At 52.0% G+C, this 247,619-nt stretch overlaps 9 protein-coding genes across 26 annotated transcripts; 2 read left to right on the forward strand and 7 right to left on the reverse strand.

Annotated features, from left to right (window-relative positions):
- Positions 1-14,198: 14,198 nt before the first annotated feature.
- GPSM1 (G protein signaling modulator 1) lies at positions 14,199-78,732 on the forward strand. Of its 5 annotated transcripts, XM_058853877.1 has the most exons (14): positions 14,199-14,299; positions 35,515-35,736; positions 36,144-36,279; positions 36,605-36,747; positions 37,805-37,928; positions 38,955-39,070; positions 39,258-39,413; positions 41,012-41,120; positions 43,646-43,772; positions 55,155-55,225; positions 57,263-57,442; positions 74,167-74,326; positions 76,463-76,671; positions 76,774-78,732. In XM_058853877.1, exons 1-14 carry the CDS (start codon positions 14,241-14,243, stop codon positions 76,960-76,962), a joined length of 2,001 nt encoding a protein of 666 aa, XP_058709860.1. In that variant the 5' UTR covers positions 14,199-14,240; the 3' UTR covers positions 76,963-78,732. The 5 variants fall into 5 exon arrangements, with proteins under 5 accessions (XP_058709860.1, XP_058709861.1, XP_058709862.1 ...); XM_058853878.1 differs by lacking the exons at positions 14,199-14,299; positions 35,515-35,736; positions 36,144-36,279; ... (3 more) ...; positions 39,258-39,413; positions 41,012-41,120 and adding an exon at positions 41,722-41,786; XM_058853879.1 differs by lacking the exons at positions 14,199-14,299; positions 35,515-35,736; positions 36,144-36,279; ... (4 more) ...; positions 41,012-41,120; positions 43,646-43,772 and adding an exon at positions 45,197-45,268.
- Positions 78,733-81,773: 3,041 nt separating this feature from the next.
- On the reverse strand, positions 81,774-83,745 carry DNLZ (DNL-type zinc finger). The gene is made up of 3 exons (XM_058853900.1): positions 83,242-83,745; positions 82,687-82,826; positions 81,774-82,112 (listed from the first exon to the last, which is right to left on the reverse strand). The coding sequence occupies exons 1-3, from the start codon at positions 83,743-83,745 to the stop codon at positions 81,941-81,943; spliced, it is 816 nt and encodes a 271-aa protein (XP_058709883.1). The 3' UTR covers positions 81,774-81,940.
- Positions 83,746-83,984: 239 nt separating this feature from the next.
- On the reverse strand, positions 83,985-90,271 carry CARD9 (caspase recruitment domain family member 9). Of its 7 annotated transcripts, none has more exons than XM_058853894.1 (13): positions 90,021-90,269; positions 89,516-89,734; positions 89,019-89,156; positions 88,369-88,694; positions 87,802-87,981; positions 87,485-87,634; positions 87,109-87,237; positions 86,827-87,018; positions 86,234-86,275; positions 85,606-85,651; positions 84,883-84,953; positions 84,311-84,387; positions 83,985-84,119 (listed from the first exon to the last, which is right to left on the reverse strand). In XM_058853894.1, exons 2-13 carry the CDS (start codon positions 89,697-89,699, stop codon positions 84,023-84,025), a joined length of 1,632 nt encoding a protein of 543 aa, XP_058709877.1. In that variant the 5' UTR covers positions 89,700-89,734; positions 90,021-90,269; the 3' UTR covers positions 83,985-84,022. The 7 variants fall into 7 exon arrangements, with proteins under 7 accessions (XP_058709877.1, XP_058709878.1, XP_058709875.1 ...); XM_058853895.1 differs by having other exon boundaries at positions 87,109-87,234; positions 90,021-90,268; XM_058853892.1 differs by having other exon boundaries at positions 83,993-84,119; positions 84,299-84,387; positions 90,021-90,270.
- A 1,622-nt stretch (positions 90,272-91,893) lies between these two features.
- SNAPC4 (small nuclear RNA activating complex polypeptide 4) lies at positions 91,894-105,080 on the reverse strand. Of its 3 annotated transcripts, none has more exons than XM_058853792.1 (23): positions 104,683-105,080; positions 103,962-104,008; positions 103,465-103,632; positions 102,974-103,099; positions 102,215-102,293; positions 101,607-101,688; positions 100,962-101,066; positions 100,405-100,477; positions 99,969-100,133; positions 99,605-99,752; positions 99,194-99,300; positions 98,834-98,928; positions 98,599-98,693; positions 98,246-98,331; positions 97,382-97,777; positions 96,922-97,011; positions 96,484-96,694; positions 96,327-96,394; positions 95,907-96,005; positions 95,643-95,670; positions 93,639-95,206; positions 93,015-93,148; positions 91,894-92,383 (listed from the first exon to the last, which is right to left on the reverse strand). In XM_058853792.1, exons 1-22 carry the CDS (start codon positions 104,840-104,842, stop codon positions 93,026-93,028), a joined length of 4,119 nt encoding a protein of 1,372 aa, XP_058709775.1. In that variant the 5' UTR covers positions 104,843-105,080; the 3' UTR covers positions 91,894-92,383; positions 93,015-93,025. The 3 variants fall into 3 exon arrangements, with proteins under 3 accessions (XP_058709775.1, XP_058709772.1, XP_058709773.1); XM_058853789.1 differs by having other exon boundaries at positions 103,962-104,011; XM_058853790.1 differs by having other exon boundaries at positions 92,997-93,148; positions 103,962-104,011.
- Positions 105,081-105,785: 705 nt separating this feature from the next.
- Positions 105,786-108,583, reverse strand: ENTR1 (endosome associated trafficking regulator 1). The gene is made up of 7 exons (XM_058853560.1): positions 108,320-108,583; positions 108,081-108,242; positions 107,544-107,617; positions 107,303-107,414; positions 106,974-107,036; positions 106,250-106,383; positions 105,786-105,944 (listed from the first exon to the last, which is right to left on the reverse strand). Exons 1-7 carry the CDS (start codon positions 108,422-108,424, stop codon positions 105,851-105,853), a joined length of 744 nt encoding a protein of 247 aa, XP_058709543.1. The 5' UTR covers positions 108,425-108,583; the 3' UTR covers positions 105,786-105,850.
- Positions 108,539-114,572, forward strand: PMPCA (peptidase, mitochondrial processing subunit alpha). Its single transcript, XM_058853559.1, has 13 exons — positions 108,539-108,645; positions 108,821-109,023; positions 109,144-109,223; positions 109,546-109,628; positions 109,920-110,014; positions 110,168-110,268; positions 110,650-110,913; positions 111,125-111,217; positions 111,443-111,561; positions 112,002-112,092; positions 112,214-112,276; positions 112,643-112,787; positions 113,081-114,572. The coding sequence occupies exons 1-13, from the start codon at positions 108,593-108,595 to the stop codon at positions 113,248-113,250; spliced, it is 1,560 nt and encodes a 519-aa protein (XP_058709542.1). The 5' UTR covers positions 108,539-108,592; the 3' UTR covers positions 113,251-114,572.
- Positions 114,573-114,767: 195 nt separating this feature from the next.
- Positions 114,768-124,420, reverse strand: INPP5E (inositol polyphosphate-5-phosphatase E). The gene is made up of 11 exons (XM_058853557.1): positions 124,285-124,420; positions 122,533-123,584; positions 120,920-121,043; positions 120,609-120,706; positions 119,930-120,054; positions 119,690-119,809; positions 119,211-119,318; positions 118,311-118,472; positions 117,637-117,752; positions 117,149-117,285; positions 114,768-116,123 (listed from the first exon to the last, which is right to left on the reverse strand). The coding sequence occupies exons 2-11, from the start codon at positions 123,372-123,374 to the stop codon at positions 115,991-115,993; spliced, it is 1,965 nt and encodes a 654-aa protein (XP_058709540.1). The 5' UTR covers positions 123,375-123,584; positions 124,285-124,420; the 3' UTR covers positions 114,768-115,990.
- A 537-nt stretch (positions 124,421-124,957) lies between these two features.
- Positions 124,958-151,454, reverse strand: SEC16A (SEC16 homolog A, endoplasmic reticulum export factor). Of its 5 annotated transcripts, XM_058853982.1 has the most exons (32): positions 151,334-151,454; positions 144,821-147,339; positions 143,570-144,082; positions 142,869-143,014; positions 140,463-140,548; positions 139,642-139,771; positions 139,010-139,208; positions 137,777-137,954; positions 137,218-137,360; positions 136,727-136,788; positions 136,367-136,505; positions 135,868-136,110; positions 135,523-135,620; positions 134,907-134,988; positions 134,633-134,750; positions 134,303-134,414; positions 133,982-134,087; positions 133,389-133,529; positions 133,185-133,298; positions 132,369-132,570; positions 131,940-132,179; positions 131,184-131,272; positions 130,634-130,792; positions 130,294-130,371; positions 130,012-130,068; positions 129,729-129,840; positions 129,287-129,424; positions 129,110-129,210; positions 128,673-128,747; positions 128,009-128,068; positions 127,043-127,117; positions 124,958-126,624 (listed from the first exon to the last, which is right to left on the reverse strand). In XM_058853982.1, exons 2-32 carry the CDS (start codon positions 147,266-147,268, stop codon positions 126,556-126,558), a joined length of 6,513 nt encoding a protein of 2,170 aa, XP_058709965.1. In that variant the 5' UTR covers positions 147,269-147,339; positions 151,334-151,454; the 3' UTR covers positions 124,958-126,555. The 5 variants fall into 5 exon arrangements, with proteins under 5 accessions (XP_058709965.1, XP_058709963.1, XP_058709960.1 ...); XM_058853980.1 differs by having other exon boundaries at positions 137,777-137,894; positions 143,570-147,339; XM_058853977.1 differs by having other exon boundaries at positions 143,570-147,339.
- A 4,407-nt stretch (positions 151,455-155,861) lies between these two features.
- NOTCH1 (notch receptor 1) lies at positions 155,862-198,706 on the reverse strand. 2 transcript variants are annotated; one of them, XM_058853976.1, is made up of 34 exons: positions 198,492-198,706; positions 196,705-196,786; positions 180,079-180,341; positions 179,055-179,393; positions 175,997-176,119; positions 175,612-175,845; positions 175,356-175,511; positions 175,081-175,266; positions 174,561-174,674; positions 173,771-173,884; positions 172,553-172,786; positions 172,091-172,201; positions 171,207-171,399; positions 170,827-170,972; positions 170,187-170,300; positions 169,139-169,258; positions 168,734-168,886; positions 168,110-168,338; positions 167,777-167,978; positions 167,536-167,689; positions 167,114-167,298; positions 166,796-166,928; positions 166,231-166,350; positions 166,023-166,135; positions 165,012-165,583; positions 163,885-164,313; positions 162,951-163,099; positions 162,111-162,327; positions 161,689-161,779; positions 161,312-161,477; positions 160,335-160,630; positions 159,882-160,029; positions 159,673-159,770; positions 155,862-159,238 (listed from the first exon to the last, which is right to left on the reverse strand). In XM_058853976.1, the coding sequence occupies exons 1-34, from the start codon at positions 198,547-198,549 to the stop codon at positions 157,754-157,756; spliced, it is 7,527 nt and encodes a 2,508-aa protein (XP_058709959.1). In that variant the 5' UTR covers positions 198,550-198,706; the 3' UTR covers positions 155,862-157,753. The 2 variants fall into 2 exon arrangements, with proteins under 2 accessions (XP_058709959.1, XP_058709958.1); XM_058853975.1 differs by having other exon boundaries at positions 166,231-166,488.
- Between the last annotated feature and the right edge of the window lie 48,913 nt (positions 198,707-247,619).

The following is a 247,619-nucleotide window of genomic DNA, read 5'->3' on the forward strand; positions in this document are numbered from 1 at the left end:
CCAGGGTGTTTGGCATCCTGGCGGTGGGCACTGGCAGGGCTGGGTGACTGCAGAGGACAGGACAGGGTGACCAGCCTGGGGCTCAGGTGGGAACAGCTCTGCACTTCTGGGATGGCCAGAGCAGGGAGAGGGACCAGATCTCCTGGAGTCCTCATCCCAGGGCATCTTTCCTCATTATAGAGCAACATTTCCCATTCCAGGGCCTTTCTCCTCTCACCTTCCCCCGTGGGCTCACCCAGCATTTGATCCTGCTCTCAGTCACACCTGAATCCCTGCTTTCAAGAGAGCAGAGGGCTTAATTTTGGGGTTCTATTTAGGGGGAAATTAAAAAAAAAACAAAGTTTCTGGTCTTTATGATTATAAGCAAAAATTTGATAATATAAAAGAAATGTATACTAAAGTCTCAAGTGAAGCTTTTCCTCCTTTGTGAGTATCACTTATTTTAAGCGTCACAATTTTTGAAGTGTAAGTATTTGGAATCTGGGCTGTGACCATTCAGGTTCTCCAGGTTTTGGGTTATCCAGAGGGAACAGTCTGATAAGCCAACAGCAGAGGGCAAACAGAGCCTGCACACTGGAGCTGTGCTCTCCGTGTTTGGAGGCTCCCGGCCCCAATTTCTGCCGGGACAGCCCAGGGGAGGGGCAGGAACCACCTCGGACAAAGCCTGAACTGGAAAGAAGTAGCAGCAAAACTCTCACAACAGCAACAATTCACTTTTCTTTTCGTTTTCACTCTTCTTATGGAGCATCTGATGGACTTCAGGGGGCTGTGATGTCCTGGACAGAGGCCTGACAGTGAATTTTTTCCAGCCCTCAGAATTACCTCTACAAAGCCATACACCACTTACTGCTGTTGTGGGTTGAATTTCAGCAAGTACCCCAAGAAGAGGCTCTGTACCCTCCCACCTCACTGCAGAGCAGAGCCAACTGCGTGCTGTTCCACCAGCACTTTGGTTTATATTGAATCTGACTCCTTTTTCTGGTTTATATCTTCAATTATTTGTTCATTCTTTATAACTCTACAGATTTGCTTCTAGCAGGGATGTCAGGATTGTGAATGTTGGGGATTACTGGAAAGCACTTGGTGAGGGAGGGGTGAGACACTGGCACCACATCCTTCCATGCCCACGGATCCCTGTGGTCTCTGAGAAGTTCTCTTGAAGAAACAAATCTAATAAATGTCCTTGCTCAGAGCCTGTGCACAGATAGCCCCAGAATTTCAGCTTTTCAAGCCTAACCAAACAAGGAATTCCTGAGTGGAGTCACAAAGTTCCCGTTTCAAGCTGTTCCAAGCCAACGTTCTGGCCTGATTAGAGGTTTCAGTGCTGGGAATGCAGAGCCTGTCCAAGAGGGGAGCCACAGCTATTCCGGGTGCACGAGTGATAAGAGCCCTAATTGCAGTCTCAGGGCTCAGGGCTGGAACCTCAGAGAGGAGAGAGAACACAATGTGCAGCCTCAGCAGTGGGATGGCAACGCTTAGGGGAGATTTGGGAAGATGGGAAGCTGTGAGAGCCACCAGGAAATCCCAGGGCTGGTCCCAGCCTGCTGGGATGTTGGGAGAGCCAAGTGGAGCAGGAATGTCTGTGCTGTGACAGGCAGAGCTCTCGGCAGGCGACGCCTCTGCGGTGCCTCAGGTTGGACTGGCGTCTATTTTGGCTCCGTATTTTCTCAGCAAGCTGTTGGAGCTGACAAGAGCCAGGAGAGTGACAGATTGCCACTGTGCTCTGCTGCACATCTTGGAGTGTTAGACCACAAATCTGCTGAGAGATGAAGTGAAACTTATCACTGGGCCAAATCCCACTTCTGCAGAGTGTGAAACTCTCGAGTCAGAGAGGCGAGTGAGCTGAGGCAAAGAGGAACAAATCCATTAGGATTTGTATTTTAGATCTGTATGAGCAAAATGAGCCAGCCATGTACAGTTCAGTCCTGCTGACTCCACAGCTCCTGTCTCACTGAACTAAGGCAGGAAGAGGCCCTGGCTTTTCACTCCTGTGGCATTTTTGAGGCACCAGCCCCCAAAACACCGAATTTCCCCTACTGAGATCCTCCAACTACCACCTACTCATTTTAGCAAATCAGACAATGGGCTATGGCCTATTCAGAGGAGGTTCTACAAAAGCATTTTAGGCTTTTTCTGGCAAGGATACTGTAGAGTTTCTCATCTAAGAATCTGCCAAGGGAGGTGCAGCTGACCCCCACATGGGTTTATCCCACAAGGAACACGTTGTCTGGGTTTGAGTTTTCTTTTTCCCAGCCAGCACTTCCCCCTTGCACACACGATTCTGCGTGGGACAAGAAGTGCCCAGCTCTGCCACACTGTGGCACTTGGAGCTCCAGTGAGGATTTCTGGTGCTTTTGCAGGCGAAGACGAGTGGGTTTGGTATTTATTCAGCTCTATACGAGGCTGTTTGGAGTCTGAAGGTTTGTTTGATATGGACTCACCACCCAGAGGCTTCAGTTTCTGCTGCTGTGCATTGTCTCTGTTTAGGAAATATTTCACCCAGTAACCCACAAGGTCTAGCAAAATTCAGGAAGTGCAGATGTACGTGAACCAAAACCAGAAATTCCTCCCAAGTCTTGATGTTTTGAAATTTTTGCACCCTTCAGACATGCTCCAAGAATCTTACAAACAACCCACATCTTTGGCAGACACACTCCTTTATTCTCTTGCTGGTTTGCTCCCTGTGCCTGGCTTTGTGGGAGTGTTGTGAGCTCCCTCACTTCTGGGAAACACATCCAGCTAAAAGGAAAGAAAATGGTATTTCTTTGTTGATTTTTGACAGTGCCTGACTAAGCAATTTTTATGGTAAACCATTTTCACAGCAATTCTCAGATAGCAAACAATTGAAGCCCAAATCTAGACTTCGATTGCAAGCTGGATGTGATGTGAATTTCGTAGTGAGCATATGGAGGGAAGAGGCAGCTGATAAAAAACAAAGTGCACTGCTCTGAAGTCTGACAGCCAAGACCCCAATCCTGCAGCCCCTGGAATCTGTGACAAAACATTCCCTGAAGTTAAAAGGGACAAAGATAAAGCCACTTAATAAATTGGGATTTGATTTGAATCCTCAAGGAGCTTGGGGGACCACTATGCTTTGAAGTCATTCTTAGTAGCATTTATCATCTCTCAAATCAGCTGCATAATAAGACTGAGACAAATGGGCTGCCCCATTAATGGTTCCATGCCACAGTTCTTGAGATAAGACACAAATTTCTCCCTCCACAGGTAACGTTGTGAGATATCAGTGTCCATGTGAAACACCCAGAGATGGGGGAGGAGTCTGATTTTTGCTGGTACCACATTTCCCCTTTTTTGTTTTCAGTCCTAACAGATGAAATTCCCAATTCCTTCCCACGTTGCTGGGAAGCAGCAGATCCTTCTCCCATCCCCTCAGTGCCTGAGTTGCACTGAGTGCTGGGAACAGCTCGGATGCAGGTGGGAGGCTGCCACGAGGCTGCCCAAGCTCAGGGAAGGATTTGCTGCAACAGAGACACGCTTGGCTGGCAGCCAGAAACAAGGGAATATCAAGCTTCTATTTTCCTACTGATGTCCTAAAATAACAGGAGTAATGTGTGTCAGGATAGAACTAGACCTTCAGAATATCTGGATTTTATGCTGCCTGCCAAGTGGTGTCTGGCAAAGGGCAAGTGTTCTCTTGATGTGCTAAAATACAGATCCATCATCCAGTTATTGGGGGAAAGTGTGTTAAGATAGGAAATAGCTATCCATGGCCCATTTGGGTTTTTCTCCTATCAATAGGAGACTGTGTGAATGGAATCTGAAGTGAAAAGGGGGGGCTGCCTGCACGGTGCAGTGGAATGTGAGAGAGCACAGGATTGCCATGGAAACTCACTGTAGTAAACGGGGCTCTCCAGCTGCAGGAGAGGATTTATAGTGCCAGGCTGGGAGTGGGCAATTTAAATCACCAATCTACAGGTAAAATGGCACATTTCCTTCCACCTTGTCTCCCTGCACTGCAAAGTGAGACAGGAAGGGTACGTGGGTGGTGAGAATTACAGTACAGAGTGATGAGTGTCTTAAAGCCTGACCTAAAACATTCAGGAGCTGATGCAAAGATTCTGGTGGATCTTGGTGAGGGCAGGAGCAGCCCCGTGTTCCCTGTGCCCCAAATCAGAGCAGCAGGCACAATACCTGTGTGCAACAACCTCAGGAGGACGAGAAGCAGAGTCCATTCCCTGCTTGAATAACCCACAGATCGGAGACCCCACAGCTCAGGGATGCTCCCAATTTGTCTTTTTGTTTGGAGATGGGGAAGAGTCCATCTGGTAAAGCTCCCAAACCAGCCTGTTACACCTAAAAGTGAGACAAAATTTGCTGTGAGCCTCAAGCCCTGCTCTGTAACAAGGGATCAGATAAATGGGGAATGATTTACTGCATTCAGATGCCCCCATTTATTGACACTCAAGCACAGTGATCTATGGAGTGCTGTGAGACAGCAACAACATTATTTTTGCACTGCTGCCTTCCTCACCATTTATTACCAGGTCCTGAGTGTCTGAGTCCATCATTTCCTGGATCACACACCACACATCCGTGTGATCCCACTCCAGCTAAAGGCAGTGGTTAAATCTGACTTATGTGGAACCACCATGGGGCCAGGGTGGGCTTTAGCTCTTCTAAGTTTAACCAATTTTCCTTTTCATCCTATCCTGTAAACCTCAAAATCCCCTGATTTACCGTGGCTTAGTGTGACTGGATTGAAATATGCAGGTTGCTGCACACCTGGGTATATTTGTGTCACTAAAAATAAATGGGAAAATTCCTTTTGAGCTGGAAAATGCAGAGTCCTTGGTGGCAAAATCTCATCTGTGAGGGTGTCTCATTGTGCTTGTGCTCCACAGCCTCTTCTTCACATGATTCTTTGTTCTGTTTCAACCTTTCAACAAGGCATTACACAGCTACCAGGAATGGCAAGACTTAGCCTTTTCCTTCAACAAGAATGATACATTCAAAATCCAAACAGTCCAGTCAAAATCTGGGAATTGGGTCCTCCTGTCCTACCTCTGCTGCTGCCAGTTTTGAGTCCTGCCCACACAGCAGATCTGCCAGCCAGAGTTCCACTTCCCTGCTGTATTTATTCCTCTCTGGAGTGCTCTCCTTGGACCTTCAGCCTTCAAAATCCCTCCTTCCACCTTTCAGCTCTTTATATCTACTCAGCAATTTGCAGGCCATTAATCTCAGTGCTGGCATCAGCTCTGCCCAGTCCCAGCTGGGACACCAGCACAGCCAGCAGAGGTTATGAGAGCAGAGGAGCTTTAGAAATCCCACTTGCTAAGAACAGTCCCTGGGCTCACTGACCCTCTGCTCATGAATTCACCTGATTCCCCTCGATTATGTTTGTTTCACCACTAAATGCCAATCCAAAAGAGTGTCAGTGGAGAAGCAGCAGGCTAAGCCAGCACAACAGGACATCTCCTGCCTTGTTACGCTCCGTCAAGTCAGGTTGCCCTCAGATTTGCTGGAGTTTCATTCTTGCTATCCCCTGGGATGCCAGGCAGCAAAGTCATTTAAGCCAAGATCATTTATGACTGACTGGAATTTGTTTGTCTGGCCTTATATTTTTATTTTTTTTTTCTCTGTGTCTCTTCAGATAATCATGCAAACCAACAAAAATATTGCCTTGTTATTGACAAAATTAATCTATATGGAGCTAAGTGCACAGGAAAACAGATACCAGTGCCTGCCCATCTCCAATGGAAAATAAACCCTGCATATGTTGAAGGCTCGATTCCCTGCTGGTGTGAAGTGGTGCAGCAAGCAGAGCTCTCCCAGTTGATGTGAGCAGGGAAGCTGACCCCGAGGAGCAAAGGTGTTAGAGGAACAGCAGAGCCTGGGCACCTGGTTATTGATATTAATATTAATATGATATTAATGATGGTTATTTAGGGGGCAAGGAGTGCCAGCTCTATGCAAGAATTTGGTAGGAAAATGTGGGCTTGGTTAATTTTTCTGGAAGGAAGGCGTTGAGTTTGTAGAGACCAAGATCCAGGCGAGGGAAATGTGCTGTCCTGTCCTCCTGTCCTGTCCTCCTGTCCTGCTGCCCTGTCCTCCTGTCCTGCTGCCCTGTCCTCCTGTCCTGCTGTCCCATCCTGCTGTCCTGTCCTCCTGTCCTGCTGTCCTGTCCTGCTGTCCTGTCCTGCTGTCCTGTCCTGCTGTCCCATCCTGCTGTCCTGTCCTCCTGTCCTGCTGTCCTGTCCTGCTGTCCTGTCCTTCTGTCCTGTCCTGCTGTCCTCTCCTGTCCCATTGCAGGCTGGGCTGGAGGGGTTCCCACTCGGCCCTTTTTGGTTTCTGTGACAAATTCCCTCGGCTGTGGAGTGAAAGTCAAAAGCAGCAGGAGGGAGGGAGGGAGGGACCCCGCTGCCTTCCCAGCTTTTGCTTTCCCAAGGCAAAGAGAAGGGATGGCCATGCAGACCCTGACGCTGCTTTGCCAGTCCCAAACCTCCCCTTCCAGGGGAAAACCAGGACTCTTCTTTCCCCTGGGGGCTGCAAACAGCAAAGGACACAAATGTTTGATGGCAGTGGCCACTTGGAGCAAACGCTGCCGTTCATTTCCTGCGGCTGTGAATCAGCCCTGGGATCGATGCACCACAAACATCCCCTGGTGATGGGGAAACGCTGGGGAAAATATCAAATATCAAATATCAAATATCGCTAATAACCCTGATCAATGGGTGACATGAGAAGAGTGTTTTCACAGCTAACAGGGCAGATTGTCTAATTAAAGATCTGGTGTAACACAAACATTGGGTGAATGCTGCATCAGCCCAGAACTTGTGTTTGAACTGCAGCATTTTTAGCCACCATTCTTCCAGACACCAGCTACTGCAGGCTGCACTCTGCTCCTAAAAAGTTAATTATGCCACTGTTTAATTACCTGCATTTAAAAATCACCTCTTATTTCCAGGCTGACTTTGCCTCGCTGCAAATTCTGGGTGTGCCACTTTCTCCTGGATTAAAACACTTCCTATTCCCAGAAAGTTTTCTTGTCTATAAAGTTAACCCTCACCTAAGATTAAGTCAGACTCTAAATGTCACTTAAGCAAACAGAACCAATTCACCTGCAAATTTTGTATCCCTCCTGTAGGTGATATTTAGAGTCTCGGCTGTGATGGTGCTTTGATAAAATGTTGGATTGATAAAAGTGTTGGATAATGCTGTACCAAGAGTAAAAATCCTTTTGGACACACTAGAGATTCCTTCATCAGATAATTACTTTTTGATGCATGTTACTATTTTTTCCATCCATTTAAAATAAGCTACATTAAATTTTTTTTCCCCTTTTTTTTGGGCACTATTTTTAACAGAATGTCATGCAAGATCAAGTCAATTGCTTTGTAGAAGTCTAAATATATTATGTCAGCAGAATTATCTTTATTAACTGAAATTATATGAAAGATTGCTTCTTTGATGAACAGTTTTCTGGAGCAAGGGATTGACATTCCTCAGCCCTTTTGACTGCATCCCATATTAGCATTGCACCAGTATTGGATTAATGAGGTACTTGGGTAATCCCACTGACTTTTATTCTAAGTTATTTAATAAAATCACAGCATCACAGATGGGTTTGGGTTGGGAGGGACCTTAAAGCTCATCCAGGGACATCTTCCTCTATCCCAGGCTGCTCCAAGCCCTGCTCAGCCTGGCCATGGACATTTCCAGGGATCCAGGGGCAGCCCCAGCTGTTCTGGGCACCCTGTGCCAGGGTCTGCCCACCCTCACAGGGAAGGATTTTTTTCAGCTTTTGAAACTTTCTTTGTGTTCTGTTGTTTGCTCAAAAATTAATGGTGTCTGCCACTTACCAGTCCTAAAATGACAATTATTACTTTTATAAAATTCTGCTTAATGTTGCTAAACTATTGTCCCAGTATTCAACTACAATGCTTAGAACAGTCTTACCCTCAAGTGCAAAAAATGTAAAAAAAATGTGTGTAAACTGAGCAGAGCTGAGCTGTAAATGGTGGCATTTCTGCACTGCCTTCCACTGCTGGTCAGGAACTCGGTGGCTTCAGACCTGAGCCTGTGGTTTGATGCAGTTTTGGTGATAACCAGAAATGTGTTTCCTGTCACCGCTGCTGGTTTGGGGACTGGAGGGGCTCTGCTGCAGGAGCCTCGGTCACCTTGGGCTCGGTGACAGAGTCAGCAGCAACTTCTGCTCATCTGCCTCTGATTCACAGAATTGTTGGGAGTTACATAAAAACAAGTTCCACCCCGAGTGTTTGGAAAGCACTTGCAGTAGCTTGACTAAATAATGCAATTACACTGCAAATATTGACAGTCTGTTTAAAAACAAACCCAAACATGCTTGTAATTAATGTCAGTACCAACGGTTAGAACTTAAAAGGAAATAAAGCCCCTTTCAAAGGTGAAAATGTCTATTTCCCCCTCTGGACTTTCAGTTCTTAACACAAGATTACTCTTTATTTCAGTCAATGCCAACATGAGGTTTTCCCAGGCTTCCAGCAGAAGAAATTGGGGTTTTGTCTGTTGACTCTTGGAAATTGAAGTTGGTTAAACAAACCCACTGCCAACATTGTAAATAGAAGCTGATCATGACTGAGCTCTAGGATATTTGTCTCAGCAATAGAGCTTTGATAAGGCACCTCCAAGAAAGGTTCCCAGGTACTGCCATCAAGGCTTGCAGGGCCATAAAAATTCAGCATATTTCTGGTGAGCCCCAAGAAAGCCTCTCACCACCCTGCTGAGGTCTTGCTTGAAGCTCTCTTGGAACAGGCACCACCAGGCTGTTGAATTCTGCTGCAGGAACAGAAGAGCAGCTCCCAGGCAGTGAGAAGGGATGGGAATTTACCAAGGGATGAGAAAGAAGCAGAAATGTTCCTTGAGCATGTCCAGTTTGCTGCAGACATCACTGGGTGCATCACAGGGTGAGCTGCTCCAGGGGCCCTCAGGAAACTGCACCCAAAGATGGGACACCAGGGTGCAGAAGAGGGTGGAACTCTGCCACAACATCAGCTCTGGTGCTGGAAACTCCCTGAGTCCAAAAGCCTTCCCAGGCACTCTGTGGAGTCATTCTGCTCTGGGGGAAAGAGCAGGATTTCAGTGGAAGAGGAGGGATACGTGGCATTAGCACAGAGGCATCAGGACTGTCCCTTCTGGCCTTGCTAAAACATCCCCATCTCCTCAGCAGCCCAGTGCCAGCACACAGGGTTCCATCTCATCAAACTCTCCACGAGGCTGCAGCAAGGGCATTGTAAGGGCCTCTTGCTATTTATTTAATGAAGCATTTTCAGTCAAGCTTGAAGGCTGAAGGAAGCAGATGAGCTCTGTCACTTTGTTTGCCTCCTCTGACGCCCAGAGGAGCATTAATGAAAAGGAAATTCAGGGACATCAGAGACACAGGATGTATAAATATGCACAAAGCAAAGGCCAGATCCTCAGGTGCACCCAAACACGAGGGGATGGAACTTGTGAGAATCATTGAGGTCTTGATTTGTGTTTTCAATGCTGCACCAGCAGAGAGGGGTGGGCAGGAGGGTGGGGAAGGAGAGGTAAGATCCCACTGGCTGTGTTCCTGCCCAGGTTCTGGGAAGGGCTCACGTGCAGCTGGAATCTCACCCACCCCCAAACTGGGCAGCCCAGCTCTCCTGAGCCCCTCTGCGCTCAGCAGTTGTGGCTGGCTCAGGAGTGCCTGCACGCAGCTGAATTATTCAGAGCAGCTCGTTATTCAGAGCTTTTCCTGGATGTCTGTGCTCCAAGAGGTTTTTAAAAGAGACAATCACAGTCAGCAAAACAACTCTTCACTCTCAGATGATCCTCTTTATTTCAGGTATGAATAATATTCCCGGCTGTGAGTCTCTATTACAAGTTATCTGCAGATTGTAATAACCTTTTGTGCTTCTACTTCGGAGATAAAATAATGGTTTCTCACTGAGTCCTTCCCTCTGATCAGAGGAGTTTTGTTGCCTTAGGACCAGACTAAGTGGAAGGAAGGGTTGTAAAAGCCCTTGAAAACTGTAATTTCTTTCCAGGTTCTGAAAAAGCAGCTGTGTGGCACAGCAGTTTTATTTAGACCTGTTCAATCTTTCAGCAGCATGGAGGGTTCTGTTCCCCAAGCACAGACATTGAACCTTGTTCTTAATTTGTTGTTTTAACTAAAGGAATAGCTAAGCACTCCTGCTGAAACCCATCCCTGCTCCCTCCCCACTTCCCTGCGTGGCTCTGGGCTGTTCCCAGGAGGATGTTGTTCCAACTCATGTAATTATGCTTTATGAAAACCCCAAAGCCAAGGCAAATGTTCCTGGTCCAGACAGGTCGTGTGTGGCCCCGATTTGCACACCAGCCCTCAGAACCTCCAGGGGCATTTTTATTATTCCCTTTTTCTTTCACAAAGCCAACTCCTCTCTTACCCATCTTCCCACCGCTGTCAGGCTCATTCAAACTCCTGTGCTCGCAGCTCAGTGACAGATTAGAGATCTCCAGCCATTGTTCCTTCCCCAGGAGGGATGGCTAAAAGTTATTTTGTTATCTCCACTTTACAAACTGGCACGAGGCAGCACCAGCAGTGATGTTCCACAGGAAAGCAGCCCTGGCCAAGGCTGCACATCATCATCCCCTCCCTTCTGCTCTGTGTGCCTGGGGAGGAGCTGGATCCAGCTGGAAAATACCCACTGTGAGCTCTCATCTCCTGCACACAGGGGGAGCCACATCCACTGGGGTATTTTGTTTTTTAAAAAGTGCAAACTTCCTCTAAGGTAAGTTGATCTCCATGTAAATTCACAGCTGTGAAACTGATATAAATCAGGACAAAGTTTACTCAGTTTTGCTGTGTGGTTCTTCTTTAGGCTGGTTTAAACCCAGAACTTCCTTGCAGGCTGTGTTTAGAGGGATTTAGAAAATGGAATGCAGGACAATAGCAAGGTGCTTTTGGAACCTGCCAGCTTGGGGAAAAAAAAAAGCCAGTGCAAAGTCTGGTGATTAATCACAGCTGTTGCTAGAAAGAGAAGACAATTACAGTGCCAGTTCTGTAGTGGTTTCAGCTGGGGTCTGTCAGCTTTGCAGCCTGAATTGCAGAGCTCTTTTTGCACACAAACCCCAGCAGAGGCCCCCAGCAATCCATTCCATGAGCTGCAGGAGAGCTGCCGTGCTAATTAAGATGAATCTTTGTATTTTGGAGGGAGTGCCTGGCTCTGGTGTGTCTGGATGATGAAGACATGGAGGCAGCAGAGGGATGTTCCTATGTCCTGGCCATTCTTAAATAATTGGCAAAATTTACTGTTGACTTCTGTCTCGCTGTGTTCCCTTGAGCTTTCTGTGCCTTCCTGCTCTCAAGGCTGTCTCTTCCAAGTGGAAGGAAATATGGCAATACTTGGAGCTCTTTCATCTTGTGTTGTGATAGCTTTGGGAATCAATTTATATAAGAAATGTTAAAAATTGCCCAAGAAGTCTTAAGGATCCTGCAATCCTGTTGCTTAGAGCTGTGATTCTGCCTGTTTGAGACACTCAGAAATTGGGAGGAAGAAGATTTTGAGCTTTAAGATTGCAGAAACAAAAGATGTTGGAGGTGGAGGGGTGCATAAGGTCAAAGGAAAATGAACCCTGCATCGCCTTTGATGGATTCTGGCCTGGCTGTGTCGTTCCCTGCCCTGTTCTTCAGGATCCACTCCTCCTTTTTTCCATTCTGCAGCAGCCTTTTAAATGTCTAACGATTCCAGCTCCACTTCTTGATCTTATCTGCACCCAACAAATCAATTCTCATACCTTTCTCTCCTAGGACACACTCATCACATTGGTCTGGAGCCTCTCTAATTGCTCCAGGTCCTTCCCAACACATGACACAATGTGCACACAGTTCATCAGAGGAATTAGTGGCATTTCTGAAGTACTGGGGTTTCTTCCTCTCTGTACTCTTATAATTTTCCTGTTTCATTGCAGCTGAGCAATGGATCTGAATTGTGGCTGAGGTCCAAGTCCTTGCAGGGAGCTTCTTGGCATGAACATGTAGGGTTAACCAAACCCAACCCACAGCAAAGTAATCAAATTATTTCATCTAATGAATTCAAATCTATTGTGACCTATTTGCCACTTGTACAAGAAGAAAGAGAAGCTGGGTTTGTCAGATGATAAATTATCCATTGCAAATTCATGAGTTTGAAGGCCAGAGGGGACCATTACGCTCATCTCAGTCTGACCTCCTGCACAGCCCAGGCCCTGGAATCTGACTGAGCAATTCCTGTGCCATTAACGTGGGGGTGACCCGCTGGCCCAGAGCTCTGTGGAACACCATAGATCTGGCTGGAGCCCAGACTGGAAGCTGGCCTCCTCCCTCCTTTCCCCTGCTCTCCCTTCCAGCATTGTTTCTCTGAAGGGCAATTCCTCTGTCTTCCCACACTCTGAATGCCAGCCCAGCGCTGGGGCCCAGCTCAGCTGGGCATCCTCAGAGCCTGGGGCTGAGGCTGGGCTGCAGCAGCACAGGCTGGGTTTCATCTTCAGCACTCATCTCCTTGTCTGGAAGGGGGGGGAGGCACGGACAGACACCCCCACTGAAGTGCCAGAATCTCTTAGGGCTGAGCAGTCCCATGTTTCCATGGCTTGTGAAAAGCTGCTTTGCACCAGGATGTTTGCTGCTGTCAGTGAAATCACAAACCTGGGTAAAAACTGGCTGGTGTGAGGCACAATGTCCCAGCCTGGTCCTTCCAGTGCTCCTTCCATTCGGGGTTCTGTGGCTGGTTATTCAGGGGTGCAGGGGGCTTGCTTTTTTGGGGATAATAAAACACCCAGGACAGCACCACAGCTCTGTGGGTGAGCAGACAGCTCTCAGCAGGATGGTTTCAGCTTTCTCTGCTGTGGTTTATCTGCAGAATTAAGACTATTCCTAAGCTGAGACACAGACACAGGTTTGTTTATGGGGTTTTGTTTTGAATTTGAATGCCCAATCAATTAGCTCTTAGGAAAGAGGCTTTTGTGGTTTGCTAGTGGGGTGTTATTGATGATGTTCTTTCCTGAGCAGGAGCTGGGTTTGCTCCTGAGAGGGGTTTTGAGCAGGTCCCCAGGGTGAAACAGGCAGTAAATAGGCATGGCTCTGGATTCCCACTGATCACAGGGTTCTGTGTGTGCAGAGCAGGCTGCTGGAACCCAGGGAAAGCCACAGTTTACAGCTGTGCTTCTTTGGGGGTGGGTCTGTGATGATAATTACATTTAATTTGCTGTTGCTGGGTAAGTGGCCCTAACTTTGAGCCAGGTTTCTGCTGAGTGGCCAACTCCCAAACTTTTCCAGGAGCATGTCAAGCCTTGGAGAACAGAGGGAGCTGCATGCAGTGTTTGAAGTTGACCTTCATCCTTCTCTAGGTGTCTGTGTGGAAATAAACATTTAAAGGCCCCAAGTTTCAACAGGACATAATTGACTGAAAGAAGCTGCTGTGGGCTGGAGGGAAAATCCCTTTTCCTGGGGGATTCCTCACTACCAAAGAGAGCAGCCAGACTTTGCTGTGTGTCTGTAGCACAGCTCTGCTGACCCAGCACAGCCAATGCAGCCCTGCCAGCTCCTGCCTGGTGCCAGCTGGTCCTGCTGCCTCCAGCTGCAGACACTTTCGAAGACAAAAAGGTTTTGGCCAAGCCAAACCCGAGTCTCGTTATGGCTTTCAACAGCTCCACCTGGGCACAAATCAGCGATGCTGCTCCACTCTCCCTCGGTGAAACGGGCAGGTGTGGTGGCCACAGGTGAGCGGTGAGGCACTACCGGGGGGATGATGATGATGATGATGTCGTCCCCGGGGGGATGATGATGCCCCAGGTGGGGATGATGATGATGATGTCCCCGGTGGGGATGATGATGATGATGTCCCCGGTGGGGATGATGATGATGTCCCCGGTGGGGATGATGATGATGTCCCGGGGGGGATGATGATGATGGCCCCGGTGGGGATGATGATGATGATGTCCCGGGGGGATGATGATGATGATGTCCCGAGGGGATGATGATGATGTCCCGGGGGGATGATGATGATGTCCCGGGGGGATGATGATGATGATATCCCGAGGGGATGATGATGATGTCCCGAGGGGATGATGATGATGTCCCCGGGGGACAGGGGGCTGTGTCAGCCGGGGGATGCCGAGCCGGGGCTGCGCTCCCCGTCCCGCGGCGGGAGGGAGGGAGGCAGGCCGGGTGACATCAGCCGGAGGAGGGGCCTGCCCGCGAGTTTCTTTGCTCGGTGCATCACTTCCCGGCGCTGCCATACTCCGCTGCCCGCTCCCCACCGCCCATGGAGATCCCGCCCGGCGGGGACAGCCCCGGCTCCGCCGCACGACGCCTCCACTGCAGGTGAGCGGGGCCGGGGGGAGCCCGGAGCGGGGACAGCCCGGGCCCGGAGCTGCAGCGAGCCCGAGGGGCACAGCCCGGTCCTGTGGGGCACAGCCCGGTCCTGTGGGGCACAGCCCGGTCCTGTGGGGCACGGCCCGGTCCTGTGGGGCACGGCCCGGTCCTGTGGGGCACGGCCCGGTCCTGTGGGGCACGGCCCGGTCCTGTGGGCACAGTGGGGCACGGCCCGGTCCTGTGGGGCGCAGCCCGGTCCTGTGGGGCACAGCCCGGTCCTGGGGGGCGCAGCCCGGTCCTGGGGGGCGCAGCCCGGTCCTGGGGGGCACAGCCCGGTCCTTGGGGGCACAGCGGGGCACAGCCCGGTCCTGTGGGGCACAGCCCGGTCCTGTGGGGCACAGCCCGGTCCTGTGGGGCACAGCCCGGTCCCTGGGGCACAGTCCAGCCCCTCCCCGAGCCCCGGGGCCAGCGAGGGCGGCAGGAGGCAGGCTGCTCATCCCGGGAAGCCGGAGCTGTTGCTCGGGTGCGGATCCAGCCCGGGTGCCCCGGGAGGAGCCGGGGAGGACGCGGCGCTCCCTCCCTGGGCAGCTCCGGTGCTGTCCTTGGCACTGGGCAGGAGCGAGCGGCTCCTCGGCTGAGCAGGGGGATGCTCAGAGCTCCTCGGGGCTGGGCAGTGACATGGGAGGCTCCCGATCTCACTGCAGACACTCGGAGTCTCGGCTTTAGAACTGGGCGCTACAGGAATTCACACAGGGCTGGGAAAAAACCAAATAGCTCCAGGCTGTTTGGCGTTCATGGCAATGCCCGTTCTCTGCACTTGGATCAAAACTGGAGAAGACTAAACCCGAAGAAGACTAAATGAGTGACTTTAAGGCCTTACAGCGTTGTTGATGCCGTTCACCATCGTGTTTGATCTCTCCTCTAGCAGCCTGAAGTGGAGGTGATGCAGTGGCTGGACCAGAGGGCTAAAAAAGCCCGAGAATGCTTGAAGCGTATGGGATACAGTAGCTTTTCATCAATTCTCTTTGCATGCTCTGCAGTAATTAGTGCAGCAGCTAGTGGGTTGTCTGCTTTAATGAGTGTAGGTTCATTAGAGAGGGCAGCAGGTGTTTCTTGGTTATGTTGTATTGTAGAGCAACTCCAGGGAAAAAGGAGGCAGCAGAGTTAATATCACTGCTCTGGGGGAGCTAGAGCTGGGGAGAAACCTGCTCGATTTTACCCACACCTGGGCTTCTTCTTTCTTTCTCTTTGTTTTTCTTGGAAACTTTTTGGGGACTAGATTTTGGTCACTTTTGCAGAGGAAATTTTAGCGGGAGGCTGCTTATCACAAATGTGTGCCTGCACATGAACACTGCTCCCAGCTGCTGGGGAAGAGAAATGGGAAGCATTTTCCTGAGGCTTATCTGGATGTCTCTGGCAGGGCATGTGGTTTTAAAAGTCTCTGCTGTGCCTTTTAGGCCTTGAAAGCAGATGCTGGTGGAGCCTCTGTCCCTACTGCTCTGAAAGATAAGTGGTAACTCAGTTTCTTCCTTAACTTCATTTTATTGCAGGGCAGAAACTTGGGGGTGAATTCGGTGCCTCTGTGTGGTGTGATGGTGGAACCTCAGGTGACTGGGTGCTAAAGCCATAATAACTGGTACTAAAATCTTAATATGTGGGGTTTTCTTTGTGCCTGAGGGCATTAATCGAGGTGTAAGAGCTGCAGAAGGTACCTGTGCAGGCAGGGAGTGCCAGACCCCTTATCTGGGGAGCTGGAGGAGCTATTTTCCTTCTAGGAAACGGGGCTGTGTGGGGAGAAACATGCCAAAAACGAAAGTGTTTATTCATTTTTATTGCATCCTTTAGTGCTTCCCTAAATTCAGCCCCTCCTAAACAAAGACATGTGCTCTGTTGTGCTGGCAGCAAATGATCTGTGTGCTGACTGGGCCAAACATCTCTATTTACAGAGATTAGAGTCAAAACTTTTGCTGCAGCAGTTGTACACCACAAACCAGGGTGTTTGTGCCCCTGTGCAGCTCTGTGTGTCTGCATTTGCTACACAGAGCTGTGAAGTTCCAGGGAGGACCTGTTGGAATTCCAGGGCTTTGGAAGTCGTGGCTCTGCTCAGGGCTGGTCTATCTGTGGGGTCAGCTCCTGGGTCACTGCTGGGGCTTGTTGGAATTGTCCAGTTCTGTGATTGTGCTCCTCAAATTTGAGCTGGCCAACTTCTGTGTGAGCCTGAGTTACTGCTTTACCTTCCATGGGGTTTTGGGCTGCTGTTGATTTAGGTGCATTAATTCAGCTGTGTGTAACCTCTGAGGACTTGTTGAGCAGAATAGGGGTAGGAGCTGGGAAATACCTGCTGGCAGCAGGTGTCCTGCTCTTCTCTCCACTGCTGCAGGTGCTTTTTGTGCTGGCTGGCTGATTTTGAAGGTGTAGGAAGCACCAAATCCATCCAGTGGTTCCCCTGGGCCGTGGAGAGTGACAAGCTGATACTGGGTACGTGTCCATCACTGTCCAGAGAGCTTCTCTGGATTTGGCCCTTTGCTTTTAAAAGGCCACTCTGGAGATTTCTGGGTCTGGGAGGGAGACATGGACATGTCCTGGGGAAACCCTCACTGTACTGCCCTGACATTGTGGTGATGTTATTGATCCCACACAGAAAGAACATTAGATAATGCTGCAGTCAGTCCAGAAATGCATTAATCTGCCCTGAGAACTCAGATAACAGCACACCTTGTTCCTCCCTTTCCCTTCCCTTGCTCTCTGCTCTCCTGCAGTCTCTGTTTTCCAGAGCTCTCCTGGCTTTTGTGGTGTTTACAAACTTTCCTTGATTGTGTCACAAACAGTCCCCATCTCACTCATTAGTGCCACCAAGGCGAGGACCTGACCTGAATGTGCATCGGGCAATTAGAGAGTGCTCTGAGCAGCACACAGCTCGGAGAGAGGAGGCTCCTTCCTCCTGTTCTGATGGGAAAACTGGGATGGAGGAACTGCTGCCCTTCTGACATGGAAGGCAGTGAGGGAGGGCACAACTCAGTGTGGTTGTGGCAGAGTAAACTGGGGTTTGCAAAGCAAATTGGGGAGAAAATCCACTATTGGGGTGAACCTCTGTCTGGAATGGTTGCTGTTGGTTTTGTGTGTACCCAAGGGATAAAAATACCAGGAAATACTTTGGGATTTTCCCTAGTTGTTGTAAGGTAAACTCACACAACTTTTGAATCTGGAATTTATATAAGGCTAACAGCTACTTTCTTTCCAAGAGCTGGTATTGTGTCTGCCTGAGGTGAAAATTAGCACCAGCAGCAGTGCTGGGTTTGGAAAAGTACAATGAGCTTCCTCTGTGGGATTGGGAAGGGGCTCAGGTGCACTGCCAGAAAGCTGGGAATGACCATTTGGTCCCTGTTTACTTGGTAGATCAGACTTGAAATTGCTTATTACGTTTCTGAATGCTGGTTCAGAGGTTTGTGACAGATTCTGATTTTTCTTCTGTTGGCAGTCTCCACCAGGCAGAAGGATGTGTAAAACAGGACAAACATTTCTAAAATAGCTGTGCTGGATAATAGCTGGCCTGAGCAAAAATTATATGATAGTTTAGCAGGCAGTGTTGGCTTTGTTGACATCTCTTGGGATGTTTTGAACTTCTCACTTGTACTTTCAGCACTGGTGAGTCGTGTGGGCATCCCAAAGTGGAGCCAAGCAGGAGATTGAGTGTCCACCTCAGCAGGGAGAGGCAGAGCTGGGGCTTGGTGCTTTGCAGGTTCCCCCAGGATTTTGGGCATCCTTTTCGATTCTTCCTTCACCTCGTGGGATGTGGGGAGAGAAGCTCTGTCCCTGCTCCCTCTGGTCTCCCATGGGGCAGGGCAGTGCTTTGTGCCTGGCACAGAGGGATCCTGCTTTGTCTCGGCCCTGTAGGTGCTGCTGCAATACAAACACTTCTTTTCCATCCTCAGGGCATTAATTGGACTCAGTGCACATCTAAATGGGGCTGAGGTGATGCTCTGCCTTCTCCCTGTGCTGACTTGTGCTGCACTGATTCAGGTTCTGCTGGTTGTGCCTCTCCTGGGGTGAGAGCAGTTCCTCTGGATGCTTCATCCCCAAATCCTGTGCCTTGTACGGGATGTTTGTGCCAAGCAGACAAGAAAGAGAATGTCTCCCTTGGCCACGTGTTTGTGGTTATTCAAAGTTTGCCTCTGCATCAGCTGAAGTCAGATGAGTTTGTGACTCGGGTGTGGCCTGAGGACACCCCTCAAAGGCAGTTTCCTGTGAGATAAATGTTAATAATCACACCAGAGCTGGGTCTGGAGGCAGCTGTGACTCTTGGCTGTGGGGCAGGAGGAAGCTGTGCTGCCCAGAGCTCCATGCCCAGCTACTGAGGTGCCTTTTGCTACCTGTTGCACTGGGTGCTTCTCTCCTGGGAAAGTCTCCAGGAGCTCATGGCCAGCAGGAGAGGAGGGACACTGGAAGGAGTTCCTGCAAGCAGGAGGTTGGTGTTTGGGTCGTGGTGACTGTGTGCAGCAGTTTTGTTCACTCCAGGAGTGGTGGGTCCTGTCAGGGCTTTGGTTGGTGCCTGCAGCACGAGCTGCTTATGCCACAGGAAAATCTTGTGTGTGATTAATTCCTGTTTTCCTGGAGGATGTGGCCAATTAGGGATCTGCTACCCCTTATTTTCAAAGTTAGGGGAAGCAGTGCCTGTTACACCAAAGGATGAAAACACGTTATGAAAGCTGAGAAATTGATTTGTTATAGAAGAGTGATTTTTAAAATCCTTTTTGGCTCTTCCTCTCTTGAGCCAAGTGCAGCTGGACCATGAGCACTGTGGTGATAGGGGACAGGAACAGGCTGCACAGCTCCCTTGGCATTCCCCTCCTCCAGCTCAGTGATGAGTGACCCAGACTTTGGATTTTTTCCTGGTATATTACATAAACCAAGGGGAAAGCCTTGCCTCGGTGGTGCCTTGAGGATAAGAAAAGTCATAGCGAGAGGCAGAAAGGCTTAAAATTGGAAATGCTGATAAAAGTCTGGGGAATCAACTTCTCACTGATCCAGGCCTCAGGCTTGGAGGGAACATCTGCAGAGGCAGATAGGAATGGATTTTTTTTAATGGGCTGGTAGTGATAGAATGGCTTAGTTTGTTGAAGAAGTTCATCAGGATGGAAGATGGTGCCTGGGTTCAAACCTGTGGAGTGTGTGTGTTCCTGTTCAAGCAGGAGGTGTCCAGGTGTGCCCTGAGAGGTGCCATCCCCTCCTCTGCTTCTCTGTGCCCGCAGCTGGAGCGAGGGCAGGGACAGGGGGTCCCTGCAGGACCACCCTGCTCCCCCTGCCCTTGGGGGGATCTGGGGTGAGCCTGGCCTGTGCCTGCATCCAGGGACTCCCTACATGTGGCTCCCTCCACCTGTGCTCTTCTAACACTTCCCCAGGACACAGCCTTGTCACTGCTCTCTTTGGTTTGAGCTCTCTGCCGAGCAAATGCTGCTCTGTCTCAAGCCTCATCTCCCCAGCTCTCGTGTTCCTGTTTTCCCCTCTGTGCTCTCTTGCCTCCTCTCCAGCAAATCAGACTTTCTGTTAACAGAGAACATCCACTGTATTTTTGTTGTGGTATGTTAATTTCTTGCTGTCTCATGTTTTTGCCCTTGAGGTGGTGTCCAAACGTGCTTGAAGAACAGGTTTGAACTCTGTCAGGTCTTAACACTGCAAGAAGCCACAAGCAGCAAGTTTCTGAAGTGGAGAGATGGATTTTATGTAACTTGGTGTTGCTCTTCTAGAAGAGCAATTTTATCTGCAAATTGCTCTCAGGTGTATCTGGTGCTGTGTCCCATCCCTCCCATCCCAGTCCTGCTCTCTGTGCCCCTTTGATCAGCCAGCCCAGCTTCCAGAATTCCACTTCCCTGTCACAAAATCCTTTGCCAACCAAAGCCATGAAACCTAAATTCCTCCTGGTCTGGGCACACAGGCTGAGTATCCCAACCACAAAGTGGGGCTGTTGAATTCTGGGCCTGGGCTATTTTTATTGTCAGTGGGAAAGCTTTTCATTGACCCAGCTGCTCCCTCCCTAAAGATACTTTTAATTAAATGTTATTTGACAGATCTGTGTTTCTAATTGGCTTAGGTTTAACTGGTATAAATGGGAAATTTTTTTCCACTGAAAGCTGAAGAAAGTAAGAATTTTTTTGGAAGGCTATTTGCGTTCAGAGTCACGTCCATCTGTTGTTTAATGTAATAAGCTGATAGAGTAGGGGGGAAAAAAAAAAAGAAGCCAAAAAAAACCCCACAACCAGAAAATCAACATCCCTGCCAGTGCTTGGTGAGGAGAAGGTGAAAGGGACACGGCTGCCTCAGCTTTGGAGCTCTCTAAACAATGCCCAGCAATGTTATGCAACTGCCTAGGGAAGGAAGTGAAAAATTATCATTACAGTGCAGTTTCAAGGGCAATATTAAATGAGCAATTTGCAGCACAGCTCTGTACTTAAGTGACTTAACTCACTTCTCCTGAGATAAAATTAACAGGGCTGGTTAAGGACAATAGCCATGACCTCTGTTCCCTTCAGGAGAGGGGCTCTTTCTGGAACTGAATCTGAGGTGTGGGACTGAGAGCCTTCAAAGTGGGAAGCCAAACCCAAACCAGTGTAATGACCTGATCCTGGAATTGCCAGGGGGGGATCCCTGTCCCACTGAAGCCTGGAAAAGGGGGGACAAGCACCTACTGAAGCACCTCACTGATATCTGCCCTTCCTCGCTTCAGTGGAAGGGGTAAGACCTGCAAGGCCCTGGACACTGGAGCAGCAACAACCCCCTGAATTAATGGTTTGGAAAGCAGTGCTGCTGTCTGTTCAGTACCTTCAGGGCAGGAGCAAACAGCTTAAAAATCTATTCCCAGTTTACTTTCAGCAAGAGGATTTTGCCTGAGGATGCCAGGCCCTGGAACCACAGGTGTTTCTGACTCTGGGATTAGACAGGATCCCTCTAAAGAAGCTTCACCTTCTGTTGTGAATCAGTAGCTCTGTGCAGCTGCTACCCCTGGAGGGATTTTTGAAAGAGGAATATTGGATTGTGTTGGCTTTCCTCAAGCTTTTCTGTTACCCTTTGCTCTTAACACCCTCTGGAGCAGCCAGAGGGGCTCCTCACTGGGAGTTAGGGGCTTGTGCAAGAGAAAGAGGAAAAACACTGATAACATAGCTTAGTGTAAGAGCTATTTCATGTTCCACCTGGGAGCAGATGTTTTGTCTTGGAAGCTGCTTTTAAAAATGCATGGGCAGTACTGGGAGCTGTCAGTTCTGTCTGCAGCTGGCTCTGAGCTGCACAAGGTGACTGCTGGAGGCACACAGAGGGCTCCTTTCCTGCCCTGGGGATCTGCTGTGCTTTCCTCACACTTTCTGGCTGCCAGGGAGCAGAGTTGGGAGGAAGGGATCCCTTTCCTGGGTGCTGTGGATGCAGCTCCAGCTGCTGATCTGTGATGGGGTTTGGGACAGATCCTTTGATTTGCAGCCTCTCCCTGGGAGGATTGGCTTCTGTTGCAGGATTGCAGCAGACTCAGCACGAGGAGATCAGCTTTGCCATAGGGCAGCACAAATAATTACCAGTTGTGCTGAGTTTCCCAGGGGAAGCCCCACCCCTGGTCCATGTGTGTGGTGGAGTTTCTCCGTGCCTTGATGAACAGAGCTGCATAAATGTCCATTTACAGGTAGAACAGAGGGGTTTCCTGTACCAAGTGACTTCCCAGTTCCATTTCCAAGATTTTCTTGACACTGCTGTAATTTTGCAGAGCACTGGGCTGTATTTGCTGGGGGGGTGTCACAGCAGGTGCCATTTGAGTGTTCACCTGTACCTGCTGATATTTCCCTGGTCACTTTGGTGTGGATTGCTGCATTTTCCTGTGCTCTGGAGCAGCTTCAGCCCAAACTAGTTAGTTGTGGGACAAATTCCTTCTGTGATCCATGCTGCAGAGTTGAGGTGGCTCTGTGCACTCCATCTGTGGGATAGCAGTTCATGCCTGAGGAGAGCTGGGAAGTGCTGATTAATATTCATCTCTCTGGGGCTATTTGTTAATTACTGTTATTCATGGTTTGGACGATGGTGCTGAGTGGATCCTGGCAGGGTTGCATCCGTTCCAGGGTTTCAGAGTGCGTGGTAAACACCAGAATTTTATTGCAGCTTTTCTGGGAAACATTGTTCCTGTTTTCAAGGGTGGGAAATTGTATAGCCTTCAGGGTGAAAGAGAACAGAGATGATAAAACTGGGAGCTGAATGTCCTGACTCCCACTCCTTTCCTTCAGCACTTCCTTACCCACGTTAGAGTGAGGGTGATTGTGCTAATTGTGAATTGGAGACCTTGGCTCTGTCCTTCACTGAGCCCCGCTGGGCACTGCAGCACTGGTGTCACACGAAATCCCAGTGGCTCTGCTGTTCTAACAGGGAGCAGAAAGTTGTTTAGGAGGAACTCAGCAGCTGGAGAATGAAATACCAGGCTCTGTCTGTTTACAAGGTGTGGTGGGAACACTGCAAACCTCAGGAGAAGGAGCAGCTTGGGTGGCCCTGGGCACTGTGAAGAGCCCAGTGCCAGGGACTGGCATGAAAAAAGCAGAGCAGCCCTGCAGGCTCAGGCTCCTCTGACTCCAGGGGTCCCTGTCTCTCAGGCTTTGAGAAGAATTTAAATTAAAGAATTTAAAAAGGACAGAGGGGCACACAGCAATGTTCCCTGACAGAAAATCCTGCTAGTCAGATTATGTGAGTGGAGTTGCCCTGCCTTGGGGGCGGTTGTCTTTTGGGGTTTGGTGAAAGATGGAGAGAGGAAAGCACACCTCTGTGGTCACAGTCGGGCAGGAAGGATTTGGGATGGGCAGGAGCTGCCAGGGCTTTGAGGAGGGTCCTGTCCTCACTGTCCTTGTGCACTCACCATATCCCAGCTGGTGCTGCAGCAGCAACAGCCCCTTTTTTTAGCAGCTGTCTGCAGAGATTTGTATGGAGGAAATGCTCTGGGGATTGGATCTTGCTGCAAAACACAGAGGCCATCAGATTCGGCTTGTTTATCAGCCAAGCCTTGTGCAGCATGAAGGCAGGAATACAAACCACCAGCGACTAACAAATGAAAATACTGAGCTTCCTAAGCCACGGGTGTTTCTCTTTTTCCCCTGACAAACAAGCCCTTGTGATTTCCAGCTTGGGAAGCCCACCAGCCAACATCTTACGGTGCTTGAGTGGAGACTTACACCCATAAAAGCAGCTGGATGTCCTGGGATTGTGATACTCCACGTGTACCTCCAGGCATTTCCTGGCCTCTGAGTTCAGCTGAGCTCCTGCATGGGTCTAAATAATAAAACATATGAGTTCACTGCAGTGTGCCCAGAATTTTAAGGCTGCAGCCCTTGGCCAGCTCTTGTATGAATTGCTTCCATCAGGGCAGTAATCCAGGAAACTACGAGCACGAACTGCTTGGCTGATGGAAGTGTGTGGTTTGGTGCCTTCCTGGGTAAAGCCAGGGGAGAAAGGAAAGCTGCTGTTTGCTGTGTGTTCATCCCTTGTGTGTGCCCTGCTGGGAGGGCAGGCAGGAGAGAGAGTTCCTGCAGGTACCTCAGGCTCTGAGGAGATCCTGGTCCATGGGGAGCTTTTTCAGCGTGCTCAGGTGTCTGAGGAGTTAATAATGAAATGACTGAAAATGCCCACATTTTCCTCTGCTGTTCTAAAGAAAAGGAAAACTCGCTCTGCAGGATGTTCTCTTCAATAAAACCACCCTTTGGCACCAGTGTTTTTGGCAGAAAGTTGTCATCACCTGTGACCACTTTGCAGAGAGGACCAGCAGCAGATCTGTCACTTAAAGATGAGGAATGGGCAGAGAAAAATGCTGTGTTCCCTGCACTGAGCAAAGTGATTCTCCTGTGGTGGAAATCCCTTCCTGAATGGCCCTGGGTGAGGTTCCCCTGGTGTGACTCAGGAGTTCCCCTCAGGTTTTCTGGGGGCTCCAGCTCTGCTTTGTGGAGCTCCAATCCCAGGTGCTGGGGACAGAGCTCACCTGCCCAGGGCAGCTGTGTGAGCAGCAGCAAGGGAAGGGAAGGCAGGAGAGGCTTTGCAGACCTGGCTCCAGACAGAACTGAGTCATTTGTCGAGGCTGACGCTCTGGGAGCTGCTTGCCTGAGGCTGGCATGGCTCAGGAAGGAGAGTGAGAATGCAGCCATCCAGATACACACAGAGGAGAGAAAAGTAACAGCTCCCAACATGTGACTGGAATGGAAGTAAGAAGAGAAAAAACATCCCCAATTAAAGCCATGTGTGTTGGTGGATGGAGCTGCTCCTGAAAGGTTGGTGGAGGCTGTGCAGCACAAATGCAGCCGCTCTGGAATGCCCTGGATTAGAGCAGGAGGCTCCTCCAGCACACGAAATCCCTGAGGAAACAGAGCTGTTCCTGCATGGCAGCAGCTCCCCCAGCCCACCACCCTTAGGGGTTAAGGTAAGAGCTGTCTTGTCAGCTGTCTCCTCCTCCCTGTCCCTCTTCCTGAAGCATATTTTCCATGCAGCCTGGTGCTGTGCCATGTGTTTTTTTTCACTGCTGGATGATGATGATGTCTCTGTGCAGGAGCAGAGATTTTCTTTTTCTGCAGATATACATAATTCAGTTGTCAGGATAAATGGGCTCCTTGGATTTGGGCATGTGTGTAAGCTTGATGCTGGATCCTCCCTTCTGTCACCAGTGTGAGGCAGGAGGGGAGCAGGGAATTCTCTCAGAGCTCCAGAGCAGCAGCCTGTGGTCTGTAAACTCATTGCAATACCTGTGAGGTTTCACAGAGCTTCACAAGAAGGATCTCAGTGGAATCCCAAACAGGCCTGTGGAGAGAGGAGCATTCTTGCTGTATTTGGGAAGACTTTGCAAGAAACATGATGTTCATACAAACTCCTGTGGAAGAACAGGACCAGAGCCCACTTCACACATAAAAGATGCGATCTACATGACAAACTCTTCTCAAAATACACATTTGCTGCTCTTTACACCTGTGTTTGAACTGCAGTAATGCCACAGTGTCAGAGCCAAACTGATGTCATGTGTGGGGAGGAGCAGCGCTTTCCTCCCTGTGCTGGATTTGCACAGAAGCGTTTCCAGGGTAGATGTTTTCCACGGAGCCGTACTGGGACAGAAGTGCTAAAAATCTGGGGAGATGTGGTGGAGGACTCAGTCCCACGGTGCTGGGGAAGCAGTGACAGCAGCTTGCAGGATGCTGGAGGGCTCCCAGCACAGTGCCAGACAGCGGGGCTGCTCTCCCTGGAGGAGCTGAGCACAATTCTCACCTTGTGTGGAACTGCCTGGCTTCCTGGGAATCCTGCCACACTGGGATCTGGGGGCTTGCACTTTAGTCTGATGGGATGCATAGATTTTTCCACAGTGCCATGGAGCACCTTGAAGTACTGGAGCTGGTCTGCTGGGTTTGGGTTTGCTGAGGAGCTGGAGGAACAGTTTTAGAGGTGCTGGCAAGGGTTGTAGCAGACACCTGGCTGATATCTGAGCTCCTGGGGAGCCTCTTCCCTTGTTTTTCACACAGATGTGGAATTATCTTTACAAAATCCACAGGGGTTCCCTGTGGCTGTGTAACAGCCAGGGAAGAGGGCAGTGTCCAGTGTGAGCTCTTGTTCTGTTGGCCTTTTAAACCCATGAGTGTCTCTGGCCTGATGCCTGATCTTTGGCACCCCTGGAAGTTTCGGGGAGAGCACAACAATGCTTTAAACAGCTCTCAGAGCAGGAGACAGCTGCAGAGAAACAATGTGAAATTGGTGCAGTCTGCTGTGCTGCAGCTTTGCCAGCAGCAATCTGTCCTGGTGGCTGGCGGTGCTTCAGCCCTGGCAGAAGCTCTTCCCGTGCCCTGAGTGACCCAGGAGAGCCACCTTTGTGAATCCCTCTGGTTTGGGCACTCAGGGCTGTAATCACTGAGGAAGAGACTATCACAGGTTCTCCCTGGTGTGCTCTGGCTTGATTTCATCCTCCTCACAGGCTTTACCAGATGGTCATTTGAAAAAGAAGTTGCTGCATGTTTGGATTCACTGGATTTGGCTGGTTCCTGCTGTTTGTTCTTCAGTGAGTTCTGCAGGAAGCACAAGGGCCAGGTTTGTGCTGGCTCTGTCACTAAGGTCCCATCCAAACCCCTTTCAGGTGCAAGTGCTGGTGCTGCAGAGCATCCTTAGTGCTGTCTTGGTGAGCTGGAGTCGCTCAGCACCTCCCTGGCTCGAAGCCTGCCTGGCCCAGGCTCAGGGTGTGAGTTTTCTGATGGATCCCAAAGGCCCCTCGCTCTTGGACTGAAACCCTTGGCTTGGGGCTGGCGGAAGCAGATGAGACAGGAAGGGAACAGAACCAAATTGGCTGTAGGTTGCTGTGGAGTCAGTGGAAAAAGCTGTGGTGTGAACTTTGTCATGGTTTCCTTTTCTGCTGCATCACGATGACGATCCCACTGCCGTGCCCTGAGCGTGGCTGTGGTTTGCAGGGGCTGTGGGCAGGAAAGAGGCAGCACGTGGGGAGTGTGTGCAGCCTCCAGCTGCTGCAGGAGGTTTGGGATGAGCTGGGACATGGGCAAGAAGCTGGGACAGGCAGAGGTGGCTCCTTTGGCTGGCTGGGTTTCGCTGTAATGCAGTCCCTGGTGTTTCTGGGGCTTGGCAGCACCTTTTCCATACACAGTTGTTTTCCTGCTGCAAGCCCCTGCTCCGAGGCAGGAGCAACTGGCAGGCTGAGAGAGGAAGGAGAAGTGGGGGCTGCAGCTGGAGGGGTTTTCCAGGCAGCTTGAATGGAGAATAGACTGGGGCCTGTGGGAAAACAAGCCTTGCTTTCACTCGAGAAGGTTGTGCGGGAAAGGAAACCTCACACAGCCTGTGCAGCTGCCCAGAACAACTGGGGTGATTGTGCTGGTGGCACTTGTGGAGCTGAGCTTGACCCTGCCAGCAGCTGGGGGTGGCAGGACCCTGGAGCAGGAGCTGGGGGAGGCTGTGATGTTTTCAGTCAAAGCTGTGGTGGCTCTGGTCCTGGCACTGCCCTGTTGGAGCTCCACTGGCACCCACGAGCACTCAGCCCCTCTCCCATCCCAGGACAGCATCCAGGCTGCTCCCATGGCACCTGCCTGAGCCCCCACTGGGTCTGGGGGCAGTTTTAGAGGACATGTCTGTACATCTCTCATTTATGGTTCTTCTGAGTTTGGAAAGACCTCCCCCAACCCAGGACTTGCCCATTTTCAGTATGAAATTTGACCTGAATGAGCTCCTCTGTATTGGTGGGTGGTAGAAGCTGAATGGCATCAATAAAATAGGAACAAATAAATTGATTGTTTTCATTGCTTGGCTGTTGACAAGGCAATTACTAGGTTTTTTTTTCCTAATGTCTGTGGTAATTGTGACCTGCTGGATTCTGCAGTATGTTTGTGTAAATCACAGCATATATTTTAGTGAGAGATGTGTTGACCCAGTTGCCAAAGTAAGTTTATAATGAAAAGCCTCTCAGGCTGCATGTCCTCTCCTGCTCTCTGGCTGCTGGAAGTGACTGAAGGAAATAGCACTTCACTGCTGGTGGAATCATCCCCAGAGTGCTGCTTAATGGCAGCGTGATGGATTAACCTCATTAAAGGTGCTAGCATTGTACAAGAAAGCAAAATATTCTTGAAAAACTCAGGAAGCTCCTTTCATTGTGCTGAGTTTATTCCAGCCTCCTCTGACAAAATAGAAATGTCTAGAAGCCTGTCCTGTTGCAGCTGCTGGTTTGCCTGGTGCTCTGCAGGGCACATTTCAGGGGTCAGGTGCTGCAGGAATGAGACAAACTGCTGGGTTTTGTGTTTCTGGGAAGGAAAGAGCATCCTCATGCATCAGCATCATTGCTCCACTTGTGTTTGGCAAGCTGGTGCTCCTGGCCTCTACGTTTATTTCTCTTTTTCTCAGATGGCTGCTGGTGGTTGGGTTTATGCCCCTGATGAGCTGTGCAAAGAAATTGTGTTCCAGGCTCATTTTGTTCTCACTCTTCCTGAAAGTGAGTTCTCCTACACAGTTTTCCTTCAGAGAATTTGATCAGTTCATACACTTTGTGGATTCATAATAATTTTTTTTCCATTTGGGAGTCAGAACATGTTTTAATGAATTAATTTTCAAATTGATATCTCCTTAATCATCACTTCCTCAGACCCTGCAAAGTATTTGCATCTTATAATTTAAGTGCTTTGAAACTGGCTATCAAGTGAAACTGTTAACCAGGCTGAGATGAAATTCACATTTGCACCTTAATCTCGTCTGAGCATTTTCAAGTGCTGGAAGTTAATTACATCCATGGTAGTCCTTTGATACTTGAGTAATTTTGGAGCACAATGACTTAAAATTGTGCTCATTGCCTGTTAGAAATTTCACTCCTCAGCTGACACAGAAAAATTTCCTTGTGCTCTGTGTTCTTCCTGTGGGCCCAGCTGGATTTGTGGGCAGCATTTGGGTCAGGGATTCAAGATAATCGTAGCCAAAGTATCATTTACTGAGAGCCCAAACCTTCCAGGGGTGGATCAGGTTTCTGCAGGTCAAGGATACCTTCAGCTCCTGGACTGGGAGCTTTTCTTTGGGCATCCTCAGATGTTTGGCATCGTGCTGAGCTGGGTGAGCATCCCTGCCTGGATGGAAGGTGCTGCACCTCGTCCCTGGTGGAGCAGCTCCCCTTGGCCCTGGCAGAGGCTCTGAGAGCCAGGGCTCTTGGATTCCTTTCCCTTCTCTACAGCTGACTCACAGCAAGGCATCATTTGCCCACAGAGCCTCAGCTGCCTTTTTGAAAAATGGGGAAATTGCTGCCCTCGCACCTCTGTGAGATATTTTGGAGTCCTTAGGTTGGAGCACCTACCAACTCAGCATCATCAGCTGCTCCATGAAATGCTCTGAAAGCAGCAAATAACCCCCATCTGTCCTCTGCTCTCCCATCCCCACGGATCAAAGCCACAGAGGTTGTGTAAGCAGGGGAATGCTGGATGACTTTTGCTTTCCAGCAGGCAGTGGGGAGTTTGAACTTGGATTTCTGACAATGACGCAGCTTGCTGGAGCCATTCCCCATTGAAATGGGGTCTTATTCAGCACTGCTAATAAGAGGGTAAAGGCAGCTAAATACAGCTGTCTTCCTCGGTGTCATTTGGGATTTATTAGCAAATATGCAGTGGAATTGAATCCCTTGTAAGTACTCTGCAGCTAATGGTAGATAGCAATTAGCTGAAATGACTACTGTGGAGCACTGATGCTGCATCAGTGAGGGGACAGGAAATCTGGAGCCAGCACACAGCCCCAGCAGCTTCCAGAATTCCCTGGAGTTTTTCCCTCTGGATTTTCTGTTTCATGCCCTTAGCAAAAGACTGTGGTGAAAATCGCTTGGTCTGGGTAATCCCCAGAGCTCCAGCTTGAACAAACACTTCCCCAGCAGCAGTAAGTGCCTGTGGATATTATTATTTTCAGCTCAGGGGTCACTGAAAGGACTCACTGCAGTGTTCCTACCAGTGGAAGTGTGTGGAGTGGGAATCTCCTCCCCTCCAGATGTGAAGGGATCTTGCCAGATGCTTGGAACCAGTTCAGAAGCTGGGGAGGACTGGGTGCAGCATTCATGGTTTCATCTCTGACCTTTTCCTCTCCAAACTCAACAGGAGGTTTTGTTTCCTTCCCCTCACTAATGAGGTGAGGTGTAGGTCAGGGTGTCCCAGGGGTTCTCTCCTTTGACTGGCTCCTCTGTGCTGCTTTCCAGCTTCCAAAAGTGCTTTGAATCAGGCTAATTTCATGTGTATCTTGATTTGTTTGTCAGCCTCCCTGCCAGCCTGTGTTTGGGACAGAAACCTGCTTTGTCAGGAGGGGTTGGTGCTGAGGATGTGATGTGGGTGGGGAGTGAGGGGCTGTTCCACCAGATCTGGATTTGGGAGCGAGATAATTGAGTATTTGAATTATTCTCCTGCCAGGTTGCTGCTGGGTGTGTTGATGATGGAGAGGAGCAGTGTGGATAAGAGGGACTGAAAGATGGATTGCTGTGGCAAGGAGATGGTATTTAAGGGTAGGAAGTTGAAATCACCTGTATTTAGGAGCAAGTAATGGGATTTTCTTACAGATTGGAGCTCATTTGGGAGCAAGTGAGAGAGAGAGAGGCAGGTGTGGATGTGCTGGACCTTGCCTGAGGCAGAGTAAACAGGGAAATCTGCCCAAAACCCCTTGGGAGAGTGCCCCAGGCAGAGAAGGGCAGTGGCCTGAGGCTAAATGGGTATAAATTCACCATGAATAAACTCGGGCTGTGCCTCAGGAGGATCTGGAACAGCTTTCCTCGGGTTGGGAAGCAAAGGAAAATATTTGGAGCGCCCCCCATCAGCAGAGGGGACACATCCCCAGGGGTCTGAAGGCACCTGGACCTGGTGGTTCAGAGCCATCAGCTCCCTCTCAGGTACAGGAGCCGTGCAGGGAGAGGAAATCGCTGAAGGGGAATAATTCCCAGCTTGATTGACTGGCAGCACTCCCTTAAAGAAAGTAATTATTTAAATGCATATTTAGTTCGTTAAGCCATTGAATATGCATTTACACTGAGCACCTGGTAAATCTGATCCTTTTTTGGTTTGGAAGAAATGTTTAATTGCCCGTCACCAGCGCTCTGGAATTAGATTTATTTTTGTACAGAACCTAATCAGATTGCAAGTAAGATGCTAAAATCTGTTGCTTCACTAACTCATATCAATAGAAATACTAAAGGGATTTTTTACTACTCTTGGTGGTTTTGATGGGTTATTTTCTGCCATACCTTCTGTTTAAAAGCTTGGAGTTTTGAACCACACGAGGTCTGATTGGGAGTGAGTTTTGCAATCGCCCCCACTAACATGAATCAAATATCTATAAATACATTTCCTTTTCCCTTTTCTCCTTTTTTGAAAGGCAGTTTCACCTTGCAGGCAGGAAGATGTTCTCTTTTCCTGTGATATTTGCAATATTTAAGGCATCAGACAGCTGACCCCAGGCTCTGTCTGGTGACACGATAATTTTCTGTGTACCCTGATGGATTTGTTGTCAGCAGTGACAGGTTGCTGTGAGCAAGGCAGCGCTGAGAAGAGTTTTGGGAGGTCTGAGTGTGTGGTGTTCCCACTCTGGGGACCTCTATCATCACCCAATTATAATGTCCTAATTATAGTGTTTGACAGCAGTCGTGGTGATCATTGATAATGGCATTGGTGGCACCTTGTGCTGTTCCCTTAATTTCTCACTTGACAGTGTCCTTGGCTTCCCCAGCACTCCTGGGACTCTGCCTTCTCCAAATTGCTGAAAACACATGTGAGAATCTTTATATTTTACCTTTTCCAAAGGCACATTTTTTGCTGTGGAGTTCTTTGAACAAGCTTGCAGCAGGCAAAAGGCAATCTGTGCTCCAGCTCCTCATTAGCTGCTGCCTGACAGTGATGGGTGACCCTGGGAATTCTTGTTCAAGGCTGCTCCTCCTGTTTTTCTCAGCTCTTTCTGCCTTCACATCAGTTATCCATTAAAGAAAAACTTGAGGAGGAAGGAGGGAGGCCCTGCCCATGCTGGATTGGGAAGGGGGTTCCTCCTGCCTGTCACTGCCCAGCAGAAGGTGACCCTTTTCTGCTTTGTGAGTGTGAGAAGCAGCATCTATTCCTGGCCTGGAGATTGACTGGCAGGTGTCACACTGATGGGGACCAAGTCATCTGCCAGCATCGTGCCACCCACTCATTCCCTGGCACAATTCTGGCCAGATTGCTGAGTGCTTTTGTGGCCAAACTCTGCATTTATATGTGGCCTCAGCCCCGCTGCTTCCTTCTGCCAGTGGCTTTGGAGCTCTGGGTGTACGCTCAGAAAATGCACAGGCAGCAGAAGAGGTAAGGGAGGGTTTGGACCTTGTTGTCATTGTCTCTTTTCCCTTTACTGGTCTGTCAGGATGGTTCAGGTTTGTCCTTTCAGTTGTGTTTTATGGATGGTTGAGCTGTGGACTTTGGGAGCTTTTTAAAGTGGAATTTTAGTGTTCTCGAGTTTGTTTCTTGACCTTTAGTTGATTCCTCTGCCCTTGGCTTTGTGTTCCTGAGTGCTTTTGAGCCTGGAGTGATTGAACTGCATGCAAAGGTGCTTCCCAAAAGCAGCTCTGAAGAGCAGGTGGGTTTTACAGGTGGGTTGTGTTTCTGTTAACAGTTTTGTTAACAACAATCCTTGTTTGTTGTGCGAGGCAGTGAGGGCTTGGCAGAGCAGGATGCAGGGAAAAGCCTCCTGTCCCTTCCCCTTGTTTGCTCAGGTCCCAGTCTGAGCAGCGATGTTAATTAGATAAGTCAGATCCTCTGCAGAGCAGCCTGTTCAAGGACAAACAGATTTTAATTAAGGGCTGTGTGCACTGGAAGGTCGTGTCACTGCCATAGTTACCATGGGAACACTGGGACAGCACCCACAGAGTGTGAGAGTGTCACCAGGTGGGCTCTGGGGCACAAAATTCACTTTGGGGTATGGCAGATATGGTCCTGCCCTTGCAATGCTTACCTGGCTTTTGTTGCTGTGGGAATGGGAACCTTCACTTCAAGCTCTTAAAATCACCCAAGGAGTTCCACACGAGCTGTACAACAATTCCATCAATTAGGGAAATCAGTCTCCACCCCAGTTTTTTGGACTGTTTACAGCTGGTGAACTCAATTTCTCAAAGACAACCTGAATATTGGAAAGAGTTTTGTTTGGGTCGAAATTTGAGCTCAAGATAGTTTGCTTCTGTTTCTGCCACCTTCTAACTAGAATCCAGCATTAACTCCTGGTGGTGGCTCATTCCTGCATTTCAGGTCCTCTCAAGACTCATCCCCACTAAGCTGCCTGCAGTTAATCCTGCTGATTTGAGTGCAAGGTGTTTCTTGCCTTCCTTCAGTCCCTGTCAGCTCTTTGGGATGTATCAGCAGAGACTTGTCAATAGCTGATGATGCAGGATCTACAAACCACAGATGTACCTTGGCACTGATGAAATTTTGGTGGGATCCCCAGGCAGAAACTCATTAATTTTTGTGTGATCTAGCAAGAGGATCAGCAGAGAGAAGTAAAATATTTTTAATCTTAATATTTTTCTTCCTGCTATCAAACAGAAGCTGAGGCAGGGACAAATGCTGCTCTGGCACCACGAGCCACTGCACATTTCTTGTATAAACGAGCCACATTTATTTCTTGTATAAATAAAATAGCCACTCAGATGTGGGCTTTGCTTTGGAATGAAATGTTTGAGTGGGAGCTCACAGGAGCTGCTTCACAGCTCCCTTCTCCCTCTTGTTACCTGGTGGCTTTGGGGACAAATGAACAGCGAGGCAGAAGAGGTCACAGGTGTGTTTGGAGGAAGAGTTTAAAACCAGGTCTTATGCTATTTTCCTTTTGTTTGGCCAGTCCTTGTGATTGTCCTGCTTTGGAGGATGCCAAGCATTGGGTGTTTGGAGCCACACGGAGCCGACTCAGCAGGGAGACTGCCAGGGAAATGGGCTTGGATTTCAGTTAGTTCATGGAGGAGCTGGCTTTGTTTCCTGGCGGCAGAGACAGCACCATTCTGCCTGTTTTAGGGAAAACGTGTCAGGGTTGGTGTTTGCAGCTCCCTGTGCCCCTTGGAGGGATGGGGAGTGGTGCTGGTGAGGGGCAGGAGATGTGGGAGCTGTGTCCTGGGGCAGCAGGTGCTGTGTCCTGGAGCTGTGTCCCAGAGCAGCAGGAGATGTGTCCTGTGTCCTGGAGCTGTGTCCTGGGGCTGTGTCCTGGGGCAGCAGGAGCTGTGTCCTGGGGCAGCAGGAGCTGTGTCCTGGGGCTGTGTCCTGGAGCTGTGGGAGCTGTGTCCCAGAGCAGCAGGAGCTGTGTCCTGTGTCCTGGGGCTGTGTCCTGGGGCTGTGTCCTGGGGCTGTGTCCTGGGGCAGCAGGAGCTGTGTCCTGGGGCTGTGTCCTGGAGCTGTGTTCTGGAGCAGCAGGAGCTGTGTTCTGGAGCAGCAGGAGCTGTGTTCTGGAGCAGCAGGAGCTGTGTTCTGGAGCAGCAGGAGCTGTGTCCTGGGGCTGTGTCCTGGGGCTGTGTCCTGGGGCTGTGTCCTGGGGCTGTGTCCTGGAGCTGTGTCCTGAAGCTGGTGTGTGCAGGGCAGGTTGTCCTTGGCCTGCAGGGCTGGGCCTGGGCTCGGCTCCTGGGTGGTTTTGGGGAATCATCTTCAGGGCTCAGCAGGAAACTGCTCCAGGAGGGGTCAGCTGGGCAAGTTGTGCTCTTGGGCTGGGTACCACAAACTTCCTCCAAGTGCTGAGAACAGACTAGAAACCACCTGTGGGCATTTATTATCTTCTGACAGACCCTTGCTGTTCTGCCTCTGGACAAGGGAGCTCTGTTTTTTTCTCAGCAGATGTCCACCTTTGACCTAGATAGTTTTGACTTTTTAAAATAAATTGAGCAAAAAAGAGAAGCATCAGGATAGAGGAGCAGGAACATGCTGTGTCCATCCCCCTTGGGGAAGGGGCTGCCTTTGCAGCAGGCAGAACATTCCCAGTGAAAGCTTGGGAGTCCCTTTGGAGAACTTGGGATTGGCATGGTCTAACAGGGTGACTTAGAGAGGACTTGGTGGAGCACTCAGAGGGGAATGTTTTCTTTCTCTTGCAGCAGTGTCACTGCTCACAGTGCTCTCTCTGACAGCATGGAGTGTGCCAGTGCCAAAGGTGTCAGAAATGCACGGGAGGAAAGCTGGCCTGGAGGCCAGTGTGCCAAGTGCCTGTGGAAAAAGTGACAGCGGGAGAGTTAATGAAAAGCAGACACTGAGTGCTGGGAGCTGCTCAGCCAAGAAAATCTGCACAGTCCAGGATTTTCTCTGGTATCCAGTAAAAACCTGTTACAATTTGGCTTTTCCTCTCTGTTAGCCAAGGGGAAATGCTTCAGATATAAATACCTGGATATGTGGCTTCTGCAGCACCTGGAAGGAAAGCAGGTGTTACTCCTGTGATGATTCCATGTCTTGGAGCCAGGAGCTCTGAGTTTCTTGTCCAGATTCCTACTGGGAGCCCAGGGGCTGCCTTTGGCTGCTTGCAGATGTGGTCTGTAAATCAGAGAATCTTAGAATGGTTTGGGTTGGAAGGGACCTTGAAGACTGTCTCATTCCAAACCCCTGCCATGGGCAGGGACACCTTCCACTTGAAGGTGGAATCTGGATGCTCCTGTGTTTTGAGTCCAGGGGAAAATTTAAAGGTGTGCAGTGAAGCAAACTGTAACCATTGCAGAGCAGAGTGGCACTGCAGCCAAACTCCTCTAGAAACAATTCCCTTGTTTTTGGCAGGATGGAGGCATCCTGCCTGGAGCTGGCCCTGGAAGGAGAGCGCTTGTGCAAGGCTGGGGACTTCAAAGCTGGGGCAGCCTTCTTCGAAGCAGCAGTGCAGGTGGGGACAGAGGACCTGAAGACTCTCAGTGCCATCTACAGCCAGCTGGGCAATGCCTATTTCTACCTGAAGGAGTACTCCAAGGCCCTGCTGTACCACAAGCATGACCTTACCCTGGCCAGGTGAGTGTGTCAGCACTGCCTCATCCTCATCAGACCCAGCCTGGAGTGAGGGCAGGTTCTGCGGGGTCTGAACCCAGAAATACACATCCAAAACTGGCCCTGATCATCCTCTGGAGAACTTGGGAAACACCAAGGATGGCTCAGCAGGGAGGTGGAGAAAGGGATGTGGATGTGAGGAGGGTGCCTGGTGCAAGAGCAGTGTTCACTTCTGTCCCCAGCTGCTCCCTGTAATGACCTGCAGTCACTGGAGCAGTTCTGAGACAGCAAATAGGGAACAAGGATCTGCCTTCACAATTGTGGGAAGCTCTCCAGCCAGGTGAAGCTGTGCTGGGAAGCTGCAGCTTAAATCTGCCTCCAGCAGCTGGTGAATAAAAGTCTCTGAGCTCTTCAACACCTTCATCTTGTAGAACCATTGGGGACCGAATTGGAGAAGCCAAGGCAAGTGGCAACCTTGGGAATACCCTGAAAATACTGGGGCAGTTTGATGAAGCTGTGGTTTGCTGCCAGAGACACTTGGACATTTCTCGGGAGCAGGGAGACAAGGTAATGGTGTTCCAACAGGAAATATTTCCTGGCTTTAAAAATAACCTGCCTGCAAGTCAGTAAATGTGATCTGGTGAAGGTGGGCTTTGGGAGGAGCTGCAGGGAGCTGCTCTCCCTTCTGGCTGCTATCACACATCTCTCGTGCTGCTGTGAGGGTGAAGATGGGAAAGGAAAATGTGGGCTTGTGGTTCTGAAAGATGGGAAAGGAAAATGTGGGCTTGTGGTTCTGAAAGATGGGAAAGGAAAATGTGGACTATCTCTGCCCAGCAGTGGAAATGCTGGGATGTGAAGTGTAACACCTTGCTGTTTCCTGTTCTTCCTTCAGGTAGGTGAAGCCAGAGCTCTCTATAACATAGGGAATGTTTACCATGCAAAGGGAAAGCACTTATCCTGGAGCACAGCCCAGGACCCGGGCTACCTGCCTCAGGAAGTCAAGGACACGCTACAGAAAGCCTCAGAATATTATGAGTAAGTATCCATGCCTGGCCAGCCCCTTCTCCTGCAGGGAACGGGGCCACTGACTGAGAATTTGCAGGTTCTAATAGATTAGGAATATTTCCAAGATGCCAAGCTATGTTGGCAAATTAATCCCAAGGAAGGTGAGGGAAAGATCCTTTATAAAATCTGAGCTCAAATTCGCGCTGGCATCGGCTTTGTAAAACTCGCTGTGGTTTGAATGGTGATGATGCAGTGAAGTGCAAGAGTCTGCTGCTTCCCAGAGCTGTGCTGGGAGGCTGAGCTCTCAGCCCTTGCTGCTCTCTGCTGGCCTCTGTGAGGATGGATCCCCGTGTGTCTCCATCCCTGTGAAATCCTGGTTCTTCTCAAGGATCTGCACTTTATCTCACTTGTCACAACCTTCCTTTTCTTGTATCATTTCAAAGATCACTGTCATGTGCCACACAGGAAGGTTGGCACCAGAATTTTGGGCTTGTGTTTTTCTCCTTGTACTTCAGAGTTCTGCTTTTGTAATGCAGTTTTTTAAATAGGCTTTTTAAGTGAAGAGAGTGATAAGATCTTATATCCCTCCCCTCATATCTGAGGATGTGATAATGCCTATAAATAGCTCCCCAGCCTTTTTCCAAGGAGTGGTGCATGTAGCATAGCCAGGGGTAAATTTGTGCCAGTGGTGAGTGCTCCACCACTCTATGTGTGCTGTGTGTGTAAAAGGGGGTAAAAACAAGGTAAAGAAATTCCAGGAAACTCCCAGAGCAGAGCCCTGGCGTGGGCCTGTGGATCTTTCCTCTCTCCATGGAGCAGGACAAGGAAATCTTCCTGTGGCCCTGGTCCTGCAGTGAGGTGGCCATTTCTGATTTAATGTGGGATGGATCAGCACAGGTGTGATTCCTGCACAGAGCAGGACAGAGCAGCAGCACCTGGCTTGGCACGAGCTCCCAGGGGTGGCCAGCACAGGTCACCTGTGCCCAAGTGCTTGGGAGGGAAATATCTTCTCCAGGGCTGCTCTCCTTCCCTTCTGTGCAAGTTTCCTCGCTGTGGCTCATGGATGTTCTGCCCTGGTTTCTTTCAGGAGGAACCTGTCCCTGGTGAAGGAGCTGGGGGACAGAGCTGCACAGGGCCGGGCTTACGGCAACCTTGGCAACACCCAGTACTTACTGGGCAACTTCAGCGAGGCCATCGCCTTCCACAAGGAGGTAGGAGACAGCTCTGCTCCCTTCCTGGGAGCAGCTTTCCCTCTCACCATAACCCAGCAAGCACAGGGAGATGTTTCCCCCGGTGTTTTCCTCCCTCCTGGGTGAGCTCCAGGGTCTGCCCTGTTGTACCAACTCACACTGAGCAAATCTTACTCCAGTCCCCATCAGCAGCTCGAGGGAAGGGTGCTGTTGGCTTGGAAACCAAAGGAGGTATCCAAGGGCAAACTGCAGCTGGGTCTGGCAAGGTTTTTTTTTCTGCTCTTAATTTGTCTCAGTCTAGATTTTAATAAATGCAAGCCATGAATTTAATTAAGCTGCTGAAGGAGCTGTTGATCAAGAATAAATGCTGCTTGTAGAACATAATAACTTTCTGCAAAGCTTTATAGGGAGGTGAGGTGACAAAGTCCCTGCCCCAATCCAAATGCAGTTTAGGTCCTGTTGCAGTGTGTGTAGCAGTTCCCTTGCAGTGGAAGTGGAAATTCACTGCTCCTCTGGTTTTTAAATGCTGGGAGGACAGCACTGGGATGCAGCATCACTCGCACTTTTCCAAGAGCTTTTCCTGAAGCTGAATTGCAGAAGAGGGAGAGGTTTCCTGCTGCACCCACCCCTGACAGGCAGGTTCATCACAGCCTCGCTGGGTGGGAGCTTTGCAGCCCTAAAAGTTGCTCTGCAGGGCAGCTGCTGTGGGACAGAAAGGTGTCACTGGGCTGGGACAGAAAGGTGTCACTGGGCTGGGACAGAAAGGTGTCACTGGGCTGGGACAGAAAGGTGTCACTGAGCTGGGACAGGAAGGTGTCACTGGGCTGGGACAGGAAGGTGTCACTGGGCTGGGACAGAAAGGTGTCACTGAGCTGGGACAGAAAGGTGTCACTGAGCTGGGACAGAAAGGTGTCACTGGGCTGGGACAGGAAGGTGTCACTGAGCTGGGACAGGAAGGTGTCACTGGGCTGGGACAGGAAGGTGTCACTGGGCTGGGACAGGAAGGTGTCACTGAGCTGAGGTGTGACTGAGCTGTGTCTGCTGCAGCGCCTGGCCATTGCCAAGGAGTTTGGGGACAAGGCAGCGGAGCGCAGAGCCTACAGCAACCTGGGCAATGCCCACATCTTCCTGGGCAGGTTCGACATCTCTGCTGAGTACTACAAGTGAGTGCCAGGGGCTGTTCCCTGGGAATCCTGAGCTGCCACACGGTCCCTCAGCTCCAGGGGCTGTGACAAGGGACCTGGGGTGGCAGGGCTGCTGCGGTGGGTGATGCAGGGTGTTGCTCCAGGGGGTGACTTCCCTGTGGCCTGGCAGTGACCAGGGCTCTTTTTTCCCACCTGTTCCCTGCAGGAAAACACTCCAGCTCTCCAGACAGCTCAAAGACCAAGCAGTAGAAGCCCAGGCTTGCTACAGCCTGGGGAACACGTGCACACTGCTTCAAGACTATGAAAAAGCCATCGAATACCACCTGAGGCACCTGGTGATAGCACAGGAGCTGGGAGACAGGTGAGGGAGGGCCTCAGGTGAGGGTGAAGAGCACTGACCCTTCTCTGACTTACTGTTCTCTCTTGCTGGGGTTAAGCACCAGTGATGGGTATGCTTGAAAGTCATTAGAAGTCTCTGGGCAGCCAGTGCTAAGTCCAATCATCTGTCAGAAATATGACATGATTCACTTTTCTCATGTCATTGAAACCTGGAGATTGTGCCCTCAGTGCTGTGCCTGTGTGGGCTCAGTGAGATTTCTAATGAGAGGTACTTAAGAAAATGCATGGTGCTCAGTGCTTTGCTAGTGGCTGCTGCTGTGTTATCCCGTGAGGGCCTCTCAAGAGCTCCCTCGTGTTCACAAAAGTTGTATTTTCCCTAAAATCTGGGTGTTTAGGGCACTCAAGGTGTGTTACTTCCCCTGTTGCTCTGGGCTGATGCTGGAAACCTCCATGTACAAACGAAGTTGTGTACAGATGATGTATCTGGCTTCTTGGTCTTGCTCCTCGTTATTTAGGAAGCTTGGCCTTTTAATTTTTCTTAAATTTTAATTCTTTTTTTGAGAGGTTGATTCCTTTTTCCTGGATACTCTGATCCTGAGCTGTCTTGCAGCTGAAATGACTTTGCAGACAGCTGTTTCAGCGTGGTGCCGAATTCCCTTGGAGGCTGGGTGTCCTCCACTAGATGGAGCAGGGACATCAGGATGGGAGAGCTGTGCCACCACAGGGCAGCCTCTGCTCAGGGCAGGCACAATCCCACCCAAGGGTGAATCATGCTGTGGGGGTGCAGGCCTGTGGGCTCCTGCATTTCTGGGAACACACCCTGTGAGCAGAAGGTATTGAACAGGGTGACAAGAAAAACGTTGAAATGCTGATCAACCCGCCCAAACCTCTGAAAAGGGAGTTGCAGTCATGCTGAACCTCCCCCCGCGCCCCCAGGTGCTTTTTTTATCCCTTCTCCCCCCACATCTGCTCGTTTGCAGAGCTGAGCAGGCTCTGGGGAGCAGGAGGCTCTGCCTGCTCCTGCAAACAGCTGCTGAAGCTCCAGAGAGCCAGGCTGGGAGCACAGGGCAGGCTCCACATTCCCCTGCTTTCCCTGGCTCCTGGAAAGCAGCAGCAGTGCCCTGGAGACCTCGTGGACATCTGTCCCTGTCCTCTGCTGGGTGCAGTTCCATGCTGTGTGCTCACCCTGCTGATGCAGTGCTGGGGCTCAGCTGGAGCTGGTGCCTGCCTGCAATGTTCTCTCCTTGCTGCTTCAGCTCTGGGCTGCTGATGAACCAGAGCTGGATGTTGCATTGTCTCTGTGCAGCTCTGGAGAGGAGCCCCGCTTGTGTCAGGTGGGAGCTGGGCAGGAGCTCATGGGCTGGTGCTCACCAGTGAAGCCAAACCATCCTGGGCCTTGCTGCAGTGCTTACATTTTGTCCCTGTGGCCAGTCCAGCTTCCCAGGCTGTTGTTCATCCCCAGTGTAAGAAGAGTTTCAGATGTTTGGCACTCTTAGTTTTCCAGTGTGGAGCCTTTGTGCAGGTGGAAGCAGAGCAAGGGGCCTGGCTGTCAGGCTCTCCTGCAGGCCCTGCTGGGCTTTGCCCAGCATTTCTGTGGTTTGACAGTTTCCTGTTCTGCAGGGTGGGAGAAGGAAGAGCCTGCTGGAGTCTTGGAAATGCCTACGTGTCCCTGGGGAGCCACGAACAGGCTTTGCACTTTGCAAGGAAACATCTTGAAATCTCCCAAGAGGTAAGAGAAGCTGGTGCACATCAGAGGGGACCTGTGACCCCTGGTGAGAGCGAGACTGTTTTATGCCAATAAGTTTTATGAATGCAGTTACCTTGCTCTCACTGCTCTGGAAAGCCCTTCTCTCTGTGCTGTTTCAGTGGTGTTCTTAGGAACAGCAGAGCTTGGCTGGAAAATGCTCTTTTGATGGGAGGTTCCCAGCCTTCCCCTTAATTACAGCAAATGTGAGCTGTACTTTTCTCTTAACCAATGTTCTGGGTGAGAAAGGACCTGGGCACTTGTCTGCTGGCTGGCCAAGGTGTTGTGCACCCAGCAGCTGTGAAGGCCCTCGGGTCCCTCTCGGTCTCCAGTCTGTAAGATCCCACTTTCCTGAGCACAGGGAGATCCCAGCTGAGTGTCCTGCTGCAGTGGATGCTGGCCCTGGATGCACACAGCCTGCAGCCAGCCCTGTGCCACAGCCACCCCCTTTGTGTCTGCTGCTCTGGCTTCACCTTGCCCTTGCCCAGCTGTCTGCAGCTTTCCTGCCATTTTCAGGTGGCTCAGAAGTGCAGAAAGCCAGAATTCCCTTGTTTGCTCTTCCCAGTGTGTTGAGGAAATCGGCTGTGGCCTCTTTAGTCTTCCCCAGATGAAGAAATTGCCCTCTTGAAGCACTAATTGAAATCACCATATGTAAGTGTGCTGGGTGTTCTCCTGCCTGTCTTATTAGGTTGGCTAAATCTCTGAGTAGGGCTGACACAGCAGCCTAATTACAGATTTAATTATACTTATCAGACACACAGAAGAAATACTGTTCTTTGGTCCTGTACATTTTAGGACACATTAACTTTCCCAGCTCTGCTCAGGCTGGGGCTGAGTCCTCAGAGCCAGACATCAGCTGAGGGGCCACGGGAGGATCAGGGGTGGTCCAGGGGCCTTTTGGGGGTGGAGGAGAGACCCAGCAGGGTGGGGGCTCCCAGTGTTGTCATTCCAGTTGTGCCAGGAGTGGGTTCCTCATGGCAGGTGGCTGATGAAGTCCCCCCATCAGGAATTATGGAGCAGTGCAGAGACTGTCCCTTCCACAAGCAGCAGGATTTTGACCAGGAGAAACCTTGTGGAATTCAACCTTTTCACACTGATGTTTGTAACTCACTTCCCATCACCTTCATGCCAACAAAAATCTAATGGTGGCATTTGAATCCAAATGAAACCAGCTCAGGGAACCACTGGAAGCTGCTGCAGGTTGATCAGAGGTTACTCACAAAATCCCACTGGAGTAAAGGACACGTACCTAAAAACCTTGGGAGCTGCCCCAGCTCTAGGACACTGCTCTGGAGTACTTTTGTCATCTCAGAGAGCAGCTCCTGGGAGGCTGAGGGCAGAGAACAGGGCTCTGCTGTGGTGTGTGAGGCAGGTCCTGCCCCGGGTCATCGTCCTGCCTGTCTGTTCTTGGTTGTTAATAGGGCTTTGGAGATGATCTGAAACGAGTGGAAGTCAGGGAAGCACTTAATAATTGAGCATCAAGGACTGTAAGACCTAACATGGACACAGTAATTTCTCTGGAGATGATGTCAACAGCAAATCTCCTGTAATTGGCAGGGGGATTTATGCCTGGTGATAAGCCCTTTGATCTGCCTCCCTTTACTGGCGCTTGGGGCTTTGTCATAAATAATGTGGGGATTTATGGTTTTGTTCCATGCTGCAGTCTGTGGCAGGGGACACAAAGGAGCTGTTGCCAGGCATTTAACAGGAGTCAGGCCTCTCCAGGGGAACAGCCAAGGTCTTCCTCTGTCACACTGGCTGCTCTTCCTCTGAAGATCAGAGGCTGTTCCTGGGTGACCTCTCTGTGTCCGCTGGTGCTGTGCAGCACAGCCATTCTCTGGTCTGGTTAAACTTTGAGGAGGATCTGGCACTGTGTTGTAGAACTCCTCATTTTAGGTAGCAGGAGCTGTGGGACAGATCTCTTCCCAAACACATAACATCGGTTTCCTTGGCCTCAGGCCAGCGAGAGGTGGGAATTGGGAAAAATATGGACTTCTAAAAGATTTTTTGGAGCGTTGTGTGGGTAGATCACTAGGAACAACTTGAAGTTGTATGGCTCTGAGCCAGCAGAGAAGGCTTTCAGGGCCCTGGTGTGCCACTGCCCACGTGGTGGCTGATGGCAGCGGGGTGTCTGGTGCTCTGTAACTATGGAAATCCTTGGGGAAGGGGAATGGCAGCTCCAGGGCTCCCTGCCAAGCCATGTGTGGCTACAGGACAGCCCAGACCTGCACCTTCAGGCTCTGTTGTGTAGCAGTGGGTGAGCTGAGCCCTCTCAGTTCCCTGCACTGAGCTGTGTTTGGAGGTGCAGCACAGCAAGCACAGACCCTTTCCCAAATGATCACTGGGGAATAGTTCTGGAGAGCTGTGGGGTCTTTCAGGTGTCTCCAAGCCCTCTTTTGGCTGTCTCTGTGTTTGATTTTGGGGTGGGACTGACACACCCGTGGCTGGGGGCTGTTTGCTTGGAGCACCCCATGCCTTTAACCAGTGCCCTGTTGGTTTTCCTGCTGCAGATCGGGGACAGGAGCGGGGAGCTGACGGCTCAGCTGAACATGGCCCAGCTCAGGGCAGCCCTTGGCTTGGGCCCTGGGGAGGAGGACATGGGTGCAGCTCATCCCTACTCTGGCTATGAGGCACAAGGTGAGTTCCTGGCATTTTGGTGGCATTGGGAAGTCTCAGGAATTACGTGGTGTGGGGTGGGGTTTGCAGGTGGGCAGGAAATACAAATGCTAGAGCAGAGTGAGGCTGTGGAGTGCCTTCACCACAAAGGGGACTGTGATGTGTTCACTCTGTGCTTTCCACAAGCTGCAAAGGCAGGGAAGGATCCCAAAAAAAGGGCACAGAAGGAGTTAATGGAATTAATCTGCATTGGGAATGGAATTCCACGTGCCACTCAACAAACTGGCTTTTGTATCTTTTAAATCTCTGCAGGGCTCTTCTCACTGATTTGAGTGTTAGCAGAGGCTTTCAGGAGTGACTGGCAGGGATTTTTGGCTGCTCTTGTTCTGATTAGCACCCAGTTCCAAGCCCAGGGCATGGGCTGGAGGCGGGGTGGGACCATCAGCACGGACTGGGTGACATCTCACCCTTGGGACACCTGCAGCAGTGCTGAATGTGAGACTTGGTCCCAGCAACCAGAGTGGCTTTTCTGGGCCCTGGGTCACTGTGCCAGGGAGCAGGGTAGCACAGACACGTCACCACAGTGCTGCCAGCCTGGCTTGGGGACTGTCCTGGACCTGCTGCAGGCACAGGTGGGTGCCTGGCATGGCCACTTCCAGCTGGCAGCTCCGTGCTGGGGCAAACTTATTAATTCACACCAACTGCATCCCAGGAGGTGTCCAGTGATTAAATATGACCTTGTTGGCACTGGCACATTCCCTGTTGGTAGCACTGACGTGGAGAGGACGATGCTGGGGCTGAGGCACGGTGCCCTGGGAGGGGAAGGAGAGGCTGGCTGTGCGTGTGTGTGCTCGTATTGATCTCCCAGGCATAACCTGCTACGTCAGTGCTGGAGCTTTTCCTGGGAAATGGAGTTGTGCTGAGGGAGCCAGCGTGTCCTGCCGTGCCCCATTGGAGCTGAGCTGTTGCCTCAAGCGCTGTGGGGGTACAGCAGCTTCCCCAGCCTCCCTCTGCACGTCATCTCCACTTTGTAACTCCTGCAGAACTCATTCCTGGCTTCTCCTCAGGGGCTTCCTTCTGGCAGGTTACTTTGTTGTGAAGGGGGAAGAGGAAATGAACCTCAACCTTGGTGCTGTGTCTGGGTCAGAGGGAAGGGTGGATGTGGCCCGTGGGCTGCTCACTGCCCTCGGGAGATCCAGATGTGCTGTGCTAACATCTGGAGCCAGCAGTGATGTTTGTGTTGTCTGACAGAGCTGTGCAGGTCTGTGTGTGTGTGTGTGATCCCTGGAGGGTGGGAAAGGGCTGAGCAGCTGCAGGCAGAGTTCTGGAGGTTGCAGTGACCCCGTTAATCCGTGGTGTCCTTGCTCACATTCCCAGGGCTTGGGGCTGTTTGTTGAGAGAAGGACAAAGTGTTCTGGGAGGAACACCAGCAAACAACTGGGATTTGCAGTGCAGGGAGAGAAGGATCTTGGAGAGCAGGATTTCCCCTCTCCAGGTCCTGGGAATCTGCTGGGGAGGTAAAAATCAGCTCTGTGTTGGTGGGCTGGGGCCACAGGGAGGGAGTGTGAGATCACACCTGGCTGAGCTCTCAGAGCTTCACAGGTGGGGAAGGTGCTGGCACTGTCACAGGGAGATGTGCAGAGGAGCCTGGCTCCTTCTCCTTGGCTTTTATCCCAGCCTCAGCTCTTATTCCAAACTTCAGTGGAGAATGAGAGGCCACCAGTGTGTCCCTGAGCCCTTGAGGGAAGGGAGATGTATTTAATGCCAGCCAGAAATTTTGGTACCCTCCTGTGCACCTATTAAATGATTAGAAGAGCATAATTATTTATATTATTAATAGCAGCAATTTACAGCCAGAGGAACATCTGCTTCTGTAATAGGAAGCAGGTGAGAGAGTTGAGATTCAAGCTGACTTCTGAACCAGCCGTGCCTTTTGATGCTGACAAATCTCGTGGTGAGGAGAGCTTTCCATTTCCTTTTTCCCATTCAGATTCTTTTTCCTGCTTAAGGTTGCAAAATGCCTGCATATTCCTAAGGATGCTAAAATCCTCTGATAAGGCAGGCATGTGATAAAACCTCACTTTGATCAAGCAGGTAGAGTAAAGCTTCATAGCAAAGGCTGAGCCAGGTTTTCACTGTGATGTCCTTCACAGGTTTCTTCTGCTTTTATGGCTTGGGCACTGCCCTTCCCTGGGCTCTGGGGGTGGAAGGAGTGCCTGATGTTTTCCTCTGCTGCCCTTGCTGAGCTCTTCATGATTTTAATTAATATTCTGAGAGTATTTGGATGTCAGAAGACAAAGCTGGAGGCCGGGGAAGTGGGGCAGTGCTGCAGAAGTCTTGTGAAAGCAGCGACCTTGTTGAGAAACGCAAACACACAGAGCTTAAAGCAACAAACTGAAGGAAGCTGGAGAGGAGCTGGAACACGAAGTAAATAAACAGGGGCTGGGTTTGCTTCTCCAAACAACCAAAAATGTGGCCCTGAATAAATCTCCTTCTCTTTCACACACTGCAAGCTAAGAGTACTGGTAGGCTTTGCCTTTGGAGAGAAGTGAAGGACTTTTCTGTGGCTCCACAGGGTTGTTTTTAGGGGTGAAGGCAGCCAGGGCAAGAAGCAGCACTGGGAGATGTCCTGGGGTGCAGACAGACAGCGCTGGTGCCCTTTTCCAGATGAGAGCTGCAGCATCCTTGAGGAGCTGCCTGTTCCCAGCGTGGGTCGGGAGCACCGAGCTGACCCTTCCTGCTCCCAGCCCGGAGTCAGTGCCTGCCCTGGGAGAAGAAATCAGGTCTGGGGATGCTGATCCTGCCAGCCAGGAAGGGAGCACAGGAACAGGGATCACCCAGGGGATGGAGGCAGAGGGGAGCCCTGGGCACCCCCTGTACTCTCCACAGTGAGAACTGACTCCGGGCTGCTTTCCTTGTGCTTTCAGCAGCTCGTCAGCCTCAGGCTGCTCGTCAGCCTCAGCCATCAGCCGCTGGCAGCAGCAGTGGCAGGAGACACGAAGCAACCTCTGCTGGCAGCTGGGAGTGGGTGGGGAGGGCTGCAGGTGTTGCAGGAGGCGTTGGCATGGGGATGCTTCCAGAGCTGTTGGCAGAACACAGACACCACTGCCCTGCTGTGCTGGGCTCTGGGGGCAGGGAAGGGCTCAGCCCTGAGCCTGGCTGGGAGCAAACCCAGTGTAGGAAGGTGCAATCCTGGAGTAGAGTGATCTTCCAGCTCTGAGGAATTGCTGTGATGTTGGGCACGTCCTTGATTTCAGTTGCCCCCCACACCTGCAATGGGCATCAGCTTTTCTCTAACCAAGGCTGGAATAAGCTTATTTGCAAATAAAGCAGTGACATTTTGGGTCAAAGAATGAGCCTGGCCTCCCCTTTCTGGTCCTCTCCTGCTGAGAAATGCAGAGGCTGCTCTGTTTGTTTGGGGTTCCAGAGGCTCCATGCTGGGAATGCTCATCCCCCTGTGAGGCAATGGGCACAAAACCCCCCTCCTTCACCCCACTCCTTCCTGAGCACTGCTCAGCTCTGGGGGGCTTTGATTGTGGGGCTCTGCATTCTTGATGCAGTTTTGAGCTCCTCTCTTCACAGGAATCTTTGAACCCTTGGATCAATCAGACTGGAATAGAAATCTGCTTTTATGTTTTCCAGCCTGTTTGTTTTTGTTTGTTTGCTTGCTTTAAATATCTTTGAAGTACCTAAAAAGTGTTTAGGGCTGATAAAATAGGCAGGATTGACCATCCCTCCGCTGATGCAGGCAGGGAGGTGGTGATGCTGCTCCCCCTGCCAGCCTGTGCATGGGGCTGGGATGCTGCCCAGGGACAGGGATGTTCCTTCCCTGCAGTTTGCTCAATCCTCCTGCAGAAAACTGTCAGCTGAGAGATGTGGCCGCGTGTGAGAGCAGCATCTTGCTGACAGTGGGCCAGCCCTGCTCCCTCAGGCTGTGATTTCACTGTCTGGGAAGCATTTGCCTTCCCTGGGGCAGAGTCGGGGTCACATCCCCAGCACGGAACCTGTCCATGCTCACCAGTCACACTGAGAAAGTGCAGCAGTTGAAAGTGCTTAATGTTAAATATCCTCAGCTCTATTTGATTTTTCCCAGGAGCTGATGGGCTGCAGCTCAGCCTTTTTTTTTCATTGTGGAAATGAAAGCCTGAGGCTGTGCTGGTTAATTGTACCTGCTGATGCAGGGGGTGATGGATGAGGTGCTGGAGAAGCAGAGTGGCTTCTGGCCAAGTGGAAAGAAGGGTTGGTGGTCTGGTGGCTTTGTTGTGCTCCAGCAGGTGCTCAGAGGGAGAGCTGATATTCCCATGTGCCTGCAGGAAGGTGTCCAAGAGCTGTCTGTGGTGGCCCTTCAGGGAGCAGGGCAGGAGGGACAGGAGAGCTGCTTCCACAGGGGCATGCTGGAGTGAAGATCCAGGACTTCTCAAAGATGCCTCTTCTTTATAATGAGTTTTTTTCTAAATCCTCTGCTGTTACAGCTGTTAAATCATTCCAGCAGCACTGATGGGGGGGGATGAACCTCTGAGTCATTTGGATTTTAAACTCAGTAATTTAGCACTCACTTCAGACTGCCCCAGTATTGGCTTTAGGAAGTTTTAAAATATTCTTCCCAAGTGTTTAATGTTCCTCTCTCATCTTGCTGTGTACATGAGCCTCCTTCCCAGCATCGGTGTAAAGTACAGCAGGAGCTCTTGGCTCGCAGCAGGGGAAATGCTCCAGGACTGGAGAAGATGATGTTGTGCTACTGAAATTTGTTTTACCTTGATGACAGGGGAGATGGCAAGTGCTGGAAAAGAGGATGAGGAACAAGCCAATTCCTGAAGCCTGTGGCAGAGGAGGCACAACGTGCCCTGTGCCAAAGCCATCCATTCAATCAAGATTAAATCCCTTGTTGTGGGGAGGGAGAGCTTTTTGGAAGTCATTGGTTTTGGGAAGGCTGAAGTTCCCTTTGGCTGCAGTGCAGACTCCAGCAGCACTCCCAGCTCTGCTGTGCTGTCTGGATCCTGAGTGCACCTTCCCCAGCCAGTTTCCCTTGGTGCTGCTGTCCAGGAAATGCCGTGGCTGTGATGCTGCTCTGTCCAACAGCACAGCATTGCCTTGAGGAGCAGGATTCCTCTGCTTGCTGTACCTTTAATGCAGCACAGAGCAAGAAAAAAGAAAGAAGTTCTCTTTCTTGCCCAGCTACAATTCCTTTTTCTCACTTAAAACTTTGTGTATGCACAGCCACAATCTGCTTTGGCATTTCTCTGAGCAGGGCAAGGCCAGACCCTCAGCAGAGTCCCTGCAATCTCTTGGGTGACCTCAGGACCATCCTCTTTCCCTGGCAGGGACAAATCCTTGGACATCCGACCTTGGCTTAGCAAAAACACCTGGCAGAACTCAGGATGCCAGTCCAGCATGGGCAGCGTGTGCCAGGAGCTGCTGGGAGTTGCTGGCTGCTCACAGCAGCACCCAGGAGGAGGGATCAAGTACATTCCCCCTCTTTTTCAGAGGATTTTACTGTGGGTGTTTGATGGCTGCTAAGCTGGCACGTGGTTGTTCCTTCTCTGCCCTCCCTGAGTCAGTCTGGAGGACAAAATCGTGTCCTTGAGCTTGTCTGGCTGCTGGAGATGTGGCCCCGTTAATTATTGTGTGTCACTTTCTAGCTAAACTCTGCTTTTGATCTCTGCTCCTTCAACACGAGCTGGTAATGGGTGGTGGGAGGTCATGAGACTCTGCTGTGTCCTGGCAGGGAAAATCCTGCCCTTAGAAGCAAGCCAGGTGTTGCTGCCAAGTCCATCACGATTCTCTTGAATTAGCCCGGGGGTTATGAGCCTCCTCCCAGCCTGCTCCACCCAGTTCAGTTTATCTCCCAGAAGATCCTTCTGTCCCCACAACTGTTCCTCTCTGAAGCAGACGATTGCCTGGGGGCTTGTGGTTACAGGAGGCTGTGCCTGACATGGCCCAGCCTTCCCACAACCTCCAAGGCTTCTATTTGTCAAGTGTTTCAGGGTTGGGTGCTCAGTGTTTTCTGGAAATACGCCTCCTAAATATTTCATTCTTTGACCCAAATTGCCAATGTGTTATTTGCAAATCACCCTTGGTTAGAGAAAAGCTGATGCCTATTGCACATCTGGGGGAAAACTGAAACCAAAGATGAGCCCAACACCACAGTAGTTACTCAGAGTTGTAAGGCTACAAATAAGATTCCCTTGTACTCCAAGGCTGCAGCTTTCCTACATTGAGTTTACTCCTACTGGGGGAAATAAATAACAAATAAGAACAAAAGTAGCTCCCTTGTGCCATTTCTGCCTGCAGTGAGGACTCTTTTTCCAGGTTTTACCTCTTCCATGTGATGTGAGGGCTCTTTTGCCAATGATCCAGAGGATCTCCTCATTCCCCATCCGAGGAGCCTCTGTGCCAGCTGCTCGCCCTGAGTGCAGTCAGCACACCCCCAGGGCTCTGGGTGCTGTGTGGATGTGCAGCATTGCTGTTATTCCTGTTGTTTTCAGCCCTTTCCTCAGCTGTCAGACTGGATTGTGGAGATGCAGAACTCGGGTGACACAAACACAGAGCATCTTCTGCCAGAGCAGCCAGACGAGCATCTTGATGCAGAGGGAACTTCTCTTTATTGCCACATATTGTGTGCAGCTTTTTTAAAGGAACAGTTTTCCACAGAGGAGAAAACTGCAGGATCCTTGTTTCTGGAGCAGGGTTTTGTTGTGCTTGGGGGCTGTTGGGAGGTTGAGATTTGTTTGTGCTCTGTAGATCCTCAGTGCCTCCCAGCAGAGCAGGGATCATTCCTGCCCTTGTGGCTCCCAATTCTGAATTCTCAGGCACAGAAGGACCCAGAGCTGTTGGGATTCCCTGGTTCTTCCCTGCCTGCAGGACCAGGATAAGCAGATGGTCCTTCCCATGGATGGGCACACAACAGCTTGGCACCAGCATTTTATGGCCCAGTCATCGTAAATAACTGATATTATTTGCTTTCTCTATTTAGAGAAAAGTATTGTTCTACCCCAGTAGCAACTGGGAAAACAAATGCCACCATTTATCAGGCGAGTGTTGACAATAATAGAGGTCAAGTGGATTTATAGTGCCAGAACCCATTATGTGTTTGAAGACTAATTAAAGCCTTAAACGAGATGCTTGTCCTACTGGAGGCTGCTTTGGGTTTTTTTTTCCTTCTTTCTTTTCCTGCTGCTGTGCTTGTTTTCCCCCTCCCCCTTCCCTCTTGAAGAGCTTTGCTGTAATAATGGAGCACGAGGCTGACAGAGCTCCCCTGATTAGATGTCAGCAGCGTATGATTTGAGATGCTCTGGGAGCACTGGACCGTATCTCCACTGTCACTTCGGAGCTGGGAAGGGTTTCCAGACCAGCATTCCACCCCAAACAACTGGCTGGCTGCTCTGATTTAATTATCTTGAGCAATATTTAGACTTGTCTGCCAGAATCAAGGTTTGGGTTTGTACAGATTGGGGAGGCACTGGCCAGGGCTGCAAGAACTCTCCCAAAAGCCGAGTCAGTGTCTTGGTTAATGCAGGTACAGGGGAAATGACCTTTTCATGTGGCTGCAGCAAGTCCTGATGCTGGGTTTGTTGTGTTGTTTGGGGTGCCCAGCCCACGTTCTGTGGGGAGCAGAGGGCTGTGCACAGCCTGCGAGCGCTGCAGGCAGCGCAGGCTGATGTTGGCTCCACAACCTTTCCCCGCTGGTTTTCCATGGAGTCCTGTCAGGTTGGATTCTGCCTGCTCTGGCACAGCCCCCAGAGGGATCCAGCGTGTTCCCAGCTGCAATCCTGGAGCTGGGGCTGTGTCTGGGGTGGGGGCTCTGCTCTGCTGCTCCGGCTGGAAGCGGGAGGGAGGGGGCAGCTCCCAGAGCTGGGGCTCATCAAAGCACATGTCAGCTTGATGAGAGCTCCTGCCAGGGCTCCCCGAGTCCCTGCTCCACATCTTCAGCTTCATCTTGTCAACTGCAATCTCTTGGAGATGGAGCCTGTCCATGGAAAAACAAAGCTCTGTTTGCCCAGCTTGTCCTGGTGCTCCTTTCCTTGAGATGATCCCATCACCATCCTTGATAAAACTTCCTTGTGTTCTCCGTGGCTGCAGGTTAAAGACAAGAATGTGAAATCCGTTAAACTCGCCTCAGCAACCAAATTGCAAAAGCAAAAAGTTGAAAAAAAAAATTTTAAAAAATCCCCTTGGTTCATGGTGCTGTTGAGATCACAGAGGGGGAGGAGAAAGAGATTTTGAAAAAAAATATTTAAAAAAGGAACAACACCCCTGAGCAGTGAGAAGAGCAACATCCCAGGAGCTCCAGGAAAACAGGGCATGAATGCAGCCAGTCAGGAGCGTTGCTCAGCTGATGTTCACAAGAAGGTTTCAACTTGCTCTCTTTGAGACCTCAGTAAACCTCCAAGACAGAGAGAGCATTTAGAAAGGCCCCTGAGGTTTTCCATTACTCTGCAGCAGCCTTGGTAAACATGCCAATAAATGCTGGAGAGAGAGAGGGGAGAAAAAACCTTCCAGAGGAACAGACCTGGGTTTTCAGCTGCTCAATCCTTCACATCCCCGGCTGCTGCTGCTGTGGATCAGCTCTGGGGAGAAGGAGGCAGAGCTCAGCTTTGGCTCAGCATTAAGTGGTGCTGCAGGTATTTCTGGGGAAAATAAGTTGGGAGAGGCTGGAAGTTTCACCTGGAGCCATCTGAGGGAATGGAGACAGAAAGTTAGCGGGATTCCTCCTGTCGTGGGACGCTCGTGAGTATGGAAAGCCCTGCTCTCCTGGAAGGTGGATGAGGATGTGTGGGATGAGAAGGGGAGAAGTTCCCACTGGTCTGGTGGGAGTTGCTGCAGGTGTGGATCCAGTTTCTTGTAACCCTGAGTGATAGGGACCCTCCTAATGCTGCTTGTTTTAGTGGTGGTGAGCGGGGACAGCGTTTGGCCCCAGCACTGGCTGGGATTTCTGGAAGAAACAGCTGAGTTGGATAAAGTTTTTTGTGATTCTGAACTTCTTCCTCTCTCAGCTCAAGTGTGTGTAAACCCCACACAGTCACAGATGGCCACCAGCATCAGAACAAGAGAAAAAGATGAGTTGTTGTGCTGGGGTGGACTCGGCTGCCTGTGTCTATTAAATTAACACGAGGCAGGTTTTCTCTGCTTGGAGATTAATGGCTGCTGGCCAGCGGTTCAGCGCTCTGGGAACACACAAAAGCACCTGAGGATGGAGGTGTGTAATTAATGACTCTTTAGACAGCTGGAAATGATGTGTGTTTATCTAACTGGGTACACTTTGCTGCTTTCTTGCTTTCCTGGAAGTGGCTGTTAAGCGGGGCCCTGACGCACTCTCACTTCCAGGGGCTGGGCTTGCCTCTGAAACCCAAATGTGCCTCTGATGAGGTGTTTGTAGGTGACTTTTACTCCAGACCCAGTGTGCTGCTGTGGGTTATTGTGAGGGAAGCCATGAGCAGCTGTAGCAGTGTTTAACTGGGAGCCACTGGGAACATCCAGCGCTGCCTTCCCCTCGCCAAGCTCCTGCCTGAGCGACGGGGCAGCACCCAAAAGTCCTTGACCTGTCTCACAGCCATCTCCTCCATGCTGAGGATGGTGGGAATGTGGTGGAGCAAAGGGAGTTTTCTTCAGGGATGGGGTTGTTGGATTAGAAGGGGCCTGAGGAGTCACCACCCCTGGAGGTGTTCAGGGAGTGACTGGACGTGGCACTCAGTGCTCTGATCTGGTTGACAGGGTGGGAATGGGTTGGATTTGAGATCTTTGAGGCCTTTTCTGACATAAACGTTCAGAGCTGCTGACAGTGGGCTCCTGGCTTTGTGTGGAAAGAGTAGAGTTTGGTGGAGACGCCGACTGCTCCTCGTGACGTGTGTTCCTGCTCTCCTGTGTGTTCACATCAGTGTCTGTTCTCCACCTCCAACCCTGATGTCAGTCCCCCTGAACTCAAAGCCTGGTAATGAATCACCTTAAAACAAAGCTGGTGCTAATCTGCTTTTTGGAGTAGAGAGGAGAAATGTGCAGAAATGTTCTGCTGATTGGAATCTTTACTGCTGCAAGCAGTAAATCCCTTCAGGGTGGTGAGGGGCACAGACATAAACTTCAGGTCTCTTATGCCCGAGCTGTGATGTGTGTTCATGACCCTGGGTGAGGCTCCAGCTGATCTGAGCCTGCATCTGGTGAAGCTGAGCTTTCCAAAGCCCTGCTGTCCTTGGAGCTGGTGCAGTTTGGATACAGCTCTGGAGCCCTGCTGGGCTGGCTGTGCTGGTGCAGGAATCCCTGGAGCCTTTTTCCATTTCATCCCCATGCTCAGCTTTCAGCCAGCCTCGATTTGTGAGTTTTGTGCCTTCTCCCTGTTCATTTTGCCCAGTGAGGAGCTCTGTGGTCCCCTGAGCTCGGAGGGGCAGCGAGCGCTGGTGCTGCTGGGCAATGGTGGGGTTTGGGAGTTTCCTGCTGCAGGAGCCACACAAAGCTCCCTGGTTTCCATTCTCAGGGCTCAGCACGGGGATCATTCCTCCCCCAGGATTTCCCTTTGAGCTTGGAAGGTGTCACAGGAGCTGTGGGAGAGTTTTGGGCTCTGCCCTGCACGGTGTTGCTGGAGTGGGGTGTCACATGGGGATCAGATAAACTGAGCCTTCAGGAACAGTCAGGGAGGGGCAGAAGCTTCCCCAGGTATGGTGAAAGCATCCCAGGGCCATTTAGTACATCCTGGCTGTTTGTCAGCAAGGCAGGAGCAGCTGGAAGCAGGCTGAAGGGGGAGACTGGAGGTAAAGAGCGTTTGGAAACCAGGAGTCAGCTGAACTGTGTTTCACCCACTCTGTTGTTGTTGGAATCAAACATCAAAATCTTATGAAATCTCAAATAAATATCATAGATCCTGCCAAGTTTTGATGCCTTTTTCAGGTTCAAGGCAAGATTTTGTTCCCCTTAAGGCTGGGCCTATGATAGTTAGAAAATATTTGCTCCTTCACTTAGTTTTCCAGCCTCTATGACTATAGAGAAGAGCTCAAAGTTGAATCCCAGAAACATTCTTTCAGTTAAAAACATGATGATGAAGCAGAAAATCCACAGATGTATTAAATTGTCTATTTGTTATGATTTTTCTCAATGCTAGTCCCATGACTTTGGTGGTTTAGGGTGAGGTTTGTAACTCCTCAGTTCCAGAGACCTTGTCTGAGATCAGGGTCGTGCTGTGACCTGGCTGCAGCCTGACAGCCAAAGCCTCACACAGCCCTGTGACAGTGCTTTAAAAAGACCCAAAACAATAGGAAAAAACCCCACATTTGAATCTCAAGGCCAGCACAGCTGCATCACCCCATCCCTTTGACTTCTAATTAACCAGAGCAGAGGATTTGCTGCGGTTTGGGTTCTCTCTGTGTGACATTGGTGCTGTTGGTGACACCCCCCTGATGTGAGAGTGTTGTTTTGCAGGAGCCAGGCCAAAGAGACTCCAGAGGAACAGCATGGACAGCTTAGACCTCCTCAAATTCCCTTCTGAAAAGGTAAGGGAAGATGTCTGGCCTCAAAGATTGTCAGTGGGAATCTGTACACAGATTCCAATTGGTTTGTTGTTGCCTGGCTTCATTTGCAGGGAAATATGCAATTAGCAGATATCATTGGAGTCAATGGGATTAACCAAAGAGGGTTTCTAGAGAGCTTGGAGGAGAGGAACAGCTGGTCTGACTAAAAAGGCACTTAACACTCAAAGCTGAAAAGTCACTTCTGGGCTTTTTTTGCAAAAGCAGCCCTTTATTGGCAGGATCATGATGAGCAGTTCAGCCCCTGAGTGGCTGTCAGTGCCTGTCCCCCAGTGCAGTGACAGAGGGGGCAGAGCTGGAGCACTGCAGGAGGCAGAGGGTTTGTTCCAGGGGCTCCAAGGATTGCTTTGCTCCTGGGAATGCCAGATCTGAGCAGGTCAGCGTTTCCTGAGTGTCCCCAGGGCTGTTCCTGCAGCAGCTGGGAGGCACTGAGCCCTTCCAGCCACAGGGATGCTTTCAGTCTCTCAGAAAATCCTGCTGCCGAGGGCTCAGCTGTGCCTGTTCCTAGAGGAGGTGGCCAGACCTGCAGCCATTCTGCCTTTTTGGGATGTTTTTGGCACAAATCATCCACATTCACCCAGTGCTTTCCAGGCACAGCTCTCCTGAGTGTCCCAGGGAGTATTTCCCCTTCACAGAACTGACACAGAGAGAAAAAGCTCATTTCCCCTTTACAGGTGGGTGCTGATGGTCAATGGGACCTTGAGAAGCCATTTAGGTACCTAAAAATCCCAGTAAACACTGGGAAGGCCAGGCAAAGTCTCCTCCCTGAATGAACTCTCTTTGGAAAATAAATCCCAAATGTCCTGATGTATTTTTATCAATTCTCCCAGTGCCCTGTGGCTATTTTGGCTCTTGTCTGCTCTGCCCAATGTGACTCTGGGGTGTCGATGGCAGGGACAGCAGTGCCCAAGGTCAGGGGACATTGGCTGGTGTCCTCATCAGAGCAGCACAGCCCTGAGGGCTGGCCAGGGGCTTGGCTGGTGTGTGGCTTGCTGTTCATGCTGTTGGTTTCCTGCTCTTTGCTGTAAAAACCGAGCACCACTCGTTGGTTCAGGCAGGGTTGTGGGTTCCAGGGCTTCCACGGGGAGGATGGAGCATGCAGGAGCTGTGGGGTGAGGTGTGAGCACTCCTGTTCCCCCTGCAGTGTCCTTGGGAGGCTGTGAGTTCACCTGTCCTTCAGAGAGTGTTCTGGGGGCAGTTCCTGTGCTCTGTCCCTCTGTCTGGAGGGGTTACAGCCCTGGGAGGGGCTCCAGGGCTTTGTGCTGTGGTGGGATGAGAAGGAGTAAGGAGTAAAGCCATGGAGTGAGCTGTGACCTCTTCAGCATCCTCTCAGTGTTGTCTCTGCCAGAAATGCCTTCAAAGCCAGCAGAGCCCTGCAGGGCTCACCTCACCTCCAGGAGCTCCTGTCCAGCCTCTGCACTGTGGTGTTGGGGCACAGGGAATGCCCACCTGGGTTCTGAACTGCAGCACACTGCAGGAACGCTCCCTGCTCTCTCCAGCATGTCTCTCACTCCTTCATTTGATCTCCTCTGGTTTTATCTTGTTTATTCCTTTGTGTACCAGACTCAAATCTCTTTCTCTCATGCTGGGTTTCGCCCTGAAGGTGCTTCCGTGCTGTAATTGAGTCATCTCTCCTGTTGTCATGCACTGAGCAGTGTGAGGGCTCCAACCAAGGCACTCTAGTTTGGATTTATATTTATATAGTTTTGGATTTATATTCATGTGGCTTTTTTAGATGTGGACACTGGCCTGGCTGTGCTGGTGCCATCAACATGGCAATGAATCTCTCCTTCCTTGTTGTCACTATTCCTGTTTGGGATCTGTCACCTCCATTTCCCCACACCTGGGGTGACAATTCTGTATTTCTGTGGGAGCACTGAGCACAAACCCCACACTGACCATGGTCCTGTGCCTCTCCTGCTCTGTGGGCAGGAGCCAAGAGAGCTGCAGGAAAACCTGAGCCAGGCAGTTGCTGCAGTGACTGTTTCTTGCTTTCCCAAGGACCAGAACGGGGACAGCCACCACGTGGGAGAGCTGAAGATCTCGGGGAAGGAGTTCTTGTCATTACCTGCGAGAACAAAGAAATACCGGGAGCACCGATCCAGCTCGGAGAGGAAACCCCAGGGGTCAGGTGCATCTCCTCTGGATGCTGGGGAAGTGCGAGTCCAGGTGCCACAGTCGGTAGGAAGATGATTTTAATCTCCAGTGCTCATCTGGGAGTTCCTCATGTTTGTTTTTACCTCATTTCCAGCCGGGTGTGGGGGTGGCTGTGGGGACTTTGGGCTGGAAAACAGAGTCTTTAGCTGTGCTCTGTTTGTATTTGTTTGTTTGTTGTCTGTTTGGTTTGTTGGGAGCAGCTGTGGGCAAATCCTTTTGCCTTTCTGAGCCTCAGCATCACTGTCCTTTTAGCAGAGCAGTGGTACCAGTCTCCATCACAACGTGGTGTGTGAGGATTGGCCTCAGTGGTGACATTTATTACCTTCTCTCCAGGGACAGGAGTCTAGAACTGAACTTAGCTGTGTTCAGGATTATCAGGACCTGAATCCCAGAAAAGCACAGCACTTTTGGGTGCTTTATGGGGCTTGAATTGATCAGCTCCTGGAGTTCATGGAGTGGGATTGGTGCCTTCAAAAACCAGAGCCCTCCCCAGGTCTTTGGCTAGCGACCAAAAGTGCTGGTTGCCTTTGCCACATGTGGGACTGTAGATGTTCTGCCTCATGTTCTGATCACACTGATGCTTAGTGTGCAGAGTGTCTCTTAGAATGCATCAGAGATGGTAGAAATCATCATCCAGGAGCTTTTCTTTGGAAGCAGCACAGATGGAGCTCATTTCCCCTGGTGTTGGTGATTTCCAGGTTACTGGTCCTGTGTGGGGAGCTCTGATCAGTCTGTGCTTGGCTCCCTGGAGGATGGTGAGGATCCACGTCCTGGGAAGCTCCCCAGATGCCTTTCTGCTGTTTTTAACCTGACAGTTCTGCTGGTTTTGGGCCGTTCCCTTCCGCTAGTGTTGATGTTTGTTGTGACACATGGCAAACACAAATACTGGGGAGCTTTCCTGCAGCTGTGCTGGGTTTGTTGCCAGCCCTGGAAGCAGGGCTCACACCCACAATGATGGCACGTTTCTGGATCGTGGGAGGGGGCTTGGAGGTGTTTGAACTCAGTGATCTCAAGTGAGAAAGCCCCAAATCCTCAGCTTGTTGCCAGGAGAGACGAAGCGTAATGGGGAAGATCAATGATCTCATGGGTGCTTGGAAGTATTTAGGTTTTTGCTTTACACTGAGTCTCTAACACGCTATCACAGTTCTGTGATCATGCAGTGATTCCAGATGGAGTAAATCCAAGCCAGAAAAGATAGGCCTATTTTTTTTCCCTTGGCATTTAAGAAAAAGCGAAATTAAATATTTTCATGCTGGCTAAGAAAGAGTTGAAGCTGCAGAGCTTGGGTTGAAGCCTGGGTGTGGAGTGGGGATGCTTGAAGGTGTTTCTGGCTCTGAATCCTTTGTTCCTCATCTGTGGATCATGGGGAGAACATGTCCTGCTGTACCTGTGTGATGAGTGTGTGGACACATTCCTTTTTTGCCACATCAGACATTCCTGATTTTCAGTTCTCTGGCCACTGGAAGCCAAATTTTTACACCAACTGGGTTTTTTTTGGGTTTTTTAGACTTCCCTGAGCTCATTCTTCCTTCTCAGCAGTGCTTGTGGAAATGGTCTGCTGGGAAAAACATTTCCTAGGGCTCACCGGTGCAAACATGATCATTGAGAAGGAAAACAAAGCTCATCTGAGCCAGAGAGGAGACAGCAGCATGGGGGCACACAAGGCAATACAAAGAGAGAAAAAAACCACTTCTGCCAGAAATAGCCTTGTATTTTTAACTCAGACATTGAGCCAGAGACCAAACAAAAGCCACGCTCCATCAGGAGCTGGGAAAAGAATTCCTTGGGAGTGTGGCTGTGGATCCATGGGCTGTGTGTGAAAAAAGGCCCCGTGGGGCTTTGCCAGCCACTGGGGACCCCTTGGGGCTTGGGGAGAGGCCAGAGGGCTCTGTGGTGGCTCTGGGGTCACCTCAGGGGAGCTTTTTTGGTGCTCCCAGCTTTGCCAGGCTGACTCTGCACCTCGGGCCAGACCTCGGAATGTTTAAAGGCAGCGTCGTCCTGTGGGTTTTGCCATGAGCAAAGGAGCCCCTCTGTGTTCTGCTGTTATAGGGGAGTTGAAAAGCTGCAATTCCATCCATGGGAGCCCTTTTAATCAGAGGTAGCAAACCCCACCTGAATGGAAGAGAAGCTTTTCCTGGACAAGCTGTTCAGACAACAACTCCCCCAGATTCCTCATTCTGCAAGGAAAAAAGCAAAAATTCTCTTTAATCCATTGATAAACTTTGAGTCCTTAATTGGAGGTGATTTCTAAAGGTTGATCTGAGGTGTTTTTCTGGGGTGCCACAATCCCTGCTGGCCCATGGCAGAGGAGAACCCAGACTGTGAGCAGGGAAAAAACTCATCCCAGAACTCCCAGGTGTGGAGATGTGACCTCTGGATAAATCCTGCTGGCAGCACAGCCCCTGCCCTGCATCCCAAGGAGCTTCTGCAGCCGGGGGGATGCAGGATGGGGAGTCCTGGGGGTGAGGTGCCTGACTCAGAGCTCCTGGGTTCACCACCCATCCCCTGCCTGTTGTTTACCTCCCTCTTCCCCATCGTGTGATGGGGTAATGCTGCTCGCCTGCCTCCCCCGGGGAGGTTACAGAGGCGTGATGATGGCTGTAAAGTTGTTTGAGCTTCGGATGGCAGGAGCCGTGGTGGTTGTTATTAGCATTGGTGATGATGCTGCTAATTACCGAGCTGCTGGGAAACTCCCCATGGGAGGAGGCGGAGGGGAGGGGAGGCAGGGGAAAGTGAAGTGAGCAGGGCATGGAGAGGAGCCTGTCCCTTCTGGCAGCTCTGTCGGGCCCTGAGAGGAGGGCTCAGCCTGCGGGAGAAGCCGTGGGGATGCTGGGATGGATGGGAGAAGCCATGGCCCAGGTGCTGCGGAAGGTAGGAGAGCGTGGCAGGTCCCCCCGTGCCTCAGAGCTCCCTGCCACCGCTGTGCAAGAGGCTGCTGTTGAGTGTGATGCTCCTGCAGGAGGGTCCTGGCCCTGCTGGGGCAGGCAGGGGTTTCCTTCCCCTCCCAGGGCCCCCTGAAGTGGGGGAATTTCCCAGCCATGGCTGGTGGTCGCTGGGAGGAGAGGGACCAGCCCTGCCAAGGTCTGGGGATGGGCAAGGACAGGGTCCTGTTCACCTGGGAGCCCAAGTGTGCAGCTGCCGTGGGGATTCTCGGGGCTGTGAGTGCCTGGCTCTTCACAGCAAAGGAGGATTTGGCCTGGGAGAGGCTGATGAGGGTGAGGTGCTTTTGGTCACGTTTTTGCTCTGTTGCAGCAGAGCCCTGAGCAAAAGTGGCTGTGTTAAAGCTCTGTCCCTGTGCCTGCAGCTGTGGGCAGCCAGATCCGAGTCCCTCCAGATCCCTCCCTGGGACTCGTGCAGTGCACACCTTCTGAGGTTCCTCTCTTTTAAAAGGAACATCAAAGCAAAGGTTTTGTACTACATGAAACTTGCAGACATCAAAGGCTTGCTCATAAATTTAACCCCTCTCTCCACGGTGCTGAAGGTCAGAATGCTCCAGCTTGGGTTTGACTTGGTAGCAGATGTGTTTTAGGGGGTTACTGGAAGGATGGAATTCTAACACTTCAAAAATATCAGAGTTTGTGTCCCTCACCCTCCTCTGTACAAAAAGGAGAGGGCCCATGGAAGAAAGGGGCTGTATATTCCAGAAAAGACTTCCTGGGGACCTGCTCCAATTCTGGGCCTGTGTTTAAGGTCAGAGGTCTTTGAGGTTGGTGGGACTGAGCACAAGCCAGAGTTAAAGGCTAAAACACTTCATTGTGTCAAGGTTCAACAGCTGGAGCAAAACCCATGGAGCGAGGTAAGGATCAAACCCAGCCCCAGATCTCTGGATCTGTGCTCTGGAAATGGTCCTGATCCTCTGGACTCTCCCCTTCCCAGGGAATGATTCCTCATTCTCCAGACCTGTCCCCCACCCTGTCCTCAGCCAAGCCCATTTATAGTCAAGGCAAAGAGGAGCTGTGTTTGATTGCAGTGACGACTTGCAGGGATGGGTTGCTGATGTATTTAGACACTGAGCAATTTTCAAGCACTCTGCATCGCCAAACATTCCCTGGGACGAATGTTTTTATAAAGCCTTTTTTATGATTACAGTGAGAAGCAGCCATAAAAGAAAGGAATTTTTTGTAGGTCATACATCCCCGCCCCAGAGGCAGGTTGCCAGAGTTCTTCTGATGGTCTCAGGATTTGCTGGGGGTTTGTTGGGTTGCAGGATGCTCATGGTTGACCCTCCGAGGGCCAGTGGCAGGGATCTGGAGGATCCTGCCTGTCCCTGCTGAGTCAGGGGCAGTCCAGGCAGCTCTTGGCTGCCAGGTGAGCCCATCCATCCCCTGTGACCTCACTGGGAGCTGCAGAATGGGCTGGATGGATGCTGGGCTGCAGGGATGTGTCAGCCCTGGGGGCTTCTGGCCCCACAGCATCATTTCCCTGGTTGCCTTGTCGTGTTTGAGGGGAGATTGATACTTCCCCAGTTCCCTCTGGAGTGTGGGGTTTACAGCAGGCAGCCTTTGCTGCTCTGTGGTGCCTGTGCATCTTCCCTGTGTTTTCACATCAGCTTGGTCCCTGCTTCATCTCCCTGATGTTGGAATCCCACAACACAAGGGCAGTGCAAATCACACCCTCCTTCATCCCACAGCCTCCACGTTTGCTCAGCTGCAGGGGTGTAATTATGCCATTAGTGCTGGTCAGACTTTCTGGTGTAAACGTGCTCTGAGAGCCAGGGAGTGGAGAGGAAGGGTGAAGCCAGAGCCAGGGAGAGAGGAAAGGCAGCTGCTGCTAAATTTAAGACTGTTCCTATGACACCTGGAGGCTGCTGTGGTGGTGTCAGTCCTCTTGGAAGTGAGCAGGTAAACACAGAGCCGTGGCTTGTTCTTGGAGTGCTTTATCTTCCTCTTCAGCTGGTGAGACCTTGCAGAGTGCTCGGGGCAGGGAGGCTGTGCTGTTTCCTAGCTGGAGGCAGGATGTGCAGGAAAACCTGGAGAGCTCGAGCCTGACAGGTATGGGGAGGCTCTGCAGGGATTTGGGCTGTTGGGAGAAGCAGTCAGGGGTGTCTCCCCAGAGTAGTTTTAAATTGTCTGACCTGTCTTTCTCTCTCAGTGTCTCTGTTAAGCTGTAGGGTCCTTTTTAACTCCTGGCTCAGGTGTGTCTCTTGCACGGATGCTGCACAAGCCAGGAGAGGTTTAAGAGCTGCTCTCCCAAACCTGGAGGGTTTGAGAGCCAAGGCTCTCAGGAGTTCTGCAGAGCCCTGACAGTAATCCTTCAGTGGGACTTTGGTCATGGGAGGCAGGGAAATAAATGTGGGGATAAAAAACCTCTGCAAAAAGTGGCTGGATGGGGAACGTGGGGGGAGGCAGCAGCGCTTTCTGGCTTGTGCTGCCTCTGCTGCATTCGTTGCCTCAGAGGCAAATTATCAGTTTCTTCCTTGAATATTAACAGCTGCCAGGTAATGAATTCCCCCTCTCTGTTTTATAATGGCATTAAAATTGGGATTTGCCTTGGTTTTCTCTGTAATTATCCAATGAGCCTGGGTGAGCGAGAGGGAGGCAGGGCAGAGCTGGCTCTGCTGCAGGCGAGTGTCGTGCCTGGGGGATTGAACTTGGGAATGACCCTTCCTGAAGGGCAGATCCAAGGGATTGAATCCAGGAATGACCCTTCCTGAGGGGCAGATCCAAGGGATTGAATCCAGGAATGACCCTTCCTGAGGGGCAGATCCAAGGGATTGAATCCAGGAATGACCCTTCCTGAGGGGCAGATCCAAGGGATTGAATCCAGGAATGACCCTTCCTGAAGGGCAGATCCAAGGGATTGAATCCCTTCCTGAGAAGGCAGGAAACTTCCATGGGACAGGGCTGGTGTTGGCAGGGCAGTGTCTGCATGGGCTGCAGGGATCAGTGTCCCTGATCTCTCTGGCTTTGGGATATTCCTGTTGCTTGCACACCCTCTTTTTCTGTGTTTTCCCTCCTCCCAGGCTGAGGTCAGGCTGTGGATCAAAGCTGAGCCATGTGGAAGGGAGATGGGAGACAGGATTTGTACGAGCCTGTGCCGGTGCAGGGGTGACACCAAGGACACCCAGGGTGTTTCTCTGATCCCTCAGGTTGAGGATCAGGGACTCCATATTCCATCCTTAACTGGCTACATGTGGAGGTCAGCTCTGGAGCTAGAAAACTGTAAGAAAAAGCCTCTTACCAGAGGAATCTGCTCTAGGAAGGTGAAAACTGAACTGCTTGTCCAAGGTCACTCAGCAGAGTCGTGTTGGAGGTCTGGGGTCAATGACCCAGGCTGGAGGTGACAAACCAAACTCCCCAAATCCATTCTTCTCCCCTTGACTCACTGTAACTGAGTTTGCAGTTATTGGCACTTTGAAACCGTAATTGAGGTCTGCTTTCCTCCTTGCACAACCTTTTCTCCTGGCAAACTGTCAGCCATCAAGTGGGATGAGACAGTAAAAGAGATGTTACACTCACCATTTCCTAGAAACTGTCACTTTAAAGAGAACAGCACTGAAAAAAAAAAGGATGAATTGAAGCCAAACCCAGAGCGATAAACCTCCAAATCTTTGATTTCTCTCAAACTCTAGAACTTTTCATTCCTTTCTTGGGTCTCTGCCGTGCCTGGGGCACTTTGTACCTTCACAGTTCTGGCCTCTGGCATTCATTAAACTTCACATGGCGGAAGAACTTAAAAAATATCATAGCCCAGGTTCTCTTTGGATGTAAATCAGCCTAACTGGGCTTAAATCCCTGGAGCTGGGGTGACACCAGATGACAAGGGGGGCTCTGGTGGCTCAGGACTGTGTTTGATTTTCTTGCACAACCATCCCACAGCTCCCAGCTGTGTCTGGTGGGATCTGGCATAGATGGATCCAGCAGGTCTCTGTGCTGGAAGAAGGTCATGGTCTGGCTGTGCTTGCTGGGGTTACCTAAAGAATCCTTTGTGTACCAATGACTTCTGTTTCTTTTTATGTAAATGATATTTAAAACCAGGAAATGCATGCTAATATTGTGTTTTCTGGGTTTCACTGAAGGACAGAGCTGAATAACCAGACCAGTTCTGTCTGAGCCTTATCTTTGATGGTGGCTGCTTTCAGCTGCTGGGCAGAGCTGGAGGCTCCCCCAGAGGACACAAACACAGCACAGCCTTGGAGCAGGTTTGGGTTTTGTCTGTTGTTGCCCAGCTTTGGGAGGCCAAATCACCCCCAGAGTGCAGCCACTGGGACATCCTGCCCAGAGGCCACCCTGCTGCCCTCGCTGGCACCAGGCAGCTCCATCCCTGGAGTTTGTGTTCAGGGAGGAGGGTTCAGGCAGGCAGTGACAGGCAGTGACCAACTCAGGGGCCAAGTTGTTCCTTAGGTCCCATCTTTTGGATAGATCCCATCAATGCTATCCTCTCCTCTGGATTTAGGGTGGCCTTGGGGCGAGCAGAGGCTTTGGGGTGTCTCTGAGCTGTCCTTGCAGAGCCCCCCTGGGAGCTGGCTGAGGGTCCTCCATGGCTGCAGGAGGATGGGAATCCACGAATCACAGGAAGGTTTAAGGGCTGTTTGGTGGAGCTCTCCTGATAAAACCTGCCATGGAGAGTTCCCCTGTTCCCAGATGAGTGTGAAGGCAGCTGAGGGGGGCAGAATTGGAGGTGCAGGCATCAATTCCCAGCTGGACAGAAGGTGTCCCTGGACAGGTGTCCCTGGTTTTGGCACTGGCTGCAGGCTGGGCACAGCCTGTGTCAGGGTAATGTGGCCTCTGCTCACACTTCACCTTCAGCATCCACATTTCCCATTAGCAGTGCTATTTTTAAGCCTCCCTAGGCAGTTAACACCAATTAATCTAAAAAAGCCCAAATAATGGTTTTTCAGAGCCCCGGGCTCCTCCCCGTTCCCTGGGTGGCCCCAGAAGCCCTGGCAGGGCTGAGCCAGTGAAGTGCTCTGAGTGCAGGGACGGCTGGAGAGGCTCCCCTGGGGAGATGTGCAATTAGAGCAGGGCCCCAGACCATCCCATGGATCCAACTTTTCCATCCTGGATCGTGCTGTTTGTGCCACAGGGGGTGTTCCAGCTCCCTGCAGTGCTCATGGAAGAGCAATGGATGGGAGAGCCAGCAGGGCCAGACTCTGCGTGTGCAGGAGGTGCCACTCCCCTGGCACCCACAGGAAAGTCCCAGGAGGATTTTTTTGCCTGTATCTAAAGCCACTTGAATCCCAGCGCTCTCTGGGCACTGTCATGTGGAGCAAACCCCAAGCAGGGTGTAGTTTCATGCTGCCCTTTGCAGCAGCAGGTACCAGAGCAGGAGATGCTTTTGGCTGATAGGAGAAGCTGCTCCTGCCTTCACATGTGATTTTTGTCTTGCCTGTTTCAACTCTCCCGAGCAGGTCAGACAGACCATGGCTGCAGCAGCAAACCCACAGGTACCAGCCCCAGGAACCCTCCCTGCCCCAGCAGGGCCAGGATTTCGTGTTTTGTGGGGTGCCTTGCACAACAAGGCCTTGATCTCGAATGCGGCCTTCAGGCACTGCTGGGCTGTGAGTAAATAATAATTAAGATCTGGGCGTTTGCTGAGCGAGGGGTGTTTATGTGCAGGCTGGATGTGTTATGGGTGCTGATGTGATGGGTGTGCACAGCTCCACCACCAACTTCCCCCATCCCCACCACCTTGAGGAAGGTGCTGCATCTGCTCAGCTCCTTCTTAAAACCTCGCTGTGCTCAGAGCAAGTAGGTGTCTAAATCAAAGTCTGATTCAAAAAAGCAGCACAATTTTGGCAATCCAGAGATGAGCAGGCTTTTTTTTTTTTGCAAAGCCTTTTCAATGCAAACTGTCAGAAGGTTCCAATGTGAGGTGTGGGGAGAGCAGGACATCTCTGCAGCTGGAGCACTGCATTGTCTCCATCACCAAAGAGGAGCTCACCTGCCCTGCTCTGTGGGGCTTGGACTGGGGAGGTGATAGAGAAAGTGCTCTATATATTAACCTTGTGCTAATTAATCAGGAATATGGGTTATACCCTTTCAAGCAATGGAGTTATTTCAGTTTAGCAAATTAGTGCTGCTCAGCTGAGACTCCATGGCTGAGCAAGGTCCTGGTTCCACCCCTCTCCAAGTGCAGAGTCAGTCACTGCAAGGAGCTGTAGCTAAAACCCTGTGTTCTGCTGCTTGGGTGTGTGTTGGTGTGCACAGCCAGCTACCACAGCCCTGGGTCAGAGCTACACCCCAAAACCTTACTGCTTGTTGTCATCCACCTCCAACCTGAGTTGTTCCAAGCAGTAGTTCAGGTTCACTCCCAGTTTTGGTGTTCAGGGGATCCCCCGGGTTTTTGATGGGCCAGACTGACTTCTGCAGTCACTCATCTTCTCCAGAGACTGATCTGGAGTGAGAATGCTTCTACCTCGTGTCCTTGGTTAGTAAAACAAGCTCCAGGTGCTAAATCCGGGCTGGTGTGTTTCTGTTAAATAGTGCCAGGGAAACCCAGCCTGGCATGGTAAACACTGTCAAAATCCATGTGGAAAAGTTGCTACATTAACTGCAGAGTGTGTTTGAATACACAGAAGAGAAACCAGGAGTAATTCCCTCTGGTCTCAGCAGTGAGGGCTGGACTAACCTGTCATTTCAGGACAGGTTGTTGTGTAGCTGAGTAAAAAGCGTAAATCCCATATTAATGTGGTTGTGGCACAAAATGGCCCAATCTGGTCATGGTGGCAGTGACTTCCAGACAGTCAGATCAGCACTGCAAGCAGCAGAGGTGTCAGTAGCACTTCAGCCAGACACCCCCAGGCTCCCTCCAAATGCAGTCAGAAATGATATTGGCACCTGCTGCTGAGCCACAGGCCCGTGTGTGAGCCGTGTGTGGCAGCAGGGCACGGTCCTAACAGGTCAGCACTTACTGTATTTCGGAAGGAGGGAGCGTGGGTGAGTTATTTAGATTTTGTTTGGAACAATAAAACCTGAGTTATTTGAAATCTTAACAACAGAACCAGCTTTTAGCACCGGCGTTTATAGGGATGAGTGGGCGAGTTGTTTAAAGGGAAAAAAATCTTTGAAAACAGTCCAAGTGATAATTTCATGCTCCAAGGGAAGCGTGTGCACGTCCTGGGCCTGGGCAGGGTGTGGATGGGCTGTGCCAGGGGCTGGGCACAGCACAGTGCAGGGCACACGTGTGCCCAGGGCACGCTCAGCTCCCTGAGCTCCAACCTGACACTGTAGGTGGTGTCTCTGCAGATCTCAGATGTCTCACTCATTATTCTTTGCTGCATCCTAAACTCAGAGGGAAAATGTCATTTCCTCATCTTGTTCCAAGCGCCGACCTCCTGTGTGTGGGCTCTGCCCCTCTGTTATACCCATTTTCTGCATTTGCCCCTATACCAGCTGCAGATTTCCCCTTTCAGAGCTGTCCAAAGGCAGCTCAGATCTTCACCTCAGGGCCAGAGTGCCCATCCTGGTTCAATGAACCCCTGTTGCCCCTCTCTATCCATGGATGCCCTGATCCCAGCCCCAGTGGGAATGGGGCTGCAGCACCAGTGCTGAGCTCACAGGAGCTGTGCCCTGCCTTCCTTCAACCTTTCTTTTCCTCTTCAATCAGGGCCAGGTACAGAGCCCGCAGTCCTGATCTCAGGTCCCACAGTTCCATCTTTCTCTGGAAATTACTGTGTGACTCCTGGAAATGAATTTACTGGTGTGGAATAGCATGAGCAGTTCCCCAAAGCTGCATTTTTTGTTCAGTTTAAAGAGATTTCCTACTTTTGCAGTGAAAAATGAGAATGAAGGACAAGTGTGGACAGAGAGCCAGGGGTGCTGGTGGGGCTCTGTCCCCATTTTGCCCCTTGGAAAAGTGCTTCTCTTCCCAGTGCCCCATTTCACTGTCAGTAATTCCCACTTCACAAACGTGAGGTAGGAACAGTTCTTTGGCTGCTGTATGGCATTTCCATCTTTCCCTGTTTGAAACCCTGTAGCAATTAAAAATTTCCCTCTGTCGAGCAGTGTTACATTTAAATCAAGAGATGCTTATGGCTGAGCAGCCTCGGCTCTCAATAAGACAAAAAAACCACACATATCTAATAATACCAGGAGCAGGAGGACTATCAGGAGCTAAAAATGGCCCTTCAGTATTTTGGTGCTTTAAATCCAAACGATCAGAGTGTGTCTGTGTGTGCACAGAGCGTTTGCTGCCTGTGCCCGCGGAGCCGAGCGTGTTTGCAGATGTAGTTTGGGAGAATCGATCCCAATCTATTTTTAAGGTAAAGTGAGTGTGGCGGGTGGGAGGTGAGGAGGTGGAAGGAAAGCTAAATATTCACGTAGCTGCACTGTGTGTTTAAGAGCATCATCTAATAACGGGAGGATCGTGGCAGCGAGGTGAGGGAGAGAGGAGCTTTCTCTGGAGCCCCCCCCACATCGTGCCAGGGCACGGAGCGGCTCCGGGAGGAGGTGGCAGCGGGGCTGTCGCTTTAAGCCTCAGCTCGCAGCCAGCGGGTCACTGGAGCCGGCGCCGTTCCTCAACATCGCTCCGCACGAACCCCGCTCGGCGGGGCTGCCGGAGCCTGGGCAGCCCGAGCATCCAGCGCTGCTGCCCGCGGACATGTGAGAGCCGCAGCCCGGGGAAGAGCTGGCTGCTGAGGTCAGTGAGGGAAACTCGGGCTCGCTTTGTGTTTCCTTTCTCTGAAATGAGAGGTTGGATCGGGAGGAGCAGCAGGAGGAGGTGGCTGCGGAGACACGGAGGGTTCGCTCAGGCCGGGATGTGCCGTGTGTGTGCTCGGGGGTTTAAAGTTTTCAGGTAGCTCCGGTGTGAACTTTTTATTATTAATATAGCTGCAGCGGTGCTCGGGTGTGCTGTGTCTCACACAGAGGGTGGGCGGTGGGTCCCTGAGCCCGGCCGGGGGACACACGGGGTGTCTGGCACCAGCCCTGCCTCGGGGGGAGCGTGGCAGCAGCGCCCAGGGGGTGCCATGGGAGGGGAAGAAGTGTCCTGAGTAAAGAGCTGGGAGAGTTTTACAGCTCTGCTGCCTCTGGAGCAGACGAGGAGTGGAGACTCCAGCTGAGGAGGTGGTGGCTGGGGACAGGGACGATTCTCCAGGCATTTCACCTCCTGGTAAAACAAGCTGTGGATTTCAGCCAGGGATTTCCTTCCACTCCTCTCCTCCAGCCCCCGCTTGCCTCTCTGCAAACCTCCCCCTCAGTGCCTTTCTGCAGGTGAGCTTGGGAAGTTCAGTGCCTGATGTTTTTGGGGTTTGAGGTTGTGGCCGTGCCAGAGGTGCAGCCCCCACGCTGAGTTCAGCGGGGTGAGGTGTGGGGTGGTGCAGGATAAAGAAAAGCTGCGTGCAGGGGACTGACAGCCCAGGGAAAGGTGCTCCCGGCACCAGCGGCACCAGCCCTGCTCCTGCCTGGAGATTTTGAGGTTGGCTGCCTGGAAAAGAGCAGAGGTAAGGAGCAGTGACACGTCTGGTTCATGGGGCATGTGGGAATGGGTAACTGCCAGGCCTAGGACAGGTAGGTGCTTGTTTGGGTGAGGGCACAGATTTCCAAGGACTGTCCATGGGGGAGAATTTGGTCCTGGGGACTGCTTGCTGGGTCCTGTCCCAGCTCTGTTACTGTGAGATGTGGTCAGATCACTTCATCTCCAGGTTGTGTCCTTCCTGAGATCAGGTGGAATTGTGGTGGACACATTTTAATGCCGAGGCAGCGCGCTCTGAGGGGGTGACAGTGAGAACTGCTGTCACCCCTGAACCTGCTGCCCTCCTCGCTCGTCCCTGACCTGGGCACTCGCCAGGCACCTTCAGGCAGCAGTTCCTGAGCTGGATCTGCTGTACCAGACCCAGCAGTGTCCATCCACCCCTGGGTCCTGCCTGCAGGTCCCAACCCTGGAACGGCTGGACGAAGGCAGAGTGAGCAGCCCTAGAGCCTGATGGCTCCATCCCGCACTGGGTCAGGTCTGCAAGAAGCTGAGCCTGGAGAAGAGGTGGGGGACCAAAGGCAGGTCACTGCCCTGGGGACACCAGCTCTGAGAGAAGCTGGTCTGACAGAGGGACAAGATTTGGTCCTTTAGATGGCTCTTGGGTGTCCGTGGCTTGGCTTGGTGGGTGAAGCACCCGTGTTTGGGTGACCATGGAATTGCTGGGGGATGTGCCATGACTTGGCCAGCACAGAAATGCCTGCTGTGGTGCTTGGGGACTCTGGGGCACTGTCCCAGAGCAGATCTGATGCTTTGGGGGGGACTCAGCAGAGCTGTGGGAAGAGCTGCATCCCGAGCTGCTGTGGGGGCAGCAGGAAGCTGTGGGAGAAGCCGCCAGCAGAACGTTGGGTTGAGGGGATCTCTGGCAGCAGATGTTGGTGTTGTGGAGGGCACAGCTGGGGCTGGCTGGGGGTCTGGGTTGCTCAGGTGCCACAGAGAGATTGGGACAGGATGCTGATCCCAGGATGGGGCTTGGCAGTGGGAGTGTGTCCGAGGAAGGTTCTCTGCAGAGTCCCGGGTGGGACTTACGGACTGTGGCTTCAGGTGTTGGGAGCTGGGAAGTGGTTTAGTTCATGCAATGAGGTTTTCTGCCTTTGTTTAATGGCTTTCCAGAATCTGAGTGAAAATGGGCAAGGGGGGTGAGGCACAGAAGTCAGTTCTGATTTTGTTTTGCCTCACCTGGGATCGCCCCAGCCTTGGCCTCACCAGCACATCTGGAGTGGTCAGACTGAGGAATTTCCACAGGAGATGCTGCTCCATGTCCTGCGCCTCTGGGGCAGAGCTGGGCAGCCCACGACCTTCTCAGCCCAAAACTGTGACAGGTTTTATTTGGTGTGAGAGTTTATCAGAGAGGAAAATGGGCAGATTTGTGCTTCTCCATCGGGCGTAATGACCCCAAGGTCACTGGGGGTCCCAGCCTGCAGGGAGAGGGGACAGTGGCAGGGCAGGCGTGAGCAGCTGGTTTTTGCTGCCTTTCCAACACCTTGGCTGTGGTTTTACACATCCTGAATCCACCCAGGCAGGTTAAACAGCCTGTTCCTCCACCAGCGAGGGAATGTGTGCAAAAGCCTGGCTGCATTCCAGTGGCCTGTGTAAGGAGAGAGTCCTGCTCCCTGCCACTCTCAGAAAATGCAAACAAAGCTCTGACCCCCATGACTCCACCTGCCTGGGATGGTGCCATCCCTGCCCTGGTCGAGGTCAGGGAGCAGGAGCAGAGGCTCTGCGCTTGTCCTTGTCCCTGTGTGGGCAGAGGTGGGAGCGGCTCTGTGCCTGTGCCAAGGACAAATGTGTTTGCAGCCCAATCTGCCCTGGGGTGATCTCTGCAGTGCCAGCATCCCCGGCTCCCTCTGCCCCGTGCAGATGGGATTGGTTTTACTCTTTGTGAGGGTGTCTGGCTGCCACAGGAAGGTAACAGTTGGCAGAATTTGGGCAGTTGCAGTGCTGGAGGCAGAGGACAGGGGATGAGGCCAGACAGGCACACTGGCCACGAGGTAAGAAGTGTTGGGGCTGGAAACCGAAGCTGGTGCCCAGGAGCCGTGTGGGGATGTGGCTGTGTGTCTGTGCTGTGGCAGGGCTGTTGCTCAGCCCCTAAGGGGATACCCTGGCTCCCGGGAAGCCTCCTGACCCTGGTTGTGCCAAGCCTCGGGCGAGCACAGCTCAGGAGCAGATGGCGAGCCCCAGGGTGTGATCATACCTCCATCTGTCCTGCCTCGGGGCTGGGAGCAGCCTGGCAGGGAAGGAGCGAGCGCTCTGTGCCTTGTCCTTGTCGTATTTGGGTATTTTAATTAGAGAGGTTCAGGCCTGGGGCAGGGTTTGGCTGGAGGGAGCCCACAGGTGCTGCCCTGGGGCTGCCCATGGGCCATCCTGGGCTGGCACAGCCCTGTCGGCACTAACGTGGCCCATGGGCACTGACCTCCTGCCCCTCTTGGGTGCCACTGGGAGGTACCCAGGCACACAGCCAGCCCTGTCCCACACCCTCATGCTCTGGCTGCTCTTCTTACTGATTCAGAGCATCCTCTTCCCTGCCAGGTGCATTGGGAGCAGGATCCTGACAGCCCAAACTGCAGGGTCTCTGCAGGATGTGCCAAGGGGGGTCTGGTGTCTGTGGAGGGGAAGCTCTGAGCTGGGGGCTCTGGCCATGCACTGCCAGGCTGCTCCTGCAAGCTGGATCTTCTCCCTGGATCCAGGACTTGTCTGATTTACTCCATGCAGTCGTGGAACAGCGGGAGGGAGGCTCAGTGTGAATGAACCGGTTTCCTCGTCTACCCTGAAATTTGGGTCACACAACCCAACATAGCAGAGCTGTGAGAGATGTAGTTCACCCTCAGTTCAAGCCCGAGCCAGCTTTGATTTCTGAGGTACAGCTGCTGGTGGTTCAGAGGGTCCACTGGAGCTGTGGCTCCATTAGTGGATCAGCACGTGGCAGGCAGGAGGTGAGAGGGGTTTTTCCCCTCCCTGATCAGCTCCCACATTGCCAATGTTCCTCTCTGGCCCGCTGCTAATTTTGACGCTGCCCTAAATAGAAGCTGAGTGCATCTCATCTGCTTTGCTTAGCATACAGGAAAATTGTTTTCCTTCATTTACCCAATCCAACTTGTGGCTTTAACCCTGTCAGCACAAGTGTCTCCCCACTGCAGAGCTCCCATGAAGGGCTTTGCCTGTCCCTGCCATGGGAAAGAGCTCTGGGGGGAGCAGCAGTCTGTGTGGTGGGATTGGGAGGGCTCCCAGGCTGCCCAAAGTGGCCACCAGCAGAGCTGGGAGAAGGACTTTGATTCACCAGCAGCCAAGGGAATCCCTTGCTCTGCTGGGAAGTCTGGCTGTGTCCTCTCTATGTCTCTGGTAGAATGTGCAGCCCCTCAGGAGGAACCCAGTGCCCCTTCCCAGACTGGCCTCTGCTAGAAAATAGCTCAGATAGACCCAGTTCTAAGAGGTTTTGGCTGCTTTCTGTTGTGGATTTTTTTCCAGCAACTGTGGTGGAACCAGCTTGGTGTGTAGGGAATATCCCCAAGCCTGGCAGATTCCCCTCTTATCACTGGCTAATTTTATCTCCGAGTCCAAGTGACTCCTTGGAAGGATCTGTTGTTCCTGCTGCTCTGTCTGTTCCAGATCAGGACACACAGCCCCTCTCCCTGCTGGAAGTGGCTTGGAGAGGCTGCCTCCAACGCGAGCTTCCTGCAGCACAACTTAAATATATCCCTGTCCAGTGCAAGGTGCCCATTTGGGGCCCTTGTGCAAGAGCCGTTGTCCTGAAAAACTGTAATTTTGTGGCATTTTCAGCTGGGTGACTGCTACAAGTGCTGTGCTGAGGACACAGGGGCAGCGAGGGGAAGTGTTGGGGTGTGAGGAGCAGTGGCCTGGAAAGGTTGGTTTTAGCTGGTGGAAAAAGCAAACCCTGAGCTTGGGCTGAGTCCTGGTGGAGCGCAGGGCAGTGCTCCAGCCAGGGTGGCTGCACGGTTCCCCTCATGCCACTCTGAGCCCAGCCCTTTCCAGCCCAGAAGCTCCCCTGGGAGCGGTGCCAGGGTGAATGCTGTCTCCTTCCCCCTCTTGCCCGTTCAGCCTCCAGGTGCCTCTGGCTGCTCTGCAGTGGCAGCGGCTGCACGAGGCTCATCCGTGCGCCAGGCTGGGGTTTGGGCTGCGGCAGTGCCCGGAGCCTCTGGGGTCAGAGGGACCGAGGAGCAGAGACCCCAGCAGGCTCCGGATTGTGGGGCTTGGCCCGCTGGGGTACAGCCCTGAGCAGATCAGGAGAGGGCACAGCTGCTCCTGAGGCTGCACTGGACGGAGCGATTGATTCAGGGATCTGTTTGGGGTGTTCTGACTCTGACTCTGATCTCTCTTAGAAAATCAACCGGACCCCTTCGGACGAGGAATGCTTCTTTGACCTGTTGAGCAAGTTCCAGAGCAACCGGATGGATGATCAGCGCTGCCCGTTGGAGGAGTGCCCAGCCGAGGCTGCGGAGGCAGCTGCCACGCGGGTCCCTGCCCTGGGAGAGCGGATATGTGAGCACTGATGCGTTCCCAAGTCCCTGTTCCTGTGGGAGTGACGCTGCTCCCGTGGCGTGCCCAGCTGTTGTGGTTTGCCGTGCATCCCGTGATGTTTTCCCTGAGCCTCAGCTCTCTGAACTTTAGCAGTTCCTTGGCAATCTCCGTCATTATTTAAGGAAGGAAAAAAACATTCTTATGTAAATGGTTGCCGAGGGAAAGGCTGGAGAATGTGAGCTAAGGTTTGGGGAGTAAATTAGCGAGAGGAATGCAAAATACACTTGGATTTTTTCAGTGTGGGTCTTTAGGTCTTGGATTCTGAACAGGGAGGTTGGCACAAGGACTTGTGACACTTCCAGTACCTCCAGGAGGAAGATGATGATGGCCATTGCTGAGGGAGCTTTGTGAGAACCTGGGGTCTGGGACATGCAGGGGCCAGGTCAGGCTTTCTCAGGCAAGTTAAAATATTGCCAGTTTTTGTAACAGCGTTGCCATGGAGGAGAAACTTCTGGGTTTTGTACTGTTCTTGGATGCTGCGGTGATAGGTGCTGTGTGAGGACAGAGGAGCCAGAAGGATGGATAAACAGTGGGAAGCTTCTCAGGCAAACAGCCCTGGGAAGGATGGGGATAAATTGAGGAAGGCGCCTGACAAATAGGGCAGGAAAGGCAGGGCTCTGTTTGCACTTGGGTTTTGTGGCTTTTTCAGTGTTCAGGGCCTTTGTTTAACCCAAGCGGGGGAGAAGCTCTAAAATGCACGGATCACCCTCACACACTTAATCACCAGCACAAAGGGCTCAAACCAGTTATTTAACCTGATGGATTCGTTCATCATCAGTTTCCAAATGAATATGAAGTGCAAACGGGAGAGGAGCCCCCTGACACTGCTCCCAGAGCCGCAGCACAGGGAGCATGTGCCAGGGCAGGGGCTGAAGGCCAGCCTGTGGCAGGAAGGCAGGTTGGCTGTGAGGTGAGAGGGTTTTTATCATCTAAAAATAAGGTGGAGAGCATTGCTTTGTCAAGAGATATGTTTCTGACACACAAGTGCATTTGGCTGTAACAGCTGTGTAATTTAGGAGATGGGGTTGAAAATGCGGAGCTTTATAAAGGATGCACGAGCAGCCCCACGTTCTGTTCGGCTCATTTGGGCTTGGAGCCTTTTGGACGTGTTATTTTTGAGGATTCTTTGTGCGCTGAAGGGGAGGAAACTGATCCCTGCGTCAGTACTGAGATTTTCTTGTGTTTGTGCAGCTCCATGAGCTGGGGCTCTAAGGACTTGTGTTGGGAGGCTCGGAGCAGGCTCTGCTCCAGTGCTTTGTGCTCAGGGAAAGTAACACCACCTGGGCTGGGTTTCTCAGTTTTCCTTTGATGGTTCCTGTCCAAGTGCAGTGTCTGTTGTTTGGGAGCCCTCCCCTACCCAGCAGCTGCAGGAGCCAACAGGCTCTTTGTAGGTAGTGCTGCCCTGGGGCATTTCCAGAGGGTCAGAGGTGGATAGATGACATGCACTGGTTCTGGACTGGGACCACCAGCACAGCCCAGGCTCTGCTCGGTGGGATGAGAAGAAGCAGAGCCCAGGAGTGTTTTGCTGGTGCTGACGCAGGTCCTGCAGCCTGTGACAGCCGGACTCACCTCGGCAGTGCCTCTCCTTGAGCAAACACCCTGCATTTCTGGGGGGCTTGGGAAGGTGCTGCCAGGTGAGAGGCTCAGCCAGGCCTGGGCTTTGCTAATGGCCTGTCTGCAGTTATTCCCAGCTGTTGGGACTGTGTGGGTGCCTGTCACAGCCACAGGGACCATCAGGAACTCTGCGATTGCCCAGCTCTGCCTGTGCCTCTTGGTGCAGGTGGAAACCAGAGTGGAAGGGGCAGTGCTGGAAACAGCAGGGATGGTACACAGGCAGTGGTTCAGATCCCACTGGAGCTCCTGGGCTGAGGTGGCACCTTTGGTGGCCTCCAGGAGCTGGCCAAGCAAAGGCAGGGAGCCCCACAGGGGAGCCAGCTGTGCAAGGTGGGTGTGTGACGTTCTGCTTTATCAAGGCACCTGATTCCCCCGCTGCTGCCTGCTGGGTTTGTGTGGCTTGGAGAGGAGTTTGGGGGGGGGGATTTAGGCTCAGGTGGGGCAGGCAGAGCTGTGACCCTGCCGTGTGCTCCTCTCCCCCAGCACAGTCCACCCTGATGGCATCTCCACAGACAGAGGAGTTCTTTGACCTCATTGCCAGCTCCCAGAGCAGGCGTCTGGATGACCAACGTGCCAACGTGGGCAACCTGCCCGGCCTGCGGATAACCCACAACAACCTGGGCCACCTGCGTGTGGAGGGGGATGCCCAGGAGCCCGGGGACGAGTTCTTCAACATGCTCATGAAGTGTCAGGTACAGGCACAGGGCTGGGGGAGCTCTGACACCTCTGCTCCAGCCCCTTCCTCCATGGCAGGGCTGTCCTGGCCTGTGCTAACGCCTCTCTCCCCCCTGCAGTCCTCCAGGATCGATGACCAGCGCTGTGCTCCACCAGACTCCATCCCCCGTGGTCCCACCATGCCCGACGAAGACTTCTTCAGCCTCATCCAGCGTGTCCAGGCTAAACGCATGGATGAGCAGCGTGTGGATTTGGCCTCAGCCCAGGAGGAGGCTGAGGAGGAGCAGCAGAGGCCTGGTTCCAGCTAAGAACTGGGCTTTGGTCTGGGGGGGTTGTTTCAGCTTATTTTGTTTTTTAAAAAGGAAAAAGAGTAGGTGGTTTCAAGCCCAAATGCTTCTGTGCTCCCAGTCTTGTCCTGGGAGCTGCACCTCCATCATGTTCCTACAGGAGAGCCCAATGGATGGGGGACAGTTTTTAAATAAGGGTTTTTTTAAGGACACTTGGCCGCTGTAACTCTGGGCACAGCACCTGGAAGACTTTAGCAGCCCCTTGTTCATCACCTAAAACCCCAGGAACTTGGAGGAGCCCACAGGGGGTAGTTAACTCCAGCCTTGATGTCTTTTATTTCCACACTTTTATTTAAACAGGGAAAGAGAAGAACACCTTTTCCATTTTTAAGTCCTCCTATCTTCCCTGACGGAAATGGCTCTGGATCCTTCTCTGGAACATCTTGTTCAGCTTTGTTCCTTCTACAGGAGTAAAAGAGCCCAAGTCCTTTAAACCTTACTCCACCCCAGCTGCATCGTGGTCCCACACACCTGAGTGTATTTTAGGTTTGCTGAGGACTCTCTGGAGAACCTTGGACATTGTCTGCTTCCAGCTGCAGCCTTGCAGGACCTCCTGAGCAGGGCAAAGCCTCACTCACCCTGAGCTTTAGTGGGATTTGTTACCTCTGGAGCCCACTGCAGCCCCATGGCAGGGGCTGTTCCTGGGCAGGAGGAAGGAGGAAAGAGGTCTCTGCCCCAAGTGTTCAGCCCATGGCAAGCAGGGACGGCTCCTGCTCCCACTGAGCCGATGTGAGGATGTTCAAGACAGAACCTGTGTGTGACAAGAGCCCTGCTTCAACAGCCAGCAAAGCTTTCTGCCCATGGCTCGTCCCTCCTGCCTTCTGTGTCCAACAGCAGCTTGGGCCAAGGGCCCTTCCCTCCCCTCGTTTCTCCCTGACCCAGCACTGAGCTGCTCGCAGTGAGACACTCTGGTTCTGTCCGCCTGATTCCAGCCACTGGAGCCTCAGGAGAGCCCCAGCCTGGGGGGCTGGCTGGGAACTCACATTTACTGCCATTCCTTCCCCTTTTGGACCAGCTGGAAAAGCTGGAGGAGGGGAGGAGGGACCTGACCTGAGGAGGTGCAGTATTTTTCCTTTGCTTGACCAGAGACTATGCTGGACTCCAGAAACTCCAGCGCCGAGTTGTGCCGAAGCAGCGCTGCTCCTGCAGAGAATAAATCAGCACTTTCCATTCGAAATGCGTTTGATGGAAACATTCCCAAACAGCAGGGAGATATTTTTAGACCAGTGATGCTGCTCATGGGGCATTTACCCTGCCTGCACTGACCATGTGGAGTGGTAGCTGCAGTTTACCTGCTACCTGGGAGCACTCACCTGCTGCTTGGCTGGGGCTGGGCAGAGCTCTGGAGAGGGGAGAGGAGGAGATGCCCATCCTGTACCTACTAGCCAAGCTGGCATTTGTAAAAGAGGAAAACAATGATGATGAGTACCTGACCAGCTGCAGGCTCAGGCCTCTGCAGCTCTCAGCCAGGTGGTGAACTGGAACCTGACCATTAAGCTTTCAGAGGTATTATTGAGGTATTATTTGCCATATACTTGAATGTATGAGCTTATTTATTTTTTACATGTGCATTTGCTAATGTCATTTTAATGGGGAATTTCCAACCCACAGGTACTTGTTTTTTTTCTAAAAAATAATCTGCCAAATGGATTAATATATTAGAAATGAGTACAGCTCAAGGGGAAGGGGTGGGGGGAATTGTGCTTAATAAATATTTGTGTCTAAGCTTCAGTGCAAATATTAATTTCCATTATTTCTTGGCTGACAGCAGGGTTAATTCTGGCCCTTTGGAATAGGGATGAGGGTGAATGGGGGGGGTCTCTGGTAACAGACACCACCACCTGTGCTAAGAAAAGTGTTGTGCACCCACCTCCACATCACTTTGCACTATGAGCACAGGGGGGGCTCTTGGCAGCCACCACCATCCCAGCTCTGCCTGCCAGCATGGATGTGGCTGTGGAGGGAAGGCACAAAGCCCTGAGAATTCCCTGCCCAGAAGTTTCCAGGACTACAGGGCAGACAGAGCAGCCCTGCATGGCTGAGGAGAGGCTGAGCTGTTCCTTTCAGGCCCTGCCTGGCTCTGCCCGGTCTTGGTGCCACTCCGGCGCCTGGCCCAAAGCTGGGTTGTTCCCCAGAGCCAGGGGACAAGGGCAGGGAGTGCTGGGCACAGCCCTGGCACCAGCCCTTGGAGCAGACACACAGCAGCAGCACAGCAGCCATGAACAGGGTCTGTCTTGGACTGAGCTGGGAGCAGCAGTTTGGATCCTGAGCCCTGTGAGGATGAAGCCAAGTCATGGCTGGGTTTCCCATGTCTGGCTCATTTGTGCTGGCCACTGCCAGCCCTGATCACAGATTAATAAAGAGCCACCAGCTTGTTCTCATCAGGTGTTCTCACACCTCTGTGTGCCTGGGCACAGCAGCCCTGTGTGTGAACTGGGGACAGAACCCAGGTGTGCAGAGGCTCAGATGCCCAGGAGCAGGTGAGCCCTGGGAGTGAGTGATGGTGTCTCAGCTCCTGTGTCTCCATCCTGAGCAGAACAGGCTCGCTCTGAGCAGAAGGCACTGGCTACCATTGAGTCTCCAGCGCAACAGTAGCAGCTGCTGTGCTGTATCCTCCTCTCTCCCACGCTGCCAGGCTCGTTCCCACATCGGGAAGAGCTCTCTGATGCTGACATCCGCTGGAGAGCCGCGGCATTGCCGGCACGTGAAGTGCTGCTGCTGCAGCTGTGGAGTTACTGGGAGCAGAGCTTCCCCAGCGCAGGGCAGGTCCTCGTGAGGAAGAATCTTAAAAATCCAGCAGAAACACGGGATCCTGCCCTCTCCTACCCAGCTGTACACAAGCATCCAGAGGCACTCACAAGACAGGGCTGATGTCAGGCCTGGAGAAAGGCACTCAGGAGAAAGGCTGCTTCTCCTCCCTCCCTGCCTCTGGCTAAAGCAAGCCCATGTGCTTACCTGTGTGTCCCCTTTCCAGAACAAACCCACTGCCCCATGACACAACATTTTTCAGAAGAAAGAGCTTCGAAAGGGAGCAAAACATTTGGCTGAAACCCTGAAATCTCTTAGAAGGAAATCTTTTTGAACTGTGTGCAAATTCCCTCCCCTGATGTTGGCCTGAACCTTCAGAGCAGCAGCAAGAACTGCCACCCTCCGTGCCCAGAGCTACAGAGGCAGCCCCAGGGCACAGGGACCTGTCTCTGTCCTGCCCCCAAAGAGCACCTGGTGACAGAGGGCACTGGGACAAGGAAACACTAAAATCTAGGAATAGCCAACATAGATTTTGCTACACTTTTTACTATAACACAGCAAAAATTCACACCACCTTCCTGTAGCTGGGGCCCAGTAACAGGTAAGAAAGGTAAGGAAAACAGTATAAAAAAGCCAAATTGTAAATGAGTTGTTTCCAAGGCAACACAGATCCTGCAACAGCTGCTCTGTTCCACCCCATCAAAGGTATCAGCACCATGGAAGCAGAACACTGATTTTCAGATTAAAGGTAATAAAACAAACACTTTTCCAGCAGTGCTAATTGGTGCCAGCAGCCCAGCTCAGGGGGAGAACACAGCAATCGTGGGTCACTCCAGCAGCTGGCTGTTTCAGGGAGAGCTGTGTCACCAGCAGCTGGCTGATGAAGTTGCTGCCCCTGTTTCATCACTCTGCACTGACACACCCACAGGAACTTTGCTGGTGCTCTGACCCAACACTTACAATGCAACACAAATAAAATTGTTACGAACACTCCAGATGAAGGAAAGTAATTAATGCCTGCAATGCCCTCACTGAATCCTTGGCTGATGAAGCACCACAGGCACCTGGAGTTGCCTGGCTGTGAGAACTGGGTTTGCTCAGCCCAAGACACAAAGGCTGAGAGAGGTTTTACTGCTTTCTGTGGCTCAGTGATGAGGGGGATCCACAGAACTTGCGGGATCTCCACCCTTAGAGATAATCACAAGATCCTGAATATCCTCTGACAAGCAGATTAGACTGCAGAAGGCTCTTCCAAACTGAATTAGTTTTTGCAAGCTGAAAACCCTAAGAAAGCAGCTATTCCACTGCCCTAACAAAGCACATTATCACCTCAGTGCCTGATCCACCACTACCCCAGAGCTGCGTGCTGACAAACTCCTACATCTGTCATTCATTACTTTTTAAATCTCTAACTACTCTTAACATAGTGCAATAGCACTAATAAGCCCCTCAATATCTGCCAAGACAACTTTCTAGGTCCTCCACTTCTCTCCACCATGCTCCACAACTATTAATTTTGCCTTCACACCCACACACTCCCCCTCACCAACAAGGAGTTGTAAAACCCCCATGCTGGAGCTCGAGTGGGATCAAAATACAAAACTTTCAACCCTGACATGAGTGGCACAGAAACAAAACCCTGGAAGATGTCAAAAGAACAGATAAAAGCAGCATTTGTCTGCATTAAAAGCAGGTGATCTGACCCTCCTGCAGGGTCATTTTAGCTTTAGAATTTTGGGACCTATCTCCTCAGGTGGTATCAATTGCTCCCTTTCAGTTGTCACACCTGAGCATCCCTAAAACCTCCAGCTGCATCTCGCTAGGTCGAACACACATAGACAAAGAACTTCTGGCTGCCTTCTCAGCAGGGAACAAAACCAGGCATGGGACATTGCTGAGGCACTGGAAATTGCCTGAAAGTCAGCAAAACAAGTACCAGGAAAAATACAAAAAAAAACCCACAACCATCTCTAAAGATATCAGCTTGATCAAAGGCAAACTACACCAGGCAAAGACACAACAGAGAAAACTCAAGCCCAAGTTTATTTTAAAAACAAACAGTTGAAATCAGAGAATGAAGGTGAACAGTCTCTTGCCACAAGCAGAATGATCCAAATCCCACATGGCAGGTCTGTCCAACAGGCCACAATGTCACGTGTCACATCAGTCCCACAGGCCACAATCCCTCGTGTCAGGTGTGTCCCTTGCTGCCAGGATCTGGGGGGGCTTCCCCGCCATCCCCCTCTGCCAGCTGACCTTGGGGGCCGGGCTCTGCAGAGCTTTCCAGCAGCAGTTCCAGGGCTTCCTCACCAGCCACACGTCTCACCTTCTCCCCTTTGGCTGCCAGGATCTCCTCGATATTCCTGGACAGTGATTTGAGAACCAACAGTGACACCACAGCAAAGGCTCACTGCACTCTGCCCTCAGGACTGACAGGGAATCACAGGCACATCCCAAGAAAACCACCCAAAATTAACCACAGAAAACCACCCCAACCTTCTGGGAGTACTTTCATCCACTAGGATCAATAATTTAACAATTACAGCTAAACAGAAGCTTTTAAAGGTATCTCAGGAAGTTAGAAATCACTGGAATTCCACAGCAGATCAATCTACACACTTGAAACATCCAAGAAAACCCAGCAGTGAAATGATAAAGCCTGAGGGGAACAACAAATCACCTGCTGGCACTACTAAGGATCCCTGTGTATCCCACAGCTTCTGCTGCAGCTTCACACCAATTTATTTGGATCCCAGACAGCGACAGTCTGGGAATTATAGTAACCGAAAACAGAGTCTGTGTATTTTAACACACTGGATGAAATTCTGTTTCTGGTATGAGCCACATTTCAAAAAAAATAATCAGTGAAACGAGGTACCAGCTCAGGAAGCTGCGCCTGGGAGCAGGGTGTGAGGAGGATCCTGCTGACACTCTCACCTCTTTCCCTCCAGGTCGGAGAACCAGCCCAGGTTATCGGCGATGACATGGTGGTTCCCGCAGCCAGGACATGTCACGATCACCACCCCTCGGTGGTAGGCAGCCTTAGAGATGGATTTGGCCGAGCGGGTCTGGCACACCTGAAAAACAAAGTGAATTTTATGAGCAGGGTAACTGCAACTCCTGGAACTTTTAAGACAAAAATACTTTTGCCATTAAAAGCGTCTTACTTCTCTCACCTCTAACTATCCTAAGTGGGCTCCATCACGTTACAATGTCGTGAGTTCAGGCCGAGACACAAAGGCTCAGAGTGGTTTTACTGCTTTCTGTGGCTCCCTAATGAGGGGCATCCACAGACACTGTGGGATCTCCACCCTCAGACATACAAGATCCCGAACATCCTTCTCCAACACGAAGCTTGGATTTGAAACCTCCAGAGGGCTCTTCCATTCTGAATTAGTCTTTGCAAGTTTAAAACTAAGAAAATAGCTACACCAGGAGCCCCCCGGCCACCCCAGCGACAGTGCCCTCAGAGCCCCCCGGCCCCGCGCCCACCTTGCAGGTGTACACCAGGCGATAGTGCGTGGCCGCCGGCGGCCCCGGGGCGGTGCAGAGCGGGCGGGCCTGGCCCCAGAGCTGTCCCGGAGCGGTGCAGAGCGGGCGGGCCTGGCCCCAGAGCTGTCCCGGAGCGGTGCAGAGCGGGCGGGCCTGGCCCCAGAGCTGTCCCGGAGCGGTGCAGAGCGGGCGGGCAGGACCGCAGAGCTGTCCCGGAGCAGTGCAGAGCGGGCGGGCAGGACCGCAGAGCTGTCCCGGAGCAGTGCAGAGCGGGCGGGCCTGGCCCCAGAGCTGTCCCGGGGCGGTGCAGAGCGGGCGGGCAGGACCGCAGAGCTGTCCCGGGGCGCTGCGGGCCGGGCCCCTCAGGGCGGGCGGGGGGCGGCGGGGCCGCCATGGCGGCGGCTCCCGGAGCAGCGCCCTCAGCCCGCGCTGCATCGCCCCGCGCATGCGCACGGGGCGGACCCTGAGGCACCGGCGGCCATGTTGGGTGCGGGCGGCGGCCATGAGGGTGTCGGGCAATGCCCTTCATTAACCAGTAATTAACCCGCAGCTCAGCCCGGCCCTGCCTCACACGCAGACATTTAAACCTGTTTATTGAGCGGGCGTCGGAGCCACGCAATAGTGTCACTGGAGCACTTTTCAGAAATGGTTGTTTGGATGGTTTTAAAATCTAAACAGTCCGTTGTGAGTGAAATTGAGATGCACAGCCACCCTTATACACAAGCTGGTGTCTCCTCAGATCGGCTCCTGAGGGGCCTTTGGTGTCGGTGTTGTCCCTCCCTCAGGAGCCCTCGGTGTCGGTGTTGTCGCTGCCAGAGGAGTTCTCCCAGTCCACCTCATGGTGCCGGTCTTTGGGCACCCTTCTCATTGCTCTTTTTCTGAAAACAAGACCAGACATACAACTTTTAGAAGGTGTTTTCTACTAACAAGCGACATTTCATATTGTTAGTATGTATCAGTCCCTTTTGTGGTTCATTTTATGCCCTCCATGAATCAAGGTTAGGAACAGGAAAGGGGAAATACAAATCATGGATATTTCCAGATAATCCCTGCTTACTGCAGCCCAGACCTTCGGTAACGCTCAAAGCAGTCCTTCATCCTCTTCCTCTCCTTTTCTGCCAGTTCCTCATTGGCCAAGCCACACTCCTTGAAATGGAAAAAAAAACAAACCAAAACCATATGAAATTTATTCTTGATCAGATCTGTGTTAACATCAGGCTGCTTCCTGCATCTTCAGAGTCGAGTACCAGCAGGTTTTTAACTGTGTGTGCAGGATGGTAATGCTTCTGTTTCACATAGTTTTACTACATCTATTCCCTCAACATCTGCAATTCTGGGAGTCTGTTTTCTGCACCAACAGTAATTCTGCAGACAATTACAAAAACATCCCCACCCAGAGATGAAGGGCAGAATGCAATTAGAAGAAGTTTTTATGCCCAGATGGAGAAATGTCCACTGTAAATGTTTTGCTGTTCGGAGCTCTCCCTTTTTGGAGGGTGGATTCTAAACTAAGTGCTCAGAGTTTGGAAAAGCAGGAGCTGCTGACCTGCTTCTCCAAGCTGGTAAATCCATCATTAATGAGAATATTAAAGATCACAAACCCCAATCATAGTAAAGAAGAGCCCACAAAGATTCTCTTACACTTGCTGATTTTGGGGGCAGATGGCTCTCTTGAGGGCTGAGTTTCTGGTTTTGTACTCCCAGGCAATCTTCTGAAAGATAAAAAAACATCATAGCTTTAGTCAGAGTTGCCATTGCAAAGTAACTTCTCCCTCCAGCAGTTCTTCCAACAGAAGAGCTGTGATGTAACTGCACAGAGTCCACAGCAGAACTGAAACCAAGCCCAAAGCACTCAGAATTCCATCCTGTGATCAATCACAAGTCACTTCTCATTTTAATTGAGCCCTGAATCTTGCCCAGAATGGTGGAGTTCCCCACCACGCTCAGAAAGAGACAGAGCTTTCCATTTCCAACTCAAGCAGCAGCAAAAAAAACTTTTCCAAGCAGCTCCTCTGCTCATTGCATTAAAATAATCATGTCAGAGGCCCTTGTGAGAAATTTGTTAATCATTATTTTATCCATCATTTATTCTTCCCTGCTCCTCAAGTTGTGAATATCATGACACTTCACACCAGGCCCTATTTTGGTGAAACTCCTTCTGTAGTGAACAGGTGTTACAATATATATTGTTGAACTGAACGAGGTAGAATAATTTAAAAAAGCCTTTTTGGATCAGTGCTGTTTAGTTTCAGTGAAAAATTTCCAATCTCAATGAATGAAAAGATCATTTAGATTTTCCAGGAAAGTAAAACAGAATGGACTATCCTCTCCAGAACTCTCCAAAACTCAGTGTTTTCCCCTTACTTTTGGCTATCTGTGTATCTTCATCCAGGTGACTGTGAAGAACAAGCTGTGGGGCAAAAAAACAGAGCAAGAACATCAGAACTGTCCCTCAGTCTGTAGGAACAGATAAACAGATAAAACCCAGGACAACCAACTTCTCCCTGTTGCTGCCAGCAAACAGCAGACTGAGCCAGGAGTTACAGATTTGCTCATGGATTTATCCTCCATTAATAGATCCAGCTTCCTTTGTCCTCATTTATACTTTTGGCCTCCAGACAACGTGACAATCACTCCCTCACTGAAGTTATGAACTAAGTAAAACTCTTTACTACAGATGGCTCCAGGGTAAGACTTATTTTTACCTGTTCTCACACCAGAGAGACAATTAAAAGCAATTCAAAATAATTCAATTCCCTTGATTTGCTTAGACTAAACAAATCTTGCTGACTAATGCCATAACTATGTCCTACACTTAGAACTTCAGGACACAGGGAGATTCTGTCACTGTCTTGCTGCCTCTGGACTTTTTGGTATCACTGAAATGAGCCTGAGCCATTGAAAACTGCTGATAGTTGGGGAACTGAGCACAGGTGAGGAACAAGAAATCATCCCAGAGGAAAGTGAAAGGTAAACAAGGCACCCTACTCACTTCCTGGGAATCTCTGGAGGAGGAGTCATCCAGGTCAGAGGTCTGAAACAAAACCAGTATAATCATTCCTCATAAGCAAGGAAGCAACAGCAAGGGAACATACAGGAGAGTGAGTGCTCCAAAAAGCAGAGAAGTGTGGACTTGCTGCTTCCAACACCCCTGTCTGGCCACTCAAGAAAGTACACAAGATGCCATATTAATTAAAATATATCTAATTTAGTTCCGGAAAACTTAGCTCCCCGTTTCATCCACATGGCCCACATCCAGTCTCTAAATAGAGTCACCCTTTGGTGGTTGAGGAACCCCTCACCACCTTTGGAAATGCTCCAAACACAAACACAGGTGGCCTGAGCTTGCATCTGTCCAGCTTTTCCATGCCTGAAACCAGGGTGAGGTCATAGAAAGCACAACACTTTTCATTTTCTAAACTCAGCATTTGCATGGCAATGGTTTTAATTAATTTTGATGGTGGCTCAGGCAGGTGTGTTCACTGCCTGATGAGCTGGAGCTGCTCAGGTGCAAAGGCCTGGGAACAGCCACAGTCTGACCCCATCCTCAGCCTCCCAATCCCACCAAGGGGAGGAGAGTTATACCAGCGTGGGCAGCTCCAGCTGCAGCCTCTTCAGCTTGGCCTCAGTGGCCAGGAGCTGACTCTCCTTCTGGAAGAGCTGCAGCTGCAACTCATCACATCTCTCCCCCAGCTCCCGGATCTGCTTGCGGTAGGCGTCTCTCTCCACCAGGTTCTTGGAATACTGCACATGGAACTGCTCTCGGGTCAGGAGAGCCTGTGCAGAGGGACAACACGTGGTGTTCACACAACAGCACAGACAGGGTGGCACTGTCTGCCCAAAAAGCTGTGAAGAATATTTTATCACCTGGTCTCTCTCCAGAGCCACTTCCTCCATTTGCTGCAGAACAGCTTCAATCCGTTTTTTGTACATCTGGGAGTCCTTCCTCAGAGATGTGCACTGTAGCTCCAGCACCTCTTTTTCCTCTGCAAACTGCTGAGACAAGGTCAAAAGCACCTGCTTGTGGGCAGAGTCTAAGCCAGACTGTCCCCACTCCTGCTCTGGCCAGAGCTCCATGGGGTGTCTGAGCTGTCACCTGCCACAGGTGGAGTGCTGAAACACAGGTACTACAGCAGAGATTGCTCCTGAGCAACTGCTCTGCTCCACAGGCAAGACACTGCAGGTGTTTCACCTGCCTGTCTTACCTGTGACCCTCAGCAGGAACTTGAACAGCAGCACCTACTTTGTCTTGGAGCACCTTGGCTCGGCGCAGCTCCTTGCGCAGGCTGTAAATGGTGTTCACCAGCTCCCGGCGTTCTTCCACAGTCTGGCTGCAGTCATTCTCCAGAGATTCTTTGGAGAGGCTCTTCTCAAAGTTTTGCTCTCTGGCAACCTCCAGGACAAAGGAAGAAGTGAGACAGGGCCACCACCTAACTCCGTATCAGTTCTCTCCTGTCACGGCTCTTGAGCAAGCGCTGACCCCTACAATCTTCACTGCAGCATCGCTGCCCTGGCTGCTACAATTAATCCCTTGAGTCCATACTCAACCACCCCACCAACCTGCAGAGTGTTTTCCAGCTCCTGGTTCTTGGCCAAGAGCAGCTCCTTCTCCTGTTGGATCTCCCACACCACCTCGTGGCTGGGGCGCTGCTCTATGGCGTGTTTCAGCTTCATCGTGTGCTTCCTCTCCAGCTTGCAGTCATCCTCAGCCTTCATCAGGCTGTGCTTCAGCTGATCAATCTACAAGAAGGTTCAGAGCTCAGCAGGAGCAAAGAGAAAGCTCTGGCCTGCAAAACCAGTTCTCTGTTCCCCAGCAAGTTTCTTTCCAGCTCTGTTTTCCTCAGGAAGTTTTGTGCTCTGGGGACCAGTCCAGCCTGTGTGCTAGCAGGTACATGTTCCTGTGCTGCCTTTGTGAGAGCAGCCTTGAGTGAGGGAAAGACTGGTCATCATTCACAGCACAGCTTGTGCAATACGGCCTACAGGCTGAGCTAGGCACCCCAAAGACACCTGCTAGAGAAGATACTCAGTGCTTCATGCTGGACTGGAGCATCCTTGGCAAAGACAAGGTGCTCAGTGCAGCCTTCCAGGGTCAGGTAAGAGGGGGAAGCTGGAGAAACTGTGACTGACCTCTAGCAGCAGGTCCCTGTTCTTCATGAGGGCTGCGCTCTTCTCCTCGCTCTGCTTGGCGTAGCTCAGGGCCAGGCTGTAGTTCTCATCCTTGCACTTGCGCAGCTCCTTGCTCAGGCTGTCCCTCTCCTCCTTCATCCTCTGGGCCCGCTCCTGGTGCTTGCGGAGCAGGCTGTCCCTGACCCACATCTCCCTCAGGGTGTCCTCCTTGGAGTGCAGCCACACCGTGAGCTCCTGCGCCCTGCGCCGCTCCTCCTGCACCGCGCTCTGCAGCTTCATGATCTCATTCATCAGCACCTGGCTCAGGCCAGACTCACCAGCCGTGTCTGTTTGGGGGGACAGGGGTCACTCTCTGCTGTCCTGGCACACACAGAGCTCGGTTTCCCCTCCATATCACTGCAGCCAGCCCTGATGATGTGTGGGGATCAAATTATCCCCACTGTGCCTCTCTGCTCTGTGCCTTCCTGCACCACAGAGTCACTGACACAACAGGCAGAATGAAGAATTCACCCTTCTGCTTCCTCCCCCTGCTCTCCCATCCAGCCTCCCTTCCCAGAACCCTTCCAAAGCACACATGGAGCAAGGCAGGGAATGCTCCTGACTCTGCTAAGCAGCACCAAAGGAAGAGCTGTTGAGAACACAAACATTACCTATAATCATAGAGAAAACCCTGCTGGGCTCTTTGCCAGTTATTTTCTTATACAACTGGGGATAATAAAGCTCAAGACTCTCCATAAATGCCTCAAAGCCCTTGCGTCCTGTTCGCTGAAGAATGTCCAGGAGAACACCTGAAATCATAGCAACAGGATATTCTATTCAGTTATTTCTCTCTTTACCTTTTTGTAACTTAAGAAAAAATGGCTTCACTTCCTCCCCATGCAAAAGTCCCTGGGATCTAATCACAGAATAAATTAGGTTGGAAAAGACCTCTGGGATCATTAAGTCCATCCTATGACTGAACCACCTTGTCAATCAGACCATGGCACCAAGTGCCCCATCCAGGCTTTGTTTCAACACTTCCAGGGAGGGTGACACCAGCACCTCCCTGGGCAGTCCTTCCAGTGTCCGACCCCCCAGAGAATCCCAAACCAGGCCATTCCAGGCCAATGGCCTGGATACCCCACAAAAGCATTTGAAGTGCTCCCACCTGCCTTCCGTTTGCGCATGACCAGGCTGGGGTCATTGAGAACCTGCTCCTCATCATCAGGGCTGAGCACTTTGCACTGGCGCAGGTAAGGAGTGATCCGGGAAGGGTCAATCACCGAGATCAGCTTCACACGGAAATTCTCCAGGTTATTCCAACAGATCTCATCATTGTCCTCTTCCAGCATGTCAGCAGTAAGGGGAATCACTGAGCAGCCTTGTCCTGTTTGGAAAAAAACCCACCAAAAAACCAATCAAGCAGCCCCTGAGCCCCGGAGCAGTGGTGGTGAAAGCATGGACATCACAGACTGAGAATGCAGAAGTGTTTCAATCAGCTTTTGCCTCTTCTTTACAAGCAGTTCACTCTTCCCTCTCCACCTCCCAGTGAGATCCCTGTGCTCTGTCTGACCACACAGACAATAAATCTAGCACCCACAAGAGCTGACACTTTACCTCAGAGCTGTAAAATAAACTTTTAGCCCCTGTTAATATCAGCCATTCTGTATCACCAACCTTCACCTCTGCAGTCACAAAAGCTTCCTTGATTCTCCTCCTGTGTCTTGGTTCTGAGAAAACCTGTCTTGGGTGCAGCCTCCCTCTGTATTCTGATTAGAGAAAAGATAATTCCAGGAACAAATCTCGTTTGAGAAAAAAGGGGAAACTACTCAGCTATACCACAGGAAAGGGAAGAAGAAAAAGAGATAAATAAGAAAAGGGGAAGCCAGAATGGTGATGCGAGAGGAGAAAGATGGTAATGGCATCGTGAGTCAGCAGCAACACATAGGCAATGATTTCAGATTAATTCTGGTTTTGTTTTCTAATCTGTCACACTGAAGTACCTGCTGGGGTCCAGAAAGTTTCCTTGTGCAGAGGTCAGAAAGACTAAAAAGAATGAAAGTCACAGCCATAGGTGTGTGCAGCTGATTCCAGGGGACAAAACAAGCCACAGAATTAGAAGAAAGAGGATCTTCAAAGGCTTTCCAGCTGTTAACATCTTTCTCCAGGAAAACAGGTGGCAGCAAGAACTCACTCTCAGTTTAAAGTTCAGCTGAAAAGTATGATTTCTATCTTTACACTTCTAATTTGGGATGTCCTCAAGCTTCCAGCATAATTATGACAAGAAAGGGAAAGGGAATGAAGTCTTGGCAAAGCAAGGAACATCACCCATGGTTCCCAAATGACAAGCTGTGGCCATGGCAGCAATAAAGGAGCAGCCCAGCAAGCAGAATTGTGATGATGCTGAGCATCACCAGAAGACCTGAGCCTGCCTCCCCCACTTCCCACAGCCCTGGAGCTGAACTCAGAACTCGGAGTGTTTTTTAAAAAAGCTTGGAGAACACACAGGCTCTGATGCCATGGCAGCATGACACATGTTCCCATCAGCTTCCCACTCTACTCTTTGTTCTGCTTTCTAAGTTTATGAAGAGTTTTTCCATGTTATCATTAGGAGTAGGGCAGAGATGCTCAGAGATTGTTCCAGTCTGTGTTTCTTGTCATTAAATTAGCTTTACACTAAAAAAAGATGCAGTACCTGTGTCAGCTGTGCCCTTGCTGAAGGTAATCAGTGTGCCTGTTAATTGACCAATTTAGCCTGGGGAGGTTTTATTCTAGTGACAAATCAATTTAATCCTGATAAAGGACAAAGCCAACTGCTGCTTATGCAGTTTTTCCACAAATAAATGACAAGGGCATCTTTTGAGCAGCATTTGCCAAGGCGAACAAACATTCAGAACACAGTTCACCTTTCCCACCAGTTCCTCACTGCAACAGCCTGGACACAGCAGGCACAGCTGTGCAGCAGCTCCTGCCACAGCTGAATTTCCTGGAAAACTGCTATCTATAGTGGCCTACGGAAAGAAGAGTACATTGCCAAGAGGAGAACCTTCCACAATCATTCCTATTGTTCCATAAAGTCTTGACACCAAATTATAGCAACACTGGCACCCAGTGACCCTCTGTCCCCAGCTCTGCCTGAAGAGCCCTTGTGGAAAAGCTCGAACTCCCCACTACACTCAGGGAAGTTCAGTCAGTGCAGGGGAATGAAGCTTTCACAGCACTTTCCCTCTAGATTTTATCAGCTTTGCCTCAGCTAACCTTGCACCTCTCTGTGAGACAGAAATTGCTGGGTTATAAATGAAGAAACAAGTTTTTTTAAAGTGATTTGTGATGTCTGTACAGGGCAGGCTGTGGAAGAATCAAGAAAGAATCCTAATTCAATCCTGCAGTTTTAGGCACATGAATATTCATTCTCCCCATTTTCCCTGGTTTTCATGCAGCCTGAAAACTTCATTTTTCTCATTAGCAATCACTCTCATACACACATTATTAAAAGCACTATTTACCAGGGAAAAAAAACCCACACAGAACACATCAGTAATTTTTAAGTGAGAAAAATAAAACATCTGTATTTCAACAAATACTTAAAGAGTCATTTTGATACAAAATTAATGTGCTGCTTATTCCACAGTATTCAGTCAGTTACCAAGCAAAGCCACTGCCACAGCACTAAAAAACACCCAATTAACATATTCTGAACAGGGATAAACATTCACATAAATAGGGGCTAACACAAGAAGGAAATAAATAACCACCATTACTCGTTTCCCCGGATTTCAAGCAATGTTCCCCCTCAGCATCTATGGCAGGTGGGAGTTTGAAAGAGCAGAAGTCTGTGCCTGAAAGATTTCCCTCCAGACAATTTCCTTCATTTTTACACCTTGCCTACAGATGCAGATTTTGTTGAGGGATGGGAAAATCAATCCAGCATTTTCCTCTTCCCCAGGTCCATCAAGTAAGCATTGGAGGTGGTAAAAGTGAACAATGCAAAGATTATCTCCTTCTGCCATGCAGGCAGAGCTCACTCCAGTGACCCCTGTAACAAAGCACAAACAGCTCCTATCAGTCACAGCATTTTTACAGGAAAGTTACATTTTTTGGAGTTTCTAAAATGTATTTTCAAAAAAAAAACCCCTCAATCAGCCTCATCTGACAACCATGTGAATCAAACACTTTTCATGTTCATTCCATCCAGTGCACCAAAAGCCTCAGCAGGTATTAGGACATCACCCATTTGCACCCTGCAGAAGGTGAGCTGTTATAACTGTACAGAAATGAAGCCAAATAGGGGAAATAAACCCCAAACCCACCAAGCTGCTCAAAGATGAAGTATTAAAGAAAAACTCCACTGTCAAGCCTGTAGAGTGCTACCAACTAGGTGCATACTCAGTAGGGTTCAGGGCATGAACTGAAAGGCTGCCAAATGTTTGAATTTCATGAGTTTATACATAATTTTATCATAGAGACATCAACTTTCCCTCTCCCCAAAATGTTAGCAGCCTTAGGCTGTGATTGATGGTGACTGTAGAACTCTGTGTCCTCAGGGAACAAGAGCAGAGATCATTTCAGTCCTTTCCTGGGGTCATGATTCACTGTCTGAGCTGAACCACAGACAAATGTGGTTCAGCTTCTCAAAAAGATGTACTAACCACTGAGGAGCTACTGACACATTTCCTTCTCATATCCTTCTCCTCCTCTTCCTGAGGCGGGTACTTCTCCTGAGCTGGGGAGCTCTGGCATCATCCACATCAGTGCAGGAGCCCAGGGCAGACTGAGCAGGGCTCTCCTCAGCCCTCATGCCCTGCAACAGAAGCAGGAGATGATCAACACCATGAGAATTACAAATAACCCCTTCAGCCACCCTTCTGATTTAGGCAGCTCAGCAAGATTTCTAAAACAATCTTTCATTTACCTTCAAACTGAAGCATGGGACAACATTCCGTTACCAATGTCAGACAAGGCACAAAACATCAATTTACAGAGTGAAAAAAAAGGCCTGAATTAAAAAATGCAAGAGCCAGGGCAGCAGATTATAAACAGAAAGGGGAAGGGAGCTTTGATGCCCACTTCTGGGAATTGTCATGGCAAGTACAAGATGCTACCTAAGTCAGGGGCTTTCACCCTCCCAGCTGAGCTGCAGAGCTTTTCCCTTCATCAGCTGTAGAACCGTGTTTATTCAAAAGGACCAAATTTCTGCTACACTTAAGAACAGTGGGGGCTTCCCCCTAGATTCCAGTGCAATATTTATCTGGCAGTAATTTTCTGCTTTTAGCCCCTGGAATCTGTTTTACCTGATTTAGTAAATCAGCATTTTTGTCTCCAGGCTCATCCTTAAGTCTCCAGTCCTCTCGTACTCCTGTTAATTTTTTCCCACAACTCTCTTCCTCAGACACTTCTTTCTCACTCTGCCACTCGTCATCACTCTCCTCATGTTGCTTCACGCTGGCTGACAGAGTTGTTGTCACTTTGGGAGGAGGAAGAGTTGCCAGGACAGCTGGGAGTGTGAAGGCTGCCAGGAATCTGGCTTTCAGCAGGAGGTAAGCAGGGTTATCACCCAGTTTCTGCTCCACCAGTTCTCCAATAGCATGGAAAACATCCCCAGTGCTCCCATCCCCACTGGCTTCAGAGGGCAGGAGAGAGGCTGCTTGCTCTTCCAGAGCTGCTTTCTGCACAAGGAGCTTTGAGAGGGTTTTTATACTGCAGAGGAAAGGTGGCAGATAAGGCAGCCTGGTCTGCAGTGATGGCACCTGAACACCTTGTTTCCCACTCAGCCATTCCTTCACCAGCCCCTCATCCTCCAGGGAGATCAGGCTGTAGTCAAGGAGATTCTTCTCTGCATTTGAAGTGCTTGGTTGAGGGGGGGCGTCAGCACTCGGTGGTTTGGAGGCAATGGGTCTGTTCCTCAGTGCCTGGGCACGAGAGCAACCAGAGCTCCCTGGGACATTGCTGTGAGGAGTTGCAGCTCCTGGACAGAGCACAGCCTGTTTCCTGATGCTGTCTGGGTTGAAGGATGACCTGTTTGTTGTGATGGAGTCACTGCTCCTTCCCAAGCTGGTGAGACTGGGCACAGGCTGGGAAACAGAGCCCTGAGTGCTGGCAGGGAGCTTTGTCTGGGGCAGCACCACGGCACACAGGACTGGGCTGGCAGCTGGAGCTGCAAAGGAGTCTGGAGCCATGGAGGAGCCACCTGAACACACAGGGGTTACAGCAGAAACGCTGGACGTGGTGCATCCAGGACTCCCTGAGGCCACAGGTAAGAGAACTGTGCACTGGTCAGCTGCCTTTCCCAAAGGAACTCCTTTCAGCTGGGAACTTGGTCCTTTTGTCTCTGCACTGCTGGGGTGAGGCAGATTTGCTCCAGCTGGTACAGGAGTCTCTCCCAAAGCACAGACATTGCCATTGGAAATCACAGTTGTCTGACACTGATTTCTCCCAGCAGCAGCTGGCATTACCTGGGGAACACCCACCACAGCCTGCACATCGCAGGGGAACAGAGCCTGGGCGGTCACAACCCACCTGAAGGGCAGGATGCTGTTGGGAAGCCCGGGAGAAGCAGCCTGTGGAGTGACAAGAGCAGGCAGCAGGCTGGCTGGCCTCTGCTGTGGGGCAAGCAGCACCGTCCTCTGCATGACGTTCTTGGCCTGGGACTCCTTTAAACGCTTCTCCCACAGCAATTGTGAGACAGTTTTAGGCTTCTGCCTTTGCCACTGGGCTGGGGGAACTCCCTGCCCAGCTGGGGCACAGCTCTCCCAGGCATCAGTGGGAGTGTCCCTTGCTCTCACAGCAGATTGTCTCCTGACAGCACCCTTCGGATTGCCCTGCTGGGAATTCCTCTGAGAACAAGCTTGGGATGAGTTGCCTGCAGAGGAGAGGACATAAAGTGACAGTGAATGAACAGTATTTCCAGGAGCCATTTCTCATTAAACATCAAGGAATGTGGCAAAATTCCTGTTTGTGAGAATTTCTACAACACTACAGTCCTGATTTAATCAAGCCATGTCCTGACAACTGAACAAGGGGTAACTGCCCCCAGAAATCAGAGATGGGCCAGCAATGTACCTTAACACCTCACTGAACTGGCCCAGTGCCACTGGCTCCCCAGCCCTCCAGGGTTTTTTCAGTCCTTACCAAAGGGGAACATGTTTAAAGATCCAAGAGCTAGCAAAAATGAGCATGACAATACACGTCTGTCCCCAAAGTTCTCCTTCAGTTAAACTGGTTATTAATGTAACAGTAATGAATTATGTGAAAGTTCTTGAACTTTTTATCATAAAAATAAATGTTCTGGTAGGTACCTGAAGAAGTCTCCATATTTTGGGAAGCCTGTAAAAAAAAGTATATTAAATTATATTTCTGATAAATTTAAAGATTATTAAAATAGCACATATGTGAATCAAACCCACATCTGCCACCTCCTGAACAAATGGCCGTACAGCCAGCATTTTATTCTTCCTCTGAACCAAAACAAACTGCTAACACACATATAAACTGTGTGGCCACACAATGAAAGTACTTATTTTAGTCAAGACTTCAATGGGAAAAGCTTAAAAACACAATACCTGCTGAGGGTTTCTTGCATTAGCCTTATGTAGCTCCAACTGCCTCAGCCTCCTCTCCTTAATAACCTTCATACAGCCTTTGGTGTCAATCTGGAAGAGCTGCAAGGTGAGATCTTTGTTAACATTTGATGGAGAACAAAACTGTTTTGGTGGGGTCAGTGACAAAGCAAGATAGAGAGGACACACTTCACAGATTGTGGGGATATTTTACACTTACAGAAAAAGCCCTGGCAGGATCAGACTTTTGATGCAGGACTTATTTAAGAAATTTCATATGCAAACCATGAAGGCAGGTTAGTCCAATAATTAGATTATTTTTTAAGAAACAAAGAGAAACCATTTATTTAAGCCTCAAATACTGAGAAATAAAGAATCCCAGTGTTGGAAAGCAGGTAACACTATTAAGACAGTAAAACTTGCCTGAATGAGCAGTGCAAACAGGGGAGTGCTGGTGAGACCAACTGACTTATTGTTGTGAATAGCAGCAGCTGGAAAGAAATCCAACATCAAAATCAGCTGGGAATGCACTCAGGAGACATCAGAAAGTAGGGACAAAGGTAGGATGGGTCTCCAATACCTTTTCTCCTCCCAGCCTGCAAGGTGCAGGGCAGCAGCACATTGCCCACCCAAGGGGTCACTGCCATCAGCAGCTTCCTGTCCAGGCTCAGCCTCTTCCAGTGCTCCCTGACCTGGTACCGAACTCTCTCTGGCAGCTCCTGGACATCCTGATCAGCATCTGCACCCACTCCAGGGGGCTTGGCTAACAGGCTGGCAGGAGGTTTTAGTATCTTTAATAGCCATGCATGAAAAAACACACAATTAAGAGTTCCCATTAGGAAGGTTCTGCCATTAGTCCCAGGACAAAACATTCATGGGGCAGTTAGGGCAAAAAACTATGAGTTTTCCTCTTGGGATTACAGTGCAAGACCTATAATTATATAAAAAATAATTCCTACAAAGCACAGCCTGGCAGTGCTCACAACACAAGAGCAGACAAGACACAAGAGGCACTCACCAGTTTCCTTTGGAATCTCGTGTTACTCCTTAATATTGTTCTCACATCCTCCAGGCTAACCTGCAGCACTTCTTTTCCACACTGGGAAGCCTGAAGATGAAAGCCCACAAGAAAAGACAGAAGGGAAAGTCACTCCAAGAAAATTATTTGCATTGGATGTGCACAGCACGTACAAGTTTTCAACATTCCTGCTGTTGAAGGTATCTTATTAAATGAAATCAACTTTGAAGACCTTTACTTTTAATCCTTGCGCGTCATCACAACACCAAATGCCTATTTCATAAAAGCTTTTGTGTGAGGAATCTACCAAAAACCAGAATTGACTGGGTAATTATCTTCACATTTTTTGATTTAACAAGGGAATGAACAGCAAGATGTTACCTGCTCATCACATCCTGCCCTTTCTGCAGCAGCTGCACTTCCCTTCTAACTTCTGATCCAAGCTACCATCCCAGCTCACCTTGGCTATCACTTCTTCTGCATTCTTCACCAGCACATCTGTGGAATGGGGCTGTGCAATGCCCCTCAGCAGGGTGTTCAGCTCACATGATTTATCAACAGCTTTGTCTCCATCACATCCTGCCCTTGGAATGTCACTGCAGCTGCTCCCTGCGCCAGCCCTGGCAGCAGAGAGGAGGGATTGGATTTGATATCTCTCTCTGGCTGCCTCCTGCATGTCTGTCCCTGTTGGTATCCACAGGTCAATGCTGGGGATTGCACACTCCTTCCTGGTGGTTCTGGTCACCTCCTCCTCTGAGCAGTCTGTCAGGTCCAGCTCCATGTCCTCACTGCTGCTCTCTGACAGGCTGGAGCTCTCCTCACCATTGCGTCGTTTGGTCCCCCTAGATCTTTTCCTCTTGGAAAAACAAGCACACACAAGTTTTAGTCAGTGTTCACCCCTGGCTTGCAACTCTCTCAAATCAGGAAGTTTCCTTTTCCAAAGGAAATGAGATTTTTGAAACAAGTCCATCTTCAATATGGTCTTAAGCAGACAGAATTTCTTGAGTGCCTGGGACCAAAACTGGGACCAAAACTGGCAACTCATGAGGTACAGACATGAAAACCTACATATATCCCATCCTTACAGGCATTTCAAGGCAGGAAAGAACTCTGGATATTATACAAATATATAGCAAATTAACTTCAGCCCCTCAGAACAAAGGCTGCTCTACCCACCAAAAAAATAAACTGAAATCCACAACAAAAACCTTGATTGTGTGAAATCAATGTCAATTTTTTTACTGATTTCACAGGATTCCACTTTTAGTTTAGAGAAACTTAATTAAAGAGATGACACTGTGACACAGCAGGATTTCCACAATACCTTAGAGCCAATTATGATTTTCCACTTGCTCAGGCATTGGGAGCTAGTCCGATGTGGCAGCTCTGAAGCTATTTTACTCCAATGACCTGAAAAGGACGCAGAACACTTTTATTTGTGCCACAAACTGAGCAAGAGGCCTTTCAACGCAGCCATTACACACTTGTTATACATTTCCCTGGATAAGAGACAGAGTCACTGCATGAATGGATCTCAGACCCTTAACACCCATAACACACAATACAAAGATATTGCAATCATCAGTACAAAGCAGAGCTTGCAGGACTCACAGTGAAAGAAGAGAAACCTCAATGACATCTCTAAACTTCTATAGATTAAGCCATAGAAATACCTACCCAGGCCATGCTTTTGAACGAGTTCAATCAGCTTCTCCTCTTCCTCCAAACTCCACCTGCCTTTCTTTACATCCCAGTGCAAAGCTTTTAAATACCTTCAAAATGACAACATTACAGTCAGGAACATTCAATCCTGCTTGTAAAAACCAGATCATCACTGCACTCCAAGGCTGAAGAAAACCAGCATTGCTAACCAGAGCTTTCCCTTATTTCAGGGGCAGGTGCCTGAACTCACCGGCCCCGGCACTGGGCGTCGCTCCTGCCTGGCACTTCTGTCCGGATTTTGTACCAGTCCTTCTCCCCATACTTCTTAACTGCAGCCATCAGCATCTGTGTGCACCAGACAGAGCAAGAGCTCAAATCCTCACCAGCAGCAACCCTAACAGGCCTGAGACAGCAGCAGTTCTGTTTGTTCCCTGTGCAAATCTCTGGACAAAACTAGAAGCTTCTACGCCCTCTTGAGCTGTCAAGTGCCCACCTTGGTCTGTTTTACCCTCCTCTGTGCCACTGCTAAAGCTCAGATCCACAGCCATGCCACACCCCAGCAGTCCAACATTCCCACCCTGCAATTCCAGGGCCAGAGAATGGAACTTACAGCATCTTCCTCTGGTGTCCAGGGTCCTTTCTTCAAGCTGGGGTCCACACTCTTCGTCCAGCGGTAAATTAGCTGAGCAGAATCTCTTCCTTCCATGTAATAAGCAACTGGAAATTAAAAGATTTATTTAACTCTGTAGTAATTAATGCTTCTTCCTTTATCTGGTTAACAGTTGCAATCAGTGATTGCCATAAGAAGCACTTTAATCTCTTAAAAAACTGTGCTCAGCCAGTTTCAGCCAATTTTCCAATACAGATAAAGGTTCCAAAAGATATTAAGTTCTTGCTGATATAATGAAACTTCCAGATAGGTACAGGAAAGGCAGAGATCACAGCTTCCACCAAGGAAAAGAGAATGGGAGAGTGAAGCATTCCAGGTGAATGACAGGTTTGTCACTTGTGGGTCACTTACTTTTCTTGTATGGGATATGGCTTCCCACTCTCATCTCTTGAACAAGCTCTAAAAGCATCTCATCTTCATGCTTGGTCCATTCTTTCCTTTTTAAATCTTTGTTATAGATTTGGTATTTCTGCAAGCACTGGAAAGGTGTCCTGTTTGTCTTAATACAAGGAAAACAAAGAGAAGCAGGTAACTGGTTATTTAGGAGGACAAAAAGCAAGAGGGAAAAGCTAAAGTACCAAACCTTCTTGGTACTGTTCTTGGATGCTCCTCAGAAATCATTAATTAACAGTGAATTAGTATTAACATTGTTTTTTAAACCTGACAAGAGGCAAAGTAAAGCCAGAATGAACCAACCTGGCAGCTCAGACCTTACCCCCAGCTCCTGGGCAATGGTCTGCCAGTCCAGGTAGTTGTGTTTAGCAGCTATCTGCTTCAGCTTCTCTATTTCCTCCTCAGTCCATTCCTTTTTGTTGATGCTTGGATGCTCCCAATTTTGCCAAAACTTCTTCAGCTCTTCTGAGCTACGTTGTCCATCAAACTAAAAGAAACAACAAAAATATGTTTAGTTTCATAGCTGCAGTTTCATTAAGGCACCTGGACAAACAGGAAAACCGGTATTTTGCATTCCAGATATGTCTTACTGCCAAGTTTCCCAGAATTAAATCACCAAATTTAACAAGTTGAGATTACTTAACAGTCAACTTGGAGACATGCAAGATGGAAACACTGGATGCAAACCAGGTCAGATGATTCTCAAGAGGAAGGACACAGATATCAGAAGCAATAAAACAGCTGTTCCCCCAACTCACATGGATGTTTGAAATTTTGTCCCAGTCATGCTCATCAAATCTGTTTCCTATTAAGTCACTTTCTGGGAGTTGGCTACAGCAGAAGGTACAAAGAAGAAGAAGAAGAAAGAATCGTATTAAATGGTTAATGAAACACTTTGTCTTCTTGATCCTGCCTCATCTCATTCCCCCCACCTGTTCCTGACTTCCACAAGGACTGAGCACTCAGATTAGCAGGAGAAACAATTAATGCCATGTCCAAATACACTGCTCTAGATTTGTTCATGAGCAAAAGCTCAAAAATACAAAAAACCCCAGAGCTCTGCTCCTTTGTTGCTAAAGTAAGAACCACTTAAAGCAGCACATCTAAACTGGATGCATGCACTACACTTTGTGTATCAAAACCCAAACACATTTCTTAGTAAAATGTGGAGATGAGAGAGCTGCAGGCAGAGCCACAACCACACCTAATTTTTTACAACCCAACACCAATGACCCATCTAGAATAAGGAGGGAACTCTTAGAGCTAAACTCCAAGACATTTCATTTTTCACCAAGAACATAGAAAGACTTCTTACTTTATTGCCTCTATTTCTCGCTCCAAGTCCTTGATTTGCTTTTCCAAGATCTGTTTTTCTGTTTCAGTCTTGACTTTCTCCAGTTTCTGATTCCAATAACTCAACCTGTTCAAAGACATTTTTATCACTACTTAATAGGCTAGATGGGAATGAGGTCAATGGCATCAGAAGATGTTCAGCAAGGACACCTTCCCCAGCACTATCACTCCCCCCTTCAAGTTTATTTCCACACAAAACTCTTCTCCCAGGTTTACTCACAGGGCACACTCATTGCCATATTTTTGCCCCTTCAATGCAATCCCTGACCCACAACAGGTTTCAGATAAACCCTTTTGGTGTTTACACAGAGAACCAATGATTGCTGCAACAGCCATGAAGACTGTGCCAGCCCCAGCACAGCAGTCCCTTGCTGGACACACCATTAAGCCTCACCACATATTACAAATTCGGATTCAAGCCCTGCCAAGTATTTTAAGTTACACCACAGTGCCAATGGGAAGAAATAGATGGCTGTAAAATCCCACAAACACAAGCAATTAACACAAGAACTTGCTGGAGGAAGGTGAAATCTCCACATCTCCCTTCTCCACCTCTCCCATGCAATGTTTTCAGCAGGAGAAAAGAGAAGTTTTGGGCAGTACTCACTTGAGCAGCTTGGGCTGGAGCAGGCGCTGCAGGCGGTCGCTCACCACAGATTTCTGCAGCAGTATCTTCTCTCCAGTTTTCCCTAAAGCAGACAGGGGAGCACCCAGACATCAGTGCAAAACCACTGCCAGGAGACACCCACGGCTCCCAGCACCCCTGGGAATGTCCTCCAGCTCTGCAGTGAGATTCCCTGCCTAAATAACCAACACTGTGTCAGACTTGGGCAAGGCACAGCCTCTGGCACAGTTTTATTGAGATTTCCAAAGAGACCCCAATAAAGGAATCACCCATCTGGAGCTGCATGTGTCCCTTCAACCTCCCTCATCTGGGTACCACCCTTGCACCACCTTACTTGGTTTAGGAGTGCTCACAAGAGCTGATGCAGCAGAACAAATCAAAAAGGAGTCATTAATGACTCATTGAAATAATTTATAGAGCACCCCATTCCCTTTTAATGACTTTTTTGTGCATCAATCAGAGGTGTTGATGTTTAACTGCAAACAGGAACACACACACACACAAAATAATAGGAATATATACATTTGTTATATGAATATATACATGTTATAGCTCTTCTAGAACACTGAAGAGCACCCAGACTGACTTACACTTGGTTGAATGCAGCTGTTCAAAGGATTTTATGCCCTGAGCTGCCTTTTCCTTGGCATCTTCATTGGAAGGAGGGCCCTGATGAGGATTAGAAGGGTTAGATACACAGAGTCAGACAAAATTACTGTTTCTTCTTAAAACTCCAGCATGAACTGCTACAAAAACAAGTGGAAACTCAAATTTGTGCAAACCATCACACTCACACTGCTTAGTTACCTTTGTTAGCAAGAGCTCACAGCTACATCACTGAAATGGAAATATTACCAGTAACTGCTTGAATATATTAATATATGGATGATGATAGTTGATTCTTGGCAACCACAAAAAGCCAAGATCTCCTTTTGCTGATGGCCTTTTAAAAACACATGGGAAAAAAAGTAGTAATAATTGCTTCAGAAAATATAAAAACTAAAGTACAGAAAATCTCAGAAACTCAGAAAACTCAGTTTCACAAACAATCAGATTTCAGTGAGTGCTTTAAACAGCAGCATGAAATTGGGTGGTGGAAATGAAGACAATTACAGTTAAATTAAACCCAAGAACATTCAAGCCCCTGGTGACTGCAATTCCACTCCCCAGAATTCACAGGGCTGAACAAACATTTCCAAAAGAGGGAGAGTGACAAGTGAGAAGAAAAAGGTTTCAGGCTGAGGAGTGACATTCAGTTACACCCCTGAAATGAGAACAGTTTAAACACATTACAATGCACATCCATCACTGAAAACACATCAGCCTGGAAGCTGCTTATATTTACTTACAACTCCTGTTACTTTATCCTTAAAGTATGGCTTCATGAAATGACCCAAAAACACATTTGCTGGTAGATTTCTGCCATCTCCTGCCTTGGCTGTTTTTGTACCTTCAAGCTCCCACATGATTTCCTTCTGCAATACACAAATGAATTGAACAGCATCAGTGTCTCCTCCAAATTCCTGATTTCAGAGAGCAGTGGCTGAACCCTCACAACAGCCCAGGCAAAGTTCAAATCTACAAATCAGTACAAAATCAGTTCAGGTAAAGGCAGGATTTGGAACTTCCTGAGTTTGCACAGTGCAGATGATAAAAAAGATCAATAAAATACTAATTTGTCCCAACAAGCTAAAATGTAACATGTAAAATACCCATTTTTTATTGTAAGAAAGCATGGAATCATCAGTTAAATAAACCACTGGGCTTGAGGGGAAGGAAGGATTGCAAATGGCAACACAGAAAAGCACAGAAATGAGCATTTCACTCCTGCTTTGCTCACCTGCTCTTCTTTGTTTTGTGCTATGAGCAGCTCCACTTCCTCAATCTTTTCCTTGATAACTTCCTGGTACACATGGTTCATCTGCAGGCAGGTTTCTGGATCCTGGGGCAGGCTTTCAATATCATCTTCATCATCATCATCACTGCTGTCTTCTCCTATTTCCACTTCCTTGAGGCAAATAAGACATTTAGGGGAAAAAAACAGTGAAAAGCAGGTCTGTAACAATCAGTTCTGTAACTCAGCACATCCTCAGCTGAACCCTCTGTGCACCCACAGCCTGTGGGGACTGCAGGGACACAGAGCTCTGACCCTGGCACATGGACAAATCTCTGACACTGAATAACAAATTCCTGGGCAGGAATGCCCAAAATTCGGGTTTTACTGAGCACAAAGCCAAGGCAATTGCCTGGACTTCCCAGGAGCAGGGTGAGGCTTCCCTTCCTCCCATTCCCTTCAATAGACAGCTGGAATTATACACTTAAAAAGACAACAGTTACCATTTCAGCATGAGAATCTTCATCATCATCTTCTTCATCATCATCATCTGCTAGACAAACAAAATACAAAAATGCTGATTGTAGTGGGATAAAAGGAAAGCTTTAAAACCCAAATCTTTTCAATTAAAGCACAGAGGAAAAAGCACCAGAGAGGTCTCAGACATGACCATCAGTGGCTTTGGATACCGACAACGTTGTCAACTAAAAGGTGTATTTAGTTATACTCCACTTATGCTTTTTTGTTTGTTGTTTTTGTTCTGGAGAAGGAAACAAGAGCAGCTCTGGATAACTACAGCAAAGCTGAATCGTGGTTCTGCACAGGAGAGGCTCCGGGGGGTGCAGCCAAGCGGACATTCCAAGCCAGGGGAAGCACAGACTCCTCAGCAGCAGGAGCCCCTCGCCATAAGGCCATAAGGACACAAGGCCATAAGGACACAAGGCCATAAGGACACAAGGCCACAAGTCATACGGAGCCGTGTGTCCCGAGCGGGGCAGCCTGTCCGGACGGAGCCGCCCGCTGCCCCCGGCCCCTCCCGGCTCTGCAGAACCGGCTGCAGGAGGCGCAGGAGCGCCGGGGGATGCTGCGGCTCACACTGCAGCTTGCGAGGCCCGCTGAGACCCCAGGATTTCACTGCTGGCGGAATTTGGGTGCAAAGGGAACGGGCAAAGCGCCGGTACCGGAGGCTGCCCGGGGAGCGCCCCGAGACCCCCGAACCCGTACCGGAGCTGAGGCTGGAGCCGGACAGCTGGATGTCGGCCCCGCCGGGCTGCAGGCTGCGCTCCAGCTGCTCGATCTCCCGGCGGATCTTCTCTCGCTCCGCATCGAGGTCGAGGCCCTGGGGGGAGCGGCGGGGCCCGGCCCGGCCCGGCCCGGCGGACATGGCGGCACCGCTGCTCCCGGGGCCCCGCCCCCCGCTCCGCCAATCGCTGCTACGGCCGCGGGTCAGCTGATGGACACGTGACACCGCGCAGCCAATCCGAGTGGCGCCCGCCGCACGTGCAAGGCCAGGGGCGGGACCGGAGCCCGCGGAGACCGCCCCGGGCTGGGCCTTGAACGGGACCGCGGCACCGGGACACGGCCACAGCGGCACCGGGACACGGCCACAGCGGCACCGGGACACGGCCCACACCGTCACCGGGACACGGCCCGCAGCGGCACCGGGACACGGCCCGCAGCGGCACCGGGACACGGCCACAGCGGCACCGGGACACGGCCACAGCGGCACCGGGACACGGCCCACACCGGCACCGGGACACGGCCCACACCGGCACCGGGACACGGCCCACACCGGCACCGGGACAGCACGGCCACAGCGGCACAGGGACACGGCCACAGCGGCACCGGGACACGGCCACAGCGGCACCGGGACACGGCCCACACCGGCACCGGGACACGGCCCACACCGGCACCGGGACACGGCCCACACCGGCACCGGGACACGGCCCACACCGGCACCGGGACACGGCCCACAGCGGCACCGGGACACGGCCCACACCGGCACAGGGACACGGCCACACCGGCACAGGGACACGGCCCACACCGGCACAGGGACACGGCCACAGCGGCACCGGGACACGGTCACCGCCGGCCGGCCCACGGGCTTCTCCCGCTCCACAGCCAGAGCACTGAACGGCAGCGAGAGCCGCAGCCGAAACCGGGAACTGTGGGGTGCGCGGGGAGAAGGGGCCGCGGCCCCAGCCCAGCAGGAACAGGGCTGTGCTCCGGTCCACTCCGGGTTCAGGGATCCGTTGGCTGTGGCTGCACCGCGGGGAGGGATGGAGAAGGCAGGTTTGCAGTTTGGAGCATCAGAATGAGGCCAAGTATCAAAAATTCACTTTTTAGTAATGGTTTCCATATGAAAACAAAGTCCTTGTGTTGTGTGAGTCACTCACTGTCCATCCTCTGACACCTCAGAGATTCTGTCTATGGATTTCAGGAGATCAGCGACGAGCTGCAGGGATTCTGCTCCAGAGAGCAGCTGCCTGGAATGGGAGAGATGCAGTGTTAGCTGTGGGAATGGGCAGCCAGGCAGTTTTGGGAGAGTTTTCCCACATTCTGTGATTTATCAAGCAGCGTTTTATCAGGACTGGAAACCTCAGAGACCTATTTCCACCTATTTTTACTACCTACACTTAGAGAAAAACACATCACAGGTAAGAATATGGAGTAGCTCCTCTGGCACACAACACAAACCCCTGGATTTCAATCCTGAAAAACCCACAGAGGATGTTTATTGTGAGCCCAGTGCCTGGGAGGGTGCCAGGAGGGTTTTCCCAGCCCAGCTCACCTGATGGATGCTTGGGAGCTGGTTGTGACCTGCAGCAGGTGCTGCAGAGCCACCTCTGCGTTCTGCTTGACCGCGGTCAATCCCTGGCCCGCCCGCAGCGCCTCGTTCTCCAGCCTGGAATTCCTCAGCTCAGCCTGGAAGGAAGGGGCACAATCCATGTGAAACAACCCCAGAACTCCAGCAGATACTCTACAGCTAATGGATGCATTCACACAGCAGTTTATGGGTGTGGAATGTAATAATTAACTAACACAGAGATAGCGAATACAATAAACCAATATGATAAATAGTGACTAGATCCCTTAACCAGACTGCCTGGAGGGAGTGTCTCCCAGAACCACAGAATCATTAGGGCCTCTGGATGTATCCAGTCCAACCCCTTTGCCAAGGCAGTGTCACCTGGGGCAGGTGACACAGGAACATTTCCAGGTGGGTTTGGATGTCTCCAGAGAGGGAAACTCCATGCATTCCCTGGACAGTTTGCTCCAGGGCTCTGCCACCCTCCTTAGAAAGAAGTTCTTCCTCAGTTTCTGGCCATTGCTCCTCATCCTGTAACTAGGCACACCACTGAAGAGTCTGGCACCATCCAGGCCCTCCCAAGCCTTTACTGAACCCGAAAACACACCCAACATTTTCCTCAGAGCCTGCAAAACCTGTGCAATATCCTTTCCACTGGTTCAATTCTGAGATGTATCCCTGCAGCCCCAGCAATGCTGCTCTGTACCTGGAGCTGTGCATTTTCCTGTCTCAGTTTGGCAGCGCTGTTCTCAGCTTTGGCAGCCCGTTTCTGCAACAGAACAGAGATTACTGAAACCACAGTGTGCTGAGGATAAATCAGGCAGCTTGAGCTACGTGGGAATGAGTGATTCCAGCACAGAACTTGGAGGGATATGGTTTGTGTTACACCATGCCATGTTCTGAATGTTTCAGGAGGTAGGAACAGCTCCCTCCTTCCTTCCTCACTGCTCCTTTCTGGGATCTGCAGAACCTCCCCACCCTCACAGGGGACATTTTCTTCCTGATATCTGATCTAAACCTAAAGCCATCTCTTACAGTCATCAGCTGGAGATTCTGCTCCACATGCTGCACTATTGCTTCCAAATCCTGTGCTTCTTTTTCTTCTTTGATTTTGTTTTCCTCAAGCTTCTTCTCAAGCTCCCTCATTCTAAAATAAAATAAGAGATGGCACACAATAAGCATCTGTTCCATTAAATACTTTAGGAAGGAAATTCTGTGGAAGGATCAAGAATCTCATGGTTTCATGTTATAAGGAAAATTAATTCTTCTCACGCACTTGTCTGCTTGAGTTTCAGACAGAATCTGAAGCTTATTGATCTTGCTTCTTAAAACAGCATTCTCTTCTTTTAGCTAAAAAAAAGAAATAAAAAATTATTATTAGGATTGAAGTGCATTTTCACAACATTACCAACAATCCAAGATGAGTAACAGAATATTCAGCTTTAATACTGGAAATCCTTGCACTTTCTAATACATTCAAGCTTAATTTTACCTTCAGTTTACCCATCTGGAAACCACTGTGGGGCACAGGAATGTGGCACTGAACCACCAGTGCAAATGTGACTAATTAATGTTAAATAAACATGACCTGAAGGTGCAGGAGCTCGAGGAAGTCACCCGGGTAATGCGCAGGGCAGTAGGACAGAGAAAGTATCGGACCTGCTCATGCTGAAAAGCACATTTCCAGCCTTAATTCTGTTCCTCAGCATCTCTCGGGGGCAGCAGGCTGTGAGGCCGAGCTGTGTAAGAGCCCAGCGCCCGGCTCGGAGCTGCTCTGCCTGGGGAAGGTGCCGGGAGGGCGGGCAGCGCTCACCTGCTCGTAGCTCGGCTGCCCGGGGGGGAGCGGGGCCGCGCTCAGGTGGGCCTGCTCCACGGCCAGCGGCTGGTAGCTCTCGCTCCATTCCTCCTCCTCCTCCTCCTCCTCCTCCTGCTCGTCCCCCGACTCTGCGGGCACGACGGGCCCGGGCCAAGCCGCCTGCGGAGGGGACAGCGGGGTTGAGGTGAGCGTCTTAACGCGAGGGATCCCGGCTGCGCTGCCGCCCAGGGCTTTACCTGCGTGCCGCCGAGGGACTTGGAGCGGACGAACTCGCAGAAGGAGAAGGGGTTGGGCTCGGCCGGGGCCCCCGGCAGCGGCTCCGGCAGCGGCGGCGCCGCCATGGCCGCCTCAGGGCGGGGCAGGGCGGGGCGGGGCCTCCGCTCGGTCTCCCCTCGGTGCGGACCAATGAGCGCACGGCTGCAGCCGCCGCGCCCAATCGCGGCCCCGCCCTCGCCCCGCCCCCGAGGCGCAGCCCCGCCCCCTGACCCCGCGCTCCCTGTGGCGGCAAGATGGCGGCGGCCATGGCGTGGCTGCGGCGCGGTGCCTGCGGCCCGGCCCGGCGGTGAGCGCGGCCCCGGCACGGCGCGGGGGGGACACGGCGCTGGGGACAGCGCGGGGACGGGCGGGGAGGGGCCGCAGCGCTCGGGACCCGGTCTGGGAGGGGATCGACGCTCGGTACCGGCGTTGGCGGAGCACTGTGGGGCCCAGCCCGTGACGGTGTCCCCGGTGTCCCGCAGGTGCGGGCTGGCGGCCGGCCGGAGCTACAGCGGCGGGGGCGCGTACCCCAGCGTGTCGCTGACCTGCCCGCTGCCCGGCGTGCCCAAGGCCGTGTTCGCGGCCGCCGAGAGCCGGGAGCGCTTCGAGACGCGGGTGACGGTGCTGGAGAACGGGCTCCGCGTGGCCTCCCAGAACAAGTTCGGGCAGTTCTGCACCGTGGGCAGTGAGTACCGGCCGGGCCCGGGGACAGCCCGTGGCACCCCAGCTCCCCCCGAGCCGCGGCTCTGCTTGGGAGCACTGCGGGTGTAAAAGTCCCGCTGGTTTATTTTCTTCTTTCCCCCAGTTCTGGTAAATTCGGGATCAAGACACGAAGCCAAATACCTCAGCGGGATCTCCCACTTCTTGGAGAAACTGGCGTTCTCTGTGAGTGCTGCCCAGATGTGCAGGGGCAGTGGGGGAGAGCAGCCAGGGAGGGCCTGACCCACAGGGCTCTCTGCACTTGAGCTGTTAAAACAGTGCTGACAGCATTGATAGAGCCACAGAATCTTAATTTCTCACTAATTATCATGACTGTATTAATGATTGTAATTATATTTTGGAGATCTTTGTGGTTTCACCTCCAAGGCTGGCATGTAGTGATCAAGCTATTTGACTGAAAGAATGTAGAAGATGCTCTAGGTTACACTGAAGGGTTATAAACAGTTGTTGCTTTACTAATCAGTAACACTGGTATCTTCTTCCTCAGTCCACAGCTCAGTTTGGCAGCAAAGATGAAATTCTCCTCACCTTAGAGAAACATGGAGGCATTTGTGACTGCCAGGCATCGAGGTGGGGTGCTGCTTCTCCTGCTGTTAGCTGGGTGTTGTAGGACTTTGAATCTCTTTTTCTGGTGTGGGGCAAGAAAAGCCATGTTTTATTTCTAAGCATTAGAAATCTGTTTGTTTGTGCTGCTGGGAAGCTACAAAAGTGGGCCTGAAAGTGCTATAAAATTCAGATCTATTTCATTTCAGAAGCATTTAATGATTAAAACAGCTTCATCTGTGATTTCCTGATACTGAGGTGACACTGAATGACCCCAGAAATGACTTCTCAGTGCAGAACCTGTTTTTTGTGTTGCAGGGACACCATCATGTATGCAGTGTCTGCTGATGCCAGAGGCCTGGACACCGTGGTCAATTTGCTGGCTGATGTAACACTCCAGCCCAGGTTATCAGGTCTGGCAACACAATCCTCTGCCTCAAAAAAGAACAACAAACATTTCCAACACATGGCTTGCTCTTAAGAGCTCAGAATTCTCTCAGAAGTGACCTTGCAGCAGCTGGGTGTTTTGTGGAGGGGTTGCCATCCTTTGCTTTGTTTCATTGCAGATGAAGAAATTGAGATGACCCGAATGGCCGTAAAGTTTGAGCTGGAGGACCTGAACATGAGACCTGACCCAGAGCCTCTCCTCACAGAAATGATCCACGCGGTAACACTCTGGGAATTCCACCCTGCATGCAGCCTCCTCATGGTTCTTTGGCTGCTTCAGGGTTTGTTTTAGGCTGTTCTAAAACCAGATGTTTTCTTATTCAGTTTCTGTGGTGGGAGAATTTGGCTGTCTCTTCACTCTGAAATCCAGCATTCTCCACATGTGGAAGATTCTAACCCAAACTAAAAAATAACTATCTGTAACTACCCTTTGTTGATGTGGGTGACAAAATGTTACTGAGTTGCACTGACAATAGTGAAATAATGCTCAGCTTTTCCTCTCTCAGATGTGGGTTAATTCCAAAGCAAAAAGAGGTTTAGAGGGGGGTTTGGGGAAAAATGAAGTGATCTTTGTGATTTTAATGTGTCTGTTCCCTTTTAGGCAGCCTTCAGAGACAACACAGTGGGACTGAACAGGTTCTGCCCCGTGGAGAACACGGACAAAATCGACCGGGACGTGCTGCACTCGTACCTGAGCAGTTACTACACCCCGGACAGGATGGTGCTGGCTGGGGTGGGGATTGAGCACGAGCACCTGGTGGAGTGTGCCAGGAAATACCTGCTGGGGGTGCAGCCCGTGTGGGGCTCTGGGCAGGGCAGGGCCGTGGACAGATCCGTGGCTCAGTACACCGGAGGCATCATCAAGGTACGTGGTTGGAGGTGGCATCCAGCACCTTGCTGGGATTTGCTGATTTCTCTACAGGCTTTTGCTTTTCTTAAGTTACATTTCATGAGTATGAGCTCAAACTGGCTGTGATAGCTGTTAATTGGGTGGCATGGTAATTATTTGGAATGATTCGAACTGGGTACAACAGCTGTGAAAATTGGTGTTGATAATTTGTGTGCCTTTCCCACAGGTTGAAAAAGACATGTCAGATGTGAGTCTGGGCCCTACTCCAATCCCAGAGCTCACCCACATCATGATTGGGTTAGAAAGCTGCTCATTTTTAGTAAGTATTAACCTAAAATCCTTCATTTTGCATGCCCTGTACTTGGAGACTCCCAGGAACACTGATTCCTTACACAAACACTGACATTTTTGCTGCTGCACATAAAAACAAGCAGCATTTTCTGTGACATTTTGCTGAAGGCCTTGACCTTCACACTGCTTGTGTGCTGTGCTTCACTCACCTTGAGAGCTCTGTCAGTACCTGAGGTTTTTTGTTCCCACCCAGGAGGATGATTTCATTCCTTTTGCGGTGCTGAACATGATGATGGGAGGTGGTGGCTCTTTTTCAGCTGGAGGGCCTGGCAAGGGCATGTTCACCCGGCTGTACCTCAATGTGCTCAACAGGTTGGTTTGTCTTGCTGTTTAAAGGGTAGCAGAAACAGTCCTGTAGCAGCTTTACATGGAAAAAAAAGCAAACCCCACCAGTTTTTACATCAGTTTATTCTGCTTGGAACGTGGGACTGGTGTGTCAGTCGGCATTTTGAGGGGGTGAAAGTAAAAGGCAGAAGAGACCAGGAATTTTGTTTTCTTCCATTAGTCCTGTCCATACTTTAATCAGGGAGTATTAACAGGGTTGGCTCTGTATTGTCCTGGGATTGGTCTTAAGGTGGAGAGAAGGGAGTAGGTGCCACATGCATAAATTGTCAGAGGCAGGGATTGACAATTCTCATTGCACTGCTAAGAATCCTGAAAATGCACTAGCAGGGTGCTCACTGTCTGTGTCTTACTTTTACATTGTAAATTCTGGGGTTTAAATTTTATAATACTGTTTTGTGCACTCACAGGCACCACTGGATGTACAATGCCACCTCTTACCACCACAGCTATGAGGACACAGGTCTCCTGTGTATCCATGCCAGTGCAGATCCAAAACAGGTACAGAGTCCTGTACTCAGACAGGAGTCCTTAAACAGTGTCCTCATCACTCAGTACCAGGGAGTTCTGTGGACACAAGAAGCATTGTTCTGATCTTCTTTCCATGATCTGTTTTCCCCAGGTTCGGGAGATGGTGGAAATCATCACCAGGGAATTCATCCTCATGGCAGGAGCAGTGGGAGAGGTCAGTAGCACATTTCAGTTTGCACGTGGTCTTTGAGCTGAAATAATCCCTGGAAGTGTCCAAGGCCAGGCTGGACAGGGCTTGGAGCAACCTGGGATAGTGGAAGGTGTCCCTGCCCATGGCAGAGGGTGGAAGTGGATGAGCTTTAAGGCCACTTGCAACCCAATGCAGTCTGGGATTCTGTGAATGCATTGCATTGACTGTGCTAGAATGGATTTTTATAGATAATTTTGTTACATATTTCTGTAAAAGAATACAGCAGCATTAGCAATGCATCCACAAAGAGAGAGGTGTCTGCAGAACTCTCTGTGTTACCTTGTACTACAGAGCAGCAACCAGAATTTTTTATTTCCTGCTCATTCACAGGTAGAACTTGAGAGAGCAAAGACACAGCTCAAGTCCATGCTCATGATGAACCTGGAGTCTCGGCCAGTGATCTTTGAAGATGTGGGGAGGCAGGTTTTGGCAACAAACACAAGGAAGCTACCTCATGAACTCTGTGCCCTCATCAGTGAGTAGACAATGCTTTGCCTTGCTGTGAGGGAACTGTAGGTACCGTTAAAACATTCTTGTAGCACTGTTGAATTACCTCTGAAAACCTGGGGGCATGAACACTACAGAAATACATTTCACACTGAGCTTAATTGCTTTCAAGCTAACACAGGGTTTATTTTAGTCAGAAGGAAGGGAAAACAAGAATCATGGTAGAGAAGATATGGAGTTGGTTTTCTGAGCATTGGCCTAAAGCTGCTTTGTGCTGTTCACAATGGAGGTGTCACAGCTCTGCCTTTTTTCCATCTGCAGGTCAGGTGAAACCCACTGATATCAAGAGGGTGGTGACTAAGATGCTGCATAAGAAGCCAGCAGTGGCTGCCCTGGGTGACCTGACAGATCTGCCCACATATGAGCACATCCAGGCTGCCCTTTCCAGCAAGGACGGGCGGCTCCCGCGGCTCTACCGCCTCTTCCGATAGAGCAGCACCTCCTGCCCGGCCTCAAAACCCCTTCTTTTTTAATGGTTTGTTTGGTTTTTTTATTCTCATGTTGCTGTACCACCCTCCCTCCCCCCAGTGCTCCCAGGCATTCTGTGCAACCATGGAGCTGAGCAAAGCTGCTTCAGAGCACTGGACTGTGAAGAGCTCGTGTAAGGAGCCAGCGCTGGCTCTGGAGGAGGAGTTTGACCCTGTGAGTAGGTTACAAGGGAAGATGGGTGTTGACACCCTTCTCTTGGCTTTGGGGAGAGCAGAGCAAGCCAAAACATTCATCACTACAATGAAAGCACATCTCTGAGCAGTCACTGCCTCTTCATCACCCCAGCAGTGGAAGTGGGGCTGTCACATGAGGCCCCACTGTGCCCTTCCTGAGGAATGTGTGGCACCTTAAACAGCTTGGCTTACATGTCTGAATTCAAAGAATATTTATAACTGTTACCAAGGTGAGCAAAGACTTGGTCAAACTGAATTAGGAAAATAATAGTTACTATCCCTGTGAAGTTAGGCAAAAAGTTTCCTGCAATCCAGATTTTGTTACAAATCATGGATCCGTTTCATCAGTGTAATTCACCATCTGACAAGGAGTCACCCATCTGGGAATAACTTCATCATCTTGCTAGAGCTCCAAGGAAACCCATGACAGAAGCAATTTTCTGTGGAGTTCCTCTGCAGAAGTACTGTACATAATGGACACTTGAGAATGAGATCAATCTCTTTAGGTTTTTCACTTGGACATGAACCGTGCGCTAAAGAATAAAAGTTCTTTTCCTGCAGGGTTGCTATACAAACAGTTATTAAAGGAGTTGTTGCTGCTGCACCTTAAACTCGTGCCTCATTTCCTCAGTGTCACCCAGATGGACTTAAGGCCTTGCAAAAAAGAAGACACAATCAGTCTCACAGCAGAGATGTGGCTCAGCTGGAAGTCAAGATAACAAAATCACAACATTTAGAAACATCATCTTGACTGACACCACCTCACAGAAAGCCAAGTGCCACACGTGTGACATGCTGAAGAAATGGAGACTCAAAAGAGGAATAAAACACTGGATTTCTATAATCCCCTAATACATGGGTTTAAAAATACAAGACAGCTGCATTGCAGCTCTTCACTGCTAGGTGTGTATGGTAAGGAGCAATCCAGCTGGGAGTGGAGCACTGTGAGGCTGCTGTTACCTGCTTTATCCCATCCTTTCCTCGTGCAACTCAAAATGTTGCATTGCTTCCTGCAGAGCCCACAGTGTGGAAGTCCTGTTCAGTTGTTGTGTATGCTTGTGAGGAAATAAAGAGACCTCTGAACAACCAGGGCAAGTAGTAAGAGTTCTGAAATTCATCTGCCAAGGGTTTCCTGAACAGGCAAGTGGACAATGCTTTGTTCAATGATTACAGAGAAATCTGTCCCACTCCTCCAGCTGAAGACAAATGGCCCAGGTCACCCAATCACACACCACGCAAAGAACTCTGGTTCTGACAACAATAAAAGCTGGTTCTCAGTTAAGGTATTGCATTAATTTATTTTTATTCCTTTAAAAAGAAAGGAAATCCAAATACCTGATGGCTACAGACAGGTCAGTGCCATAAATGTACCGCAGAACAGGAGCCTGTCTTGGACAGGTTGCATAGTCAGCAGCACTTCCTCCAAGGTGTTCGCATGATGTTTTAGGTCCTAAGGTGATTAATGATCCCATCTGTGCCCATGAGGAGCTCTTAATTATTAGCTGTACTTAACATTTTACCAGTGCCATACTGGTCCTTGTAGTATATATAGCCTTAAGACAACACTACTTAAAAAATAGCAAGTTATTCACAGTTTACTGATCTGGAAAAATAAAACCAAAAGGAATTGACTGTGATTGGAGGTAATGGAGCTGTGTGGAGCTGAGTGGCTGCAGTTGCCCTGCACATCTCCCTGGTGCACTCACTAGGCATCACTTTGGTGAAGCATCACACAGTGCCTGTTCTCAGATAAATTCCAACTGCTGCTGCTGAAGGCAGGTAGTGCTTAATCAGCCCTGGGGAGGACAAGTGAGCTCAGGAAGGGATTGCTTCAAGCAATCTCAGCAGACAAATATATGGCCTGAGAGTTTGGTATTTACCCCCTTAGTAACAGAAGGCCTATAGAATGATTATTGAAAGGCAATGTTTCTACACTTCAATGTACAGGAGTACATTCACACACAATTTGCTGTAGAGGACCCAAAAAGCCCAACACAGGAGCACCATCCTTACACAGAACTGCCATGAACTGGTCCCTGTTACTCCTTGTACAGAATACCAACACTTGGCTACAGAGAAGGAGCAAACCCAACCCCACACTGGATGGACATTAATCTGACCAAACCAAAGATACAAACAAAGAATTCACCTTTCTGCAGGCTTTTCTTAGGGCCCCTGCCCTGGGTGATGCCAGTTCCAGCAGCTGTGCCCCTGCATGGAGGGAAACCAAGGGTCTGCACCCAGTGGCTTCCTGAGATAGTCTGCTTAAAAATAAATCAATTACACCAGTTGGGATGGATGTCTTAAATAACTGGCTCCTTTTCTTCGGCAGAAGCACTTGAGCTGCATGGATTAGCTCATGCAAATGAATCCAGGATGAGGTTTAAGACATTCTTCACAAGCCACAGCAACTGCCAGAGGTGCTTATGCAGACAATTCCCTGCAGTTTGCCATGGCCTGAAATCCTCTTTCAGGGCACCTCTACCACAAGCACTGCAGAGCTTTCAGCTCAAGAAATGCTACATATGCTGCTGGATCTTTGGTCCTTTTGTTCGCGGCGTTTCAGAAGTTCCCTTGTAGCCCGCCTCCTTATTCCGATTAAATACAGATCTCTGTCAAACAGCCCTGCAGCCAGGGGGATGCTGCAACAGGAACACAAGGGTCAGGGCATAAATATGTTCTTGTTTGCCCAGCATTTCCCTACTACTTCATACAACAAAGGCCACAAACCTGATTTTTATTTTCTTAAGGCATTCAGCTACTGCTGAATTCTACAGAATTCTTCTGTGGGAGAAACAAGAATTGTTCTTCCACAGCAACAAGTTAAGGTTTTCCACAATACTTTAAAATGCTGGTTGTAAAAGGGGAATGTACTTTTAAATTTTAGCATGAACTCACCTGCTTTAATATATATAGAGGACTTTCTTTATGACTCTAAACTAAAACCCACTCATTTGAAAAGCTAAACCAGCCTACTGCTAACTTGGTGTATTCACTGGCGTGGTTCATCTCAACAATTCATACCTTGATCTGTTTTAGAGAGGCCAGAGGAAACCTGAGCAGCCCATCACACACTGCTATTTAATGGGTATTTAATACCCAGAAACAAAAATTCCCATTGCAATTGCACTGCTCATCAAATACTTGCAGAAATCACTTTTCTAGATATTCAGGTCTTGAAATCTCTGGCTATATTACTCGTAAAAAATGGAATAATTCCAAACCAAATTTTCTAGGGAGTTCTACTAATACAACAGCCTACAGTAGGACATTAAGAACTTGGAGGATCTCAAAATACTCCATTGACATCCAGCTGTGCTGAACTGCAGCCACTACTGGGGAGGGAAAACAGAACTGATCCTAAAGAGGGCAAGAGGAAGAGAAGAGGAAAGCTGCCCATGCTGATAGGGAAAACAAAGAACTGCATCTCAGATAAAACACAGATTTATATTCAATTCCAGTGGGCTCTGTTTATCCCCCTCAGAAGGATTAAGGGACCTGGCAGCAGGGATTTCAGCTGTCAGTGCAAGGTTTAAGCTCTTACAGCTCTGACCACCAGCATGTACCGGGTAAAACCCAAATAGGCTGCAGGGATAGACACAGGAGAATATCCTTGGGATCACTGGAGCCATGAGCAATCAAGCCATGAGCTGCAGGAGGTACTCACTTGTCTCTGCCAGGCCTCACTTTCACACGAAACAAGGCAAACACAGGCCGGTGGTCCGAGGTTTTGATGACAGGACAAGAGGAATATTTGACAGCCTGGATGTCATCCTTGTAGCGGCTGCGGAACACGACTCGGTCCTGCAGGCAGGGAGAGAGGGGACAGTGGTGGTGACTCTGCACATCATCCACCCTGGAAAGCAGCACTGGTTCACAAGAGACAGATCCATTCACTCATCACGCTCCACTTAATGAAATTAATGTGTCCTTGAATGGGGATCCATTCCTAAGTGCCTGATCCCAACAGTTGTTCTGTGCCAGCTCTGAGCACAGGGAAGGACCCACTCAGGGTGTAAGGCAGGGAAAATAAAGTTAGCAGCCTGTGCCAGACTCTCCCTGTGCTCACAGATTCAACAATCCTTTCTTCCAGAAATCCCAGCAGCAAATCTCAGCACAACTGAATCCCCTCTGACTACTGAAATCATCTCTTACCGTGTAGGAAGGAGTCCTTTGTTTGGAAGTGGTGTCATAGCTGTCCTTTCCTATGTCAAACTTGTAGGAAGGACGGAAATGGATATCAGCCTCTTGGAATCCTTTGAAAATAGACCCTGTAAGGGAAGGGGAGAACAGCATGAACAAACTCCTCCCTCCTGAGAACTGGGAACTGTGTCTACTAATGCTGGCTAGAAACAACAGCAATGTACATCCCAGAAAAACCTGGGCTTGGGCTCCAGAAAGGGAGCAAGTTCCATTCCTGACATGGAGAGGATAAAAAATAGCCAGTGGCTGTTTAGTCAGTGGTCAATTAAACTAAGAAGACCCGGTCCATGCACTTCCCCTTCCAATGAAAGCTTGTGCTCCTTTGCAAATGCTGTTCAAACCTAAATTCCCTGGACACTGGGACAGAATGATGCCCAGGTTATGGAGGAGTCAGATGAAACAGCAGCAAATGCCTTGGGAGGTTACATTAAACACAACAAACTGCTACAGCAAAAGGTCCCTTGACACACTGCCACTGTATTTGACAACTGCTGACTCTCTTTTTTAGGGAATTTAACCAAAGAAAGCAGGAAAGGTCTCCAGGAAATGGGGACTGGGCTGACATTACTCCTGTGTGCAGGTATCTTTGTTTCTGGAGAGGAGGGAGATGAAGAGATGCCCCTTACCCCGACTCATCTCACTGGTCAGCTGGTCATACATCAGGAGCTTGGACACGTCTGTGCCCGGGTTCTGGTTCAGGATGGAATCCACAGTCTCCCGATCCTTATTCAGCCGGAAGTTGAAGTCACCAAACCAGAAAACTTCATCAAACCGAGTTGTGACATCACCTGCAAATTCACACCACGAGTGTTCAAGGGATGCTGCTGAATGCGTTTGAGGAACAGGAAGAAATTTCACTACCTGGAGAGGTGATATTGAGTATGTTTTCTACCTGTGATCACCACTGAATGTGATGATGATTAACAACCCAGGAGAAAACAGAACAGAAATGTTAAAAACCATAGAAAAAGCTGAAAAGAGACTGAACTATCTATAGGACCTAACACCAGAGGGAATACAAAAAGCTAATGCTACACTGCATTCAATTTTCTAGTAAAAGGATTTAATTATTTATCTAGGCATCAAGTTGTCAGTGCAGTATTAGGAAACAAGAATGGACTTTGGCAAACAATGCTCTGATCTGTGTACACGCAAAGTGACATAAGGTTTATTCTCTAAAATTTTGAAATAAAGTAATTCCTAATTGTTCTAGAAAACCCATGGGAAATGAACCACAACTGTAATATTCATAATTAAACCAAAATGATCATATTGCTAAAAAAATACATCACATAAAAATTCCCTTTTGAATTTTCTCTCTCCCATTTCAATTTATTTTCTCGAATTCCTAATTTCAAGAAAAAAAATAAATCATGGAAATAATAACCATCTTCAGACAAAAAGACCTGTAGTCTCTTTTTTTCACAGTGTCAAATTATCACTCTTGTCTCTTTCTCAGTGCAGACTGAGATACAGTGCACAGACTGCTGATCTGGGCTCCCTCATGCTCATGGTTTCACACTTACTAGAACTGGATCGATATGGATTTGTGTCCGGAACATTCTTGGGAAGTGTAAGGGCTTGAATGGTTTTGTTGTAGTCCAGCTTCCTCTCATTCACTTTACTGTCCCCAGCTGCAAGACAGAAACCCCATTACTGCCAACAATGAATCATTTTCATTCAATCACCATTTCTGGTTATAGCAGGAGCTTCCAAAGGGTATCAGACATTTTCCACATGTAAAATGTGACACTGGGACTGTCTGCACTGAATAATGATGGCAGAAAGTGTGGGAAAAGGGATACAATGGTGCAGGGTTCATTTCTGTTTCAATAAGCACAGTTCTTTGGTAAGTTTGTTACTAAACAAACCTCCTTCCCTTATCCTTCTCAGCTCAGCAGTCCTGAGCTTTGGCTTCAGTCTGTCCTGCTTTTTTCACCTCTGTACAACTCCTTCCCCTCCTCCCTCCACCAGGACACTCCTAGCAAGATTGCAAGTGTCTCACAAGTGAAGTGGGAGGTGATGAAGAGAAAGGAGGTCCCAAAAAACGTGAAGCTGATTCCCAGAGCTCCCTTGGTTTTGATCTGAGACACGATTCGAGTTGTCACCGTGGCATACTCCACTTCTGGAAAGAGGAAAAGAAGACACTGTTACTGAAACACTCCTGACAGCAAGCAGGGAGGTCAGGAGAGGGAGAAAAGGGCAGGGCACAGGCTGGCAGCAGTGCCTTCAGCTCCCCACACACCCGAGCAGAACCAGATGAGGTCCCTGCGGATGAACACGGACATGTAGAGCACTCCATGAGCAGCCGAGTGCAGCAGGACGTAGTGGGGGCCCAGCGTCTCCTGCAGGCGGATCTCCCACTCTCTTCTGCAGGAAAGAACAACAGCTGGATCACACAGACAGCACAGGAGACAACAACCAGGAGAGCACATCAGCCTTGTGCACACACAGCAACCCCTCTCACACAGAACATCAAGTCATAAGCAAAACCTCCCTGCATTGAACTAAGGGGTAGCTGCTGAGGTGCCACAGAAATCAGCAGGGCTTTGCCATCAGGATGAAATTCTGTATGCCTAGAGAAGCTGTTCCATCCCTGGAAGTGTCCAAGACCAGACTGAACAGGTCTTGGAGCACCCTGGTCTAGTGGGAGGTGTCCCTGCCCATGGCAGGGGGTGGCACAGGATGGGCTTTAATGTCCCTTCCAACCCAAACCATTCTGGGATTTTATGATTTATAGATCTCTGTGACCTTTTCCTCTAAATCCCATTTCTTCTGGTGCTCATGCAATAGAATTCAGTCTTGTTAAATGGGTCGATTATTGAAAATATTAGGAATATAATGGAGACTATGTCTAATCTAATTCAAAGCAAAATGATTAGTTAACAATAAAAGAAGATGATTCATTACATTGTTTTTGCTACCTGTCTGGACAGCCTTCTTGAACCCCAATGACATACATGTCCTGGGCAAAGTCTGGATCTGTTGGCAATAAGAAGTCATCCAGATTCACTGGAAGTTCCTATTACACAAGAAATTTAAAGCAAAAAGAAAGAAAAGCAGTATTAGTTATGCAAAGTTTTACTAGAAAAATACCTTATAATCCGACAAAGATGATGACTCAGGTTGACAAGAAACAGAGTCATGAACAGAAAAACATCACCCCAGTCCTCTCAGCAGAGCTGGGGTAACTTTACTGCTGCCAAAGGACCTGTGAAGACCTCTGTGCACCTACCTTCTGTCCCTGCATGTTCCAGGTGGCCACAAAGATTCCCATATTCCGGTCAGGGAAATATCTGCTGAGTTCTTCTGCTCCCATTAAGGCACCACTTGCCAGAAGGCTGCCTTCCAAATAGCTCCTGTGGACAGAAGACCCAAAAAAGAGCATCTAAGGAAAGGGCAAGGCAGCTGGCATATTGATGTGCAATGTTTGAATCATGAAGTAATCAAGAATATACCTTTATGAAGAAAGAATTTAATATTTATAAATTGCCTCAAGTTCCTTCCAAAGCTAGGACACAAGGGTGATGGCGAGGCTGATGCTGCTTAAATTCTGTGATGAGAAGGCTGAAGCCATCCAAAGTCTTCAGCCTCACTAACAGTCATCCAGACACAGAACAAAGAAATTGGCTTGATAACCTCAGGTTGCCCAGAGCAGCTGTGGCTGCCCCTGGATCCCTGGAAGTGTCCAAGGCCAGGCTGGACAGGGATTGGAGCAACCTGGCCATGGCAGGGGTGGGACTGGATGAGCTTTGAGGTCCCTTCCTCCCTCACCATCCCAGGATTCTGTGATTCCATTAAATTTGAGTACCTTGAAGCAGCTCAGTTTACTTCAAACATAAAACCAGCTCCAGCATTCCCAGTGTCCTGGCATCAGGTTTCTCCTAACCAAAAACTCAAACTCACATCCTTCCTTCAATTCAGCTCATCAAATCAGCTTCAAGAAAATAATTTATTGAGCCTGAGGTCTCAAAATAACCCCTTTGGAAAGGACAGATGCATCCCACAGCACGTGCCTCTCTGAAGGACACGCTTACAGAGGGAGGGATGCTGGCACAGGGACTGCATGTTGAATAAGCATTTTTAATCTTGCTTAAGCTCTGCAAATAATGATGAGAGAATAATGTCAGGGAGCTCTGGGCAACCCAACACTGCCCACCTGGCTCCAGCGGCTTTAGGGAGGAAAGTGAAAGAAAACCCTCAGGGCAAACAAGTAACAATCTATCTTTGGGGCTTTTTTACCAGCTAGTAACACTTTAATTTATCTCAGAATCATTTCCCCTCTACTACTGACTGCCACGCTTTGGATCAATGATTAGATTTTTCCCCCCTGGAGAAGCTGGGGCAGAGGAGCTCCTGTGGGATACTGGAGTAGTTCCCAGCACATAATTTGATCCTGCCAGAAACCAAACAAGTGCAACATCTGCTCAGCACCTCACAGGACTGTGATAATGCTGCATGACAATCTCAATTTAAAATATCTGGTGTTATTTTTTTCTGTAATTTATCATTTTGGTTCAAGCCCAATGTACTTTTAGATTTTTCTAAAAAGCAGTTTTCCCAGCTGCTGACATGCACAGCCATTGCTTCTTAATTCTTAAACCAGATAATGTTAATATTACAAGGGAACTGACAGCAAAACAGACTCGTATTTATGAAAATACTTAGCTGAAAGAAGAAAATACAGAGTATTTGCACTGGTCTCTTCATCTTCCAACTCTTTTCACAGCAGGTTAAATAACACAGAACGGCTTTAGTGCTTTACCAGGAGCTCAGAAGTTCCCTGCCCAGTGGGATTTTCCTCCCTGCTAACACCCCAAAACCAAAGACAAGCTGGGGGAGCCCTACCTGCTGCGAACATCCTTGGCTCGGATGGGAGTGAGCACGCTGAAGGTGGATTTCATGGAGTCTGTGGAGCAATTGTCATAGAGTGTCCCATTGCCCTGCAGCCTGGAGTCGCTGAGGCTGCTGCTCACCCTCCCAAACTTGTGCTGAGAATAATGTCGGTAATCCAGACAATCTGAGTCGATCCTATTAGCTGTCCTCAGTGAGTGCGAGGCCACGTTCAGCTCCATGGGGGGCAGGGGGCGGGCCGGCATGATTTGGGACAGCCGGGGTTTGCCCCCCGCGAACCCCTTCCCCCGCAGGAGCCCCCCAAAGGCACTGGAGATCTCGGAGGCTCGTTTGCCCAGGTCCGAGGCGCCTCCCCTGCTCTTCCCCCCGGGACTGGCTTCCAAGGCGTCTGGTGAACTGTGCAAGGAGTCCTGCTGGCAGCAGGGATTGCAGGGGCTGGCCCTGCCCCTGCTGGGAGGGCTGGGGGACGCTTCCTGCAGGGAACCATTGGAGGAGCTCGTCTCGTTGGGATCGGTCAGACTTTCCTGGCTCGTCCTAAATCGTCTCCACTTCCTCCAGCTCTTCTCATCCAGGGATGCAGCACGTTCCAGCCGGGGCTTCCGAGGGGGCCTTGGAGTGATAGATTTAATTTTCATATTGGCTTTGAGTTCTTCTGGCAGAAGCTTTAAGGTCTCGCTTATGGGCGTGCCTATCTTCGGAGGCACCCCATCACCCCCAGCCTCCTTTTTGGCTGCTTTTCCAGCTTTCTTTGCCTGCAGGTCCTGTACTGCTCCACCCTCCATGCTCCGAGTAAGACACACCCTTGAGTGCTGCGGAAATCCATTTGGAGTACTCATCGTTCCCCAGGTACCCGCTGCGGATGCTGCTCCAGATGAAAAGTTCCTCAGAGCATAGTTTCCTTCCCTTTATCACCCTGTGGGTTCACAGGGTTTTACTCAGCCAGCAAGGCATGGGAATTGCAGACAGCTCAGCCTTTAGCCGGGAATGGAGGGCAGGTGAACGTGCAGGCAGATTCATTGTCTGCAAAATTCCAAGACGTGGGATACCTGCATTCCCCCAAGAGAAAGATGTAAGAATGAAAAGTTATCGAGCTTCAAACTGTTCTCCTTGATCAGAAAGCATCTCCTTGCAGGACCTCCCTCTAGCACAACTCACACCTTAACGTGACCTTGTTAGAAAATCACTGTTATTTCCCGTTTTTTCCCCCCAAAAGCAGAGCAGAGACCTCCTTCCTGCTGCAGACATCACGGCTGTGTAAACTCTTTTTTAAGGAAAGGCACGAAGGCAATTTAAGCTGCCCAGAAAGCACAGCTCGTTGTCCTTGCTGTACACACGGCGTCACCAGCACGACCAGCCCGCAGCACGGGCTGCCCGAGGCCAGGAAATTTCCAGCGATCCCACAGCCGGGAAATCGCTGCCGCCTGCTCCTGCCTTGCACCAACCCCGCTCACCGCCGCTGGCACCGAGAAAATACCCCAGGGGTGGGTTTAGAGTACGGAAACGGGCTTCGAGTACATTTCTACACGGGAGAAGCACATTGTCATTCTGCGGCTACCGCGGAGCAGCCTCCCCCGGCCCCGGGAGAGCAACACCCGGTGAACGCAGCCCAGAGCGCGGCTCTGGCACTGAGGGGCCGCCGCCTGCGCCCCCCGGCCGGGCGGGAGGGGCACGGCCCCGGCCTCCCCCTCACAACGGCCGCGCCTCCCGCCCGCCGGGGCCGCCCCTTCCCCGCCACCCGGGCCTCACCGCTTCCTCAGGGCTCCTCGCCGGTGTCGGTGGTGGCAGCGGCGGTGCCGGTGCCCGTTTCTGTGGCGGTCTCGGTGCTGGTCCCGGTGCGGCCGCCCCGGCCCGGCCGTGCCAAGAGGGGCAGCGCTGGGCCGGGCCCGCCCCGCCCGCAGCGCCCCCCGGCGGCCGGAGGAGCGCCCGGCAGCGATCGCGGATCGCGGCGGGCACGACACGGGATGAAGGGGGCGTTTAAAAAGCAGCTGCAAGTAAACGGGTCACGCTTAAAGAAATTTAGAAGTTGCCTATATTAAGCCAAAAGCTTCAACTTCGAACATATCGGTACAAACACTGATCACAGAAGCACAGACTGGGGGGGGTAGGGACCTCAAAGATCACCCAGTTTCCAATATTTGCCATGGATAAGGACAATTTCCATACGCTCCAAGCCCTGCTCAGCCTGGCCTTGGACACTTTCAGGGATAGGGCAGCCACAGCTTCTCTGGGCAACCTGTGTCACAGCCTCTTCACCCTCACAGGGAAGGATTTCTTCCCAAAATCGCATCTAAACCTATCCCGATGAAGCCGCAGCAAACACCAAACACTTCAGGCTGTCTTTCCTCACACAGATCATTCCCAGACAAACAGGAAAGGTTCCTCCCCCCAGCTCACTAAAGGAAGAACCACAAGAAGAAAGTAAAATGTGAAAGTGCTCCAGAGCGCAAAATATTTTATTTAAGAATTTACAGTGTCAAATCTTACACTTAGGAAAGACAGCTGCTCCCAGCTCAGAGGGAGCCTCCTTGAATGAAGTTGTTTGGCAGTCTCTACTGAAAGGAGAAAATAATCAGCAGCCTGGCTGGACTAGAGGAAAGCCAAGTGTCTGATTAGGTTTCAACTATAGAAAAGTAAACCACACTGACTGCTGCTGTCCATGTCTGGAATTGAGAATGGACCAGCACACAAAGGTTTCTAATCCCCCCAAATAGTGCTTTATTTGGGCTGCATACAATCCTTGTGGGACATACATAAGGCTATCACAATCTTAGAAAAGTGGTGTTATTCAGGAAAAGAAAAAAAAACAACAAAGAAACAACTGGGGACAAATACTGGCAATTTCACATTCGTATAATTTCTACTCCTGGGCAGAAATTCAAGTAAAATCAAATAGTTTGGTGGCAAGTTCTAAATAAAATATGGCCTAATGATTTAATAAATATTTAAAGTTTATTTCTCTCTTTGCAGATAATTCAGATTCTTCAGTGAATATAAACGCTGCATACCATGGTTTTCAAGATTTCCTATATTAAACCTAAAGATTTTAAAGTCCATCTGTATAGGTCTAATCCATCTACTTTTAGTATGAAATTTAGCTGTTAGCTATTTAAGACCTTGGTTATTTTAGTAAGGGAGATTCAAGAATGGATTATTACACTGATTCTGGCACTCCCAAAAGGAAAAAATAAACAACTTTCAAGCTGTTACCCCCCAGCTGCAGAGTGCCAGCAGTTTGAGAGAAAGCAAAGTAACCGTATTGCACTTAAACAAACACTCACTCATCAAGAGAACAGCGTTGGCTATGATACAGAGCTCCTTCCCACTATACACTTGGCTTTACAGGTAGTCTAAAACCACAAACTACATACAGACTAGGAAAGATCCAAATCAAATCAGGATTAGATTACAGTCACAGTTTTCATTCAATATAGGTCGATTTATTTGGATGAGCTGTGGCCCCCTCCCGCCTCCCAAAAACCAAACCAGCACGAGGCAGCTCCTGGGTGAGCCTCTCCCAGGGGAACATCTCTGGTTCCACAGTGGCTGAAAGCATCACAATTGTGCATGGTCCTCTTAAGGCCACAGTGTTATCTTACAATGTGGATGTAGTTTGTTTGTTTTTTTTACCCCTGCTGGGAGGAGAGCATCCTTCAGAAATTAAGGAATCCCTGAAACTGTGTCTCAGAAGGTCACGCTAGTAAGGTTTAAAATAAACTTAAGGAATAAATTGCCTATGCAATTTACAAACAGGTTTTGTAACAGACAGCAACTATTTCCTCTCTTGTGTCTATTCTTTATCACAGCAAAGCTATTTCTAGCCAGGTTTTGAAAAGGAAAAGTTACATATATTTCATGTTTGGTAATGGTTTGCGTAGATGAGGTGCAAGCATGAAAAAGATCACCCATCATTAGATTTCTGTCATGTCAACTGCAGCTGATACCACATGCCATAAGGCTGAATAGTTCTTTTCATACTCAGAACATGAGTAAGGATTCAAAATACAAAGCCATTGTATTCTACTTCAACGTTGGATACTTCCTCTGTCCAATTCTTCCCAGTCTTGAACTTCCAGTAGCTGCAGGAGACTAAAAAAAAGAACAAGAATAAACAAAATATTCTGCAAAAGTGCTGGAGACAAAATTCAAAAAACTGGGAATAAAGTTTTCAGTGGAGACTTGTTTGAATTGTTAAACTGAACAGGTGTCAGACTGATCTTTGTGCACATTTAACACTGTGTGCAACAACCCAGATTAAGCTGGTAAAGCACAAAATCATGTTTTGTTCAAAGTATAGAATCAGACTGGTTTGGGTTGGAAGGGACTTTAAAGCACACCACATTCCACCCCCTGCCATGGGCAGGGATACCTTCCACTATCCCTATCCACCATATCCCTCCAAACCCTGTCCAGCCTTGGACACTTCCAGGGATGGGGCAGCCACAGCTTCTCTGGGAAATGCTGGATAATAAGGATAAAGAGAAGGAAAAATGAGGCCTTCACTCACCTGTGCAAATTGAGAGGGGTTGTAGAACGGTACTGCTCCTGCTGAAGGTGCCCCCGAGGGTGGAACAGTGGCAGGCTGGGAAGAGAAAACACTGAAATTAGACAAGGGCAGAGAGGCACTCCAATGCCTCTCAAACATGATCTGCTAAATTATACAGAGCAAATATTCACAGGAATAATGCCAACAACATGGAGAGCACAGCCTATTGGAACAACTCCAGAGTGCTGGTACAGTTTGCATCCAGATCTAGAACAGGGCTGGCTTAATGTAGGAATTGGCCAAACAATGCCACATGCATCAACTGCAAATAGCAGGTCCAAAGCATGCAAAACCAACACAAGACACCAGTGCAATTCCACTAAATTAGTACCTTCTGCCTTTGTTAGTACACCTCAGGACTTGCCCCAAAATAAACATTCTATGTCAGTTTTTGCTTGACTAAGAAATATCAGAAAGGTTTGTGTCACCCATTTGTGGTGATCCCACAGCTCTGGAACTTCCAGCAGAGATGAAGCATTCCTTTAATTCCTACAGGGACTTTTGCAGATGGTTTATTACCAGTTTGAGACTGGCAGCAGCAGAATGACCAAGTTTTGCTTGTATTGAGTCTTTTTAGGAGGTTTGTTTGGTTTGTTCGAGTATTTTTATTTGGTTTTTTTTTGTTGTTTAAAATCAACTGATTTCTTTAGTATCCCAGAAAAAAAGATGATGAAATTATGTGAATCTCTTAGGAACATAAATAAAAATCATGCCTGGATTACATGCACTCTCATAAATACACAAAACTGAAGACCCTGTTTGAGTGTAAAAAGGAACACTACATCATGATCTACTTTTAATGATATTTCTGTGAAATGAGGGGGAAATGACTAAAAGTAGCATTAGTATTTGAGCAAATGCAAAATAAAAAGGGGAGGGGGGAAAGTAAATAAGTTAACATAAATGAGAATGGCCAGCCACATGTACCTGATTAAAATGCTGGCTTACTTCACGTGATAATGAACTCATTGAACTAGAGCGCGAAAGCTACAAAACAGCAAGAACACACAAATACAAAAAAACACAAATAAAAAAAGTCGTCATGCATGTCACTGCCCCAAGCTTTCAGTTGTTTTATTTCATTGTCAAAGTCTCACTGCCAGAGGTTAAACCAACTTCAAGTTAAAAAAAAACAAAACAAACGTAAAGCCAGAAGTTAGTTTAAATCAAAACGACTTCTTAAAGCACAAAATTATGTAGGTATAGAAAACATTTAGTAGGAACAAAGGTCATGTTACTCTGCCTGGCACACAGCAACTTGTTCTTCTTGTGTCTTGCACTTAATATTAGTGAAATTATATGCATGCATGGAGGCAAGAAGAGGTCCTTCAACTGTTACTGACGTTTTACTCTGAAAAAGGCTTTTTAAAGTACTTATATACGAAAAGGAGATCACAATATAGGACATGGAGGCTGAACTTCTCATGTGGGCTTAGAGGTCTTTTCTGTATAATTCTGGAGGCAGTAATATCATATCTTGACTACTTATCAGCAACTAAATCAGTTACTTGTTGGTTTAGATGGCCCATTGTAAGACCACTACAATTAACAGTAGAAAGTCATTAATGAAATACTTTGCATCAAGCCTTACCTCGCCTGACTGGGAGCCATCAGGGTTAGGAACATGAAGTCCAGATCCAGGAGGAAGGGCTGCAGGGTTTAAGTACTGAAGAAAAACAAGGCACTTCTGTTTATCATCATTGCTACAAGGCTATTCCACATTTCCCTTAGAGATGCCACTGAGGCAGAACAAAGTTACAGCACATCAGGCAGGTGTAATGTGCAGTGTCAGGCTCTTCCCACATTCTCTGTCCCTTTCCTGCACCCATGGAAGCTGCAGACCTGCCAAATTAGGAAATGCAACCTCCCACTTCCATTTTCACTTGCATTTCCTGATCTTTCAATAAAACATTTAACCACAATCCCTACAACAACTTTCATGTTTTATGTACTGTGGCTGTGAAAGAATCATGGGGGGCTTGAATCAGAACTTTGGGTTCTGTCTACAAGACATTCCTTTGAACCCACCTCTGGTTCCACAGCTGCAGCAGGGTCTGTGTTGGTTTGGTTTGCAGCTGGTGTGTGCTCTGTTGCTCCACTGCCTTCCATGGGCTGGGATTCCCCTGGAACTACAGAGGAAATAGGATTTAACCAAACACACCCCATAAATAGCCATAACACCTCCCCACAGTCCTATGCACACACCTGAGTTTGGAACAAACACGTTGGCAGGAATGGGCATTGGTGCCAGGGGGGCAAACAGGTCTGATGGTGCAGGAACAGCACCACTTGCCTTGGTTCCTCCTGGATTCAGGACATCCACATAACGGGCTCTGCTTCCAGCTAAACCAGAAACATGCACAAAAACAGAAATAACCCTTGTGTTTATCATCTCTCTGTCTACTTTGAACAGTTTGCTGGTTAAAGCATCTTTTAGGATCAGGAAACAACACTCCAGGGACACAAACAGTAATACCCAAGCCATGATATTGTGTCAGCAGTGCAGGAGCTGGCCATGAGCAAAGCCAGCAATAGCCACAGCTCCACTGAGCTGCCAACTGATCCCAAACAACCCAGGGAAAGTCAGGACTTCTGCCTTCATATTTTATGCAGGAGAAAGTCTTCAAATATCAGTGCTGGCTGCTACCTGCTCTCCTGGAGAACACGTTGACAGAGGCACCAGGTGGGCCTCCAGGCCCAGGGGGAGCAGCCTGAGTAGCTTTAGGAAATCCTGTTGGAGGTGGTGGAGGAGGTTTACTCTGCAAGGAGACAAAAAAAATACAACCACATCATTGACTGATGTTGCACATTTTAATCCAAATTCAGTAAGAAGCAGCTCTTAAGAGACAATAACAGACGGAAGAAAATCATGTGTCAAGTACAGATTTTTGTTTTCCAATTGGAGAAATCATGAGGACTTAGTTTTTTACCTCTTCTTCTGGTTCATCCAGATTAACCCAACGTTGTTTCTGCTCATCCCAAACAATCTAAAAGAAAATCACAGTCAAAAACAAAGAGCTCAAAGCAAGCTGCTAAAAAAGTTTCAAAGAACTGTAAATATTTTTTTAAAAAAAGATGGTCTTAGAATAAGAATAATCTTCAAAGTTTTACAATCATTTGTTTACTCATCAAAACAATGTTCATCTGTCATCCAGGAGAACATCAGGAACAAATTCAAGTCTACAAAGGTTTTGTGATTTTTGGGGCCTTACTGATTTGTTCTTGTCATCTGGCAGGTGAGCCTCATTCTTTCCTTTTCCCATCAGCCAGCGAAACCAGGTTGCACCACTCTAAAAACAAATTAATCAGTTAATCTACTCAGTTAATTCTCTCCCTCTCAATTAAATCTTGTCTCATTTTACAGGCAAGTTGAAACAAACTTTCATGCAACAACACATGTTCTGTTAGGGACTTCAACTCTGAGACCAGAGTGGCAATTTATAAGGAGAAATAAATAGTTTAGTCAGGACTTCTTAAGTAGTGTGGACCAGGAGTTACCACATTTACTAACAAATCTCCTCCAGCTGTAGGTACCTTTCTAAGAAAGTTTACCTTTCTAGGTGCTGCCTCCTTTTTTGTTTCTTTTTTAGTCTCTTTCCCTGCAGGAGCAGAGGGAGGAGGAGAGGGTTGTTTTGCTGCAGAGTTGGATCTCTCGCGTCCCACAGAATGAGCAGAGGACTCTGAGGTTGTTCGGGATCTTCGCCCATAGCCCTGGGTGACAAATACACAGGAAAGCACAAAGTTGTCACTGCTGCAGTGATGGATCACATTTCATCTTGCTAAAAAAAAAATCCTTTGAAAAATCCATGAACAGAACAGATCTAAAAGTTTATACAAAATAAACCTTAAGTTGGATCTTTGTCCTGCTGTCTGGTTTGATATAAAGCCAGGACATAAATGCATAATAAACAAGCAGAGAAATATCTCATACAACATTAATTTTTTATCAAGAATTTCCACACAAAGACATTTAATTTGGTTCTTTGGGGACTTCTCAAAATCAAGCTTCAAGTCCTGCTGAAGAGCAATACAGAGCCCCCAAACCCTCTTGTGTTTGGATCGTCCTGCAATGCAGCTGAAGAAATGTGTGAAATAACAATACCATGTTAGCCATTCTGCCATAGAAGTCATCCTCTCTCTGTTCAGGGAAGGAGTTTTGTGAAGGAGACTCTGGGGCTATTCTCTGCATTCCTTAAAAAAAAAAAATTAGATTATGTTAGCAGGGACACACACCAACAAAAAAACCAACAACAAACATCAAAGCCCCCAAGCCCCACAATAGTTTTAAGGCAAAAGTTTTCACCACTTATGAGTTTTGTGCAAGAGAGAATCCAGACTTTCAAAGAATGAGAGGTGCAATTGCTGTGTTTTTTTTCCTCTCCTGTCTTTGTTTGTTCTAAACACAGGCCAGAGCAGGCTGAGGGATGCAACTATCAGTGTGATGCAGTTACAGGCTCCTCACATCTCAAACTCTGCCAAACTTACATCTCCTTCCATCCACATGTGTCAGGCTCTGCTGTTATAGAGTTAGAACTTATCAGGATCCTAGAAACTCATGTCCAGAGGCAGAAATCCCTGATATCCCTTGGAAACAGAACTGCCAATCTCACTGCACTCAGAGATTATCTGTCAAGGTCTAAATCATGATCTGCTGAGTCTGACCTCTCTTTTAAAGTAAACCAAAAAAGCAGGATGAACACCACAACTTTCTACAGATGTTTCTATACTATTACATGGTGTTTTTAAATTTCATTACCCAAAACATGACTACTTTTTAATACTGAGATACTTTCAATTATTCATTGAAACACTTCATTCTCTTTCTAAAGAAGGAAAGCTGTTTATTAAGATCCCAGACCTGTTTCCAGATTTGTCTGCTCTTCTGGTTGTGGTTCCATTTCTTGTGGTGGCCCTCCTGGGGGTAGTGTTGACCCTAAATATCGTGGGGATGGTTCAGTTCCATAGGGATTTGAAAATCCTTGAGGTGGAAAGCCAGGTCCTGGGCCAAGAGGCTGAGGAGCCACTGGGTAGAAGGGGACACTTCCCTGGTCACCAGGAGGAATCATGGCAGCTGAGCCATCAAGGACAGCCTGAGGTACTGCAGCATGAAAAAACACAAAACAGTTAGGAGTTACAGTTAAACAGGAATTCCAGTGTGAACCTTTTACCCTAAGAATGATACAATGCAGAATTGAAATCTGTTCCAACCAGCCTCTTAAATGGTTTCTTGTACCAGAAACTCAACCCCTTTGTTTTGTCTCTGTCATAAAGGATATGAAACACCAACCTGAAGGCATCAGCTGCACGCTCTGCATCTGTTGAGCCATATTGGGTAACAAGGATGCCAGCAAGGCATTTTCAGCACCTGGCCCCACATCACGGCCACCTCCCCCATCACACTGACTGGCACGGTCCAGTTCAGAGCTGGGAGTGCTGCATTCATAGGGAGGGGGAGTGGATCTGTCTGTGTTATAGGCTATTGCACCATCCTGCAGGAAAAAACAAGATATTATTAACTGATCTGTACCAGACATTCAGTTCACAACCAAGGGAATACAGAGCAAAGGAAATCTTAGGTGTGAAACAGTTTTTTAGTGTTTGGTCAAAAAACCTCAAGTTGTCAGCCATTTATAAATCAAGATCAGCCAATAATTTAAATTTATTTTATTTGTTTTTAAATTGAAACACAGTTAATTAACTCATGGTTCAATTTTCTAACATGTCTCTTTAAATAAATGATAATTATTTCCACTCTGTTTTAATCTAGCAACACCAATCCACACACAAGATATTTTTTATGGCAAGCAGATCCCCAGATTACTGCAACCTAATGAGTCTTGCAATTCTCCTTGCATCATGGTATTAAGAAAAACCTGTCTCATATAACTTTAATTATTCTGTATTGAATCTCAGGGCACTGAAGTGTGGTAAATTCACTTGGTTTGCACCATAACATTTGCAATTTTGAACATGAATATATAAAGTAACTTCCCGTGTTTCTGTGATTAGCAGTGTAAACAAAACCATCTTAAAAACTGGATTTAATCCATCTTAATTTAAACCTCTAAAGTGAATAATTAATGTTGAAAAGCATACATCATACCTTGATCTGTCCATCCACATGTCGAAGTGTCACTAACCAGGAGGGTTCAATAAAAGATTCCTGTTCTGGTTTTTCTTTTATCTGAGGGTCAAACAGGCGCAGCTGGGATGACATCTAAGGAAAGGAACCATTGCAAAGTGAGAGTTCATCAGCCTTCCCACCTACAATATCTAGCTACAAACAATTCATTCTTCCTCACATTACCTGGATCAGCTGGCCAATGAGCACAGGGGAATAGTAATGTGGATCTTTGAGGACAGTTCTGGAAATCACTTCACAGTAGTGGAAAGCCTGGGCAGCAAGGCCCATCTCAGCCAGCCGACAGGCATAGATGAACTTGAAAATCTGGGCAGGCAAGCAGGACAAATAAACCAAATAATCACAACACTCTGGGTGGTAACAAATAAAAGGCAGTCTGACATTTTAGCTGAAAGCTCAGGTATCTCATTATCACATCTAAAATTAAAGGAAAAAGCATTCAATTCTCCTCTTCCACATAATGCATCCAGTAGAAGTTGTCTATTTATCTACAGCCAGTGCCAGCAAATTCTGCTGGCTTTTTCTTTTGGAATACAGAATTATAATTTATAAAGTTAAAATTCAGAAGCTCAAGATGTAGATATGAAAAAAGTGAAAATGCAATTACAACAGGAAAACAGTTATACGGCATTATTAACCACGAATATTTCACGTCATAACAGAGAAAACATTTGCCACACTGACTATGGCACATGAGAGATTAAAAGCATGAAATCTGCCAAAACAGAAACCAAACCAGAACAGGAACAGCTCCTCACCTGGAAATTGGGCAAGCAGCCAGGCTGACTTCCTAGTGACTGTGCATATTCATAGGCTTCTGTTCTTTGAATGGCTTCATTGGTGGCAAACTTTAAAAATGGCAAGCTGTTTCAAATAGAAGAAAAGTATTTTTTGAACTGACAATAAACACAGATCCGTGAATGTCAAACACAAAATATCAACAACTCCTACAAGACAGGACATTAAACAGTTATCTCAAAATCAGCTAGTGAGGATAAGGGCAATAGTGCAATTCAGTCTTTCAAGCTTTCATTTTTGCATCAAGAAAGTTGTGTTAAAAAAAAAAAAAAAAGCCAAACCTGTGATTTGATCCAATTAGGACAAGCTTTGTTGTCTTCCTTGTGTAAACTCCAAACCCAACTTGGGCCATAAGGTAACAAAAATGAGCAGCATCCAGCAGGCCTTTAGAAGCTGCAGAGAAATAAAGGACAGAGCTCAGGATATTTCAGTGACACATTCAGTGTCCTGTACTGTTTGGTTTTGCATTCAAATACCTTCACAACAGAGACAAGCCCATATAAAACTGCTCTACTTTATATTTTATAAGGAAATTGCCTGTTTTCAAAAAAATAGGCTGTGTAATCAAAGGTTTTCCTTCAGTTATCACCCCGTTCATTTCCCCCAGTTACCAAGAGTGTCTCCCATGGTAGCAATGGTCCTGGATTCCAAGTCCACATTATTGGTCAAGTTGGATAACACCATTGCTAGATGAGGCCTCCAGTCTCCCCATTTCTCATCTCCACAGCACTAAAATTAGAAAAATTACTAGGTCAAATCAGTGACTGGAGCTCTGCATGGGTAAATGTTTCAACCTAAAACAGGACCAAAACAACTTCTCTGACATTCTGGAAAAGATTTCTGTTGGGAACTCCACTGCTCCTTGCAGCTCCCAGTGAATCTTACCGTGGATGCAGCTGGCATCCTTCCAGACATGAGCTGGTAAACAGTCTGCAGAGGGTCATTAATTGGGAGACTGTTGGCAAATCTACAGAGACATTGCACAGAAAAACAAAACACAAATGTGGGGTAAGCAGTTAAAATGTACTCCAGCTCTCAGTGGCAATTAATCTAACCTAGTTCAAGAAAAGGAAGGGCTGTGTGAAAATACTACACTGAAGAGGAAATTACCCAGTGATCAAAAGTAAAACATTCCCAGTGAACTGGTTCTGTCACTCTAACATCAGTCAGTCCAAACTAGGAAAACCCCTGGATTCTCCCCAAACCAGCTGACTTCAACAAAATAAGACAGTTGAGTTTTTGCAGTTTTTTCCAAGCTAGGTCACAGATGACATTATTCAAATACTTCTTAAATAGATCAGCTGGCAGAACAACTTCTCAGGTTTAAATTTATAGCCAGAAGACTCCAGAATAAAAAGTAATGAATGACAAGTAAATACAAAGGTAAAATTAAAGCATAAAACTTGCATGAACTAATATGGATAACCCATGATTTTGACAGTCTCCTCCTCATTAGCAGAACAGGCAGCCAAATCTCATTAATCAAAAAGCAACCCAGTACCTGGTCATCACTCTTGCATGTGTCCTGCTGTCCATTTTGCTGGCAAGGAGCAGAGCATGACCCCACAAACCATGCTTCATGGCAGACTCCAAAGCATCCTAATGAAGACACAAATTAGTTTCCTGGGAATAGCTTCATATACTACTCACAAAAAACAGTTTTACAGTAGTTATTTGTGATCAAAATAAAAATATGTTTGTTCAGATAAAAGCTAACACACAACTATAATTTTGCTTTGGATTATGAACTGTAGGGTATAAATTTCTGTGTCAGTGTAATACAGTGCCATGAAATATTGCATGCACTACAAAAGTTGCAGAAATAAGTAGCAGCACAGGCACTCACTTTCTTACGGCCATAAAGCAGCAACTCCCTGAATCTCTCAGTCTCCTTCTCAAAACTGTCAACTGTGGTTAGAAGATTATCAGTGAGAAATGAGAGCTGGGCTTCACCGGATTCCTCTTCCACTTGTTCCAAAGCCTCATTAGTGAAATCAATCAAATTTGCCTCATTAGGGGACTTCCCAGGAAGCCACACTGTTTTATGATCTCGGAGCAGAAGTTCAGCCAGGTCTGTTCCCACAACAGTCTGTGTGTGGAAAGAAAACAAAAATTGAAAAACCTATTATTTCAATACTGCCTGCATTTCATCTGGCACCTCAACAGCAATATGTGAATATCAGCACCTCTGAGCAGCTGAGAATGAGTGCCCAGTTTACACATTCCTTCAGTGTGTGACATATTCCAAGATCAGTGACTATAACACATATTCCTGACCTGTGCACAAAATCTATTTGTGTACAAAATACTTTAGGATAGATAAAAACTCAAGCAGTGAGACATACCCCATTCTGCCTGCACAACAGTACAATAAAGTCCCAAAGAAGACTTGCAGATTCTTTGTCAATTAAATTTTCATTCTTAAAGCACTGTGCAGCTTTACTTTGTGCAAAATTAATAACATCTACTTTATGGGTCTCATCCCTGCAGAAAAAAATAAAAAAAAGAAAAAATTTTTAATGAGACAAACGTAAACATTCAGGTCATTATTTGTGATTAGTCTGAGGAATACATTTAGAGCTCATTTATTATTTAAGCAGGTGAAAAGCCACAAATATTTTAAGTCAGTTTAAATCCTGTAATTTGCAATGAAGAAATCATTTCTGAATGCATGAAAACTATTTCTGAAAACTGGAGGAACATACTTAGCAAGAGGACCAGGAAAGGCTCTCATCTCTTCTTGTTCTGGAGAATGTTGTAACATAGTCTAAAACACAAATATAATCCATAAGAAATTTGTGTAACTCTAAATTTTGCTTTTTACCAGTAAAACCCCCAGAGCTGAACACAACCCATCATGTATTCAAGCTTCTTAAGCAAAATACAAAGGGTGACTTAGTGACAATCTGCATAAGGATGATAAATTATGAAATTTACTTTACATGCAGGTTACTTTGTATATCAATCTGAACAAAAGGAGCTGGATGATCTCATCATGACTAAGTCATCTCTCAGAGGAAAGGAACTTTTAAATTTACTGTTTTACTTATGACTACAGCCCAAACAGATAAAGATACATGCACTGACATTAAAAAAAAAAGAGAAATTAAGAAGTTACAGATTCAAGTTCCCCACTCCCCCTCCAAAAAAAAAGACCTTTATTCCATTACTTCCTATTTTTCCTTTTAAACTTTACCTCCATGCTGTGGATTTCAACCAGAGCGGGCTGACCCTCAGAAGGCAGGTTTGGCAGTGCTTTTATTAAGAAGCCCCCAGGCCCAAACCTGGCACAGATATGAGGCACTGAAAATTTCTCAGGTGTTGAGGGCCTTAAAGGTGCTGAAATGGGGAGAAAAGATAAAGTGAGAACAGGTAACCTGTCCTGTAACTAAGTAAACTTGCTGATGTATTTACCCAATTCAATAATCCTGCAATGTTAGTGGAAAACACCCTGTTACTGAATTTGGCTGAACTTTGTAAGAAACAATCAGTTCCTTCATAATCCCAAAGTCCCAAACCCGAAGATTTGCAATAACTAGAACAAAACTGGATTCCAGAACTTTAAAATCCAGTCATTTTTTTCAATGCATGGGCTTTGATTGTTTGTATCAGACATATTCCTGTCATCTCTGTACAAACATATAACACATCTTCAAAGAGCTAAATAGACATCAAGACTTTGGCAAAGCTTTTCCTGAGAAGGTATTTTGTATCTACAGCACGATGCTTTCCCTCATTCCCCAGCATGTCCATACCTTGTTCCACAGCTGACCAGCCTGTTTCAGCAGGGTAGCCATAGTCTGTGAAAGGCTGCTGTCCATCAAAGCTGGGATCATAGCCTCCATAGGGATAATCTGCATGGAGCGACGCTGCCTGCGCAGGAGTTTCATAGGCATTACCCGTCAGATCGTGATTGCTCCTATAGAGCTGGCTCTAGGCAGAGCAGATTAGTGAGGGTTAGCTGGGAGTGACACAGAGCAAGCAGCACTGCAGACAGTGAGCATTCCTTCCTGACAGCTTCCATTCTTGTGAGCCAGGCTTATTGCAGCACTGCCTTGCAGGAAACCAGTCTGCAAGACCCTTCTGTGCTGATAAATAAATATCTTTGTCTTCTCTCCCAATGTTTTCACCATCATTTGATCTGTTCACATCCAAGCACATTCAGCTGTCTCACAACAAAATCTCTATGTGCTCGTGTGAAAAGTTAAGATTACAGCACAGCTTCTGTTACGAACAACTGTGAGTTAGAAAGAATGTTCACCTCTGCTGTAACAGACAGAAAATCCCAATTGAAAAATCCCAACAAATGACAGATGATATTGGGTACCTAAAGATTATTGCCTAAATGATTTCCAACACTCCTTCAAACATTACTGAATGAATTGGAATTCAGATTGGAAAAGTACCTAAACTTCCAAGAAACATGATGAACAAATTACAGGTAAAATGACCCATTACATGAGAAAAAATTGTACCACAAAAATTAGCCAAATATTCTCTAAGGTTTTCACATATCTGTATTTGTGGTGTAAGTGGGTAAGTAAGCAGTTAGCTTTGGTTTTTGCTTTCAAAGTCAAAAAACATCATACAAATATTGAGTTAGTCCTTTAATACATCCCAAGTTCAATGACATTGCCAAGCTTGTGATGAGAAAAATTACATGACTCAAAGCCAGGCACACTGTCCACTACATTCAAGCACAAGGAAAGCAATGTTCTCACAAACAGCAAATGGATTCAGCAGAGGAAATTTTCCATTTCTGTGTGTGGCAACTTGCACAGCTGAGTGCTGATTTTGGTTAAAAAATGGTTAGAAGTTCTCTCAACAAACATTAAGTTCAAAACTATATTACGAAACAGCCTTAGCTTAGGAAAGTTTTCAAAACACACATTCCCTGCGCTAAACCCTGAAATATTTTCTTATTTTCTAACGCTTCACCCACCACTACTAGAGCAAGTGGCAGGCTGGTGTGTGCAGCTGGAGCTCACCTGCTGGGAGCGAGAGCTGAAGCTGCTGTGGTGGCTGTGCACGCTGCGGGAGCTGCGCAGGCTGTGGCCGGAGTGCTCGCTGTGGACGCTGCGCCGGTCAAACTCGTCCCCGTAGGGATCCCTGTGCGGCTCCGAGTCATCGTCAAAGCTCCCGGTGAAACGGGGATCGTATCTCCAGTTATCCTCGTATCGGTCATTCCTGACGGACACGGAGAGCAGGAATGAGCTCAGCCACTGTGGGCCTGAGGGATTGTCAGGAAAACTGGACCTCACTGCAGAAGGGTTCTTATATCACTGCCTACACTGAGGTTGTTACAGTAAATGAACTGACATTCCTTCATGGAGTTCATCCTGATTATTCAAGATCAAGACCAGCACCATACTCTGAGTGCGTTCTAAAAAACCACAGAATGTTCAACTGGTCTAAAAACAAGTGCTGCTGCCTTCAGTCCTTCTCTCAGAGTGATGTGACAGCTCATCTGTTTTCCCTCAATGATCTATGTTAAAGCTACAGAAAGAACTAGCAACACTGTGAAATATGTGCAACACTGCATTTTAATATTCTGCTCCAGGTAATCTGCTGCCCCAGCTCTGGAAAGAGCACTGGGAGAACAGGGATTGACCAGACAAACCTGCTGCCATATGGATATGCTTCTCTCTTCTGGTAAGGGTTGTGTTCAGCATCATACCAGTACCTCTGGTCATAACTTCTCGGGTCTCTGTACCTGGGGTCATATGGGTATCGTTCCCAGCGACTTGGATCTTTGGAAAAGAAAAATAAATGGTTCAGATATTGGTAGGTTTTGCCTCTAATCTTTTTCTATTCCTTTCTCTTTAATTACAAGCTGGTTTGGTCCTGAAGCATGGAGCAAAACCAAAGCACTGTACTTAAAGCTACATAAATATGTTCACTCCTTCTTAGTTTTAAAAAAACTTAAAAAATCAATTTCACACCCTTCAGAGAAATAGGGCTGTTATAGTTAGTTACTCTTGAGGGGTCAGTTTGCCATCAGATCTTTCCTAACATCTTTAAAACTCAATCCTACTATTTGTTATAACATTCACAGAATCTCTGTGATGTCTGCAAAGTGCCAAGCAAAACATCTCAGGATGTGGACAGATGTTGCTAAAAACCCTCCCAGGCACTACACAAGCAATTACCTCCAGATTCCCAACGCCAGCATGTCTCAGTGAGCACATGGATAATGATGGACAAACCTAAAATCCAGTCGTGAGTCAACTTCTGTTTACACCCACCTAAAATTCACTTTACAGGTTTGCCTTCAGGTCACACACCAAGGACACACCCCAGTGAAAGGCAGCCTTGCAAGACATGGAACAAAACTGCTCTGCACCCTTACAATGGAGTGTTTGCACAAAGGAAAGGCAAACTGAAGGCTGAAGTAAGGAAAATCTATGGAAAAAAAAATCAGAGTTCTTTTGGACACCTTACCTCCATAATCATAGGAGTTTGGGTAATAGCCTGAATAATAATCACTCCATCCACTTTTCCCATAATAATCTTCTGTATACCCTTGCCTGAAAGAAAGCACACAAGTATAAAAAAGTTGTTATTCCTTCTTAATCTCTTCTAAATTCAGCAGGAAGCAAGAAAAACTCTGTGCCACAATTGATTAGACAGAATTTTACAGTTAAAATAATGCATTTCCAAGAAACCAAGGAATCATAAAATTAAGACTTTACAACCCAATATACCACTAAATTGTTGTGTGCCATCAAAAGCTGGCAGGCCTTAGCATACAATAATTTAGAGACTTTATAAACTGCTTTGGTGATAACTTTAATTACTTACAGACAATTAATCACAAAAACTACTGCTATAATTAGCATCCTTTGAACTGTCTCAACAGAGAAGTTGGTAATTTAACAATTCATTAAGAAATAATAGCTCTTCCAAATTTAACAGTGTTTTATTATCCAACTTACAATGAAGAAAATACTCATTTACAGAGCTGATTGTCCAAACAAGCACAAAAAATCCTGGCTAAAACCAACACAGCAAAGTAAGAGTCAGTGTATAGAAAAAGATGATTTCTTCTGATGACAAAAAAAGATGGCCATTATTTGAAATATCATGAGCCTTTATTATATAACATTTTCAGGTCATTGTCCTACAATTTCTGAAAAAAGCCAGAGGATGAATGTTAGATGAAAAATACAGTGTCTACATGTATGTGCATGCACATATATATTTGTATACATCCATGTATGTTTGTTCCTACACAGGTGCATTAATCCCACAAACACACCTGTGCACACACACAGCAGGTGAAGATATTTAATGCCAGTGTGGAGTGATGGAAACTTCCACCTTTCCCTACAACTGGTCCTACAACTGAGTGCAAACTCCAAAGTGGCCCAGCGAGTCCAGGAGCGTGTGTGGGAAGTCTGCTAACACAGCACTCACCCTGCAGAGGAGGAGGTCTGATCTTATCAGATCAGGTTTAGCCACCCAGCCAGTCTCCCCAGAGAGATCTTATTCCTTTCTCCAAGCAGAGTTTACAGAGCTGCATCACCACCACTGCACACTGAGGGCAGTTTCACACACACAGAGCTCTGCTGCCCTGCAGCTGCACACCACAGTCCCTGTCTGCCTGCACTGGCACTCACACATCAGCCCTGACACAGCCACTTCTAACACGCTTTGATCTGCCCACTGCCACCTACAGAAACTTCAACTCCTTCTAAAAATACTGTCTCAGGAGAGTACACACCAGGAAGTGCTGTTAGAGGTTATCATCTCATTTCAAGAGCTCACAGCACACTTAAATTCACTTAAGAAAATGGTAAAAGTTATCACATGGAGCTACAGCCATTGTTTTGTTCTACTCAAGACTAAAATACATCTATAATCTTCTGCAGAAGGTAAACGAAATGTTATATTTGTAATTTGATCACTGCTCCCTGAGTGAGCTACCAACAACAGACAAACATTACAAAGGGTTTAATCATTTCCAGACAGGTAACAGGAGTTTCTCTGTTAGAAACCGCAAACCCTTCAGCAGTAACAACAGTAACATTTTGTCTTTAATTTGAAGTTCACACAAATAACTAACACAATTATCATCAGAAAGCAGAAATCTCTTCAAGGTAATTTGCTGCTTCTTGCTTGAGCAGAGATTTCATCCTGCTTTTATTTAACATTTTCAACTGGCATCTGAACACACTGTTCCCTTCTCTCAAATGTCTTTATTTTGTATTAATCAGATCAAGGCTTTTAAGTTTCCCTAATCCAAACCTGCAGTGAAATGAGTGTGTGGGACATGCCCACACAACACCTCTGCCACCCAGATCACATTCTGGGAGCTTTGTGAGGAAAGCTTATCCACAGCTGAGGGAATTGTCACACAAATGGACCTGACACAGCACCAAGATGTTGTCACCTGACTCACCACTCCCTTCTGAGCACCTGAACCACTGTGTATCCATGGTGTTTTCAAGGCAAATCTCACCCAATGTGCAAAAGTGCCATTCATTAACAGAACGAGGGGCCCCTGCTTAAGTGCAAGGCAGAAAATAAATGAGTATTGATTAATAACCCCATGGCCTGCACTGCTCTTTCACAGCAAACATTAGCACTGAGGCTATCACAGTGATTTCTTGCCTGGCAGAAACACCACCAACCCCAAAGAACTGAATGAAAGGAATAATAAGCAAGAGAAAAGGCTGGGGAATTGTATCCTTTCCAGACATGGCATTTGATACCATCTGCTCTAGGGCAGCACACAAAGAGGTTTTGAATTCCTCCCTGTGGTTTATGCTGTAAAACTTCGACAGGCATCACTAGACTCCCTGCTTTGGGGTATCCAAATCTTGACTCAGTGTAGGAATTACACACCTGGAGGAAGGTCTGTCAGAGCAGTGGCTGGCCCTGGAGCTGGGCCGTTCAGGCTCAGGGTAGCGATAGCCCCCGGGCTCCATGTAGGCAGTGCTGCTGCTGTCGTAGTGTCGGTACCGGGGGTCGTACTGCCCATAGCTGTCCTCCTGCAAAAGCACAGGCAAGGGAAGAGGCTTCACATCTCCAAAATTAACAGTTCAAACCAAAAAACATCCCCATCCACACCACAGCAGTGACACCTGAAGAGATGCAGGTTAATAAACTATGGTTTAGCTTTCATCGCTTTTTGTGGCAGATGTTAAAGTCAAGTTATTAATACCCTAAACTTAAGGAAAAAACCATTATGCCTGGACTAAAGGCATCAACCTCACTACTAAACCATCAATAATTCAGACAGCAGATGGGAACCAAGTTTGAGCACCTGGACAGCCAAGCCAGTTATAACTGCCAACTTTTTCCAAAGAACCAAACAAATTGCTATGAGTTGACATATGTGCCAAATGGAATTTGTATCAGCAACTACTTCAGTTTCCATAATCTTTGCAGTGTCAGTTTTGTAACTGCTGTGTGGATTTTCCCTATATTTAAATACTTAAAGTGAATGCTCTGCTGAATGCTGATCGTGACACAACCATTTAAATTCATAACTCAAAAAAGAGAATTCATAATAAGGGGGACAAAAGGGAAAAATAAAAACTTACCATGTAATAAAGGTGAGCTGCTGTCCTGGGGTCTGCAGGAGGATAAGGTGGTGGATATGGGGTCTGGTAAGCATCGTAAGGATGTCTGTAGTAGTAGTAAGGGTTCTGGGGTGGACCAAAGGCTTCCTGAGGGGTCTGAGGAGGGGGTGGACGCTGCAGGTCTTGCTGCCCGTTGGGTGGGACTGCCTGAGCAGTGGTAGCAGGAGGGGCTGTGACAGCTGGAGCACCTGGAGGCTGTTCTGACGCCGGCTGCTTCCCGGGACTTGCCTGGTCGTACCTTGGCTGGGCTGAACCTGCCTCTTGGGGTCCCCCAGGCTGGGCACGGTTACCCTGCACCTGACTCTCCCCCTGCTGCATGGCTTTAGCCCCTGTGGAAATCTGAGAGTCTGGAGGAACTGAGGACTGCCCAGATGTTGGTGGCTGCATTTGAGCTGCTTGCATTTGTGGCTGGGGTGGCAGCGCTCCCTGCGCAGCTCGGTCTGCTACAGCCTGGTGCTGTACATCTTTTGTCACCTGTTGATAGAAATGTTGTTTGTCAGGCACCTCGGGACGCACCTGACCAGCACCAGCCTGTTGGATGGGAGCACCAGAGGGTGACTGATTGTGCACCTGGACAGAATTACTTGTGCTGCTTTTCTCCAACGTCCGTGACACTGTGAAGTCGAGCGCTCCAGCAGCTTCTTTGCTACTTGGTTGATTTGCAGAATTATTAGCCTGTGCTATGGAATTAACAGGGGGGACTAGGCCACTTGCACTTCCACTGGGAAGATTTGTCCCAGGAGAAACAGATGAGTTAGACCCTGGCTTGCTAGCAAATTCAGGAAGGCCTTCCATATTAACATTCTTTTGCCCCTCTGAAGTCAAATTAAGAGGACTTTTCACAAGCATGTTTGCAGGCTGATTAGAAGCAGCATCAGAAAAATTAACAGGACTTTGTAATAAATTATGTTTTAACAGATTAGTATTTGGAAGTGCATTAACTAAGAGAGATCCAACTTGCATCACAGGTAATGGCATGTTTTCCCCACCAGCATGTGAAGTTTGGGGACCCATCGCAGGCTTGTCCCCAACTCCAGAGTCCTTCATTGGCTGATTGTTTTCATTGTTGCTTAGCTGATTAGATAGAGAAATAGAAAAATTAATTGGCTGAGCCAAGTTATAGCTTTGATTAGGCTGAGCAATCAGGATAGGCTGATTTTGCAAAGACTCTGTAGGTGGAGAAGACAATAAACTTGCATAACCAGAACTTGCCTGAGACTGAAGTGCTTCCTCTTCTCCCATTTTGGGAGGATTCTCAAGATTTTCAAAAGTGATATTTCCATCCTGGGAGTGCTGCACAGCAATAGTCCCTGGTTTACATGGCTGCTGATTAGACAGGCCTTCTTCTGGGGGCTGAATGACTTCCACAGTCTGTTTGGCAGGTACATACACTGCAGGAGCAGCAGGAGCCAGGAGAACATTTCCCCCAAAATTTGGTAACTCATTGTGAGCCCATAAAGTTGTTGCTGGGCTATCACACTTCTTAACTGCTCCCTGAGCTCTGGTTGAGGACCGTCTCTCAGACACTGATTGTATATTTTCCACAACAGGTCCAGAGTGCAGCGTATTCCCAGCTTCCCCAGCGCCTGCAAGAGGCCCTGGGTGTACCTGAGGCATATAAATTGTTTCCAGATTATCTGGTGGTTGTTCAAGATTACCAGGGGATGCAGCAGGCACGGCTGTGTTCTTCTTGATATTCTTTTGGTTTGAGTGATTCTCTCTTAATTCAACCACCATCTTTGCTTGGTCAATCTCTGCAGGTTTTATACCCACTCCATGGGACCTCACAGGTTCAAAAGAACTATTTGCACTTGTCTGAAACACTCCTGTAGGCTTAGGAGGACTTGGAGTGGGAGGCTGGGATAGATTGCCATGGTAGTTCTTGCTCAGGTTTAGCTCACCTGAATCTCCTCCCAGAGGAGAGGAGTCAATCTGTTTGAAGAAGCTGGCAGAGGATTCCTCCTCAGGCTTCCCAATTTCCTGCTGGATGAATGTACCGGCTTGCTCTGGGGGCCGTGCTGAGCTGGAAGTGCTCCTGTGGCTGATGCTGCTGTAGTTGGAAGAGACGCTGTCTGGTCGGACAGGGTGAGGGAAGGAATCAGGTGCCTCCAAGTTTGGTCCTCCTTCAGCATGGCTCACAGCAGCATTCTTTGGAAGCATCTGACCCGGGAAGGGTCCGTACCGGTACGGATCGGGACCAGCAGCAGGGGATGAAGCATTGATGTTCTGTGGTCCACTTGGCAGCACTTCCTGATTCTGAATGCACTCCAGGTTCTCCACATTTTCGTACTGGGACCCAGCAGCTGTGTCACCTATCTGTGCCTTGCCATCACCAGCAAACAGAGAATGCTTAGCAGCCTGTGCCTCCTGATGGTTGACATGTTTAGGGAAGTACTGGACATCCATTCCTTTCTGTACCATCTCACCAGCTGAACCTGTACCCAGCTGTGCCTGAGAGAGAATACTGGTTGCCACCTGCTGAGGATGCACAGGCTGGTGATACAGGGAGGCTGAATTTTGCTGACAGGCATCAAATTCTGTTTTCTCCATTACATAATTTTTTTCAGATGAAAGTATTTCTTCATTTTCTGCCTCATCTCCTTTGAAAAACATGGAGAGAGTTCCTGGATCTCGATCCGTGGGAATAGATCTATTTGACGTTTCAGACATAGCTGGAGACTGGTTTTTGGGGTTGTTTTCCTGAGCTGTGGGAAGGACAAAACCGGAGTCTTGCAAAGGTGGCTGTGGGTAAAACTGTTCCTGGTAAGGTTGGTTTAACCAAGGGTTGGTCATTTCTGTGTTCTGCCTAAACACATTTCCAGGCTGGATGCTGTTCATGTGATGACTGCTGTTTGCAGGGCCATTTTTGCCATTCTTCTCACAACTAGCACCTTGGTGTCCAGGACCCTGCGGGACATTTGTGTGTGGAGGAGGGTGAGAGGTGCTGACAGAAGGCTGAGAAATGTTATGAACGTCAGGCTGAGGAGACGGCTCAGGATAGGGCACAAAATTCCGAACTGGAGACTGCAGATTCCCTGGGACAGGCCTCCACTGGGACCCAGGCTGCTGGGGAGGTGGTGGGAACAGCGCTGCTGTGTTGGGTGCTGAAGGTGCATCACTTGGATCTCTGCCAACATCCTGCCTAGCTCCAGGTTTGCTCGCTGCAGACACCATTCCAGGATGCACACTGAAAGAGTTTTCCACTGCTGCTCCTGGGTTATAATGCAACGGCACTGCAGGCCCATGGAGTCCGAGATCCGTGTTGGGATGCCCTTCTGCAGCACTATTTATAACATACCCCAGGGACGGAGAAGGAACTGGAACATTAGAAAAGGTACTGGTGCTTATCCCTGCCTGGGACACAGGAGCTGGCAGAGACGGGTGTGGTCCATGAGGGTTGTCCCCAGCACGGGCGGGCGGTGGATGCACGAGGGTCGGCTGTGGGAACGCCGGTGCGTTGCCCTTGGATGGATTATCCAAAGGGGAGCCCTGGGGGGTTTGCCTGCCAAAGGCAAACGGGTCTGTCACGGGCTGCACCGGCGCAGCCGCGGCGTTTGCCCGTTTGCTGAGCGGGCTGTTCCTCCAGTACATGTTTCGAGCCACGCCGGCGGGAGGAGGAGGAGCCGCCCCTGGGGGGACAGGCTGCGGCGGCTGCTGCATGGTGGCCTTCTGGCAGGGTCACACGGTGACAAACCGCCCGTGGAGGCAGCAGAGAGATTTCTTCTTCTGCCCTGCTGAGACAACACAGGTACAAGTCAGTTCCCTTTCTCACGATATGTGCAGCCCTTAAGCAATTTTTATTTTAGAAACAAAATCACTCAAAGATTTTGAAGTGGAAAATAATTCCCTTTTCTCCAGAATGCATAAGGAACTGACACACTCCATTGTATTTCTGAATCCAAGTCTGACTCTAACGAAGTGTAAGGCCGTGTGGTACCAATGCACATTATTTAACAATTCTATTAAATATATCTAAGTAAGACTAATGAAACACAGCTCAGACCTGTACTAGTCACAAACCCTGCAGTGGTAACCCACTGCTACATTTCCCAGAAATATACATCACAGTCAGGACAGCAACCAGCCTGGAACAGAGCCTGCAGCACCATGCCCTGCTCAATTTAATTATGAAGAGCTGAGAAGTCATTATCTAACTCTAATTCTGTTAGAGATGATCTTCAGCCCTGCTGCACTGGCACTCCATGTGAATGGACCTTTTCACAGGTAAGATGAGAAGCATCCTGAGAAGGAATTCATCAGATGTTATCACCCTCAACAGCCCACTTTTGGTTTAACCGAGAAAACATCGTGTGGCACAGTATTGTTATTTGAGAAAGGCAACTGCATCTTCATTACAAATGTTCTCTCTTCTGGATGAATGCTGCGTAGCAAAATTGCATTTAAGGAGAGAAAAACAATCAACTACCCCCACCTATCAATGACCATTCTCACTTTAACACCAGTGGGATTTTGGCACAGTATCAGGGTTACAGCTGCACTTCAGGGTGGAAAGGACACGCTCCAAAGTAATCCAACCCTAACTCCAAACAATACCAGTCAGGAATCTGGTACACAGGAAGTCCAGTAAATTCATCAGGGTGTCTTTTTCAATTTTATCACCTCTTAACAATCTGGGGAGGATGAAAGCTGACAAAACCAGAGGAATTAAGCAACACTTATCCAGTGGAGCTCAGTGAAGCCTTAGCAGCATATGATAATCTTATTTTCTCATGGTACAGAACAAATATTGTTTACAGTATGCAGAGTAAAGTACCCACAGCAATTGCTCCACACCAGATGCACTTCTGCTTATAAAAAAGCTGTGCAATTCTTATTTGGATTCTTCTAAGATTCAGCATCTTGTCATAAGAGTAATAAAATGGGAATCCAGAAAAGTCAGATGTTTGTAAGCAGGACAAAACTCTAATAGTTATAGAGAAGTTCAAATGCAAAGCACTTCTGGTTTCTTGTTATCAAAAATACTATATGTATTTCATAAAGATTTATACTTAAAAAATTCCAATAAAAAGCACACTGACAGTACCACAGCACACAGGCTTCACTGGACATGAGTACAACTTCTCCAAAAGAAAAATGTCTCCAACAGCCCTGTGTTTAATCCAGGTCCCTCTTTCAGAGTTAACAGTGACTCAATTTCTCCCCTATTCCATATATTCCAATCAATCAACTAATCAAGAGTTAGACTCCATAAATTTGTGTTTTATTAAGATGGGAAGGACAACACAAACCAGATTTCAACAGAAGTGTTAGAGCTCCATCGGTTTCCTGCATTACTTGCATGTGCCCTCACCACTCTTTTTAAAGCACAGCTGCTGAATTCCATCAAGGAATGCTTACAAAAAGGTTTCAGGACTCTAAAATCTTTTCTCCTGTTACAATCCTGAGGTGAAGGTTTTCCAGCTGGCCATGATTACCAGCCTTACTGCCAACCACATTTCCAGGAAATCCTGCCTAAACACCCATCCCAATTTCCACATGCTTAAGGAACCTCTGCTGTTCTGGGCACCCCCATTTATTTTTCATCATGTTCTTTGTTGCATTAATCAGATTTTAAAAACTTCTCTCTCCCCTCCAAATAAATGCATGGGTTTATGCAACCTACTTTGGCTTGGGGAGGCAAAAAGCTAATTAAACCATCTGCCAAGGCATTTATGTCCTGGAAAGCTCAAACTTCACTGAACAAAATATTGGTATCTACTAAATAGCTCTGTTTTTCATAGTAAAGTTGTTTCTGAAATACAGCTGGGCACCAAAGCCAACTTAAATATCCATTTCCAAATGTCTAATGTGGACTTTATGCAGTGTCTTATTAAGAAAAAATCCTAATACTCTGCCATATTTTTGTAACAGCTGGTACCAGTAATTAGCTAATATAAATAAGTGTAAAGTCCTACTTTAAGGTAGAACTTGCCATTCCTCTAACAGGATCTTTGATGGTGCATGACAGAGGTTCAATACGAAGGATCAGCTTCCTCAGAAGCAAAGTTAATATTAACAGACTGCACACAGTAGTAAAAGCAAGCAAGATTTGAGGAATTGAGTCCAAATAAAATGAACGTGCCCATGTCAAGTTATTTAAACAGAAGATAACTGAGTGCTACTGACCCTCCCTTGTGCCTCAGCCAAGATTAACAGAAATGCTGATTTTAGGGAATTTAGAAATAACTACACAAGTTAAGAGCAATCCATCTCTGCTTTATCTAATTTGGAAATTCTTAAATTTCAGCTAGTTTATTAATTGATAAAGCAGAGCAACCTGCTAAACATGAGTCACCAGCAGTAACAATTGCAGAAGGTGTTTCTAGGCGTACCAGAAAAAACATTGCCAAAGAGGAAAACAAGATTAAAACCCTCTAAACAAGGCCATAAAATTAATTTCACCTGATGAACACTATAGCTTCATCTATAAAGAAATAATTTCTTTGGGGGCAATTAATTTAAACCCATCTAAATAAATTACTCTTAAACAGAATAACTATGCCCATAAAGTAGGTAACAGAGGACTAATATTTTCTCTCATCCTCCCACATGAGCCAAACAATAAATAAGCTGTTCACATAGAGATTCCCAATAAGAACAAAGTGACCAAAAAAACCCACCAACCCACTGCAATCTCAAATACAGGAACAGCTGGAAAATGAGATTTGCAGCTTTAAAATCAGCAACTACTTTTTCAGTTTTATCTTATGTAGACAGCTGCACATCTGCACACATGTGGGTGACAGATTGAACACATTCTACACCATTCATGCTCCTGACAGATTCCTACCGGGCTTTTCCTAAACAGCAACCAGAGTTACAAATGTAATCCTGTTAAAACATAGCAACAGGACAAGGGAGAACGGCTTTAAACTGGCACAGGGCAGGTTTAATGAGATACCAGGAAGAAATCATTCCCTGTGAGGGTGGGCAGGCCCTGGCACAGGGTGCCCAGAGCAGCTGTGGCTGCCCCTGGATCCCTGCAGTGTCCAAGGCCAGGCTGGACAGGGATTGGAGCAACCTGGGACAGTGGAAGGTGTCCTTGCCCATGACAGGGGGTGGAATTTGATGATTTTTAAGGTGCCTTCCAAGCCAAACCAGTCTGTGACTCCATTAAAACAGCTCTTTGGGAATCAAGAGCAACAGAAGCAGCACAAATCATTCCCGTTTATTCTGAAAGGAGCCCTACTAGCAGCTCTTCACCTCGGCGGGTCCCGACGCTCTCAGGCAGCCGCTCTCCTGAGTCAGCACCAGTTGCACAGACCTGTGGCACCTGACAGCTCGGAAAAACAACCCTGACCTGCGACCAGCGCCGTGTGCTGTCAAAGGGGATACGTGATAGCCAACATCGGGCGGAACCTTCTCCCTTCCCGCACCCACGGAATACCCTCCGGCCGCCCGCAGTGCCCCTGCCCCGCCACCCCACTCGAAACCACCCAGAGCGCCCCAAATCCTGCGGGAAAACCCCCGGGCAGCGCAGCCCCGCGACTGCGGCAGCGCCTTCGCCCCTCCTTGCGGCACCGCAGCCCGCCCCAGCCGGGGCCGGGGGCCGAGCCCGGGGCTGCGGGACCCGCCGGCTCCCTACGCTGCGACAGCCCTGAGGCCCACGCTGAGGCACGCCGGGGTGGGCACCGGGGACACCGGGGCCCACACCTCAGGCCCCGCGCTCTATCACGCAGCCCACCCAGGACCCGCGGCCCTCCCTCCGGGCGCGCCCCGCGGTACCTGGCAGCCCCCGCCGGCCGAGGCCCCTCAGCAGCGGGCACGGGCGCCGCCGCCCCTCACGGCCCCAGGACCGGCGGCCGCCATCTTGGCACATCCGGCTCGGGGTTCCGCCGCCGCCGACGTGTCACGGCGCGGCGCGCGATGACGTCACGGCAGCGCGCGCAGCCGGAGGCGCTGCTGTTCGGCGGCGCTTTGGAGAGAAACGGGGGCGGGCCGGGCTGGATCGCGGGTTCGAGTCCCGGCTGGGGCGGCTGCGGCATTGCAAGGTCAGGAGTTCGAGTCCCGTTCGAGGCGCCTCGTCCCGGTGCCTCTCCTGTGCCGCCACGGTCTCGCCCCTAGGCCGGGGAGTGGCGGAGCGCGGCTCCGTGCGGGTTCCGTGGAGATCCCGGTCCCTTCGGTTGCCCGGTGAGGGTGCAGTGGCTCGGGCGGCCGCCAGGGCGGGACAGAGCTCCGCCGGTCCGGTGCCGGTCCCGGGGGAGCCGCTGCCCATCGCGGGCCGGGGGAGCGAGGCGGATCAGGGGCTCCCCAGGGCTGCTGGAACGGAGAAATGCGTGGTTACAGACACGGGGAATGAGATTCTGCCTCACGGAGCGAAGCTGTGACTCGCCGCACAGCGAGGTCCTGTCCCGCACGTCCGTGAGGGCTTAATTAGGAGAAGCGCATTAATTGGGGAAGGCTGGGGTGCACGTGTCCATAAACATCAGAATCAGAAACGAATCCCAGAATCCTTAAAGCTGAAAAAGCCCTCTGATATTACCGAGTACCGTGTTCACCACTAAACCTCGAGGCGAACACTCCAGGGAATATGATTCCAGCACTGCTCCAAGGCTTAACCACCATTTCTGGGATGAAATTTTCCCAAATTGCCAATCTAAGCCTCCCCTGGCACGACTCGAGCCTGGTTCCCTGGGAGCACAGCCTCTGTGTCCATCGTCCTGTCAGGAGCTGTGCACAGGGAGAAGGCCCTGCCCATGGCAGAGGGTGGAATGAGACGATCTTGAAGATCCCTTCCAACCTACAGCGGTCTGTGACTCCATGAAAACAGCTCTTTGGGAATCAAAAACATAGAAAAAGCACAAAACCTTCCCTCCTGAGCCTCCTTTTCTCCAGGCTGAGCCCTCCCAGCTCCCTCAGCCGCGCCTGGTGCTTCAGGCCCTTCACAAGCTCCGTGTCTCTGTGAGCTGCAGCTCGATTTTACACAAGCATGAAGCTTTTTAGGGGGGTGAACCCCCGTTCCAGCAGCAGAAGAATGTCTGTCAGTCACCAGCCTGGCCCCCCGTGCTGATACTGTCACAGCCGGCACCCAACAACAAGCCTTGCAGAGGAAAACACAACGACCTAAACAAACATCTTAATCAAGGGTCATTATCAGTGTGAGAGCTGTTCCTGCACGCTTGATCATTAAAGCAGGGGAATATCCTCAAAGCCCTGGCCAAGCAGGGGAAGCAGCACTTTGATGCTGGTGTGGGAACCAGAGGCAGCGCTGTGATTTTTAAGTGCCTTTCATCTCCCTCTTTTGTAGGAACATTCTTATAAACCAGCTTGTCAAATACAATTTCCCTGTGCAGGCATGAGTTGCAGATAAAGCCCTGGTTCTCCCTTGATATTTCCCCCAACAGGTGTAATCCGAGGAAACATGGTTTTAATTAGCCTGATTGGCTTTTTGTGTGCTAAAGACCATCAATAGTTCACATCTGTGTCTATAGTTAGATATTTATGTTGCATATTTAACCCCCTCCTACAGGGGTACATAATGCAAACATCAACAATGGGATCTCAGCTTTGCTGTTCTCCTGATAAATACGTGATTATAAAGAATTGCCACGTTAAAGCGTTCAATCCCTTTTAACCTGAAGTTTTATAGCTGGTTTGCTGTACACAGCAGTACTTCTGGACTTGAGTGACCCATTATAAATGAAAACCTTTGCCAGTGAGGACAACGTGTGTTCTTCTCCCCCGCTTCACAGAATGGTTTGGAAAGGAGCTTAAAAATCATCAAATTCCACCCCTGCCATGGGCAAGGGCACCTTCCACTATCCCAGGCTGCTCCAAGCCTTATCCAACCTGGCCTTGGACACTTCCAGGGATGGGACAGCCACAGCTTCTCTGTTCCTCAGCTCACCTGGGATACAACACAAACGACTCTGACCTTTTGCTGGTAATTTATTCAGTCTTCAGGTTGCACACAGCCAGAAACACAACCTTGCCCCACGAGCTTGCTATGAAAAGGATCATTCTTTGAGTTTAGAAACATGGAAAATGCTAAAGGAAGGTATCTCTATCCCTTACCAGTATTCTGCACTATGTTGGCCAACTGGACAATCAGAGTTTTATTTATTTACTCATTCAGTTGCTGTGATTATTCAGACTACCCCAGCCACATTACCCCCTGTGTGATTTGAGCACCGGAGATAAATTTGGCTCCTTTTGTACATTCTTCAGGGGCTGATTTCAGCTTCAGCAACAATTCCTCAATCAGGGCTGGAGCAGCTGCGAGCAAATTTGTGAGCAAACACCAACAGCCTGGAGGGAGAAGCAATACAGAGTAGCAGTTTCTAAATGTCCCATCTAATTGAGCAGGAATAATGAAAACAAAGAGTGAAAAAAACCAAGCCCTCCAGCATGTAAACAAATAGTTCAGGTGCAGGGATTCCTCAGAGCACCAACATACCTGCCATGGCAATAGCCAGTGCTAATCTTGTTTTACGCCAACACTCCCGAACCCTTCCCTCGGTGTGGGATGTGATTTTAGTGCTTCTCAGCCCTTTTCACCTGGAATGCTGAGACAGCCGTGCTTGCCATGATCCAGGCACTCCTCAGCATCTTCTGGTGCTGAGAGAGCTGGAAATTCATCTCCCAAAAATCTTTACCCACACGAAGTGAAGATGAGCTCGTGGTGGGACAACGTGGGTTGGTTGGTGTGGGAAGAAGCCTAAAGTGTGAGAGTTTGAAACTGGGGCCATTTTTCTTGTTTCTCGTTTAACTTTGCCTCGATCCCAGCTGGATCTGCGACACCACAATCATGTCATGTACCACAAGTTGGTTGGTCACCAGATGCCCTCATAAATCTAAGTCATTTGGGGCTAAACACTTAAAACCTAAATTTTTGCATCCTTATTCCTCTAAGATTTAAAAGCCTTAACTGACTTCTAGTTTGAATTACCTTGTGGATAATTAATTAGTAGCTATCTATTTGCTTCTTTCCATGGTATTTAGCCCCCCTCTTTCCTCATCCTGTCCCTCTAACCACTCCTCATGGAAAATCCCGTGCTTTGCAGCCCCTCTTGTTGAACGAGCCACACTCTTGCAATGTCACATTGTTTTCCATGTCCTCATAAACCCTTTTTTTTCATCTATTCCAGGCCAAATTTCTGCCTTGCCCATGAGTGACTTGGATTTACAGTGGACCAGGCAGGAGAGGATCCTTCTAATGCCTCCTCACTTTGGGATGAGCCTCTCCCAGCCCCACTGGCAGCACTGGAGCAGCGCTGGGCTGGTACTGGGATGGGAATGTGTGGGAGAAGCCTGGAAGGCTGGGCTGTGTGGGATTCATGAGCAGCTCATGTGTGAGTCACGCTGGAGGCAGACAAACTCCATTTAGTGCATTCCAGATGGGCTGCAGCCAGACACAGGCAGGGGGATGACACATAAACCCATCTCCAGGGTGTCCCCCTGGCTATTGAGATCCTCACTGGTGACACATTTTGCAGGGGAGAAGAGGGGTTTGCTCTCTGTTAAAGTACCCCTTTCCATGGAGTTTGATGTTCCCTTTCCTGGAATGTCACCTCCCTGACCTCTGAAGGTGCATTTCACTGCTGTGGGTGGCACATCAAGCGCCACTGTCACCACACCAGTAGCTGACCAGTTGTACAGCAGGTGTTGGGTGGCCCTGGATCTGTCTGGGGCTGGACACCAGCCCCATCCACACACAAGCTCTCACCCTCCTTAGCCATGGAGTGGAAAATACCAGCATTCCAGGCTTATGTGATTTGGGAGGAGGTCAATGGCTCTGCTATTTATAACCAGTTATTTGGGGACTTTGCAGCTGCATTTGCACTGCAGAGTCCCTGTGGGGTAGAGAAAGAATTAAATTAAATTAAATTACCTTAAAAATCTTGAGCACAGCAAGGACAGCAAACATTTTTGGGTGGTGGTTGTGCCCAGAGTGGCACAAATAAAACTGTCCCTCTGGTGCTGCTGTTCCTGGTTTGTTTGAAGATGCATGAGGGATATTCTTTAAAACAATTTTTCCATGTTTCCCCTTTCAGATCTTGGCCTGAGGATATCAGAGCACCCACAGCAGGTAAAGCACCCCTCCTGCCTTGCTCAGGTGTCTCAAGTCAGTGAGAGTTTAGTACAAGTTAAAGGGAAATTTTCATTGTCCAAAGCTCTTCTCTAAGTTTTTACACAGAGAACAAGATGTAGAGGAAGCTCCAGCCCTCAGTGCAAGGAACAGCTCTGAAAGGCAGCAGGTGTCAAATCCAGAATTCAACTGACCCGTAACAAAAACACCAAATTCCAGTTTTAGTAAAATCTAGATGCCCAGAAGCATCATTTATTGCAAATCAGTTAACCAAAAAAAATACATCATTTTTGCAAACTACAACTTTGCATGTAGATAACTTTATTACAGAAGATATCTTTTCTTAAACTACACTCTAGTTTATAAAACATAGGAAGATTCAACACCACGTGATGTTTTTATCACTCATATTAGGCGTGTCACAATAACAATGGTCTGAAATGTTAACTAAGATGAGTGCTCAGCAAGGCGCTGTGCCTTGAGAAATATCCATTTTATTTGGTGTTCTAATAGAAAGGAATGAGGAAAAGGAACCCTTTTCTTAGGTTTTCTTGATTAACTGCTCTCTATCTGCCTGTCCCATACACATTATCTAGTCTTAGGGTGTCTGCTTGCTTTTGCACCCGAGTGAGTGATATTCCAACACCTCTATAAGGTGATATATTTATGATATATTTAAGACTTGCTCATTTAGATTTTTGAAACAAAATCCACCTTTTCTTGAAAAAAAAAAACAAAACAAAAAACCAAACCAAAAAAACCCCATATTTACAAACATTAAATCTGCCACAGGCTTATACTATATTTTACATGATACACAGAAAGAGTGCACATCAATATAAAAAAAGATGCATCACTCCAGGCTAACGTCACAGAACAAAATGTCAACGTTTCACAGCACAGCTGTGCTGGCCTCTTGCCCTCCAGTTTGGCCAGTCCAGCCTCCCACCAAAACCAGCAGCACATCCCACTGGGCACCCAGTGAGGGCTCTGCCAGAGGAGCTGGGGCCGGGCGAGCACGTGGGGGTGGCAGTGTGATAATGCTTTGTAATCTCACTCAGGGTGTCTGCACTGCCAGACACACCTTCTTTTAAAAAATAGGCAGGCCATCCTTAAAATAAGGATGTGGTTTACAAAGTTTATATTGGCATTTATTTCTTAAAACGGTTACTCAAAGGCAAACATGAAAACAAAACAAAACAAAAAAAATCAGTAAAGATATTCAAAGTAAAATTAAGTCTCCTTTGTGTATATACTCCATACTTACGGGCTTGCTCTCTTGGAAGTTTGGCAAATACATTTCTTTTTGATGGGGGACAGTATTCATGTTTTGTTGGGTGGTTTTTTTTAGCTTAGAAACTGTTCTTACAGGTCTATAATCCTGATTTTCTTTTTCTTTCTTTTTTTTTTTAGATCATAAAAATCATTTAAATATATATATTTATATATATATATATAAAAACAAGAGAGAACAAAAATTTCTATTATCAAGGCAAATGTACAACTATATAATACTGAAATTTAAACAAAGATTCATGACTGGTACCATAAAATGTCCTCTCATATAATTGCAAAGGAAACATTTTAAAGTACATTTAAAAAATGTGTCCATACTTAATTTTTTTCCCCTTAAGGAGTGGTATTTTTAGTCAATTTTTACTTCCCCTCTTCTTTCTCACCTCTCTTTCTGAGTTGAAAGAGAAAAAAAATAAATTAATGGCATTTCAGAATCACAAATCATTGCTTATAACTTTACATAAACATTTCCTCTCAAATCAAACACAATGAACCCCCCCCAAACAAAAGAGAACGTGCTATAAAAACCTAATTTGTTGATTTCTCGAAACACAACTGGTGTCCCACATTGAGTTCTTAACAATAGAACATATAAATAAAAAGGCAGTGTCCTCATGTAAAATAAAAAGTACATAAATAAATACTAAAAAAAAAAAAAAAAGGAATTAATTCGTCTTTTTCTTTTCTTTTTTTTCTTTTTTATAAAAACATATTTAAAAAGGATCCTTTAATAAAAGCATCCGACGTCCTTTTAAAAAAAAAAAAAAAAGATCTCCCTCGAGCTTCTGGCTCCCAATGAGCGTCTCTAAAACACCTTTTTTTTACTTGAAGGCCTCGGGGATGTGTCCCATCTGTGACTGCATACTCGTGGGAGGGCTGGAGATGCCCTCGGACCAGTCGGACACGTTGGAGTGAGGAGAGGAGCTGGACCACTGGTCAGGCGACTCCGGCGACGGCGTGAGGAAAGGGTGGTCGGGCACCTGGAGCTGGTGGCTGGGGGTGTTGTCCAAGGGGGAGGAATAACTGTGCTGGGAAGGCGGCGTCAGGAACTGCGTGGTGGTCATGGGCTGGGCGAGGGAGGAGGGCAGGGAGGTGGGCAGCATCTGGGAATCCTGGGGCAGGATGGTGTGCACGGCCATGGCGCTGCCGCTCACCGGCTGCAGGTCGGGCTGGCTCAGCTCTGTACCGAGGAAATTCTGGCCCATGTGGCCGCTCCCATTGGAGCCGGGGTTGTGGTGCTGCTGCTGCGGCTGCTGCGGTGGCTGCGGGGGCTGCGGCGGCTGCTGCGGCTGCTGCTGTGGCGGCTGCAGGTTGGGCTGCTGGAGCTGCTGCTGCTGCTGCTGCATCTGCTGGAGCTGCTGGCTCTGCATCAGGTGGGGCTGGGACGCCAGGCGGGTGCTGGGCATGGCCTGGTAGCTCATCATCTGCGACAAGCTGGTGGTGGGCAGCCCGTTGTGCAGCGAGGTCATCATGCCGTGCTGCAGGTTTTGGGGCTGCTGGTGCGTCCCGGGCTGCAGGTTTGCTCTCAGGGGGTTGTACTGGCTCTGCACCATCCCGTTCTGCAGCCGGGTGAGCCAGTCACACTGCCCGTTCAGCCCGGCCCCGCCGCCCACCGAGAAGCTCATGGGGGCACTGCTCATCCCCGTGCTGGGGCTGGACACCGGCAGGTGGGACAGGCGCGGTGGCACCGAGTCGAAGCCCATCCTGCTGGAGCTGCCCATGGCCATATCCTGCTTGCCCGCCATGTTGAGGTGGTTGATGCTCAGGTGGGCATCGGGCATGCCTGGCAGGTGGTTCAGGGGCATGGAAGGGGACTGCTGGAACGGAGAGGTCATCAGCGGGGGAGAGGCCACGTCCGAGAGGTACCCGTGCGGCGACTCCAGGGAGTCCACTGGAGACAACACGCTGGAGTTGTCAAGCAGACAGCCTTTTCCATCCTGGGACTTTTTCCTCCGGGCTTTGAGGTCTTTGGCATCCTTGCCATTGCAGCTCAGCCCCTTGGTGCTCGGCTTCCTGGCCTTCTTGCCCTGGACAGCAGGTTTGAGGTTGCCGATGTAGCTGTTGGGGGAGCAGAGCGGGGGGGACAGGGTGGGTGCCCCCAGGGGGCCGTTGTGCAGGGTGGGGCTCCGCACCAGGTTGTACTCATCCAGCAGCCGCACGATGTCGTGGTGCATGCGCTCCTGGGCGATGTCCCGCGGCAGCCGGTCCATGTGGTCCGTGATGTCCCGGTTGGCAAAATGGTCCAGCAGGACCTTGGCGGTTTCGTAGCTCCCTTCTCTGGCTGCCAGGAACAGTGGGGTCTCCTCCTGGAAAGGCAGCAAGGTTTGGTTAGGGTTGAGTTCACAGATTCTCCTGGCTAGCGCTGCCCTGAGCTCCACACCCGTGTGGTTGGGTGGCAGAGATGGTCTGCCGTCATCTCTCCTCCAATGAGGGTTTGCTCCTTTCTCCTACCCTGCTGAGCCATGTCCTTGTACTGCTATCAAACCAGGAACCCTGTGAGTGACCCTGAACATGCTGGATATGGCCACAAAGACACTGCCCACCAGGCACTGCATGGCCCCTCAACATCGCCCCTACAACCAAATCCCTTAGCGCTCCTTTGAGCTAAATCCAACTTCATTCACAGCAGAATGTGTGAATCAGTCTCAGTGCCAGACATTTGTGTTTTAGCCAGAAATTACTCCTTAACAGACTCCCCAAATGGTTCTTCCCTTGCATATATCAGCCTAGGAGGTCCTACCTTATTATTCTGCATGTCCTTATTGGCACCATTTTTCAGGAGGACCATTGCAGCTTCCACATTATTCACAGCAGCTGCCCAGTGCAGGGCTGACTTGCCTGGAGAGGAGAACCACAGAATACAACACACATTAGAGAGTGCTGAGATCAACAGCAAGCAGCCCTTTTGTCCCATGTCCAGGTCAAGTGGTGTTTTAGCTGCCTCAGTACCTAAATCATCCACGGCGTTGACGTCAGCGTGGCAGTTGATGAGGTCATCCAGCATCCCCTCCACAGCCAAGCGAGCAGCCAGGATCAGGGGAGTGGTCCCGTCATGCATTCGGGCATCCAGGTCTGTTGCCCTGTTCCTAATCAGGATCTGCCACAAGAAGGGCCAAAGCAGAGGGAACACAAACATTAGGAGGGGCAGACAGCAAGGCACTCCAGGTGTCCAGGTCTCAGGACCCTTTCCAAAGGTTCATCTCTCCAGTTCTGCTCCCAGTCCAGGGCTGCTGCTGTGAGGTTGCTGCTTTGCTATGCCCCAAGACAACGGAGGCTTCATTTTTTACAACTGTCACCCCACACCTTGCCCAGGTGAGCAGGAGACCTTGTGATAAAACTCTTCACATAGCACCACGATTTCCCCCCGAAAACCCCAAAACTGGCGGCCAAAGCATCGATTACCTGGAAGACTCCTTGGGCATCGGCAGAGACGGCGGCGTGGAGGGGCGTCCGGCCCATGTTGTCCTGGATGTTGGCATCAGCGCTGGCCTCCAGCAGGCGCTTGGCAGCGTCGGAGCGGGAGTACCTGGCGGCCAGGTGCAGGGCGGTCTCGCCCGTGCGGTCAGTCTGGTTGTGCAGGCTGGCGCCCTGGTAGATGAAGTCCGAGATGACGGCGGGAGCATCATCCTCCTCCTCGCTGTTGCCGGTCTCCAGCCCTCCTCCGCTGCACGAGGCGATCATCAGGGGGGTGAAGCCATCTGGAAGCACAGGGGAGCCCAGGGAAAAAAGGCTTTTTTACCCTCTGTAATGCAGGAGGCTCAGCCAGATGCTCTGCCTGTGATAGATGCTTATTCTCCTGGGTGCACCAAGACTGAGTTCCTGACTAGTTCTGAACATCAAACACGAATATCCTTCCTCTGATATGGATCTGAAATTCCTTAGTGGTATCTCACTACTCACTGCTTTCCCTATTTCAGCTGCTCCATGTAAAGTGCAGTTTGTAAGGAAGGCTGCTCAAAGCAAATAGTGTATGGTAAATACCTTCATTATTTCAGAGGATGATTTCACAGACATGGGGAAGACCAAGTGTTTGTAAGAATTTAAAAAGCTATTAACCATTGTTAAAAACCTTAAAAGAAGACTGTGAAATGTACAGTTGGGTGGGAGGAGAAGAATATAGGAGCAGCAGAGAGATAACCTGGATGATTTAATAGGTACTTCTGTGATTTCCATCTCAGTCATTAAACAAAAGAGCTCTCATGGAAAGCAAAATGTGGCAGGGTCTCTCTCTGAATCACAACAGCAACCCTGTGGTGCAGAGCTTGTAGCAGTGACTCTGCACCAGCAAGGAACAGGGAGGGCTGTGGGGCTGCTCCTCTGCAAGGGCTGAGGGAGGGTTTGACATGAGCTGACAGTGCAGAAGTGCAAGGGGTCCTTACCCGGCCCTCTGACGTTGACATCCATGCAGTCAGCATCGATTTCCCCCTGTGGAGGCGTGGGGGCCATGGAGGAAATGCGCAGGTCAGCGGCGTCCAGGTGCTGCTGCGTCCACTGCCTGTGATCCGTCTGGTCATCCGTGTCCGGCAGCATCGCCTGCTCCTCAAACTGAGGGAAACAGCAGGGAATGAGCTCCCAGAAAAGCACCCTGAGCTCCAGCCTGGGAAGCTCTGTGAGGCTCTAAGGTGTGTGTTTGTCACAGGTTTGCAAAGGAGCTGAGAGCAGCAATGAGGGGCCCTCAGCGTCCCTCTGCTCCTTCCATGACAAACCCAGGAGTGACTGCTGGCAGCACAGGCAGGGAATGTGGCAGAGGGCTTACCCTGAACTTCTTGGTGTCCAAGGTCTCCTCATCACCCCACTCATTCTGGTTGTCATCCATCAGTGTGCCGTCTGAAGCATTTTTGAGGGGTCTTTAAAAATAAAACCACACAAAATGTTATCTCCTCTGCAGGAACTGTTTGTGATGTTCGTCCGTGTACAGGCACAAACTGAAAGAAGAATTAACCAGTCTCCACGAGGTTCCCCTCAGGTTGCATTTCATTTCTTACCAAGTGCAAAAAGATTACAAAACATGAACCAGATGGAACACTGCTTTTTTCCCCATGCAGAACTTCAAGACCCCTGCTTCATTTCCTCCCTGCCACACCACTACGATGCACTAGAGAACAAAACTCCGACGGGCTCTCTCAGAAGAGCCCCGAGCTGCGCCGTGTCTATCGGGTTAGCAAGCAAATTACTCACTTCAGTCCAACAGAATCCTCCCCGAGGGGCTCCCGTCGCTTCTTCTTGCTCGACTCTGTCACTTTGAAACCTTCTGGGAACCAAAGCTGCCCATGCTCCCTGCGGCGCTTGCGAGACACCAGCACTCCCAGTCCGATGAAGGCGACCAAGACCAGCGCAGCCCCCACCACGTACATAGGATACAGCTGGGAGTTCTTCGTGGGCTCGGCTGTTTCACCTACAAAACAGTGGGGCACAAAGAGATGCTGAGACATTAAGCTGCATAGCAAACGAGGGACACGGTGGAAATGAAGGAAAATTTGTTAATAGAGGTACCTAAGTCTGATCTAAATCAGCCATCCCCCCCCTCCCCAAAATAAGGTCATTTTATACGCTATTAATCAGAATTGCAAACTATCGGCAAATTCTCGGCTGCACAAGGCAGCCTGCACCAGGAGACAGCTTCACTTTTTTCTCCTTTAAGGAAAAGGATTAGCAAACTTCAAATCATTGCGCTTGCATTGAGCTGTTAAGACAAAAGGATTTAGGGGGGATTTTCAAGATACAAACTTCAACTCCTTGCATGTCACTGATTGATTGGAGCTGCTTGGGTTTTCTTTTTCTTTTCTTTTTTTAATAACTTTTAGAGTGATAATGATTTTGAAATAAAACCTGGAATAAGCAAAAATAATAAAGCGGGCTTGCAATTTTTTAAAAGAAAAGACTTTCAGGAAAAAAAAAATATGTGAGGTTATTAAAACCAGACTGTGCTCAAATGCAGCCAATTGACAGATAACTAAACTCAGGGAAGGCTGGAAAGTTTTGGCTGTCTCTCCTCCCCAGCTGACGAGCTGTACTTACTTTTGACAGCTTCTATTTTGTAGGGTATGTTGAGGTTCCCAAGGGAGGCCAAGGCTCCCAGGAATGCTGCCACATCAGTGGCACTCTGGAAGCACTGGGAAGATGACTGGATGCACTGGCGGTTATCAATTTCCAGGTAGACGATGGATCTGTGAGAGAGAGGAGTCAATAAGGAACAGGGAGCGATGACCACACCACGAGCCCTGTCTCCCTTCCCTCTTTAACCCCCACCAGTGGGAATTAGAAGATGGGAACCCATCTCCTTGCTCCCCTGTGGCCCAAAGCCTGCAGCTCACACTCATGGTCTGTGGATTTGCTTCAGTGAATGCTGTAAAATCCAGCTCTTTATCTACAGGAATGGAAGGGAGTCTCTGCTTCACAATGTTTTAAAATTATCCAGACACTACAGTATCTTAAATAATGCTCTTTGGAAGCCTTCAGATCTTCTCACATCAGCTTCGCTGCTCTAACTCCTTTGCTTTCAGGGGTTTTTGATTGAGTCCATGGAGAGGGAGCAGGTTAGATGTGTATGTTTACACTAAAGATCTCCAAACACAGATTGCAGTAATTGAGTTTTACAACAAAGCTCTAGAAAGCATTTCCCAGGGAGAAAATGAGGCTTAACTTAATGACTTCCTGAAGTCAGACAGTCGGTCAGGCCAACCTCTGCTTCCAGGTCCCACCCAGCCCAGCCCCGGCTCCCAACAATGCACAGGCCTCCTTCAATCGTGAGAGTCGGCGCAGCATTGTACCAGGGACTCCTGAATGATCACTCCATTTTCCCACATGAGAGCAAAATCCGGTTTCTGTTCACACAGAAAGCAACATCTAAATACAATTATCTGGCCTACATCCTTCCCTTCCTAGCGTGTTACTATTATGGACACAGAAAACACACTCTGAGTGTCGCTCAGAGAAAATGGAGCCCTCTTACCCTCTGATGTCCATCTGGTCGAGCTCCCTCTTCTGCCTCCTGCCAGCCCTGGAATAGAGGCTGCTCTTCACTTTGTTGATGACAGCACTGGACATATCTGACCAGTCCTCTGTGGACCTTTTGATGTAATGTTTTTTCAGCTCCTCCTCATTGCCGTAGTATGGGAAGATCATATACTCCCCCTTGGGGTTCTTCTTGAAGACCACGTTGGTGTGCAGCACACGGCTCAGCTCCCGCAGGAAGTTGAAGGAGTTGTTCTTGAGGTTCTCTGGGGTGATGAGGACCACCACCACCAGTGTGCCATCTGCCAGCTTCTCTGGCATGTTGTTTGCACAGTCCAGACCATCCCACTCGCACTCAAAATTGTTGCAGCCCTGGTCGCAGTGACCATCCGAGAAGTGATCTTTGCAGTACTGGTCATACAGAGGGCTGGGTGGAGGAAGAAGCAAGGCAGAAAAAGCAATTAAACCAAGTACTGCAAATAACACCTATCTGCTGAGAAAAGCAGTGGTGGTATCTCTTTTGTGTGAGTATTCTTCACCCTGACAGACACTAAACCAGTTTACACAGAAAGCAGCTGTTTCATGCAGCACTGAGAAGCATTCACTGCTGCAGGTGAGAGAGAGCAGCTGTTAAATTATAAAAGAAAAAGGGACAAATTACTGTGACTCAGAGAAGGCATGGGGACACAGAATAGTTACTAAGACCACAGTTGGTCCAGGAATCTGGGACTAAGTTCCTGCTGTTGCCAAAGACAATGTTTGGGAAATGCTTGAATGATAACATCATCATGTTTCCTGGCTGCTCTTCCATCTGGGGTCTCCCTGCCTTGAAACTGACTGTGTTACTGCTGTGAGCTGGAGAATTCACTTCTGTGGAGTGATACAGGCAAGGACAGGGAAGCCATCTGCAATGAGTCAAACCCAAAGAGCTTCCAAGTGGATGTAAACTCAGAAGGACCACAGGGAGATGTGATTGCTTGAGTTGCAGCCCCACAGGCAGCAGAACAGAATGTTGGGAGTGAGCAGCAAGCCTGAGTCTAGGAGTTTTACCAGACACAATCAGAAGAACCAGAGGGTCACCAGAGATGGGCTTTAAAACAAGAAGGTTTTAAAGAAGCCACTTACTTGCACTGCCCCTCGTATTTCTGGCAGTCAAACCCATCGTAGAGGCAGCCAGCATTATTGCACTGAGAGTCACACTTGCCATCGTTGAAATACTTCCAGCACTGCAGAGACTGGGAGCAGTTCTTCCAGGGGTCGTTGAAGTTGAGGGAGCAGTCGCCCCCGTCCCAGCCGCAGGCGTGGTTGTTGCATTTCCCGTCGCAGATCTTGTTGCCGGCGTACCCCGCGCACACCGCGATCTCGCACTTCTCCTCGATTTTGGGGGGGATGATGTCCTGCCCGATGCCCCCCTGGAAGTCGAAGTCGAGGATGTGGCAGTTGAGGCCGTTGAAGTTGGCGGGGCAGTTGCAGCGGTAGTAGGGGGAGGCGTCGCTGAAGAACTCGCAGGTGCCCCCGTTGTAGCAGGGGTTGGAGGTGCAGGGGCTGCTGGCCGGGTACTGGCACTCGGGGCCCGTGAAGGCCGGCGTGCACATGCACTTGGAGCTCTTGTGGATGGAGATGCAGGTGCCACCGTTCAGGCAGTGCAGGTTCCCACAGGTGCGGGAGTCGTTCTCGCAGGTGGCACCCACGAATCCCTGGGGGAGGCACAGCAAGGGGGGAGTCAGAACCACTGATGCTATCCTACAAACAGCATTAACACACCTGTGTTCTGGGGAACTGAAGCTCACCCTCTAAAACTGGTGATGGGCAAGAATAAGTTTGTATGTAAAGCTCGTTAGAGCATCCCCTCAAAGTGAAGGGAGCTCTTCTCCATAACTGCCTGTCCCACTTTGTGAGGTGTAAATAACATTCAGCCTGTTCTACCTTCAGGCCTGAGCCATCTTCTCCTTAACTCTATTCCAGCATCCTTGCAAGTATGGAGGGTGCACATTTATGGGTGCACCCACAGCAAAGCATCCTCCCATCCACGCCTATCCCAGATGGGGAAGCCTCAGGGGCTAAACTGACCTCTTGACCACCCCTCATGGCCACACAACGTTCCCTGCTCAGAGCTGGAGAGGAGCAGGCACCTACCGGGGGGCACTTGCAGATGAAGCCACGGCCGGTGTTGCTGGCAACAGCACAGGTTCCCCCATTCCTGCAGGGTTTGCCTTTGCAGCCATCCACCACGGTGTCACAGCGACGGCCTGCGAGGGAGAGGAGCGTGTGAGGAGCAGACGAAGGCGTGCAGGGATGCCTGGGGGCTGCAGGACCCTGGGAGCAGAGGAGATGCAGTGCTCACCTGCATAGCCAGGTCGGCACTCGCATTTGTAGTCGTTGACCCGCTGCACGCAGTTCTGGGTGCCGCGGGCGTCGCAGGGGTTGGACAGGCACTCGTTGACATCTCCCTCGCAGCGCTCCCCTACAAAGCCAGGGGGGCAGATGCAGCTGTAGCCACCTACCCGATCCTTGCACTTGCCATTGTTAAAGCACTTGGGCCCCAGGGTGACAGGATCAAAGAAAGGGCTGCAGTCATCCACATTGATCTCACAGTGCACCCCTAGAGAGAGGGGGGAACAACCCACACAGCTCATCAAACAGTATCGGGGGGCCTGCTGCTCCCTTGTGTGAGCCTTCCCTGCCAGGGGGCTGAGCCTGACCACGTCAGTGGCAGCCTGAGCCACCTCTTGGGCAGGAGGGACATGGCAGCACGTGGCCAAGGCCGCATGGCCTTGATGGCTAAGCCCACAAGCAAACACAAACCTCGCCCCCTGCATTTGCTGCTGCCGGCCCGAGCAGCTAATGAGCAGAATCCAAGGATATCTGCACTCAGCCCACTAATGCCCCAGCCTGGGGAATTAATTTACCTTGAGTTCCTCTGGGGCAGGAGCATTTGTAGGTATTGATGAGATCGATGCAGGTTCCTCCATTCTGGCATGGGTGGGACAAGCACTCATTGATCTCCTCTGAGCAGTTAACTCCATGATAACCAGCCACACACTGCAAGGAGGAAAGAGGGGATCTATCAGAGAGGTTCCTTCCATCCCCACATGGCTCTAGGAGCATAGCCAGCACTCCAGTCTCCCACTTGGTAAAGGGGCATCATGCAAGGGCAGCATCTTGGGTGGCAGAAAGGCAGTAACTGAGGCTTTTCCCCTGGGAATTCCCACCCTCCAGGCACCCACCTCGCAGGAGTAGCCTCCCAGGTAGTCTGTGCAGGTGGCTCCGTTCTGGCAGGGGTTGGGAGAGCATTCATCCACCTGCTCCTCACAGTAGCTGCCAGTGTAGCCGGCTTGGCAGCGGCAGAAATGCGTGTTGCCAGTGTCAACACAGAGACCTGAGTTCCTGCAGAGATGTGCTACATCGATACCTGTCAGGGAGAGCAGAGTGAGATGCAGGGACTTGGTGACACCCACACACCACAGCGCCATGTCCTGGCCACCACAAATCCCAGAGGGAATCACAGCCTTGGGGGTGCATTGCTAGAGCAATCCTTGAGATCACTCTGCGCCAGAGATCCCCACCGAGAGAATTGGCCACAGCTCCGCTCAGTGCCCAGCACAGGGGACACCTGGGGACCCCAGCCTGGCCCTGTACACAGCCTTACCTTGTTGCTTAGCAGCCACCTCGCAGGACACACTGGGGACATCGCAGTAGAGCCCTGTCCAGCCGCTGTTGCACTCGCAGTGGTACAGGTTGCTGGTCTGCCAGCACTTGCCTCCGTTCTTGCAGGGCGAGGAGTCACACCAACGCACCAGGTTCTGGGGGGGCGGAGCAAGAGGTGAGGGTGAGGACCCAGCAGGGCTTTTGAGACTGCAGTGACCCCCAGAACCCCACAGTTCCTGTACCTGGCAGTTGAGCCCGGTGTACCCCTGGGGACAGGTGCACTTGTACGTCCCGTAGCTGTCCTGGCACGTGCCCCCGTTCAGGCACGGCTTGGAGTCGCACTCGTTGATGTTGTGCTCGCAGTAGCTGCCCGTGAAGCCAGGCAGGCAGACGCAGGTGAAGGTGTTGATGCCATCCACGCAGGTCCCACCATTGAAGCAGGAGCTGGGGACAGAGACATCACACCCCAGTGAGTCACTGCTGGTCGTGCCCCACGCCAAAGCCCCACACACCAAGCCAGGGCTATGGGGCAGCACAGGGACCTCAGCCCCTTGTCCCAGCTGGCAGGACTGTACCTCTCGGTGCAGTCAGGGGTGTTGTTCTCGCAGTGGATGCCGCTGAAGCCGGAGGGGCAGGTGCAGGTGTAGCTGTTGACGCAGTCGGTGCAGTTGGCCCCGTTCTTGCAGGGGTTGCTGGCACACTCATTGATGTCCTCCTCGCACTTGGGCCCTCGGAAACCAGCCAGGCACTCGCAGAAGAACGTGCCAATGCCATCAGAGCAGGAGCCACCGTTGTGGCACGGATCTGGAGAGGAGGGACATGCATGTGAAGATGTGATGGGTCCAGCTGTGGTGCAGCAGCCCAGCCCGGGAGCACAGCTTCCCCATACATGTTCCCATGCCATGTGGAGGAATGGGACTGAGCCCATGGGCTGGGCAGAAGCCAGACCAAACCCACAAGGAGAACCCATGGCATACATTGTCCCCCAGCTTCCTTCCTCCTGCTCCCATCTTGGACTGACACAGCTCAACAGGGACACGTGTGAGGTGGCCCAAAAGCCAAGCAGGGCTCGCAGCACAGCCCTGGCCACAGCGGCAGCAGGTGCTGGTCCATGCACGGGGAGGAGAATCCCAGCCCCAGGAAGGGTGATGAGGCTCAGGGCTGGGCTGGGTGCAATCTGGGGCAGCCCCTGCTCTTACTGGGCTTGCAGTCGTCAATGTCGGTGTCGCAGTTGCGGCCGGAGAAGCCGGTCCGGCAGGCACAGCGGTAGCTCCCGTTGGTGTTCTGGCACGTGGCCCCATTCCTGCAGGGGCTCTTCACACACTCATTGATGTCAATCTCACAGGTCTGACCTAGGGACAGAGCAGGACAGGGATTGTGTGGGCTGGAGGTGCTGGTGAAAGCCCCAGGGGTGACAATGACATCCTGGGCACCGCTCACACCAGGGCAGAAGCCAAGGGACACAGGCAATGGCTGTGTCCCATCCACCCAGCTGAGCCATGGGACAGGTCAGGACCCTTCCCAAGGCCTGGCTCCCTCCCCTGTGCCTTTCCCTCTCTGAGGGGAGTGGGGGGTTCTGAGCCCCAAGAGGGCCAGGTCCATACCTTGCCAGCCAGGGGGGCAACTGCAGGAGAAGCTCTTGTAGTCCTCTGACTCCTGGCACTCGCCACCGTTCTTGCAGGGGCTGCCAGCACAGGGAGCCAGCACATCCTCACAGGTGGCTCCTGCACAGGCACAAGCACCAGTTGACACCCTCCAAAATGACAGGTGGCCCTGCTATCCCTGTTCCCTGTTCCCTGCCCTGGGCTGCTGCCTGTCTGGGGAACGCTCTGGACTTCCCCAGCACCCCAGGACAGCCCAGCTGGGGATGTCTCCTCCATTCCAGGTCACCCATGACCCCAAAGCCTCATAAACTTTTAAGCCCTGGCTATCTGGGCTGCATGAAGGCACTGCTCACTTCCTTTGGCAGGGAAGTGCTGCTCGGGGTGTCTTTTCCCCCTTGCACTCCCTCCCCCCTTCCCTCTCCGCTGCTTTTCCTGTTTACGTCCAGCCAAGGGACACGTTCCCTCCGAACCCTTATCTTCCCTGTCAGCCAATATCTCCTGAACTGGCCTTTGCTATTTTCCAGAGCCTTGCCCTCCCTGCCTCCCCAGTCCCCGTCCCCCCCAGGGGTTTCCATGGCCACTGGTGAGGGCAGGAAACAGCTCATGGCTTCCTGCAATTGTGCTGGGCTGCGCGAGCGGAAGCGCAGGGCCGGCAAACAGGAATTGGCTCAGCAGAATCCCCCGGCCCCTCGGCCTCGGATCGCCTCTTCCAGCACGGGCATCACGGCTGGGGAATGGTGGGGTGTGAGTGGGGCAGCCCCTGGGTGCTGCTGCCCCTGAGCCACCGCCCTGGTGCCCTCCAGGAGGAGGAGGAAGAGGAGCAAGGGAGGAAGCTGTGGCTGGCAGCTCCTCAAAGCTCCTGCAAATTTCCTCCAGCTGCGCCATGGAGAGGTGGAGCCGTGGCTGTGGGCAGCTCCTCGGCAGGGCAGAATGAGAGAGGCCTTCATGCTTAGTGCCAGCTCAGTGCACGTGCTGGGGACCAGCTTGGTGTCACACATGAAGCAGAAACTCCACAGAGCTGTGGTGGGGCATGGGGTGCTCCCCTCACCTGTGTAGGGCAGGAGGCAGTTGCAGGTGTAGCCAGCAACATCATCAATGCACGTGCCCTGGTTCAGGCAGGGGTTGGAAGCACATTCGTTGATATTGGTCTGGCAGTTGGGGCCTGTGTTAAGGAAAATAGATAGAAGTGGCTGTGATGGGGGCGTGCTGGTGGCAGGGGGTATGGTGGGGACACGGTGACAATGACAACAGCCCACCCATTGCCCTGGGAAAGCCTCTTGTGCTCAGCTCCAGCCCTGAACTCTGCTGAAGGTCTCCAGGATGGCTGCACTGTCACAGCTCCCAGCCACACCTGGGGCTCCGCTGTCTCCAAAATGAAGCCCCCAGCCCATCCAGCATCATGAGAACACTCACAGCTCCCACGCACACTTTGGTGGAGGGGGAACATGGCAGCAGCCCTGGCTGCACCCTTAGAATCATGGAATCACAGATTTGCTAATGCTGGAAAAGCCCTTTAAAATCATCAACTCTAACCACAAACCCAGCATCACTATATTCTACATCCACACCCCTTCTGAACACTTCCATTCATGGTGACTCCACCACTTCCCTGGGAAACTTGCTCCAGTGCCTGACCACCATTTCCAGGAAGAAATTTTCAAGAATATCCCATCTAGCCCCCCACTTACCACTGAAGCCCTCCCTGCAGGTGCAGATGTAGCCACTGGTCATGTCCTTGCAGGTGCCACCGTTCATGCAGGGATTGGATTCACACTCGTTGTTGTTAATGTCACAGTTTGTCCCACTCCAGCCAGGGTCACAGTCACACTTGTAGCTTTGGGGAAAAATTTGGGCATAAAGAGCTGGTCCATCCTGGCCCTCTAGGCTGCACCAGCCATCATTTATCCAGGAAATCCTGTCCCTTCAGGGAAATATCCCACAGCACTGGCCCAGAGCATGGACAAGCACCAACTCAAGGGGACAGATGCTCGCCCTCCTCTAACCCTGACTTTGCTGGGGACCCTTTGGTCCCTGCAGCCCCCAGCAGCCCCCAGACCCTCCAGCCTACCCATTCAATCCATCGTGGCATTTCCCATGGATGCAGGGGTTGCTGTTGCACTCGTTCACTTCGGACAGGCACTTGGGGTCGTGGAAGCCCTCGGGGCACAGGCAGGTGAAGCCGTTGATGCCATCCTTGCACGTGCCCCCGTTGTGGCAAGGGTTGCTGGCACACTCGTCAATGTTGATGTTGCACATGCGCCCTGGGAAAGGGGGAGCAAGGAACAGTCACCCCATAAGCATGAACAGCACAGCATGGGGAGTGCACCCACCAGGCAGCTCCCCCTCCAGCCACCCAGGGAATGTCTGCTGGAGGCTGGGATCTCAGGACACACGTGTGCTGCCTGCAGAGGAGCGGGCTGCCCTGCAGGCAGGGTGACTTCACACTGCATCGCCTGCCTGCCTTCACTCAATGTGACTGGGAAGAGGCTTTGGTCCCAGTGAAATTTGTGCCCTGGGCTGCTTTGGTCCAGGATGGAACACCGAAGGGAGGAGGTTTCAGCCTGTAACCCTACCTGCCACGGCTGACAAAGCCAGGCTTTATTTTGGCTCCCAGCGGGCCCGAGGACAAGGGGCCGTGCGAGCGGGGAGCGGCGGGGGCTGCTCCCATCAAAGCCCTCCACCATTTCCAGCAGCCATCAAACAAACCAGTTGGACAAGGCAGCAACCTGATACCCATGGGAGTGGGCGCAGCAGGAGTCGAATTCGCAGCACCAGACACCCCTTTGATTTCGGACTGAGCCGGGGTCACCCTCCTGAACAAGCAGGAGCGCTGGAGGGTGTAAAACCTCCTACAAGCGGGATGGCAGCATCCCCCCTCCTTATTGCCCCCTTGTCCTGGTTTGTGAGGCACCAGCAGCTGCAGGTCCCCAGGGTGTGAGGCCCTGCTCTCACCTGTGTACCCTGGCTCGCAGGTGCACTCGTAGCCATTGATCTTGTCAATGCACTTGCCGTAGTCGCAGGGGTTGCTGGCACAGTCATCCAGGTTAATCTCGCAGTTGGGGCCTGGTGAGGAGAGGGGGTTGTTAGAGGGTCCACAAGAGGAGAGGGATGTCATTAGGAGGTCCCCAGCGCCGTCACAGCAGTAAAATGAAGACCGCTGGCACCAACTGCCAGCACCGCCCCACAACAAAGCACCTCTGCCATGGGCAGCTCCCGGCTGGGGCACGGCTCCTGCCAGAGCTGGGCACCAAACTGGGAGAACTCGCCCTCCCCCAGGATGCCCAAGGCCAGCCCCGGCACCAGGGCGGCTGCTGGTGGTGGCCCAGGGCCAACCTGCCCCAGGGTGAGGATGGGAGTGGGATTCTGCAGGGCATTGCCAACCCATGTGGAGCTCCAGGGGTCCCTCCTGCTCACCTGTGGTCCCTTTGAGGCAGATGCAGTTGTAGGCGTTGTTCCTGTCCTGGCAGGTCCCTCCATTTTTGCAGGGCTGGCTCTGGCACTCGTTGATGTTGATGTCACAGCGGTGGCCCGTGTAGCCAGGCTGGCAGAGGCAGGTGAAGGAGGCGATGCTGTCCTTGCAGGTCCCGTAATGGCATGGGTCAGGGTCACACTCATCGATGTCGATCTCACAGTGAGCGCCCGTGAAACCTGCCACCAGCAGGAGAGACACAGGGTGAGGATGGGGACATGGGGTGGGGATGGGGGACACAGGATGAGGATGGGGGACCCTCCTTCCCAGCCTGTCCAGTTGTAAGGCAGTGCACTGGGGCGGCTTTACCTGCCCCACCGTGAGCTCTGGGACTCCCAGGAGCAGGGTGCAGGCAGGGAGCACCCCGATGTGCTGGCGGTGGGGCTGCTGAGACCCCAGCCCGGGGGTTTTGTCCCGGGGTGCACAATGACCTGCATTAAAGCTGCCTCGGCTGCGGAGCGGGGCCCCGCGCTCGCCCGCGGCTCGTCCCGGAGCGCACGGGGGGGCCGGCCGCAAGCACCCCCGAATAATAACCCCCCCGGCAGCTCCTATTCTCCTGGCCAGCTCCCTCCCCGCCGGGTTTGGGGGTGGAGAGCCGAGGACAAAGTACAGCTTTGACTAGACCCCGCCAAGCCCACATAGCAGCTTTTCATCGGGGCTTGGCATTAGCAAGACACTAATTAGAGGCCATTCAGCTGGAAGATTTCTGGCGGGAGCTGCTCCACAAAAGAGCCACTGTTTGCCACCAGGGCTCAAGTCATCATTTTGTGCAACTGCTCCTTGGGTTTCGGTCGGCGAGCCCCCACGGCCCTGCACCTTGCGTCCCCATAGAGGCAGCTTTATTCCTTCCTTCCTGCCTTCCCCCTCGCTGCCGCCCCGGCGGGCGGGAGCACGGTGGGACGGCTGCTGCGGGGCCACACCTAAACACTGCCGGACTCCATACACCTGGCTCCGGGGCCAGCAGGCTCCAGAGCTCCACTTGTTCTGCCAACACCAGGGAAAGGGACATCCTGCCCCACGGGAGTCACATCAGCAGCATGACCCACTGATGGACAGTTCGGGGACACTGCCACAGCAGGTGATGGAGAGGTGGGCACGAAATGATTTGTCAGTGTTGGTTTTATGGCACATCACAGGGCAGGACCCCTGCAGGACCCCCTCACCTTCAGTGCACTCGCAGCTGTAGGTGTTGGGGCCATCCACGCACTTGGCACCATTCTTGCAGGGCGTGCTGGCACACTCATCAATGTCAAACTGGCACAGGTGCCCGTTGAAGCCTGGAACGGAGGGAGAAGTCACATCCCTGCACATGGCCAGACCCGCCAGGCTCCCCTCTCAGCCAGGCTCCCCTCCCAGCCAGGCTCCCCTCCCAGCCAGGCTCCCCTCCCAGCCGCCGGGCAGCTCCCGCGGGCCCCCCGCATCCCGGCTGGGGCGCCGGGTTTCCATGGGGACGGCTGCTGGGGGCCCTGAATGCGGGGCTGCGACCCACCATTGAGAGCATCTTATTTACATCTCTAGAGGAGCAAAGTCTCTGAACTTCAAAACCTCCTTTCACAGATTAACCGTCTCCCCATTCTCTGCTCCACCCCGTGACTTTGACACCGCATTCAAAGCCGCTGGTGCGGCCCCCCCCAGCCCCCAGCCCTCCTTCCCAAAGAGGGGCCTTTTCAAGTGCAAAGCCGTGGGGTTTAATCCTCCTTCCCCTCTCCCATGGGCCGGAGCTGCAGCACCATTGCCTGCACGGGGCTCAGCCCCTCATCACAATTGGAGAAGCCCCCTCCAAAGCACCAAGAGGTGCTTGCTACCCTCTCCCCATTTCGGAGGGCTATGAAATTTAAGAAGCCCATTCTTGGCTCGAGCCTGGATGCATCCTGGCTTTGTTCCCACCACAGTGGCAGTGGGATGGCTGCTGGCAGTGGGATGGAGGCTGGCAGTGGGACGGCTGCCACGTACCAGTGGGGCACTCGCAGTGGAACTCGTTGATCTTGTCGAGGCAGTTGCCGTTGTGCAGGCAGGGGCTGCTGGCGCACTCGTCCGTGTTGATCTCGCAGTAAATCCCCTCGTACCCTGCCGAGAGACCCAGCACTGTCAGCACCACGGCACAGGGCTGGCACAACCCCATGACAGGTGCATTACACCCAGGCACGCCGAGTTCCCCATCTTTAAAAGGCAGCTGAGGAGCTGTTCTACACGTGGTGGGATTTGATGCACAAGCTGCTCCTTGGATCAACAGGTTTTGGCTTGATCCAAGACAGCAAGGTTGGCAAGAAGGAGTTCAGTGTAGGGCTGATGGTGCCCAAATCTCACTTCTTGTCCCCCCAGCACACAACCTGTACTGAACTCTTTCTTTTCAGTGCTGTCCCCAGACACACAGGAGCTGCTGACCCAACCCTGCACCGAGCTGAAGCTTGAGGGGACCCTCTCACTGCCCACCCCCAGCACTAAGGCTGAGCCCACAGAGCTGCTCACGCACCAGGCATGCAGATGCACTGGAACTCTCCAATCTGGTCCAGGCAGGTGGCATCATTCTGGCAGGGGTTGGAGAGGCACTCATTGACATCAATCTCACAGCGAGGGCCTGAGTAGCCCTGCAGACACTGGCACTGGAAGGACCCTTGGGTGTTGATGCACTTCCCCGCGTGCTCACATGGGTTGGCTCCTGTAAAACACAAGCACAGCTCTCAGGACTCGCTCCTGGCTGTGCCAGAGCCTTCCCCAGCCGTGCTGCTGTTACCCATGTGAACTCACCCAGCGAGCACTCATCCACGTCCTGGTTGCAGGCTGGCCCCATATACCCCGAAGGACACGTGCAGATGGCTTTGCCATTGACGGGGTTGGTGTCGCAGTTGGAGCCCTCGTTGCAGGGGTTGCTGATGCAGGCGTCATCCAGGTGGCAGAGCAAACCTGGGCAGCAAAAAGCAGGAGCACAACAAGAATGATGGGCACACGAGTCAAGGAGCCAAGGGACGTGCAGGGCAGGGGACAAGGTGGGACAGGACCTCACCTGTGCGGCCGTGGGGGCACTCGCAGTAGAAGGAGGCCACCCGGTCGTGGCAGGTGGCCCCGTGGAAGCAGGCAGCCATGGCACAGTCATCGATGTTCTCGCTGCAGTCCTCGCCCGTCCAGCCGTTGACACAGACGCAGTTGTAGCCGCCGTGGTTGTTGTGGCAGGTGCCACCGTTCTGGCAGGCGTTGGGCATCAGCTGGCACTCATCCACGTCCTCAGTGCAGTACTGACCTGCCAGGGGACAGGGGACACCTGCATGAAGCTGCCGCTGACCACTCCCACTGTGAAGCAGAACAGCTCTGCCCACACTGTGCCCAACATCTCCCCAGGCAGGACCCGTCCTCCCAGCCCAGCCCTGTGCCACCCTCATTCCTGGCACTACCTGTCCACTCAGGTGGGCACTGGCAGTTGTAGGTGTTGACGCCGTCCACGCAGGTGCCCCCATTCTTGCAGTTGTTGCCCGGACAGTCGTTGATGTTCTCCTCACAGTTCTGACCCGTGAACCCTGCGCAGGGGAGACACCTGCCATGATGCCAACTCACCCACTGGCTGTGTCACCCCCCACCACCAGCAGGTTGTTCATTATCAGGTGCTAGAGTGTGCCAGGTAGCTTTGAAGCAGTTGCCTGGTTTCATCTTCATCCCCATTCCGCCTCTGCTGGGGCCTGGCAGGGAGCAGCTTCCTCTTCTGGGCAGGGTGTCCCTGCTGCCAGAGCCTCCAGCTCTGGAGACGCTTGCCCCGAGCACTGGAGGACCTGACTCCACACAAGCCAGAACGAAGCAGGGCTGCTCCCACGAAGGCTTGTGGCACCCAGTGCTGAATCACCGGTGTTTCATTTCACTTGTAAAGAGCCTCAGCAGCAGTGCTTGCCCCTGAGGGGGATCTGAGTCCCTGCCAGGGGAGCCACCATCCCACACTGCGCTGGGCTCATCCCACCTCCTGCTTGGCTTTGTTATCACCTCCAGCTGATAGCATGGAAACCCTGCCACCCCCAGCCTCTCCAGCAGGAGCACAGCAGCCTGGCCCTTCCCAGGACATCTGCCAAGCCACCTCTGACTGACAGTTGCACTAAAAGCTGCATTTACTGTATGATCCTCAAAGCTCTTGACCCAGCTGCTTGGGGTTTGGGATAGCAATGCCAGCCCACAGTGCCAGTGTCCATCTGCAGCTCCCTCAAACTCCCCAGGGCATTCTGCAGGTCCAGACCAGACTGCTCCCCACCCAGGAAGCAAAAAATGTCACCTCCACAGGTAAGGACCAGGTATCCAGACTCATCCTCTGTGGGACCCCGGAGCCTGGCCCAGCTGGGAGCTCTCCCCTCACTCTCTCCATGTTTTCTTTTCCTCTCCCCAGCCCCATCACATGGGGAGCAGCCACAGCTTTTTATGATTGCTGGTAGGAGTCCAGAGCAGATAACATTGATTTGCACCTAATTTTTAAGCAGCGGGACTGAACCTGAGCAGCAATAACTCGCAATGTCCTAGATACCAGGATTAACTCATTTTGAACCATCCAAATGAGTAATTAGTACGGCAATTACTTTAAACTCAGGGTTACATTCTGCAGCGATGGCACGATAAAACAGCCAAGATTAGTTTAACTTGAAGAAACCCGGTACAGCCAGGCCTCTCTGGGAATGAAAAGGGGACATTGTTCCAGGTTTGCTGTGCCACATACCAGCATATCAATCACCCCCTTATCGTGAGGAACAGCCCCCCGTCCTTCTGCCTCTGCTGCTGGTGCAGCTCCTGCATCGTGTGGGATGGAGGAGGTGCTGAGGGAGCTCCTGTTCCCTGGAGCAGGGGCTGTGCCACCCCACGGGAGGTGAACCAGCTCCTGCAGGATGCAAATCTCCTGGAAGCGGCCCACGGAGCCGCGGCTGGGCGTGACAGCGCCGATCCTGCCGGGAGCTGGGCTCTCCCCCAGGGCCGTGCCTGATGCTTGGGCTGCTCAGCACAAGTGCCTCGTCAGCAGAACGGCAGGGCAGGGCCACACAGCTCCTCCTGCCACCTCCACCTGCCCATCCCTGCGGGACAGGGCTCAGAGCTGCTCCAACAGAGCATCGCCCCCGGGAGCTCATCCTGGAAGGAAAGGCTTCCTTCCTGGCACTGCTCGCCTGGTCAGCCCCACACCTCCCTGTCCCTAAGGACAGGAGCTTTACTCTGGCCTGGCTGAGCTGTGGTGGAGGTGAGGCAGGAGATCCCGAGGGCCCTGTCTGTTCTGGATTGTTAAGGAGATTTCTGAGGAACTGCACCCAAAAGCTTTGGGAAGGGGATGGAACCTCTGAACCCGTGTCAGACACCAAGACAAGATCCCCCACACAGCTCACAGGGACCACTCATGTTCCCCTAAGCTGGGCTGGGCTGCCAGCAGGGTGTGGGTGTCTGTGCCATCTGGAGACCCCATTCCCACCCTGATGCCACGTCCCCAGCAGAGATGGGGCAGGAGCTGCAGGGAGGGAAGCGGGAGCTCCCCATGGCAGTGCAGAGCAGAGAAGCCACCCAACCCTCATCCTGCTCTGGCCACTGCTGGGCTATGGCTGAGCAGAGGATCAAACCAACGCCACAAGAGACTCCTCAGGCAGCGCAGTGCTGCCCACAGCTTCCTTCCCTGGGACAGGGTGGGTGCATCCCCTCCACATCTGCCAGAGCTGGCCAGTGTGGCTGGCTCAGGTGAGGAGCAGCACTCATCCCAGGAAACACAACCTGGTCTGTCAGTGGCTCAGGGCTGAAACTCCAGTTTCATTTCTCCGGCTGACCCAGGGATGGGGGGAGCGTGGAGCTGCTCAGTCCCTTCTGCTCCCTGCCCTTACTGCACCTCAGACCCACTGTCTGAGGGCAGAAGTGAAAGGGCTTGCTGAGGTCAGGGGGCCCTTTCACAGCTGCTGTTCTTCTCTAGGGTTTGCAGGGTGCCAAGCTCCCTTCCAGGGTGGTGAGCTCCTTTTCAGGGTGCTGGACTCCCAGGGCAGCCCCCACCAGGCCCCTGCACAGGAGCTCTCCATGCCAGAGGCTGCAATCCTGGGCTGCTCCAGAGCTTGCCAGAGGGAGCAGCAGTGAGCAGAGAGGGTCTTCCTTCCCCAGCTCCATTAGCACTCGGAAACTTTCCAAAATAGCTATTCCGGGCTAATTATTCCATTCTGGAAGTGGATTAAGCTAAAGCGGAAAAAGGCACTCTTATTCTGGAATATGAGCATCCGCACAGGGGCCTCTGCTCAAACTGTTGTTTTGGAAGAGCTATTTTGGTGAAGCACAAAGTATATAAAGCCCCCAGATGAACTCTCCTCCTTGGCCATCGCTGCCCAACCTCTTCCCTAAAGCACACAGCACAGCGAGCCCACAGCCACAGGGTTTTGCCCCTCCAAGAGCCACAACCTGCAGGAAATTCAGGCACCACTCATTTAGAATGAACCAAGGTGCTGCCCCATGCCTTTTCCTCCCTACCTGGCAGGCAGGTGCAGTCGTAGGTGGTGTCCCCGATCTGGCGGCAGGTGCCCCCGTTCTGGCAGGGCGAGGGGTTGCAGGGCACGTAGAGGTGCTCGCAGTTCTGCCCGGTGTAGGCTGGCTTGCAGGAGCACTGGTAGGTGCCCACCTCGTTGGTGCAGCTGCCCCCGTTCTTGCAGACGGGCGGGGAGATGTTGCACTCGTTGACGTCCTGCTTGCAGTTGGCGCCGTGGAAGCCGGCGGTGCAGCGGCAGATGTAGTGGGCTTCGAAGGGCACGCACTGGCCCCCGTTGGCACAGGGGTTGGAGGCACAGGGGTCGGCCTGCTGGCAGGTTTTACCTGGAGGAGGCAGGGAGGGAGGGAGGGTGAGGATGCAAACAGCAGCTCAGCTCTTGGTGGCAGTGATTACACCGGGGTGCAGATCTGGATCTGGTTGAAACTGATTCCCACCCTGTGCAGGAGGATCATGGTTCACAGAATTCACAGAATCATTGGCTTGGAAGAGACCTCCAAGATCATCAAGCCCAACCCATGCCCTGACACCTCAACTAAACCATGGCACCCAGTGACACATCCAGTCTTTTTTTGAACACATCCAGGGATGGTGACTCCACCACCTCCCCGGGCAGGCCATTCCAGTACTTTATTATTCATTCAGTGAAAATTTTTTCACTATATCCAACCTATATTTCCCTTAGCACAGCCTGAGATTGTGTCCTCTCGTTCTGTCAGTGGCTGCCTGGTGAAAGAGGCCAACCTCACCTGCCTACAACCACCTTTCAGGAGCTGTAGAGAGTGATAAGGTCACCTCTGAGTCTCCTTTTCTCCAGGCTGAACAACCCCAGCTCCCTCAGTCACTCCTCACAGGTCTTGTGTTCCCTCAGCAGCAATCCACCCGCCCCCCATCAGGTTTGCAGACCACCCTCCCCACCTCTCTGAAGACAAAATCAGAGGCAGCTCTCCACCCACGGCGCTAACCCCTGTGGGAGGCCATCCCTCCCCAGGCAGGGATGCCACCCCTCACCTGACCAGCCGGGTGGGCAGCGGCACTTGTACTCGCTGAGCGTCAGCAGGTCGCAGGTGCCGCCGTTGCGGCAGGGGTTGCTGAGGCACACGTTGTCGCGGGGCGTCAGGCACAGCTCGTCGGTGAAGCCCAGGCGGCAGGCGCAGGTGTAATCCACGGTGCTGCCGCGCACCACCGGCGTGCAGGTGCCCGCGTTCTTGCAGGGGGAGCTCAGGCAGGGGTTGGGCAGCTGGCACCGCTCGCCCACGTAGGCACCGCTACACCTGGCAGGGGCGAGACACGCCGTCAGTGGGATGGCCCCGAGTGGCCGGAGGGCACCGGGCGCCCCAGGGAGCGGCAGCCCGGCACGTCGGGTTTGGCAGCGGCGAGGCTCTGCCCTGGCTGCTCCGGGCTGGGAAGGGGAAGATGAAAGAGGTGCTGGGAACAAAGGCGTCCCCTTGGAGGGGCCTGTGCTGACTTGCACAACCGCAGCGCTGACATCCTGCAGCTCATCGCAGGGAGATTCTTCTCCCTCCCCTCCCCGCTGAAGGGGAAATCGAGGCACATGGGACATATGGTGGGGGGCAAGAGGAGCATCCCCACACCCACACCAAATCCAGGGGCCAGGCAGCATGGGGACAGCCCTGCTCCCTGCCTGTCCCTGCCCACGCTGGAGTCTCTGCTTCTCCAGGGCTATTTTTATCCTCCCTCCATCCTCAATCACTCAAACACAATTAAGCAGGATCTCAGCACTGGCTGGCAACAGGTGGGACAAGTTCCTGCTCCTTGCAGTCAGCTGAGAGCTTCCCCAAAGCCAAACCCTGCCCAAGAAGGGTGAATTACCCTGGCTGCTGCACCCCTCTGTGTGAGGCCTTGGGAAAAGAACCCCTGATGCCACCACCAGCTTCACCATCTGTCACCATCGGCCACCTGGGCTGGAGCAGGACTGGAGCTGGCACCAGGGATATGCCCTGAGGGCAAATCCCACCAGCCATCCTGGTGGGCCTGGGCAGGATGTGTGGCAGGCAGAACCCTGCAGAGGGGGGAAGATGAGGATGGAGCAAAGCTGTGCACCTGACACAAAAAAATCCCAGGGATGAGGCACAAACCCTCCTGCGTGGCATCTCCTGTATCCCATCTGCAACAACAATGCCACCACAGGTTCTGTCCCCAGCCAGCTCTGCTCACATTACAGCTCTTCCAAAGAGCTTCCAAAGATGTTCTGTCCTGGCTGTGCTGTGCTGAGCAGCCACGGTGAGCAGGGCATGGGAGGAGTGAGCTGGTGCTGGCATGTGCTGTCCCACACCACCACAGCAATGCCACCACAGGGTGCACCACGCTCAGCTCATGGGCTTCTACCCAAGGCCTTGAGAGCACAAATAAATCTGGGATCCTGCATGGCCAGGAGCTTGGGGTAAGGCAACCCCAGCTGGAGGTGATGGGTGGGGAAGGTGACAGCACCTGGGCACTGGGGGACTGTGGTCCCCACGGTGCTGTGGCAGGTCAGGCTCAGGGCACCACGAGCTCACACCTGTTGCCATCAGATCTGGTGGGACATCGCATTCCTGAGCCTCCTGCACGGCCTCCAAGGCTCCTGTGGCAAGGGGGTGAGCGGGGGGGGTCCCAGAGGATGCTGCAGAGCACAGCAGTCACCTGTAACCCCCAAAACAAGCCCGTGGGGCTCCTCTGGTGAAGCACAACCAGCAAACCCCACCCTCAGCCACCCCAGCCTGGAGCCACAGCACTTTCCCGGCGACAAGACCACGTTTCATCCCCGCTCCCCCTCTCCTCCTCTTCCCCTACTTTTTTTTTTTTCCCCATTTTTTTTTTTTTTTTTTAACCCAATTCTGATTTCATTGTTGGGGATTGTGTGAGAATTTGTCAGGATTCGGAGACATTTTGAGTTAATGAGACGGCATTATCCAGGCCAAATGAAAAAGAAAATGTGTATAATAATAAATCAGGGCATCTGCTCGGCACACAAAGGGCGGCGGGGAGCAGGTGTGCATCCTAATGAGGCACAGCAGCTGCCGGCGCCCGCGGACGGTGCCCGGCTCGCCGGCGGCTCCGAGCCCCGGGCGCCGCGGCCGCGGGGAGACGGCGCTTCTGGGTGGCTGCGCGGGGGAATGCGGAGCTTGGGGCCGCCTGAGAAGGGCTCTTTGTGCGGGGCCGGGCACAGGCACAGGGACAGGAGCAGGCACAGGCACAGGCACGCCGCTCGGCTGTGCAGTCATCTGGCAAAACCCCCGTGCGCGCCTCCCGTGCGCGCCCCCGCAGCGCCGCGCACGCTTTGGATCTTAAAACAATCCCCCCGAGAGACGGCGGAGCGGCACGGCAGCCTCCGGTGGGAGGGAACGGCGGAAAAAAAAAAAAAAAAAAAAAAAAAAAAAGAGGAATAAGGAGAGAAAAAAAAAAAAAATAATTTGATGCTGGACAAAGAGCTCCGGTGGCAGCGCGGGAAGCGCTGAGCGCGGTGGTGACGCCCCGGGACAGGGACACGATGCTGGGGGACCAGGAGGGGATTTCGGCATCCCAGGCCAAGGCAGGAGGCCAGCAGGGCTCTCGGGAATTGGGGTTCCTGCGCAGTGAGGTCGGGGAGAGGGGCACACAGCCCAACACCCTCCCACCCAATTAGTTTTCAGAGCGATTGCAGCGCAGGCAAGTGGGGGTTTGAACACATGGATGGGAAAGCAAAGTAAATCCCCGCCTGAATCTGGGCATGGTTATTAGCCAGGAGGTTAATTAGTGATTGGAAGGAGAACCCTGAGGGACAGGGAAGCCCCTGCCTGAAGGCACAGGGCGGGCTGGGGTCACTGGCAGTGCCTGGGTTGGGGGCTGCCTCACACCTGGCTGGGCTGCTCAGGTGCTTTCCAGGCTCGTGCTTCAGGAAACCCCTCAAGTTTCACGGAGTGGTAGATTATTTTAAAATTAATTTCTATTTGCTTGTGTTAAGAGCTGATTTATGGCCACAATCAGCTCCAGAGGGGAGGAGAGTGCAGCAGATGGCAGGGAAGAGTTCAGCTTGGAAGGGCTGAGATGGGCACATGTGGGCCAACAAGACCAGGGTACACTCATGCTCCATATTTCTCCTCCCAGAAAGGGACATTTCCAGCAAATCTTCAGGAAAAAAGCAACACAGCACAGGCACTTTTCCAATCCATCAGTCACTGCTCTAACCCTAGGAGGAGTTTCTATCATGCCACGTGGGGCTGTGCAGCACAGACCCTCTGTATCTGCCCAACAACTCCCACCCTCACACACCCACTGCACACACTGGCTCCCAGTACAGGGAACCTCCTAAATCTTTCCATGATTTCTAAGTCATCTTGGTTTCTTTGTGCCCAGGATATCCTCCTCCCTCACACCTGGCAGCTTCCACACCGCTCCTGCATCTCCTGTAGATGCTTCAGCACAGAAGGAGGCTGTTCAGGTCTGAGACAGGCAGGGAGGAGCACATTCTCAGCTATGGATGAAGCCACAGGATGAATTTCACTGTTCCCTCACAGGTCCTGGAGCTCACTCACACAGAGACTGGAGCTGCATTTCAAAGCCCAGCGACCTCAGCAGATTCAGAGAGTCCTGGCTGCAGAGGAAAGCCTGGAGACAAGTCTCGCATGCAAAGCAAGAGATCAAAAACCAGGTGAAGAATCAGGGCAATCAAAGTTGTAGTTATTTTTCAACTTTTCCAGGTCTGGAAAGGCTGGATTCAGCAGAGCTAAGTTCAACTCCCAGCTATGCTACAACCTCACCATGCAGCCACCTATTTCTCCAGGGACTAAAAAACCTCTCCTAAAGCTCAGCCCAGGGAGCTGAGCTTTATTTTCTGTAGAAAACATGAGGTGGTGTCAGGGATTCCAGGTGAGCAGACGTGGAGGATGCGACATCCCCGCGGGCTCAGCCAGGTGAAGATCACCCTGTGGTTTTTCCTTTGGCATTTCCCAAGCCAGGGCTACCCAAACCAACCCCCAAGCAGCTCATGGAAATTAGCATAGGAGACATTAAAGCTCAGCTTTAATTACAGATCTATGTGTTGGCAGAGGACAGGGCGGGTGCTGCAGGATCAAAACAGCTCAGGAGAGCCATTAGAAAGCGGCTTTGGGGCAGTGAAATGTGGCCAAGCCGCCCCAGGTCCTGAGGAGCCTCTGTGAAAGCCTCAGTTAGGCCGGTGTGGTCACAGTCCCAGCTCCAGGCATGACGAGCACCCTGCTCCCAAACCAGGCAGGAATGGCTAAAAATACCAGTGTGTCTCCCTCACTGTTTCCGTTGACTCATTAACGTGCTGACGAGGCATCAAATGCTCCATATTAGCCACTGAAGGAGGGTGACGGCATCCCATCCCCATCCCCATCCCCATCCCCATCCCCATCCCCATCTCCATCCCCATCCCCATCCCCATCCCCATCGCCATCCCCATCCCAATCCCATCCCATCCCCATCCCCATCCCCATCGCCATCGCCATCGCCATCGCCATCCCCATCCCCATCCCCATCGCCATCCCCATCCCCATCCCATCCCCATCCCAGTGGTGGCCAAGCCCTGCTCCAACACACACTGCTCCCTCTCCCAGCAGCCAATCTCACAAGTCTGCACTTCTGGGGTGTGTCCCACCAAGGGAGCAGGCAGGGCAGGGGGCAGCAGCCAGTCCCCACCCCTGTGGATGAGGGTGCTCCTTGCAGGGGTGAGCACACTGATTTACACCCTGCTGTCTGGGGCTGCCGGCCATCCCCGTGGCTTTTTTTGTTTCCGGGGGTCAGGCAGAGGCTGGGAGCTGGATTCCCACAGCACCAGGCTGGGATGTGTCTTTCCCCTCGGAATGAGCATCCGAGTGCAAACTGTGGTGAGGGGGGACACGATTAATAATGCACTGAGCTGCCGGCCCATAAATCTGCATGATTCATGGCCAGTGTGAAGGGTGATGGAGAAGGCCTTGTCCAAGGTCAGACAGCAGTCCCTGGGGACAGCCTGGGAACAGCAACAGCGGCCCCAAATTCCCACTCTGCTCCCAGCACCAAGCCTGGGCCAAATCTGGATCTGCTCAGCACGGGCACGTGCATTTGTTGTGTCTGCTGCACATCCTTAAGGAGTTACAACCAGTGGCCCAACACTGCAGCTATTCCAGCAAGGCTCCAGGAGAGCTCAGCAGATCAGATAACCAAAAGCATCAATGAGCTGCAGGAGTATCAGAGCCAAGGAGTGCCGCTGCTGTCTCAGCTCTGCACCTCTGCTTGCTGGGCTGCCGCAGCCTGCAGCACCTCTGGCCCCAGCAGCCGTGCTGGCAGAGCTGGGGTGCCCATCCCAGCCCCCCCAGCCTGTGGTTTCAGCTGTGGGTGCCCCCCGTGTGGCTCTGGTGCTGCCAGCCCTTTGTTTGCTCTGTCTCTGCTCAGGGCGCTCAAGGCTTTTCCTCCAACCCACCAGCAACAGGTTTTGTCCGTCCGCAGCAATGCGGGCACTGAAAGCATCCCGAGGCAGATGTTTCTGCGACCTCTGACCCAAGGCTAATGTTTTCCTTTCTGCACTAAGCTGCCATCTGCCACGGCCGGCACAGATGACACCCGGGCGCTGCCGCAGCCCCGCACGGCGGCACGGGGGCTTTGTTCAAACTGGGGATGTACAGCCCTGCACAAGCGCAGCCCGGGGCACGGCGTGTCTCAGGGGTGCTGGCTGCACGGGGGCTGTCCTGCATCTGGGGGCTCACCTGCAGCACCCCTCAGCTCACAGCACCCTCTGCTCTCCTGCCTGGCTGCGGCGCGTCCTCCCAGGGGACCCCGAGACCGTGGCAGGGCTGGAGGTAAAACCACTCTGGGATTAAAATGTACCAAAATCCCAACAAGCAAAGTGGAAAGCAGGTGTAAACTGGAGCACATGCACAGGCTGTCCCTCAGGCCCATCCTATGGAGGGGGGAAGGTTTAGGGGGCAGCCCCACACTGCAGGAAGGGACAGGGGGCTGGTGGGGAGCCCCATCCTGGCCCCACATCCAGGCTGCCTCTTATCTGCTCTGCTATCACCTAACCTCTTCCTCACCCTCAGCTGCTGGAAGCACAGAGGGCCTTGCTTTTTTTTCCCCAAGGTATGAGCAGCGTGGGAAAGCTGAGCAGAGCAGGCTCAGGTCTTCAGCACCATTTTGGGGGCACTTGAGACTAACGGGACCAGGACACTCCCTGGTGCTGGGTGTAGGGTCTCTCACCATGGGGAGAGGCCCCACTCCAACAGGCTGGGCTGGGGGATGCCATTCCCTGCCCTGTACGTGGCACCTGTGGCTCGGAACAGCCACCTCAGACGAGCCTCAGAGTCTCAGGCAGAGCCACCCCAGCACAGAGAAGGTTCAGGACCACAACTGTGACCTTGAGCAGTGCAGAGGGTCCCCCTGAGGGACTTCACACCCCCAGAGCCCCATGCAGCAGCAAATGTGCTGCGTGACCTGGGGGTGGCTGTGCCAGCGTGGTCGGGACCCCATGGAGCGAAGCAAGTGCTGAACGTGAGCAGGACACTCAGATTTCACATGTTTGCTGGCAACAGCTGAGAGAAGGAGAAACAACCCGCAGCAGAGCCTCCCTTAGCTGCACAACAACCCAGAGCCACCGCAGGTGGCACAAGCGGTGACACGGCCCTACCCTACCCCACACCTCTGGGGGTAACCAACGGGAACCAGAACCTCCTGCCCCACACCTTCCCCTGCACCCCAGCAGCTGCACAGCCCGGGCAGCAGGGAGCCTGCTTTCCATCAGGCAGCCACACATGAGAGTCACCTTTCCAGTTGTGCCGGTGGCTCCCTGCCTGGCACAGCCTGGGAGCAACAGCCCAGCTTTCTCCTGCAGTTACACCCTTCCCCGTAAGACACGTTTGCTCGCTGCCAGCCCAGGGAACCCTGGCTCCAGTGTGACCAGAGGAAAGGCCAGTGCTTGGGGATATGTCTCCATGTCCCTGAGAGAAGAAACCTGCTTCTTACTCCATCTTACTCTGTTCATTCTCATTCCACTGCCTCCCCAAGGATCCCTTCTGTGGTGCATGGAGCAACAGGTGCCTTTTGCGGTCTCCAGGATGGCTTCCTGCCTTGGAAACATCCTGCTGACACAGGAGCACACTCTGGAGCCAGAGGAAGGCAGGGAGGTCTGGAAAACGATCCTGCTGGGGAATGAGAGCTCAGGACCCTGCTCTCTGCCCCCACCTGCTCGCCTAGCATCACCAGGAGCACAGAGAAGGGAAATGCATGCAGGGAGACGAGCGATACTTTTGGATGCTGCCCTGAGCTCCCTGGAGCACATGGGGCTGTGGGTGCTCCCTGTTCCCTGGCAGGCAGGGGCTGGGGGGCTGCTTGAGCCCCCTCTGGCAGTGGGCACAGCCAGGCTCACCACACCTCACCTGCAGCTTTGCTCGGCAGCTCCTGGCACGTGTGGCTGTTAAGAAACCAAAGGCTTCAGCACAGCTCCCAGGAGAGCCAGGGCATGAAGGCAGAGCCACCCAGCTGCCCTCACCCATGTGGGGCACCCCAGCTGGGTGATGCACCCCAAAGCTCCCCCAGCACCTGCACAGCCCCACAGAAACCTCACAGCCACGACGGAGCTCCCAGGACCAAAACCCAGCGCAAGACCTAAGTGTGGTTTTTTAAGAAGTCTCATCCAGGTCCTGCTTTATTAAACACTCTGGGACACCAGCCTGGGAAAAAAGCAGAGTTTCACACAGGGAGGTGGTTGGCAAAGCAGCAGGTTACTCCAAGTGACATCAGGTTAATAAAGCAAGAGCAGATCTCCATTCTTGTTTAATTAAAAAAGCAAACTGCAATCCCAAGTCTTTGATGTGTTTTTTTTTTTGGTTTTTTTTCTTGTTCCATTTCATTTTTGACCTAGCCCAAGTCATCTAATTGAGATTTTAAGATCCAGACTTTCATCTGGAGAGAAACTAAAGGAATTCCCAAAGCTGGATATACTCGTGGACAGGAGTGGGGAAAAAACATGCTAGAGCCCTGCTCCTTCTATGAGGGAAAAAAAATGGCTTTGTTTCTTAAGCAGACATTAGTCAGGACAGTTTGGGAATCAAAGTTCCCATTGTAATGAAAAACAATATAATCCCATTACTAAGCAGAGTGGCCAGGCTATTCACGGGTGGTAACTGGCTACCTGGGAAGGAGCTGCCTTTCAATGGAGCTTCATTCACAACAAACATGAAAGATGTCGAAGGAAGAGCCCAAGACAAAACTCGACTCATTCCCACCCTCAACAATGGCTGCTATGAAATATTTGTTTTCCCCAGTCGATGTTTTTTATATCCTCTGCCGGTGGAAAGCTGCACAGCCCCATTGTTTGTGGGAGCCGAGCTCACTCTGCTCAGCCTGGCCCCTGCTCCTTCTCTTGCAGGAGCCCATTTATGGGGTGACCACAAAGGATGTGCTTCCAGCAGAGGAATCCCCAGGGAACACAGCCTGGGCTGAGGCTGGCACATGGTCCCATCACCCACCCGTGTGACTTTCCTGGGGCAGGTCCCCCAAACCCCCCAGTGCCCATCAGACACTGGAATGGCACCCAGCCCCTGTGGCACCTGAGAACACTCCCTGCAACTGCTCATTGCTTTTGCCCTCTAAAAATGTTTTATTCCTTAAGCCAGCAGAAGAAAGTTAGAATTCGGGGGAAATAAGGAATTTCTACCTGCACAGGCTGCCTGCCAGCCCAGCATTGCTGGTGCCTGAGGTCACTCTCCCCTCCCCACCCCTTTTGGGGTAACTGCTGGACCCAGCACTTGCTCTGGACCCAGCACTTGCTGCCCAGGCAGGTTAAATTCACTCTGCTGTGCTCTCAGAGCTCTGGCACACACACACAGCTCCAGTGTCACCATCTCACTAAGTGATGATGGACTCCTTCTTTTTTCCCCTTTCCCCCTCAAACCAAGTTCTGGCTAAACATTGCTCTGCCCCAGAGCCAAATATGGAAAACTCCCACTCGTGACCCCACCATCCCACTCATCTAATCCTGAACTTAAAACCTACGATTAGGATCTAACAGCCACCAAAAGTTTAAACAAGCTAAATTTAGCCCTGATATTTATAAACAAGGAGGAGAGGGGGGTTTTGCAGAGCGCACGGGTGCCCCGTGGCACAAAGCCAACCAAAAGCCAGAGAAATTCCTGCCGGGAATGTTTCAGTGGGATGAGGAGTGGGCAAAGGTGGCAATGGCCAGACAGGGATGGATCCAGCTCCCCTCGGCCTCACAGCCATGGAGCTGCTGGTCTCCCTTTGCGAGCAAAACTCCCAAAAAACAGCGATTAGCCACAAAACTCCTGCCCATTTGGAAACCATGTGTAAAGCACCCGAGAGCAGGCGGGTATCAGCTCCTGGGATCTGTATCCCGGGATTTCTGCTGCTGCCGGGTTTAACCAAGGAAACGAAGAGAGAGGGAGGGAAGCCTCTGCCTCCGACACCTTTTGCGGGCAGAAATCCCTGTGTCAACATGACGCCCTCGCCGAGGGAGAGGGGACAATGGTGACGGCTGTGCCCTCCGGCCGCAGCCCGCATTCCTGCCCCCCTCCCCTGGAAACCCCCCTTTTGTGGGGAGCAGCAGGCCCTGTGAAAGGGCCGTCTGTCGCCCTGCCTTTTGACTTGCAGGTCTGTGTCTAACATTTTAATAGGGGCTGGGGGCCGGGGACAGCCCCCCCTCCTCCCGGGCTGCTCCTCCGTGGGGTCACTCTCCCAGCCCGCCCCAAAGCTCCCAGGGGACAGCCACATTCCTCCACCTGCTCCAGAGGAGCCATCCCATGGCTTAACCAGCCAGGAGTGCCTTTGGGAGGGTCCCGTCCTGCTCAGGGATGCTCCAGTGGGGAGGGAGTGCTGGGAACATGCTCTCCATCCATGGCTGCTCATTGACAGCAGAAAATTCCTTAAGATAAACCACGGGATGCTCACAAATGCTCGACCCCCCGGCAGTGATGCCAGCAGGGACCCTTGGGGTCCCCATCACCCTGCTGACATGGGACAGAGCAGCTGACAAAGCCAAAAGCCACAGTGCCAAAGGCTCCTCTCCGTGCTCCTCCTGGGGACAGGTGTGACAAGCACAGGGAGCATCACACCACACCACAAAGGATGAGCAGGAATTGGCAGCAGGATGCCAAACTCAGTCCTGACAAGAGACCAGAGGGCTGTAGAAGCAAACAAAAGCAAAGACAGAAGCAAAAAACCAGAAAAAACAAAAAAAAGAAAAAAAACCCAAAAAACCAGAAGCAAAACTGGCACTGCCACCCTCAGCCACGGGGACTTTAAATCAAGGCCAAAGCAACAGGTTGCCCTGCCCTGGGTGCCCCTGTGGCACCCAGCCCTGCCAGCCCACCACCACCAGGCCACTTGCCTGCAGGGTGCCCCTTCTATAAAATAAGGGCAGCGTTATAGCATCATTAAAACTTAATAAATCCATTTCCCATATAAATACCATTAAATTCAGGTTTTGGGGAAGGGAATTAGGGCGAAAACTTGTTAAAAGAAAATGACTTCGGCGCAAATAAATTTTTGCAACTTGACTGAGCATGAAAGTTTCCCATTAAAATGCGACTCGGCTCCCTTTGCTGGAAATGTGCAAGGGCCTAATAACCATGGCCTAAACATTAACAGTTTAACTGGCTTTTCCAATATTAACTCCAGGCTGCCATGGGGGGAAGGGGAGGACGTGATGGGTGAGAGCTTAAAGCAGACATTAATTACTGCTGTGCGAGGGAGGCACACCCCGAGCTTCTCACCAGCATCCTGCTCCCAGGGCACAGACTGGGATTTTGGGCTTGCTCTGTGCAGGGCCAAGAGCTGCACTCAATGATCCTTGTTGGTCCTTTCCAGCTCAGGGTGTTCTGTGATGTTATGATTCCCAACAGAAATGATTTTGGGTATGGCTGGCTTTAAGCACAGCACGAATTCTGCTGCACGAGGTGGTAGGCACGAGCTGGAACTCAATGATCATTGTAGGCTCCTTCCAACTGAAAATATTCTTTTTGGGGGCAGAGCTCCCCATATAGCCCAGCCAAACACCTCAGAGAGGTTTTATTCCTGCATCTCTCACACCAAGCACTGCATTTACCAATGGGAACCTCCAGCATCATTGGGGTGCCCAAAGGAGCTGTGGCTACCCCATCCCTGAAAGTGTCCAAGGTAGCTTGCACAGGGTTTGGAGCAACCTGGGCTAGTGGAAGCTGTCCCTGCCCATGGCAGGGGGTGGAACAAGATCTTTAAGGTCCTTTCCAACTCTAACTATTCCACAGTTCCATGATCACCCTATTAACCACCAGGAATTGAGATATGTAGAAACCCCAACACCATCCTGTACCACAGACCCTGCCCATGGGGGACCTGCCAGCACGAGGAGGTGACAGGAGAGGACCTGAACCACCAGACATGCACGAGAGGAAGGCAGACTCCAGATGTGGGTGTCCAGGTGTGAACAGGCACCATCACAGCTGGCCAGATGCTCAGCTGGAAGCAGCACTGAGCTGCTCCACCAGCAAGACCCAGGTTTTAAACACTGGGGAGTTCCCAGGTGGGCATCTCTAATGTCCTGGGGAGCATCCTGGTGTGATGACTTCCCAACATCACACACAGGAGCTCTGCTATTAAGTCCAGTCAGCAGGGCCTGACCCTCACACCTCTCTGCTCCTGGGTGCCTCCACAGTCAGATACCCAAGAATCAAAAATCCAGCGTTCCTGTCCTTATTCCAGACCTCTGGCTGCAGTAAATCCGGGCTCATGAGGGCACCATGCAGCAAGGCAGCATCAGGGACTGATGGGATTTGGGCACAGCTGCTGGGATGGGTGGATGCAGCACCATCCTTCAGGCATGGGGCTCAGCACCACGTGCCATGGGCATGAAATCACCATCTGGGAAGAAACTGGAATCATCAAAATCATCCAAAAAGCTCTCACTGCTGCAGACTGCTGATCTTTCTAACCCTGAACACAAAGCAGAGCTGCAGGAATAGCCCAGCTTGGGGAATAGTGAGTGAGCAGCCCAAGAGCCCCTCGGTGCTGCCCCATCCCAGGAAGCAGAAGGAGCCTGGCAGGTTCTCAAGGATGGATGTACACAGCCCTGAGTGGAGCAGGACACCCTGAACACCTTTCTGGCCACTGGGAAGGAGACAGGACTCAACCAAGACCCCAGAGCAGGTCAGCTTTCCCAGGGGGGTTTAAGTTATATCCCAGAGGCTCTTCCACTCTGTGGCCCCAACACATGGTGCAAAACCTTCACCTGGCAGCTCACTAACCACAGAGAAGTCTCCATCCAGATCCAGAGCTCACCAGCTCTCCCTAAGTGCACCCCGGGGCTACTCCCTCGTTAAACACGCTGATGCTCTATAAATTTCACATTCCACTCATGTACACACGCCCGCCACCACTTGGGACACCAACCAACATGAGCAAAACGAGGGTCACCACACCTCCAGGCCTGGAAAAAGCAGGTTAATTTCCAAACAATGTTATTTTAAAACTTGCTAACTGCCTCCTGATTATGTTGTCTGAGCCCTTAATTGGTGAATAGCCTGGTCTTGCAGTGACTTATACGTGTCACCCTCATGCTACATACAATAAACCATAAGAGCCTGGGAGGCGAGGCCAGGTGTGAGGGATCAGCTGGAACAAATGGACATGTTGTGGCTGCCAGCAGGAAGGGAGGCAGCCAGTCAGGTGTTGAGGTGGAAGAGATTTTGGTGGAATAAAACATCCCCAATACCACGGAGTGAGTGACCTCCAGCCCCAGAGAGCAGAGCCCCGTGTGCTGCTTCACACCACGAGACCATGGAAATTGAAGATGCCCCTGCTCATTGCAGGTGGCTTTGAAAGGCCCTTTCTGACCCAAACCATTCTGAATATCTGTGGGGGAACAGCCCTGCTGAACTGAGGTGATGAACACCACTGATCCCCTCTGCATCCCCCCATCTCTCCTGCTTCATCTCTGAGCTGGGGGTGCTGCTGAGGGACCTACAGAGGTATCTCCTCTCAATCATGTCCCATGCTCGTCACACAGGACATCCTCTGGCCACCACAGTATCCAAGCCATGAGAAAAACCAAGCAAAACTCAGCCCAAGCAATAAAATCCCAAGGACAAAGAGCAGGAGTGAGTGAGACCACCCGAGACAATTGAAAACCATCGAGACACCTTGCAGAGAGCAGAGATACAAAGAGACTCTTCCAGACAAGAGCTGAAACCCCCACTGCTGTCCCAAAGACCTCAGCAGCTGGGCTTCAGTTTCTCTTCCACTGGAATCCACAACAGGTGACACTCTGGTATTTTTAATCTCCCCTCTTACCCATTTCCACCTTGTTCTTTCCGAGAATGAGATCAGACTCGAAAGAGCCATCAAGAGTTCTCAACATGGCTGAATCACTGCTCGTCTACTTCTTTAAGAGCTTCCTCTGGCTGATTGTTCAACACTCCACCCTCTTCCTCTCCAGCACCGAGACTGCATTTTTTCTTTGTTATTATTTCATGGAAATAACGTTGGTTTAAAGCACATGAGAAAAACCAAACCAGAAGGAAACTTCCGCCCTGTACAATGAGATAACAATGACTGAGCAGCTGAATAACTTGAAGGGCACAGAAACTCGCGGGGCTCACATCACTCCTCTGCCTTCCTGGTTGTCTCCTGAAAGAGTTTTGAGCTAAAATAATCACCTCTTCCCGCTACGGTCCCCCTCAGAATGTTTCTTCCCATGTTTCTGGCCCGCTGCCCGTGGAAGCTGGTGGTGGCAACGGGCACCAGCTCAGGAGCCACTGCCCTGGCTGAACGACAGCGCTGCGCTGATTCATAAACAGAGGAAGTACTTTAGCAAACCGACTTTTCCCCCTTTGCTGCACAATCCCAGTGATTAATTTAACTTATTCTTTCCCTCCACCGTCTCTTTTGCGTCTCTGAGCAAGAGGAGAACGCAGGCACTGCTCCTCTGGCTTTAATGGTGAGAGGCTGGTGGAACAGGGCTGGAAGCTCAGCCCTCTTTCAATGCCATCTGCTTTTAACTAGCGGAGCAAGGGAGGTCCTGGGAATAAATGTCACATGGCACAGGGAGCTAAAATCAGCCCGACTCATTTGCAGGGATGCCAGTCAAAACTAGGGTTATCCAACAGTCTAATTAGGAGCTATCACTAGAAGTCAAAAACAATCTCTTGGAAAAACCTTCTCATTTAGTCTGGGAAAATGCCTTAGTCCAAGGAAAGTGCCTTTTCTGGAATGCCACAGCTCCCCTGTGCCACAGAACTCACGCCAAGCCCCGCAGCAGCCACCAACTCCAGCCTGGACCTTTTAAAGCTCCAGATCTGGGACAAAAACACCCAGAGCCTTCAGCTGGGGTCTGTGCAAGACTCACAAAACTGCTGCTGCTCTTCCTGCGCTGAAAGACCCGGATGACCCTGCCAAGATGGAAAGCAGCTCCAAAGGAACTTAATTAGGGCGCTTCTGTCTCAATCCCTCCAATCCAATTCTTGATCCCCTCCATTCAATTAAAGCCCTGCGTGCTCTGCACCTCCTGGCAAAGGGACAAGCAAGGTAAGGCACCTGGAGCTTTACAAACTACCCCTGTAAAATAATAAAAGGCAGAGAAAGCTCCTGGTCTCGCACCGGTGGTTCCCTTTCCGCAGCAGGGCTGATAACCTGGGGTTGGAGTTATCAGAGTCAGCTCTGTCCCGGGACACTCGTCCTCTGGAGCAGCGTCCCCCTCGTACGCTATTTATTTCACTCCACTTTCTAATTGGATTTGTGGGGGCAGCACAAAGGGGCTTTATGGCCAAACTTTGTTAAGTGCCAGGCCGAGCAGAGATGTGGCCAGCAGCCAAAATGGTGCATTTCACGCAGGCGCCAAAGGGCAGTGCCAAGCTTTTCTGCGTCTGGTATCTTGTGCTCTTGGCTCTGCTTTGTTTAAGAAGCTTGGAAGCAAAGCTCCTCGTCAAGAGATATTCAAACAAAGCGAAAAAAACAGGATTTTGCGAGTTCCTATCAGGTAACTTGGGAAGTTGCACCTCCTTCAGTCTGGCTGTACCTCCAATATCTGCCCCCATCGCCCTGCAGAGGACAAGAGCTTTAACACCCCCAGAGCACACACCTTGTGCTCCTGCAAAAATAACACACACACTCCCAAAGCATCTGCAGCCAAGAGAGAAGTGGTTATTCACAGCCAGCAACCAAGAACTTCTTTAAAGTTAACTTTTTCTCTTAAAAAAAACCCAACCCACCCCGAGCCTACTTTGGAGGCTTCTCCAAATAGAGCTCGCACACATCAGATCTAATTAGATTCCATCACCATCTGCACATGAAATGTAAATCAGGAGTTGCAGAGACTTAAGAAAAAAAGGAAAGAATGACCACAAGGAAAAGGAGGGGTGTAAGGTTGGGGAGGGGGTGGAGGGTTGGGCATTCTGGGAAGCCATACATGATTAGTCACACAGCATTAATCTGCCTCCCTTAACAATAGCTGCCGAATTTCGACCGAATCCCAGCTGTCGCTCTTTGAATGAAAGAAAACAAGATTTAGAGCGTCAAGCGTTGGTAAGGGCTTCTGTGCAAAAAAAAGTGGCGTGCATTCATTAGTGCCTCACAAAGGGACCCAGCCTTTGTCCATTAAATTGCTCATGTGCCTGATTGATTTGCTGATTTATTTGCACCAAAGGGTTGGGGGGCTCAGCTTGGAGAAGGGGGTGGGAGGTGCCCGGCTACTGGGCAGAGTAACGGCACCCAGGCGGATTTGCAGAAAAGCAACACACATTGTCAAGGGAAACTGCCATTCAACAGGTTGGGATTGGAAATGCCTTCAGGTTCCTCCGCCGAGGACTTCCTATTTGGAAATTTGGGGTGGGTGGGAACGTCTCCCCGCCTGCTCGCAGTTCAGGCCATGTTCAACAGGCAGAGGGGAAATCTGGCCGGGAAACAGAGCCTTGCCCATTCACATTTCTTTTATGGAATAGTTTTTAAAAGGGAGCTGGAGTCTTATTCATTTCTCTTGGTTATTGTTCCCTGGGAGCCTGGAGTGAATCGGCCATCGCTGCGGTGGGTCGGTTGGTCCTTCAAAGAGTCCCAACGCTTTACACATCCGTTTCCCCACAATCAGCTTGGAGAAAGCCCCGGCCTGGGTGCCAGGTCCCACCAGGAACGCCAGACCACAGCTTGGCACCATCACTGGCAGGGCTGCAGGAGGAGGTGCCCTGCTCGCCTGGCGATGCCTCATCGGCCCATGGACACCACTGGGGCAGCTCCAGCAGCCAGAGCCATGCCATGGAACTTCTCTCAGGTGTTTATTGGAGATGTACTGGTCACCTAGTGTGCAAGGGACTAAAAGGCAATGCTCTGGGGCCAGGAGGGAGTAGCTGGAAAACAGACAGACAGAAAGCCTCCCTCCCCACCCGACGGTCCAAGGAGCGCTGGGGGCTGGCCCTACCTCCTGCTCCATCAGCAGGGCAGTCTGCATAGCCTAACACCAGCAAAACATGGCCCTTTGCCCATGTTTTTCCACCCAGCCAGGAACAAAGCCTGATCCTGCCAAACTCGCGGTGACTCCTACACAAGCAGGTTATTCTTGCCACTCAAGGAAAGAAAACGCATCTTGCCCTATTAAATCCAGAGCCTTCAAAGCAAAGTCAACATGCATGTCAATAACTTTGGTCGGGGGAGATGAAAATCCTCTGGCTGCTCCATACTTACTGGCACACCTCGGTCCCGTTGGGAAAAGTTTCACACTTGCCCCCGTTGAGGCAGGATTCGGCAAGCTGCGAGCACCGTAAACCTGCAAACAGAGGGACAGTGTTAGCCACAGCTCAGGGCCCTGGTGGCAGCAGGGGGGCTGCATCCCCTGGTGTCACCTGGGCTGGGGACAGGCTTGCTGAGACCCCCAGACTCCCTGTGCCTGCACAGCCTGCTGAGGTGGGGTCCAGCACCCGGCAGCTCTCACCCGCAGGGTGATGGACGGGGCAGGGACTGTGTGGCCCCTGCGCTGAGAGGCTCACCTAAAAATAAACCCAGGGTGGGTTTGAGGGTAGGCTGTGCCTGCTCCTCCAGCAGGAGGGCTGACAGAGATAAACCCCAGATCAGGCCCTTGATTGACAAATGCCATTTGGGAAAAAACATCCAGCCTGGGGCCCGTAAGTTACCATGAGCTCGGTAACGAAATGAGTCGCCCGTCACAACTTGCTATGAGTAAAGGTTTCATCGTCTGGCCCTCAGAGCCAAATTCTGCAGAGTTACCACAGCAACTCGCTGAAAGTACCAGAATCGCTTCCGATTTCCACCCCGGCTCGCTCTTCCCCTTCTCTGCCCGCTCGCTCTTCACGGTAACTGGTTCAGCGACACGCGTGTGCAGCCGGGGCAGTTTCACATCGAGCGGCTGCAGCTCCGCACCGCCACAGCCCGGATCCTGCCCCGGGGGTGCCGAGCCCGGGGACACCGCTGGGGCTCCGTGTCCCACGGCAGATGGACTGGGCTGCTGGGGACCACTCCAGCGGGCTGCTGGGGACCGCTCCGGCCGGGAAAAACTTTCTGCAACTTCGCCTCCGACGGCTCCCAGCCCTGCTGTGGGAGCAGCACCGCTGCCTTCGCTCCCCAAAATCCTCTCAGGGCTTTCCGGAGGGGGCTACTAGCTCGGTCCTGGGGCAGGGGGGCACTGAAGGGTCCCGACCCCCGGGGATGGGCTGCCCCCAACTCCGTCCCTCACCCCTTTAGGGCCGCTCTTTTCCCGTGCCCCGACCCGCTGCCCCCGACGGTCGCGCAGCGCTTTGCGGCGAAGCACCCGGATCCGCCCCGGAGGGGGGGCCCGGGGGGGCCCCGCGGGGCCCCGACTTTCAAGAAACAGGAAACCGAGAAAAATTTGCAAAACGGTCAAAAGCTCTCGCAGAACAGCAGCAGGAGCGCGGCCGCCCTGCGCGCCCCTCCGCCGGGCCGAGCCCCGGCTCCCCCGGCACCGAGCTCCGCTCCCCCCGACGGCAGCGAGCGCCGCTCCCCGCGGCAGCCCCGGGCACCGAGCTCCGGCTCCCGCTGGCCCCGAGCGCCTCCATCGGGGCACCAGCTCCGAACCCGCCGCGGGCTCAGCCGCACTCCCCCGCTCCGGTCCGGCCCCGGCTCCCCCGAGCTCCGGCCACCCCCGCGGGGCTCAGCCCCGCTCTCCCAACACGGTTCCGGTCCCGGTTCTCCCGCTGGCGGCGAGCTCGGGCTCTCTCGCAAGAGCCGAGCCCGGTCCCGGCGCATCCCGCGGCAGCGAGCCCCGGTTCCCGCGAGGACCCCGAGCCCCGCACCCCCCCGAGGGCGCCGCGCTCCGGTCCCGCCGCAGGAGCCGAGTCCCGCTTCCCACGGGAACCTCCCGGCCCGGACCCCCCGACGGCGCCGGGTTCCGGTGCCCGCCGTGCCCCGCTGGGCTCCGGTGCCCGCCGCGCCCGGCCCCGCTCCCGGCAAACTTCCTGCGGGGCGGCCGGTGCGGGGCCCGTGGCGGCGGCCCTCACCTCGCGTCAGGGCGGGCAGCAGGAGCACCAGGAGGCCGGGCGCCAGGAGCCGCTCCATCCCGCTCTGCTCCCGCCGCTCACAGCCGCATAGATCCGCGGGGCCTCGGCCGAGCCGAGCCGAGCCGGTGCCGGTGCCTGTGCGGGTCCGCGCCGCCCCGCCGGGAGCCCCAAACACAGCGCGCCCGAGCGCAGCGACTCCGAACGCGGCGCCTCCCGCGGCTGCCCAGCCCCGGCGGGCCGGGCCGGGCGGCGGGGGGCGGGACGGGCCGGTGCGGGGCGGGCCGGGAGCCACGGGACGGGAGGGGATGGGACGGGACGGGCGAGACGCTCCTCCCTGCCCAGCCCGGGGGGCCGCCGCTGGGAGCCCCCTGCCCGCCACAGAGGGTTGTGGAGTGGGACGCGAGTGGGGCTGGGGGTCCGCGCAGCCCCTACGGGAAGCCCCCGGGGCAGCCGCGTCCCTCCGTGCAGCCACCGGACACGGCCGGTGCAGCCCCCGCATGCAGGCACGGATGCAGCGGGTGCAGCTCCTTCTGTCCGTGCAGCCACCGCACACCCCCGGGCAGCCTCCCCCTGCAGTGCCCCAAACTCCGCAGGGCAGCCCCCATTCCCAGTGCGGCTCCAGCACAGCTCTCACGTGCAGCCACTACAGAGCCCCAGCACAGTTCTAGACACCTCCATGCAGCCCCACAGGCAGCCCTGCATTTCTCTAGTGCAGCTCTGGACACCTCCAGTTCAGCCCCCACCCCAGGACTGGTGCAGCCCCCACCATGCACAGCCTGCATAATCCCAGTGTAGCTCCAACATGGTCCCAGTGCAGCTCCTGCAGTTTCTCCAGTACAGCCCCCAGTCCCTGCACAGTTTCCCCAGTACAGCCCCCAGTCCCTGCACAGTTTCCCCAGTACAGCCCCCAGTCCCTGCCCAGTTTCCCCAGTACAGCCCCCAGTCCCTGCACAGTTTCCCCAGTACAGCCCCCAGTCCCTGCCCAGTTTCCCCAGTACATCTCCCATCCCTGCACAGCCCTGGGGCCCCTGTCCCCCAGGAGTGACCACAGGAGGCCCCAGGCCCAGCCTGACCCACGGTGTGTCCGTGCAAGGACCTGGGGCACACAAATCACAGGACACACAGGAATGGGGTGGCTGTAGTGGGGGACCAGGACATGGGCTGACCATCCCCTGGGTGCAGGGAAGTGCAGTGTGGGGTTCCCCTTCCGAGCCCTGCCAGGACTCAGGTGTGCACAGGTACACGGAGCTGTTTCCCACCCAGCTCCCCTGCAGGTGCCGGCAGTGTGCGCAGAGCTGGGTCGGATGTTGTTTGTTTTGTGCTGTGAACTCGTGAACTCCCAGGCAGAGCCTGGCCAGCCCCATGCGCCGCATCCACAAATAAACAAACACTGGGAGAAGCGGGAAGCCAAGCCCAGGGGCAGCCCCACAACCCCCAGATGTGTGCACCTGTCCCGTTAGGTGTCAGGGGGTCCCTGTGCCCTCATCCCCAGAGTCCCATTCCTGCCCCAGCTGCTACCATGCCAGTCAAGCCTGGAAAACCAAGCTGGAATGCCCCACCTGAAATCCACCCCAGCCCCGAGCCCGGAACAGGCTGAAAACCTTAATCTGGTGTTTGTGGGTGTCTCCTGTGAGCCGTGGCTGCAGGGGGTGCTCAGGGCTGTACCCACACAACACCACTGATGGGAACAGCCCGTGTGAGGGGGCTTAAAAATTATTCTTCCTCATGGGGTTTTGGGGGCCAGCCCTGCTCAGTGAGGCTGCAGTGCTTGAAAAAGTGGGGAGCAAGAACTCAGAGCATGGAGAATTTGGGGTACCAGCTCTGCCAGGGATGTGGGTACTTAAATCCCATTGGACTCTTGTGTCTATCCCAAGAGCTGTTGGAGGGTATTGGATGGTTCTTTTACAGCTCCCAAACATGAGGACGTGGAGGGATGGCTGCCAGCCTCTGGCTGAAAGCTTGGGAAAGAGGAAGAGGAAGGAGGGTCGGCAAGGGGTTAATGGGAAGGAGGTGACACTGTGGTCATCTGTGCCTCTCATCTCAGGGTACTCTCCACCAGCCCCCAGGCTCATCCCATCCCATGCCAGCCCTGCTGTTATCCCACTGCTTCCTGTTGTAAACTATTTCCAGAGCAAGTGTGAAACAATTAAACAAACCGAAGGGCAGAGTCTGCTCACCAGATCAAAGGCGTGAGCCCTGCAGCAGTACCTCGATCCCGCGGCTCCCTCCTTCCCTGCTCCTCCTGCCTTCCCCACTCTGGGCTCTAAAGCAGTGCCCTGATCGGGGCTGGGGAGCCAGGGCCCTTTGTGGTGCCACTCGGGCTCCAGGTGCCACCGGTAGCTCCAGCCTTGAGCAGCTGCAGAATGTGGTGCTGCCTGTTCTGTCCTCCCTGCAGACACAGTAGGGTGACAACAACTGGGCAGTGGGATGTGACCTCAGTTGTGCCACCACAACCTCGTCACCGTCTTCAGCCTCATCTGGAGGTGCAAAGACAGCCTGAGGTTTCTCCACATGGGTGTCCTTGGAGATGGAGACTTTGTGCTCTTTCTCCATCTCCCCCCTTTCCCCTCTCCATCAGAGCCCGAGGAGCAGGGAGCATCTCAGCTCTGCCTGCCTGGAAATACCGGCTGAAGCTTTGCCCGGGCTTGTTCTCCATGTGCAGAAAGCACCGTGCATTCAGCTCAGCTGCGCTCTGGGACTTGATCCCTGAGACTTGGGAGAGACCCCCCCAGTCCCTCAGGACCATCACGGGCATGTCTGGGGACACGGGGCTGTGCCACCCCTGTGCCACCCGGGCATGGAGAGGCGGTGATGCTGAGGGATGTGCAGGGTGCTGGAGACACTTCATACCCGTGTGTCCCAGGCCGCTCCTGGAGGTGCTGGACTGAAAGGCCACATGGGAAGCCAGGAGTGAGCCCTGGCCCTGGGTTTCCTTCGTGGCTGGGAGGGTCTGTGCGGTGTCCACGGACACGGCCGTGGATAAACACAGCCGGAGCCGGGCGTGCGGCCGCGCAGCCGCGTCGCCTCGGCCCCCAGCACACAAGGTCAAATCCATCTATTTATTGCCATCACCCGGGGGCTCTGTGACCCCGCAGCTCTGGGGCTCTGCTTGGGGAAAAGGCTCTGCTGGGAGGGAGCTGCAAGGGTCCTCTGCGGTTTCCCGTGAAAGTCTCGACACGAGGATGGCTCCTCCAGGCAGGCGCTGCTGCGGGATGTCCTGCTTTAATCTGGTTCCATCCTTCCCCTGGTACAGAGGGATCTGCTGCAAGATCCTCGTGGGGAACCTCCTCAAGTTTCCTTCTCCCAGACGCCTCCTCCAGAGACTCCTACCAGCAAAAGTAAAAAAGGGAGGAAGGCAGAAGTGAGCGCTCAGCATAAATCTTTTTGCAATAAGAGGTGAATAAGACATAAATCTAAAGAAACTTTTTATTTAGAGTGGTTTTCAGGGGTTAAAAATAATGGGATTTTAGGTCCTTTTAAAAATAGTGTTTGTAAAAGGCTTTAATAGAAACCTTGGCAGCTGTCCATGTGATTAGTGATTTAAAAACATGAAACCTCCACACATGTTTAAAAGTTTTAATAAGTTAAAATTAAATGAGTGAAACTCTGGGAATATTTTTTTGTTACTGCAAGCTAAGAAAATCATGTCCGTTAAGCAAAACTTAATACAAATATAAACAGGTAATGCACATCTGTAAATTATTTTTATGTCTCCAGGGGCTGGAAAAAAACCTAAGTGAGACCAGCATTCTTATATATATTTTGCCTTGACAGCTCAGGAAAAAATTTGCCAAAAACCAGAGTTAGAGCACTGGGCTGGCGTGGGAAAGTTGGTTTAGTGAGAAATTTGCCCGAGGCTATTTAAATAAAAACAGGCGTTTTTTTTTTTAATGGCAAATGCCTGTTAAATACAACCAACGCGGCTTCCAATCGCCTGAGTAACTTGTGCACCTATTTCTTCTTGACACTTTCATCTCTTTATCATCACAATCAATATTTTGCTCTTATACCTTCGGTGCAATAAAAAAAAACACTGATAAGACAGACATCAAACTGGATCTCTCCTGCTTTCCCCACCGTACTTGGCTTGGTGCTGCTCTGCTGCCTGGATTTTGGAGCAGCACGGGGAGTTAGCCCTCCTCATGCTGGTACATGCACCCCCACCCTCCCTCATGCTCTAAAAAACCCTAATTTTTAGTAATTAAGTGTGAATCAAAGCAGGTAGAGCATCCTGGAAAGTCTGAACAGATAAAAATACACTGCTCATGGAGTCTGTGAGATAAAACCATCCCCAAACTTCTCCATAATGGGATTAAGGCATGATTCTCCCAGGCACAAGAGAAAAGAGGCTGGATTTGCAAGAATGGTCTAAATCTTGATTTTTTTTTGTTTTAATCTTATTTTTCTTTAAGAGCTGAGTGGATGATTGTGCTTGGAGAGTCACAGGTTAAATCACACCCATCATGCCATCCCTCTGCCACGCTGCTCTGGCAGCTCTTTCCTCCTGGCAGTGCAGTGGGATTTGGTCCCCTCAGGATGTCCAGGGTTGGGATGGGATGAAGGACAATCAGTCCTGGCTGCCATGGGCAGAGGTTGGTGCCATGTGTGTCCTGCCCTGGCACAGCTGCTGCACCACGCTTGGTACCCGTGGAGTTTTCCTCCTCAGGGGCTGCTGAAACTGGTTTTATCTGCAGGGTTGCTCCTGGCCATCATTTCTCGGTGTGTAAAGCCAGCTCAGGAACTCTCCCCTCACTGGGATTAGTGACAGGCGGGAAGACGTCCCAGAGGAGCAGCTTTTCCCGCACGGTTTGTACCTGGGTGAAAGGTGCTGCTGCGAGATTGCGCTGTAAAATCTGTGTCATGTTTAAAATAAAATGTCTTTATGGGCTGTGAGGGGAGAGCAGGTGCTGGGCAGGCGTCACTCAGCCCGGCCCTGGCCTCGTTGGTCCCTGTGCTGCTCCTATTCACCTCCATAAAACAACTGAAACATTCTCTGTTGTGTAAACAAAGCCTGGTGGGGTTTATGGAGCTGTGAGTGATAATGTGCTTGTCCCCAGCCCCGTCCCAACCCACATGGGCTGGTGGAAATGCAGCTCTCCCTGTCCTTTGGTGCATGTCCCTGTTCCCTCCATGCTTGTTCATGCCTTTTTCTGCACCCTGGTGCTGCAGACCCTGCATGTCCCTGTCCTGTCCCTGGCCAGGGTGATTCCTCAGGGTGTCACAGACACCCAGCTCGGGGATGGGGACAGCTCTGCACCCACCGAGGAGATAACCCCAACTCTCTGGAGCGCAGACCCCGGCCCAGCTTTGTCCCAGCCCTGGGGACATGCTTGTATTTCATGTGCATCTACCTTCAAAACCATCCATTCCTTTGCTTTTTCTTCCATTCCTCCTTTTCCTGCCGAGGCAGTTTTCATCACCTCAGCAAATAAATTGCTCATCAGAGTGTGTGGAGGAGCCAGGATCAAACCTCCCCTGATATCTCCATTAAATAATCGAAAACCATCGCTCACAGCAGTGAAAACCCAAGCGTGATTCTCTGTACACAAGCCCGGGCATGAACCTGATACTGGATTTCTGGACCGTGGTGCAATGCCAAACTCATCCAAGTCACGCTGGCATCCCCGCAGTTTCACCTGCTGGGATTTGCCTCTCCCAGGGCACACGCTCAAGAAAAACGTCATGCCATGCGGACACTCGCCCCGCACGGGTTTCGGGCAGGTTTCCTGGGAGACATCACTCACAGAGATCTGGGCGTGCCCCTTCTCGCTGTGCTGGCCCGGGGGGCTGCCTTGCAGGGTCCTGGGGTGCCGCTGATACCAGCAGGGAGTTTCAGGGGCAGTTCAGTGCCAGCTCTGTTCTCACAGCTCTGGGATTTGGGACTCCTGTGCCGGGATGAAGCCAGCTGAAATTCTTGAGCGATTACAAAAAGAGAGTAAAAAAGGACTTTCTGCACCCCAGCCTTCTCTGATGCTCCATTCACGGGCACTCCCACCCACCGCCCCCTCTTTCCTTCCGCCTGGAAATGGGAAGACTGGGAGATATTTCACTTTCCAGAACGGCTGCAAACACAGCCCTTTCCCCCTGAAACACACACAGGGAGGACCACACATCCTCTGCAGCGATGCACTCGCGATGGCAGCCCCATGCCGGGGTGGTGGGGGTGCTCCTTTGTCCCCCCACGGCTGGGCACATGTGTGAGGGCTGCTGTCAGGGAACGCTTCCCACCCAGCTCTGACCTTGGTGCCTCCCAGCAAAAACACCTCCTGGAGAGGGGCCAAACATAATAGCCAGTTCCTTCTACTCCCTTCCTTCCCAGGCAGCCACATTATCACAGGGCTCGGCCGCCAATCAAAGCCAGGCACACGAAGACGGGAACCAGGAGAAATCGGCCCAAAGATGCCGATTCCGCTCGGAGAGGAGCGGCTGTGGGCACTGGAGCTGCCTGTGCTGTCACAGGGTGTCCCATCACAGCAGGCTCCGTGCCTGGCAGGGAGGGAGGACCCCTGAACACCATTCTTGGGGTACCCAGGAGCTCCAGGAGAGCCCCGTCATGCCCAGTGCACCCCTTGTGCCAGGGCACCGGGGATCCCCTGCCCTGTGGGGCTCCCATGGTACTGGCTGTGGGGCTCTGGTGGTGCCACAGCCGGTTCCAAAGGGTTTGGGGGAGCCCCAGAGCCCATTCCCCACCTCTGCTCATGGGCATTTCTGCATGAGAGATTTCTTTCCCAGAAAATCATTGTGAGTTTTTACAGAATCATAGAATATCCTGAGCTGGAAGGGACCCTTCAGGATCGTGGAGTTCAGCTCCTGACCCTGTACACGGTACTGTGAGAGATGGTATCAAAAGCTTTGCTGAAGTTCACAATGATTGCATCTACTGGCTTCCCTAGATAACTATTTTTTTCTTTAGCTTTAGGCTGAAAAACAAATTTACCAACAAGTCCCTGTGATGCCAGAATCCTTTGTCTCCCTGTCACGGGGAGAGGTCACTCCTGTTTGGTGAGGCAGCTGCCTCTCTGCGGGATGGGGGCACGGTGAGGGCACGGTGCTGTGGCACGGTGTGATGGCACAGTGTGAGGGCACGGTGAGGGCACGGTGAGGGCATGGTGTGATGGCATGGTGCGGTGGCACGGTGCAGTGGCATGGTGTGATGGCACGGTGTGGTGACACGGTGCATTACATGGTGCGGGCACGGTGTGGTGGCACAGTGTGGTGGCACGGTGCATGACACGGTGCTGTGGCACTGTGTGGTGGCACGGTCCGGTGGCACAGTGCTGTGGCACGGTGCTGTGGCACAGTGTGATGGCGCGGTGCGGTGGCACGGTACATGACACGGTGCGGTGGCACGGTGTGGTGACACGGTGTGGTGGCACGGTACATGACACGGTGCGGTGGCACGGTGCGGTGGCACGGTACATGACATGGTGCTGTGACACGGTGTGGTGGCACGGTGCATGACACGGTGCTGTGACACGGTGTGGTGGCACGGTACATGACACGGTGTGGTGGCACGGTACATGACACGGTGCGGTGACACGGTGTGGTGGCACGGTACATGACACGGTGTGGTGGCACGGGCCGGGCCGTGCGCCGTTCCGCCCCCGGCAGCGCCTCCGCCCGCGGCACGGGCCGGCGCGGGTGGCGGGCTGGGAACCGGCCCGCCGGGAGATGCCAGCAAGGTGTGATCCCTCCTCTGCCGCCCGGAGCCGCCGACTTCAAAGCCCGGTGAGCTTTCAAATGCAGCAGCTCCCGCACAGGGCGGGGAGACTCCCAGCCAGGGAGGAAGCGAAGACTGCAAGAGAGAAAGAAACCACGCGCACCTGGACTCGCAGGATGGATGGGAGCGACCCCCTGTCCCAAGGCATGGGGACGAGGTGATGCTGCCTGGTGGAACCCAGGTGCCACCACCAGCTCCCCACTCCTGGCAGGATTCAGTGCCCCCGCTCCTGGCACAGCTGGGCTGGGCTGGTGCTGTCTCCTGGACTTTGGAGCGCAGAAGCTGCCGAGGGTGGTGGTGTCCTGCTCCGGAGCGAGCCGTGCCCCTGTGGTTCTGCCACTGCCCCTGTGGTTCTGCCAGTGCCCCTGTGGTTCTGCCACTGCCCCTGTGGTTCTGCCAGTGCCCCTGTGGTTCTGCCAGTGCTCCTGTGGTTCTGCCAGTGCCCCTGTGGTTCTGCCAGTGCCCCTGTGGTTCTGCCAGTGCCCCTGTGGTTCTGCCAGTGCCCCTGTGGTTCTGCCAGTGCTCCTGTGGTTCTGCCAGTGCCCCTGTGGTTCTGCCACTGCCTCTGTGGTTCTGCCAGTGCCCCTGTGGTTCTGCCAGTGCCCCTGTGGTTCTGCCAGTGCCCCTGTGCTTCTGCCACTGCCTCTGTGGTTCTGCCAGTGCCCCTGTGGTTCTGCCAGTGCTCCTGTGGTTCTGCCAGTGCCCCTGTGGTTCTGCCTGTGCCCCTGTGATTCTGCCAGTGCCCCTGTGGTTCTGCCTGTGCCCCTGTGGTTCTGCCTGTGCCCCTGTGATTCTGCCAGTGCCCCTGTGGTTCTGCCGGTGCCCCTGTGGTTCTGCCTGTGCCTGGATGGAGCCGTGGCTCTGCCCCATGGAGCAGGGAGCTGCATGGGACGATGCTCCCACGGACATCCAGCAGCATAAACACATCAAAGCATGTCCTGATGGCAGCGAGTAAACAGGAAGGGACAGAAACACAAACACGGCTCCTCGCAACTGGCGGGGGAGAAAAACAACTCTCTCTCCAGGCGGGAGAAGGTTTGCTGCCCGCTCAGCTGTGACCCCGTGGAGAAATGAGCCAAATGAGCCAAATGGACCAAATGGACCAAAAGGGCTTGGGACCACCTGCTCCAAATGCTGTTGGGTGGGTGGCTGTGGGGGGCTGAACGCTGCCAGCGGGGGCTGCAGGGGTTGTGGGTGCCCATGTGCCCCTTGCTGCCCCTGCATACCAGGGCATTGTGCTCAGTGCTCTGAGCAAAGTGGGTTTAGGAAAACTGCTGGGGATGGGCTGAGTGGGATGGGGGCAGCACAGGGTGTTGCAGGCTGCTGCCTCACCCGCTCCTTCCCCGGTTCCCAGGGCTGCCCGACAGGGCTGCACCAGGATCCCTAATGGGATTAAGGGCCTCCTTGCCCGGTCATCCCATCCTAATCCTGCAGGGAGGCAGAAAGTCAGGCTGGGACAAAAGGCATTAGCTGTCCTTGGCCTCTGACTTCTGTGCAGGTGGTGGGGCCGGGGCAGCAGCTCCAGAGCCCTCAGTGGTGCCACACGGGTGGTCACAGCCCCTGTCCCATTCCCTGGACACTGCTGGGGACTCTGCTGCCACAGGGGGACCCCAACCCTGCGGGCCCTGGACGTGGGAGCGCGGCGCTGGCACGGCTCCGCTGGGCGTCAGTGGGACGAGCTGATTCACCGCCTCGGAGCAGCTGTGTCCAGAAAAGTTCCTGTTTTCCAGTGAAATCCCAAACTCCATGCCTGGAAAAAAACAAATGAGAGCGGAGCAGGTGCCTGGCCCTGTGCAGGGTAGCTGCAAGGGCATAGCCTTGGCTGCCTGTTGAAAACACAAACTCCAGGGCTGGACTGGTCCACAGTCAGAAACTGAGGAAACAACTCCAAAAAATCCCCACTCCAAAGAAACACCAGACTCAGGGGTTTGGGAGGGAGTCAAACCCTCCTGCTTTGGGGCATGAGACAAAGTAAAAAGGTGAGAAAATCAAAATTAAATTCTCCTGGTGAAGGATTATCCCCCATGTGCTCACTCCCCTCCAGCTCATCCCTGCTGTCCCCCAGGCAGCCATACAGGTCCCCGTCCCTGCAAAGTCCTGGGCAGTGTAAAAAACCAAAACCAAAACCAAATCCACCTCTGCACCAACGGGAGATGACTCCAAGGGTCAGACCTGGGCTGTGCTAAGTGTTCAGAGGGTTTAAATGAAAACATGATTTAAATTAAAACATGAATGTGTTTCTCTGCACAGGCACAGCAAGGCCACAACACGTGGTGCTCAGGAAAGGGGAGCTCATCCCACCCCTGGGGAGAGCCCAAGGTGCCTCCTGCAAAGGGAACACGATGATGAGGGGCCCATCCAGGCTGTCCCTGCCCCCCAAACCACAACTCTCCGGGGGTGACAGCCAGCACAGCCCCACGGGGCGCTGGGCAGGGGGGCTCCGTTCCCCCCTGCGAGAGCGGGTTGGCTTCAGCGGGTTGGCTTCGGTTTGCTGAGCGGGATGTTTTCAAACCTGCTCTTGAGGGAGGAGGTTTGCCAACGGAAATATGTAACTGACTGTAAATAATGGCTTTTATCTGCAGTGAAATGAATAAACTCCCGGCAGCAGCAGGGCAGAGCCAGCGGGGCTGTGCAGGTGACAGCACAGGGTGTTGGGTTACGGGCTCCCCATCACCGCCAGAGCCCCCCGATGGCTTGTGACAGGTTCATAAGCTGAGAAATGTGATGCTTTGCAAGGTTCAGTAAATATTAGGACTACTCCTCCCTCTTTCTGGTGCAGGTTTAATTGCGAGGATAATTCATGAGAGTACAAGGAAGGAAAAAAAAAACAACTGGGAAAATCGGACCTGTTAAATAGAATCCATTAATAACGAAATGATTGTTCCTCTGCATGTGATTCAGACAGCTGCCTAATTGTTAATTACCTCGATATGAGAATAACAGGTAATTACGGGGCTGCATCACGAGGAGCCGACTTTTTTTTTTCCTGCTTCTTTTCTCTTGGTGAATGCCGGAGCCGGAGCGTGCCCCGGCAGGTCACGCCAGGACTCGGAGGAGAGGCACTCCCCAGCTCCTGAGGTGGAAGCTCTGGGTTCCAGCCACGTCCTGAAGCTATTCCTGCTCTTGGACATAGATCTCAAGACACACAGCTTTTCCTCAGGGTGCTGGGGACCAGACACCCCCCTCAGCCATGGGGCCCTGCCCGGGCAGAGCCCAGCCCTGGCTCCACACTGAGCAAACAAAAACCAAAAGTCATTGGTGACCTTGCCTGTCAAATTCCCCAAGATTACTTGATTTAAGAGACATTCTTGAAATATTTCATTCCCATTTGTCTGTTGCAAAATGTGCTTTCTGCACACACAAACACACTGGAACCCAGAGGCACAGATGTGCAACACACACACAGGTAGCTACTGAGCAAATATCTGGCAAAGACAGGGCTCTGCTTTAAGTCTTTTTGCCCTAAGAAACATTTCTGGGTTCCAGTTTCTAGAGGTGAGAAGATGCAGAGACAGACAGGCACTGCTGGGGGGGTGATAACATCTGTGCAATTAGTGACGCTGCTGCTGCTGCTGGGGATTTGCCATCGCTGGTTCTGTGCAATTTTTACTTTTGGCTTCTTGCGGGGAAGTGATGCCAGCCAAGACACAGCTGAGCAAGGAGGCAGTCGGGACAGGCAGTGCGTGGAGAGAGCTGTCTGAGACCTGAGCAGAGGAAGAGGCAGTCCCATGGATGCCTCCCACACTGGCTGGGCTTCACAGGCCTCATCCAGTGCTGGTGTTTCCCATGCAAGAGGAGCGGGACATCAGATCTCCATGGGGTGTGGAGCTGATTTCAGTCCAGGAGAAGACAATGCATCTATTCCATTGTCTGCCCAACCAGAGGGTGTTGGGGAACATGACGGGGTCCAGTGGCTCTGGGGCCACCCACCACAGGCTCTGTTCCAGCCATTCCCATCATCCAGGGATGAGACATTTGCAGCAGCCTGGAACAGGGACCCTGCTCCCTCTGCCAGAGGCAGTCCTGGCCCTGGGCACGTCCCACTGCCAGCAGCGTGCTGGGGAGGGAGGGATGCTCTCCTTCTCATCCCGGCTTCCTGCAGGCAAAAATAGCCCCGGGTTCCTGTGTGTGTGGTGTATTCATAGTGTGAGAGGCTCTGTGAGTGCCCTTCTGGCTCTCACCTGCGTTTCAGGAGGAAACACCGTCTCCCTGCCGTGCGTGTGCTTCCCACGGGCGCAGCACAAAGCACGTCCCACCAGTGGGATCTACGTGACCCTGTCCCTGCTGTGGGGACAGTGCTGGGGACAGTGCTGGGCCCAGCTGGGATGCCAGGTGGGATAACCCATGGCATGGGGATGTGGGAGACACTGAGGGCGCCTGCTGCTGCCCTCAACACCCACACAGCAAGGACAAAGTCTGTGGGATGGGTGGCAAGGTCCTTCTGAGATGCAAAAAAAGAAGGGAGTCTGGAATCCAGCTCCCAGCTCCATGCTGTCCAAGAGATCCGGGGCTGGAGGCTCCAGCTGTGAGGTGGGCGATGCCTCCCAGCACTGGCAAGGGCAGGGCTGGCACAAATCACCACCCACAACAGTGACAGGAGCTTATTTTTCTAAGCATATCACCAAAGAAGCTAAATATACATTTTCCATTCAATTCCCCAAAGCAGCGATAGCCCAGAGCCTAAAAATAAATCCCTTTGGATTGTGCCCGGGCCAGAATTAGACTGCCTTCAGGCCAAGCCCTGTTCAGCTTCATCTCAGCCTCCTCTCTGCCTCTGTGCTCCAGTGGCACAGGGCAGGGTGGCTCTGTGTGCCCCACCTTCCCCAGCCCAGAGCCTCTGTGGTGCCACATCCCAAGGAGTGGTGGTGGTGAGCAGAAGACTCCCAGTGGCTGATGCCTGTTTCAAGGCTTACCAGCTGGAAAAATTCACATTTTTCAAAGCTTTTCCCAGCCCAGGGTATGGCAAGTGTTGGCCCAAACCCCAGTGTGTTCCCTGGTGCTACCATCCCACCAGCCTCCACCCTGGCTGCTGCCTCAGCATGGCTTGTCCACAGCTCACATTCCCACTTCCAACCCCTCTCCAGCCATGATTTTAGCCCCTGTCCACCCCCAGAGGTTTTTCCTGCACCCAAATATGCAAGTGGGGTCACACTGCTGCTCCTCCATTTGATGGATGCCCACTTTGGAGAGCTCTGTGGGCACAAGGGGCCAGGCAGTGATCCCTTGACCACCCCAGCCAGACCCAGCTCGTCCTTCCCTACGCTGTGTAACTCATAACCACTGCTCCAACTCAGTGAAATAACACATTTGAAAGAAACAGGGCGGGGGGGGAAAAAAAATACCCCAAACCCTGTAAAACTGAAATTGTAGTTCTCCCGGGATGCAGAGTCTGAAATATTCCCACAACCTTTGCATAATGCATTGCTCATGTCAGACCTCAGGAGACAGAAATTAATAGCTAACAGCAAGCAGGCATGGCACACACGTGGGCTTCCCTTCGTTCCCTGCTCCCAGGGGCTCCACGCTCGGGGGATGCTTTTCCTTTACATTCAACTCAAATAATTCTCATTTAAAGACCCGAGAAGAAAAAGGCTGTAGAGGACTCGCAGAGAATTTGTGCCAAACAGGAAATATTCAATAAATGTTTATCCTCTCGCACAATGGTGGGGTTTCAAAAGTTTTCTATGGATGAGGTTTAAGGCTGGAGGGGTGGAGGGGCTTCTCCTCCCCCTCCAGGCTCTGGATGAGTGAGAGATGAGTTCGGGTTCTGCCTGTGGCTCCAAATTCCTTGTCTGGGCAGCAGCTCCCGCTGATGGAAGTGGGATCTGGACTGTGCTGTCCCCCTAATTGCATTGAGGGCAGGAATTAAAGGATTTAATTCCTGAGGCAGGAGTCAGAGTTCACTGTCAGCCAGGACACTGCCCTGGTGGGATGCTCCGTGCCTCAGTTTCCCTGCCAAGCCCTCCATTCCCTGCAGAACCGGGGCCATGCTAACCGGACCCCTTTCAAATCCTCTCCTTCCCTCTGCTTTCCTGGTCCCGGCAGCTTTTTCCCAAACCTTCCTCCCCTCCCCCTCCAAAAATGTGAAAAAAATAACTCCATCTGGATGCTGTTTCCACCCAGGCACAGGCCCCGGGGCCGGGAGCCAAGAGAGCAGCGCCTGTGAACGGCAGACGTGGGAGCCGGGGAGGATGTGATGGGGAAGCTGTGAGAAAAGCCTGAGGTCGGCAAACCTTCGGCCTCACCGTGGGAGCCTCTTCCTCGCAGGAGAGGACTTGGCAGTGCCAGCCCCAGGGATGGTGGCTGTCCGGGCTGGGGGATGGCGTGGAGAGGCACAGAGGGATGGAGAAAAGAGGGGCAGAGCTGAGCCGGAGCCACCTCGTCTCCCTTCTGCTCCAGAGCGGGACATCCCATGGGACCGCGGCTGGTGTGGAGCAGCCTCGGGGATGTTGCATCACTCCTCCAGCAGCAGCTCCAGACTCCCCGGCCTCAGCCAGGGGAGGGGATGGGCTGGCTTCCCGCTTCCCAGACTTCCCACGCCAGCACGTGTTATTTATGACCCGCAGGTTTTCAAATTAAACATAAATTAGCGGCGGCGGGGGAAGCGGGGTCCCGCTCGTGGCCACCTCCGCGCAAGGAGCGACCCGGCTGGGGAGGGGGACAGTCACAGCCGGCACGGCAAGAGTTAAACCGCCGGCGTGGGGAAGCCACCTCCATCCTCCAAAATACAATCGACCAGGAAATAAACAGGAGCTTGTGTTTGTTTCAGTGCACAAGTGAAAAATAAAAGGATTTCCTGCGGGCCGGGGCGCCCGGGGTCCCGCAGCCCGGCCGCCCCGCGCCCATTGTTCACCCCGGCTCTGCCGAGGGGGACATTGTTCCCTCCAAATGTCCCAGCAGATAAAGGAGCTGCGCTGGCCATGGCCACCAGCAGCAGAGAGAGCGAGCCAGCGGGGTTCATACAGAATTTGGGAGCAGCACCCAACCCGTGTGCTGCCCGCAGCGAGGGAGAGCCACCCTGGGGTGCCAGGCAGGCGGTGACACCCTGGGGTGCCAGGCAGGCGGTGACACCCTGGAGCCTTTGTGGGTGACCCCACAGTCCCCCCCAGCCCAAGTGTGGCTGCAGCTGGACCAGACCCAGATTTTGGGCGCTGTGCAGTGGAGGGGTGGCACACGGTGTCACAGCCTCTCAGAAAGGGTTTCTCTCTTCCTCTTTTAGTCAGCCGAATCTCACTGAAGCAGTAAAACCTCACGTTTCCTACTGCTCAATGATATTTGCTGACTGCAGTGTCACAACAACCGTACCGGATGAGTGGGGGAAAAAAAAGAAAGGTTAGAAAAATAACCCTGCGTGAAGGCACGTGGGAATACTGAGCCCTGACAGCCACAGGAGCAGAAACCCCTCGCTGAGGCTGCTGCTCCTGGAAAGCAGCAGAGTGGAAGGGGAACCCTCCTGCAGCCTCTGGTGGGTCCCTCTGCCTGGGGCTGGGCTGGTGGCGGTGCTGGGGATGGCGCAGGACCGAGCACTCGGGTGTGAAGTGCTCGGCAGGGCTGCCCACGCTTTCACTGCCGGCCTCAATGAGTTGTTAAGAGCATCTGAAAACAAGAGAGATTTTGCATTTCAAGTCATTCCCCACCTGCTGCCTCTGAAAGGGGTGAAAGCAGGGTCAGGGTTCCACCTGGGGCTCCCTAGGAAACCCCCATCCCCAGTAGGAGGCATTTCAGTGGAAAAATGAAGTAACAAAAGTAAAAATGATGTGGAGGCAGCCATCAGCCTTTGCTGTCCTTTTGCTTTTGAGAAGCCTGGCCACGCTGGGGTGGGTCTGAACTCCTCTGCCTCACAAAACTCACGTGGGCTGGACTCAGTTTTGGGTGCCCAGCCAGCCCCTCCCCAGCTCCTCTGGTTGAACATGTGAAATTTGGGCTCCACGTTGGCACAGCTCCCACTTAACCAGCACTCAGCCTGCTCTGCTGAGACCCTGCTGCTGGGGACAACTTGCAAGGCTCCAAAACCACCTGGAAAAGCTGGGAACCACCACCTGGAAGTGGGGGAACCACCACGGGGACCACTGCAGCCTCTGGGAATGCTGCACTCTCTGGCAAGGACTCTGGTGCCAGGTCATGCCAGGAGAAGATCCCAGAGGGATGAGGGAGCCAGGATTGATGGGAGAGGGTCCCAGAGGGATGAGGGAGGCAGGATTGATGGGAGAGGGTCCCTGAGGGATGAGGGAGCTGGGACTGTTGGGAGAGGGTCCCTAAGGGATGAGGGAGCTGGGACTGTTGGGAGAGGGTCCCAGAGGGATCAGGGAGGCAGGATTGATGGGAGAGGGTCCCAGAGGGATGAGGGAGCCAGGATTGTTGGGAAAGGGTCCCAGAGGGATGAGGGAGGCAGGATTGATGGGAGAAGGTCCCAGAGGGATGAGGGAGCCAGGATTGATGGGAGAGGGTCCCTGAGAGGTGAGGGAGGCAGGATTGTTGGGAGAGGGTCCCTGAGGGATGAGGGAGGCAGGATTGTTGGGAGAGGGTCCCAGAGGGATGAGGGAGCTGGGATTGTTGGGAGAGGGTCCCAGAGGGATGAGGGAGGCAGGATTGTTGGGAAAGGGTCCCAGAGGGATGAGGGAGCTGGGGTTGATGGGAGAGGGTCCCAGAGGGATGAGGGAGGCAGGATTGATGGGAGAGGGTCCCAGAGGGATGAGGGAGCTGGGGTTGATGGGAGAGGGTCCCAGAGGGATGAGGGAGGCAGGATTGTTGGGAGAGGGTCCCAGAGGGATGAGGGAGGCAGGATTGATGGGAGAGGGTCCCAGAGGGATGAGGGAGGCAGGATTGTTGGGAGAAGGTCCCAGAGGGATGAGGGAGCCGGGATTGCCGTGGCAGCTGCAGCATCTCCAGTGACCTGCCAGGAGCCACCGGCTCCGAGCGCTTCCTGCGATTTGGCCCCCGGTGAATAAATAACCACACACAGAAGCGAAGGCAGTGAAGGATCTCGGGCAGAGTAAATATAGTTCATAACTCATTTTTTTCCCTGCCTTCAGTCTGATCCCAAGCCCTGTCTGTTTGTACTCTTGCCTTTGTTTTGGGTTTTTTTTTCTGCTGTGTTTTTTTAACCAGCATTTGATGGCAACTTCCCAATGACACGTTCAGGCTGCTGAAAGTGCCTCATTTTGCTGTGGCCGGGGCAGCAGCTTTCATTGATGGTTCAAATCACCAAGCAGGCTTTGGGTTGGAAAGAGACAACAGTACTACAGCACTCAGAGGTTTTTCAGAACAAAACTTGCCAAAAAGGGATAAAAAGAATAGTTTGGGCTTGACTTTTTTTTTTTATTATTATTATTTTTTATTTCACATCTGTAAACTAAAACCACTCTGGGTCAGAGTCACATCTGGGCTGGTGGGAGCACAGCTCTGTGGGCAGTGCTGGCAAACCTCTGCTGGGTATTGCTTTTGCTCTCTGGTTTCCAGCTCACCAAGCCAAGCACCCAACCCAGTGCCTGGTTAACCAACACTCAGCTGGTGTTCAAGGATGTTTTCCTGGCAAATGAACCTAATTGCCACATTGGTGCAGCACATGCTGAGCTCTTCCCAGCACTCCTGGCTGCAAACTGCGGTGCCTGGCTTTGGCTGATTCATTTCCCCCTTCCCACAGCTCCTTTGGGGGTGTTTCTTGGTTTTCCTCCTCAGCAAAGCTAAAAACGGAAAGGCAAAATATTTCTGAGGTGGTGGCCAGGCGATGGGACCCTTCCTGATGTCCCTTTTGGAGGTTTTTCCTGGGAATGCTGCAGGATTTTGGAGGTAATGGGGTGTGCACAGCTCTGGCACGAGGGCTTGGTGTCCTCTGGCTCATGTTTCAGCACAGATGGGGTGTCCCAAGCGTGGCTGGGCCAGAGCTGTGTCCACGTGGATCGCGCTGGGGCACTGCAAGCACTGAGCTGGGGGCAGCTGTCCCAGCTGCCCTTCACAGGCAGGCGAGAGATTTCTCATCCATCGGCAAATCGGGGCCTCCAGGGGGGGATGAAACCAGCCGGAGTCACCTGTGGGAATGCTCATCCCAGCAGCTGCAGCAGCCCCTCTTCCCTCTCCTGCGCATCCCCTGTGCCCATGGGACCCCAGCAGGGGTGGGAATGTGCCTTTCCTGGGGCTGCCAGCACAGACAGGTGGGGAGCAGCCCCGTTCTGCTCTGAGCAGACGATCCCAGGAGGAACTGAAACCTGCTGGCAGGGAAACGCTCCTGTCACGGCAGCACAGCCGCCACCAGCCTGCCCGTCCCTCGTCCTTCCCACAGCTGGTTCCTAGAAAACCGGCTCCCAGACGGTCCCAGAAATTGGATTTTGCCCAGTGCAGCTTTGCAAACAAACCCAGGAATGATAATAGGGAAGCAGCCAGTCCCTCTTTGGTGTCATTTTGCTTTATTTTTCTTGCACGTTGCAGCTTCCCATCGTGGTCTGGCGCTGGCTGGAGGCTGCAGCACCCACAGCTCCTCCACATCAGAGCAGAGGAGCACCAAGAATTGTGTCAGGTGCCGGTGAGGCTGAGCCTCTTCTCCTGCCCTTCTGAGATGCCACTTTTCCCCTGGCATGGGGCTGGGACAGATGTGCCAGCCCAGAAGTTCAGCAGCCGCTCACCTCGAGCCTGCTGGTCCCACCAGAGTCTTGCTGCACCACCTGGCAGGGGAGGAAATACCTAAAGACAGGCACCATGGCAGGGAAAAGGAAAAGTGACTCTAACACATCACACAGATAACTCAAGAAATCTCCTGGGACAAACCTGGAGGAGTGGGGGGAGAGGAAGCCAGGGGCATCCCCATGGGAAAACACATACATGTTTGGGCAGCGAGAACAGAAGTGCTCATTACTCATGAAAAAAACCCCACAGAAGTTCTTTTCAGGCATCAGCTTCCAGTAACAAAGCCAGATTGATGGAAAAAAAGTGCTTTTATTTTTCATTCGCCAACGGAGAAGCTAAAAAAAAAAAAAAAAAAAAAAAAAGAACGCAAAGAATAACTGGGGGAATATAAAGAGTCAGCTGAGGGAGCTGGGTCCCAGGGGCGCTCAGACAATGCCTCCTGCCCCCGGGCTTTTAATTATTGTGCTCAGGAAATCAAACAAGTGTGCTATTATTTATTTGGAGGCGGCATCGTTTTCCGTGTGTTTTACAGGGGTTTGCCCACGGGCACGGAGGGACGGTTCCTTAGCGCACGAGGAGGGACCGGCCAAACTGTTTTTGGGTTGGCACCGGGCAGGGGGGAATGGGAGAGGAGCCGTGACACCCCCAGGCTCCCCAGCAGTGCCAGGTTTGGGGTGCTGAGGGGTGAGCAGAGTCACGGCTTGGTACCGGTGCAGCCCCAATCCCTGTGTTTAAGGGATTGACCATGGATGGCCTGCCGGGGCTGGAGGATGCTCCGTGTCCCACCTCCACATCCCAGAGCCCCTGGAGTGTCCTCCCCTCTCCATTCCCTCCTGCTCCCCATCCTCCCTTGCTCTGCTCTCCCCCTCCTCTCGCCCCGCCGAGCCCCGAAAGGAGCCCTTGGTATGTTGTGTGAGTTGCAGCTCAAGTGAGTTTTATTCAGCTCCACTAACCTTGGCAGACAGACCCCAGGGAAAGGGACAAAAGGACAATTGTTTGCAGCAATTTTGCCCTCAATTGGTTTCCCCATCAGCTTGCAGAGCGGCACAGCCAGCCAGGCACTGCCTGACTAACAACATTAAATTCAACTCGCGCTGCTGCGAGAAGGAGGGGGGAGCGAGCGGAGGAAATCGAACTTTTGGGGGCCGCTTCTTGCCTTTCCACGCACAAAACCCCAAAGTGCGGCGAGCCAAAGCGGGGGAGCCGGGGATTTGCAGCAGCCCCACTCTGCGGGACGGCAGCTGCGCCTGTCCCCGGTGTCCCCGGTGCCACCGCTGGCTCCATCTGTGCCGCCCGCTCCCCCCGGCCGGGGCCGCCTGCCCGCACGCCGGCCAGGCCACGGGGCGCCGGGCTGCCCTCGCTCCAGCTGGAGCCGTCCCAGCCCCGGGGCAGCGAGCCGGGAGCTGCTCGTGCCTCCGCAGCCGCCGGTTCTGCATCCAGCACCGGATCCGCCGGGCCGGCTGCGACGCGGGGAGCCCAAATGCGGGGAGGGTTTGCGCTCCAAAGCGGCACCTGGCAGAGACCCTTCCCAGGCTCCGGAGAGTCTTTCCAAAGTCTTGGCTCTGGAGAGGCCGCTGGGGTAATTCAAGCCGCCTTCCTGCACGCCCCCGGCTCGCCGCCGGCCCCCCGGAGCCTCCTCAGGGCTTGAGTAACAGGCACGTTTGTGCCAAAGATGTTTAGTGTCAAGCGTAAGGATCCCAGTGGAGGGAGGGTTTGAGATCTCTTTCCCTGTTCCTCATCCCCCCAGTCCCAGCCTGAGCGTGTCCTGCACTCTCCTGAGGATCCCCACGGGAGCAGGAACGCCCGCTGTGCCTCCACCACGAGGCTTTCCTGGGAGCAGCCCGGCCCTTGGGAGCAGGAAATCGTCCCCCATTGCTAAATCAGTGCTCCCCACCCTCTGTTCTGCCCCCGGAGCTCTGACAGCGCACTCCGGAGCTGGCTCTGGAGGGACACGGGCTGGGGAGGGCAGGACCTGTGGGTTTGGGCATCTCCCCCTCCGCCCCGGGACTGCGGGCGCTGCAAAGCCCAGTCTGAGCTCCGGACTGTAACGAATGGGTTGGTTTTGGCCGGGCCCCAGCTGGAATCCTGCCTGCTCCACGAAACCAGCGCGGCTGCGGAAACGCGGGGCTCAGCCGGCTCGGGGACCTCCGGCACCCAGCACCCCCTGCCCACGCACCCTAGCCGGGATTATCCCAACTGGGATCCTTCCTTCCCGGCTCCAGAGGGTTTGTAGTGCTCCCGACGGAGGCACGGGGACCCCACGCGCGGGTGACGTGTCGGCACAGTCCCCTCTCCGTGCGCCCCAGGACATCTCTGCACCTTTGAACTCCAGCAGAGCGAGTTTTGGGTGGCTGCATCGAGGCGAGGGGGATCTGCCCGAGCACATCCCAGCAGCGGGAGGGTGCGGGAAGCAGCCGCCCTTTGTCTCGGCACCGCGGGATGCGGCAGCAGGTGGATGTGGAAGCACCTGTGGAGCTGCGGTGGTGCATCCCAGGCTCCTTGGACCCACATGTCCCACACCCCACAGCCCCACAGCGGGGACGTGGGTGTTTGCAAAGCTCAAAGACGTGAAGGAAAACTCCGCTGCAGCAGCGAGGAGGAATCCTAATTCACATGGCCCTGGAGGCCAAATTCCTTTCCTGGCCCTGGCGGGTGGGAGTTGAGCTGTTGCCCAGCTCAGCAGCAGTGCCCCTTGCACCCCAAAATCGATCTGCTGTGCCATGGGTGGGCTCGGAGGCTGGAGGGATCTGACATCCAACAGACCGAAAGGCCCCCGACATGCTCTCTGTTCTTTATCTCCAGGGTAATTAGGTAATTAACAAAGCAAATGAATTTCGGTTTCTGTCTTCAGGGCTGGATTTGGCATGGTGCTTGCCCTCGTTTTGGAGCTCTCTGAGGAGTACAGGGTGGACCAGGGTGTGTAAATGCTCCCAGCCATCCCTGCCATCCCTTCAACCCCTCCCTGCACTGCAGCAGACACCGTCTGTGGCTGGGGGTGACCCCAGGAGCTGGGGGGCAGCTCAGCATCCAGTAAAAGCCCCTGATTTTCCACGAGGGAACCTTTTGCTCCAGCACACTGGCTGCAGGAGGGACAGGTCCTTGGGACAGGGCAGTATTTCCAGCAAGCCCAGGTGCCCTGAGCTGGGATTTGGGGGTTTCTCAGGTCATCAAGACTTCCAGCACAGTCTTTGAACAGTTTGTTCCCATGCCTTGGGAAGCAGGAACTCCTCTGGCTCTGCTACAGAGGAGTCTGCAGAAGTGCATGCCTGAAATCTTTGCAAACTTGGCTGTGGATTCCTACAGGACAGACTTTTCACTTCCCTGCTCAGCTGCTCTTCCCTGGGTCTGTGCGGAGGGGGAGAGGTGGGAAGTGGAGCCCGGTGCCATCCCGAGCCCATCACTGGTGGGGATTTTGGGGAGAGACGGGATCTTCCTTGCCAAACCACTTTACATCAACAGTCAGCCCAGACTGCCTTTGCTGCAGGGACTGGCAGAGGGAGAGGCTGCGGAACAAAGGAGGAACTTCTCCACACATACCACACACAAATATTTGCCGTAGCAGCAGGAACAAAATAGCAAATTAGCAGCAAACGAGCTGATCCTGTGCTCGGTCCAAGTTAGCCAGGTAGGAAAGTCCCAGATTTCAGCGGGCAGGTGAAACACATCCTTGGAGCAGCTGCCATCAGGGCAATGAATTCCTGCCCACAGCTTCCATCCCCAACGGCTGCTCGTGGTCCAGCTCGGAGGAAGGGCTGCAGGGAGGGAGGGAGGGAGAGAGGGAGGGAGGCTCTGCCGTGCCGAGCACGAGGGGCTCAGGCAGCAGCAGGCACGGAGGGGCCGGGAATGGGGCAGGAGCTGGCTGGGGTTGGCAGGGAAATGCCATGGAAACCCGCCGGCGTGATGCTGAGCCCCGCGCGTCCTCCCGCGAAGAAAAGGGGACAATGGGGCCGGGCAGGCAGAGCTGCCTCCCCAAGCTGTCCTACTTTGCTGCTCTGCCCCATCTGTGAGCTGTCAGGCACCCGGGCCGCTTCTCTCTCCGGCTGGAACCCCCCCGCAGGCAGCGTGTCCCGAGCAGGAGGAGGGGGCTGTGCCGGATAAAGTCACCAGGTCTGGGGGGATGCTGGGGGAAGGCGCCTCTGATAAGCGTGGATGGCTTTTTATCTGTCACCAGGGTGTGTAAACAGCAGTCCCGAGCCCTGGCGTCTTCTTGAGGTTTATATTTCTCTTTTTTTAAAAAGTTTTTCAGGCTGGGTGGGTGTCAACTCAAGTGGAAAACCCTGGAAGGAAAAGGCACCTCCAACCAGCCTCCAGTGCCAGCCTTCAACAGCTGATGGAGAGTTTCCCGTCTCGGGTGCTGTTTTACCACGGCTGCCCCATGTGTGGTGCCGTGTCCCATGTTCAGGGAGGCACAGGGACCCCCTGACTCGGGGGGGTTTTCCAGCCACCACCCCCAGGATCTGTGGGTGTGGGGTGCTCCCCTGAGCAGGAGGAGTGAGTGGGCGCTGGGGGAGGCTTGCACGCCCCAGCAGGAGCTCCACAGGGTGCAGGAGCACGCCCAAATCAAAGGCAGCGTTTAATTAAGATTTCCGACGGGCTGAGATAGTGAAATGAGCAAATCTGGGCCCTCACCGACAGAGCTGGGCTGACTCCCTCGGTCTGCACCGGCACGCCAGGCAGCATTTGCATCCTCAAACTGAGCGGGTTTTAATTGATCTTGTGCTGGGATAACACCAGGAGGAAAAAGCACTGAGCCCTTTTCATGTCTGGGCCCCAGCGCTCCTGCAGAGCCCCGAACCCTGGGTGCTGCTGGGGTCAGGGTGTGGGTGGGCAGGGTGAGATCCCCCAGGGATGGAGCAGAGGTTTGCTGTGCCTCTCTCTCTGCATGCCCAGAGCTCAGGGAGGCTGCAGGGAGGTCACAGTGTGGTTTTGAAGCACTTTGGGGTAAACGTGAGCCTCTGGAGCAATTCCCACCAGCAGTTCACTCCTTGGATGCTCCCCCAGCATCTTCCCTGGGCGCTGGCAAATCTCTCCCCAGAAATGCTCAGGTGTCCCCTTCCCCAGGGGGACACCCCAGAGCTGGGTGTGCTCCGGAGGGACCCTCACCTGCTCCAGGGGCGCCAGGGCCGTGCCAGCGGCAGGACGGGAGCGGCGGCACGGACACGCTCGAGGGGAGGGGGGGAAAACCGTTTGAGGAAACGACGCCAGATAAATCAGGCGGATCCATTCAGATCCGATGCTGCCTCGGAGAAAGGGGAGCCTTTGTGGGGAGCGAGGCGGCCGAGCCAGCCGTCCACCTGCCCCCGGCCCGCGCCGCCGGCTCTGGCGCCAGCGGCAGCAGCTGGGCCGGCCGCGGGCCCCGGCGCCTGCCAAGGGTGCCAGCATGGCCCTAAATGCTCCCTTTCACCAGAAATCCGAGGTCTGCCATGAGGAGAGGGGCTGAAGGCTGCTGGTTGCTCCTCAGCAGTGCCCGGAGGGGTTTGTGGGGTGTTCTGAGGGTGTGGGGTGCTGCGGCCCAGCCCGGCTCAGCTCACTGCAGGATAGATGTTCCCATCCAGGAGCTCTTTCCCCTCATTTCTATCTTTAACCTCCCCGCCAAGGGCTGGGGGACGAAGCCCCCCGCCATTTGCTCTGATTCTTGGGATGCTCCACGTGCCACAGAGCCTGGACCCCGGTGGGGGCTCCCCAGGGGGCTGGGAGAGGAGCTCAGGGGCCTTTGATCCGCCCCACATCTCCCCTGCTCCGGGCACAGCTGAGCCCAGCACGGCCCCGGCACAACTGCGGCCGCGTCCTTCACCCGTGGCAGGCAGCTGGGATGGAGTGGGACAGGGAAAAGGAGCTCATTTTCCTTCCCCCTGTGGCTGTTCTCCTCGTGGTTTGGGGAGCCAGAGAGGTCGGGGAGCTGGGACGTGCTGGGGAAGGAGCCTCCCGCTCTGCCCCGCCAGCTGTGACACCCGGGAGCATGCGCCGTTTCCGGAGAGGAAAATGACATAATTCATACCCAGAATAATTCCCTCCTCAGAGCAAACCCGGCTCTATCTCCTGGCTGACAGCGAGGCCCCAAACCCCTCTCTTGTTTCCTAATCTCCAGCTCGAGCCGTGAGAGATGGTGGGAAGCAGAGGAGAGGGCCAGGCCGGCGGTGTTTGAGACGTGGATATTGCAAATCAGCGCCGGGCAGGGGGGTAACAGCTCCAGGAATGACGGAGTCCCTAATTACATCTGCTTAGCCAAGATTTTTGGCAGCAACATCAGAAAGGAGTTAAAGCTGCCTAATTCCTGCTTACCCCCAAAATAGCCTCAAACAGGCAGGACCGAGGTGGGGACACGGCCTGGAGCTGTGGCTGTGGGGGTGGCACTGCTGGGGGACCCCGAGCACCCCCTCCCCGAGTCACTGCAGCTCCAGGGGTCCTGAGGGGGGTGGATTTTGGTGTCTGAGCCCCCCGGCCCCCCCGAAGCTGCCCAGCTGCAGAGGGACATTTCCCACTGGGGCCTCGCCGTGGCGGAGGGGCTGCGCCTGGTTATCTCCCCAACGAGGGGCCTGGAGCCATCAAGATCTGCTCCAAACAATCGCTTCCTTTCCCAGGCACCTTCCGAAAAAAAAAAAAAAAGAAGAACAAAAAAACCCCAACAATAATAAAAGAAAAAAAAAAAAAAGAAAAAAATGAAAGAAAGAGGAAAAAAAAGCGCTGACTTTTCCCACTGCTGCCACGTTTCCCTGCCTTGTGTTTTCCTGCCCCCACACATCTTCCTCACCCAGGGATTGTCCCCGGCTGCCTCGAGCAGGGCTCTTCACTGCTCCAGGGCCAGGATTTATCCTGCTACAAGCTGGCACAGGGACATCCCCGCTCAGAGCTGTGGGACTGGGTGAGAAACCCCCGATGGGATGCCTTGGCCCTGGGAGAGGGATGAATCCTTCACTTTGGATCCAGTCCTACAGGTGGGGATGGGGCTGTGCCTTTCTGCTGCCAGAGTTTTGGGAGCCCTCGTGCAGTTCTGTTGTCATCTCATCCCACATCTCCCCCCAGCTGAGCCCAGCACTCTTGTTGACTTTAACAATGACATCTATGGAAAGAGTGATGAAGTACTGGAATTGTTTTCCTGGAGAGGTGGTGGAGTCACCATCCCTGGATGTGTTTAAAAAAAGACTGGACGTGGCACCCGGTGTATTGAGGTATTAGGGCTGGGTTAGACTCGAGGATCTTGAAGGTCTCTTCCAACCCAGTGATTCTGTGATTCTGTGACCTTCCCAGACGTTTTCCCAATAAAACTGATGGATTCATGGGGTGGATTGCCCTTTCCCAGCTGCAGGACTCCTATGGGTAGTGGTGGGAGCACGAGCAGCTCTGGGATGGCTCTGAGCACAGCCTGGGTGCTGTGCCTCACCTCAGGGTGTGGAAGTGGTGCTGCCAGGGCAGAGCAGCGGCTGCAGGTCCCATCCTGGGATCGCTGAGCTCCCCCCGTGCCCGTTCCCAGGGCTGCCATCCCCGGGGAGCCCTGGGGAGGCAGCTGTGGGGGCTGAACCCAAGCAGCGCCTTCTGCCGCGGGGACCGGCGCGTCGAGGTGTCCATAATTCACAGCAGCCCGAGCCGAGCTGCTGCTGATTGTTCCCAAGGCTGGGTTTGTCACTGGGGACGATGCCAGCATCCGTCCCTGCCCCTTCCTGGCTCCTCAGCTTCACAGCCTGCACAGGGAAGGGCTTGACCTGCGCTCTGACCTCCTGCCTGCTGCCAGTGACATCCCGAGGTGTGCACGCTCACCTGTCCTTGCACACTCACCTGTCCTTGCACACTCACCTGTCCTTGCACGCTCACCTGTCCTTGCACACTCACCTGTCCTTGCACGCTCACCTGTCCTTGCATGCTCACCTGTCCTTGCACACTCACCTGTCCTTGCACGCTCACCTGTCCTTGCACACTCACCTGTCCTTGCACGCTCACCTGTGCCTGCTCACGTCCATGACACGGCTCTTCCCTTTCCTTGGTGTGGGCACAGCAGGGGGATTCAGGCATGACTCTGCCCAGAAATGTGAGATTTCAGGTTTTTGGGGCCAGCTCCCTCCCCATCAGGACATCAGGCACCTGCACTGGGTGTCTGGCAGAGGTTTGGGGCCACATGGGCAGTGTGGTTATGGGCACATCCAAAGGTGGTTTGGAGGGCAGCCTTAGGCTTGTCCCATCCGTGTCACGGTGCTGCCTGACAGACACTGCCCATCCAGGGCCAGCCTTGAGGCCACCCTGCAACCGAAACATGGCAGGGCCATCAGCTCTCTTCTTTGGGGGTGACACGGGCCTGGAAAGAAATATCTCCTCATGCAAGCACAGAGCAGGATTTGCTCCAGCGGGCTGGGGCTCTCCCTCTATCACCACACGAAGTTCTGGTGTTAATCAGGCTAATTGGTGCCAGGGTGGATGAGCTGTGGGTGGAGGGCTGAGTGTGATGCAGGAAGTGTGGCTGATATCTGCCCTTGGGCACTATCTTTGTCACACTCACAGTTTCCAGTGCTGGTTTTGGGCGATAGGGCTGGGGCAAAGCAGAGGGAAAACACCCCAAATCCCATCATGGGGACTTTGGTGTGCGTGGTCCCCCCTCATTTATGAGTCAGGCTGGACCCTGCAACTCTCCCCATGCTCGGAAGCAGCTGGAACCTGCATGGCCTCTGCTCCTTTGGAGCAGCCCTCTGGCTTGGCTCTACCCCAGGGATGAATCCTTGGGATGTAAAACTGCTTCTGCCCCCCCTGGTTGTGTTTTGCCCCCCATAAGCACCCCGGGGTGTGGTGATGCCCTGTGGGAGGGCTGTGCCTGGTGCTGGGGTTTCCCACTGGAGAGGATTCATCTCCTGGTGATTCATGTCCTCTTCTGTGGGAGCTGGAGCCGTTTTGGAAGCGTGCATCCCAGCTGCCCACAGCTGCAATTGGTGCTTTCCAGGGATGTGGGGTCAGGATTGGCGTCCTCCTCCATTGTCTGCCGCCTCATTTTTCAGTAATCAAAATCAGTGTTCCCAATCTGCACTGAGGGGTGGGGAGGGAAGGTTTTTCTGAGCCCCTGGGCCAGGGCTGGGTGCCAGACTGGGAGCAGGACTGGGAGCATGGCCACAGCTTGAGCCTTGTGGGCTGCTCCCCCAGCTGAAGGGGAAACTGAGGCACGAGCTGCCCTCTCCGCTGGTATGGTGGGGAAGTCAGAGCCAGATACCTTAAGTGTGGTTTTTCTTTACCATTTGTTTATTTTCTCGCGTGCTCCCGAGGCCCTGCTCTTTTGCAAGCCGAGGGTCTTTCGTAAGAGGAGGGACGGGGAAGTTTTGCAAGCGCAGAGAACCTGCACGTGCCTTTTGAAACTGAGCCTGACCTCGGGGCCCGGTGGCTGTGCCTGTCACTGCCGCCTTCCCCTTTCTGCCTGGGAAGACGAGGCTGAGATGTCACTCGGGCTGCCCTGGAGGCAGGAAGGGACAACCCTGCCCTGAGTTTGCTTGTGCTCAGCTGGGCGTGTGCAGGGAGGTGAATCACTGCCGCGAGCACAGGGATTTGGGACATGGTGGGGTGGTGAATTCAAACCATCTTTGAGCCATCTCCCGGCACTCTGAGGGAGCCTGAGTGCTGCTGAGCAGGGCAGGGAGGTGGGATGGATGCCACAGTACTGCTGAGCCAGCCAAGGGATCTATCCCCCATGCCCATGGCGCTTGCAGAGCCACTGACCCCACTGGGGATGTCTCTGGAGCCGTGTTTGGATGTGATCTGAATTTCAGAGTGGCAGGATCCGGCTGTGTCCACTGGCCTACAGCAAACGGGCACCGTGTGGGTGCTGATGTGCTCCGGGCTGGTGTGAGGCTGGTTCCCTGTCCCACATCCCATCCTCCTCCCCCGGCGTGTGGCACTGGGGAGCTGAGCGCTCTGGAAGGGCTCACTCACCTCATAGGAAGGGGTGGGGGTGGGTGTGGGTGTGATAAATACACGCAGATAATTTTACTTCAGGGTAAGTCAATAAATTACTAAAGAGCCTTTGATTGTGCTCTCAGTGGTGCATGTTGATTCAAAAACCTAAGACATTTAGCCTCAATTATGTCTATTTGTGTGTCTTTCCTGCCTCTCTTCTCCGCAGTGCAGGGGAAATAACCCTGCCTTGTCTGCGTTCCCACACCTCTCCCACCTCGGCCACGCTCCAGATTTCACTCCTGTCCTGATAACCCTTCCAGAGGCGAGTAGGAGAGGACCAGCTCTTGGCACGAACCCTCTCCAGCTCTCTGTGCTTGACCAAAAGGACTTGGAGCAAATTCTCCCTGGATGTGGCCAGCCCCAAGGGTTCCTGCTGAGGCAGTGGGATGGTTTGAGGCCGGCCAGGATTGTGGTTTCCCCCATTCCCCCTCTGGCACGGTGCTGGGACGATGCAAAACCATCTGCAGGAGTGCAAACCATGCGTGTGGGGACACCCTGGCTGGGCCCAGGGCCCTGGAAGTGATTCCTTTCAGCATTTCCAGCCCGAGCAACCCCGCTCCCCGCAGGCCCTGGCACGGCAGCGCTCGCCCCGTGCAGCCTCGTGTGCTGGGAGCGAGCTCCCGCGGGGCAGCCCTGCGGTGATGCTCGGACCACACAGCTCCCCTAAGCTGCTGGGAATTCAGCTTGAAACAGGAGCTGGCACCGGCGCTGCCACCGGCGCTGCGTGTGCTGGGTGCCTGGGCTGGGGACGTGTGGCCACGCGAGGGAACAGCTCTCTGTCAAAGGAGCCAGGGGCTGAGCCAGGGATCAGCTCTGCTCCTCTCCAGGGTGGTGTGTGCCGCTCCCACAGCGATCCCAGGGCTGGAGGCACTGGCACTGCCGCTGTTGCCAAGCCGGGAATGCAAAGTCAGCCTGCGGCGTGCGAGTTCATGGTCAAAGCCCCTTTTGCGATGGATGGCGGGAGCTGTCAGGGCCGTGTCGTTAGAAATGAGCTCCTCCCAATGGGAAGACGCTTGTTTCCCTCTGGGAAATCTCAGCAGAGGGTCATTAATCACCGGCATTAATCTCCGTCTGGCCCGTGATGGGATGCGGGCTCAGCACACAGCACTGGCGGTGGATGTGCCACGGAGCCTTCACTGACCGCTCTGGGCCAGCTTGGGAGCCTGGTGCTGCTCCGGGGGTGTGCAACAGGCATGGGGATGGCTCTGGAAAGCAGAGGGCACCATTCCTGTTTCTGGCCTGGCTACATGTTTGTGCATGCAAATTTGACAGCGGCTTTTCAAGTGCAAATCTCCTGAGAAAACAAAAGGGAGTCCTGAAACTGGAGCGTAGGGTGCATTGAATCGAGCTGTTCTTGCAACATCTCCCCAGATCCTGCTTCCCGTGCCCTGCAGTGCAGAGGTGCACCCAGCACCTTGTTCTTTGAGCTGTGCCACCTATTTTTAGCTTGCAGGGAGGAAGCACAATTACCCCGCGGGAACACCCACCCTCCACAGACACTTGTGCTCGGCTGAGCTGACACACGGCCCAGCGTGCCCGGCTGCTCGGGGCTCTGCTTCAGCGGTGCCTGATGGGATCAGACAGGGAAAGGGAACAGCACGGGGATGTGGCAGGGACATGCAGTGCTCACACGAAGGGTCTGGCCCCTCTCCAGCCCCAGCCTGCGGGCAGGGAGGGACAGAGCTGCTGGGGTGCAGGTGTTTGCATCAGGAGCTAAAGCATAACCCCCAAACATTCCCAAGGACCAGCCTGGTTTCTTCCAGATCCTCGCGTTCCCCAGGCAGGGTGTGAGGTTCTGGGCAGGCAGCCCCATCCATGGGCACTCCTGGCCAGGCTCTGCCAGGATCTGGACACAGCGATGTGGCTGCAGTGGGACATCAGCTCCAGGGAGCTGGGTCACGCCTGGAGCCCCCCACCATGCAAACTGTCCCCAGATGCCTCTGGAACCTCCCCATACGGCTCATCAGAGTGGGGGACACATCAGCAGGACAGGAGAGCACAGAGAGTGACACAGGGCAGTGTCCCCAGCCTCGGGGCTCTGCGCACCGCAGCCAGTGAGTCACTACCCAGGGCTATTTTTACCCCCTGGGGCAGCCTCGCTGGGTCATTCCCAGTTCCTAATTGCTGTGATCAGACCTTCATAAATCTCACCCCAAAGAGGAAGTCTGGGAAATCGAAATCTGCCGCTGCGAGCGAGGCGGGCTGGGCTGGGCTGGCAGGGCTGGGCTGGGCTGGGCTGGGCAGGGCAGGGCAGGGCAGGCCAGGGCTGGGCTGGTCAAGGCAGGGCTGGGCAGGGCAGGGCAGGGCTGGGCTGGGCTGGGCTGGTCAAGGCAGGGCTGGTCAAGGCAGGGCTGGGCTGGGCTGGGCTGGGCTGGGCTGGGCTGGGCTGGGCTGGGCAGGGCTGGGCTGGGCTGGGCAGGGCAGGGCTGGGCTGGGCTGGGCTGGGCAGGGCAGGGCAGGGCTGGGCTGGGCTGGGCAGGGCAGGGCTGGTCAAGGCAGGGCTGGGCTGGGCTGGGCAGGGCAGGGCAGGGCTGGGCTGGGCAGGGCTGGGCAGGGCAGGGCTGGGCTGGGCTGGGCAGGGCAGGGCAGGGCAGGGCTGGGCTGGTCAAGGCAGGGCAGGGCTGGGCTGGGCTGGGCTGGGCTGGGCTGGGCTGGGCAGGGCAGGGCAGGGCAGGGCAGGGCTGGGCTGGTCAAGGCAGGGCAGGGCTGGGCTGGGCTGGGCTGGGCTGGGCTGGGCTGGGCAGGGCAGGGCAGGGCAGGGCTGGGCTGGGCTGGTCAAGGCAGGGCAGGGCTGGGCTGGGCTGGGCTGGGCAGGGCAGGTCAAGGCAGGGCTGGGCTGGGCCGGGCAGGGCTGGTCAAGGCAGGGCTGGGCAGGGCTGGTCAAGGCAGGGCAGGCAGCAGAGGCGCAGCACAGCGGGTGCTGTGGCCGGAGGAGGCTGAGGACAGAGAGCCCCGATCTGTGACCCGCTGCCCTTCACACCTTGCATTGCACAGTTCCCCACAGGGATGTTTTGGCTGACATTTAACCACAGGAACAGACTTCTTCCACCTCCTCCTCTGTTCCCAGCCTCTCCCTGCTTCCCTTAGTGCTCCCAAACTCCTGGAGCAGCCAAGCCGAGCTGAGCCAAGCCGAGCCAAGCCAGTGTAGGGGAGCAGTGCTGGACGGGAAAAGCCAACCCCTGATCTCTTGCCCAAAAGTCACACCACACCCAAGCGTCTGAAAAAGCTTCATTGAACAGTTTGTTGGCTATTTTTATCAGTGTCTCTGCCCTTCCTGGCTGTGGCTGAGACCAGAAACAGCAACACCACGATGGAGAGGATGAGATGACCGTGTCCAGGGCATGACAGAGGAGAAGGGCTGGGAGATCCTGCTAGCAGGGTGCTGGAGGCGCTTGGATCATTGGGCCTTGCTGCTCTGGATTTTCTGGGTTGGGTGATGGTTGGATCCCATGGGAAGCTCCTGCTGGCGTTTGGTAGTGGGCTGTGGGCTGAAGCAGCACCAGCAGAGATAAGCAGAGCACAGAAACATTGCCATCTGCTGACACGTCCGGGCACGCTCGCCGGCCGTGGCCGTGCCGCTGGTCATCGTTTGCAGCGGGAGCAGGAGTTTTGCAGGATGTCCCCATCTGGCAGCAGGGCAGGAGCACGGCAGGATGGCCCTGCCAGGCACAGCTGTGGCAGGACCAGGTGTTTGGCACCAATGTGCAGCACATCAGCTCGAGACCGTGGCGATGGAGGCCGAGCTCCGAGCTTGGTGCTGCAGGTGCTCTCTCTGCTGACCACCCAGGACACGGTGGAGGTCTCTCTGCTCATCCCCAAAGAGTCAATGAACCTTCACCCTGCTGTGAAGAGCCACTTCAAAGCGTGGGGCAGCATCCAGCACGGCAGCCTCGTGCAGACAGAGAGGGCAAGTCTGGGTAATTGCAGCCTCTGATGCAAGCTCTGCAAAGGATTTGGGAAAACGCGCACTTGGCTGCAAAAGGGAGTTTTGATTCCCCTCAGCCTGTTCCCCTCTGAGCTCCCCCTGGTGCCCTCCAGCTACAGAGCTTGGAGATGCGTGTCTTGGACTGGATTTGCTTTGTTTCAAGTTCCCTGGGAATCTGGCACTGGTGTTTCCCAGAGGAAGGGTGCCTCCAGCTTCCCAAGCACCGCGGCTTTGCCATGGTGGGCAGAGAGCTGGGAGCTCCCCACTGCTCTGGCCTGGGTTTGCAAACACCATCCCCAAGAGTGGAGATGCAAGCCCACAGTGCCATGGGGACCAGCCAGCAGCCCTGCACCCACAGACCACAGATTTGTCCTTGCATGGCTCTGGGATCTCCACGCCCAGCACTGGCAGGAGCAGGGGGAGCTGATGGCCAGCGGGATTTGCTTCCCCCATCCCAGGGACTGCAAACACCCAGCACAGGCAGGAGATGGGGAGGCTGCTGCAGCTCTCAGTTCTTGCAGAAGGGGACACAGGCAGATGTGCAGGGATATGTCTGGCCAGTCCATGGCCTCCCACCAACAGCTTTCCCACAGCTGGATTCAGCCTTGGTGTGGGGACAGTGTCAGAGGAGCTTCCAGTGGCTCATCCCAGCCACTCATTCCCAGGCTCTGGTGCAGGGGCCAGGAGATGAGTTCTGGTACAGCGGGGCCAGAGCAGCTGCTCTGAGCTCAGAGCAACCTTGGTTGGGTGGAGCATCCCAGGGCCATGGCCTGGGCTCTCCTCTGGCCAAGCACATTTCCCTTTCTCAGCCTGGCTGGTGACCTGGCAGCAAAGGCAGTGTTTCACTCTTGTGTCAACATTTGGAAGAAAAGGGGGGAAAATAATCATTTCTGTCAATCCCTGGGAATGTGGATGCCCCGAAAACAAACAGAAGCTCTGTTTCTTCAGTGAAAGGCCGTTGTAAATCTGGTTGGCTGCCAAAAAGTGATAAAAATGATTGCTGTTCCGGCACTAGAGAAGAGTTTTGTTGGAAATGTCACCCCCCCACGCACCCTCCCCCCAGATCTCAGTTTTATGAAAACACAATTTTTTATCAGTAGCCTGGCAGGCAGATGTTTGGCCTGGGCCCCCACTGAAGGCCAGATGCACCCAAATTGCCATTCCCAGCCTGCTTTGTGTCATTTGTTGATTGACAGCTGTCGGTCACCACTCAGTCACCTCTGCTTTCCAGGGGTTAATGATGCTCTGGAGACCAGATTTCCTCCTGTCCTGGACTTCCCTGGTGGTGTTAGGTATTCCCTAGATAGGGATCACTATTCCCAGGTACTACTCCCCACCTCGCAGTGTCCAGCATGGGGAATGTGGGATGGACAAAGCAGCAGTGCCAAGGGCCACAGGAATTGTGGCTTTGCCAGGATGAGCCATGGGAAAAGCCACTGTCCCTGGCCAGTGCAGCAGCTGCCTTGTGGCACAATCCCTTCTCTGGAGTGTGCAGGAGGGAGGATGCTCCCTGTCCACACTCTCACTTTTCAAGGGGCACAAGGAAGAGCTGCTGTGTCATCAGAGCTGTGCGCTGGACCTGTCAGAGCTCGTCCCTTGTTTATTTAGGAACGGTGGCAGCTTTCCAGCCAGTTGTTTTCCTGGTGTAATATTAAACCCCCAACCTTTTGTTCCAAGGCATTGTCCCGGATTGGGCACCTCAGCCCCAGCTTCATTTCAGCTGGGGCAGCATCGAGCCCTGTCCAGGGAGCAGGGCAGGGACAATCCATGAGGGCAGCTCTCAATGTCCCCTCCTCTCATCCTGGCACAGCTGGTTGGGACTTTCCAGATGTGCCCATATCAGGTGCTGCCTGATGGGTGTCCCCAACCTGGGCCAGTGCAGCAGTGACAGGGACAGTGGGGACATTCCAAGCCCTCCAGCCCTGACACCGTCCCTGACACAGGGATGTGGACAGGCCGATGCAATCCTGTACACGCAGATCAGTTCCCTGAAAATCACTGGTTTCAGGGTTGGGTATAAACACTTCCTGTGCTCCAGCCCCTTTACAGGATCACAATCCTCATAGAAACATTTTGGGCCTGCAAGGAAACAGCCCAGGGGCTGGAGAGGGACCAGAGCAGGGTTAAAACGTGGCTGTGCAGCTGTTTGAGGGCAGTGTGAGGGACTGGGCTGTGAACCCCCAAATTCAGACTCCTCCCCACACCTGCACAGAGAAGCTCCGATTCCTTAAGGGAAAAGAGGAAAGGAGTGAGCTGGGATGAGTGGCTGCGGTGAGCTCATGGCCGAGGAGCAGCACATCCCAGCGCCTGCGGGAGCCCGGCTCTGCTGCGGGGACCTGCCCGGGCACAGCCGCTGCCCCGGCTGCTGCTCCGGAGGATGAGGATCCCACGGTGCGGAGCCTCCTCCTCCGCGGGGAGCGGCCGAGGGGAGCCGGCAGGTGGAGTGCCCGGGGCCACAATTCCGGATCAAAAACCCACACGCGTCCCGGCTCCGATAAGGAGGCGAGAGCAAACCCTCGGGAGCCGTCGGAAACGCGGCGTTTACTGGGAGCGCCCCAGGCAAAAAGCCCGTGCCCGGCTTCCAAGGTGCGTGGTGGTTGTTTTTGCACACTCAGACATAAATTAATTGATAGAACACCCAGTTAGCCAGGTAGATTTGTCTCCCTCTTTTCTGGAGCGTCCACAGGTGGTGCGGGAGGATTGCCAGGGGCACTGCTGGATGGGGAGGGCCTTTGCAAAGGCTCTCCTTGCCCGGAGCGTCGCTCTGGACATTAATTTTGAAGCAGACAATGTCTTTTTAGTTCAATTCTGTGGCTAAGCCTCATCTTTATTCAGGAAAAAAACTCCCTTTTGTCAATTGCAGCCTCACCTAGGGAAGGCACGTAGGTCTGGGAAGGAGCAGCCTCCCTCCAGTCGGCTCCATCTGCTCCTGACCCACGTCCTAGTGGAAGATGCTGCAGGTGGGTCAAGAGTGCATCCTTTTAACATCTCCCCGTTCCTGAGTTTCACATGCTGATGATCAGGCAGGTAACAGAGAGCAGGAGTGTGGCTGATTTTGGAGGGCCTGGGAGCTGATAAAATGGGATTGCTGGAAGCGTGGCCCATCTCCTGCTATGTCAGACCAGCTCTGCCTGCCCCACAGCAAGCTCCTGCACAAGGCAGGACTCCCAGCTGCATCCCAGAGCAGGTCCCTGAGCTGGATCCATGGTGGGAACCTGAGAGCAGGGAGCCAGGGTGAGCTGAGCTCCTTTGGCCTTTATTCTAATGATAATCAGGCTGAATTCCTCTGCTTGACCCCAAGGGATGCAGGCAGGGAGCTTTCCCAGAGAGCTGAGCTTGCTTTCTGTGGTTTCCCCTCCCCAGCGGGATCCAGATGGGCACAGGGCCCTCCTGGGGACGTGTCCTGAAGCTCCTGCCCACATCAGACCCCTGCATGGAGGCAGCATCCCTGGAGCACGCGGTGGCTCCGTGTCTGCAGCAGGAGATGGTTTATGCCCAGACATGTCCCTGCTAGGAGAGAGCTGTGTTCCCTGTGCTGCTTTCCCTCTTCCCAGTGCCACGAAGGGAGCACCGGTGGAAGGAGAGGGAGGCCATGTCCTAGGACATCTTGAGAAGAGTCTGGTCCTTCCCAGCCGGCAAAGAGGATTCACTCCCTCAGTCGGTGCCAGAGCTGCCATAAGTGCAAACAGCCAAAACAAGTGGGGGGAGTGAGACCCTCTGATCCCCCACGGCTCTGGGAGCTGAGGGGAGAGGGCTTTTCACTGCCTGCTTGAGAAACAACAAGTTGTCTCTGCTGCTTCTTTAACCAGAGCCCTCTCCTACAGCCAGTCCCTGGAGTCAGCTGCACCGTGGGCAGAAAGATGGCAACTCCTGGGAACCCCTGTCCTTGGACATGGATGGACACTCGTGGGCCACTCGTGCTTTTAGTGTTTTGCTTGATTTACTTTCAAACTCACTGGTTTTGAGGGTCCATCCTAACGAGCCTGAGGGACACTGGAGGGGTCAGGGCCAGGGCAGCTGTGCAGGGCCTCAGTGGGTGCCTGCACCCAGCTGTGGGTGCCCAGGTGAGGAGCTGGGGTGCAGCCCAGCCCTTGGCGTGTCCCCGAGCGCCCGTGGGCAGCACAGTGCCCAACACGTGCGTGCAAGCCCGAGCCCAAGGAACCTGCCACGTGGAAGGGATGGAGGAACCCAAAAATCCCAACTTCACCATAAAAATATCAATCATCTCCAAACATCCGTGCGATGCTGATCCTTCCCTCCCTGCCCGGTATTTTCTCACGCTCCGAAGCTGGCAGCAGACACTGGGAAGCGGTGTTGGAACTTGTCCTGCCGTCCCATCAAGGCCGTTTATCTGCAGCATCGAGCCCTAGAGCTGGAAGAGCTGCAAGTAGGGGCAAGGCACGCTCCTGCTTGCTGCTTTCCATTGCGTCACTTGGACACGGGCTGAGCGAGCACCCCGGGGCCAGATCCCACACACACCACCCTGCCTGCTCCTGCAGAGCACAGCAGTGTCCTGAATGACTGGCAGGAGTCAGGGACCCTGTGACATCCCTGAGCATGGCTGGGATCCCTGCCCTGCCCTCCCAACAGCCTGCAAGGAACCGGTGTGTGTCCCTCGCACGGCTCTCCCAAAAGTGGTTGTGTCAAGAGCTGCACGCTCGGGGTGAGCCCAGAGGTGACCCTGGATGTGTGACAGGGATGGGGACACTGCTTGGGAGTCACCTTTGGAGCAGAGCGTGACCCAGGCCTGGCTGGATGCTCTGCTGGGATGGTGGGGACAGGAGGGGATGGTGGCACAGATGCTGAGTAGGGGATGATGAGGCACCTGCCTCGGTGTGGGATCCTGCTCGGAGCCAGCCCGGGTAATTAACGCAATTACAATTACGAGGCAGGCTGCTCCTTGCCCCTCCCTTGCCGGCTCCTCTGTGAACCAATGGGTTTGAAAACCCAGCCGCCCTTCTCCACACCCCCTGCAGTCCCGGCCCCAGCTGCCCATGGATCTGCTCCTGAGATCCCTCCCCTGAGCCCTGGCAAGTGCTGTGCTGCCAGCAGCTCTCCCCTGCCTGGCCCATGTGGCACCGGCAGTTTGGGGGTGACAGTGTGGTGGTCGGTGTCACCAGGGCCACACGGCCCAAGAATCTGACCCTTCCCACCTCTGGTTATGCCCAATCCAAGGAGATGTCCCATGCCTCAGTTTCCAAGGAAGTTTGTGACTCCATCCTGGTAGCTTCAGGTCAGGCGCCTGCCAGATGGATCCCCCTTTCCCCAGAGAACCTGGGAAAAGTTCTGTTCTTTCTGCTTCTGGGAGAAGCCAGAAACATTCTTTTATCAACAGGAAGAAAAAAGAGCTCAGCAAAGCTTTTTTACGCTGCAGCAATTCCTGACAGAGGCGCAGAGCCGCGGGCACAGCGGTGGGATGGCAGAGCTGCCCTGAGCCGGTGGGACAGCGGTGTCACACTGCACAGGGGCTGGCACAGCTGGGGCTGGGGCTCGGAGCGGGCTCAGGGCATCAGGCAGCAGCAGGAGCAGCCGAGCCAAGACAGGAAACCCGCCTGGTTTCCTTCTCACTGTCACCCCGACGCTCCTCATGTGTGGGTGCTCTGCTGTCCAACAAGGCTGAGCTCCCCACGCAGTGACTCTGAGGTGACACCAGCAGTGACACAGCCCAGAGTGCCTCTCTGACCTCTTATTCCACCGCCTACGAGCACGAAACTGGCAGCAAACAGCTCTGAGATTGTCACTGCTGGGTCTGAGGAGCCTGGGTCTGGCCTCTCACTCTTCTGGAGGTGGTTTGGGGGCTGCTGGAGTGGCACAGGGGGCCCTGAGGGAAGGAGGAAGCTTCTTTGGTTTCTGCAGAACCCACACGGCCAGAGGAAGCTTCTCTTCAAAAAGCCAAACATTGAAATGTGATATTTTATTAATCAAAAACCTGGCACCCCCCTTCAGGGAGTGGTGCAAGGTGAGGAGCTGCTGTAAAATGAGAAGCCCCAGCTGGCTGGCACGGAAAGTGTTAAAAGCAAACACTCAGAATATTTGTCTTTGGCCAGCCTAGGACTTGTTTTTCTGACAGAAAAAGATAGTTTTATTTCAAAATTACCAGAACTCTCTTGCTCCCCCGGTCTTGGCTATCCTAGAGGGTTCGCTCTGGGGCAGATTTTCCCACCTGTGAAAAAAAACAAGGCTTTAAAAACAAAACCCTCTAAGAAATAAAATAAAATAAAATAAAATAAAATAAAATAAAATAAAATAAAATAAAATAAAATAAAATAAAATAAAATAAAATAAAATAAAATAAAATAATAAAATAGACAAAGCTTGTTGATTGCATTGATTTCCTGGTCTGGTTGTTTCCCAGCTCTCCCCGGTGGAAGTGAGGGAGATTCTATCCATGCTGGGCAGAGCTGGCTCAAGGCTGCCCCATCTCAACATCCTCACTCCGTGTCAGCCACCTCAGCCTTGGATATGGAGAGCTGGGATTTGATGGGCAGGAAGAAGGAAAAAAATAAAACAAACCAACCCAAACCGGGCTATTCTGATGGCAAGAACCCAAATGTCCCTCTGCACCCTGACCTTCATTGTGTGGGGAAGGAGGGAGCGACTGGGAAATGGTGATAAGAACTGCCCGGGGGTGAGAGCACATGCAGGGAGTTTGTCTGTGCTCAGCAGCAGGGGAATGTGGAATTCTGGTGGTTTGGGATGGCAGCAGGGGCTGGAGGAGGGGGGCTCTGGCTGGTCAGGACCCAGAGGGAATCACGGTGCCCAAGGAAAACAGAAGAGTCAGGACTGGGAGAACCGAGGGGCAAGAGGCTGCTCTGGGGAGCTGCTCCAGGAAAGTCTGCAGAGGCTCTTCCCTGTCCCCAAACTGGGGGTGCAGGGTGGGAAATCACTCCCTGGGGGCTTCTCTCACCTGGGATCCCCAGTGCTGCTTTGGGGGGGCAGGGAGTGGGGGGACGGGAGTCCTTGTCCCCCCAGGGCTGGGGGATGGTGTGCTGTGCCACTCCCTGCTCCAGGAACAATTAGGGCCGAGCTTTAACCGTGTTAATTTGATCAGCCTGAAGAAACTGTTTACATTCACCTTCCCCTGTGTTTGGTTTGTGATAGCAGCAGAGCAGGAGGCGATGCTGTGGGTGTCCCGTTCTCAGCAGATTTAGGGGGGTTTCCTATGGGAAAAGCAGTGATAGAGCCTGGCAGGCACCCATCCAGCTCCTTCCCCTGATTTTTTAAAATTTGTGTTTAGCTTTCACCTCATCTCAAATAAAAAGAGTGATTTAAAACCCCTTGCAATAAAACAATTCAAACAGAAGACGGTCCGCAGCGCTGTATAATCGGGGAGAAGGTTCTCGTTATTTGCTTAATTACAGGTTTTTGTTTGTTGAGTACTTGTGGGTGAATTGTTTGCAAATAACAGCTGAGTTTATTCATGCTCAGAGTCCTGAGCCCTGGGATTAGAGCTGGGAGACAGGAGCTGGAGGGTGCTCAGGGCTGTGGGTGACCCCTGGGAAGGGCAGGAGGGGCTCGAGGGACCTGGGATCGTGTGCTGGCTCCTCAGAGGAGCTGCAGGGCTGTGATGATGCTCTGTTGGAGCTGCCTGCTTTACACAATATGGTCTTAATCATGTGCAGTTTATCCTTTTATAAATTGCAGATAAGGATTAACTGCTTTATGGAGTCCCTGTAAAACACAGTCCATTAATGGGAGTGAACCGAGGTTGCCTGGCTTTGGAATCCTGGATTCAGCCTGTCAGGCCAGGCCACTGACTGCCAGGTGTTTCCTGACCTCCTCCTGCGTGTCTGCAGGAGATAACACCTCTCCTTAGGGCTTCTTCCTTGGCTTATGATGCAGATAAGGGAGTTTTGGGGTGTTGGAAGGAGAAGTGGCTGCCAGGTGCTCTGCTGATGCCATGCTGAGTAGGTGGATTCAGCCTTGGGATGGATGTGGGATCTGTGAGAGCACAGCTGGCTGAGGCCAGTTTTGGGGCCATCCTGCTGCTGTGATGTCCCAGCACTGGAGCATGGGGATCTGCAAGAGCCTCCAGACTGATGGGAATGGCAGCTGCCCTGAGCTCAGGGAGCAGGGAAGTGACACGGGGCAGGGGGATGAGGCCCCAGCCAGGAAAAACAAAGTGCAGGACACCAACACGTCCCAGCAGCCACCCACCTGCCTCTCCAAGGGCTGCACAGAGAAAAGTCCAGATGGGAAAATGCTCCCAAAGTGAAGAAATCCCAGTGTTTGCAGCCTGCACACCGGGGAAGAAACACAACTAAAACTGTGACCGTGCTGAAATGGGGATGGAGGCTGAAGGAATCATTCCATGAGGAATCCAAGGAAAGGGGCAGCAGCCACTTCTCCCTCGGTCAGGCCCGAGTGAGCCCCACAGCCGTGCCCGAGCCGGGGCACAGGGGCAGGAGGCTCGCAGGTGTGGAGGTGGGATCAGAGGGCCCGAGGTGACTCAGGTGTGACTCAGGGCAGAGTCACGCAGCTTCGCCCCAGCCTGCGCTCGCACATGGCGCTGGGGGTGATCCGGAGCCGGCACGGAGCCACGGTGATCCCGAGCCATGATCTGGAGTGTGGGAAAAGCGCAATCGCTGCAAACAATCAGAGGCAAAGCCGGCAGCAGCACGCAGCGAGCCAGCGAGGAATTTGGAGACACATTCCAGCGGGGATGACAGAGGAGGGGCTGCGAGCTGGGCCGGGAGTGCAGGAGAAAAAAAAAACATGCTCCGATTTGTTTTGGTTTTTCTCCCTCTCTGCAGAGCTGTCCCGCCCCGCCCGGCTTTCGAGTAAAGGCCGGGGTGCTGCGGGCACGGAGGGAGACACGGCGAGCCCTGCATGGGGACATGGCAGCGGGGACAAGGACAGCTCTGCTGTCCCCTCCCTCCCCTCAGCCATGCTCCCTGTCACCGCACCTGGGACACGGGACCCGGCTCCACGCGTGGCCGGACCCTTCTGCTCCGGGACAGCACCAAGGGCAGTAAATGGCCCGTGTGCACCTTGGAGACCAGCGAGGCTTTGCCTTGGAGGGGACCGGCTCAGGGGACGTGTCCGTGTGTGCCCACATCCAGGAGTGGTGGCTCTCAGGAGCACTGGTGGCCACCGGGCTGGTGTCACTGGTCAGCAGAGCATGTCCCCGAGGGGCTGCAGCACAGCCTGTCCCCTTCCAGTTCCATCATTCCCTCCCCTCCCAGCAGCTCCTCCCGGCTCTTCCTGACCCATTTTCCATCTTTGCATTGCACAATAAAGAAAAGGCGCAGGGGAGGAGCGGCAGTGGGTGCTGGCAGGGCAGGGGCACACGGTGACGGGCAGCACAGCCCTCTGGCACCGCTGTGTGGCACTCAACAGGGCATGGGGCAAGCCACCGAGGTTCTGGAAGCTGCTCGGGCTCCCAGACAGGACCTGGGCTCTCAAGGATGGTTTTGTCTCACCCACTGCCCTGCAGGGATGCATTCAAAGCTGTGGCTGTCCCCAAAAACCCCGGCGGTGACCAGCAGTGCTGCCGGTGTCCCTCACCCTGCCGGGAAGGGAAGCTGTGAAGCAGACCCAGAGGCCCGAGGTGGGACAGGAATTTGGATTTCAATGGATTCACAGCCACCTCCACATCCTTGGTGCCCATCTCCACCCCAGCAGCATCATCCTCCTCCCTTGCACGGGTAGCCGGTGGGCAGAGGCTCCTCCCGGGCCACGAGAAGGGATAATTGGCACAGTGTGCGGGTGCCCTGGCCGTGTTTCACTCCTTGCTCCAGGCAGAGCAGCCGTCAGGGAGCTAAAAGCATTCAATTGTTCACTGATGCTTTTCTTTGAAGCCCTCATTCATCCTCCAAGGTCTGTATTGATTGGGGACTCCAGGAAAGCATCTGCCCTTCTCTGCCTTCATCAATGACTTTCCCACATTAATCCACCCCTTCCCTTGATAACCACACTAATTATTCTCAGCTAAGTTGACTCTGGAAGGGCATTGGAGGCTGGGAAGAGGAACCTGCTCCATCCTGGCTGTGCCTTAAAGCTGCAGGTCTGTCCAGAGCCAGGCCTGGAGCTGGAGGGAACTGGCCATACTGGGAATGGAGGCACCAGGGGACTGGCCGAGGGCAGCACAGAAGCTGTGGGGATGTGTGCTGCTGGGAGAGGTGTTTGCTTTCCATTTTTGAGGCTTTTGTACCTCCAAGGGAATCCCTGATGATTTTGCCTGGATGGTGATCCCAGACTGATCCCAGTGGGATGCACACCCACCCTCCCTGCCTGCATCTGCCCAGGCCTGGGGCTTCAGGGGCTTCCTCTCTTGTGCTGCAGGGTGTTTCAGATCACCATGGGAGGTTCACACCCTCAGCCCGGGGTGGTCTAGGCATGAGAAGAGATCTTTTCCATGTCTCCATCTGGGTTTCCTTGAGGGGGAACGAGAGGGACACAGTTCTTTGCCCTCAGCCATGGTCAGGCTGAGCTGTGGCTCAGGAGCAGCCCCGTGGGAAGGAGATGGATCCCACGTCCAGTGAAGAAATTATTCCTAATGTCCAATCTAAACCTCCTCCGGTGCAACTTGAGGTCCTGACCAGCAGGAATGCTGCTGTAAGGGGAGGCTGCAGTAAGCAGAGAGAGAAAACCCTCCTGAAGAGATGGTGGCTTCCACTGGTACCTGTGGGGACACGGCTGGCAGGGGGACATGGGGGGCTGTGCTGGGCCCCCATGGGGGACTGGACACCCCAGGCTGGCCCCCACCGTGCCCCTGCAGCCATCCCTGAGCTGGAGCCGCCATCTAGTGACACATGGATGGGCTTCCCCAGCGGGTCCCCAGGGCGGTGGTGGCCCTGGCCCCATGCTTGTGCCTCTCCCCACCATCCCCAGCTCCTCAGAGCTGGGGGGACAAAGCCAGAGCCACGTGCAGGAGAAGGATTGGGGTCCCTTCTCCTCACTCTTTCAGGGTGAGGCAGTGCATAAGCCCCAAAGTGCAAAACAGTGTTGGGTTATTAATTTATTTAATAATAGAACCATCAAGGTCGGAAAGCCCTCAAGGATCATGGGTAACCCAGGACCAACCTGTTCACCATGTCCCCAACATCCCATGCACTTTTCAGACTCTTCCCAAGCAGCCTGTTCCCCCCTGGACACCACCCTGAGTGCAGCAGGAAGATCCCAACCCTTTGCATGCCCAGGGACTCGTCCCTGTCCCGTGAGCCACTGGTAGTGACAACCAAACCTCACCTGCCCCCTGCCACAGCAGTCTGAAGCCTCCCCACCCCAAGCTGCTCCTTCAGCACATTCAAGCCCATCATCATATCTTTAAACCCCCCACACTATCCTCTTTCCGCCTCAAGAACTGAACAAAGGCGGTGGCCGTCCCGTCTCTTGTCCCCCTTCCATTTTCCTCCCGCTGGCTGCCGAGAAAAGGGATTCAGCCGTGCCCAGTGCTTGTGAAAAGCCCCCGCCTGCCTTGTGTTTTATGAAGGAAAATCTCCTTGGGAGAGCAGCCAAACGTTCCCAGCCTCCTGCTGGGTGTTTCAGACAGGAGGATGCGAGGGCACGGCGGCCCCCCGGGTGTGGGGGGAGCGTGGGGGGACAGGGATGGGCTCTGCGAATCCACCACCAGATTGCAGAGGGAGAGCAGAGCAGGAGGTCACTGCAGGCCTTGGGTGGCCAGAGATGGCTCTGTCTCTGCTGCCTGGAGGGAGGGAGTGTTGCTGTGGGGCTGGGGATGCTGAGATCCCGGCACACCCCTCGGGAAAGGATGTGGGGAGATGGGGCTGTGTGTGCTGTGACCTGGGTGCTGGCTGGGTGCTGGGTGCCATCCCTCTCCTCTCTGGAATTCCTCCATTATCCCTGTCCTTTTCATCTCCTTTTCCTTTCTCTTTCCTCCTGCTCTTCTTCCCACACTCCCCCTCTCAGCACCTCCCCTGGACCACACATCCCCACGCACTGGAGACCTTTCAGACCCAGCAACTCTTTCAAAGGCATCCAAGAGGCCCCCGGGGCTCCAGCCCACCAAATCAAACTCAAATTTGCAGCTTATATGCAAACATGATGTGTGTGGACGCCGAGGCCCTGCTGGCACACACAGCAAGTAAACAGAAACACATGGCTGAGCCTGGAAGAGCAACAACTTCGGCTGAGAGCTTTGGGGAGGGATTTTAACCAGATTTAGGGAGGGATTTTAAGCAACAGTGCCCAAAGGGGGTGAGTCACGTCCCACTGCAGCTTCACGGGCACTGCCAGGCGCAGTTCCCACGCCTGTGTCCATGGCAAGGCTGTTCTTGAGGGCTCAGAGAAAGAAATAGGGGGGAAGCAGAAGTTTCTGCTCTGTAGCTGAACCGAAAACCACAAGGGCAAAGTCAAACAGGCTCAGACCCAAAGGGAGAATCTCTGCCATGTTTCCTTCTCTGGTTCATTGTGTAAATACTGTGTTCCACACAAAATTAAAACCTTCCTTTCTTTCCTGGGGGCCACTCAATGTCCTTTAAAGGATTTTTCTCTTTCTTTTGAGGCCGGGAGCAATTTCTCAGGGAAAACGCTGCTCACCAAAAGCACATTTCATATCTCACAATGATGAGACAAAAAACATTTAGCAGCTCAAGAATTAAACTTGTTTTTGGCAAGCCTTGGTGCAAAGTATTTCAATGTTTTTATTGCACCCATCCTTCCTCCTCTTTCCCTGTGAAGCTGCTGCCTCAATTTGACCCGTGCCAGCAGACAGCTTCACACATTTTCCAACTTTGAACCTCTTATTTGTGAAACCAAAGAAACCTCTGCTCTTGCACAGCTCAGCTCCTGCTAGCGTGGCTCTCCCACTCCACCTTCCTGTCGCCTGGAGATGCTGCTGCTCCTTGCTTTATGTATTTTCTCTTCTAAAGTTTCCTGAAATGTGTTTTTGAGGCTTACAGAGATGTCCAAAAAAAAAAAAGAAAAAAAAAAAAGAAAGAAAATAAAAAAAGAAGAAGAAAAAAGCCTCTGGCCCTCCAGTGCTGTCTCTGCTGCATCCCAGATGTTGTGGTGTCCCCCCGAGGTGGCAGAAGGACATTCCCTGGAGAGCCTGCTCTATCCAGCAGTGGGATACACGGAATTTTTGCATAAGACCACTCCTCCTTTCCAGAATTTTCAGCTCTCTGAAGCAGACAGGGGTGAAGGAGGGAAAACCTCCCAGCAGCAGCAGCAGCTCTCCCTTTCCTCCCTGCTGCCTCTCCCTTTGGACGGCAGCGCCGTGTGAGGTGCAGTCTCCAGCCCCAACATTCCCTCTCCTTGGGGTTTCCCAGCTGGAAAATCCTGGTGACCCCTTGGGGGAAGGCACTGGGAGCTGGAGATGAGAGATCTCCATCAGGGAGAGCGTGGATGCCTTTCCAAGCACAGGAGCAGCCACAGTGGGGTGTGCTTCCCCTTCCTAAGTAAGGCCAGGCAGCTCCAGCTCCTCCCAAGGAACCACTTGTGTGTCTGTCCCCTTCCCGACTCTTGGCTGTGCTTCCTCCTCCTCATGGAGGTCTATATTTAGTCCCAAACCTTTTGCACAACTCCCGAGGAGTCCCAGCCCTGGCAGGAGCAGGGCTGCCTTGTCTTTGGGGCAGGGAATGGATTAATAACAAATAATGAGGACAGTTCCTGGAGCACACAATAATTACCCCTGCCATGCTGGGAGCTTCCTTACAGCTCTGCCTCCTCCAAACAGGATTTAGCCGGAGCAGCCGATGAGAGAGATGCAAGGAAAACCTCCCACGGATTCCAGAGGAGGGCAGAGGGAGGCAGAGGGGCACAGCATCACCTGGGGCCTCCTCTGTGTCTCCCTGAAAACTCAGCTTCTGAGCTTGCTGACATGGTTTTCTAAAGATTTTCCCAGGACAGTAACTGTGAACATAGATATGTGTACATTCTTTCTGTTCCACGTCTTGTGATGGGCATCTCTCATAGCCCATAGTGCAGTGAGAAAGTGTTATCCTGACCATCCCATCCCTGGCCGTGGTCAGAAACCTATAAATCCTGGGAAGAAAAATAAACTCTCTCTTCTTTTCAGCACACCTCGAGCTGTGTCCGTGTGATCTGTCCATCTTCAGCAGTAACACCTCTGCTCAGCCCCTGTCCCAGCTCTGTGTGGGGATGTCACACCGTGCCGCAGCCTCAGCCCCCTGGCCTGTGGCCCTTGGGGCAGCCAGGCTCTGCCCTCCCTTCCAGGGGTGCCTTTGGGAAGTGTTTTCCCACTCCTCTGGCTCCCAGCAGGGACAGAAGGAAAGGAGATAAGGCCTGGCACGGGATGTCTCCCGTTCCCCGCCACATCAAAGGCCCGAGGTTATCGGCAGCCCCCGCCGGCTGTGGGGCTCCTGAGGGGGATGAGGGGCTGAGGGGAAGGGCCCAGGCCTGTCTCACTCGGTGGCCTGGCTGCAGTCTGGGCACTGAGCAACCCTGCCAGCATTTCCCTGCCCCTCAGGGGTCCCTGAGGGCCCTGCTCTGGCTCCTGCTGCCCTGAGGGGAGGGACACGAGGGAACTGGGCTGGGTCCAGGGGAGTTTGAGGCTGGAAGTGAAGCTCTGTCCTCCCCGCTCTAAGATGGGATGGTGGGAAGCCCTGGAGGCCTGCAGCTGTGGCAGCAGGGAGATGGATGGCTTCAGGGTGCAGAGGAGGCAGCAGCGGGGAGCTCAGCCCTTTTAGGAGGAGGATGAAACACAGCAGGAGGTTAAAAGTCAACATCTTTCCCTTTCCCAGCTCCTCCAGGTCAGAGGGAGCTTCCCAAGGTTATCAGCTGTGGTCAGGCACTGGGGAAGGCAGTGAGAGGCTGGGGTGCCAGGGCAGGGGGCTCAGTCCCCCTCGGGGACAGTTATTGTGACAGGGGACACACATCTGTGGACACAGCAGCGCTGAAGGGGGACCAAAGCTCCCAGCTCTGCAGGACAGCAGAGAACACAGCTCTGGCTGTGCTCCAGGTGGGCTCTGAGCGCAGGGACAGGTCCTGCTGTCCCCAGAGCTGCCCCAATCGAGGCACAGCTTGTGCCCTGAGCCCTGTGCATCCTGCCCGAGCTCTGGGGAAGCTCTGCACATCACAGTGTTCAGTAAATTTGTAAAAGTAGAAATCTACACACATTTAAGCGGAAGAAAATGAAAATGACATGTTTTGTTTGACTAGAAGATAAACACAAATCAAATGGTCAACAATAAACATTATCTTTGATGGGAAAAAGTTTAAAAGTAGATTTAAATTTGATCCCATTTAATACAGTTTAGTACCAAGAAAAATAAATAACAGCTATTAATAAGAAAACAGTTTAAGCAAGCGATACAGAAGTTTTAGAAGACATATATATACATTTTATTTTGTGTGGTCAGGTTCTTGTGTGATAAGATATGGAAAAAAAGATCTGGAAGAAAAAAAAGATCTGGAGCAAAGCTCTCAGCTGGAGGGTGCAGGACAGCAGAGAACACGGCTCAGGCTGTGCTCCAGGTGGGCTCTGAGTGCAGGGACAGGTCCTGCTGTCCCCAGAGCTGCCCCAATCGAGGCACAGCTTGTGCCCTGAGCCCTGTGCATCCTGCCCGAGCTCTGGGGAAGCTCTGCAGAGCCCTCTGAGCTCGGTGGGTGTGAGATGAGGCTCAGCCTCTGCTGCAGTTGCTGTGTTTTGATGTTGTTAATGTGACAAGTTGGATTAATTAAGTGCATTTGGAGGCGTTGTGCCTTTCCCAGAGCTTTTACTTCAAAGGGAGGCAAACCACAAGAGCATTTCCCTGCCTGAAATGCCTCTGTGTGCCCTGTCAAGGATTTTTGGGAGCATCAAAACTCTTCCTACTACTAAATCTGAGGTCTAGCCCACAACAGCCATGGGGACAGGACTGGAACTTGGCTGCTTCCCATGTGGGTGCTCCCCATTGCCCACTGGACTTTCTGTGCCCCCAGTTCTGACCCAACACCCCAGGGAGCAGCTTCTGTCTGGCACTTTCTCCCCTGGCTGTGACTTGTGAGTCTGGAAACTTCAGGAGAACCAACTGGCTTTTTTTAAAGTCCCCAAGAGGCGGAGAAGAAGTTTCACACTCCTGCTGGGTTTGTCCTCACGAGGTTTTGGAGTGTTTGGTAGCAAAGTGAGGCTGTTACAGAGCTCCCCTTGCATCCGTTTCCTTTGCCTGTGTGTCTGGCACAGTCTTTTGCCCCAGTTTGCTGATTTTGTGACCGTGGCCTTCAAGCTCCCTCTGGAGAGGACAGCAGCTGTGAGAGGAGCACTCACCTGCATTGGAAGAGAGGAAAAGTGTTTTAAAGCTGGGGGAAGTGCTGCTTTTTACATCAAAATAGCACCTGGGAACATTCCCCCATGGCCATGGAGACAGGAGCCTCCAGGCTCACCTGGCAATAGCAGAGAGAGAGGTGACAGTGGGGACAAGTGTCCGTGCTGCCCCTCGAGCTCATCAGGGCTGCTTTGCTCCCAGTTTGATGCTGTCCCTAATGCCCCAGGATGGACAGGGAGTGGGGACAGACAACAGCAGCCAGCTGCTCGTGTTGGCAGCTCAGTCCTGAGTGCACCAGGGCAGAGCTGGGAGCCACTGGAGGCTCCCTGAGCTGCGATGCCACATCCCTTCACCAGGCCCTGCCTGCTGGCAGCATCACGGGCCAGATTCACTCTTAAAGGTGCAGGAAAGCAAAGAGCAGAAGTTGGAACAGGGAGTGCACTGCTCTCCCCTCCCTTCCCCAGGGAGTTCACTCCTTATCTAGCCCCACTCCCTTTTCCTTCTGGGATAAACCAGGAACGGGTGGATTGGGTTTGCTTCACTTTTAGATTGATGTGGCCAACCCAGAGCACCCCACAGATGGGGAAGAGCTTCTCAAGGTGTCCAGGCTGGATTGAGAATCAGCCGCCCTCTGGGGCTGCCACGCCGGGAACGCTCTGGAAAATTCACTTACCAGGGCCTCTTCATCGGAAGAAAAGTGGAGGCACTGGGGGTCCAATTACAATGTATTTAACATTTCTGAGCTCAGCGGGGCCTCGCTGTCTCACAAC

Source organism: Poecile atricapillus, chromosome 20, assembly GCF_030490865.1.
Source record: "Poecile atricapillus isolate bPoeAtr1 chromosome 20, bPoeAtr1.hap1, whole genome shotgun sequence".
NCBI lineage: Eukaryota > Metazoa > Chordata > Aves > Passeriformes > Paridae > Poecile > Poecile atricapillus.

Excerpts from the sequence above, each read along its gene's own strand:
- GPSM1 (XM_058853877.1), top strand. The coding sequence starts at position 14,241 with ATGGAGATCCCGCCCGGCGGGGACAGCCCCGGCTCCGCCGCACGACGC. Across the intron at positions 43,773-55,154 it reads CTCTGGCTATGAGGCACAAG|GAGCCAGGCCAAAGAGACTC; the intron begins GTGAGTTCCTGG and ends GTTGTTTTGCAG. Across the intron at positions 76,672-76,773 it reads ACATGCTCATGAAGTGTCAG|TCCTCCAGGATCGATGACCA; the intron begins GTACAGGCACAG and ends TCCCCCCTGCAG.
- SEC16A (XM_058853977.1), bottom strand. The coding sequence starts at position 147,268 with ATGCAGCAGCCGCCGCAGCCTGTCCCCCCAGGGGCGGCTCCTCCTCCT. Across the intron at positions 143,015-143,569 it reads CAGCTCACCTTTATTACATG|GAGGACAGCTATGGGCAGTA; the intron begins GTAAGTTTTTAT and ends GTGCTTTTGCAG. Across the intron at positions 137,361-137,776 it reads CTGGTCAGCTGTGGAACAAG|CACCTTTAAGGCCCTCAACA; the intron begins GTATGGACATGC and ends TCCCCATTTCAG.
- CARD9 (XM_058853892.1), bottom strand. The coding sequence starts at position 89,699 with ATGCTGGAAGAGGACAATGATGAGATCTGTTGGAATAACCTGGAGAAT. Across the intron at positions 87,635-87,801 it reads AGCTGGAAAACACTCTGCAG|GTTGCCAGAGAGCAAAACTT; the intron begins GTTGGTGGGGTG and ends TTTGTCCTGGAG. Across the intron at positions 84,954-85,605 it reads AGATACACAGATAGCCAAAA|AAGATTGCCTGGGAGTACAA; the intron begins GTAAGGGGAAAA and ends TTTATCTTTCAG.
- INPP5E (XM_058853557.1), bottom strand. The coding sequence starts at position 123,374 with ATGAGTACTCCAAATGGATTTCCGCAGCACTCAAGGGTGTGTCTTACT. Across the intron at positions 120,707-120,919 it reads GGAACATGCAGGGACAGAAG|GAACTTCCAGTGAATCTGGA; the intron begins GTAGGTGCACAG and ends CTTGTGTAATAG. Across the intron at positions 117,753-118,310 it reads GACCAGTGAGATGAGTCGGG|GGTCTATTTTCAAAGGATTC; the intron begins GTAAGGGGCATC and ends CTTCCCTTACAG.
- ENTR1 (XM_058853560.1), bottom strand. The coding sequence starts at position 108,424 with ATGGCGGCGCCGCCGCTGCCGGAGCCGCTGCCGGGGGCCCCGGCCGAG. Across the intron at positions 107,618-108,080 it reads GGCAGCCGAGCTACGAGCAG|CTAAAAGAAGAGAATGCTGT; the intron begins GTGAGCGCTGCC and ends TCTTTTTTTTAG. Across the intron at positions 105,945-106,249 it reads AGCTCCCAAGCATCCATCAG|GCAGCTGCTCTCTGGAGCAG; the intron begins GTGAGCTGGGCT and ends CTCCCATTCCAG.
- SNAPC4 (XM_058853789.1), bottom strand. The coding sequence starts at position 104,842 with ATGTCCGCCGGGCCGGGCCGGGCCGGGCCCCGCCGCTCCCCCCAGGGC. Across the intron at positions 101,067-101,606 it reads CTCCAGCCCAAGCTGCTCAA|GTTGAGTTATTGGAATCAGA; the intron begins GTGAGTACTGCC and ends GTCTTTGAACAG. Across the intron at positions 99,753-99,968 it reads CCATTGCCCAGGAGCTGGGG|ACAAACAGGACACCTTTCCA; the intron begins GTAAGGTCTGAG and ends CCTTGTATTAAG.
- DNLZ (XM_058853900.1), bottom strand. The coding sequence starts at position 83,745 with ATGGCCGCCGCCCGCACCCAACATGGCCGCCGGTGCCTCAGGGTCCGC. Across the intron at positions 82,827-83,241 it reads GCCTGGTGTACACCTGCAAG|GTGTGCCAGACCCGCTCGGC; the intron begins GTGGGCGCGGGG and ends TTTGTTTTTCAG. Across the intron at positions 82,113-82,686 it reads TCCGACCTGGAGGGAAAGAG|GAATATCGAGGAGATCCTGG; the intron begins GTGAGAGTGTCA and ends ATCACTGTCCAG.
- NOTCH1 (XM_058853975.1), bottom strand. The coding sequence starts at position 198,549 with ATGGAGCGGCTCCTGGCGCCCGGCCTCCTGGTGCTCCTGCTGCCCGCC. Across the intron at positions 167,690-167,776 it reads ACACCGGGCTCAACTGCCAG|AACCTGGTGCGTTGGTGTGA; the intron begins GTACAGGAACTG and ends CCGCCCCCCCAG. Across the intron at positions 161,478-161,688 it reads TGGACACCAAGAAGTTCAGG|TTTGAGGAGCAGGCGATGCT; the intron begins GTAAGCCCTCTG and ends TGTTTCCCTCAG.
- PMPCA (XM_058853559.1), top strand. The coding sequence starts at position 108,593 with ATGGCGGCGGCCATGGCGTGGCTGCGGCGCGGTGCCTGCGGCCCGGCC. Across the intron at positions 108,646-108,820 it reads GCCTGCGGCCCGGCCCGGCG|GTGCGGGCTGGCGGCCGGCC; the intron begins GTGAGCGCGGCC and ends GGTGTCCCGCAG. Across the intron at positions 111,562-112,001 it reads TACCTCAATGTGCTCAACAG|GCACCACTGGATGTACAATG; the intron begins GTTGGTTTGTCT and ends GTGCACTCACAG.